Source organism: Ochotona princeps, chromosome 4, assembly GCF_030435755.1.
Source record: "Ochotona princeps isolate mOchPri1 chromosome 4, mOchPri1.hap1, whole genome shotgun sequence".
Taxonomy (NCBI): domain Eukaryota; kingdom Metazoa; phylum Chordata; class Mammalia; order Lagomorpha; family Ochotonidae; genus Ochotona; species Ochotona princeps.
The window spans coordinates 32,689,390-32,977,747 of NC_080835.1; the positions used below are offsets into that span (position 1 = coordinate 32,689,390).

The 288,358-nt window shown below is 36.7% G+C and overlaps 3 protein-coding genes, 1 long non-coding RNA gene and 1 other non-coding gene across 6 annotated transcripts; 2 read left to right on the forward strand and 3 right to left on the reverse strand.

Moving 5' to 3' along the window:
* Positions 1-15,876: 15,876 nt before the first annotated feature.
* On the forward strand, positions 15,877-57,465 carry SLC5A12 (solute carrier family 5 member 12). Of its 2 annotated transcripts, none has more exons than XM_058663248.1 (15): positions 15,877-16,458; positions 21,971-22,036; positions 25,539-25,590; positions 26,456-26,523; positions 33,333-33,487; positions 33,600-33,740; positions 36,287-36,416; positions 37,028-37,116; positions 41,627-41,739; positions 43,636-43,703; positions 46,981-47,067; positions 48,874-49,040; positions 50,191-50,294; positions 54,889-55,016; positions 55,263-55,372. In XM_058663248.1, exons 1-15 carry the CDS (start codon positions 16,120-16,122, stop codon positions 55,263-55,265), a joined length of 1,710 nt encoding a protein of 569 aa, XP_058519231.1. In that variant the 5' UTR covers positions 15,877-16,119; the 3' UTR covers positions 55,266-55,372. The 2 variants fall into 2 exon arrangements, with proteins under 2 accessions (XP_058519231.1, XP_058519230.1); XM_058663247.1 differs by lacking the exon at positions 55,263-55,372 and adding an exon at positions 56,484-57,465 and having other exon boundaries at positions 15,879-16,458.
* LOC131480182 (uncharacterized) lies at positions 54,921-66,057 on the reverse strand. The gene is made up of 2 exons (XR_009245306.1): positions 65,833-66,057; positions 54,921-55,100 (listed from the first exon to the last, which is right to left on the reverse strand). It is a non-coding gene; the product is annotated as an uncharacterized LOC131480182 (long non-coding RNA).
* A 1,016-nt stretch (positions 66,058-67,073) lies between these two features.
* ANO3 (anoctamin 3) lies at positions 67,074-233,194 on the reverse strand. Its single transcript, XM_004585446.4, has 25 exons — positions 233,123-233,194; positions 225,247-225,365; positions 196,961-197,119; positions 186,192-186,292; positions 178,752-178,796; positions 167,965-168,096; positions 166,144-166,250; positions 163,908-163,963; positions 158,924-159,045; positions 152,424-152,558; positions 146,500-146,596; positions 142,008-142,068; positions 117,446-117,528; positions 116,578-116,718; positions 115,258-115,422; positions 101,046-101,082; positions 95,961-96,072; positions 95,226-95,283; positions 87,740-87,837; positions 83,238-83,371; positions 82,089-82,241; positions 75,764-75,911; positions 71,315-71,395; positions 71,045-71,150; positions 67,074-67,365 (listed from the first exon to the last, which is right to left on the reverse strand). Exons 3-25 carry the CDS (start codon positions 197,111-197,113, stop codon positions 67,183-67,185), a joined length of 2,508 nt encoding a protein of 835 aa, XP_004585503.2. The 5' UTR covers positions 197,114-197,119; positions 225,247-225,365; positions 233,123-233,194; the 3' UTR covers positions 67,074-67,182.
* Positions 129,560-140,832, forward strand: MUC15 (mucin 15, cell surface associated). The gene is made up of 4 exons (XM_012927056.3): positions 129,560-129,793; positions 135,803-136,526; positions 138,914-139,063; positions 140,554-140,832. The coding sequence occupies exons 2-4, from the start codon at positions 135,839-135,841 to the stop codon at positions 140,718-140,720; spliced, it is 1,005 nt and encodes a 334-aa protein (XP_012782510.2). The 5' UTR covers positions 129,560-129,793; positions 135,803-135,838; the 3' UTR covers positions 140,721-140,832.
* Positions 233,195-276,335: 43,141 nt separating the features above from the next.
* Positions 276,336-276,408, reverse strand: TRNAK-CUU (transfer RNA lysine (anticodon CUU)). Its single transcript has one exon. It is a non-coding gene; the product is annotated as a tRNA-Lys (tRNA).
* Between the last annotated feature and the right edge of the window lie 11,950 nt (positions 276,409-288,358).

Sequence of the window (288,358 nt, forward strand, 5' to 3'; positions counted from 1 at the left end):
TATTAGTGAAGTTGACATCTTGAAATGTGATCGTTGCTTACAGTCTTTGTGTGCATTCCTGGGGAGCACTGGTCTTTGCACTTTCTAGTTGGTGAATTCCTTATTTATGGGGGTATTCACGTTTTGATTATAAAGTAAGTTGAAATTAAGTAAATGAAAAGTAAAATAAAAATAAGAATGGAAGGAGAATGGAGTATTGCTTGGAAGGGAGAAGATGGCAGGTACCATTGTGCTTTTCTACTGTATGTACAAAATCCATGAAATCTGTTCTCTTTATATAAATTAAGAAATTTATTTTTTTGAAGAGGGAATTATAGTACAACTTTGTGTTTCAAGAAAGAGGGCTGAATTCTGTTGTTTGAAGGTGCTATCTGAGGTTCTATAGGCAGGAAAGGAAAACTCACACTTAGTTTACACACCCATTCTTTAGAGAAGAAATCATTGGAATTCATAAATTAGAAGAGGCCCATAGTAATCAAGTTCTCTACTGATCTACTTGGGCACCACTGATATACTGATATTCCCCTAGGTGGGGCTGTCTTGTTGTTAGTCTATATTCACATTTTCATCTTCTATGTTCATGCTGAGTTTATCCATCATTAAGTCAACCTGTGGGTCCTGCTTATGGTTTTACTAATGCCTAATAATAATTACCATGTTATAAATAATTTCTGCCAGAACTATTATCTGGCTGTATGATATGATAGATCAAACAAAACAATTGCAAGTTACATTCAGGTAGTCACTTGAACTCTGCTGCCAATATTTCTATCATTAAAAGACTACAAAACCCAGAAAACTGCCCATTATACCCCACTGGGATCCCACATTAACTCCTTAATTATATGTTTCTAACTATATATTCTCCCAGATCATGTGATCCAAGTAGTAAATCTGCTTGCACTGTAGAACTCCTTATTCTCTGGGACCTAATCAAAACTGACTTCTTTTTATGACAGCTGATAGAGGGACCAGGCAGAATTTTTAGATATGGATTGGATGGCCTTTAGGAGAAGAGAGAGAGGTTTCCAAAAATTAATTTTTTTTTGTGGATGGGGACAGGGGAAGCACAGTTTATTTTTCATTTCAAGGGGGCATCTTGGCACATCTCTGACTTCTGTTCCCTTAAAATATTCTCAAATTTGCGTGTCATCCTTTTAACATATGTGCTGCCAAAGCGAGCACTAAAGTATTCTCATTGGAATTAAAATGTCTTTAGGTTTCTGTATAGATGGGAATAGTAACACTTATGAATATAGAGACATAGGGACTTGTCACTGTTTCAAGGAACTTGTCACTGTTTCAACAGCTTTCACATGGTAACTACCTCTATCTCTGTTAAATCACTACCATGAGTAATGGGTCAATAGTATATTCTGCAGGATGTTGAGATTGTGCTGATCTCTTCACTATACTATGACTTGCAGAAGAAAAGTCAATATAGTCAATATAACCCTGAATATAATGGGAGGTGTTGTATATGTTTCATGAATGTCAACTATCTGATCTTTTTTCCTAATAGGGCAGGTGGAAATGTACTCACCGAATTTGTCATCACATACAATGTACTCAAAATCATAACTGCTGTAGCAAGTTTATCCTGTTGGACATGATGGCTGAAACTGTGGTTGTGCCTCAGTCAAGTTTATGGTAGATTATATCATGCTCCACACATTTTGGATTGTATAGGAGCCCGTATCTGTAAATGGCTAGGTGAAAAGGACTCTTTTTTTAGTCACTTAATGTTTCAGTCTCTCTGTGCAGTTCTGTAGGGTGTGGTACTGATTTGCTTATCTAATTTATTTATTTATTTATCATCCAGACTGGTCAAGCATAGGAGATAGTTTCAGAAGTTTCTATTTAATTTTTTCCTCACTAAATCAGCATCATGGCACAAAGATCCAGTGTGGGTGTTATTCCAACTACTAAAAACTTTAATCACAAGTACACACTCATGGACTGAGGAAGTGACTGAAAGTGAATTGATGCACCCAATAGATTCATTAGTATTTGGGAACAGTGCTGATGACTCTGGTCTTCAGGTATCAATGCCTTCATTAGGGTTGCTTTCTGTCTGTAATGCCCACAATCACAGAGTTCAAACCATTGTGATTGCTCCTTTGACATTGTCTATTCATTACAAAACTGATGACATTCTGATTTCTGGCACAGAAACACTGCTTCACTTGTTTTATGGACCCAACCATTCTCATTGCTATCAATTAAACTTCTCCAACCTAATCTCAGAGACATTGATAAATCCTGGAAATGCCTGGTGGTTTTGAAAATGTAATGCACATTAGGACTTCCAGTGAAATCTTATCCTCTTTGAGTTCATCTGAGTTTACATTGTAAAATCCTTCCTTATTTCTCACTTATCTACACTTCCTTTTTTTAAAAAAGCAAATAAACAAAAATATCTTTTCTTTTTAGAAGGTATAATTTTACAAACAATACAAGGATTACACAGTGCTTCCACAACTCAGTTTCCTTTATGTTATCATTTAACAGTATTTTCTTTTCACAAGACAATATTCCTACACTTTTATTAATTACAGTCCACACTTTGCTTGGACTTCTTTAGCTCTTGCCTTGTGTTGTTTGGCACATTCAGGTAATCACATTAGATTTAGTCATCATACCTACTCAGGTTGCTCTAGATAACAACAGCTGTATAGACTAATTTTGCTTCTGATAATTTGACACTTACTGTTGATGCTTTTTAAATTTTATTCTTTCTATTTTTTTAAAAATCACTAAACGGGAGTTCCTAAACCATTTAGTTCATTTCTCTACCACTGGCACCTGTATGGCAATTCAGGCACCTCAGCTTCATACAGCTAGGAATTTGCATCATTCAAGGGGGCCTTTACCAAAGTTTTAAATATCATATCCTAAGAGAGGCTCCTTAGGTCATTGAAATTTTTGTAGTTTACACTTGAATTTCATTTTAAAATAATGACGATCTGTGGGTGTGTCTAGCTATCTACAGGTAAGTCAAGTAGTGGGGCTCTGAGCACATCATGCTGTATCGTGATTTAAAGTGGTTCCAGCTAATGTTGAGTTTGTCATGTTGTGTTTGGCCTTTTAACTTGCTTATGGTGAGCAGGAGGTTAACAAAAGGGGGAGTTCTCTAATCTGTTCTCTAGATTTTTTCTCATGAGTTGGATTTAGAAGATAGGTTGCATAGTATGATCGTACAACTGGTATTTACTTCCTTGGGAAGATATGACACAAATAAAATTATAGAAGTGTTTCATCTAACATGATTCAGATCTTTAAACTTGAGAAAGTGTCTCTCTCATTCTCTTTGTTTCTCTCAGTGACAAGTAATAATATATTTACTTTTACCCTTGAGAAGTTATTTTTTCATTCATATGTGCATATACATTTAGCTAAATTTATACACAGCATTTATGACCTGAGACCTTTGATCTAGGTAGCCAATAACACATAGATAAAACAATCATTATAAAAAAACCGAAGTCCAAAACCCAATCTCCAAATCTTTAACTAGTGAAAACAGATTGTATACAGATTGCTGAATTAATAATTTAGAAACATAAGGAACAAACTTTTTCTATTAGTGGTACATTTATAAATGGCATAGAGTCAGTGGGACCATTTATGTAGTCATCACTTCTAGAATCCTATCTATGCTTGCTACTTTATTAACTTTTTAAAAAGATTCATTTTTATTGGAAGAGCTGATTTACAGACAGAAGAAGAGACAAAGACCTTCCTTCTGCTGTTTCACCACCACGAATGTTTGCAATGGCTGGAGCTGAGCCAATCTGGAACTAGGAGCCTAGACCTTCTTCCACGTTTCTCACGTGGGTGCAAGGTCCCAAGTTCTTGGACTATCCTCTGCAGCTGTTCTAGGTTGTAAGCAGATAGCTGGAAGGGAGGTGGAGAAACTGGGGCAAAAATGTGTGCTGGTATGGGAAGCCAGCACTTGCAGGTGGGGGATTAGCCTATTGAACCTCTGCATTGCCCCCACTACTGTATTAATTCATCAGAACTACTTTACAAGCATTTCATTTAGCAATGACTACTATCCTTCAGAGTGTTATTCACATTTAACAGCTAAGGACAATAGATGCCAAAGTTGTCATATCTTTCCCCCAAATTAGTAATATAATAGTAATGTAAAATAGCTTAGATTTGACCAAAACCACCACCTGTCTACCATTGTACACTGTCTTATATAGCAGTTCTGCCTTACAGTACCAATAGAGCTTTAATTCTCTCTTTCATTTTTTAAAAACTTCAGTACAAAATTTGAAAGTACAGTTGGTTATTTAAAACCAGAACTCTTTTTTTGTTTTTGAATTTTATCTGGTCCTTACAGAAGTTTATTTTAAAAACTACATTAGTACAGAACAGCATCTATTTTCTGAAAGCAAACATTTTACATGAATTATATCAGTGATTTTTTTTAAAAGATTTATTTTTATTGGAAAAAGGAGAGACACAGAAAAGATCTTCCATTCATTGGTTCACTCCCCAAGTGGGTACAATGGCCAGAGCTGAGCACAACCGAACCTAGGACCTTCTTCTGGGTCTCCCACAAGGGCACAGGATCCCGAAGCTTTCCCAGTCCAGAAGCAGGGAGCAGGATGGGAAGCAGAGAAGCCAGGATACTAACTGACACCCATTTGGGATCCTGGCGCATGTAAGATGAGGATTTAGCCACTAGGATATTGTGCTGGGTCTTGATTATTTTTATTAATCAATATTTTAAATTAGAAATTTGATATTTGTTAATATTCACCTTAGTTCTAAGACTAAATCTTGTCACCAAACTACCACAACTACCTTTAGCAATTCTCCATCTTATTTCATTGAAAATATCTGAATTTCCATATCTATATTGATATCTGTATGTATTTATCCATCTATCTATCTACCTGATTATCTGATTCATTCATCATCTGAATTTTGAGCTTCATAACATCAGGGGTATTATTTATTCTTATTGATCACCATAATACCACCTCAGAAAAAAAATAGACACACTATGTGTTGGTGAATAAAAGAAACAATCAAAAGTGGCCAGGGGGGTAGGTCAGCTAAGGCCTAAGGCCCATACCAGAGATCCTGGATGTGTGTCCTGGCCGCACCTGTCCTGCCTCTCTCGTGCTGGGTTCCTGCCATCCATCTGAGAGACTCAGATCGAGTTTCACGTAACAGGCTTCCACCTGACCCAGGTCGTTTGATGAAAGCATTTTGGGAATGAACTAAAAACAGAACTCTTTAACCAAGATTGTAATTCCTCTTTTGAGAATGAAATTACTTTACAGCAGAAAAAGACACATTTTTTTTTTTAAATTACCGTGTTCTTGAGAAGGAACAAGGAACATTGTTGGTCAATTCTTAGGTGTAACTTCAGTGGAAGCTCTAAATTTAAAGAGCATAACTGTACTATGAGGGATTAGGAAATCTATTTCTTTTTTTCTTCTTTCCATCATGGGATTTATTTTAATCCCATGGGCATCTCAGAAATTTTTACTCTTAGGAGACTAAAAATAAGTATGCAGGTGTCAGGGAACGGAATGTTGTCAGCAATAGTGTGTGGGCTTTCCTCTACCTGGATGGGAATGCGGTGTGCATGCTGCAAGGTGCTTATATAGGATGTTAGAAAACAGTCCTCTTCTTGATCTCAAGCATCCAAGCAAAGCCAGTGTGTGGGAGCTAGAATACCAGAACATTCCTGAAACTTGCGTGATGGTATGCAAACTACCCATCACACTCCTAAAAGTTCACCTGAGGTAATTATAGAGAGCCAACTGAATTTATTACTCCTTTGTAGTGACTGATGTGTCCTTCACAAAAATGTCTTGGTCTGTCCAGGACAACTTTGGGTTATATCTGTCCAGTATTAGTACAAAATTGGTACTGTCAAAATAGCTTTATTAAAGTTAATGAGTAATAAATTTCATTATGCCTCTAAGAATGACTGTACTATCTTTCCAGCTTTATCTTCCTACTTGATTATTAATACTCACAGAATATGAACAAGATTTCATTTACTTTTACATATGTATTGTAGATAATTTACAAAACACATACTCTTTAAAAACTTGCTTTATCAAATTGATTTCAGTACAAATATTTCCATCATATAAAAGAAAGCAACTAATATTCATGAACATACTGTACTAGATGTCATTTTTATTATCTCTTTTGGTACTCATAAGTATACCGTAAGAAAGTCCTATTATTTAGAAGAGCAAATTCAGAGATATAAAGCAAACAGCCTAAATCATAGAGTTAGCAAATAACAGAATAAAAAGGTAGTACAATTTAACATCTAAGCCAAGGATCCTTTTATTCTGATTGCTTGCTCCAACCATACATGTGTATCATTATGTGATATCTTTACAATTTATAACATATAATGCCACTGCTATTAATGAGATTAGAACATCCCATTGAGATAAGTAGTATCATCTTTATTTAAGGTAAAGACTCACCAACCAGATGCTGTCCAACATCTGGTTCACACAAATGTTGATGATTGCTGCAACACTGCCTTGCCTGGCCTGCCATCAGTCCCAGCTCTTGTGGTCCCTAGCAGCAGCTGCAGCCGAGTAGAAAAGTTTCCCAAGTTTCCCTACCAGTCCTGCCCCCAAACCTAGAACCTTACATGCGAAGACAAATTGGTGGCAGGTGATGATAGTTAACCCAGTGCAGGTCTCCCACGTGGGTGGGTGCCTTGACTGCACCCAGACATGCCCTCCAGTTTTTTCCCTCTAAACCACTGTGTCTCAGCTCCCTTGCCTACTTGCAAGTGCAGTGACCCCATGATAGACTCCCCCTCCTTGCAAATCATTCTTGCCTTCTCAAACATGCCCTCTCACTCCCTACCACTACAATACTTTCCCAGATCTTCTCCCTTGGGGAGTCTGCAGCCTGGAAGTGAAGGTGACATATCCAGGCCTGGCATTCCCTGGCTCCCCCACATATCTTAAATAAATAAATAAATAAATAAATAAATAAATAAATAAATACACGAACGATCATGCTGGCATACTGATATAGTTAACACAATTTTGGCATTAGCTAGGCCTAGAATGTCCAGCAGCCAATGGCTGCTTTTCTGCTAGTGGTATAATATTTTTTTCTGGATACAAGGCAGCCTAGGCTGTTGCCTATTACTGGGTTGAATAAAAAAATCTCATAATATAACTTTTCCACTGATGAATTTTACTACTGAACCATGTTTTACCATTAGAAAAACTACAGCTATTCTAGACATGCAACAGGCTTAATTAAAGATTTTGAAAATATTTTTAGTAGGGAGATAAGAAGTGTGATTTGGAAATTAAAATGCAAGAAATAAAAATATATTATAGTATCAGTCATTTAAGCATTGCTTCTCAAAAACATTTTTTAAAAAAATAAGTAGAAATTAGTTTCTTCAACCTGTATTTGTTCCATGGAGGCACTGAAACAATAAATGTTTTTCCATCAACATTTTTAATCCTTTGGAATTTTAAAACATACCACACAGCAAGATCACTGTAGATGTGATCTTTTCTGCATTCTCCCCTAAGTTCTAGTTTATGATGTTCCAAAACACTTTCTCTATGGGCAGACTGAAAAAATATTGACATGGAAAAGCTTAAAGTATTTCAAAGTGGGCTAACAATCTTGCTTTTCTTGAGTGCAAAAAATGCACAAAGTTACAGAAGAGATATTGGCTGCAAATACCTACAGCACAGAACAAGGTCAGCTGCTAAGATACCTGGCTGATTTCAGTTGGGCCAACACTTTCAGCACATTTATCAAAGCATGTTTACCCCAAAGTTCCAAAGAACCAGTCTAAAATAATAGATATAAAATTATGTAATATTCAGAAAAACAAGATATACCAGGAGACTACAAAGGGAGAATTTTCAAAATTTAAATACTGTAAAGATTGTCTGCATATGAAGACCAAGGAAACTTCAAAATTAGAAATCCAACTTTCTTCCCCTTGATTGGGAAGTAAGTTTTCACAGGTGATACTATAGCTCCTACTTTATTTTACCAGACTATTTTAGGTTTAGCATAGTACTGGAAATTCCTGTTACAAACTATAAAAAGTGACATGTTCCAACAATAAGGGCAAGTGTGAAATAGTTCACCACGTAAATTCCTCATAGCAATCCAACAAAAAGTCTTCCACTTTCAGTATAAAGATGAACAAGTTACATACCAAAAAAAATTAACTGTTCAGAGTGATAAAATTGGAAAACTGATGATGAAAACTTTGAGCCTGTGTTTGACTGTTTGACTTAAATTCCTCCAGTCTTCAGAGTAAGAACTTTCACTTACTGAGCACTTAAATCATTTGATCTTTATTATTTTACTTAAAGTCAATAAAATCAACTGAAAAATATAAAGATTTATAAAAAATGTGTGGCCATGATAACCATAGCATGTTGATTTAAGCAGTAATTCTTTTGAACCCATGATTTGGGTTATAATATTTACTCAATAAATGAGACATATTTATTTATACATACTATATAAGGCTTATATACCCTAGTAAATATGCAGATGTCATTTATTTTTAATAATGCCCACATATGGACAGAGATGGCATGAGAACAGTGAATCAAAAGTAAATAAAGAACTGAATAATTTTCATGATAAAGTTACCATGATAAAGTAAGTTTGCCAATGATACAGTAGGTGGAGTATGTAAGGGAGGAATCTCTATACCTACAAAACTGTGTCAAGGAATATAATACTACCAATAAAGCTAAAAAAAAACCCCGTAAGTATGGTATACTTTCAAAGGATTTGGTCAGTAAAAACTACTCAATATTAAAAGCTGCCTAAATTCAATTGAAACTGTATGTGTCTATTCAGTTGTTGAGAATGTGACAATGGCACCAGGCAAGACAAGGATGCCTAGATCATCACCATCTGACTTCCCTGTAGGTGTGCTGATGAACTACTTTCAGGTTGACAAGGTAGAGAAAGCAGGTGTCTTTCTAATAATTCTGAAAAATCTCCCCATTGCTGTTGGAAAAGTAATTAAATTGGTGTTGCTTTTCAATACATATTTCTGGAGTCACCTGAAATCAAATTTAGTCTTACAACCACCACTTAGTGACTAAATGGCCTTGACCTGAAACAAAGCACTTAGTTTTTATGGTTTTATATCTATATCTATATCTATATCTATATCTATATCTATATCTATATATCTACTACATATATACATATACTTTTTATTAGTATAAGGAGAAAAGACATCATGTACTTTCTTATTCTCTCCTTCAAAACCCTTTCCTTTTTTCCTTCCTGTAATTTTTGCAAAAATACATTTTATTTTAAGAGCATAATGATGCTTTGCACAATATCATCTCTCCTCTTTCCCTTATTCATACACTCCCTCATCCTTCTTTTCTTACTTTTCTTTTAAGTTTTACAATGACATACCTTCATTCTTTTATAATCACAAGATTATCCATTCACTAAATATACAACTCAAAAAGTAGTTAATAGGAAAGACATTAGAGTATAGACAAGGGTTGTGAACATTCATCAGAGCTCAAAATGTCAGTTTTACTCAGGTGTACTTTTTGTTTGTTAAAGAAGATGGACATCCACTTTAATCATTTTTATATTTGTATATAAGTACCAAAATGATTTGATAAAAATGTGGAAAAATAGTAGATTACTGCTGTTTTTGAGGCCTATGTAAATTTTGTATTTTATAGCCTGTAAGCCTGATTCAGAGAAGATGTTGTTTCCTTGTAAGCTTATTTTAAAAATCAAATTTTGTGGGCACAGCGTGGTGGCCTAGCAGCTAAATTCCTTGCCTTGAATGCCCAGGATCCCATATGGATGCTGGTTCTAACCCAGGCAGCTCCAATTCCCATCCAGCTCCCTGCTTGTAGCCTGGGAAAGCAGTGGAGGATGGCCCAAGGCCTTGGACCTGCACCGCATGGGAGACCTGAAAGAGGCTCCTGGATCCTGGCTTCAGATCAGTGCAACTCCAGCCATTGCTGTCACCTAGGGAATGAATCATCGGATGGAAGATCTTTCTCTCTGTCTCTCCTCCTCTATGCACATTTTCGCAATAAAAATAAATGAATCTTTTTAAAAAAATCAAATTTTGCTTGGTATGTAAAAGACAACTAGTGGAGGACCTTGAGTCTCATGCTCAGTTGCCTTCTCCACTGAATACCCTGCTTAAATGTTCTGCTTGTTTACTGTAAAACTGTGTTGTCCTTAGCTTGTTTCATTATTAAGTACTGTTCTCTACTAGACTTAATAAGTGAACTCTGAAATTTACCTCATAAAGGCTTGAGTCAACATCTTTTCACATTAAGTGTACTTTGAATGAACAAATGTTTAAAGTAGAATACTTATTTCAAGAATTTGACAGGACAGAATGCGCATTTCAGTTTTATTGCATGACACTAGGTGTTTGTGGTTAGATAAACATTTTAGCCTTTAAAACAATTTGGAGACACATCAGTATTTTTTTTCTTGGTAAAACAGGAATTAGACTTAGATTGCAAAGTTGGAAGAGGCCCCTGAGTTAATGTGATTTAATTCGTTGCTATGAAACAGGAACTGCTGTGTATTAATGGAAGATCTGAGAATGAAATAGACAAAGCTGTTTCAATATGCACACTTTATTAGAAAAATATTAATTTTAAAAATGTTATACATATGACTTGTGCTGTAGTGTAGTTAGCTAAGCCTCCGCCTGTGGCACTGGGATCCTAGTTGCTCCACATCCCATCCAGCCCTCTGCTAATGGCCTGGGAAAGCAGCAGACTGCTTGCATTTTTGCATGCACATGGAAGAACTGGAAGAAGCTCCTGGTTCCTGGCTTCAGGTTGGCTCAACACTAGCCTTTGCAGCCCTGAGGAGAATGAATCAGCAGAAGCAAGACCTTCTTTTTTTCTGGCTTTCAAATCTAGCAAGAAATTAATCCTATGATTCCAAATTTTATTGTTACAAATAGAAGAATAAATAAATCTGACAATTTCATTTTACTGTGTTAACATGCACTCTTACTGGCTTTTAGGACAAAAGAGAGAAGAGGGTATTTGAGTGAAGTGCATTCTGAAAAAGTTGAGGCCTATTGTCATGTATTTTCTTTCCATTAACTGCACAACGTAAGCAAGGTATGCACAGTTTACTCTTAACAACATTGTAATAATGATGTTTTTATTAACTTGCATCACCTGTACAGATCTTTGTTTTTTTTTCTCTTTGATAGCATTGAATATTTTCAAAGTCTCTGATTTCCCAGTGCAACTTACTCCATGCAATTGTCAGAACCATTTTATACTACAAAAACTCTGAAGAATTCTCAGCGTCTTCTTCTCAGAGGCTTCCCAATGTCACCATTCACATATGCTTTTAATGTAGGCTTGAAACTCTTTTGAACTATAGAACTATGGAAGGAATGGATAGATACGTAGAACCTAACTGAAAATTAAATTAATAGGTTGATGCTGTGAATTAGAACCAATGGACCGTGGAAAGCAAAGATAATTTTCTTATTGGGTGCCAATCCCTCAGACTGATGTCTCTACTCCCCATTGGTTCTGAAATCTAAGACTAAGGAGAGTCATGGAGGTAACATTATTTCTGTACAAAAATTTAATTAAATCCAGCAGTAGTCCTTGGCTCTCCAGTTAAAACCCTCTCTTCTTTAACCTTGAAAAATCACTGATGTAATGATAAATGACTTAAACTAGTATTAACCTGACTCTTACAAGTTGTTTACATGCCTAAGGCTTGAATATTAACACTTATTTACTGTTAATAATAAAGTATTAAGCAGTCAAGCATCTGAAACCCAGAGTTTTGATTTTCTGCTGAGCCCTTTACAACAAAAACTTGCATTATAATTAGAATGCAACTATTGCTCATGGATATTGCAGATTCCTTTCCAAATCTGCAAACCATATAAATTTGTTTCTCCAGTGTACATAAAAGTTATATGTAAAGGACTTGTGTTAGTGTTGCATGGTAATCCTACACCTGTAGTGCCAGCATCCTACTGGGCACTGTCTCGTCTCTGCCTATTGCCCAGTGAAGTAGCCAAGGATAACTCCAGTTTTTGGACTCTTGGACCCATGTGGGAGACCTGGAAGAAGCTCCATGTTCCTGGTTTTAAATCAGCTCAGCTCAGCTCTGGTTGTTGCAGACATCTTGAGAGTAAACCAAAGATTGGAAGCTCTCTCCCTAACTCTCTGTAAATCTGCCACTCAAAATAAATCTTTTGCAAAGTTACATTTATGATATTATACATTGCATTATGTCCCAAAACACATACATAAATTTTAAAAAGACTCTATTGTTAAAAACTGCTATCTTCTGAACCTTCAGAGGCTTGTCAGTTTTTGATGTTGGAAGATATTATCTCTTTTACTGTAGCTGCTTACTGAAGTGACTGAGGCAATTTCTTAAATTAAAACATTGATGAAGTTCATCACGTCAGAAAACAGATGATAAAACTTACAGAGAAACAAAACTATTTAAAAACAAAACAATGTAAAAAAAAACCAATGTGTTTGTGCATCAGCACTGCTGCAAATATAGTTTTGCTGAATTTGGTTTTATGTATTTGTGAAAGCAATAGTTGAAAATGACATACTAATACATTTTAGTACTGTGTGTTGTTAAGCTGTTGGCTATACTGTAAACCAAAATAGATTATCTAGAAAAAGAAAAAAAGAGAGAGAAAAAAAGAAACAGAAAATGTGGGAGAAAAGGGTGATGAAAATTAAGATTCCAGTCTTAGAATTCTATTTAAGAACTCCATTGAATCTGTTCTCTTTAGAACAGAGTGTTTTTGACAATTTATGAGACTCACATATTTGCTTTGCAGTTGCTGCTGCTTCGTTTTGCATTCTTACCTTATAAGAACTATTCTTTCCCTTAAATCTCTGGAGCCAAACTCTGGCTGCTTCAAAATTTCCTCACCTCTTTATTTGCCATTATGAATATGAGGACAAGAGTTAGGACTTTGTCCTGGACCAGGACTAGAATTTGATCTTCTAGAATGTAGTTTCTATCTTTCTACCTAGATCTCTGAAACATTTTCCCTTGTCAGGAAAGACTTTCGCTTTCCTGTGTTCATTGGAGTAGCACTTGTAATATGTTTGGAAACCTTCTCTTTTGCAATCACAATCCAGCTAATTATTTGATTCAGAAGAATTAGCTGTTGGCCTGTCCCCGCATGTGACATGGCATCCTCAGTAAACTCAGCCATTTCTAACTTTTGATTTAATGTTTCTTTTGCAACTCCTCCTTCCATTTGAACATATAGAGGTCACTGCAAAGTTATTAATTAGCTTGCATGTAATATTGTTCTAGCTCAGACTACAGGGAGGTTCTAGGAAAGGGAGATACATGGGAGACTGGCTGCTCAACAGAGCAGTAAGAATATACACACTACCGATTGAGCTTTGCTGTCCTATAGAGGTACACCAAATGCTGCTTCACAAAAACAAATAGCAGCATCTAAAGTCACTCATCACAGGTCATCACGACAGACTTAAAAATAAGGCAGAAGTTTGTGGTACTGTGGGTATCGCCAAAATGTTGCAAAGATAAAAAAATGAGCACATGCTATCGACCAATTGTGCAAATAGATTTGTTTGATGTAGAATTGCCAGCATACAATTGTAAAGCATACAATATCTTTGATGTGCAATCAGATAAATTACAATAAAATAAGAAATCCCTGCATCTAATAAAGCTATAATTAAAAACTTTGATTAAGGTGAAGTTATTAAAGGAATGTATTTTCATTAAAATTTAAGCTATCAATTCTCTAAATATGGAAGAGTAATTGAAACAGGTAAGGCACAGACAGCTCTTGGCAGAATATTCACATCTTCATTTGTTAATTGGAAGTGGATTTTGACAATTTGAGTTTTCTAGGGCCTAATGCAAAGGCACAGAGAAAATAGGGCATGCCATCTAAACTAAACAAATGATCAAAATGTCTTCAGTTACCCAAATGTCCAAAACAAAACTGGAATTTACTTTGACCACTAGAACTGTTTCTGATATTTGCAATGGTTGGTAATTATATTTTTGTTTTGAAAACTTATTCCTAGTATTCTATGATGGCTTCCTCTAATATTTCCTGAACATATTAAAGAAGTCTTTTGTCTCTGTCTTCAAGGAATTGGTCATCTGAACCTAACATACTCCTACAATGATCCTTTTACATTCCTTATTATAGGAGAGAATGATTGTAGAGCAAAAAGTGGGTGCCAAGGATATAATAATGCAGTACTAATGTACTAATACAAGGATGTACCATTGTCTACAGAAGTTAGAGTAAATGGATCGGAAGAAAGCAAAAAAAAAAAAAAAAAACCCTTAAACTAGACCTCATGAATAGATAAACAATACCAGGTTGGGCATAGGAAAATCCATCTGGGAGGCAAAAGAAACATGAATAAAATGAGAAATTGTCAATGAAAGTCTTGCTGGATGTACTTCAGAAAACCAATAGGTTCAGTAATGAGAATACAGACATCTATAAAGCCGGATTTTCTGTTTTTATAATCTGCATGCATTTAGTTTATTATTACTCATGTAGAAAATTGTGCATTCACATGAATACTTCAGGTTAATTCCCATATTTAAAGCAGATTTGCCATGCTTGTCTATCACTTATGCAGATATTGTTAATCAATACTTTAAAACAAGGAAAAATGAGTGTGAGGAAATCCAGATTTCTGTCGCTGTAGCTTATTGGACTTTTTTCCCTTTTTTTGTGATCACCTTGCTCTTTCATTTGCCCTGGTCCTAACTCTTAACTTAGCCTCTAAGTACAAGCATAGCAACCTGATGAAAACAAAACAAAGAAAGTTGAGAGTTCCGCATGAACTATGAACTGTAAATACATCCTTTCCTTGAGTCCTAGGATTAAATAATATTATGTACACAGTGTTCCAAAATGAGTAGAAAGAACAAAAAGAATACAAAGAATAATAAAGAATAAAATGAGAATAAAAAAGTATAAAATGAGGCAGCATTGTCTTTTGTTTTAAACATCAGGACCAAGAGGGCAGGACATTTTGAGACTTAAAGACTCATAAAACCAGTCAGGCTTTAAAACCCTAGTGTTCCAGGTGCAGATCAAGAAAGTTAAATGGGGGCCCATCGTGGTAGCCTAGCGGCTAAAGTCCTTGCCTTGAACGCGCCAGGATCCCATATGGACACCAGTTCTAATCCCAGTAGCTTCACTTCCCATCCAGCTCCCTGCTTGTGGCCTGGGAAAGCAATTGAGGATGGCCAAAGCCTTGGAACCCTGCACCCACATGGGAGACCTGGAGGAAGTTCCTGGCTCCTAGCTTCTAATTGGCGCAGCACCAGCCATTGCAGTCACTTGGGGAGTGAATCATCGGACGGAAGATCTTCCTCTTTGTCTCTTCTCCTCTGTGTATATTGACTTTGCAATAAAAATAAGAAAATAAATCTTCGTGAAAAAAACAGAAGGTTAAATTATTTGCAAAATGTATCTCCATGCACTTGCTAACTCCAGATGGAATGTGGATTTGAGCAAAGGTCTCATGAATCCCTTTGCTCTTTCCCTCCATACTCATTGCATCAAGCAATTGCAGTTACACATCCACTCTCTCTTACTCAGGAGTAAGACAGTTCTAAGGACTGTGTTTGCATTTTACAGATTCCTATTCACTATCTGAAAGTGCTGAGGTAGTCAATTTTTATCACTGCCATGTTTCCCAGCAATGTTAATCTTAAGTTAAAAAAAAAAAACTAGGCAGTAAAAGAGAGTGTTATCTGTTTAGTCCATTCCACCCCCAGTAGTTATTAATTGCAGAACACGTCAGAATTCCTTCCTTGTTGTGTATGCTTCAGGAGAGAAACAGATTGCTCTTCACCAGGTCAAGTTTCAACTCCTCATCGGTTGGTACTGATACCAGATTCTTCTTTGCAGTCAAATCTGAGAACTTCCCTAAATGCAACTTGGGGTCTGAAGCGACACAGAAGTGCCCCTGATCTTTCGTAGTCTTGCTCCTCTAATGAAATATCTCCTGTTCTGAGCTTTGCTTGTGGAAATATTTTCTGGTTGAACCTCAGCTCTCTTCTCGTGTCATACTTGCCAGCATGGAGGTGAAGAGCTTTGTAGTTTGGGATTATGTTGTATTTGCAGCCCTTTTCATCATTTCCTCTGGAATTGGGGTGTTTTTTGCTATTAAAGAGAGAAAAAAGTCAAGTTCTCGGGAGTTCCTGGTAGGTGGAAGACAAATGAGCTTTGGCCCTGTAGCCTTGTCTCTGACCGCCAGCTTCATGTCTGCTGTTACTGTCCTTGGAACGCCTTCTGATGTCTACCGGTATGGGGCCTCCTTCATCCTGTTCTTCATTGCATATGCGTTGGTTATCATCTTCACATCAGAGCTCTTCCTGCCTGTGTTCTACAGGTCTGGCATCACCAGCACTTATGAGGTGAGAGGACTGGTCCCTGCTTTATTCCAGTAGGGTTGACTATTGTTTGTTCACCTGCAAAATTATTTGTCCACTTTCCTGAGTAATTATATATTGTGAAAAAGAGAATAAAATGGTATTGGAAAACCATGTTTGATCTTTGGTTGTAGATAGATCTAGTTTCCATGAGTGGAATGAAAATAATGGTGTCAATCCTTGAGGGATCCTTGGGTGATTGATGGGAATTGGCGTGCAAACAGCAAATGCACTGCAGGTTCTCTCAGTAAATGAGAGATGAGTTCATTTTTCGTGTTATTTTTAACAGCATTATTCTGAAAAGCAAAACAACAGAAGTGCTTTAGTTTTCTGAGAAAACCGAAGTAGATAGTTTTGTTTGAACAGTAGATATAGTATACTGAGAATCTGGCTTGTTTTATTCCCTTTCTGAGGCCTTTCCATCAAAGGGTAGAGCTGAGTATTTTCACATAAAATATTATTAAGCTCTGGTTTTGAAAAATAATAAAATACTTTACTGGGAAGTACTTGCTAAGTAATACATAAATGGGAATCAGTTTAGTAATAAAGTGGTGCTTTGCCATTGCAAGCATTCTCAATAAAATATCATGTTCAAAATTAAGTTTACATATCAAATCTGATATTTAAGTGTGATCATAAATAAATTTTAGGCAAAAGACATTTGTTTTTCTTATACAATATTACACCCACAAAGTCACAACAGGAGATTCATAGCAGATCTCTTTATTTTAATTTGCTAAGCAAAATGAGGATAAAATATTATTTTGGAGCCAGCATTTGGTACAAGTGAGCTTATCCAGCGCTTTCTACACTGGCAGCCCATTTTGGAGCTCCCATTAGAGCCCCAGCTGCCTGCTAATGTGCCTGGGAAGGCAAAGAAAGATGAGTTGAGTGCTTAGCTGGATACCAACTCTGCCACTTCCATTGTGAAAGACTTGGCTTTCTACATGTGTAAAATATTGATACTGAGACCTTCCATCTCAAAGAAAGCTCTTTTAGTAGTAATTAAGGTGTTACATACAAACACATGTAACAAATGCTGGCAAATGGTAAGTGCTATGTTTGAGTTTTACATTATTATTATTTTATTTTATGATACAGTTCCAAATGGCTCCAGGATTTCCCTTCGCCCATCCTCAAATCCCTTCCTCATCACTGCTTTTTCTTATATTATTACAATAATATAATTCTTAATAAATAGTCCTAAGTTCATCATTCTGCTATTTAAGTATGTCCTGACACTATAGCTATGAACAATAGCATCGAGTCTGGCATTCTATTGTCAAGGTATATTCAACAGTTTCATAATGAGTCAATCTTTGATTTGGAAGCAGAGATTCATGCTGCATTGTATCTTCGCATCTGGATATGATAATTTCTATTACACAGTTACTATACATTTGCTTATATGAAAAGCCATAAAAAATGAACAGGAAGAAAAAATAGAAAATTTACAACATGAAATCAAATGGCATCTTATTGTGTCTTCTGTCCTCAAATGAATATCCATCAGTTGCTCTGTAGCATACTGAATTTATGTTTCTTCATTAACACTGATTTCTTTATTTCCTATTATGGCACCTTTTTAAGTACAAAAATCAAGTAGATACATTCTATTTTCCTAATCCTTTTAACTGAGCTAGCCTGTGATTTGCCTTTACCACCAGAATGTGGCAAAAATTAGTTACGTGAGTTTCAAATTCAATCTTTGTGAGGCTTGGGGCTTTCAATTTCTCCTCTTGGAATGCTGACCTGATATTGCAGTTTCAAGAAACTGAGGCTGTTGTTGCAGCTTTTGGAGCATGAGTGGACACAGGCAAAAGAGAGAAGGCACCCTAGCTAGTAGTAAATGCCTTATGCCACACCAGGTGCATGAGACCATATTAAATGGTCTTACTTGGTCAATGTTACAGCTGATGCATCCACATGAGAATTCCGTCGAAATAAGTGCAGCAACCTTCCTCCACACCTATACTCACAGTTGTGAAAAACAATAAATTCTTGTTTTTTGAGCCAATGATTTTGGGGTATGTATAAGAAAACAATTACCAACTGATTTAAATGCCTTAAAATGCAGTGAGATTTTAAGCCTAGGATGCTCCATTATGTTACCTCATCACTACCCTGTCCAGTGTCAAAACATAATGAATTATTCTAGGTTAGAACTTAGGCTTAGCTCATTTACAATGTCACACATTTTCATGATCTCCATTTGGACAGTTCATAATTAACCTCCTTTTGTTATCTTTACTCAAGGTTATTTTGTTCTTTTCCTTGAAATAAATTCAGTGTGTTTTAGTTTATCCTTACCACTAGTTTATAAGCTTGTTTGTATCAGCTCTTTCATTTTCTAGAATTACTTAGACTTCTGAACTAATTACTTCTTTTAGATTTTTCATAATAAAGCATAGACTACTACTTCATTAATTATAAATTGCTTCCTTTTACTTTCAAATTATACTAGTGGTATTACAGCAATTATGTTTAAATATTCAAAACTAGATTTTAAATGTAAAATATTGTTATCAAATATTATTTTAGCTCACTAAATTATGTTGGAATTTTTTTTTTTTTTGCAAAATAGATAGTTAGGCTATACTAGGATGTGAACCAATGTTATGAGATCTTTGAGGACATTGAATGGGTTGACCTTTATGGTAGATGAGTTGATTCATTAAACTGTTTGGGCAGAGGAAGCACATTATGCAATATATATTTTGAAAGTACTATTCTTAATGAATATGTAGAAGAGTTGATGCAAAGTATAATTGAGAATTTATTATGTTAATTGGCCAAGATTCTGGTATTATTGGCAACAGAGGAGGGAACATTATTTTAAAAGTCTAGCTTTGGGCCCGGCGGCGTGGCCAAGAGGCTAAAGTCCTCACCTTCAACGCCCCGGGATCCCATATGGGTGCCGGTTCTAATCCCGGCAGCTCCACTTCCCATCCAGCTCCCTGCTTGTGGCCTGGGAAAGCAGTCGAGGACGGCCCAAAGCTTTGGGACCCTGCACCCGCGTGGGGGACCTGGAAGAGGTTCCTGGTTCCCGGCTTCAGATCGGCACAGCACCGGCCCGTTGCGGCTCACTTGGGGAGTGAAACATCGGATGGAAGATCTTCCTCTCTGTCTCTCCTCCTCTCTGTATATCCAGCTTTCCAATAATAATAATAAAAAAAATTTTAAAAAAAGTCTAGCTTTACAAAAAAGCTCTAGATTTACAATTGTGTTTTAGAAGTAGGAATTAGGCAACAGAATACTGAAGCATTCTGGAGTAAGACGGAGTAAGACACTGTCATAAAGCTAGGCACACTCCTATTTGGGTTTAAATTAACATGAAAAGTAAACTTGCTATTTTCTGAGACGGAAAAGAGGGTGGTGATTTTGGAATTCTAAAAATAATAATCAACTGCACTAATAGTAACTGAACCCCTGGCTTTTTTTAAAAATCAGCCGTAAAATATAGAAGCTTCCTATTGAGTTTCTTGTTTTAGTTTTGTGGTGGTATACACCAAAGATGACTGCTGAATGAATGAGTGACTTTATTGAGAAAAAAAAAGAGTAAATATATTCTTTTAAATGTAAGACTAGTCAGCTGTAACACTCTCTTTATTTTCATGGATGAGAAACCAGAGACTCAGATCACAGACTGAGATATCAGCAAATTTGTAACTAGAGACCAAGGAAACTTAACTTCTTCTCACCCACTATTTTCTCACGTGCCTTTTTCCCCATACACTTTTTTCATTATATCTGAACTGAATGAAACTGAACTGAGCTTTAAAACCATTAAAATTTCTTTCATTCCTGTCTCCTTTTATACTATTATCAATTGTTGTATATCATATGACCCCAAAATCCATTTCTCAAACAACAATTTCATATGATCACAATTCTGCAGATCATCAAGTTAGCCTGGTTGAACTGGACCCCATAAAACAGATTCTCTTACTGGTATCACTGGGACCATTTTTTGAGACTGCTTCCTCTAAAGATGACCATGACAGGAAGGTCAGACACATAATCGATATGCTAACCTGACCTTTCTAATATGCAATAACATGCAGGATCAAAACTGTTGCTACAGAATCCACCCCAGGAATCTTTTTATTAAAGATCCATTCTGTTACACAGGGATAGAGAGAAGAGCTGTCAGGGCCAGAGATGGGTCTGACTAAAACAAACAAACAAACAAACAATAACAGCCTTTTCCAGGTCTCCCACATGGGTATACGGGCCTAAAGACCTGGACCATTCTCAATGACTCTTCCAGAACATAGGCAAAGGGCTGAATAGGAATGGAGCAGCCGGAACGTGAAGCAGAACCCACTGGAACACTGGCACTACCATCATGTTAGCCTGATGATGTATCATCATGCTGGCAATGGGAACTTTGTTGTTGCTGTTGTTACTTTATTATTATTGGAAAAGCAGGTGTACACAGAGAAGAGACAGAAATAGAATGATCTTCTGTCTACTGACTCACTCCCCAAATGCCCACGACAGCTGAGTCAACCCAAACGCAAAGCCAAGAGCTTCTTCCAGGTATCCCACATGGGTGTAAGGTCCCAAGGCTTTGTCCATCCTCTACTACTTTCCCAAGCTGCTAACACCGAGATCGATGGGAAGTGGAACAACCAAGACATGAATGGGTGCCCATTTGGAATACTATACTTGGAGGTGCAGGATTAGCTAGTTAAGCTATTGTGCTGGCCCCTATGTCTCTCCCTTGCATCATATTTGCTAGAAGTATTGCTGTTCAAAGTCATATTCCTGCAAAAGCCTATCCTGATATAAGCAAATCATTCTAGGCAGGAAATGATTTCAGGGAACATACACACCAAAATTCCTAAGTAAAGGAAAAGTCAGAAAATAGATAACATGTTTGCTGAACATTAAGCAGTTGTTTTATGTGAGAATGTATTGCTTGTGGCATGATTTAAGATAGGTTGAGTATGGATTAAACCATGAAATGTTTGTATTATCAAGCTTGGGATATAAACTTTATTTTGTCAACAATACAGAATTATTGAAGACTTCAAGAAGAATGACATGGTTTTACTGCTTTAAGAGAATCAATGTGACAAGTATAGATGATGGAAAGGGTGGGCAACAATTGCTGTTATGGAGATCAAATGGTTGCTGCAGCAGCAACTGAGTGAAAAAATGAAGAACTGAGCCAAATTTGGGACAGTGGGTATACTAAAAATGGTTTTATTGGCTCTAGTATAAGAAGCCACAGAATGTATGAACTGAACATGAATTGAGATTATTATTTTAATTTTAAATTTAAATTTTATTATACAATTTCTTAAGAGTTTGAGTTTTAATAACAATCCACACATACTTTTTCTCTTGTGTTCCAGTATTTATAACACAAAAATCACATTATAAGCCCAAAGAAATTGGCTCAAAGGAATACCAAAAGTCATGGGTGGGGGGACATCTTAGTAGTTCTTTTCTAAAACTTGCTGATTGTGTGTGTTTCTATTTCCTTTAGTACTTACAACTACGATTCAACAAAGTGGTTCGCTATGCAGCGACAGTCATCTACATCGTCCAGACGGTAAGGGCCAACTGCTGATACCAATTCAGAAAATATAGACTTGCAAGATAGAATTTGCTTGTTATAGGGACATTTAAAGGTAAAGCTTAGTACCAAGAAGTCCTTACTTTCCTCAAAGAATAGTACTTTCAAGATATGTGACTGTGTTGAGGGTTGTACACATTTCGCAGACTGCAAATTTAGACCAATAAGAAGAAAATGTATAGTGTAAACTACCAAAAAAATAAATTCTTAAAATTATTTCTTTTATTTAATCTATGAAAACTTTTATATATGGAAGGTATAAATGATTTCTTTGTTTTCTTTTACATGCCCACTTTGTGGAAAGTAATTTAAAATTATTTATTTATTTATTTAGTTTGAAGTTTGCATTACAGAGAGATAGAAGAAGGGAAGAAAAGGGAGAAATATACATACACAGAGGGATCTTCCATCTGTTGTTTTACTTCCCAGATGGCCACAATGACCGTTGCTGGCCACAATGACCGTTGCTGGCCACAATGACCGTTGCTGGGCAGGTTGAAGCCAGTAGCCAGGAGCTTCAGTTGGGGCCCAGACTTGGGGAAGGAAGCAATGCGTCTTAAAATTACAATCCCAACTAGTGCTGCTAATGTCCTCTGACAAAGATTTTCTATTTAAAGGTTATAAGGGGTCTTTATACTTACCAAGCCTGCCCGTGGTGCGTTTCATACTGCTTAAAAAGTACTCGAGTTTTTTAGGAAGATAACTTTCTTTGGATTTCTTAATCATAAACCCAGCTTGCCAACAACTATTTTCCATTGAAAAAGCCTCATACATATCTCTAAATGGTTGAATTCCATTTAAATTAAAACAAAGTGTTCATCAACTAATAACTGAATAAAGAAAATGTGGGGCCTGGCACGATAGCATAGTGGTTAAGGTCCTCACCTTGCATGCTCCAGGATCCCACATGGGCGCAGGTTCTAATCCTGGCTGCCCCATTTCCCATCCAACTCACTTTTTGTGGCCTGGGAAAGCAGTCGAGGATGGCCCAAAGCCTTGGGACCCTACACCTGCGTGTGGGAGACCTGGATTAAGTTCCCGGCTCCTGACTGGCCCAGCTCCAGCCATTGTGGCTGCTTGGGGAGTGAACCATTGGACGGAAGATCTTCCTCTCTGTCTCTCCTCCTCTCTGTATATCTGCCTTTCCAATAAAAATAAATAAAAACCTTTTTAAAAAATGTTATGTATGTGCATACATATGTGCATATCAGAAATCTGAAAATAGATCTATCACATGATGTAGTCATTCTACTCTTGGTATTTACCTAAAGGAAATGAAACCAAAAACTTAAAAAATCTATTGTTCACATCAGGCCAATTTGCAGTAGCTAAGATATGGAATCAATTCTCCTATTATTTCACTGACTAGATCTGCTAATCCATTTTCTTTCTCTACATCTTCAAGAACTCCTTATATATATGTTTGTTTGTTTGATAGTAGCCTATAAATCAAAAACTACTTTTGGTTTTCCATGTTTTTTCTTCTTCCTCTTTTGGTATGGTTGAAATATTTTCAAATACTTGTCTTATAGAGATGATGCGTATAACATGTTTTGTACCACAATCAAGTCTGTTGTTAAGGTTTTTCATTGAATTCTTTTGATATATTCAACTCTTCCTTTCTTGAATTTCCATTAGCTTTCTCTTTGAAATCGTGTCTTCTGACAGAATTTCTGATCCCTGCCATGAATCGTTTCTTCAACTCATGTATTTGGTTCTCCATATTTTTGAGCCATCTCATGAGTACTCTTCTGATTTCTTTTTCTAAATCTGATCAATTTCTTTTTCTTTACATTCTAATAGTGAAACTTTGTGTTCCTTGTGGGGAGTCATGGTCTCCATTTTCTCATGCCTTTTCTGCTTCTACTTTTATTTTAGGCATTGGTAGAGACACTTGATTTTCTTACCTGAGGGTCTTTATCATGGGAATCAGCTTCTATAAGCTTTGTGGAATGGCTCTTCATCAGATATCAGGAGATGTGTTTGGGTGGAGCCAGAGAGCTCTGGCTGTGCTTGAGAATAGGGCAAGAGTCCGGAGTGACACCCAAGTTGGGTGTGATAAATCTGTTTTATTGTCAGCAGGAGTGAAGACAGAGTATATATGCTGAGATAATCACATCTTCATCCCCTCTCTGCCAAGGTGAATCAGCTGCTCAGGATAATTCTAAAATGAGTATGCAACCCTTGTACACAGGCATATGAACTGCACAAAGGATCAATGAACTCCTTTGTAATGGTGGGACCTGATGATTATCCACCCTAGTAATTCCATAAACTCTCAGCCTCTGAGGCCAGACACAGTGATTGCCTAATGAAACATCCAGACCACATACTCTATCACACAGTCACAGAATTCGCACAGTTACAGGGAGTGTGGGATCCACTCTCAGCCTTGTAAAGCTTCCCCTGTCAACAGAAACAACCACAGGTTTCCAATGCAAGTGGCCTACTCAGTAGAACTTGGCTGATGTTTTGCCTTGGTAAGTTAAGTCCAGGCACTTGAACAGAGTGAGAGTAGGAGAATGCATCATAGGCTATAGTGTGACTCCCGTTTACCACAAGCCCTTGAGACAGTGGGGATCATTGTATTCAGCCAATAAAATCAGACATCCTGTAGTAACATTATTAAGATGACAATCCCTTGTGCTTCTCACCAGGTACCTCTGTTGGCAGAAGGGAGGAGGGCAATATGCTGTTCCTTTATGAAGCTGTTGGGCATTGTGCCTCAGTAGCAGTCCAGGCCAGATTCAAAGGCAATTGGGATCATGAGGCTCTTCCTCAGGCAATGTCACCAATGTTATAGGTTACCACAGGTTCTTCTCACCTTACTCTATCAATATGGCACAGGCTGCAGGGGTTGCCAATGATGTTCTGTTTGCTACTCTGTAATTGGACCACCCCTTCTACTTCACAGCATCGCTGTTCCTTTTGTAGAATTTCCAGTGCTAACTTCTTTCCCATTGACTCTGGGAATTCAGTTCTTTCCTTTTTCTTCTGTCATTGTCCCACAATCAAAAACAGTCTTTCTCTAATTCTTGGATCATCCCAGACACTTTAAAATTAATAAAATTTTGTATTTAAACTTTGTATTAGAGCAAACTGCTAAAATGTGAATCCCTTCTACGATAAACCTCGTCAAGTCAGCAGATAGCTCAGTGTGACATGTGCATGAGGAGTGGGTAGAGGGAGGGACACTTACAATTACTTTTGTGTTACTGAGCAATATGCCAACTGCAAGTGCAAAGATCTCAAAATTAAAGCAGTTTTGGAAGTTCAACCATCCTCCTCAATCTAATACTTGAAACATCATCTCTACAAATCCATTCCGGTGGTGAATGATCAAAATTAGAAAGGACAGAAGTGAAATGTTTTGTAAAAAGCTGCAGGACATTGCCAAATTGTCATCATGATTTTTCCAGGCAAGTTTCTTTCCATTTCATGTTTCTCACGACCTGCCTGATTTGAATTTCTCCACTAGATTCTCTACACTGGAGTGGTGGTATATGCTCCTGCCCTGGCACTCAATCAAGGTGAGTGATCAACACTCCTCTAAACATATTCCCTGTTTTCACTCTAGAATTCTCATTTGGGAGAAATATTCATAATTTTTTTTCATTGGAAAGATGTTATTTATTGCTATTAGGTTGCTCTTCACTTTCGTAGCAATTATTACAGAAAGGTTATAAATTGAGCACTGAAAAGGAAGCAAACAATTCCTAGCTTAATTTTATATCTCATACTTCTAAACTTAGCATAGCTATAAAGTGTTTTGCTTATGTGGATGGGATTTTTTTTGCTGTTTTTAAAATCATGATAATGACATTATTAAAGATATATAATCACTAATTATTTTAATATATTGCTCTTTCTCAATTCCATGAAATGGAAAATCTAAAAGAGTAAAGGTTTTTATAATAATTACATTAAGGCTTGTGGTTGATGCTTTCATGAGAATAGAATCCTAAGAAAAAAGTGAGAATAAATTTCATAACATCCACCTTATTGAAAGTTTGCAGTATTCAATTCAATTAGTCTGTGGTTATATTGAGAAGTTTTAACAGTTTACATTTGGGTGGTTTCAAAATCCTAACTCTGCTAAGAAATAAAATTGAGACCAAAGACCAGAATCGATAGAATCTGAAGAGAAAATATGTTGTTTAATATTTCATGAGCTATTTATAAACTGCCCTAGGATCTAATAAAAATAATATTAATAAAAATAATAAAAATAGTATTTCTCAAAGGTAATAAAATTTAATTAGGAGAAACTCTAATTTGAGATTCTTTTGTCCAGACTGAACACTTTCAAAGATATTGGGATTCTTTTCTCCTGAAAAGCATACTCTTTCACTTTCTTCTGAGAAATGTCTCTTAATGTATTTTTTTGTTTCATAGTGACTGGATTTGATCTCTGGGGCTCTGTATTTGCAACAGGAATTGTTTGTACATTCTACTGTACCTTGGTATGTATATAGCTATGAAAAAATTCTTCACCAGTAGCTTCTAACATAGGATAGGATAAATGTTCAACAGTACTGGTTCTAATTATGGAAGAAACTGTTCATCAAAAACTGAGGAAGCAATATTGACTTACCTGTTACAGTTTCCTGTGGAATGTGTGTTGTTTATTTCAAACTCCTTTCAGCATGAAGAAACAGCAGGATTTGAGCTCTGAGTTCATTCAAAAAAGTCAAGTATAGCGATAGAAGACTGTTCAAGGAAATATCTCTTTCATGAGAGGGGAGGCGGACCTGGGCAAATTCTGAGAAAAAAAATCTCATTAACAGTGGTTCTAAACCATGGGTAGCATTGTACTTTACTGCCCACTAATGCAAAACAAAACAAAACAAAACAAAACAAAAACTACACACACAAAAATGTAGGAGTTCGTAACAATATGATACTTTAACATTTAAGGAATCTACAGCTTGTAGTCTATTGCTTATGAAAAGCTTGGATTATATTTAAAATTTGGTTTTGTGGATGCCAGTCAACAAATAAATGTTGGTAGTGATGGCAGTATGTTTTATGATAATTAACTTTCTAAAATACGTTACGCAGTTGTTTGCCTATGCTCTCTAAATGGAATTTCTATTATTATATTTTTAGTCACTGGGCTAGGTCCTGGCTGTTATTAACCAGTTATAAATACGCTAGCTCCTCTACAAAGAAAAATAATTGATATAATGTAGCATACTATTCATGTATTTTAGAGTTATATTCTTGTGACATGTTCTTTGTACCAGATAACATGATCATATAAAATTTATTTACTTATTTAAATATTTATTTATTTTTATTAGAAAGGCAGATATACCGAGAGGAGGAGAGACAGAGAGGAAGATCTTCTGTCCAATGGTTCACTCCCCAAGTGGCCGCAATGGCTGGAGCTGAGCTAATCCAAAGCCAGAAGCCAGGAGCTTTTCCTGGTCTCTCACACGGTGCAGGGTCCCAAGGCTTTGGGCCTCTCTCGACTGCTTTCCCAGGCCACAAACAGGGAGCTGGATGGAAAGAGGGGCCACTGGGATTGGAACCCGCGACCATATGGGATCCTGGCGCGTGCAAGATGAGGACCTTAACCACTACGCTATCGGGCCGGGCCCGTTCATATAAAATTTAATAAAGCCTTTATCTCCCTTTTATATATTTGAACATTCTAGTTTCTTTGCATTCAGAATTTCGTCTTCATTTTTTTCTTTTCCATTCTAACATCGTAATTCTGTGTCAAACACATTATTTTATCAAAGGTTTGAACAGTTTTTCTTTTCCTTCTTCTTTTATCATTTCATGTATGACAGGCTAGTTGTTCCAAGTACATGTCCAGGAAGGGACTAGATGCTAGCTGGACAACTTTAGATATATTACTGGACTTGGAAGAGATGCATCTACCCAAAGAAATCCATTACTCATGCAATAAAATAATAAAATAATGTGACATACAAAAAATGATTTAGAAGCTGTGAGTTAACAGATCTATTTGGAAAGAGTAGAGGTTCTGATAGTACAACTATTACTGAAATACAGTACCTAGAGTTAAATGCAATGCACAGTAGTAGGGTTTGGTGCTATTACAATTATCATTTTAAGTTTTGCCTGGCAAGACTTAACATTTTGTCAAGAATCTTTCTATCTTTATTTATGTGTTAAGCTACTTTATAATTTTGCTTTGTATGTTGCTTCTATCATTTTTGGTATTTGAGGTATAATAATAAAATATGTTAAATTAAAAAAAATTATACATATTTGTAATGTATAGCATGTTTTGATACGTGTGTGTTGAAGAAGGATTAAATCATCAATATATCGTTGACTGTACCCATTTATTGTTTGTAGTGAAAATATTTAAGATCTATTTTATTATCCATTTTCAAATACACTGTATATTATTATTAACTATAGTCCATTTAGTAAATTTAAGAGATTTTGTTACTGTTATCCAGCTATAGCTTTCCACTCTATTCAACACCTTTTCATTTCTACCTCTGCACTCCAAACCCTGGAATCACCATTCACTTTGTTTGTATGAATTCATTGTGTTTAGATTCCACATATAGGTGAGATCATATAGTAAAAAAAACAATAAGCTGGGGGTTTTGAAGGTAGTTGAGGCAGTTCTAGAATGGTGATGCACTTAGGCTCTTTCAAGAAAAAATGTTCAAATCCTTTTTAAAAAAATGGAATCTAAGATTGCATCCAGGATAACTGCAGATAAAACCCAATAATAATCTCATTTTAAAATGTAATTAGAATCAAAAAGTATACGAGTGAGGATCAGCAGAGCAACAAATAATAAACTCTCAAGGAGAGCACCTATTGGGATCCCACCATACAGAACAAAGAATATATGTATAGTAAATACTTAAATAAATAAGGGAAAGTCACAGATGAGTGAGGATCAAGAATGACCGCACACTGTAACTGCTGTGGTAAAGAACAGGCACATTTGAAGAGACAGTCAGTTATATTGGAAGTTACATTTGAAGAAATAACCTGTAGAATAATAGATACAGTAAAATATGAGGAAGTGAAAAAGAAGTACAGATAGAAAGATATGCAAATATGGATGATAAAGACAAGAATCTACATGATTAGAAGTTGTAAATTTAAGGATTAAAAAAACAAGTTCCCATTTAGACACATTAGTGAAATTACAGAATAGCAGATAAAAAAAGATCTAAAACAAGCAAACAAACAAAACAGAGAAGGGAAAGGAGACACTTTCAAAGGTTCCCTTTAGGCATACTTCTCCTACAACATAAGTGAAAAATAGTGAGATAATTAAAGCACTGAGGCCAAAAAAAAAAAAGTGCCAGTCTATAACTGTGTTTTTAAAAAACTGTTTTTCAGGGATTGAATATCAAGAACTAAGGGAACTAAGGGAAAAATTGTGGGAAATAGAAAATACATTATAAAGTTACAGTTTTAAGGTGGAAGAAGGAAGAATACGAAATATGTGCAAGTGTTTACTGATCTATGCAGGTTTTGTTATTAGTATTATTATTTAATTTTATCATCTAATCACATGTTAATTCTCATTTATAATATTAAATGTACATATAGCAATTAGAAATGTGTGTGTATACGTATTATCTTGGAATTGAGAAATTTACTCATAAATTGCACAATATATAATTTGGAAAACAGTAATCAGATTGAAAGCCATATAATTCTTGAAATTTATGCTATCAAAATGTTTACATTTTCAGCCAAAACTATGGCACAATTCTAGGGATTCATTTAGGTAAAACATTCAAAGCAGAAAAAGTAATTTAAAATTCACAATTCATGTAAGTGAAAATAGAAGCAGACAAGCACTGAAAAAGTAGAATGTACAGAAATTTCAGACACACACCTGGGATAGCTTAACTGACACAGTAAGCTCACATAAAACTAAATTCCTTGCCGCATAACAGGTTTCATTTTTCCACATTCCGCCTGCCTTTGTGAGATTAATCTTTTAGATACATATTTTTTCATGCTTCACTAGCCTAACTGCCTTTTTACTCCCTTTCAGCAGGATTAAAACTCTTTAATACAGTGTTGGAACTCGTCTATGAAGTGAATCCAATCCATTCATCCAGTGTCTTTTCAACATGCCTGTTTATCTTTCCTCTCCTTAAGCAGGTGAAGAGTCATCTCAACCAAACCAAAGGGATACCCTATTTATCTCACATATTTACTCACATTTTAATCTCTAATCCGGTCATCTTGTGGATACATAAAACAAAATAACCAGTAAAATACATTTGTGTAAACAAGTGATTCCCGCCTTTCTTAAGTTGGTGATTTGAGGACATGAAACTTAGAACCAAAACACAGATTGATTAAACATGTAATATGGAAGACACAATCAGAGTTGTTAACATAGGTGGTGTGTATATGTGTATTGTCTGTATTTGTGAGAGAGTCTTGAGACAAGAAGATAACTTTATGGTGGATATAATCTCCCCTTTTATCATATTTGATAAAGTGACTTGTTATTTTTATCTTATGTCAAGTTAACATTTAGGATTATGATTATTTTTGCAGAATCAATCCCCTTAGTCTTTGAAACCTGAAGCCTGGATATGTGGTCTTCAAACCCCTGAAACCTGAGGTTGACATTTGGTTTGAAGACTTCATGTCTTTCAGGGAAACCAAGACAGTCCTATTTGAGAAGGGGAGAAGATATATATATATATTTTTTTTACTCTAGGAGCTGAGGTTGTGTTATGACAGGTTAAGCCACTGCCTGCAAAGCCGGCATCACATGTGGGCCCCGTTGCCAGTTCTGGATTCACCACTTCTGATTCAACTTCTTGCTATTGTAACTGAGAAGGTCTTGGAGAGTGGCACAAATGCTTGGGTCCCTGCACCATGTGGAAGAATTGGATGAGGCTCCTGGGTCCTGGGTTTGGCCCAGACCAGCCCCAGTCATTTAGTCATTCGGGGAATGAATTAATGGATGTAAGATCTCTCACTTTTCCTCTCTCTCTCTTCTCTGTAACTCTGTTTTTCAAGTAAAATGAAATAAATTTTAAAAAGAAATTAATTATTGATTATACAAAATACCTTCAATATCTTTGCCATAAAAATGCCTATTTTTGAAGTTGAATTTTAATTACAAAAGAAAAATGGGGCAACCCCAATGCTTTCTTTTTTATTTTCAAGCTAAACATGAAGCCTGTCATCTTTTCACAGAAGTTCTTGACATTCTGAAGGAGTAACTGGGGATGATAATTTCTATTTTTCAGTGTTAAAAATACCATGTTCCTTATTTTCCTAATGACTATTCAGTTGCAAACATCTTTTAAAAAAGATTTATTTATTTTTATTGCAAAGTCAGATATACAGAGAGGAACAAAGACAGAAAGATTTTTCATCCGATGATTCACTCCCCAAGTGACCACAATGGCCGGAACTGAGCCAATCTAAAGTCAGGAGCCAGGAGCTTCTTCCTGGTCTTCCCCATGCGTGCAGAGTCCCAAGACTTTGGACCATCCTCGACTGCTTTCCCAGGCCACCAGCAGGGAGCTGGATGGGAAGTGTGGCTCCTGGGATTAGAATGGTGACCATATAGGATCCCAGCACATTCAAGGTGAGGACTTTAGCTGCCAGGTCACCATACTGGGCCCTCAAACACCTTTTAATGTATCACTTTATTTAATCTTTTGTGCTAAGCTCATCCCACCTTCACCAAGTTCTTAAGGAATTATATACCTAGGACATAGATACAGAATATTCTATTACCACAGCAGCTTCTCTTTTTCCTCCCTTCTTCTTGTGCACATATTTTCAGCAGTGACTCAGAATTACCTGAGGAGTTTTCACAGGTATTTGGGACTAGGCACCAGCCCAGATGTCACTTAATTCATAATGCTGGTGGTGGGATTTGGACATTTTCTTTCCTACATTTTTTTCCTTTTAAATTTTTCAAGCGAGTCTTAAGAGGAGCCCAATTGGATAACTATTGCCATAACTGACTTCATAATCATTCTGAATTCTGGTGGTGGATTCATTCACCTTTAATCTGGTGCATAATCTTAATTATTTGACATTTTTGTATCTATAAAGAGCCTTTCTCCTTAAATATCTAGATCGGTCATTCCTATTTTTTTCTAAGTGTTCAGTGTTTAACCATCTCAGTGTCCTAACAGTACTTATTGTCACTGGCTCTACAACAAAAAAAGTTTTAGTTTTTACAAGCTAGGAGCAGGTGATATCTTTAGTTTCTTTACTTCCTTATCGTCTGTGTTGATGAAGCTCAAGATATATTGATTTTTCCTCACAAATATCTTTTCAATCCATGAGCATATTTTGACTTTTTTTTCTCAAGTTCATTGTTAACATAACTACTTGTGCAGCTATTGTGAAGGAAAAACCTCAGATGAGGTCACTCCAATGCTCCTCATTGTTCCTGAGAAATAATTCAGGTGATCTGTTAGGATTTATCTTCTCTGTGTTTAACAGAAACCTTCTCTAGGGATGTCCCACACCATTTGATCTATATTTCATCTTTCATCCCCTCATGGAGTTATGTTACCCTCCCTTCATAGTTGTTGGCCACCTCTTCTCTTTGTCATCTATAGCTGTTAAATTTCTGTTCATTCTTCAGAGCTTAGCTTGACCGTCACTTCCTTAAGATCATGTCAGGGCTGCTTGCTAAATTCTCGCTTAACAAGTTCTCCTTCCTAATTTCGCTTTGTACCTTTAAAATAGGTAGGTGTTTTATTGTCTAATATGTGTTCCTCTCATTAAATGATCAACCTTGTGATGTTAAGGAAAGAATTTGCATCTTTCACTTACCGTTTTATTCCCGTTCAACATGGAGCTTGGCAAATAAAGAAGTTCAGTTGGAGTAGGAATTTAGCACAGCAGTTAAAACACTGCTGAGGACACCCATGTCCAAATGCAGTGACAGGGTTTGAATCTCATGCCTCTGATCCCATTCCAATTTCACGGTAACACGAACTGTAGGAAACAAGTGAAACCTTAAGCAATTGGGTCATGGCCACCATATTAGATACTTAAATTTAGTTCTGGGTTCCTGATACTGGCTTGCTCAGGCCTTTACTGTTGGAGGCATTTGCAGAGCGAACGAGAGGGTGAAATAGGTCTCCTTTCTCTTTCTCTGTTTCTCTAAATAAATAAATAAATAAATAAATAAATAAATAAATAAATAAGTAAATACATAAAATGGTTGAATGAATGAATATATCAGTAGGGAGGAACACTGCAGTTGAAGGAGTGACGGACTTCATTTGTAAGAACTCATGTTCATTCTCCATTTCAGGGAGGATTAAAAGCAGTGGTGTGGACAGATGCATTTCAGATGGTTGTCATGATTGTGGGCTTCTTGACAGTTCTAATCCAAGGATCGTCTAGCGCTGGTGGATTCCACAATGTGTTAGAACAAGCAAAAAATGGATCCCGATTAAATATAGTTGAGTAAGTACAATGTTAATGGTTTTAGAAATTTAGTGGCATGACCTCAAAAATTCAAACAATATCTGGGTAGCAAAGCAATATCTAAATTTTCTTATTTCTCTCTTCTTTATAGTTTTGATGTAGATCCTCTCAGGCGGCATACTTTTTGGACAATTGTAGTGGGAGGAACATTTACTTGGCTTGGAATCTATGGAGTTAATCAATCAACCATCCAACGATGTATCTCTTGTAAAACAGAAAAACATGCTAAGTTGTAAGTTAACAATGAAGAAATTTTTTCCTTGGTTTAAACTTTTATCCATAGTAATTATGCTGATGTGTATGTGTGTGACAAACAGAGATGGGGATGTTCAATTAACTATTTCAGTCACTTTTTGAGGAAGGCATTGTAACTCTCAGCAAGGAAATGGCAGAGCTTGGAGGTAAACTGGTCTCTTTGCCTTTGCTGTTAGTTATTTGAGTTCTCTAATTATGGACAACTGACTAGTTCAAATCAGGTGCTGTAAACAGAGATGGAGAGGTAAACAGCATGCATCCAGTATTCAGAGTTTTCTAAAGATGTCCCTGATTACACATTTGAATCAGTATGTGATCTCTTCCACTGTTAGTTTTGTTTTGATGTGTTATGAGATAACCTGAAACACTATTTTTTGTATAAACATATATTTTTACTGCATTTCATTTTATAACAGAACCTGAAACACTATTAAAATTTTAAAGAATTTCTTTGAGCAAACAATTATTGCTAAATTTTGCAGTTCCAATACAGAAGTGGTTCCAGGGCTCTACCAAAGAAGTGCAAGGATTAGACTTTGATGGAAAGAAAGCAGAAATAAAGCACAGAAAATATATGATTGGCGATACCCATACATTTCCTCATTGGAGCTTCTATCCTGGAAAGTTCCTGGTTATATAAGTTAGTTGGTGGCTTGTGATCAGATAATGTAGTTTCATTTTTCTTTTGATAAAAGGAATAGTCCAGGTTATACTACACTTATGTTTCAAGTCCAGCAAGGTTCACCTCATTTATGAAGCAAAATTTTTCATTCTCCATGATTCTTCAGATCTGGGCTCAACTTAAATTTATTTTAACAGTTGCATGCACCCTTCAGGTTTCCAAGATAGGTAGAAATGAAACATCCCAAAGTAATATGGCAGCTATAATGGCAACGAAGCCACTGAAGCTCATGTCAAGAACATGAGGGCTTGAGCAGTGACACAGCTTGTGAATCCTTTTCCAGCTCTTGCATACTCTCACATTTTCCTGAAGCTCTGCTACTTTGGGAGCATATATGCTGTCTCTGCTCTCTGTGTAACTTTGCCTTGTTACATAGGTAAATAAATAAATAAACCTTATCTTTTTTCTTTTTCCTGCAAAAATTGCAGATATATTTAATTCCCTTCAAACACTAACTTAGGCAAAAAAAAAAAAAAAAAAAAAAAAAAAAAGCCAAAAAACACTCACTGTGGTTCCCTTGTCCCCAGCAACTGGCTTCACAAGATTCTTCATTCTGTTCAGCCAATATAAGGCCAGATTACCTTGAAGTCTTCCTTCCATAAGATCAAAAAGAGAGAAGATAGAGAGGGTTGTAAACCAGTTGCCTGTGGTGTCAGCATTCTATATAGGAATCAGTTTGCTTTCTCAACATCTAGGCCAGCTCCCTGCTAATGGTTTGGGGAAATCAGGGGAAGATAGTTCAAATGTTGGGTCTCTGTCAGTCACGTGGGAGACTCAGATGAAACTCTTGGCTATGAACATCTGCATGGCCCCGAGCTGGCCCTTGCTACCATCTTGGAAATAAAACAACTGGTTGAAGATCTCCCTATATGTCTCCCTCTGTTTCTGTGACTCTGATTTTTTAAATAAATAAATTAGCTTTTAAAAGAAAAACTTGGATTTTGGCTCTTGAAGGGTAATAATGTAAATGAAACAAAACAGAGCATTGCAACAACACTCAAATTGGAATTGTGTGTATCTGTGTTATAGCGTAAAATGAGTTGTTCCAAGCAATAATGACTACATAATCCTAAATTTTCATGCTTTTTATTGTCTCAGAAAAATTCAGTTTGAGGGTGAAATTTCTGCGTGCAAATTGGAATACCTGATATTTAGTCCTACTTTGCCTTTGAAACAAGCTTCGTGCAAATTCACACTTTGGGAAGCAGGTGATGATGTCACTTGCTTGGATTTCTGCCACCTGTAAGAGAATCTTACATGGAATTTCCCAGTTCCAAGCTATTGTGAGCAGTTTTGAAGAAAGATATTCCTCTATGGAGTGTCAATCTGTTTCAAATTAATTAAAATAAATTTATATGGCATTTAGGAAATTTAAAAGTTAGCTTTGATTTTCAAAGAATTAATATCCAAAACCAGTATTTCCAGAATGTGTTTATTTCTACATTGGTTCGTTATGTCTCTGGAAAAAAAAAGATGTTAAAATGTAGGTTGACTTTTTGACAGTTTCATGATTTGAGTAGGGGGAAAATCATTTAACATTATATGAGTGACTGGTATGTGAAACTTAATCAAAGAAAACAGATCTCATACCACACATAATGAAGCTTTGGAAAATAAAAGAGCTTTTCCATTTAAAGGGAAGTCCACTTAAATCTTACCTTATTTGGATTTGATATTCAGTCTAAAAATACAATGCTGTCAAACAAAAAGTTGAAGACAAAATACACAATGATTCTCAAAAATCAACAAAAATTGTATTACCTTGAGCTTTTAATAATGGTGTCATCACATTCTAGAATGACATTAATACTACCAATAGACCCGTGTGTTTTCTTTTTTAGGGCCTTATATTTAAATTTGTTGGGTCTCTGGATCATTTTGGTGTGTGCTGTTTTCTCTGGCTTAACCATGTATGCTTACTTCAAAGACTGTGACCCTTGGACTTTTGGCATTATCTCAGCACCAGATCAGGTATGGGTGACCTTGTTTCAAGGTCTGAGTTTCCTTTCTCTCCTCTTGTTTTTTAATATGGGCGAGTGAGCTGTCAAAGAGAAGGCACCTCACCATGCTATCGAAGCCAATGTCTGGAGACAGGGCAATAGAAGACAGGCTTGAACCCTCATACATCAAATCTGTCATTGGACTTTTGGGCTCTTTCTACATACCTCTATTCTCAAATGAACAAAGTTGTATTCATTTCCACACAGCATCTACTCAGATCTCAGCATAGATTACACACCACCTCAATATGCCATTTAAAGCCTGTTTTCTAAAAGTTCAGGAAGAGAAGATATGTTCATGAAAAACAGTCATCTCCATCCACTCTGTTCATATCTTCAACAGTGCCTCTTTGCTCCCTAGCAGATCCTCTTCCATACACAAGACTATAATGAGATTTCCTGAAAATTAGTGATTTATTTTAAGAATTCAGTTGATAGCATTCAAGATAAACACTAAGGAACATGGCATAAATAGAAAACAAGAAAAATAATTTTATTATTTCTAAAACGTGATGCATTCCAGCATTCGAACAAATCTGTGAATGCCCCTAATCCCATCTTTCTCTTTCATCTCGTTTTCAGCTGATGCCATACTTTGTCATGGAGATATTTTCAACCATGCCAGGGGTTCCAGGACTTTTTGTTGCTTGTGCCTTCAGTGGAACACTAAGGTTAGTATATAAAAATGCTCCATGATAATGATGACCTTGATGAAATGACAAGCATGGCACAAGCATTAGCCAACAGAGTTTTCTAGAGTTGTGTGTAAATGCATTGCTGAGTATTTGCTCATAAATTTTCACACAACATTTGACATGGAAACTTTATTCATATAATTGCCATTGTGCAGTTAAGGATACACGTTTAACAATGCATTACACAGTGTAATGGATACATGCTTTACCTAGTGTGAATTAGGAAACTGTGGAGGCAGAATGCAAGCCCAGATTTGTTACTTCTTAGGTATGTCCATCCCCATAACCCTTTCTGCTTGTTATCTCAACTCAAACAGTGCTGCCTCTCCCCACAATTTCTTATTATCTTTCTATATGTCCACTCAATTTACTGGCATCTTACATTTCGCTGTGATTTTTTTCTACATATCAATACTTTGTGTTCTGTACACGCACATTTCAATAACTCATTCAGGTAGCTCATGTAAAAAGAACTAATGATAGGGCTGGTCAAAGATCAATTCTTAAATTGTAAGATGATCTATATCAAAACCCAAACAGTGCTGGATGATTGTAAGTAGCAGCTTAGTAGCTTTCAGATCTTTTATCTCACCCTATAGAATTGAACACTGTTAATTATTTCTTGTTAATAAGCCAGAAAATTCCAGTTAGTAAAGAGATGCTGCTGTGTATAACTTTATTTATTTAGTAACATGCTTTAGAAATATTTTCATGTGATAGTATGTACCTATTACACGTGATAGCATGTATGTATTCTCATTACTAATCTTTGATGCTTTATTTAACCAGTCATTTAATAAAGGTTATTCCCAACAATGTCACAGTATGTCTCTAAGTAAAGTCTTACAGTGAAATATTTGGACTGCTTTCCAAGATGGATTTTTGGGTCAAAGGATATATTCACTATGTATTTTGATAGATATTGTCAAATTGATCTCCAAACATGTGCAGCATTTTATGCAAATCATTATGCTGTCTCCTCACAATCTTTAATATTGGGTAATATAAGATTTATAAACTCACCAACCTGATAGGTACAAAAAGGTAAGTAATTTTAATATTAAATACATTAATCAAAATTGAGATTGGCTAATTTTCATTATTTTTATTTTCATCTGTATTTACTTTTCTGTAAAATTCTAGTTAATATTCCTTTTGATTTTTCTTTTGAGATTATCTCTGTGTGGATAATTGCTTATTGATATGGGTCTAAAACTTTTTTGTCATTTTCTGTGTATTTGTTATATTTATGGTATTTTTGAGACCATAGAGACTTCAATTCATATACACACATCTTCAAAATGATGGCATATGGGTTAACAACAGTCTCAGAAAAGTTTCCCTACTTTATCATTATGAATAACCATCTAGATACATTTCAGTAGATTTAGGGGTTCATTAAATGCTAAAATTGTTAATGCATCTAAACTGTATGTAGGTTGTAAGAAATTAAATAGAGCTCTTCATTTTCTTTCAAAATTAGCAGAACATGACATCTTTACTTCCGAGTAGATAAGCCATAGTTTCATCACCAACTAGAAATATTACCTTAATCACTTTCCATTGAAACTATTTCTGTATTTTATATTGTTTTGACCTGTAAGTCTATAGTTATGACAATGCTGATAATTTTAATGATTGTGCTTTAAAAGAGGCATGTTAGACATGTACCTAATTTATTACCTTTCTTTTAATTATTTTTGTTTATTATTTAATGTTGTTTTCAAATCATGGCACCCATAAATACTTTAGCGATTTCTTATTTTTTTAATAGCTACATCTTCTTTTAATTCTCCTGCATAACTATGCTTTCAGGGCAATAATAAATAATACAAATGATAGTAAAAACCACTGTCGTACTATGACCTTAAAGTGACTCATTCTTAGTTTTATGAGTAAATATCATGTCAACTTTTGGGTTGATTTACATTATTGATACTTAAGAATATTTATATAAAATTTCCAATTTTTAGAAGACCTTTTGTTTATGAACTGGTCTAAAATTATTTTAACCTTTTAATATTTAAAAATATATACATATCTCTTGTATAAAATTTTTGTTTTTAAAAATTTTGCCTATTAATGTACTGATAGATTCCTAAAATAATCATACTTTAAAATTTGATTAATGCTGATTCGAATCAGCATTAGGCAATAGTAAAACTAAAAAGGCATATGGGGGCAATCAGGAGAGATCCTGACAGCCTCTTAGCAGCAGGTCATGCACGTGAAGCGGGGGCAGAACCCCAGAGTGGAGCAGGTGGACAGGAGGAGGCTTGTATCCCAACCCTGAAGACTCCGAGATCCTCACCAAGGACTATCAGTACGAGCACCAAGGACTACATCCCAACTGCCAAGCAGACCACGGGGCATTGGAGTGCCTTAGGAGGCCAAGAACTCTGAGGTCACCCACCCCCATTTGGATCTACCACATGGGATGGAAGAAGTCCAAATCCTGCCTTGCAGCATCCAAGGTCATTGAAACGACAACCAGGAGCCCTGAGTGGTCTGCAGAAACAGAAGAAGAGTAAACTTCCTTTGGGACTAGGGAGGGGAGCTTTCTCTAGTCCTTGCCTGGTTCCAACTTTGGGTCCCCACCCTATCTCGCAATGACCATCAGGATTGCTCTAGAAACCCCCCAAAACTAACAAACAAACAAAAAACCTAGAATAGATAGTTAGAGAACAACAAGGAAAGCTTAGAATCAGACAGGAAACTTTCAGCGGGGATGCACTTATACCTCACTAGGTGGGACACAAAGGTTAGTTACTCCTCATTAAGGTATTGAAGATTTCTCTGCACACCCCGCCTAAAACTGTTCACCTAAACTATTGACATATGTCTTGTTAGAGTTATAGAATTAGACTACCCGAAAAATAGTCAAGTTCAGCAAAATAGTGCTCCAATGCTATAAACTGCTAAATACTGAAATTAAAATAGGCATGAGACAGTTGAATAGTAATCTATATCTATCTATCTATATATATATATATAGCCATTTTAAGGTGTATAGAAGCTGGTTGTATATAAACTAAAATCGAAATGTCAATGAAGTAGTCACAGGATGTGGTTCAGAATTTACATTCTTTTTTTTAACATATTGATTGCTCAATACCATGTCAATTAATTCCATACCGTTATAAATTGTTACCGATGTTATGTCGGGGCTTTTAATTGATCGGCATGATACTCTGCCAGCTCTGTCTTCAGACCAAAGATGGTCTCCCCAAGAAACCGTTGAACTTATCTGGACAATAAGATGCTGGACTTTATGCTTGGTAAATGCTTGCAATGAAAGAATCTCAACTGAACTTGAACTGTGGTAATGCAACAAGGTGGAGGAATCCACCATGGGGGGAGGGTTTGGGGAGGGGCGGGGGGAATCTCAGCGTCTATAAATCTGTGCCACATAATGCAATGCAATCAATAAAAAGAAAAAAATTAATTTGGTTAATAGTTTTATTTATCTTAGAGTGTAAATCTAATTTAGCATACTAGTGATTATATGTAGCAGTATTATATAGCTAGACTTTGGCATAAAAATTCAAAAAGTTCAAAACAATATTGTCCTGTGGTATTGGTGTTAAGACCCCACGGGAGGTCAGGACAAAAAAGTGAACAGCTGTGAATCAAACACAACTGGGGATGACGCTCAGTGTTTTTTTTTTTTTATTTCTTGTTTACCTCATAACATTGATCTTTCATATAATGCATTATCACAAAAAGTTTGGATTAGCATGGAAGCTTCATAGCCATTTGAATTTTCCCTTTCCCTGAGTTCAATGGGGCAATGGATAACCCACCAGGAAACACACCTTTATTCTTAAGGAAATGAGAATGGAACCCCACAGTACTCAGTTTCAATTCCTAAAAAGTAGTGTTGAGAAGTTTTAATTTGCTACCTATTTCATTCAGCCATACATTGTCTTGAATGTACTGGTAGGATATACTCTTACAATAATTTTAGAATTAAAATCTACTGAATAAATGGTTACTTAATGCTTGTGTTCCCTGTTGGAATGCAATTCACCTTTCCAATTCATCACTGTATGTCTTGTTCCCAGAACGAATGAAAAGCTGCTATTTAGAGAAATTAATAAAATTAACAAATGATACTGATCTCTGCATTAAGAGAATCACTACTCCCTGACTGCACAGCAACCTCAACACACACACACACCCCACACTTCTGCTACTCAGTGGTAGGTCATTAGCATCTTGTTAAGGGAAGTCAATGCTAATTACAGAATGAAATTCTTAATTCTTCTGTTGAGATAATAGAAAGGTGGAAAGCATTAGTACAGCTGAAACTAGGCAAACTGAATGAACAGGCTTTGTGTATACCGGGCTACCAAAATAAAGATTTATCTTTTTTTTTTTTTTTTTTTTTTTTTAAGAACTGTGCCTTGCCTGTTCATCCTGAGCAGACAAGACTGCTGATCACATAGCATTATTTAGCTTGTACTGTGTTTTTTTTTTCCTGTAGCACGGTGGCTGCAAGCATCAACGCCTTAGCAACAGTGACATTTGAGGATTTTGTGAAGAGCTGCTTTCCGCATATTTCTGACAAGAAGAGCACCTGGATCAGTAAAGGCTTATGTAGGTATAGCTGGTGGCTACATGTCATGAAATACATTTGTAGTATGTGCCCAAACCCTGCATATTCCATTCTGAATACACTAAAACATAAACATGCAAATGAGCTATGTGAAGAATTTCACATGCAGATTCTTACACTTCCAAAGTTTACCTTACTCTGATCTTATACTGATCCTATTTTTAGGTGCTCATTTGTACTAACCCTATACTTTAGATCCATAACATCATCTTCATCTCTTCATTATGTTAATAAACATATTACTGTTGTTTGATCGAAATTATTTCTGAAAACACATTGAAGTAAATTTTAAAATTTCAAGTAAAAACTGATATTATTCTACCACATATGTAAACATATATTTTAAAAATTATGATTTTTTTAAAATCACTTAAATTAAGGAGAATAATGTTTTATGATTTAATTTTATTTTTATTTATATTGCATTAGAATGTTTCCAGGTGGCAAATAACTGTTTCTGATCATTTGAGTTGATACAGTGCTGGGAAAATCCAGTGTTTGCTGCTGCTGTGGAGTTTTGTCTCTCTCTCTCTCCCACCTTAATTGTTTTGTTTGGCAGGCATCATTTATACCCCAACTGTTCATGAAACACCCACAGACTTTGGACTATTCACCGTCTTCCATATTGGTTTTGATTGCACTGGTGAGGGTATAAAGATTTAGGAGCAATACAATTGAATTGACTCCGTAGTTAGGAAACAAAAAGCAGACTCTTTGAATTGAGGCCTGTCTGCCTAGCCTCTCATTTGAACTGATGAATGTTGGTCCACCTGAGTTCTTTAGCGACAACAGTCAAATTCTAACTTTATTTCACTTGTGTATACTGAAGTGCCCAATATGATGCATATTCAAGTCAACTGAATTAGTAGTCATATTTAATTTGATAGAGCATATTCAGACAGGATGAAGAGAATCATTTTATCTCCAGTTCTATTACAATGTCTCTGTATGTATCTGCAACTCCTTTTCTTCTTGTTTTATTTAGCTTAAAGGGTAATTATCAGAATTCAAAGTATTTGTAATATGATTTTTAAACAAAGCAACAGATTTTAAAGATGTATTTATTTATTTATTTTATTTTATTTTGGAAAGGCAGATATACAGTGAGACAAAGACACAGAGAGAAAGATCTTTTAGCTGCTGGTTGACTTTCTAACTAGCCGCAATGGCTGGAGCTGAGTTGATCCGAAGCCAGCAGTCAGGAGCTTTTTCTAGGTCTCCCATGTGAGTGCAGGGTCCTGATGCTTTGGACCATCCTCTACTGCCTTCCCATGCTACAAGCAGGGACCCGGATGGGAAGTTGAGAAGCCAGGACATAAACTGGTGCCCATATGGGATCCTGGCAGATGCAAGGCAAGGATTTAGCCAGTAGGTTCTTCTCTGGGCCAAAATTTTTAAAAGATTATTTAAGAACAGACATATTACACGGTTGATTAGATTTTGTGGATGCTCACATCCAGTACTGGAGTATCTGCTGCAGGTCCTGGATGTGTTCTCAATTTCAGCATGTACCCTGAAAGGCCACATATGATGGTTTATGTACTTGGGTCTTATGCATGACTGGGATTGAGTATCTGGTTCCTGGCTTTGCCTGACCCAGCTTTGAATGCATTTTTCCTCTGAAATTCAGGGGCAAAAACCCTTGAGGATATATTCCAGTCCAGTCTGTATATTCTAGGAAAGCATGAACTCAGTAGCCAAGTTGCCTAAATGGCCCATCACACCCCTACATGTGGTCTGTGACGACTAAACAGTGGATGCCTTCAGGTAGAGGCTGCATCAGAAACATCTCTAGGTGTGAGCTCAGTGAATGCCTTGGGATCCAGGATCTTCCAAAGAAATGGTTGGGCATTGTTTTTTTTTTCTTCTTTCTTCAGGTATTTTGTTTGGTGTGATATGTACCTCCATGGCTGTGACTGCATCCCTGATGGGGAGTGTTGTGCAGGTAAGGAAAAAGGGAAAAGGATATCATTGATGTTATAGCAACTTTCTTCCTACTCTGTTTTCTGATGATGATTAGTGCTTGACATGCCGATCTCCACAAGTACCATAAGTAATATAAATAATGTAAAACAATGTAAAATTTCCACCAAATTATTTTCACAGGCGAGAGCTATTAAAATGAATAACACACAGCGATAACATACACTGTAATAATTTGGAAACATTTTAAAATCTGGATCATAGCATGTATGAATCTGAAATAGGAGTAATAATAACAATCATAATAGTAAAAGCAATAAGAGCACTTATTTTATTCTAGATGCAAATGTATGTGTATTACCATATTGAGGTTTCAGAAGTTCTCTAAAAGACATTATAATGAAGGTATTTTAATTCTATAGGTAATCATAGAAGAATGAAAATGCATTCTAGTCCACAGAGCATGTCAATTGCAGAGCCATATTTATTAACTAAATCTTTTGAACTACATATGCCAATGTCCCAAATTGTCCAACTCGCAAAACAGTATCGTATATGCAAATCATCAGATTCTGGTTCAACTATCTTGATCACTTATGGATCTAATACAAAATTAAGCAATAGTGATTGAATTGTAGCTACTGAGTTTTGAATGCTTTCTAATTCACTAAGGGGTTTACCTTTGTTGATTTTTTCAACAACTAATTTCATTAGTTTCATACTTTCCATGTTGATATTCTAGTATCACATGAAAATTTACTTGTCTAAATAGGATAATTTGTGGGGGCTAGATTCCAAGTATTTTATCTAATAAGCCAGGCACAAATTGCTTTATTCCAGCTACATAATAATCTCTAAGATTTGAAGCTCTTATATTTCTGGACATCCTATTTACACAGCAAGGATTCGGTTAGTGTAGCTTCTCTTTAGTGACCTTCAGCACGTTTAGGAGGTTTATTATGTTTTTTTTCCCATTTATGGAACTTACACTTCCAAGTTGTCTCTGGTTATCCTCAGTGCCACTGTTTCGTCTTCTGTGTTAAAATCAGCATTTACTCTTGAGTATTTTCTCTTATCCAATCCAGTGTCATATTCAATTTAGTGATAATTGAAATTATTGCATTATCTCTTTTCAGATATCTGTACATGTCAGGCCCCTTTGGAATTGATGTGTGCAGGGCCTGGGACAGACTAAGGCTCCAGCACAGGCTGGTGGGACCCACAGGCTGGTACTTGGAGAGAGGAGGGCATTGTGAGGGAGGTGCTCATCTGCTTGTACTAGATGAGGAAACCGGGCCCACTTTCTTTGGTATTTAAAACATGTACCACACAGTTAATACAGTTTAGGAGATGCTAATAAGCAGGATATAAAAACACTGATACTCTGTTTCCTAGGAGAAACGTTTGTCTCTAAGGAGGTACACTCACTTTTGTGAATATATCTGTTTTTGACAGGCACAGACAACCAACTGTAGCTCCCCATTTAATTTTCAAATGGATTAGCAATATATTTTCTTTTTTTAATTGATTACATTGCATTAGTGATATTAAGTTTAATGAAATTACATTCACATTCAGGTTGGACATGTGGGAGAAAGAGGAAAAAAAAAACCAAGTCCCATTATATTTGAGAGATAGATCCAGGAATCATTTTATGTTACCAAACTCATCCCATGTTCACAGAATGTTTTCATGGATGGCACAGGAGATGAGGGACAATCCTAAACTCTGAAGAGGCCTTCTCAGAGTTTTAAGTTAGGATTTGACAAAGTGAAATCCAGAGAATCTCTTAAATCTCCAAGAAAGAAAATTTTGTGTGTCAAAGATGCCTTTAATCACTTACCTTTATCTTGTCAAAGGTGTGTTGGACCTATTGACTTCCCTGAAGATTAACCAGGAAAAAAAATTGTAACAGTACAATTTAACATCAATCAGGACAAAGGAATTTTAATACAGCTAGAAAGAACCTCAGGGACCCTTGGTGCTATGTCTTTATTTTTTATATAGTAGAAGTAAAAATCTCTGAATAGAGGTATTAATAACAGTACATTATCTGAATACTACTACTGAGTGGCAGGGTCATAATTACACATTCAGATTCTGGATACTAACTAGTAAATGACTCTTTTAAACTTCTTTCATCATATGGAAAAGAAGAAAGCCATCAGATTTCCACGATGTAGACTTTGTTTTCTAAAGATTGATTTTAGGAGACAAAGTGCAAGTTTTGGAGACAAGAAAACATGGATTTATATCACAATTTCTCACTTTCTAAATAGAAATAAGTGTCTAATATAATTTGTCAGCCTTACAGTCTCATCTATGGGTCTCATTTAATTTTAGCTAGCACATCGTAATTGTGAGAATTAAATGAAATCTTTTGTCTGTAGTTCCTGAATAGCTCTGCCCCACTGATAGTGTCTGACCAATATGAAACATGTCAGACCTTTATAGTATTCCAACATTAGTTCCTTGGTGTGAAAGGCCTAGAACAGCATTGATGAGAGTACACAGGACTCCATGAGAGTAGGTTTGTGTTTGTAGTACACTCACACACACACATGCTTACTAGCGTGCATGTCAGTGCGTTTGTTCTTTCAATACACTTGCAAGTCCAGGAGCCAGGCCTGATGTTTACAGCAAATTAGTTTGATGAATGTCCCTAATTCACTGCACTCAAAAAATTTATAAACTGAGAAATATGGAAATGCATTGATAAGACGTAATATGGGACATAATATGGGAGAAAGAAAAACAAGATATGAAGTGTCTAGTGACTTCTCTAAAATGCCTTAACTTAGTGCTTCAATATTCTGTTAGTAGGGGTTGGTGGAATGAGTAAGGAGACAGTGAAAAACACAATTATTATGAAAATGACAGAATTGTTCAAACCATAGTAGAACAATTCATTAGCCATTTGCATATAAATAATAAGTTATACTTGAGTTACATTATACAAAAGTTTGTGACAGAAAAAGAAAATAAGTCAGTGAGTTTCAGATTGAGAAAAAGATGTTTCAACAAATTGAAGTCAAATTACCTTTGTTTCAGTGCACATATTCACACACCACACACACATACACACACATGACATGGACTGCAAGAGTTCACAGAAAATAAAATTTAAAAAATTTTATGTCACAGACCTTTAAATTCATAAATAATTTTTTTCAAAATGTGCATGAACTTTATGAAGGCTACTACCTAAGTTCATTCCAAGTCAAAGAGAGTGGCGATACCAAGCAGGTCATGGGTACAGTGGAGAAAAAAGATTTTATTTGTTGTGTTTTGTCTTACAGGCTGCCCTCAGCATCCTTGGTATGTGTGGCGGACCAATGCTGGGTTTGTTCTCTCTGGGCCTCATGTTCCCTTTTGTGAACTGGAAGGTAAGCTTCTCACACACGTCTCCATTCTCAGCTAACACTAGGCTGCAGCTGTCATTTTCCTTCTCCGGATCCTGTTGTGGAAAGGCTACATGTCTTTGCCAGGAAATGAATGCTATTTCATTTGTCAGGAAAAGAATCCAAAACAGAATTAAACAGGACCTTAGCCCTCTAATCTATGACTTCAGTGTGTAATTTTTGCAACATACAACAAGCAATTGAAATAGTGGTCATGAACACCCCTATGCCATGGAACCAGGTTGGCTCTGTATAGCTTAAATTTAGCTATCACTGGCCCACAAAATAATTACACAAAAAGATACTGAATTCAGAAATAGTTTAGATAAAGCACAATTTTAAAAGCATAAATAGAAACACGTAAATTTAATTTTTCTATATTATTTTGACACACAAAATTATAATTAAGTATATTAAGGAGTTGATTTATACATAGGAGTTTTTGAAAGTATTACAATCTTTGTTTTTACTCAGGAAAATCGATTTGTTTTCAGATAAAGGCTAGTAAAGAATATAAATTTGAGTCACTGCTTCCCTTGTCATTTACCAGGCTTTGAATACTATGCATACAATCTCTGATCCTTGCTAAACACAATTTCCTGTGCAACTACCATCACTCATCCAGGGTTGACCCTCTAACTGAAATCTGTATGCCCTTTGGCTGGTAGGCTAGGGGTCAACAAACTGTAGATCTCAAATCAGAACTAGCTGGCTTCTGGTTTTGGGCACAGGCTACAAATCCAAAAATGCATTGGTCATTTTTAAATAGTTGGAAAAAAATAAAAAACATAATCTTTCATGACACATGAATACCATTTCAAATTCAAATTCAAATTCCAGTGCTCACTAATACAGTTTTACTGAAACAACTCCAGACTCTTGTTTGGGTATTGTCCGGAGTTATTTTTAAGCAACAGTAACAGGGTGATGGTGACAGAGTTTACAAAGCCAAAACTATTTACTATCTGACTGTTCACAACAAAAGTTTGCAGACCTTTAGTCTCGACCAAGGCCCAGGCATTTGAGTCACACACATTACTTTACATTCCTGAACAATAATGGAGAAAATGTTCTGGACATTCTATCAAAGACTCTTTTTTCTATGTACACAGAGAAGACAATAAGTTGCTTTTCTTATCAAAATGACTTAGCCATTTAGCAGAGACCAAAAGCATGAAATGCTCTTTTCCAGTAATTCAGGCTGCTCTGTCTGCTTTACAGGAGGAATGATGTACTACTTTCTTACTGTTTGTAAAGAAGCATTACGATGGAATGAGAAAAAAAATACAGTTTCTGATATATAAATTCAAATGGAAAACTCCAAAACTTAGGAGTCAGGGATTCTGCCAGAATCATTTGAGAAGAGACTTGGGAGTAAAAATTCCTTTGCAATAGCTGCATATGAAAAATGATCAAAAAAAAAAAAGAAAAATGATCACATTGTCTCTATTATATAGTTTCTTTTACTTCTGAAATTCTTCTGTTGGGAACTGAGATTTCAAAAGCTTTCTAAGTAATGAGTAGAAGAGAGAAAGGGGAGAAAAGAAATTCTTGAAAAATAAATAAAATGATCACTGAAAATTTTCAAAGTCTTCATTTCAGAAACAAGTTACTCCTAAATAAAGGAACACTGTGCAAGTTGAAATGATGGCAACTGAGCTCAGTCCAATTCATGCAGACAATATTGTGGTGGAAATTCAGAATCTCATAAGCATAAGGGCACCATCTCATTATTCTCTCAAAAGTCAGCTTTATCAAATCTCTCACTAATGTTTGCCTTCTTTGATCAAGGGTGCCCTAGGCGGTCTTCTTACTGGAATCACCTTGTCATTTTGGGTGACCATAGGGGCCTTTGTTTACCCTGCACCAGCCTCTAAGACCTGGCCCTTGCATTTATCAACAGAACAGTGTGATCATTCAAATACGACAACAACAACACCTCCAGTAACAGTAACCAGGTATGCTAATTTAAAAGTTGGTGCTAAGCTTCAGAGAGTTGAACTATTAGAGGCAGGTGATATCTTTAGGAGTGTGCCTGAAGAAACAGACCTTGCTTTCCTGTGAGAATCACTCTGGGTAACTCCCACCCTGGAGTGCCACCCAGGGCTCCAGATTTCTGCAAGTATTCATGCCTTTGTGTTTGGATGTTTAAAATGAATTCAGTAGAAGAGTTGTTTGGAGGCATGTGCAAAGCAGAAAAAAAAAACTGTACAGAGCTGTAAATGTGTGGGAGGCACAAGGGAATAATTCCTTTAGAAGAATGGAGAATCTGAGCTAAACAGGTTTGTGAACAATGAACAGAATAATTATAGATACTGTGAATCAACAGCTCTGCTGTGAACTGGCTTTGAAATCAAGTACAGAAATATAGATTTTAACAAAGGAGTCCATTTCTTTTCTGTTTCTGACAAGTATAACATTGTAAAATTTCTAGTGTGGGAAGAAAATTATAGAATTTCAAATGTGGCTTTGGAGTGTTCTTTTTTTACTACTTGTGTCGAGTGGCACTTTGTGCACATATAGTTAAATGTATATATTTAGATATTATGCATATTTATATTTGCATGCATATATAATTGTACTACATTTACAAATGTCTTCTTCACGTTCTCATTGAGTTTGGGGAAAAGTCTAGCAGATGCATGGTTTGTTGGCTTTGTATTCAGAGAAGCATCTTAGTTTGGGACAGACCCAATCTGATACTCATTAACACTTCCCTGCACTGGCACATTTCCTTTGGGTTCTTCCTTCTAAAATTTGCTAGTATTTATCTATTTATAGTGTTCAGTCTGTTATACTGTCTCTTTCATTCCATCTGTACTTATTATCTTCAGTTTTTGGAATGCTAAACCTGACTGCCATATCTTTACTACCAATCTCTCCTTAAAATAGTGGTATTTGTCATTTTGGGATAAATTGGCTTGAGGAGAGTATAAAGCACAATTGGTTTATTATTGATTATTTTGAGGAGGAAAAAGAACTGAATGAAGAAAATTGAGCTTTGGGGTTTTGAGAGGTGCTAGGCCCTCGAGCAGGACTTGAGCAGTAACTGTGGGTCATAACCTAGGATGATGTGCAAACAGTGATGTGCGTTGTTGTTCCTTACAGACCTATGCTAGCTGACACCTGGTACTCACTCTCGTACCTTTACTTCAGTGCAGTTGGCTGGCTGGCATGCATTCTTGCTGGAATAATAATCAGCTTCATCACAGGTTGGCTTTACACATTTCTGTCTTGGGAAGCTAAGAAATTATGAGCTAGTAAATGCATCTTGGTTTGATTTTAAATGTACTGCAAAGAACGTTCTTCCTAGAAATATCTATCTCACTAAGCTGACATGCGAAAACATTCATCTGATTATTATATATCTGGTTATATATATATATGTGAACTGTATATACATGCACATATAGTATCAGTTAAAATAAAAAATAAATGTTTTAACATATGATCCTCATATGAAAAATTCTTTGTTGCAGAATAGTGCATAAGAAATGTCAAATATTAGCTGTGGTCTTTCCTCCCTTCATCTCAGTAAAAGGGTGATATTTTTCTCATTACTTCGCATCTTAAAGGACCCTTCTTTGCTAATGTGTTAAAAACCACCTATGATTGGTGATGATACTGTGGAAAACCAGAGAGAATGAGAAAGAATAAGCCCACAATGCTCTTATTCTTCTGCCTATTTGGAGCACCTGTGTGAATTGAATAGACTACTAAGCTACTCTGTTTTTCTACTTTAGTTACATACCCCTAGCATGTATGGTCAACATGCTTACCATCACAGAATATGAATGACATTTCTGGTTAATTGAAAACACAATGCGCAACCTCCAGTGTTTTACTATTCTGGACATTCTGTAACTAGTCACTCATTTACATCTCAGAGCATCTTAGATGTGGTAATGAATAGGAGACATCTTGTCTAGCCTTAGTATGTAATGCAAAAATTCCCTAAAATTTTATGTAAATGATTTTCAGTGGAAAGTTGTTCCTTTTATTTAGATTTCCCATCAGTATTCTGATAACTGTGGACATCTCCTTGGTGCTAATGGAAAACAATTACAGATATCAGTCAAATTTTCTATCATCACTTAGTAGAGAGCCAATGTTTAGACTGCTTGATTCCAATGTATTATGTGCATACTACATACTATGACTTGCTAGCCCATGTATTTTCCAGATGTGCATCAGAATTGACATATTCTTGTGTTAATGTTTTATTTGGGTTTAAACTTCTTTGCCAACCTCTGTATGAACAATTGTGTTTGCATCACTGAGTTTTCTTTTCCTCCAAATATCACAGTCTCAGTGAATTTCTTTAAAGTGTCAAGGTCTATTACAGTGTCATTATACCACAAAGCTCCAGAAAAAATATTGAACCTAGTCACCAGATGGTTTTTTCTTTTAGTGACTGCCTAAATTAAGGTCCCAGTGCTAACCTGAGATCACAAATCTGGTGACTAAAGGACTTTCAAAAATCTTTTATCATACTTATTAGCAGTTTTTTTTTTTTAAACATTGAAATGCGTTTGCAGGATAAAGTAGGGGAAGGCAGAGAGAGGCCTTGTGTGATCCAGTGCTCCTTGTGTCATATTTTATTTTAATCTTGCTTGGTATTAACAAGTTATAAATTCAATTGTGATTCTTCCAGATAATCAAGCAGCTCAAACATTTGCTCTTTGTGTTACAACACACGTTGACAAATAAAAATGTGCTATGTAGATTAAAGTCAGTTGATAGCATTAATCATTCTCTGTGTTGCTGATAAAACATAACCTTGGCCGAGGATATCCTTTCAATTGTTCACTGGTGAAATTCAAATTTCATTGGGCCTCTGAACTTTATTCTTTTTTGTTTATCTTTTTCAGCCATGTGTAATAAAGCATCATTATCTAAATTAATAACACATATCACTGTTGATTTGTCAAGTGGCTGGAACATTTTGTTTTAACAATAATATTTACAGACTTATTAATCTTTGTTTTCCAGAGGAGAGTGATTTCTGCTCATTGAGTCTTGCCACATTTTTCGCTCTCTGATACTGGCCGTAGATCTCAAATGCAAAGATTTTAGTTTTCCTTGCATTACTTTCGTTACTCTTGATTTTCTTGAATTTTTTGGCTCAATAAACCAAAAGCAAAATCTGACCTGTCCTCCTTCCACTTGTTTTTGTGAATAAAGTTTTTTTTTTAGAAATACAGTATACCCTTTCATTTTCTGTGGCCTATGCCTGATTGTACCACACAAAGTTGGAATTGAGCAGTTGCAACCAAATTCCTAATATATAGTTATTATATAATCATTATTAAGAAAAAAATCAACTATTGAGGATACAAAAGATAACATCTTGCCAGGGAAATTTATTATTTTATTTTCTATATTTTCAAAATTGTACAGTGATATATGATGATATGATTGCTTGTCTGTATTCCAATTTTCAACTTACTGCCATTTTGATACCTAATTATGACTATCCTCACTCAGTTTCTCTCTCCAGAGCTTCTCTCTGGTAATACATTCACATGTTCTGTCTGTTTGTCTCTCTCTTTCTCTCTCACACACACATACTTTTCCCTTTGTTGAAACACCATGGATATTCTATTTTATCCCCCAATTTTTGTAGCACTCTATTTAATGCTTTCTGCTTCTTTCCTTGCTTTCTTGACTTGCAACACAGGTTGCTGTCTTATGGGCAATACTTTTGTATAGTTTCTGGGAGCTTATGCCTCACACAAAGATGCTGAGCCAAATAAGAAGCAAAGGATAGACTCCAGTTGTACTCCATTCATACTCTCATTACCATGGCAAAACTGCTTCCACTCAAAGGAAAGGAAACCTTCATTGAAAATTGTAGTAAAACTAGTGACATTTTGTTTTTAAGCCTAAGCCTTTCTTTTTAAGAAAAACTCATTCATCTGTAGAAAACAATGCCATCTTTAGATTCTTCTGTCTCCTTTATTATGCCCTTTGTCCTGTGGTTTCTTCGCAAATCTGGTTTCAGTGAGGCTTGTCAATAGGTCAAAAATGTCCAATATCCGAGGCTATGCTCATGAAAGAAACTACAAAACACTACTGAGAGAAAATACAAAGTTTCCAGTTTGAGTTTTGCTTTTAGTTTGAATCCTCCTACTTAGGAAAGCTGAAGTCTTATACCTTGACTTGTGTTCCACTATTTTTCAAAGGTCTTCATTTTCCCAATGGGAAATGAAATCTAAATCCATATTCCTGTTCACCAATCTCATCTTATGCCTTAACCCACATCTTTAGAATCACAGTCACCCTTAGATTGAAGTTTGGAGCTTTACAACTCTTCCTCCACCACCCACAGTGCTGCAATTAGAGCGGAGTTGTGCAGATTACAAGGTCACATATGCTTGTTTTCTTGCTCCATCATTCACTAGATCTTAGTAAAGATTTCCATCCTCTATGGATTGAACAATACCTACATTATTAGAAACATTTAGGAAAAGGCACCTACTAAGTAGAAGGTGCTCCGTGTTTGAAAAATACTTATAGTTAATGGTAGTAAAATGCTATTTGGTTGAATTTTTATTGATATGAAGATGGGTAATACAATATCAAGAATTAATCTGGAATTTTAGGAATCTGTACAAGCACACACACACACACACACACACATGCTCACACCTCTAGAAAGATATTTGAATAAAAGCTTTTGAACAAGCACAGTGTGTGGCACACAGGGAGAACTACACCATTATATCTAAGTACTAATTTACATTGCCTTCTACAGACTCTTACACTGAAACTGAACTGGCTACCAAACTGAAGGCTATCCCTGGGAGCATTGGGTATTAATGCAGAGCTGACATGGCTACAATATCTGTAAAGATTTTTGTAGGAGGAAGACTAACAGCTTTAAATTTGTGATGTGGATATTGATGCTACTGTTTTTCCACAGCATGATTTAAACAAATGGGACATTAACCAAATATGCTTCAAGGATAGGAAAGGGGGCCCAGAACAATGAATCATTAGCTAAATCCTCACATTGCATGTGCCGGAATTCCATATGGGCACTGGTTCATGTTCCGGCTGCTTGGCTTTCCCTCCAGCTCCTTGCTTGTGGCCCGGGGAAAGAGTAGAGGATGGGTCAAAGTCTTGGGATCCTGCACTTGCAGGGGATACCTAAAAGAAGCTCCTGGCTTCTGTCTTCAGATTATCTCAGCTCTGGTTTGGAGGCCATTTGGGGAGTGAACCTGTAGACAGAAGACTTTTCTGTCTCTCCTTCTCCATGTAAATCTGCATTTCCAGTAAAAATAAGTAAATCATAAAATATAATAATAAAATGAAAGATAAAATGAAAGGTAGGTGTGAGGAAAGTGGAAAGTAAATACGGGAATGTGATAGTGCTGCTTATCCAGGATGTTAAGGGACAAGAGAAAATAAATAATAAAATATTTTTTCAATTTTACAAAGTATTAATTTAGAAATTTTCTGACATAGCTCTGGATTTGGATAAAATAAATGAGCCTTCTTAAACAAGGTTGTTATCAATTACTGTTATCCTTTTTTATCCTTCAAAGAGTATTAGTAATTTTAATATTATTTAAATTTGTTTATCTTGTCTTTGTTTAACTCTATAGCAATGAGTTTGTCTAAAATGGCAATTAATGGATGTTTAAAAATTAACCTCTGTCCCTTTAGGAGTTAAGTATTTTCTGCTTATTAAAGTTGTTTTTCACCCAAATACTGAGAAATAATTTACTTATTGAGGTTACAACACATAAATCTTTAAATGAAGTGTGCAACTAACTAATCCAGCTTTCCCTTTCTTAATAGGTCCCCAAAAAGGCAAGGATATACAACCACAGTTAATTAGACCAGTTTGCAATTTATTTTGCTTCTGGTCTGAGAAATACAAGAGGCTATGTTGGTGTGGAGTTCAGCATGACAGTGAGACACAACATGTGAGTTAATGTTTGAGTTTCTGAAAGCTATGTGTTGGCCTGAGATTCTTGTTTTGCCTATTTAATCCACTTGCAAAGTTGGACCTGTGGAGGGAAAGCAATGGATTTTAGAACCTGAAATTGATTTTTAACTTGAGTTACTTTAGTTGATTATCTCTTAAAAACATAAATGGGTTGATAGATAAACATGTCTGCAAGCTGAGCTACTTATAGGTATTCAATTTCCAAAGTTCCTTCTAATTCCAGTGAGGGTGAATAATAGGAAGAGTACAAACCTGGACAACAGAAAAAGACTCAAATACAGGGCACAAAATCATACGGTGGTTATAAGCACGGGCTTTAGAGAGAGCTTAAGGTTAAATCACAGTTCTGTTTTCCTTCCTTTTGGTAAGTTATTTAATGTCTGTAGGCTTCAGATTTCTTATCAGAGAACCTAAGTATGGGATTAAGCATAGTATTACAGGCATAACATCTCAAGCTCCATGGAATTTGAATTAAAAATAAGCTTTACTAGGGATAGTGGTTGATAGCTGGAGAGACAAAAGGTATATGGAACATTCTCAGACCCTGATGCCCAGTGTGTCGGATAGTGCTCAGGACACCGTCCAAGTACTATTAGCTCATTAGCCAAAGTCCACCAGGGGCAGCAAGTGATTAGTCAAATGTTATCAAACTACTGATTGAACTCCTCCTCTCCTCTCCTGTCCTCTCTCCTCTCCTCTCCTCTCCTCTCCTCTCTTCTCCTTTCATCTTTGATTGAAATAATCAAATTTGTTCCAGAGGAGCCTGGGGTTGCCACTCTTCAAAGAGACTGTGACTGCCTAGGGATGGATTTTAATGGAAGGACTCAAAGGGAAGTTGTAAAGGAAAATAAAGCTACATGGGTCGGCCTTTGCAATAGGAATTATGGCATTTGACGGTGGTAGGACCTTTGGGAGGAGCCTGTCATTAAGTTTGCATCTTAACATGTTAATTTGCAGCAGAGTTTTCTTTCTTATGTTTTTAGTTTTATTTTAAGATTATTTTCACTCATGTGATAATAAACATTTTATCTTTTTAGGGCTCTAACAGAAGAACTCCTAATCTATAGCATATTAGATATTTCTGAGTTGCCAATTGCTCTCTTTCTTAGGAAAACATCATGATAGCAAGTACAAGAGGTCTTGAAAATGTCCACAGTGAATATACACTATGAGGAATTATGATTGACTTCATTTTTATTCCCAAATAAGCTTATCTTTAGTTTTAGTTTTACATGAAATTTTAAAGTTAACTTGTATGTGATGTGGAGCTGTCCTTCACATTACAATCTAGGAAATCATCACTTTTGCAGGAGTTCAGAAGGGATGGCATTAAGAGCAGCATCTTGCGTCAGGGTTGTTTGTAATGTCCGTTGGAAGGGGAAAGCTAAGGATAGTGAAGTCCAACAAAACAGTCTTACTAACACACATTTTTCATTTTATTCAGGAGAACGTTGAGAGTGGCAGTGACTGGAAACAAGGGGTTGAATCTGCTTTACAGAATGGACTCAGTGGAGACAGCGTGGCTCATGTTCCAGGATACGATCCAAAGGACAAAAGTTACAACAATATGGCATTTGAGAAAGTTACTCATTTCTAGGATGATGCATGTGAGCCTGCAAGTGCAGGCACACAACACTCCACATTCTTCTGGGCTGTTGGTAGCAGACATGTGTAACAATCAGTTGTAGAAGAGAGATTTATGAGGGTTATTTATACTTATTTATGGCTTCAAATCATGTTCGTCAGTATATTGCTCGGATGACCCCAAATTTCACATTAGATAAAATAATTAGGTCTTAAGGGCAGTGGCAATTTTCTTCTTCAGTAAGTATATATTAGAACATCATAGTGAAGAAATGTCTGTTTTCTTCTTGCCTGATTAAACTTCACATGGTGGTGGTGGCGGGGTTGGGGGGAGGAGATGTTGTTTTATAACGATAAAAATACCTTGAAGTTTATATGCAGAATGGGGAAGGGAAATCTTTTATATTAATGTTTCCCTGTCACTGCTGATGAAAGACAGCAGTCACATCCACTTCCAACTTCATGCCTCACACGTATGCGGGCACATTTCATACTGTTACCCTACAACTGCAACTGGAGCAAGTAACTGCTATGAGCACCACCACCCCACAACTATTATCTTTACATCTCCTACCGGCTATTTCTGCTTCTAAAGATGCCATGATAAAGCTTAAATATTAAACTGTTGAGCACAGGAAAGATTGGGTCTGGTTAGTATGAGCAACCATAAATAAAAAGTGATCCTATTGTTTGTCCATACAATACTTTTTCCTTTCTATCTCCTTACAGCTAAAAAGGAACTGGGTACAACAAAAAGGCTGGAGCCTCTTTTTAAGGCGAGGTAAAGTGGGAAATCAATGTCCCATAGAAAAAATGCGAGAAAAGCATTGTGTAAAAAAACAATGCAAATGGTTTAGGAGACTGGAAAAGATTTCATGGACCTCTGGTTCGAAACACGTGGTCCATGGAGCTTATATATTCTACCCATTAGGTCAAACATGTAAACTCAGCAAAATTAAGCTACAATGACAAATACAAGAATTTTTAATGGCTTAACTCGACAGCATGTTTTAAAGGTCTAGGGAACTAAATATTCAAACCGAAGGTGAGATGACAAACCGGGAGTTTTCTGGAAAAATTGAAGAAATATGTTCTGTAAAGATTAGTGCCACTAGGCCCCTATCAGGAAACAAACTAAAGCCTTACAATCAGGTGTAGCAGCATAAATATCAGATATTGATTATGGTAGGGAGCCAACTGCAGGACCTAGAAATGGCATATCATAAAAGTAGGGAAAAAATGTTCTAAGCAGGAAGGGAGAGTGCTCCTAAGGTTATCTTATTAAAAATGAACTAGAAGTAGAAAGTGTTAAAAACACAAGAGGTAGATACTAGTATTTATTATCAGAAAGAAACCAATAAAACAGCCTGAAACAAACAAACTGGGCTTTGCAAACTTAGCTGGGGGCTTTCTCTCTCTCTGTCTCTCTCTCTCACTCTCTCTCTCTTTCTTTCTCTTGCCCTCCCCCCTCCCTCCCTCCCCTGTCATGGTTGGAAGAGGGAGACAGAGAGATGAAAGATTTGGATTACTGTCTAAAAAGAGAGATGAGAAAAATAGCATTTGGGAAGGTAGACTAAAATAAAAATGCCATTTTGTGGAAAATACCTGAAAATGACGAAATAAAATTTCTGGAAATGTTTTCTGAGGTCCAAAAACGGGTACGGATTGGGCGCCCCCTCTAATGAAGCTCTTGGTCTAAGAATATGCAAACTGGGAGTTGGAAATGGTTTTCTCAATATTTTGGCAGATAGGGTGCTATATTTAGATATACATGCATTATACATAAAAATATACATTTAAAAGTATATTCATAAGAACATATATTGAAAGCTGGTCCAAATTTCATTGGTAATACTTAATAACTCATGATAGAGAAGGGAAGACCAACAACACAATGGGAATTAAAATCAGCCAGAAAGCAGTACATGCTTGCTCTATCTATCTTCTTGTATATGGAATTAAATTTGAAAACTAATAATAATTATGATTATAAGATTATTTTCTTTCTCTAGCTGTGTCACCTTAGCTACCTGAAGATGAAACATAAAGCAAAGCAAAATGATGTAATGGAAAAAACCATTATAAAATTATGTTTTAATGCTTAAATATAAGTGTATGTGCATATAGCATGTATGTATATATATATATGATTTAAATTGACTTCAGTATTATGAACCTTCCCTTCAAATTACATGAAAACAAAATATACCATACAGTCTCCAAATTTACTCACATATTATTCTAAAGTCATTTTAGAAGGCCATGATTTGTCCTAAACAGAGTTCTTTGAGGTCTGAGTTCTACTGGAATTGTTACTAAAGGCACTAAATGTCACACAATGGGAAGACACTGTTATCATTACTCTTCTGTTAGTTCAAAAATAATTCTGACTTCTTTTGCATGTTGAAATCATTGATATTAAAAGACAATATTTGAAGAGTTTTAAGAGATATAGCTAGAGTCCTCTTTCATTCTTCTTAATAGAACAAACATACAAAAATGTAAGGCCTCAGATAAAGGAAAGTACACAAAAATACATCTTTCACCACAATATTTATTGTGCAGTATGTAAAAGAAGACTGAGTAGTGCAGAGTCAATTGATTCAGCTGAAGTATTGCTCACCTATCTTCACCTTTCCCTAGAAATGTCACCTGGGAGTTGTGCCAAGCCCACTGATGTAATAAAAGTCCCATCCATGAAAATAGATTAGGTGTGTGGATGTGGTCGGCCTTGTGGTAGAGTGGATCGAGCCACTCTGGTGCTTGTTTTGAGTCCTGGCTGCTCCATTTTTGATCTAATTCTCTGTTTATATCACTTAAAAACATTGGAAGATGTCCCAAGCACTTGGGCCCCTACACTCAAGTAGGAGAAATGGAGGGAAGCTCCTGGCTGCTGGCCTCAGACTGGCACAGCGATGGTCCTTACAGCCATTTGGAGAACCAGCAAATGGAATATCTCTCTCTCCCCCTCTTTCTTTGTATACATCTGCCCTTAAGTAAGTAAACAAGTAAGTAAGTAAGTAAGTAAGTAAATCTTCCAAAAACAAAAGGTTTGAATCTATTTCCACAGGACCAGAGATGTTCTCAACAAATGGGGCTATGAATAATGAATTCCTAGGATAGCCCCAAGTGTGTTAAATTGAATGTTGGTCTACATGCCTTATAAACACAATCACAGGTACTACTTAGAATAGAACAGAGTTACTCTAACATCTGTTTTACCTATTTTGATAACATTATTTTAATGAATTCTATACTCCTTGACAACCATTTCAAGCAAAATTATAGCTTGTTGATTGAGCTTGGGATGGGGTTCAAGGGCCTAGGTTCATTCACAGGTTCTAAAAAAAAATTGTCCTAAAAAAATTGAGGCAAGACTTTTTAAATTTCACTCACCAAACAAATGATGTTCCTAAGTCACGGGGTTATTGTGGAGAGCTAAAACCATATAAGTGTTCAGAATGGTGCCCAGCAAATACGCAAAACTCATGATTGAACGATTGTATAACATATATGATAAAAATCGTATTCATCTTGCCTAACATTGTTTTACTGTTTCTTTTCAGGATTTTCAACACACTAGGTTAGAACATGTATTACTGCTTTAAACATAACGTATAAGTGAAAGGTCATATTATTTCTAAATTGTAGTATTTTAATGCCAGCATTAAATACATTATTGTGCAGAGAATATCTTATTTACAGATCCTCAATTATTGAAAAAAGAAAGAGAAAACCACTATCATAAAGATGAACAAGCTTGTTACTGAAAAATGAAATATTCATGTCTGATTTATTTGTACAAAATGTAAAGTTGTAAATTTGATAATTAAACAGTATTCTGTTTATTACTGAAAGCACACTTTCAAATAATTGTGAGTGTTTAAATAAAAACAGATGTGATGAGACTTCCTTTGATTAAACCATTTGCTAGTATGAATGTATTTATTAAGTTGATGGGACTATATTATTTCATTCTAAATATAAAAATATAAGCAGCATACCAGGGAATTTTTCAAGCTACATTTAAAAGATAATATTATTGAAATATTTTATGATATTACTACATTAGTCAGAAAATGCTACAACGTCAAAATAAAAGGAGGGATTTCCTTTTTAAAAATTGTGTATATTTCCTAACTTTCTGTTGTTAATTTTGTTTTATGGTTTTTCATTGAAGTGACTGTATAGTAACTGTATGTTAGAGACTATAACATCCAGATATGAACATACAAGACAGTATGCATCTCTACTTTCAAATCAAAGATGGATTCCCAATGAAACTTTTAAATATACCTTGACAACAGGATGCTGGACTTTCTGCCATTGTCCATAGCTACAATATCAGGACATAATAAAATAGCAGGATGACGGACTTACAACTGCTTATGAAGGACTATACTATTGTAATAACATAGAGGAAAACAGTGGGGGGGAGAGGATTTGAGAGGTGGCAAGGGAAATTCCAGAGCATATGGAATTGTATCATAAAATAAAAATTTAAAAATTTAGTTGTTTTGGCATACATAAATATATATTTAGACATCTCATGCTTAATTGCAATATTTTCAAGCAGCTAGTATTATTGGGAAAGAAACCATTTTTATTCAGGCTAATCTTATTTTATAACCCATTTTCAAACAACTAAAATGTATTTAAGATTGACAATAGTGGGTCTGGCCTGATAGCCTAGTGGCTAGAATCTTCACCTTGCATGTGCCAGGATCCCATGTGGGGGCCAGTTCTAATCCCAGCAGTCCTGCTTCCCATCCAGCTCCCTGCTTGTGGCCTGGGAAATCAGTGGAGGACAGCCCAGAAGCTTGGGACCGCGCACCTATGTGAGAGACTCAGAAGAGGCTCCTGACCCCTGTTTTCCGATCATCTCAGCTCCAATCAGTTCAGCTCCTACCTTTGTGGCCCCTTGGGAAACAGTGAATCAGCAGACAAGAGATCTTTCTCTGTGTCTCTACTCTCCGTACATCTGACTTTTCAATAAAAATAAATAAATCTTAACAACAAGAACTTTTAAGAGGGCTTATCAATAGGCACTATCTCAAAAAATGATTCAGGTTTTCTCAATAGAGCATAGATGCTTTAAATTAGCTTTACTATTTTATGACAGCATGGAAAAACACTTCATGTGAACAATGCGCACTGTACACATTAAATATTAACAGATAAATCATAGAGAGTCAAACATTAATGTTTACAATCATCTGACTAGATATATGTTTGTGACTTAATCCTTTAAGAGGGAAAGTAGTTGGACTTTGCTTCTTCTGGCCATTCATACAATGTCTTAAAAATTACAAAACCCTAGTAAGTGTTTCCTAATTAAAAATAATAATTATTATTTCTGATCATGTTCTAAGGCCATAGAACATACAATCTTAAAAAAACACAATTTTTTTTTTTTAAGATTTTATTATTATTGGAAAGCCGGATATACAGAGAGGAGGAGAAACAGAGAGGAAGATCTTCCATCCAATGATTCACTCCCCAAGTGAGCCACAACGGGCCAGTGTGTGCCAAACCGATGCGGGGACCAGGAACCTCTTCCAGGTCTCCCACGCGGGTGCAGGGTCCCAAAGCTTTGGGCCGTCCTCTCCTGCTTTCCCAGGCCACAAGCAGGGAGCTGGGTGGGAAGTGGAGCTGCCGGGATTAGAACCGGCGCCCATATGGGATCCCGGGGCTTTCAAGGCGAGGACTTTAGCCGCTAGGCCACGCCGCCGGGCCCAACACAATTGTTTAAGGGCATATTCATCTGCAACACTGAAACTATGATTGCCATCAATATCTAAGATTAGGGGCTCATGCCAATGGTGTAACAAGTTAAATATTCAATTCCATTAAGGCTGTTCCACTTTCAATCCAGCTGCCTGCTAATGGCCTGGGTGAGCAGCAGAGGCTGGCTCCGGTGTTTGGGCTCCTGCACCCATGTTGAGACTTGGAAGAAGCTCAAGGCTCCTGGATTCAGATCATCCCAGCTCTGTGTATTAAAGTTGTTCGGACAAGGAAGCAGCAGATAGAAGATCTCTCTGGCTTTCCCTGCTTCTCCCTCTTTGTAACTTTGCCTTTGAAATAAAAAAATACCTTTACTAAAAATCTTAAAATATTTATATAGATCAAGTGGAAAGAGAAAAAGAAGAAATGTAAGTTAAAATATGAAATAATCTACAGATTATTTTTCATTCAGAAAGAAGACAGAGTGTGTGTCAGCAGATAAGCATAGTAGAAATTTTTTTCTGGTTTGGAAGTTCCTTAATTTTCTTTCACCATTCCAAAACATTGTTTCATATTATCTCTGCCATCAGAAGCTTCCAAACACCCAAACTCTCTCTTCTCACTTAGGGAAATTAATCAAGTGGAGTATACTAAACAATAATTGCTAGAAATACTTGACTCATACTTGTTAGAATATATAATCAGTTTCACTGCAAGAGTTCTTCCGTTGGTACTGAGTTGTGTGGACAGTAACAAAACAAAAGGTTACTTGAGTTCTAGTGGGACTAACTGTTCACATGACAATACTTTTGTATGTGTGTTATTTAAACAGGTCTGATTAACTTTTGTCAAATAATAACTGACAACATTTTGCTTTCTGGAAAACAGAACAGAGACATTGCCTTTTCCACAGAGAATTAAATTGAGGAAGAAAACTATAATTGAGGAAGTCAATGCAGGTTTATCCTGAAAACTTGCACCTTTTACCTGCTTAGAAAAACACATCCAGCAACATTCAGACAGGTCACTAACTAGTGCAATCAACAATCTCAATCTGGATCAACTATAGGAAAAATATTGTACTGACACGATAAAAAAGAAGTGCTATGATGATGTTTGTAAGTTTCCTCTCACTGAGGATAGGCATTGATGGTATCACAGCTTGAATTTGGTGCCAATCATGATTTTCTTATCAATCTGTTCTTTATAAAGATACCACAACGTAGATGTGGTTAGGATGCAGTGGCTGTATCATTCACATGCTCTAGAAAAACATCTATCAAGTGTGGTCATGAATATGCTTTTTAAAAACATAAACCCAGACACAAAGTTAAAATAAAAATAACATCTCCACTGCAAAGACATAGTTCTGGTTAGCAGGAAACTGAGTTGAACGGTGATCAAAACGTACTTCATTCCAAACAAAAAAGCCTGCAAAAACTTTCCCACCACAAAGTGAAAGTGTTAGACCATTCTTGAAAAGTTCTTTTCTCAACTCCTAAGAATACTAGGAATGAGAAAAGATGCTATTTGACTTGCTCATGAAATAGAGAATCATCTCTGAAACCATTAAAACACTACGATGAGGAAGAGGAGTGTGAAATAGAAATAGCTGATGATCAGAGCAGGACTGAATTACACATATCTTCCGGAAACCTAGTGTTCACCAACTTCTACAACAAAGTATAGCAGTAATTTGAGTTCACAGGCACACACCCTCAGAGAGACATCTATATATACATAAACACATCCTGGACCATGTTTGCCTATCCACAATCTGCTAAGTAAGTCTTCAGGTAACCTGAGTTTTCAAAGTGAGCATCAAATTAAAAACAATGTGCAAGTTGGTAATGTCTTACTGATTGTTGGGTATAATGTCTCTGTCCCTTCCATGCCCCACCAACCCCTGCTTGGAACCCATTACATTTGTAAAGAAATTCTTGTCCCGAGGAATATTCATGGTAATTGATGGAGCCATCATAAAAGTGAAAAAAGTGTTATGTGTGACAGAAATATTACTACCCTCTCATAAACTAATCAAGTTTCTTCTTCCATTTCTTAGCAGAAAGCACGATTGAGACAGATGTGATATTCCACGTGCATAATTACATTCAAACGCCTTGACATAGCAATGCTCTTCTAAGAATAGCAGACAAAACTTTCTTAGAGTGAGACAAAAACTTGTACGAATAATTATTTCCTCATAGACCTAAAGATGAGCAATGTTCCTACCCTTACATACTCAACAAATCCAAATTTAATATTTATAAGAGAAGCATAATTAAGCTTAACATGCAAATTACAGAAAAAAACCCATAATGTCCAATATTTTAGTGAAAAAAGTTTCCTGTTTATTTCTTTGTACAATAGATTGTGCTACGACTGGTTTTGGAAGAATGTGCAGCATTTAGAAGTAGTATCTCATGCAGTCATTCAGCAAGAGTTTGTCTGAAAGTTCGTGCACAGGCTAAGACAATTTCAAACTACTTCAGCTACAGTCTAGAGCATTTTTCCACACACTTGAGCTTTGAACAACTTGCTAAGGCAGACTGCATGCACGCATATATTAGTCATTTGCTTGAAAAGACAAGCTAGTATATGAAAATATATAAGCAGCATTCATGTAGTTTTAAGTTCCTGAGAAAATAGCATGTGCTATAAATTCTTGAGAAATAATTTGCATTCATATGTAAACCATGATATAAAATAGTTCTCTAAAGCAGAGTGATCTGAAACTGACAAATTATGAAGCGCTGTCAATATTTTCCTGTCAATCAAGGCATAGCTAAGTTCTCCTGCAATGTCTCACCAAAGAAACATTTCAGGTAACATTTTGTTTCTCTGTTTTTCATATTAATTTCAAAAATATCAGAAAATACATTTTCTACATCAGTGTATAACTTTTAATAAAATATCTTCTTATTTTTCTTATGAAGCAACATGATTTTAAAACCTTATTGGACAATGTAAAAAGGATCCTCAAGGACACAGTTTCATGATCACTATTTGCTCAACTGTAAGATGCATGTTTTTTCTTCGTGTCCGTAATGAAAGCTCATTAGAACTCTGTAATGTGGTTATCAGAATTAGTTCCTGCAGTCTGAAGGAGAAAGTGCATTTTTCAAGGGCTTGGAGGCCAGTTTGGAGTCTGTTTTCTCTGCTCAGAAACAAAAGGCAAACAGGAAAGTGGCCATTCTTTACAAAAGAAACGATGAATGAACTACAATCTATTCAGCTTTAGAATTATAAAATGGTTTCCTAGGAAAGATGTTTTATAACTTTGTTATAAGGAAACATTAGCATATATTTCAAGTTGCTTTATTATTATTGTATTAATCTGATACCTTAAATTTGGAAGCAACTGTACTTTGCTTAACTGGGCATAAAGTAATAATCATATGTATGTGTATTTTTTGAGTATTTGTGACTCTTCCAGACAAACTTGGATTTCCTTGTTTTACAAAAAGAGTTGTCTTTAATTCTACCACATTTTCCTCTACTCGGCACTTGGTTCCTATCCTGCCCCCAAAGCTTATGCCTCCTCTGAACATTCTTTAGTTTAGCACCACATCATTCCTGCTTCGAAGGCTGTTAACGTTGAAATGGGGGACTTCTACAACAACAACAAAAAAGCACAATTACAATTTCTACAAATATTTCCACGTTCTTTCTAAAGGATTCGTAAAAATAAACCAAATCAATCTATCAATTAAATCATAACAGAAAACTTTGTTCAGTGATGAAAAAATAAAACACAAAATTGCATTATCTTACAAACAAGTTTCATGCATTGTTTTCATCAGCTTAAGAGTAAGAGTGCACATTTCTGTGAAAGCCTAACTGGTGCTGAGCTTTCCTGAATAGAGATATCATGATAGCAAAGGGTTTATTTGGTGTCAGAGCTACAGAAACTGTAACTTGCATTACGTACTGCCAAGGTGCAAAGGTACAAGGGAATTCAATATATTTACAGCATTTCAAGGTAACATTCTGAGACAGCTATAAGAAAATACAGCATTAAGGATTTCCTATTACAGCGTTCTTTAGTAAAGTATGAAGAGTTGTGTTCTAAGTAATACAAGAATAACCATTCATGTTGTAAAAATCTGTGACTGTATTGACATTAGTACAAAAAAATGTGCAGTGCAACTGGTTCTGCCAGTGAGTACCTGGACTTAGATGTAGCCAATGCAATAGAAAATTATGTCAGTGAATGGTATACATTTTGGAATTTTAGATTTTTTTTGGTTTCACTACTAAAGGAGATATGAAAGTTTCTGACTGCATAGTGAACATAGAGCAGCATAATTTTGCTGTGGCACAGACTCATGATCTCAGGCCAGAGGGACAGGGAGTTCTGGAAGCAAAGGCAAAAATCAACTTCAGTCATTTCCTGCAAGCATCTCAACTCAAACAGAGGTACTAAAGTCAGATTAGCATGTGAGCTAAGATCACATGATAATTTGTTGTGCCTAATTTGTGAACATTAACTTAGAAATCTGTCTCTAGAAACCCCACCATCACCCTTTTGATTCTGCTGCAGGTAACAGAAGGCAAAGGTCTCCACACACACGACTCCCTGAGGCTGCTTCTGGGAATTACATCCTAGCTTCCTGAAATGTAAATCTAACCATAGCTTGCCTTCATGAAACATCTATTTCTTTTTTAGAAACCAGGATATTCCCTAACCCAGAACCAGCTGTCACACATTTCCAAGAAGCATATTACAATATGTTTTGCCAGGTATGCCTTTCCACTAGACTGCATTTAGAATTTGAAGTCATCATCATTCCTTCACAGTCATGGTAACACCTCTACTGGGTAACAGATATCAACTAAGGCCATTCATGGTGAACAGGCTGACCACTTTTTCTCCGTTCTTGTTGTAAGTGTTCCAGTTCAGCCTCATACATCATCTCTTGGACTAAGTATTTCTCTCGTCGTATTCGTTCACGGAGGCCCTTTGGCACATCTGGAATCAGGTATGCGATGAATGATTTAATTCCAAATACAAGGTGCTGCAAATTTAAGAGTGGAAAGCGCAATTTTTAAAGATCCCAAAATACTAATTATGTAAGATTGAACAGTCATAGAAAATGACCAAGCATATGACTTATATACCATATAGAATATTAACACTCTAAAAACTATGTTGATAATTTGTATCACACAAATATTTGGAGCAAATAATTGCTCTTTGTACTGAAAAAATGTTGATATTACTTTAAAGATACTGTATGAATGATTTCTAAATGTGTATGTGTAAAATTTATAATGTAATACTATTATGACATACATATTTATACACAGATGAGAAAGATGGTATTTAAGGAAAATTCATGACCAGTAGATCATAACGCACACTCTGTAAGCCTCACAGTGTACAATCATCTAGAAGAATCTTGATAGTAATAAAGATAGTATTATTTTTGGAAAAGAGTGCATTTTACTCCTAGTACATTTTAGAGATAATTGCATATAGGGAAAGGAAGATTATAAGAACCTTTTCACTGAGTATTCTATATTTTTCTCTTAAAAAAATAACATTTTCCCCTAGTCATAGCAGAGAAAGTCACATTTTCCCACATAGAAACAGTCAGCTAAGATTAAATATTTTATATTTACAGAAATATATAAGAATGTGCCACAGGCAAATAGAAACAAAATTTAAAAATATTTATTTTGATTTAAATTGGTAAAGACAAATGTGGTTCAAGTCTTATATAATGATTATCATAAAATGTATAAACTGCTCCTTCTAGATTAATACTCAAAGATGGCTCAACATTAATAAGCTTACAAATATTATGATACATTTTTAATCTAAAGAATATATTTAATTTGAGGAAAAAGTATTTTCATTAAAATTCAGTAAAACATTGATGTTCACACGAATTCTGCGCTGGTAGCCCTTACCCTGAAACTATGTAAAATTTAAAAAAAATAGCATTTCAATAGATCAGCAAAAATCAAGCAAATTGCATTGTGAAGTATAAAACATGATTCACTGTAGCAACAAAAATCTTAACAAAGTTTATACAAATTGAAGGATATCAGCAAGCAAAATTATGCTTTAAAATACTAATTAAATGGGATATTAATGTTTTGAATAAGTTTAGTTTCCTAATGTAATCGAACAGTTTTTGCAAATAATAAGAAATGTTGTGGCATCTACAAAGGGAATTCCAATTGAACTTTTTTCATTATGAATGAAGAAAACTTAAATATTCTAAAACTGATATAAAAATTAATAAATCCAAGTAATTGAACAGTGATTTTCAAGGAAGAGAAGCATATTTTGAATGTGTTTTACTTTGTCAGATGAGGATTATTGTAAAGTCAATGCATTTTAAAAAGTGTGATATTAAACTGAGAAACACACAAATGGAATAATACATCAGAATATAGAGATCCGAGCTAAATTCTCAAATATGTAAGAAGTTATAATATTGTAGGAGTGAAGTCAAAAATCAGTGGAGGATAAAATGAATTATTTATTAAATATCATTATAAAACTAACCAACTATATGCAGAAATGAGTTTTCCACTCATAGTATAAAATACTTTCTAATACTTTAAAACTACAGCAAAGGTAAAATTATAGAACTACTTATTGAAAAGATAGTAGTCATAAAATTTCAGATGAGAAAAATTTCCTAAATAGCCTATCCCAAATCAGCACAAACTGGAAGGGAAAAACAATAGTGAGGTAAAGTACACTAAAATAAAACATTATTTGCTTATAACCAAAACTAGCAGGTAATACACAAAATTATATATGCGCTATGTTCATAACTGGCAAAGGACTAATATATAAAATATATTAGGAAACATCAGAATTTGCTAACAAACAGGGAGTGTAACAAAAATGATCTGTGGTTATATATTCACACAAAAATTTGGTTTCTAATACTGAAAGTGACGCACAATGGCATAACTGAACAAATCAAAATAAAAACGTAAAGCAAACTACTATCTTAGCTATACTCATCTGTAAAATATTAGCAAATTAGATAAAATTAATATATGTTGAAGGTGTAAGGAAATGAGGCCTCATGCAAACAATAAATAGTTGCCGTCCTTTCAGAAGGACTGGTGTTACTACATTACTATGTGAAACCCAGGAAGCAATTACTTCTTAGAAATCCTGTATATGTTAAAAATATAAATATCCTGGATTATTAATAGTAAACTCGTTTGACATTGTGAGGACTGATGCCAATGCAAATGCCCATGCATTGAGAATATGATATTTTAATACCATATGATATGATATGAAATGACAGACGATAAATAGGATCTAAACATGGGTAGAACTCATTTTTATATATTTCTCTAGAGAAAAACAAGGAGAGAGATAAAAGAAAACTGGTCACATGGATTCCTGATCAGAGGTCACTGTATACTGAGGCACTTAATTACTTCAATCCCAAAAGCAGAAATGAACTAAGGGTCAGTATGAAGACATTCATGACAGCATAGGTCCTTACCCCCAAATAATAGTAGGATTCCCATTATTATTATTACTAATTATACTTTTATGCTAGGTTCCTTTATTTCTTCTTTTTTTCCTACACTTGTCATGTTATGATATGTTTATCTTATCAGAAACTTAAGCCTGTGATGTTGAATGAACAACTACACCTTTGTAATAACTTTGGGAGAAATACTGGGAGGGGGATATTAAAAGGATAGAGGGAGAGGGGGAGGATGACGGATGATCCCCTTAGCATGTAAATCTGCACTGCGATAAAAATAAACAAGTATATTAAAAATACGCATACACACACCAAAACCTCACTGAATCACTAAATTGGAATTATCCTTTAAACTCTTGGGCTACCTGCTATAAAGAGAAAGCAATCAAGTGACATTTTTAATGACTCAAGGAGTCACTGAATAATAGAATTGGAGTCCTGGTTGAGATCGTTAGAAGTTGGCATTTTAGTTTATGAAAAAAGGAAAAAAAATTAGAAATATTTTTAGAGATCAGTTAAAGGATGAAGCTTCCTTGAAGACTTTTACAAGTAATCCAACCTAGGGTTATCTCGTTTTACAATTTGGACCATAGGAAGCAGACTGGTGTAACTTTATTGTTATCTTAAAATATACACTCAATTCTTTGAAGTGGTACATTCTTTATGGTGTCAAGATAATTTTTTGGTAAATAAGACAATACCAATGGTAGCTTTACACAAATACAATGCAATATTTTTACATTGCTGATAATCAAATCTATATATAATTTAATTTTTTCTCTTTACACACAAAAGCACATGCAATCAACTGAAATTAAGGTTGATTTTTATAAAATCATTTTTATTCTGATTTGTAAATATGCATTATTTTATTAGATGATGAAGCCCATTGTTTCCTTTAGAAACTTTGATACTGGGAGGCTCAAAGGTTTTCCGGTTATTTTTGGAGCAACTTCCTTTATCCTGATTTTCTACTGTAGATCCCACTAACCTATAGTGTTCATTACTCAGCTCTGACTGGATTTGTTATAATGGCTTAATTCTGTCAGAAGCTTAACCGTTGAACCTACCGCAGACTTTTTTTTTTTTTTAATTAGAAGGCACTGACTTTAAACAGGAACATATAAATGCATATATATATATAAATGCATATATAAATGCATATAACACTTGGCAATGCATTCACCTACAGTAATTTTCTTCATAGTTTGTAACTAACCTCAAACACAATAATGAAAGCCAATCGAGCAGCAAGGATATGCCAGTATTGCAAGGTGAACTCATAGGGTTTGGAACTCCAAGGGGGCCCTCTGTAGTCACGATACCTGGAACACACAAAAAGAAAAATATATAGGACTAACCCCAAATTTTCTTGATTTGTCATAAAATTCAAAATGACATAATAAATAGGTTCATTAACATGCAAATGGGAGGAGATGGAACAGTGGAAGAAAACAGCACAGATAACCATTAATTTGTATCTAAGTACCTGCAATAGCCAGAATGTCCCATACCAAGCTCACTCAGATCAAAGAAGGATAGGCTGTTATTGACATATCCCTTTAAGCAGCTGGAGAAAAAAAAAATAAAAGAGAAATAAAACCTTCATGTGATTTAGAGATTCATAAGTTTGCAATCCAAATCCTTCATTAGAAATGACAGATTTCACAAATGCTATGTATCCTTTTATTCTAACTCTGACCTCTTACAAACTGAACTATAGTATTCCATCTCTTAATTTTGATTACACCTCTTGCCAATTTCTTTCACTAGCTTCATTTTACCTTTCCACTTGGTTTAACTTGCTGTGTACTAGAGATTTATACCATTTATTTTCTATGCAGTAAAGCTCTCTGTAAATATCTTGAAAATATGTATGCTATAACTGATTTTTTTTTAAAGATTTATTCATTTTATTACAGTCAGATATACACAGAGGAGGAGAGACAGAGAGGAAGATCTTCCGTCCCATGATTCACTCCCCAAGTGAGCCACAACGGGCCGGTGCGCGCCGATCCGAAGCCGGGAACCTGGAACCTCTTCCGGGTCTCCCACGCGGGTGCAGGGTCCCAAAGCATTGGGCCGTCCTCAACTGCTTCCCCAGGCCACAAGCAGGGAGCTGGATGGGAAGTGGAGCTGCCGGGATTAGAACCGGCGCCCATATGGGATCCCGGGGCTTTCAAGGCGAGGACTTTAGCCGCTAGGCCACGCCGCCGGGCCCTATAACTGATTTTTTAAAACTAACCAGTCAATAGGCATTCTGTATTTGTTACTTATTTATTACCTTACTCAATGCACCTTTATTGAGAATCTCTAGCCTGCTACAGAAAGTTTTGATGCTGAGCATTCGACAGTGACCAAACAGGGAAAATCTCTATCACACGTCAGTGGGAGAGAAGACAAAACTCACAATAAATGTAACTAATGAGTAAATTGCATCAAATTTTAAAAAATAATATATGCTATCAGAATAAAGAGGGTGGCTCTCCTAGATGAGCAATACTAGATCATCACTCCAACAGTAACAAAAAAAAGAATCCTCATTTTACAGACACTTAAAATGTGCTGAAAACTAGATGAATGAAAAGTTCCGAGTAAGGAAAAGCACTTACATAAACTGAAAATCATTGATTCTCATCTTCCTCTATTGGCATCCCTGGTAATTCTGAAAGGTTTTACTTATCAATTCATTTTAAAATGGCCATCAAATATACTATAAATTGATATAAACGTTATGTTTCAAATAAAACAACTATATTTTCTGAAAGACAAAAATATCATGAGAATGACGCTACTTTCTATGTTTGCAAATTCCTATTAAGTCTGTTTTAAAGGGGAGATAGCTAAGTCCCATTGCTACTTCTATAGTAAATCTGTTGCAATATGTTGTTTTGGTTGGAAACTAAGCAGAAAATCTGGCATCATATAGATGAGTACTAGGAAAAAGAAGGGATATTTTAATAACACTTCAGATAACTCTAGATAATTTTCATTGATATCATGTCTCAATTCTATGTGTAACAGTTCTCTGAATTGTGCAGCTCTTCCAAATCCTGATTTGTTTATACAGTAGCATATGAGAAAATAGCAACTATTTGTATCACATTTTAATCAGTAAAAAAAAAAAAAAATCAGAGTAATGAAAAGCACTGAAGATCAAATTATATATAAAATTGATCTAAAATTCTGTTTCAGTTTAAACTATGAACTTCATTAATAGCAACAAATAGCATCAATCATTTTCCTCATAATGACAGGCTAATTTGTACATTCTGTCAAAGAATGGTTGCTGAAAACTCAATTATGAATTATTGCCGTGTATAGCAATCACTAACTCATGTTAGACGTTTGCTCACAGTAAGCCCTTAACAATCACACACGGGCCATGCAGCATCTTCCTTTGGTATGTAGAACTGCTTTGCACACATGTCTCATTTTGTCACGTGGAAGATTGAAAAGACATTCACAGGAGGATGAAGAGTCTATAGAGTTAATAATTAATACTTCCATATCTCTGCTACACTACAGAATTTCAACTTCTGTCTTGCCATATACTCTATTTACCATAATGTCCTGCCACCTTGCTCTGAAAAATTTTCAATCTGAATGAAGCAACTCCAAACCAGCTGCTAAACATACCTTTAAAAAATTAAACTGGGTGTTCTACAAACTCATGGTGTCAAAAAAATCACCTAAGTCCTCTATATTTTTTGAATGACAACAGTCTTCCTTCCTAATCTGAATACAGAGCACTCAGGTTCTATCTACAAGAAAGGCAAATCCTGAAATTTAATTAGGATCAACCTAAACTAATTTTACCTGCCACTAGGTGGCAGTGAAGATATTAGCAAATAAAGCTTAGAGTCAAGAGAGAGGACTAGCTTATATATTTAAGCTCTTCAAATTTACTAGGCCATTTTGACAACTAGCCTATAATCTCTCAGCTTGTACTTACTGGTGAGGCTCCCTATTTGCTTCTCCTGGATTTTACTAGGTAGGATGTAGAGTTAAATTCTTCCTCACTCACTACGTTGTTGGGGGTTTCCCTGCTCACCTGCCTAAAACTTTTCTATTCTTCAATTGTTAAAATGCAAAGTTTCGTAAAACCATGCTTAATCACTATACACTGCAAAGTTTAAATTGTGGCTTAAGATTCTCCCCAAAAAACTTTATCAATTTATGACTGTTAATGCTAAACAAGATGTAACTGCATAGAAACTTGGATAAGTTTGTACTCAGCTGTTATATATGATGGATGTTAATGTTGATCCTTCCACTGTTTCTGTGCCACTCTGATTTAGATTCAACTCAAAAACATGTTAGCTTGGGAGAAAAAAAGATGTTTACAGCAGCCAGTTGTGTATATACTAAAATTGAGATGTCAAGGAAGAGTTACAGGATGTGGTTAAGAACTTGCATTTTCTAAAGTATTAGTTACTCAATACCATGTTAATGTTAATTTTGATATTTCTTCCTGTTGTTGAAGTTGTGTAGTGACATCTCATTGGAGGGGATGATATTCTGCCAGCTCTACTTTCAGAACAAGGATGGTCTCCCAATGAAACTGTTGAATTTATCTGGACAATAAGATGCTGGACTCTGCATGATCCATGCCCGCAATGAAGGAATCGTGACTGGTCATGAACTGTACTACTGTAACAATATGGAGGAATTCAGTATGGGGGAGGGAGTCTTGGGAGGGGTTGGGGGAATCCCAGAGGCTATCAAACTGTGTCATAAAATGATATTAAGAAAATAAAAAAAAAGTACTAGGCCATTTTGAATATCGAGAAAAAAAGTTAAACCTTATGGCTGCATAGTGTTCACAGCTCGTTAATGTTATCTTTGATGCAGCTTATTAATCATAGCATTTTGTCATGAGCCAACCAGGTCATAATCAATGATGTGAATGTTAGATGAAGGCAGAGAACCATCAGTAAACGTGATATGAAACAATACCTATGACTTATTAAATTGAGGTGTCTGTGTTCAGAAACCTATTTCTGTGATCTGAGCAAACATTACTCAGCAGAGTTCAGTGTTAATTTCATCCTCTATTAGGGCTCCTTGTGATTCGACACATTTCTGCATCCAGATCAGCTGCTATCCTAAGCTTTCCCTGAGGAAGGAGGAGCGGCACATTCTCCTAGCCCTCCTCTGTGTCCTGTCTCTACTTTCACTCTTCTCTCTTGAAGATCTGAGAAGGGGGTGACACATCACCTACATCTGTTAATGTTATCCCCAGGACAATGTTTGGAGACATGTTGGATTGAAACATCTCAGAGGAGAGGAATGTTGCTAATGACATCTACTGGACAGACTAGAGGCATGCTGCTAAACACCTTGTAATGAACAAGACACACCCTTCTTTCAAACAATAGAATTAACTGATTTAAAGTAGCATAGAAGTTGAAAATCCATGTTTTAATGACTGGATTTAAATTTTAACATAATGCAAGAAAGGCAGGTTTGGGGCAAATTTTTCTGCACCTTTAAAATACCTACCTATAAACTCCCTTGAAAATCTCTGGTCTTACAGCTGACAGTTCTTTCATATTTGGCTTCTCTCCACTTACTACCTTTGTTCTCTTCAACAATTTGATTAAGCAGTGTGCTTTTAATTTTCCATATCCACACAGGATTACAATAAATGATTTCTAAGATCACTTCCAGTTTTGGAAATCAACTTCTGAAAGCCTTATCATGCTTTTAAGAATTTTTATACTAGAGATGCATTTCCACATGAAAAGATAACATCTAAAGTGATTTAGTATTAAAAACAAAAACCACTGTTCTATTTTAACCTCACTTGATTTCATCTGAGAAACATAGTGTAAATGCAGTGATCAGAAACAGTCACAGAACAAAACTTCCCAGTATGTTCCCATTTTAATTACAAAGAAAATAGAGCAGGAAAATGCTCAAATTTCAACTTTACTTTTCATTCCGTACTCCATGATTTGCACAGGGACCATATTTGTATTCATAGACAAAACGTGGGATGTAATCAGATGTAATGGCAATCACAAATGCATTGGTGATCACAGCCAGTATACCAATTCCTTCAAGGATTCCGAGCCAGATACCTGGTGGGAGAAAGGTTAAATATAGTGAATAAAACTGAAAAAGAAAAAAAAGCTCTCCAATCAGATTTTGGAAAAATTTTGCTTAAGCTGTAGTCACATCTGTGTCTACAGTTTAATATAGTCAAATATACCATCTCATGCCAGGTATTATTCCAAATACCTTCTCCACCAAGGGAAAGTCAATTTCATCTACTAAGATTTTTAGATTAAAATATCATTAATATCTGTTTTGTGTTTGTGATGATGAGATTTGGCACAAATGTCCAAGATAATGCAAAGCCTAGTGGCTAAAGTCCTCGCCTTGACCGCCCCAGGATCCCACATGGGTGCCGGTTCCAATCCCAGCAGCCCCGCTTCCCATCTAGTTCCCTGCTTGTGGCCTGGGAAAGCAGTCAAGGACAGCCCAAAGACTTGGGACCCTGCACCCACGTGGGAGACCTGGAAGAGACACCAGACTTCTGGCTTCTGCTCCATGCAGCTCCAGCTGCTGTGGTCGCTTGGGGAGTGAATCAACAGACAGAAGATCTTCCTCTCTGTCTCTCTTCCTTTCTGTGTATTTGACTTTCCAATAAAAATAAAATAAATAATTAAAAAAGATATTGCAAAGCCAGAAAAACAGGACATGGAGAGGCACTAAATACAACAAACAAAAATCATGTAGTTCTACATGGTTATGTGCTCTCTGAAATATCTATGCTCATTATGACACTTTTCTTATTCTCTCCTAGATGTCTTTTTTTTAAGATTTATTTTATTTTCATTACAAAGTGAGATATACAGAGAGGGGGAGAGACAGAGAGGAAGATCTTCCGTCCGATGATTCACTCCCCAAGTGACTGCAATGGCCGGTGCTGCGGCGATCCGAATCCAGGAGCCAGGAACCTCTTCCAGGTCTCCCACATGGGTGCAGGGTCCAAGGTTTTGAGCCATCCTCGACTGCTTTCCCAGGCCACAAGCAGGGAGTTGGATGGGAAGTGGAGCCACCGGGATTAGAACCGGTGCCCATATGGGATCCCCGTGCATTCAAGGCGAGGACTTTAGCCGCTAGGCCATGGCGCCGGGCCCCTAGATGTCTTTTTGAAGTACAAAAAGGAAGCAGGAAGCCTAAGTTTATGTTAGGCTTTTTTTTTCTACTTTCTACTTTCCAGGAGGCCAACCTGGCATATGCAGGTTGGATACTTGCAAAAGCTTTTGAAGTTATATATAGAATTAACATTCTTTGATTGTAGTCAGAATCAGTGAATCTGCTGTTTCAGATTAAAACTTAGTTTAAAACAGTAACTAAGAAAATAATCCTGGGAAAATATTCAAACGTGTTAAAGAGAATTGAACAGCAATGTAGACCCAGCAGTTGAGTTTTGAAAATCTTAATAAATTGTCTAGAGTGAGTTGCAATTAAAACATAAACAAATAAGAAAGAAGTAGATGTTTGCTTTATGAGGGGAAATCGTAACACATAAAAACGTATTTGATAAAAGATTGTTAGTGTAATAGAATAAGCTTTTGATTTTACTCGTCATATCACTGTCACAAGTGAGAAAATTAATTTTATTAACAATTTTTGGAAAACAGTGTATTAAAAAAAGTGGTGATGGCTTTCAATAATTAGTAGCAAATTCTAGAATAAGCAATGTAAATAAAACAAAAAATGCCAGCAAATTACAAACTGAAACAGAATAATAGACATTTAAACATTAATGCAAACTATTTTTTACAGAATCATAAGTTTCAAAGCGCCTTCCTAGGGATGTTGCAAATGATAACGATAAAGAAAAATATCAATTTGATTACATATAACATTTAAAACTTCATGATCACGTGAATATTTTAAATGCAAGTTTTTTTTAAGTTTGTAATGTATAACTATATTAAAGGTTAATATCCCCAGTATGGACAGATTACTAAATGAAATTTAATTACCAAAATATACTAGTAGCATCTAGTAATAAAATAAGAATATATTTAAGTTTGTAGTTACAAAAATGCCAATAATATAAAAGATACACATTTATTCTGTAAGGATCATCAAGGATGGAAAAATATCCATGTAAAGGGAAACATTTAATACAAATAATGTTCCTGAGCAAACGGGGAATTAATGTTCATGTACTTAACATAGGAGGGTACTTTGGCTCCTTTCTGGAGGACATGGGAAAAATTCTGGTTTAAAAATTTAAATATACTTGTTCTTTGAATAGATGTTGCATTCTAGGAATCTATCCTGAGGAGATAATTATATGAAAAAACGTATAAAGATGATTATCTCAGGGTTGTTTACCACAGAAAAAGTTTATCAGAGAATCACATTTCCAGGTTTCTGACAAGCTACACATATCACATATGCATGTGTAAATATAAGATTCGTTTAAGCTATGAATAAGTACTGAAACAGCAAGGCTGAATGAATTGCTCCTCAAGTAAGAGTGTTGATTTCATTACTTTACTAACTAAAACTTAGGTTTTATGATGATTGACAATCCTCACTCATGATGAGGTGTTAGGATCAGATCATACTGTCTTCATTTTTTGTCCTACCATGACAAAACATGAAGGTATATTTAAGTCCGTTTAACACTGCAGGGCCAGCAGCCGCCATATGGGATGGCTGCCCACACAGTGCAAGAGACGCAGGCCTGTGCTTCTTGCGGAGCAGCCACCGTGCCTGGGGGTGTGGTCTTGTGTGCCAGTAGGGGAGTGGGGAGGCAGAACAAGCCTGGGGATCTCCCCAAGTGCATGGTCTATGGATTGATCATTGGGGGGAGCTAAGGAGGTATGTAAAAGGAAAGGCTGCTGTGAAAGCCACCGTACTTGCAGACTGAGCCATTTGGAGTGTGGAAGCCACAGGATTTTTATTGCTCACCCAGATGCACCAGCCCATGTGGGAAATCTCAGCTGGAGTAGTTAGCATGGATCAGAGCTGACCACCACCCACCAGTACTCACTAAAGCTTGGGCTGAGGACCTGCTTGGCAGGGCTAGATCACACTGCTCCCCAGTGTAAGTCAGAACAGGGGTTGGGTAATGTTAGCATGGGTCATGACATTAACCAGCACATGAGAATCAGGTCCGGGGATAGATTCTGTGGGAGATATGTGGGTCCACCCCTGTGGAACTGAATTTTCTGTTGGCTTACTTAAGAGCTGGAGGTGGTGACAGACTGAGTTAGGCATGATCACAGAACTCTTTGACATTCTTGGGTACTGAGGTTGGGAACAGGCTGGGCAGGTCCATTCTGCAACACCCACTGGAGTACCCAAGAATAAGTTGTGGGTGGGCCAAGCCACAACCGCCACCAACTCATACAAAGGCCAGGTCAGAGGGGTCAGACTATGCTGGCTAAAGGACAAGTACCTGCTGACATGTGTGAGATCTAGGTCTGGGAGTGGGCTGGTGGAGGAACTTGTGAAACTCCCCCGGGGGTCATTTCTCCCATTGGTAAGCAGGTGATTCAGGCCTGGGTGTTGGTCAGACCAGACCAGGTAGCTCCACTTGTTGGCAAGTGTGTAGGTTGGTTCTGGAGGCAGGTTACTGGGCAGAGATAGATCAACTTTAACTCTCTGACACATGCAGAAGCCATACTGAAGTTCTGGTCATCCCAGGCTAGGCTAGCATACCTACTGGTTTGCATGAGACAGGGATGGGAGCAGACTGGACACGGATAGACTGCAGCAACTGTCAATGATTGTTGGAACGAGGGGTGGACCAAGACAGCTTCAGCTGCAACATTCAAAGGCAAAGGCCTAGTCAGGAGATGGGCTATTCTGAGTTGGGTCAGAACAGCCATTAGCATTTATAAAATACGTGGCTGGGAATAGGCATGATTGGGGAGCTAAGAGAATGCCCTGACTGGGTGGGGGTTCCCACTGGTGAGTTGTGAGCTGCAACTGGGGTAGCAATTTGGGTAAGACATGAAAACAATATCCCTCAGCCTGGATGTGGACTGGATCTGGGGTGTGCCTGAAAGGGCTAGACTTCAGCACCTACTGGTACTCATGAGAGCCAGAGTGTGTATAGAACAGGCTGGGTGAGGTCTTGGGACTCACTGAACCAAGCAAGAGTTGTATCTGGGCTTAGACCAGGGGTGGCTAGGATGTAACAACCAACAGTAAGAGCCAGAATGGTTGTGGGCCAGTTGGGCAAGGCCACTGTTCCTGACAGTACAGGAGGTAGACTAAGTCAGACTGGACCAAAGACCCATCAGTGGGTGAGATCTGCCACTGGAAGATGACCTGTAGACGAGTTTAGAGATCTCCATTTTCAGGACGTAGTCCCTGCTGGTGAGTTCAAGAACTAAGTCTGGGAGCAGCCCAGATTGGGACAGATTTCAGTACCCAACAGCATAAGTGTGAATCAGGACTAGGGGCAAGCCAAGCTGGACCAATTCATAACACCCACTGGAAGATCTGAGGACCAGGATGGGATGCAGGACAGGCCAAGTCAGGCAACAACACCAGCCAGTCCAAATTAGTACCAGTGCTGTGGACTGGCTGGGCTGGGCAGTGGTGCCCACCAGAATGAGCTTTAACTGGGGCCAGGCTTAGCTAGGTCGGGTTACAACACCTATTGGCAAATGCCAAGGTGAGAGGGTCATGCCACAGTGGGCCATAGTATCCACCAGCACACATGAGACTTGGGGTCAGGTAGGCAGACGGTGCGAGCCCATTAGGGAGCTCTTCCTGGTGAATGTGAGCCTGGTGTGTGTGGTGGGCAGGATTGGGCTGGGCCACAACATTTTACATACATCTTACAGCATGGTTTCAGTAAAATGGGGTAGGAGATAGGTCTGACACAGCAATTACAACTACCAGTGTGTGTTTAGGCAGACATGCTTAATGGACTGAACTGGACCCTGTACTGGCAAGAGTCAGATTTGGGATTGCCTCCAATGAGGTTTCTGTGGGAATCATCCCAAATGAACTGCTGGACTCAGAGCTCGAACTATGAGGAGGATTGTAGGATCTGTGGTCTGACTATGGAGTGCATGTGTCAGAACTGGGTCACCTAGGTAGTTATGATGGAGCAGTGGATGGATGATATGGATGGATGATATGGCAGTGCACTGGAGCCTGCAATGACATCTGCTACCACAGCAGAGGGAGGAGAGCACAGCAAATTGGTCAACTACCCCAGCCCAGTGTTGACAGCAAATAGCTGGGAGAATAACGACACTGGGGTGGACTGCGTCAGCAAATGGATCTTGGATTGGCAAGATCGACCACATTTCAGAACTATCGAAACCTCTCAAGTGGATCCCTCGGAGCATGTTTCATCTCAGTAACCTGGAATGGCATCAAGTGTCCATTTCCCATCCCTGTGTGCTGGGATGATGTGGAGGCTGGGTGCAGCTTCTCTCCTAACTTCCCACCTTCTCCCAGATACAGAAGGAAGAGGGGGGAAGATTTGGAAACAATGATCTCACCATGGTCAACTCTGTAGACACCATCAAAATAAAATTTTTTTAAAAGTTCATGAAACATAAAGCTAAGAGGTATGAAAATGTTTGAAGCCCATGCACACAGGAAGTCTTCAGATAGTTCATGAATTGAAAAAAAAATCTGCACCATAATAAACTTATCTTTAACTTCACTTTTTGATGTCTACAAAATAAAATTTTATTCAGAAAAATAATAGGTTTCAATTAGTCATGTTATAATTTTATAATTTAATAGATTTTAATATTATTTGTAACATTAGCAACAGGGGACCCTCCCTTTCCCTTTCCCTCCTCCTCCTTATCTCCCTCCCCATATTATCCTCTTACTATTTTCCACAAACCTTCTGAAACTCTTTTTTAAGAGTAGGTAGTTAGATAGCTTAATAAAGAACATGCTTTTTTCTCACTGTTCTAGACACTGGAAATCCCAGCTCAAGGTACCAGCAGGTTCTGTATCTGGTGAGAGCCCGATTCCGACTTACCAAGATTGCGCTTTGTTGTTACGCCCTATTGAGCAGACAATCGCCACATCCTAACTTAGCAGAGGGTGTAATAGCACAAAGGGGACAAGCCCTATGTCCTTACATGGCAGAAAAGTGGACTCCCTAACAACATAGGAAGGCTCTAACCGCATGACTTTTAGCATTCATCAAAGATGAGTAACCCAATTCTGAACTTTGGGAGAGAACTCAGATATGTCTTATAATTATCAAAGCAATACACCATTTACTTCCTGGTTCTTACCAATGTCAGTTGCTCGAGCTGGTAAAGGCCTCCGCCACTGGGTGACAAATTTGTATGCATCCAGTCGGATTTCAATGATATTGTTTAACAAAGCCAAAAGAGGTGCCAGAGGAAAAGCAGCAACAAAGATGGTGGTGAAACCAAACTGTAAAACTGTCAAACAAGAGCATCAGAAAGTTAATACAGTATCACATATTGGGTGCCAAGTGGAAAAATCAGGTGCATTATACAAAAATCATGTATTATGGTTTCAACATCCCTTTAAATGAACATATTTGTCTTATTTTACAAATGAAGACTTAGCTCTCATAACTATATGACTATGTGTGAAAGAGGGTTTCTTCAGTAACAGCCAACTAGAAAAATATTAAAATCTGCCCTCAGATTCAGTTTTGGACATATGTAAATTCTGCGTGGTCTTCACCTCTCTATAGTGAAGGATGGCAAAAGAGGAAGGACAAAAATGGAGAAGAGTGGCAAAAGGCAAGACGACGGGGTAGAAGGAGGAAATCAGAGAGAGAAGGGCAAAAGATGAGAAAGATAAAGAAGAGGAACAAAAAGAGAGAAAAGGAGGAAAAAGTAGAAAATGCATATAAGGTAACAGGTTTTGAAATGAAAATGGTTGGTTCTACAGGGAGCCCAAGGGCTCTTCAATAACCTTGTCGTGTCTTTCTATAATAAGAGAGTTGAGGATCAGAGAAAATCATACCCAGTGTTAGCAACACAGTAGGAATTGTCATATTCTTATCATAATTAAAGCTCTTGATGATACTAACACAGATTGGGGTTGCACACGAGTTTATTGTGGAAAAATAATTTTGACTATGTGGGTGTAAATGCTACGTTTCTTAACAAAGAATGTAGTTGAACTTTATGTTTTTCTTTAACATATTTTCCCAAAAGTTAGGTGCTCCACGGTGGGTAAAGCATTCACTTCTGTTAAATGTGAGGCTGTCAAGGCATCCAGTGTGTGGTTCTTGCAGCTGCACTGCTTCACACCGCTAACACAGAGATAAAATTGTACTTCTGTTTTAGAATATGTGGGGTTGGAATCCAAGGATATGGATTTCTCTTTCGAAACGAAGCCTAGGAGAAGTAGAAACGCAGTATCAAGGAGGCCAAATAGCTACACAGAGATTTTTTCCTTACCCATTTCTAAATACTCATCCATCAGGCCATGGATGTTCATGGGCTGCAGATTCCAATCATTTTCCCACTGAGGGATAGAAGTGTCTTGTATTCCCCGCTTGATTTTCAGGCGTGACCACCAGTTCTGAATTAACCTACATCATAGAACAGACTACCGGTTTTTATTTAAGCATCTGGTTACCAACGCTGAGTATTAAAACATGAGAAACACAATCAGCTTTGGGCTACACTGTGCATGACTGCTAATTGGAGATATTTGAAAATCTTAACATTTTAAAAGTGTTTTAAAAAGTCTCACTTAAAAAAAAACTTTCAGAAAATTGTAAAATATTTTTAAATTTTTAAATAATTTATTTTGGCTCTGGAGGACATTATGCTTAATGAAATTAGCTAATCTCTAAAGGACAAATATGTTCTTTCTGATACATGGCAACTTTATGTAAAATATAACATCAATAGGTATACAGGTAAACATGCATATACACTTTTTTTAAGATTTTATTTATTTTTATTAGAAAGTCAGATAGAGAGGAGGAGAGACAGAGAGGACGATCTTCCATCCAATGATTCACTCCCCAAGTAGGCACAATGATCACAGCTGAGCCGATTCGAAGCCAGGAGCTTCTGCCGGGTCTCCTATGAGGATGCAGGGTCCCAATGAATTAGGCTGTCCTTGACTGCTTTCTCAGGCCACAAGCAGGGAGCTGGATGGGAAACGGGACCGCCGGAATTAGAACTAGCAACCATATGGGATCCCGGCGCATGCAAGGTGAAGCCTCTTAGCCACTAGGCTACTGTGTCAGGCCTGCACATACATGTATTTAGAGGAGGTGTATGATGGCGGTATTATATCGTGAAGTAAAGACACATTGCAGTATGCACCTCTACTTCTGAATAAAAGATGTACTCTCAATGAAACTGCTAAATATATCAACAATAGGATGCTGGAGTTTCTATCATTGTCTATACCTACACTCATGAAACACTTAAATAGAAGAATGATAGACTTCTGACTGTTGTTGAAGGACTATCTTACTGTTATAATATAGGGGAAACTAGAGTTGAAGCAGTGTTGCAGAGGGTACAAGGGGAAATTCCTGAGTGTAAGGAACTGTATCATGAAAAATAAAAATTAAAAAAAAAAAGGTACAGCAGGATAGCCTAGTGACTAACTCACCTCCAAGTGTCGGGATTCCATAATGGTGCTGGTTCGTATATCAGTTCCTGCACTTTGCATCCAGCTCCCTACATGTGGCCTGGGAAAGCGCTCCAGGACAATCCAAAGCCTAGGGACACTGCACCCACATGGGAGACACGGAAAAAGCTCCTGGCTCCTGGCAAAAGATTGTCTCAGCTCGGGCCCGGTGCCATGGCCTAGTGGCTAAAGTCCTTGCCTTGAACGTGCTGGGATCCCATATGGGTGCCAGTTGTAATCCTGGCAGCCCCACTTTCCATCCAGCTCCCTGCTTGTGACCTGGGAAAGCAATCGAGGATGGCCCAAAGCCTTGGACCCTGCACCTGCGTGGGAGACTTGGAGGAAGTTCTGGCTCCTGGTTTCGGATCGGCGCAGCATCAGCCCTTGTGGTCACTTGGGGAGTGAATCATCGGACGGAAGATCTTCCTCTCTGTCTCTCCTCCTCTCTGTATGTCTAACTTTCCAATAAAAATAAATAAATCTTTAAAAAAAAGATTGGCTAAGCTCTTGGAGAGTGAACCAACAGATAAAAGACTTTTTTTTCCTCTGTCTCCTCCCCTCTGAATATCATCCCTTTCAATAAAAAAAAAAATCTTAGAAACAAAGCAAAACAAAGAGAACTACCAAAAAAAGAGGAAAAAGAAAGAAAAGGAGTCAAGCTTCAAGCTTTCAGAACCTTTTTTAGAATTCATAAACAGCTGAATATTTATACATAAATTCATCCCCCACTACTAAGATGTGTCTTGATACTGATCCAACACTCACTTGGTGAGTCCTTCTCCTGTATTTACTTACATAAATAGTTAGACTCCAGCATTCTGCATGATTGGATCTGACTCTTTTGTTGTTCATTACCCCAAGTCTCTGGGTCTTCTGAACATAAAGAAAATCACATTCTGTATAAATCAACTGAGTCCTATCCAGGAAGGATTTTTAGAGACCCAGTTTCTACTTCCCACCCTGAGGAGCACTGGCTGTGTGACTCTAAGAAGTCACTCACCTCTCTGAGTTTGTAAGCATGAGCAATTTCAATATTAGTGATTCTAGTCTGCTCTCATACCAAAGAATTTTTGTTAGACAATGGATTTGTGTCAATGAATCCATTTTTAGACCTGAAAATGGAATAATAGTACCTTCTTCATTTAGAAATGATCTTGAAATTATGTGATTCAGAAATATTCTAAAATACTTAGATCATGGACATTCAGATAGTGAATTATTAAAAGTTGAGGAAAATTTTCAATAGGATAACGAATTATTGATTATTATGCAACTCTCAGTTTTAATGAATCATAGACCTGGAGTTTCTACATCAGTTGAGAAAGCAATCACAACTGTTAACAAAATGCCAAGCTGGACTACTACGCACATCCCACAGATGAGAATGAAATAGGTTGGAGGTGAGCAGGACGGCTTGTTTCTCCTTCAAGTTTCACATGAGGATAGAGACTAATGAAAAGCTTGAAAACCACTGCTCTAATGACTATCCAACCAAATTCTCTCCAGCAAAACCTTTGCCCAGATTTTGGAAAAACACCAACAGAATGTCTCTCATCCTGGAGCTCTTAGAAGCTGATAAACATGGTTCATGCTGATCATTTAGATGAGGCAATGAAGGAAATTTATTGAGAGCAATCTATGGACATAAAGAACATAACATAAAGAACCATTGTTAATACTGTAATAATTACTAAGCCACCTTGACGGTTCTTGTGAGATACTCACAGCTTGCAGATCCAGTGCTTAATGCTTAATCTTTAATTTCCTCGTGTACTCTCAAATAATGTCTCCTAAACACTGTCTCAGAGAGATGAGTCAGGGATCAAAAGGACAGAGCTTCCCAATCCTCTGCTGTCTGTTCTCTCTTCATTCAGAAGAGATTTGCCTTAAGCTGTTTCAAATATTGAGGATCTGTATAAAAATCTCTTTTTCTAAAATGCTGTGTTATTTGTAGTGAAGGTTTAAAAACCATTAAGTCAGCTCACCTCATTTTCATAAATCCTCTATTTTAAAAATGAAAAAAAAAAGTCTGGGAGGTCAAATGCATTTTTAACAAACATTGGCAAGGGACAGAAAAGGAATATGAACCAGCCAGATCTGGGTGATTTTGTAGTCTGTGCCCTGAAGACTATTGGAATTTAACAAAACACTAGGGAAACTTGCAAGATTATCATCAGTTCTTCAAACCATACATCTCTGTGCAGGACTGCTCTGATAAAAGTTATAGGCCAACAATGAAAAAAATCACTTGTATTTGATTACTAAGCCTAAGCTATGCATGTCATCAATCAACTAACAACATCTTCCATAGTTAATAAATTACTCAAAGTGGTTTCATTTGTAAACTTTGATAATTAGGTCCCCAAGTTTTAATAATACATTGTTTCAAATACTCAGGATTTTGAAATAAAATATATTTTCTTACATGAAAACATAGACATCCTGTATCTCCATCATCATTTCATGGTAAATATTGTAAAAAAGGATGAAAACAGAATGTTATTATTTGATGGTATCACTATGAATCCTGTTCTAAAGATTTCTGTCTTTTCTCTCATACTCTACACAAAGTTCAAAACCTCCCATCCATGATTTTAATTTTGTCTTATTATTTTTGCATAGACAGTTGTTCCTTTTATTTCCTAGCAATAATCGTGTTCTAATGGTAGCCGAAAGAAACCATAAAATTCTTCATTTTTTTAGGACTTACATTGTCAATAACATTTTTAAAAAGGGGGTACATGTTTGGTATAATAGCTAAGACACGTGTTGAGACATCCACATTTCATCCTGCAATTCCTGCATTTGAGATCTGGCACTGCTTTGGACTCCAGTTTCCTATGGTTGTGCTCCTTGGGAGTCAGCAGTTATGGCTGAAGTCATTGAGTTCCTGCCATTCACATGGGAATCTCTGAGTTCTTGGCTCTTGGCTTCAGCCAGGTCTAGCCCCTTCCATCATGGGCATTTGAGAAGTAAATTCGTGAGTGGGCGCTCTCAAATAAAAAATAGTTTATAAATTTAATAATAACCAGTATGAATGGATTTAACAAATAATTCCACATCCTTTATTCCTTCTGATTCTTACTTTTTATTGACATGTACTTACCATTACTCCTTTCTAAAATATGTGAAACTAACACTCAAAAACTTCGTTAATGTTCACATCGTCACAAGCATACTGAGGATCAGAACCAGAAATGAATCCTTGTGTATCCCATGATCACACACAAATTCTTTGCACACTATTCATGCTACTTATTTCTTCTTTATATCTCTATATAGGGCAAGTTAAAAATAACATGCTCACGGGTATCCAAGTTCCATGAAGTTGTTCCATATTTGTTTCAAAAACATAATCACACCCATCTGCAGGCAAAGGTCTATCAAACAGCCACTAGGATGACACTAGAAAAGAACGATAAAAACATGGCAGTGATGTTACTCTTCCTAGCTGGCTCCCATATTCCACCTTTAAATTATACAGTGAATTCTAAAGGCAAGTCACACTATCACATGCATAACTAAAAGCAAGGGGTAAACAGCATTATGAAGACAGGTGATTGAAAAATGTTCAGTAATTGCTGTGGAATATTGGTCAACATTAAACCAATAACAACAGCCATCAATGAACACTCTTTCCCTAGCTCTGTGTTAGGTATGATAACACTTAAGGAATGTTACTGGGCCTGGTGGCGTGGCCTAGTGGCTAAAGTCCTCGCCTTGACCGCCCCAGGATCCCCACATATGGGTGCCGGTTCTAATCCCAGCAGCTCCATTTCCCACCCAGCTCCCTGCTTGTGGCCTGGGAAAGCAGTTGAGGACGGCCCAAAGACTTGGGACCCTGTACCCACATGGGAGACCTGGAAGAGGTTTCAGGTTACCGGCATCGGATTGACGCACCGGCCCATTGTGGCTCACTTGGGGAGTGAAACATCAGATGGAAGATCTTCCTCTCTGTCTCTCCTCCTCTCTGTATATCTGGCTTTCCAATAATAATAAATCTTTAAAAAAAAAAAAAAAAAGGAATGTTATTAAAACTACATGAAGCAGGACCCGGCAGCATGGCCTAGCGGCTAATGTCCTCGCCTTGAACTCCCCGGGATTCCATGTGGGCGCCGGTTCTGGTCCCAGCAGCTCCACTTGCCATCATCAGCTCCCTGCTTGTGGCCTGGGAAAGCAGTCAAGGATGGCCCAAAGCTTTGGGACCCTGCACCCACGTGGGAGACCTGGAAGAGGTTCCAGGTTCCCGGCTTTGAATCGGCGCAGTTGCGGTCACTTGGGGAGTGAATCATCAGACAGAAGATCTTCCTCTCTGTCTCTCCTCTCTGTATATCTGACTTTGTAATAAAAATAAAAATAAATCTTAAAAAAAAAACTACATGAAGCAGCTTCAAAAACATGTGTGGAAAATGTGAACAGCAAAAACATTATGTATGGATTTTAAAATATTTTGCACCAAAAGGGCCTAATTTTTACTTGCTATTTCAAATTTTTTAAAAACATTCGCTTACTATTTCAAAATTTTAACCATTAATGATCAAGTAAAACTATCCTGCAGGATAATGTTTATGCTATTTTAAATAATCATTTTATTTTTAATTTTAGATTTATAAAACCTGCAGAATTGTTACAGTTTACCAATATTTCTTACCCAATTATCTCCATCACTTCTTGTATATCCCGATGGTAAAGCTAGGAAATCAGCATTAGTAGGTTACAATGAACTACACTAGAATCTATTCGCATTCCATCTTTTGTTCCTTTTATGCTCCAGAACAAATCAGCATATCTACCGCACTACATTTATTTTTCATTTCTCCCCTGCCTACTCTAGTCTGTATAGTTTTTATAAATTGTAATTTTAAGAATTACTGAATTGATATCCTATGGGATACCCTAAACAGAGTTTGTATGATGGTTTTATCATGTTGAGACTGGGATTATGAATTGTTGGCTCACAACTGCAGAAGTGAAGGGCCAGTTTCATCACAATCATCAGGGCTACATTACAGCCACATGACATCACTGATGATGTTCACATTTATCAATTGCTCAAATTAGCTTCTTTCATATAGTTCCCCTTAAACTTTACTCATTTTGTACCTTCTTCTATTCTTTAGAACTGGGCCAGCAAGTTTAGCCTACTTTCAAGATGGAAGGGGAAGTGTTAAACGTTACCTCTTGGTGTGGGACCAATCTTTTAATGAGGGGGGTCTTCACAACATTTGTGCAAAACATGTATCATTTAAAAAGCTATCAACAGATTATTTTACAACATATGGATCTTTAAATTCTATTGAAATAAAACTTTCAAAGTATCCTATGTTACATCTACTTTTAAATAACTTTTTAAATGTTGTCAACTTTATTTTTATTTGAAAGGGGGAGAAAGAAAAAGGGAGGGTTATGAATACAGAGAGAGATCAGTTTTCCACTCACTGATTCACTCACAAATGCCTGTAACAGCTGGAACTGGGCAGGATCAGGGTGGGAATCTAGCATCCAATGTGGTCTCCCACTTGGGGAGCAGTGACTTAACAACTTCAGCTGTCACCTGCTGTCTCCCAGAATGCACATCAGAAAAAAATTGGAATTGGACACAGAACTGAGATTCAAACCCAAGTACTATGACATGGGTATGGATGTTCCAAGTGTATTCTTAACCACTGCACCAAATACCCATCCTCTTATCAGAGTGATACGATAAATATGAGTGACTAGTATTTACAAAAATAGTTGCTATTATTCCTACTGTTCTGTTTTTGTTGATAAACAAAATACCATTTCAATGAAAGCTGATCCAAATGTCATACCAGAGAAGATCTTTGGATGGATATGTGAGTCTGATTGTTTAGAGAAGGATTAATGTTCTGCTCACAAAGATATTTTCTGTCGCTTTGATCAGCAGTTTCTATTTATATCAAATTAGTAGTCGTGGGACTTCAAAAAGGAGCAAATTACTTGGACAAAAAGAACCTATTGTTTTTGTTCTGAATCAATAATTTAACATTCTTTAATCTGAGCCAGAAGGTAGATTCGCCTTGTGTTAAGTGGTTTAAATTCTTCCTTTTTTATAGGATGAATTTAGGGATCCCTGAATTCGGCGATACAAATCCAATAAATGGATCCAGTAGGCTTGCTAATGTAAAATAATTACTAAGCTGTGGGAGCAGACCACAGGTAACAGCTACAGACTACAGCTCTGCAAAGTTAGGGGGTGCCATAAGGATAAAATCCCTCATCCCTTGCCTCCTGACCTGCTACTTTCTTCACCATTCTAAAGATGAATTCTGTTTATCAAATGTGTTTTGTGCCTTGAAATATGGATTTAGCACCTGCATACAGCAATTACACACACAAAAAAAGACAACCAGAAGTTCACATGATTGATGACTGATGATTGGATCACTCTCCACAAGGGATAGGCAAAAGTGAGGTTAGAAAGCATACTTTTTTGGAAACTGAGCCTTGATGAATTTGTGATTTATAGGAAGGAAAAGGGAATCTGATTGAATTCTATGACAGTCAAATAATGATGATGTTGAGCTAAAACTACTAACTCAATGCTCTAAAATACTCATCTGGCATAAAATATTTATGCTTAGAGTGCGTAAAAGAACAACAGTGACTACGCAGAAGTCAGAGGCATGCATTTGCACACGCCAACCAAAAACCCTTATGTTCAGGGGCAAGTCAGTTTTAGGGGCTTTCACATATTTGTTGCCTTAGCTTGTCATAAGCAGTCTTAGCAAATCAATAATAATCATTGCCACCACCATCATCATCAACTTTTAGCAAAATAAATTTCCACTAAGTCCTCTCTCATGCCTATCAACTATCTTTACTGTTCAGAGCACATATTCTAAAACTATATTGCTTAGATTTGAATGACAACTCTTAATTTGTAAGTACATTCATGTGATATTAGAAGAGTTATATAACTTTCCTATGCTTTTATTTCAACCTTTGTAAAACAGAATTGTGAGGATTAAATTTACTGGATATATGGAAAAGTTTAGTAAATATTGCTGGAACATATCAATATGTAGTAAAATGCTAGCTATTATTAAAATATCAAGTATTGATTCAACACATTAAAATATTGAATTAACATAAAATATTTATGAAAGATATAATACAGCAATAGAATGAGACATACCAGGGCAGTACAGACAGTTTATAAACATCCTAAATAAAATTATAGCACATTTTACCTGCTTTATTACATTACCATTAATTTTACCTGGTATTTTGCACGTACAATCCAGACTATCAACAAATATTATTGAGATAAATTCTTATTACCGCTTTACAAAATCAGAGACTGAGATTTACATATACTGATTTCATGCATCTGGGCGGGGGAAATACTATAATTTAGACTGTAACAACAGAAGAAAAATATGTGTATTTCATGATTATGTCATATCATCAAAGCTGCTAACATAATCAGCAGCCAGTGTCACAGCATCACAGGTTAAAGTTTCACCAGCAGTACCAGCACCCTATACGGGACTGGTTAGAGTCCAAGCTGCTCCAATTCTGATCCATCTCCCTGTTAGTGTGCCTGGAAAGCAGTGAAAGACAGCCTAAGTTCTTTGGTCCTTACACACATGTGGGATACCAGGAAAATGTTCTTGGTTCTTGGTTCCTGACTTTGGACTCAGTTCCCACTTCCCATTGTGGAAATTTGTGGAGTGAACCAGAATCTCTCTCACTCACTGACTCTGTCTCTTTTTCTCTATAGCTCATTATTTCAAATTAATAAACTGAATGGCAATAATCGTAATCATAGTCATAATCATAAAAGGAGAAAGGGACTCCATTTATATACTTTGTGATACTAGATATACATATGGGATGATGTCAATAAATATTTATTTTTAAAGAATTGATTATTTTTATTGAAAAGATAGATTTACAGAGGGGAGAAATGGAGGGGAAGATTTTTCCATCTTCTGGTTCACTCCTAAAGCAGTGAACCAGAGCTGAGCTGATCTGAACACAGAAACCAGGAGTTTCTTCCAGGTCTCCTGTGTGGGTCCAGGGTCCCACGGCTTTGGGCCATCCTCTATTGTTTTCCCAGATCACAAGCAGGAATTGGAATGAGAAGTGAGGTAGCCAGTTTGTGTCCTGGCTGCTCCACTTCCCATCCAGTTCCCTGCTTGAGCCAGAGGAAAGCAGCTGATGATGGTCCAAGGCCTTGGAACCCTGTACCCGCATGAGAGACCTAGCAGAAGCTCCTAGTCATTTGACTTTGGATTGGTTTAGTTCTAGTTGTAGTGGCCATTTGAGCCAGCAGATGGAAGATAATTTTGTCTGTCCTGTCCATAAAATTGCCTTACCAATTAAAAAAAGAAAATAAAGTGAAGGAAAGAAAAGGGAAAGAAAAATAAAAGAAAACTTTAAAATACATTGTTTCTAACTAAGAAAGTGTTTACTCCATAAACACTTAATGATCAGCATATCAGTATTAAAAAATATTTTAGCATGATACAAATCTCAAAATCCAATGAAAAGAGTGATACTTAGATTAGGAAGTTTTTTTTTTTTAAGATTTATTTATTTTTATTGGAAAGGTGGATATACAGAGAGGAGGAGAGACAGAGAGGAAGATCGTCCTTCTGATGGTTCACTCCCCAAATGGCCGCAACGGCTAGTGCTGAACCAATCTGAAGCCAGGAACCAGGAGTTCCCCCAGGTCTCCCACGTGGGTGCAGGGTCCCAAGGCTTTGGACCATCCTCGATTGCTTTCCCAGGCCACAAGCAGGGAGCTAGATGAGAAGCAGGGCTGCCAGAATTAGAACCGGCAACCATGTGGTATTCCAGCATGTGCAAGGCGAGGACTTGAACCACTATGCTATCGCGCTGGGCTCCGGAAGTTTTCTTTTTAAGATTTGTTTATTTTTATTGGAAAGTCAGATACACAGATAGGAGATACAGAGAGGAAGATCTTCTGTTCACTGCGTTACTTCCCAAGTGACCGCAACAGCCGGAGCTGAGCAGATCTGAAGCCAGAAGCCAGGAGCTTCTTCTGGGTGTTTTCCACATGGGTGCAGGGTCCCAAGGCTTTGGACTGTCCTTGGCTGCTTTACCAGGCTGCAAACAGGGAGCTGGTTGGGAAGCATGGCCATTGGAATACAAGCCAGCATTCACTTGTGTTCACAGCACATGCAAGGCAATGACTTTAACCACTAGGCTACCACATTGGGCCTGATTAGTAAGTTCTATGCAGTCACATAAAAATAGATTAAAGCAAAATTGGACACATAGAATAACTGGGGAGATGTGTGGCCTTGGTAATAAAACTATTCATTGGAATTCTTGCAGCCCATTGTGGAGTATCCAGGCTCTAGTCTCAGCTCTGCTTCAGATTTCAGCTTCCTGCTAATGCTCACCTGGGGAGGTAGCAGATGATGTTTCACATCCCTGCGTTCCACTTACTCACAGGGGGGATCTGGACAGAAGTCCTGGCTCCTGACTTGCACTTGCTCTGCCTCAACTGCACAAACATGTGGGGAATAAATCAATGGTTTGGAAACTCTGTTTTTCTCCATCTCTTGTTCTTTCTCTCACTCAGTCTCTCTCTCTGGATCTTTCCAAGTCTTTTATGCCATTCTGCTCTCAAATATATTTTAAAAATTAATAATAGTTTTAAGTGACACAGAAGAAAATTTGAAAAATCTGCAATTTTGAAGTATTAGAGTCTAATTTCATTAGTACTAAATTAACAGGAAATCAGACTAAATAAAATGGACAAAAAAGAAGCATATGTACATAGCAATGTAAAAATGTGCAAATATCATATAAATATTCATGTAATTTTAGTCAAATCAATTAAAAAGCAATAGATTTTCATTATTATGCTAATAAAATTTAAATATTTCTATTGGCAAAATCTGAGCAGAAACTCGATGTATATTGACTAGGGAATAGATTTCTAAATGATGACTATTCAATGTCAGTAAAAAGCTACATTATACTGGGCCCAGTGCGATGGTTCAGTGGCTAAATCCTCCCCTTGTGCATTCTGGGATCCCATACAGATGCTGGCTTGTATCCTGGCTGCTCTACCTCTCAACCTGCTGTCTGCTTGTGACCTGGGAAAGCAGTAGAGAATGGTCCAAAGTCTCGGGATCCTGCACCAGCATGGGAGACCCAGAAGAGGCTCCTGGCTTCAGATTGGCTCAGCTCTGGCTGTTGTGGCCATTTGGGAATGAACTAGCAGATGGAAAAATCTTTCTCTCTCTGTCTCTACTCTCTGCAAATCTATTTCCTAATAAAATATTTAATAAAACAAAGTTACATTATGCTTACATTATAACCTGACAATATATCTCTTAGGAAAAAATTTACATGCTATACATTTGTATGTCACTCAATAATAAATAGGAGCTCCAGTAAGAGGTAAGATTCAGGCAAGACTTGGTTTGGACTAAAATTTCCCCACCTAAAAGGAAATCTAAAATGCTTAAAAATGTGAAAACCCATGCTGTGGATGGTACTAACTTTTCAGATGAGCAGAATTACTTTTGTTAAATTTCTAGCGCTTGTGACGAGAAGAAATATAGAAGATAGAATAAAAAGTGAAGAGGTTTAAACTTTCAACTTATCCTTTGGTTTGAAAATACCTAATTGCTTTTTTCCTAAAACCAAGTGATCTGTTCTCTGAAATAATGTGTCTTTTTTCTAGACTTTCCTGATTTTCCGTTTCTCTGCCCAGGCCCTTTCTTCCCATAGTCAGTGGCTCATATCCATACCAACCTCTCACAAATTCTCATAAAGTTACTTACTTCCTCCAGTCTCCACCGGTTGAAAAGTTTATTATATTTTCCTGGGTGGCCTACAAATCTGAGAAGAGACATTTTAGTTAATTAGTAGTTAAGTGGAGATGAATGAAGAGCGTGTACTAGCACATCACAAAGAGTGCATGTGTGGGTAGACATAAATGTTCATTGGTGCGATTTGTGCCCAAAGACTTCACTTTTGCTATGCTTAGCCAACATCAAAGTATTTGACTTAACAAAAAAAGACACAGCAACGCAATACCAGTGGGCTGAGAAAGTTCAAAACAACCAAATGACTTTTTCCATTTTCACATTTTACCGTCTTGCCAACCAAATTAATGAATATTACAGTAATTTGCTGAATAGTTTGGGTTCCAATGTTTCCAGCCCCTGTATCTTTCCATTCCATTGTATGAAGTGTAAAGGAACGGAGCAATGGAAACTAGGATATATTTTCCAGCAGAGGTAAAACACAAAAACTGGTAAACCCAGGCTACATGTGAAATACTTTCTTCATTAACAAAGTCATTCATGATTGTTGTATAGTTATAATTAAACTTAAATACAGTAAGTAAGGTTATCTTTGCTAGCAATAACTGAATTGCTGCCAGAAGTGATCTGAAGACATGTGAAAACTTGTCTTCCAAGGCAGAAGATAATATTTGTCAGCTCTGTTAGTGAAAGGGCAATGAGACTGTTGACCATGTATGCACAGAAATAATGTGTATAAAGTTAACTTACCTCCCCAAAAAGAAAGCAATATAGAAGATAGAGCTGTTTAAATTGACAAACTGGAAAAGGAACATCTTCAGAGCAAAGCTATTTTCCCATTCAGATTCAGTTCGAGGATATTCTAAAAACAATATTAGTTATATTTACATTGATGAGATGAATGAGCAAAGCTGTGAACACAGAATTAGAAGCTCCATATGCAAGTTTTCATTCAATAATTTCCTAGCTGTGTGATGCATTTAGTATTTCAGAGGTCTCATGGTTGTGTATGCAAACTGTGAATGCCAACATCTGCTGGGAAGATTTGATGAAATGATCTAGTAAGATTATCTTTTTTGGGCCCAGCACGGTAGTGTAGTTGTTAAAGTCCTCTCCTTGTACGCACCGGGATCCCATGTGGTCACCAGTTCAATTCCTGCTTTCCCAGACCACAAACAGGGAGCTGGATGAGAAGCAGGGCTGCTGGAATTGGAGCTGGGAACCATATGGTATTCCAGCGCGTGCAAGGCCAGGACATTAACCACTTCGCTATCACGCCAGGCCCTAAAGTCAGGGGTTTTTAAGCTCTTATCCCCAAACTGACTGAATGTTGTACTGTACAAAGTTCCCATGTATTCAATCAAGTAAATGTAGGAGACAGGAAGGAAGCTGCCTAACCTAACACAATAGGAGGCAGGAGGAAACTGGCACAGAGCCTCCAGAGCCATTTTGTTAATTAACTTGAATGGTGCAACAGTTTCCATTCTGTCACTGAACCCAACAAGCAGGTACTAATCATCAACCTGCTGCACCCAGTCACAGGATCACTGACCATCAGGGAAACAGAATTAAAAATCAGTAAGGAGATTTCTCAGACATCTGAAAATGGGTCTATGGGATGAGCCATCCATCTCACTCCTGGAAATTCACCCAATGAAAATAAAATCAGCATATAAAAGAGTTATTTGTATCTCATGTCTAAGTCACCCCCAACTCATGGCAGACACGACATGAAATGAATCCACATATTCCATTAACCATCAACTAGATAAAGCAAATGTAGCATATATACACCAAGGAATACTACTCAGCCATAAAATAATTAATGAAGTCTTGTCATTTAGGACAAAAAAGGTTGTAAATGTAGACAGTTATGCTTAATAAAACAAGCCAGTGTTCAAAAACAAACATCCCCCAGCTACAAGCTACTACCTAGGCTGCTTTCTTATTTGGCAAGTATTACATTGCAGAGGGAAAAGCAGCCAATAGCTTGCTGGCATTCTGGGCTTTCTTCCTGATAACGTTGTTTTAACTCTATCAGTGTGTAGGCATACCCTACTCTGTAACATTGCACCAACAAGGGTGTGGAGGTTGAAAGAACTGCTGCTATCCACTTGCCAGGTTCAACGGACTGAGATGGAGACATTGAGGGCTTTTCATGTGGTTAGAGCTGTAGCTTTGCACCTCTCCAAGCCAAACCACTGCACATACCCAAGTGAACAATAGCTGAGGATGGGCGTGGTCCAGGTATGGGAGAAAGACAGTGCCATGGACCACCTTAGTCCAGGTTAAAGACCCTTGGGCATGCGTGAGATCTGGGACCAGGGGTTTAAAGGGCTAGCACACCAAGCTTTCTGGGTCAGGCCACAGCACTTGTTATTTGGAGAAACCCATTAGCAGTTTTTGGCATTTGCAAACATCATGTCCTTTTACTTCCTGATGGCCTCAGAAAAGTCAGGTTCCCAAAGTTTGGGAATCAGAATATCTGAGTTGTGTTTCTGGTCTTGGTACACAGACAACATGAGTATGCCACCTACATTGCTGGCTCCAGTGCAAAGAAATCAACAGCGCCAGTGGAACTCAGGCTGGTCTATGCTGGAGACTTGGGATTTTAGCTCTTTTAGCATGTGGCTGCAGCTGGAGGAATTCTGGCTGCTCTGGGCTGGAGGTTTGGGCAGAACTCAGGCTAGCCTTGGCTGGAGGACTTGGAGTGTGGGGTTACAGAGGGTTTGGGTGATGACATAGGTGGGGGTGAGCAGCAACCTGAAGGTTCATGTCCAGGTGAGGAATGACTTCTGAGGGACTGTCTTGGACAAGGCAACTATACTTGCATGGCTAGATCATGGACTCCACCAGTGAGAGTCAGAACAGGAATGGGTAATGTGAGGCTGGGCCATGACACTAACCAGCGTGTGAATGAATCAGGTCTCAGAGTAGAATCTATGGTGAGCATGTGGGCTCACCCACGTGGAACAGCAATATCTGCTGGCCCTAGCAAGATCTGTGGTTGGCAATAGGACCAGCTGGGGAGCTAAGGGATCACCCTAGCTGGATTGGAATTCCCACTGGTGAGTGTGAGAGATGGAATGAGGCAGTAGCCTGGGTTAAACATGGCCTACCTCATGGAGAAAAGTTTTCAACCCATGCATTCTCACTCCACATTCTACACTCTTAACAATTACTGGGCACTTCCACCATAAAACATGACATTTTTATAACAAGAACTAAATGACAAAGGAAATGGATACTAAGAATGAAAAAAAATGTCATATATTCTAGGGAGTATAAAATGTGATGAGTTATAAAATATCCAGAAGAAGACAAGAGAGATAAAGATGACATTGTATTGCAGAAACCCTAAGGAAGTTCATAGCAAAGGAAATCATATTAAAGAATGTGTCAAAAAACAAGTAAATAAAAGAGTCTCAAAAACGAAATAGAACGAGAGAAGGAAATTATCAAACAATTTATTAAAAAAACAAAACAAAACAAAAAACTTCTTGAAGTTGCTGACTTTTCAGAAGGAAATTTGCCACTAGTTTTTCTTGTAGCAGAACTTGTTCAAAATCAGAATGCAGTTAGCTCATAACTACAAGCTGTTTTCATGCTTTTAACAGCACAGCCTTCAAACTATGACCTCTTGTTTACCAGACCTCAAGGAACCAGTAGCTCAGCAATGATAGGGCTACTATCATGGCTAAATATACTCAGTGCTGGATTCCTCTCAGTCTTTGAAATGTTCTTTCTAGAGTTCTCCATTGGTTTAGTGAAGAACACCAGCTCTGTGCTATTGTATGAAGTTCTCCCTGTCCTATCCTGCTCTTGCCTCATGAATTTTTTTTTTCAAAAAATATTTCCTAAGACAACTCTCATCATCACTGATTCTGTTTAATGTCTGTTTCCTGAAAAACATAACAGATATGTAAACAGTGATGCACTCAGAACCCAACATAATGAATTCTTAAATCTCTGCCCAAAGTCTATCATTTTGAAATCTCTAAATGAGAAAATCAAATTTTTCTAAAGACTGGTTAAGTGAAAACATCCAAGCAGATCACATCATATGACCATATGATTAGTTTTCCCTCCAAAAATTCAAAGTGAATTTGTTACTTCTTTAAAGTTATATTTCATGACACAATGGGGTAGCTATAGTGAATAATACTAAATTATAACATATACAAAGAATTGGAAGGAAAGATATGATATACTCTACATAGGTAGAAAAATATAAAACCAAAGCATGATGACTGGTGCTGTGGTCTACAGTGCTGGCATCCCATCTGGAGTCCTGTTTGAATCGTGGCTGCTCCACCTCCAATCTAGTTTCCTACCAATGTGCCTGGGAAAGCAACAGAAAATGGCACAAGTACTTGTGTCACTACAACTATTTGAGAGATCCAGAAGAATCTTCTGGGTCCTAATTTTGGCCTAGCTTAGCCTGGCCATCACAATTATCTGGAAAGTGAATTAATGGATAGACTACAAATGGATAGACACAATTCCTTTGTAACTCTGATTTTGATATAAATTAATATGTAAATAAATAAATCTATAATCACAAAAAATTGAGTTGCATGATTTGATCAGTTTTTACTTTATGCATTTGTTGTAAAGCTATACTCAACCCCATAAAATGTACAATATTTATGAACATTTAAAAATAATTAGACAATAAATTGCATTTTAAATCAAAGAGAAAAGAAGTGTCAGCTTAGAGTTCAGTATCAAGGAAAACTAAAATAAAATTTGAGACTAGAAACAAGATGTTTTGAAAGATGCAAAATTACAAGAAATTAATATGGAGGCAGCAAAATAAGGAATTAAGACAAAATAGAAGAAAGAGAACTAGGTAAATAGAATCCAACTGAGGAAAAAAAGTGAGAGGAATACAAGGTATTCCTAAGAGCAAGTGGAAATGTAGGTGGCCGTCATATAGAGGGCAACCCCTACAGGCTAGAATAGATAGAGAGCACAGGAGGTTAACTTCAGGAAACCAATCACAGTCCAGATACGTTACATGCTTAAATGGACTTTTTTTAAAATCTTGAAAAAAGGTTTAGGACAAATAAGAAAAGTTTTTAAAGCTCAGCATTAATGTCATTTAATCAACAGAGTGGTACTAAGGCATAATCAGGGTACATGACATAATTTAGTTATCAAACTAGCTATATGGCCATAATAATGTGAATATAATTATTAATTTAGTTGTGCTGCTGATACTTTGGAAAGAGAATATATGACAGCTGTGTATATAGTGAGGAATGAAGAAGAATGCACAACAGAGTACTTCAGGAGGTTTTAAGAGATACGTTCTCTAGCTAGTACTTTTAGAATGGAAAAGAAATAGTTTCTCAAATATAAAATTCAATGATGGAGGAAAACAATATTAGAAACAGACTGAAAAATAGCATAAGACATTTATAAAATATTTTTTAAAAAATGCTATTTCCAGTGTTTAGGAAATAGACCTGTGTAAATGGCAAAGGATTCATTTTCATTAGAAATCTCTCAATATACGTTTTAAAATTATTTATATGTCTTATTATACCTTGATTAAAGTAACATGAGAAAAAATAGAACCGAAAATTGGGGAAGTAATTAATTTCAACTATGGCATATTACATTTGCTAATTTATATTAATTGTGTTTTGAAACTCCATGAATTACAACTCTATTGTCCAGTATAGGCTAACTTCTATATGATCTTTCTCATTTTTATGGTATATATAATTAAATCACCAAAGATATTAGAATGTTAATGTATGACCAGGATATCTAGGATGATATACTCACAGTTTTCTTACTAGATACAAAAAAGAAAAATACACTTACCTAAATTTGTGAGAAGGTAAGCAATTTTTTCATATGCCTATATTAAAAGAAAATACATAATAAATGCCATGTGCTGGTACTTACACATTCAAAGAAACAGCTAAGGTGTAACTTGTAAGACGGTCACACTTGGTATCATGTAGACACATTCACTGAATGTCTGAATTTACATTACTGAATTTTCCAAATTATGAAGACAATGAACATGATTGCATTTTTTGAAAAAACAAAATCGTTTTTCTGATTAAGAGAATTGTAAGTCAAAACTGTTGACCTTGTAAATAACAATCACAAAATAATTTTCTTACAATATTTTCATTTTCTTTTACCACATACTGCTCTGAATACCACATATACGATTCAATTAAAGGACACACATCTTACAATATTCCAAGTAAATATATTTTTTTCTACAGAAAGAAGAGTGGCATATATTTCTAAATACATGTATGTGCATGTAGACATATAATAACAAGATTCAAAAACAAGTTCCAACAAATAATTTTAGCAATATGGTCTCCCAGAACTCAAAATTCAAAGATGTGTATTCACACACTTTGAAGATTGTTATCCTTCCCTGACAGTTCTTTTCACAGAAGGTTGCTGAGAGTTTTCTCAGGGTTATTGAAAATCACATCATACAAGAGTCCAACTGTATAATCAGCTAATGTCACCATGATAATGAATTATAAAATGAATTCACCCACAGCAGCTTGAATTCAAAACTACAAAGTGCAGAAGACTCTGTGTTTTAAATATAGCAAAATATATGGTATGTAAAAACAATCACTTTGGCAAGATTTACGTGTATCTGTGATGTGTGCCCTGGAAATGTATGTGGGGAGGGTAGGCGGTGGGGGGGGTTCAGAGACAACTGAGTCTTATGGTCTTTACCAATACCACACAAACACAACCCACACATACGATGCCAAGCTGAAAAATTGAAACTGTAAAAAACAACACATTAACATTTGCATAGGCTCAAATTCCTTAATTTGTACACATAAATCAGATTAAAACTTTTTCTTTTTTATTTGAGGAACTAGATGACATTCACCAAGTAACCATGTCTCTATTTTTGTGGCTCTTAAATCTTAATGTGAGGAAATAAATGCAAAACAAAAATGTGTTGGTCTCAAAGTCATAAATTCTATCAGCAGAAAAAAAAAAAAAGACTGATTTGAAGAGAGTAGTGGTTGTTAGCATCCTGCTTCATACAGTGTTGAAGCAAGCTTTTCTGGGAGGTACACCTTGTAGCAAATGGCCTTCTAGCTAGCATGAAGTAAGGAATGGGGTCCTGAAGAAAGCTGGGCTAAATAAATTCTCTCCATATAAAGACGCAGTGATGTAGATGCCCGGAGACTGACATGGATTTAATGAATTTCTCCAAGGGGATGGAGGAGAAAGGGTAGGAGTGGCAGCAAAGTAGTAGCAAAGTCGCAAATGAAGGCAGCGAATTAGTAGGAGGTGAGTCAGAGACATCTCAGAAATAAATACTTGGGTGTGTGTGTGGGTGCAGGCAGGGCAGCACTTCAAGTCACAATAAAGATTTTAGAAAGCACTGTGGACTAAGAAGTCATCTCTCAAATGCATTTATTGGGTGTTTTGTAAAAATCAATTTGTGGGAGAAGGAACAGCATACGGAAGAAGGAACAGCAAGACAGGAAAAGGCATGGGTGTGTGACACTTGTTTAGTAGTATTCTGAGTCATAGTCCCACAGGATAAACTTGATCACAAAAACGAACTCAAAACAGGCTTCTGCAGAATCAACAGGAGACTGCTCTTTCCCAGTAATTTACTTTTCTGAATTGCTAGGAGCCATGGACATGAATGAACTAAACAAATAAATATTTTTTTTTAATGTAAGTCCTCTTATTAAGTGAGTCACTTGGCATTAACATCTTTGCTTTTTAAGATCTGTGGCCTAACTATTTGATCTACCCTATTGCAAAATATCCTATTTGCATTACAATTGTTACCCAGTGGTAATCTGGTATTAAGGAAAGTAATCAGGTCCATGAAAAAGAGCATAGGTGTGTATGTTCTGGACTGTACAAATTAAATGGTTGAAAAATGGGAAAGAATCCAGAATCAGCAAAGAACTTACATTAGTCACATTAGGGATTTAGTGTACATAGATTATGTATGTGTGTGTGTGTGAGAGAAAGTGAGTGCATGTGTGTTTTTTTCCTTCTTATGTACTCTGCACAACACATGACATTTATGACAACAGAAGGAAAATTAATGGAATTCATTCATCCCCTAAATGATTCAATTGATCTAATCTTACACATTTGAATGATAAATGACAATTCTAGTTTTGTCAGAAAATTTTAAAAGCCATGTGAGGTTAGGCAGTTGTGATATGACAAAATCTAAGTAAGACTGAAAACAGAATTTTTCAAATTTCATATTTCTGCTTTATTATTTATTTTATTTATTATTCATCAGTTTTATTTATGTAGCTTATTTGTTATTTTATTTATTTATTGTATTATATTTTTGGTAGTATTTTCTGGTGTGATGCTAACTATGCTACACAGGGCATCCTTAACAGCATGTATGTTAAGGTGGCTGCAAAATTTTTAAAAAGGACAAATTCAGGAAAAAAAATTCCCAATTTCAAATTCCATCCTTCCTTATTCTTAGTTATGTCTAGGGATGGAATTTTAAAAATAATGAATTGATATTTTAATTATTATTATGGGTAACTTGGTTTTAGAAGATATATTTTCATTTCAGTTGTGCATAAATAATAATTTATATTGAGAGCAAATTGCACATCATAATACAGATTTATTTTTAAATGTTTTGGCTTAAATTTAACTTCACAAGGAAGATTCTAAGTGGCAATCCAATCTGTCAGTTTTCCAGTTGATTTAATTCAAAATCATGATAAAATACTTTTTAAATTGCTTTCATGTTTTGTAACATGGTCTTGTCATCAAATTTTTAATATATATTTGCCCACAATTTTCTTCCAGTTACTATTTACTTGGAATGCCAAGATCTGCCAATTTAGACATCTTGAAAGAGTTTGTAACTTTGGTTAAAGTAACACTGCAAGCCTAAAAGACATTTATAATTGGAATAAAGAAAAAATATTACAAGTGCATGCTCTATGAAAGATGTAGCTAGGATATTTGGATTGTAATATATATTTCAGATTTATGAAAAGGGTATATTGTAAAACACTTTGAAGGACTAAGCAGAAACTTGTAGATAGAAAATTGAGAAATTACAGCTCTGCTTGGAAGGAACTTCCACTCACAATGCCTGGGAAAAGGCAGGCATTGTAAGCACTGCAACACAAGATTTCAGAAAAGAGATTGCTTTGTTCTACTGGTAGAAACTGACAGAGAACAAAGAAACGTCCAATCATCTTATAAGCAAGAAAAAAAAGGAAGAGATTATGCAAGTCAACATAAGAGACTGAGAATTTTCAAGATGAAGAGATATTCTCCTGGTGTGACAAGGGAAAAAAGGGCATTCCAGGCTGAGGAAACTCTGTGAACTAAGGCAAGAGAGTGAAAGGCAAGTGTCAGAGGGCCAAATGAAAGTGGTTCTGTGGTTTGGTTTGTAGGGTGGTAAGAGGGGTGAGCGAGAGGCAACTTTGCACAAGAAGAGCAAAGAAAGCCAGGTCTAAATTACTAGAAGGATTCCCGGGCCAGGTTAATGGATTTAGAATTTTGTTTGAGGCAATGCAAACTAAGAAATAGTCTCATACAGAAAGTAAAGTGATTAAATTTGCAATTTAGAAATATCTTTTCAGCAGTTGTATGTAAGGGAGAGAGGAAAACGTTATAATAGAGTTAAGGAGATAACCAGTCAACAGCTTTTAATGGTCAAAACTTAAAATGATCAGAAGCTAAACTCTAAGTGAGGATGATAACCAGGAAATGTTTCAGAGGTCATAGGAGCAAATTCACACTAGTAAATAGATGATAAAATAAAGGAGATAGGGAATCAAGATGGCAGAAGAGAATAAGGACACATTTAAACAGACAGAGAAATATTAGTGTGAAGCAAAGAAGACACATTCCAGGAAATAGGAGAGGAATAACAGCAGCAGAGCAATGCCTGGAGACTGACAGACACAGGAAAGCAGCAGAAACAATGCTGTGCTATGCTATTGCAGTGACTGATACTCAAATGGAATTCAGCAAATGACGATCTGAACTCCACTGGCAGCCAGAACTCTACCATCAGCAAGGTGGGAAGGGACGTTTACCGGGAGCTGTAGAGGTGAACATAAAGAACTGCCTGCCCTGCCGGTCTGTTTGATTTGACCAGGAGCAGAGACAGAGCAGCAGGTCCCAGATGGGATGTACTGGAACAGGGTGGATTTTATAGTTGAGTCTGCCTCCCTAGAGCCAAATCAGGTGTCATTTTGTTTAAGGAAGCAAGGGTTATGGGGCAGGACTGTGCATGCATGGAGCTGGGAGTGAACTCATTTCCGACTCAGTGAACTGCAATGACAGGTTTCACCTAAGACATGTCCGGATAGCCCTCAGACCTGAAGGCCAGCAGATCAAGAACTCTAGCAGTGGCACATCAGGCACCATTTATTACAATGTGGCAAAGAACTTAAGACTGAAGTGAACAACAGTGAGTTGTATGTGTGCTGAGCTCGGCGAGCACTCACTGAGCTCAGTGCATTGCACTGGTCCACATAATACCGATTATACAGGCATTGTACAGGTCAAAATAGGTCCGTGTGGCACCCAGACCTAAAGGTCAACAGGTTCCTGCAAGATCAGTACCACCAACAACCTAGCTATATAGGACATATGGTGTCTCCCTAATCCTGGGACCTGCTCCAACCAGAAGTGGGAGAAAGGTTGTACACACAACAGTGCAGCCAGAACCTGGGGCTACAGAGACCATGATGGAAATCTAACATAAGAAGCCAGACCTGAAACTAGCTAGAGGGAGTGGCACAATTGACTTCAAAGAGCGGTGTGCCAACTGCATTAAGTAAAATTGAACTATAGACCTGTGGGTAACATAGCTTAGAAACCTGCCCCAAGGAGAAGAATCTGATAACCAGAAGTACAATAATCAAGAGCAAAAGAAGAGAAAAAGGCACAATAAATATTACTGAAGACTCCCCTGTAAAGGAGCAAAGCCCTTTTACAAACCTCAGAGTTAATTGAGGAAGACATCCAGAAAAATGGGGGATACAGAATTCAAAACACTTGGTAAAAAGCTTCTTATCAACAACGAGAAGCATGTAAAGCAGGCATTCAAGGAATTCAAGGAATATGTCACACTGGAAATGAATCAAATGAAAGTTGATATATCAGAAATTAAGAATACAGTGGAGCAAATTAAAAATATAGTGGAAAGTCTCCAAAATACAGTGATGGAGGCAGAAGAAAGAATCTCAGAATTAGAAGATATTTCCTGTCACCAGGAGGAAACAAACAAAATGCTGGAAGCAGAGCTGGATCAGGCCAAAAAAAGTATTCAAGAATTGAAAGACACTATTAAAAGGCCAAATACAAGAATCATGGGAGTCCCAGAAGATGCAGAAAGAGAAGCTGAGATAAAAGGTGTATTCAATGAAAAAGGGAAAATTTCGCTAATCTCTAGAAGAAATTGGGAAACAAGATCCAGGAAGGGCACAGAACTCCCAACAGGGTTTACCAAAAGCGATCTTCACCAGGACAAATGATAATTAAGTCCTCCTCAATCAAACATAAGGAAAAGATCCTTAAATGTGCACATGAAAAAAAATCAACTGACATATAAAGGAATTCCAATTAAACTCACAGGAGACCTCTCACAGGAAACTCTACAGGCAAGAAGAGAATGGAGCAGTATATTCCATATTATAAATGCAAAAAAAATTGTCGGCCTAGGGTAACATACCCAGCAAAACTTTCCTTTGTCTTTGAAAATTGAATAAAATTCTTCCACAGTAAAGAAAAGTTAACAGAATTTGCCTCTTCCAAACCTGCCCTACAAAGGATACTTCAAGATGTTCTCTTGACAGAGAAGAGCAATAGCACCAAACAAAACCAAATGCAACAGGAACTCGCAAGATGGCCGACATAGGAGGATGGTTGTGAGGGAGCTCACAGACAGAGAGGGATAGAACGCGGCAAAAGCGTAAGTGGAGCAGCATAGAGCTACAGGGAGAGGAGCGTGAAGTTCCCTGGACAGTGTGGAGCCAAAAAAATCCATACAACTTGGAAGAGCAACCAGGAAAAAAACAAAACAAAATAAAACAAAAGGCAGGGAAGACGGCGTTCTGCTCCAGACCTGCTGAGTCACGTTTGGGTGAAGCCGCCAGGAGCCGCAGCCGCAGCCACAGCCGCAGCCGCAGGAGACGCAGGAGCCACAGAAACTGCCAACAGCCGCAGCACCCACCACAGACGCTGCAGCCGCACCCACTGCACCCACCAGGAGCCGCACCCGCGGAGTAGGTCCTCGCCAGCGGCTGAGGCAAACTGCAGGAACCTGAGGTTTGAGTGAGCTGGGTCGGGGTGGCAGTGGGTCGAGGCTCCCGGAGTTAACCCTCCAGGGGCACGCACAGAGCCTGAACATCCTTGGTGCTCATCTCCCCACCTCTCCCCCCCGGAGATTCCAGCATCTGGGGACATAGGACAACTGCCTTGAAATTGCCAAAACTGTGTCTTGGAGGTGACGCACAGCGGTCCTGTGCGCTGAGGAGAAGGGCAGAAGGCACACCGAATGCTCCCCCGTGCCTTGCGGACCGGCACACAGCTAGGTGGTACTGATCCACAGGAACCCATGCACGCCTCTGGGGTGGGCGGTCCCGTGCTGCTGGGGTGGGCGGACCTGCGCAGGAGGCCTTCCAGAGAGCACCTGGAACACCCCACGCCCTACAGTCCCATGCTTGGAAGACATACCAGGAGGGCACTGCAGACCTGCGTGCAGGAGGTGTTCCCAAAGAGCGCCTGGAACCTCCATGCCTTGCAGTCCCTGGCACTGTTGACACACCAAGAAAGCACCTAGAATCCTCCGTGCCCTGTGATCACAGGCACAGGGGGCACACACAGAGGGTGCCTTCATTCCCCCACGCCCTGTGGTCGCATATGTGTAGGGGACAAGCTGAGAGTGCGCTTTGAATCCGCTAGGCCTTGGAAATAGCGCCCTGAAGTCTAGTGTACTAGAGACACACCAAAAGTGCCTTGAAAATTCCCGCACCCTGCTACTCCACCCCTGCAGGCTCCGATCTCTGCAGGATAGCGCTGGGAGACCCCTCAGCACGCTGGTGCCTGGGTCTCTCAAAAAGAAACACTAACACAATGGGAAGAAATACCAGAAAAGGTAATGATCCAGATGAGAGAACCAGCACCCCACCAACAAAGGATCAAAGGCCAATGTCTATTTCGGAGATGTGAGATGAAGACATGGAAGATCTACCAGACAAGGAATTCAAAAAAATAATGTTAAAATCTGTCAGAGACAATGCGAAGAATTGGGATGACTTCAAGAAATTCAAGAACCACATACTCACAGAAATACAACAAATGAAAAGTAAAATCCTTGACTTAGAGCACAAAATTGAGAGCCTAACCAACAGAATAAATACAGCAGAAGAGAGGATCTCTGAAATGGAAGACACGCAAAATGAACATACCCAGCTCATTAAACAGCTAGAGACAAGTCTGAACAAAGCCAATAAGACCATACAAGAAATGAAAGACAACCTCAGGAAATCGAATATTAGGATATTGGTCTTCCTGAAGGAGCGGAAAAAGAGTCAGGAATGCAAATGGTACTTGACGAAATTATACAGGAAAACTTCCAAAACACTTGGAACATGAACCCTGCCCAAATCCAGGATGGTCAGAGAACTCCCAGCAGATATGACCCAAAGAGATCTTCACCCAGACATATGGTGCTCAAGTTCCACTCCAACGAAGACAAAGAAAGAATTCTGAGACAAGTACGAAGCAGAGAAAAGATCACATACCGGGGAAAACCAATCAGAATCACTGTTGATTTCTCTGAAGAGACCTTACAAGCAAGAAGAGAATGGACAAAGATCTTCCAAATCCTGAATCAAAACAACTGTCAACCAAGAATAATGTACCCAGCAAAGATCTCATTCGTATTTGAGAATGAAATCAGATACTTCCATAGCAAAGAGAAATTAGAAGAATATGCCTGCACAAAGCCAGCTCTACAAAATCTCCTTAGAAATGCACTAAATCCAGAAAAAAGGAGGTGAATCATGAGCAAAGATGGCAAACAGGAAGGTCTCCCCACTAAAGTCCACACAAGGAGGGGCAATTACACAGATATCAACACCCACAAAAACACATACGTATGGCAGGGCAAAATCGCAACCTTTCAATTTTAACTCTTAACACAAATGGCCTAAACTCACCAATCAAAAGGCATAGATTAATGGAATGGATCATCAAACAGGACCCAAGTATCTGTTGCCTACAAGAGACACATCTAACCAGAAAAGACTCCAAGAAGCTGAAAGTGAAGGGGTGGAAAAAGATATATCACGCCAATGGACGAGAAAAAAAGGCAGGGGAAGCTGTCTTATTTTCAGATGATATAGGCTTCAATCTTACAAGCATCAAAAAGGACAGGGAAGGTCATTATATAGTGGTGAAGGGATTGATCCATCAGGAAGTAATTACCATCGTGAACATATATGCACCGAATCCCAACACGCCTAGCTACGGGAAGCAGTTACTTACAGACTTAAGGGGAGACATAGATATGCACAATAATTGTGGGTGATCTTAACACTCCGCTAACAACAACAGACAGATCAACAAAACAAAAATTCATACAAACAATAGAACAACTGGACTTGGTAGACATTTATAGGACTTTTTATCCTAAGGCCACAGATTATACATTTTTTTTCAGCAGTGCATGGCACCTTCTCCAGGATCGACCACATGATAGGACACAAAGCAAATCTAAATAACTTCAAAAAGATAGGAATCATACCATGTAACCTCTCAGACCACCACAGAATGAAATTGGAAATCAGCAATTAAAAATGCCCCAGGAAATACAGAAACTCTTGGAGAATGAACAATATGCTATTAAACGAACAATGGGTCAGGGAAGAAATTAAAGATGAGATCAAAAAATTTATGGGAACCAATGAAAACTCTGACACAACATTCCAAAATTTGTGGGACACGGCCAAAGCAGTGCTACGGGGTAAACTCATCGCAAATGGAGCTCATGTTAAGGCCCAAGAGAGGCGCCAAATACAGGAACTAACCGCACACCTCCAGGAATTGGAAAAGCAGCAGCAGATGAGCCCCACACACAACAGAAAACAAAAAAATCATCAAAACAAAGGAGGAAATTAATCAGATAGAAATAAAAAAAAAGGATACACAAAATCAATGAATCAAAAAGCTGGTTTTTTTGAGAAGATAAACAAAATAGACACCCCGCTGGCCCGACTGACAAAGAAAAAACAAGAGAAAGCAAGAATTAACAGCATCAAAGATGAAAAAGGCAACATAACAACAGACACCGCAAACATTAAGAACATTATTAGAAATTACTACAAAGCACTGTACTCCAACAAATCAGAAGACCACCAAGAAATGGAAAAGTTCTTCGACTCACACAACCTGCCAAAACTTAGCCCAGAGGCAACAAACGACCTGAACAAACCCATAACTGAAGCAGAGATTGAGTCAGTGATTAAAGATCTCCCAACAAAGAAAAGCCCAGGCCCAGACCGCTTCACTACAGAATTCTACAAAACATTCTGAACAGAGCTAACCCGAATCTTCTACAAACTCTTCAAAACAATAGAAAAGGAAGCAACCCTTCCAAACTCATTCTATGAAGCCAACATTACCTTAATCCCAAAACCGGACAGAGAACCAACAGAGAAGGGAAACTATAGACCTATCTCTGTGGTGAACATTGATGCTAAGATTCTCAACAAATCCTAGCCAATAGAATTCAAAAACACATCAGACAGATCATTCATCCGGATCAAGTAGGATTCATCCCTGGAATGCAGGGGTGGTTCAACATTCGGAAAACCATAAATGTGATACACCACATCCAAAAACTGAAAAACAAGAATCACATGATAGTATCAATAGATGCAGAAAAAGCTTTCGACAAAATCCAACACAACTTTCTGCTAAAAACCCTAACCAAGGTGGGCATAGATGGAAAAATCCACAACATAATCAAAGCAATATATGAAAAACCCAACGCCAGCATCATACTGAATGGAGAAAAACTGGAACTCTTCCCACTGAGATCTGGAACAAGACAGGGATGTCCACTTTCTCCACTACTATTCAACACAGTCCTAGAGGTACTCGCTGAGGCCATAAGACAAGAAAAAGAAATCAGAGGAATCCAAATGGGAAACGAAGAAGTCAAGCTTTCACTATACGCAGATGACATGATTCTTTATGTAGAAGAGCCAAGAGACTCAATACAGAGACTGCTAGAACTTATATGAGAGTTTGGTAGAGTGGCAGGGTACAAAATTAATGAACAAAAATCAACAGCCATAGTGTATGCAAACAGCCTCAAGATGGAAAAAGATTTAACCAGCAAGATACCATTCAAAATGACAGAGAAAAGTATGAAATATCTGGGAATTAACCTAACCAAAAATGTAGCAGACCTATTTGAAGAAAACTACAAACTACTTAAAGAAATTGAACAAGACCTCGAAAGATGGAGTAACATCCCATGCTCCTGGATAGGCAAAATCAATATCATTAAAATGTCTATACTGCCAAAAGGAATATATACATTCAATGCAATCCCAATCAAATTGCCCAAAACATTCTTCATGGAACTGGAAACAATGATTCAAAAGTTCATCTGGAAACACAAAAAACCACGGAATAGCTAGAACCATCCCGAAGAGCAGGAAGTTAGCAGGGAGAATCACAGTCCCAGACCTCTGGACATACTATAGGGCAGTGGTTATCAAAACAGCCTGGTACTGGCACAAAGATAGAGAGGAAGATCAACGGAGCAGAATAGAAACATCAGAAGGGAACCCACACAGATACAGCCAAATAATCTTTGACAAAAAGACAAACGACAATCCAGGCAAATGGGAAGGTCTGTTCAAGAAGGACAGCTGTTGTGACAACTGGTTGATAGCCTGCAGAAACCAAAAGATAGACCAACATCTCTCACCATACACTAAGATCAGATCTAAATGGATAACAGATCTAAACCTACATCCAGAAACCTTCAAACATTTGGAATAAAATGTTGGAAATACTCTGCAAGATCTAGGGGTAGGTCCCGACTTCCTAAAAAGGACACCAAAGGCAATAGCAATCAAGACCAGAATAAACAATTGGGACCTCATCAAACTAAGAAGCTTCTGTACAGCAAGGGAAACAATCAACAAAGTGAAAAAAGCAACCCACAGAATGGAAAAAGATCTTTGCGCACTACATAGGTGATAGAGGGCTAATCTCCAGAATATACAAAGAGCTACAAAACAACCAAAATGTCAAAACAAACAAGACACTCAAGAAATGGGCAAGGGAAATGGGCAGACACTTCACAAAGGAACAATCCCAAATGGCAAATAAACATATGAAAAAATGCTCAAGTTCCCTGGCAATAAGGGAAATCCAAATTAAAACATCAATGAGGTACCACCTAGCACCAGTAAGACTGGCCCACATGAATAAAAGCACCAACAACACTTGTTGGCGAGGTTGTGGGGATAAGGGAACCCTACTCCACTGCTGGTGGGGCTGCAGATTGGTACAGCCTCTATGGAAATCAGTATGGAGAACATTCAAACAACTCAAATGATCCAGCAATAGCACTCCTAGGAATATATCCAGAACACTTGTTTTATGAGAAACCAACATGCACTCCTATGTTCATAGAAGCACAATCAGTAATTGCAAAAACATGGAAGCAGCCAAAATGCCCATCAGCAGAGGATTGGATAAGGAAGCTATGGTTCATCTACTCCATGGAATACTACTCAGCTATTAAAAAAAACAAAATGCAGTTCTTTGTGGCCAAATGGGCCAAACTGGAAACCATCATGCTAAGGGAAATGAGCCAATCCCAAAAGGTTAAATACCACATGTTTGCCTTAATTTAAGATGATATGATGTTATGTATAACATGTTATGTTATGTATGTTATATGTTGTGTAGAAACTAAAATTGAAAAAAAAAAAACAAAGGCAAATGTGAAGAACATCCCAGTAAAATAAAAACAGAAGACTAAATCAATGAATGACCCATTGTTAAAATGACAGAACCAAATTACCACCTATGTTGTATTAAATCTGAATTTAAATGGCTTAAACTCATCAATCAAATATCAGATTAGTAGATTAAAAAGCAAAACCCCTCTGTTTATTGCTTACAGGAGACATATCTCACCAATAAAGATCAGCAGAAACTCTATCTCATGGATTTTAATTTTTTTTTTTTTTGGCTAGCTTCATCTCTACAAAACACTTTCTTCTCATTAAATTCTTCAATGACCCATAGATCATACAGTAGCATCATTTTCTTCAAGAAGGTTCTTGATTTTCTTTTTCATTGGTTCAGCGACACATTAGTTATTCAGTAGCATGTTATTTTACTTCATGCCATTGTAAATTTTTATTTTTCTTCCTGCTGTTGATTTTGTTTTATGGCTTTTCATTTAAGGGAATATATAATAACTGTGAAATGGAGACTATCATACCCAGATGTGAGGATACAACGCAGTATGCCTCTCTACTTCCAGACTAAAAATGGACTCCCAGTGAAACTATTTACTATATCTTGATAATAGGATACTGGACTTTCTGCCATTGTCCATGCCCACAATGATGGACATATGATTGTATATGAAGAACTGTGCTATAGTAATGGTATAGGGAAACTCAGTAAGGAGGGAGGGAATTGGGGAGGAGATAAGGGAAATCCCATGATCTATGGAACTGTATCACAAAATGATAATATTAAAAAGAAGTAAAACTTAAAAAAAGAATAAAGGAGATAAAAGAAATTCATAAATAGCAGCTTAAATTTTTGGCTGTATACACTATCCATTACAGTAAAAAAATTAAAGCTTCACTGTTTTAAAACGTTTGTAGTCTTCATTTCATTATTTTTGTATATGTATTAAAGTTGGAAAGCACATTATTAGAACACAGTAACTTTGAATGGAGCTATGTCTTTCTCTCAGAGGAAATGATGACATAGTAATTTAAAAATCAAATAATTTGTTGCCAAAAATTTTGTATAAGAAGTATATGTAATTTTTATTTCAAAATACCACAACAAGATGTAGCAAGGAAGCTAAAGTTGCAAACATATTGCTAAAGGAAAACATTAACAAAATGGACTGAAGTTGCTACCTTCTATTTCCCATTTGTTCTATATTTTTTGGTATGTTTGGTATAATTTTTAAAAGATCATATACGTTTACATACTTTTTTCCTGACTCTGAATCAACATCTATGTATAGAAATCACTATTTGAAGGTCCAGAAAAATATTGTATTCCATGAAAAGTGTATGCCATATATTATTCCGCTGATGGTAGATGAATATTGTAACATTTGATTGTCATGTCCTGCCATTTCAAAATTCTGGTTTGTGGGTCCATTTGCATATGCTACAGACAACAGAATCAGGTAAAAGTCCACATCCTTTCTCTGTAGCTGTATTTTAACTCCTCAAATAATGTTAACATGTAATAGTGCATAGTAGAATTTGAATTTTTGTTCTCTTACTTTTGGAATATGTAGGCAAATCTCTTTTCTAGTTTTTGCAAGTTTAAATAATAATGTACATATAATTATTCTTCATAAAGTTAAGACAATACATTCAATGAATTTTTAGTGTGAAATGCCAGGAACTAATATCAAAATGTTTTCTTTGCTAATTTAAACAGAAGTTTATTGTACAGAATCTACAAAATTATGCGCATCTGACAAAAATTAGACAATATTTCAAGAAAACAAAACTACCTATTATCCTACTTTTCAGACATAACCACTGATACTACATGAATATGTAGTTAGAATGATGTGGCTATAAATGCTAAGTATTATGAGTTTTGACACTAATTTTTTCAAGCATATTTTGAAAAAGCAGCTTTTTATTTCCTCAGGAAATGTTATAAGTTTGTCTAAATATTGCATTATTTTGTATGACAAAAGCTTTTTACCTTATAAACAAAAAATTTAATATAGTGTCTATTGAAATGTAATATTATAAAGACTTACAAGATTCAGCAGCATGATGATTATAAAGTTGATACAGACAGCAGCAGCAGATGTTGCAAACTGCCAGTGTTGCTTGATGAAATTCCACTTGAATGATGCAAACTGCTCCATGACAACAAGGCGATACACTACTACAGCAAACACTGCAGTGATCACCAAGGAAATCTGCAATATGGGAGAGCAGAAAAGACGTGGAACACAAATCACATACACTACATTAAGTGTTAGTAAAGAAATTTACTTTTTTAGTAGAGGATTAATACATTTAATTTTCTGCCTTAAGAAAATGGTAAGTTTAGGCATAACATGATGGCCTTGTGGCTAATCCTTGCCTTGCAAGTATCCCATATGGGCACCGGCTCATGTCCCAGCTGCTGCTCTTCTCATCCAGCTCCCTGCTTGTAGCCTGCGAAATCAGTCAAGGATGGCTTAAGGCCTTGGGATCCTGCACCCATGAGAGAGACCCAGAAGAGGCTCCTAGCTTCTGCCTTCGGATCAGTTCAGCTTTGGCTGTTGGGGCCACTTGGACAGTGAACCAGTGAAGGGAAAATCTTTCCTTGTGTCTCTACTGCTCTCTATATATCTGCATTTCCAATAAAAATAAAGAACAATTTTTTAAAAGTAATATTAAAGTAAAAAAAACCATAAATATTTGACTTGTTTTAGTATTATAAAATTATAGCACTGAAATAAACTCTGTTCAAATTTCAATTTTCAGATGGAAATCGGGTTTATTTCTCATTTTTAACAGTTATTCTATTCTTCAGCTTACAAAACTTTTCAGAAGATAGACATTTACAGGTAAAAGATGTTTGAACAGAGATATTTCTGTTGTGAAAATATTTTATACAGCTTTGGGCAGTAACAGGCCTGGAAAAACTCTAGTCAACTCTGAATACAATGGGTTAGGATGATTCCACTTGACCTGGGAGCTTCCATTAGACTCATTCTTTTTTCCCATTGCTGGCAATCCCCAACTAGCTTGGCTCAGCTGATTCCTGTACCACTGAGTCCTCGTATCACTGATAAATCATTTGGTGATGCACTTGGTGTTAATCTAGAAAATCTAATTCGTCAGGGAAACCCATGTAATTTCAGTTTTATACTGGGTGACCACTGTTTCTCCCAATGACCGGTTATCTAAAGAGGAGCACAACTCTGCTTTATGAGATCTTTACACTTCTCTAATTTGTTTAACTGTATGTATTTCCAAGGTATTGGAATAGGTTTTTTATACTCTCAGGGTCACATTATCTGTGAGTTGGAAATCCTTCCAAACGTGAATTTCCACAACTCTCTGAAACTGATAATATACATTACCATGAAGAATATTCCTGAAACAGAAACAAGAAGACGAGTGATTTTATCTGAGGAGGGCTGATGTGGCTCAGGTTTTCCTGTGATGGGATTAATGACCTCCATTTTGTAATACTTGGCTTCAAATTGGGGACGGAGTGTTTCCTGTGAGAGAAATGGAAGTTATCTAGATATCACAGTGCAAAGTTAGAAGATGTCTTAAAAACCAGGTATGAAACTCCTAAATTTGATCTACATTTACATTGTCTCATGAAGAAGCAACTTTTAAAACATAAGGTGAAATTATTTTCCCAATAAATACTATACTATGTTGTAGACAGTGTACCTGTTTGCTAATGTAGTCAAAACACAAGACAGCAGGGGTTTGAAAACTACTTTCATTAATCTCTATCATCCTTGTTAAATAGAGAAAGAAAGAGAGAAGGTAATTTAAAAAAAACGGATCAAAGGAAAGGGCCCATGTGGTATCTCAACACTCTCACTCTCAACTTGCCTCCCATATGGTTGTCAATTATAGTCCTGGCTGCTCCACTTCTGATGCAGCTCTCTGTGGCCTGGGAGAGCATCAGGGATGGTACTAGTCCTTCTGACTCCACACTCATTTGGGAGATCTAAACGAAGCTCCTGACTTTGGATCAGTTAAGCTCTGGCTGTGCAACCATTTGGAGAGTAATACAGCAGATTGAAGACCCTTCTCTCAGTAATCCCTAACTGTGTATATACCTTTCAATAAAAATAAAAATTTTAAAAAATCTAAAATTAAAAAATCCATGTATATATAACTGTTTCTAAGCCTGGGTGTTAAAAGTCAATTATTTTCTGCCTGCCTGATATCCTGTTTTTCTTATTTCCATGGTTTGTAACCTCTTACCTCTTCTTCTTCCCATTCCATGAGATCCCAAGTATATGTAAGTATACTTCTTCTCCTTTTCCAAAATTCTAGGAAGACTGTGGCTGAAAGATACAATAATAATAGTTCTTTATTCAAACCACCTCACAGTGTATTTCTTCTTCTGACTGATGTGATTTTGTCATGTTTTGAAACAAAGTTATCACTAAAATAATTATAGCGGGATTTTTTGTTTTTCTCTTCTCCATGTCTCTATGCACTGCCGCGAGCATGCACTCCTAGAGAATAATGATTTATTCATTAAAATTAACAGTGATATTTGTTGGCATACTCAATAAGCCATGTCATGAGAAAAAAGCAGCATTAATAACCTAGGTAGCATTGTCCCTTTTGACCTATACATGACTATTTGAAGTTATATAAAAGGATCAAATTAAACATTCTCCAGGAATGACAACTAAGATCAGATGATACTGGTCCAAATGCTACTGAGAGAAATGGTTCAGAAGAGAGAGGGGAAAAAAGCAAGTCCATGATGAGGAAAGGAAGACATGGGAGACTGAGCACACTACAGGTAGACAATACCTGTACTGAAAGGGATTCAATGGAGAAAAGTAATGCCGAAACCATCTACTTAATTTTCTGCATAAAGGACAAAGCTCAAAGGAAAATGGTCCACAGGCTTTGTTTTCTGATTTCTTTGTACCTGGAAATCAGCATAAGTATTGCTAGGAAAGAGCTTTTTGTTCATTGTTATATTATCTGAATTTTTTTCAGATGTAGAAATTTATAAAACCTTCACTGATTGTAATTGTCACTCTCATCACATTGACAAAGATGTAAGTCAGGTATTATTATCACTTAGATATTGAAGACACAGGTGATATCCAAGAGTAAATGACCAACAAATAATACTGAGGATAGAAATTTTTAAATGTATGATCCATCAAGTTTTCAGGAAGTAAGTTTCTTTCTCTCTCGCTTTCTTTCTCTTTCATTCCCCTCCCTCCCTCCCTCCCTCTCTTCCTCCATTTCTCTTCCTCTCTTTCTCTTCCCTCCCTTCCTTCTTTGAAAGAATACTCTTCAAAGCTATAAATACTATACATGACAAACCAATAGCCAATATCACACCGAATTATGGAAAATTTGCAAGCATTTCCTAGGCTACTGAGCTGGGTCCTCCCATTATCTCCAAACGAAACTGCTAAATATATCTTGACAAGCGTATGCTAGACTCATTGTCTGTACCTTTAATGCCAGGATGTACTTAAATAGCAGAATGGTGGACTTGCAACTGTTTTTGAAGTATTATACTGTTGTTATAATGTGGGGAAAATATTGGGAGGAAGGTGGAAGGGGAGGAGTATGGTGGAAGGAGAAAATCCCTGAGCATGAAGAGCTTTATCATAAAAAATAAATTTTTAATCACATTTTTAAAAGCACAAATACCTGCTATTATCCTCCTAACTCCATTTACTATGGAAGTATCAGCAAGAACAATTACAGAGAAGAAAGAAATATAGGATATCAAAACTGAAAAGGAGTATTTACCTTAAACTTCACTATTGAGCTAAGATTTTTATTTAAATCTCAATCTGAGCTTGACATGTAGCCATATATTCATGCTTTTTCAAAGCTTAATTAGCTTAAACTCTTAAGTGAAATTATGTTTCTAAGTTTACTTTCTTTTATTCTTTAGAAAGAAGGCACATGATTAATTTATCCAAAAAAAAACTCTGAAGGAAATAATTGATCATTTGTTCCTTTCTACTAACTTTGCAAGTAAAAATCAAGTTAGTATCAAAATAGTCAACCAAAAATTAAAACAACAGCTGCTTCTGGGAATTGGGATGACTAGAAATCAATGAAAATATTCTCCATTTCAATTTGTAGAATGTTTATATACAATTAAGCATAATTTTCATACGTATACACAATGCATTTAAGATCTATGGGTGTCTTTGTATATAAATTATAACAGAAAACAGATTTAAAGATGAATACTTATTAAAATGCCAGATTATTACAAATATTACTTGATTTGATCCTTATGACTGCACAGCAGGGTTTTCTTAAGATTTATTTTATTGAAAGTCAGAGTTACAGAGACATAAAAAGAGATAGAGATATCTTTCACCCACTGGTTCAATCCCCAAGCAGCTGCAGTAGCATGAGCTGGGCTGGTGCAAAGCTGAGAGCCAGGAGTGTCTTCTAGGTTTCCCATGTTGGATTAGGTCCCAAACAATTAGGTCCATCCTTTGCTGCTTTCCCAGGCCATTTGCAAGAGGCTGGATTAGAAATGGTGCAGTTGGGGCTCAAACTGGTGCACATATGGGATGCCATCACCATTGGCAAAATACTAAAGTGAGTTCCATTGCTTCAGTTCAGCTAAACAGTAGTTTTAGACAGCAAAAAACGACTCTGAGCTTCTACTGAAGCACTGAAAAAGAAGTGGTGAGGTGGGAAGAAAGTATTACAAACACCATTGGACTGGAGCTAAGGGGCTGTCAGTGCAGTGAAAAAGCCTGCATCCACTCTCTGGAGAGGCTACGTTAACTAGCCTTGGGAAGGAGATGGATGTAAGACCTAGGCAAAATCATGAATCACAAATACCCAACCTACATGACCTGAAGGTCCTCCCAGATAGATTTGCATGACCAAATATAAATGTAGGGGGAAATATGCGATCTAAATATGGCTAAAGGTCAGTAAGACATAATGACACCAAGTTTGCTGCTCTAGGTTATCAGCAAGATTTGACCCATTGGAAAACATGACGCCATCACTATTTTTTTTCTTCTAGGAGAGCCAAAGTAATTTAACCTCTTCTGCGAGAGAAAAGAGCTGAGCTGACATCAACTTTAGGATTAAGCACAAGGTGTGTGTATTTCAAAATGATACAAGGATCTGTGAAAAGCTCCATGATTAGTGACTGAGAAACATACCTTGCAAATCATAAGTGGGGCAAACAAATTAGTCATTATTTCATAGTTAGTGGTGGACACTATGCACATATCATGTATAGATCAGGCAAACTAAAAAAAGCAACAGAAGTTGAGGTAAGTGCAGGAGCATTAATCAGAGGTCAAAATTGTTTTTACAGTGCATGAGGGTTTAGGGAGTGTGGAAGAACTGGACAATTAGATCAGGGAGACTGAAACAGTTAAGCATTTCAGAGTTTTATTCTAAAAACTCCCAATGACTAGGCTACATTGAAAACTGACTAAATCAAGATTTCTGGGGACAATATTTCAGATTAGTACTTTTTACAGCTTCAACAGTCTTCCAGTGTGCACCAAATATTGCATACAATCATCTACAAGAGAAGCAGTGCATTGATGAAAGAGGTGGCATGGAAACCAAAGCTTTGCTTAATGTTAGAGTAAAAGATCAACAATAAAAATGTGATGGAAAGCTGTCAGAAATGATAGCTTTAATTTTGTTTTGCTTTCAACTATTTCTGCAACATTCTAATGATCACTTTTGATACATTACTTGTAATATCTATAACATTCATTCAACTGTTGACAAAAAATTGAATGCCAACTACTATATCAGGTATACACAAAAATGTACCATAAATGCTCCAAAGCACACATTAGAAATTTAGAATTTTGATAGGATTATTAAGTTATTGAATCAGTGTGAATGGTGGAAAAATGTAACAAACTAGATTTTAATATTTTCATTGTTTACCACACATTTTGTCCCTCTTTCTAATGAGAAGACATGGAGATGGAGATGCCAGCAGGTAGGTACAAAAATCTGGGCAAAGCTGTGAACATCGTGAAGAATGAAATATACTGGAGACAAGTGGATATGGAAGTTAGATAATAATAGAAATCAAACAGAATGAGGATTAAAAGAGACACATTTGAAGATTAGTGGCAAAAGGTCAATGACAAGAATGAATATGGCAGCAGAGACAATGAAAGGGTAGGATTTATAAGGAGTGCATTAAACTTGAGGCCTGGCTTGGTGGCATTTCATGGTAATCATTTGCCTGTGGTGTTGGCATCCTTAATGGGGCACTGGTTCATGTTCCAGCTGCTCCATTTTAAATACTGCTCCCTGCTAATGTACTTGGGAAGGTAGCAGAGGATGCCTCAACTCCTTGGGCCCCTGACTCCCCATGGGAGATGTGCTGGAAGCACCTGACTTTGGTTAAGCTCAGCTACAGTCATTGTGGCCATGTGGAGAGTGAACCAGAGTGTGGAAAATCTGTCTCTCCTACTCTCTCTCTGTACCTCTGCATTCCCACAAAAATAGGAAAATCTTTAAAAATGGTAATAATGTTGTGGCATGCTTCTTGATAATAAGAACATCAGTTAAAACACTAACATACATCAGGCTCCTTTATTAACTCCAGGTTTTGACTTGATTCCTAAATCTACCTTTCTGATAATGTACACCTTGGGAGTCATCAGGTAATGGCTTCATTAGTTGGCCGCCCATTTCCTATGAGCCACATGGAAGATTTGAAATGGATTTCTAGTTCCTTGCTTCTGATTAACACAGGCCCTACCACTGCAGGTACATAGGCAGTGAAAGAACAAATGTGACTTTGTGTCTTTCTGTCTCTCTGCATCTCAAATAATTACCCTTTCATAAACAAAATAGAAAGCATAAAAAATGCTTTAAAAGTGAAAGTGAATGTAGTAAATGTCAATGTATACATAAAGAATGAGATAGCAATGCAGACAGATCCATCCATGAAGGGAAAGTTTAAAAATAAAGATACAGATACAGATTGGCATGGTATATTCTTTTTACTTTCTGTTTTAGATTTAATTTTACTTTTATTGGAAAATCTCTGTCAGAGAGACAGAGATTCACTCTGAACAAATTCAGTGTTGATTCACTCCCCAAGCGGCCTCAATGGCCAGAGCTGAGCCAACCTGAAGTGCCAGGAGTCCGGAGCCTCTTCCAGGTCTCCTACGCAGATGCAAGGTCCTTAGGCTTTGGGAAGTCCTCCACTGCTTTCACAGGCCACAAGCAGGGAGCTGGAAGTGAAGCAGGGCAGCTGGGATTAGAACCAGTACCCATGTGGGATCCTGGCATGTGCTAGGGGAGGACTTAAGTCGACAGGCTATCATGCCGGGCCTGGTTTTACATAATTTTACCAGTCTTCATAGAATGTTTATAAAAATTTCCTATTGGTCCCATGAAAACAGGTGCAGAATAGCATTATTGCATAAGTGGCCACCAGTAGAGAAAGAAAGGTATCATTGTAGTTGATACTGTTTTCTCTCAACCTTAAATGTATTAGCATGATGCCCATGTTGCATCTATTCCTTGGTATTTCAATTTCTTCAAATTAATAGCACAGAATATTATTAGAGGGGCATGTATGTGAAGTAGGTTAGATGTTATGATCATTTCTTTGTTTTATTTAGTTTAAATGTATAGAAAGCAAGGCCAAAAGTGGTTGAAGGTAATCATTGGCCTAATCTAGAAACCCAGCAAGAAAAATAATTGTTCTTAACCATGATTTTTCCCAATTGGAAGGCAGGTTTTATTACTACTGTCTTTACCTTAGCATTTTAGCAGTTAGTGTGTGGAAATGCTCTGTAAATATCTATTTAATTTAACCAAATTCTAGAGATTAACCTTAATTTGTGGTGTTACAACCTTTCTATTACTCCAGACTTTTAAATTATGCTCAACAGAATTTTCTGGAAGCATGAGGAGAAAGGGGATTTCTCATAAGAATATTGATGGAAAAAAGGGCAGGGAAAAGAGGTCAAAACACCTTTGAAGTCAAATAGCTAGAATAAAGAATAAAAAAGAATTCCAGGTATTGTTTTCATCAGAAGAGATAAGGATGTGAAGACTTCTAAGCACAAAACACACCTGAAAGGACAGTTTATCAGAACATCAGCTCTGAGAGCCTCAATCTGGATAGCACTCAAAAACTACTGAAGACTTCTATTCATTCCTTACATTTACTTTTGCTCATATCCTCAAGCATGATGGCCTTCCCACGCACTATTGCAACACCACAATACGTGAGGTAGAAATAGAAACTTTGCTAAACAGGTTATTCATTAAACCAAAGGCCAGTGAATGGGGAGCATTTTACATTTCCATTTTAAGTTACTGTTATTTTTTGTTGCTCATGGTGTGACTGTAATATACAAGTGCCTTTAATATGGTTCTCTGCCTGATTGTAGAGTAGGCAATTTGATACGAAGAATTTATAAACATGTATCAAGAGTATATTTTAAACATGTAGGTTGAACTGTCCTTGTCACAGTCATATCCAGAACTGGTTAATTAAGACTTGTTTTTCTTGTTAAATGTCTTCTATGAATAACTACATGAAATCTCTCAATTTACTAATGTCCTTGACAACTTAATGTTTCCCTCAGAGGGGTGACTAACGTCTGTTTGGGGAGATATAAATGATGTTAGAAATATCCAAATAGAACTTGGTGTGCCTTTGAGTTCTAAACATTTGAAATACTCACGGATTTTGAAACTGACCTGACAATTTTTTCCTAGAAAAAATCATGGAGAAATAAAAGCTACACAGACATATCATCATATTATATTGCTATAAAATGAGAAATATAACTACAACCCTGACAAAAATAAATCCTTAATGCAGTTTCTCTCACTCAACTTGGAATGAACGTCTTTATGTTAAACAGACAATTCCATAAACTTTGTTCAAATTGAAATGGATTATTTAAATTGAACTGTTAACATGTAAAAATTGTCAAATTTGCTTTTTACATAATGTTATATAATTTTAAGCATGTGATTAATTGTTATCAGGCTGTTTTATTCATTTTGCCATTCAAATAACTGATATGCTTTCTTTAGTCTATTGAACATTTTCAGATTTTCAAATTTTTTTTAAAGATTTATTTATTTTTATTGGAAAGGCCGATATACAGAGAGGAGGAGAGACACAGAGGAAGATCTTCCCTCCGATGATTCACTCCCCCAGTGACTGCAACAGCCGGTTCTGTGCCAATCCGAAGCCATGAGCTTCTTTCTGGGTCTCCCACGTGGGTGCAGGGTCCCAAGGCTTTCGGCTGTCCTCAACTGCTTTCCCAGGCCACAAGCAGGGAGCTGGATGGGAAGTGGAGCTGCTGGAATTAGAACCAGCGCCCATATGGGATCCTGGCGCGTTCAAGGCAAGTACCTTAACCATTATGCTATCGTGCCGGGCCCATAATTTAAAAGCATCAAAAATAACTGGTTCAAGATCTTTGTCCATTTCTGTAATTCAGGGATCCAAGAGTCCATGTTATCATCAGTGAGATTAACCTATATTCAGAGACCTACTAACAATACCTGCTGTTGTGTAGGTAGGGGGAAAGTTACCCTCCTTCACTGTTGGTGGGAGTGTAGGCTAGCACAGCCACTATGAAGTCAGTATGGAGAGCGCTAAGAAAACTCAAAATTGTTCTACCATACGGCCCAGCTACCCCACTTATGGGGATATATCCAAAGCAAATGACATCTGTACGTGAGAAATCAACCTGCAGCCCTATATTTACAGCAGAACTAGCTAGAATAGCAAATAGAGGTACATCTACTCTATGGAACACTATTCAGCCATTAAAAAGAACGAAATTCAAATCTTTGTAATAAAATGGTCCCAACTAGAGACTGAAATAAGCCAATCCCAAAAGGGCAAATATATATTCTCTTTGTCATCCAAAATGCAAGGTTAATAGATATATAGGTAAACATGCATAAACGTCATCTAGAGGAATTGTATAATGGAGACAAACATATCAAGAAGTGGAAATACATTGTATTATGCATCACTACTCCCAAATAGAAGATGGACTCCCAGTGAAGCTGTTAAACAAATCTTAACAATAGGATGCTGGACTTTCTGCTATTGTCTGTACCTACAATTTCAGGATACACACAAATATCAGAATGATGGACTTATGACTATTGTTGAAGGACCATATTATTGAAATAATAAAGAGGCAAACAATGGGGGAGGGAGGAAAATGCTGAGTGTAGGAAAGGAAATCCCTGAGCCTATGGAATTGGATCACGGAGAATGATAAGTGTCTGGCATAAAATATCTGTTAGGTTTACATAAATTGGATTATTTCATGAAAAGCGTTTAGGAGAAAATAATAGTTACCAATAATAGCCTAATTACTGAACAAATATTACTAATATTTCTATCTAAGCTGTTTTCTTAAGCAATATATTTTGAAATTATATACTGTTGGCACTCAGAATTATGGTTATATCAATAGTTAATTTATAAAGAAAAAAAAAGAAAAATAATCTGTTCCTAGGCTCCTTAAAGAGCTAATCCCTCATGCTGTCTGACCTGTCGTCCCTGTGCCCGTGTATCTCGATGATTAATTCTTGGAAAAGTCTGTTGCTTCTAGGAAACTGCTTCAGATTCAAGCTCTTTATGTAAGAATCAGGTGTCAGAGCTCTGAACATGATAAAATTGCTACCTTTTCAACCCAGAGAAGTCTCTCTAGAACTGAAAGCAAGACTTCGATTAGACTGTACTTGGCATGAGAAGTGAATGCCAACCACCAAAAAATAAATCATTAATTCCACATTTATATCAAACACAATGAAACTCACCTCTTGAGTGAGCCACTATGACCCTCACACAACCTAGGAATAGCAGTGAGGATCCAAAAAGCATAAATTCCTGTAGGAAGGTGATGTTTTTGAAAGTTGTCTGTATTTTTCTTTAACTATGTCACCTTAAAAATTACTGAACAATAGGGCCCGGCGGCCATGGCCTAGGGGCTAAAGTCCTCCCCTTGAAAGCCCCGGGATCCCATATGGACGCCGGTTCTAATCCCGGCAGCTCCACTTCCCATCCAGCTCCCTATGGGTGGCCTGGGAAAGCAGGTGAGGATGGCCCAAGGCTTTGGGACCCTGCACCCGCATGGAAGACCTGGAAGAGGTTCCTGGTTCCCGGCATCGGATCGGCACAGAACCGGCCCGTTGCGGCTCACTTGGGGAGTGAATCATCGGATGGAAGATCTTCCTCTCTGTCTCTCCTCCTCTCTGTATATCCGGCTTTCCAATAATAATAAAAAAATTACTAAACAATAAAAAATAATTAAAAAGTGAGCAAAACATTTTCTTTACACAAACTCAGAGAATGACGATTTCTAAATATTCTGTCTATGCTTAATTTATTTGGAGGCTATTACAAATTATAAAAACTAGTTTTGGACATTTGCTAAGAAACTATGCAGACAAATTTTATATTTTCATATCAAAAAATAGAGCTGTTGCCATTTTTAAATATAGTTCTGTAGACCACCTCATGCCCATAATGTAGCTAGTACCACACACTGTCCTTTTTCTCACTGAGATTTTATTACTGAAACCATGTCTCTACTGCCAGTAATTTCCTCCTAAATACATGTTTTGAGAGTACAATGTATTTGTAATATTATATAAGGGATTTAAGGAAAAAGTGAACGAAAGTAATAAAATTGGATTATATGCCTAAACAGGAAGAAGAGAACTAGCTTTTATTGAGTACTTACAGCAGACCAACTTTTGTAAGGTTAGTTTCATCACAACTCATGTCATCTTTACAATAGCCTATGGTAAGTAAAGATCATTAGTATCTTTCAATATATAAGCAAATTCAGACTTCTAGATATTGAATTATATTAAAATTAAAATAATAGGCAATTCTCATGACATATTCCACAGATAGCTTTTGGTCAAAAAGTTATGACCTACATAATTTGCAAAATGAGATTGACAATTTAGCCTCTGTTCTATCGAGTGGCCCGTAAATCACCAGTTTAAAACTTTTAATCTGGTAGGGTTTTTTTTTCATTCTTTTTTTTTTCAATTTTTCATTTCATTTAATTATATATGTATATTCACTTTATATATAATGGCTGGCAAATATTTTAGATGTTATACATATATAAATATATATGACATATCTATCTATATATATATTACAAACACGTAAATATTTGCATTGTTTGTGCAGAGGACTATTTTAAGGTACAAACCCAACAAAATTTTGTTTTAAGATGCCTATGTCCCTATAGAATGACAAAATGTGTTTCATTTCTAGTCATTGCAAACTTATCACATGCTATTAATGGTTTTGATGAATACAAACGAATTTCTCTGTATGCTACCAGCTTCAGTCTTCCAGTGTTATTGGGTTCACACAGAAGATTTATACTGAATTTAGAATGCTGTTTTGAATTTATTTAAAGTGTGACCCAAAGCAATATTCCGTGCTATTTCATATATATCAGCGACAACAAAGTGTCTCTACGTCCTGAAAACTCCTCTTGTATGATTCCATGATTTCAGACAAAGATGAGATATTTTTCCTCTGAAAAATTAATCAGGTATAGCAATGGCCAGTACCAGAAGCACAAAAAAGCATATACACACTATGCAATGTGTTCCGTTAGCTGGTTTGACTGACAAAATTGTTATTGTTAAGATCCTCTATAAAAACAGTGTCTAAAATTGGATCAGTCTTACCTAGAATGCGTTAGATACCTGAAACTGTATCTTAATGAGACTCCTTTGGCAAGCAATCAATTCCAACTCAGATGACTTAACAAAGGTCTTTAATTAGAACTAAATGAGCTGAGAGACAACTGAGGCATCGAATTCATGCATAGTTTTCATTTTAGGGCTTTATTTCTAGATGTGCTCATGGCAGTGAGAGTAAAGGATGTTTATTTGTAAGGGAAATTCCCCTCAAGTGGTTAAGGTTCTAAGGAGGGTTATGTGAAAGGGAATCTGAGCCCAAAGCCACAGTCTTTAGGAAAGAGAAACTAGAGATTAGACTTGATCTCCCTGCATTGCAGGGAGAGCATTATAGCAACAGTACCTTTGAATACCCCTACCTAGTACAAGCCATAAGTATTTTAGCTATGTCAGAATGTCGTAATGATAACACACATATATTTGGGGAAATGCCTAGGGATACAGTTCGCTCAATCATGCTCATTCATGTTTAGTTCTCTAAGGGGAACATAAGATATTTTTTTTCAATTGACTTATTTTATTAGTAATTTTTTTGACAATAACCATTTCTATTTAACTCATTGTTTAGTAACCAGGTATCTGTCATTTTAAATTTTCTTGATATTAATGCACATATAGTTTAAATAGTCTTAGTAAAAACTTATCCAGGAGTTATTTAATTTTGAATAAAACTTAGAGGGGCCTTTGCACTTCAGAAAATTTAAAACTATAGAATTACTTTGCTCTTCCCTGGGGCCAATTAACTGGGTGGATTCTTTGCATTCATTTCTAGCTCACGAGTACTTACATTTTAGCTATAAAAGTTTCATTTTCTCTCTCAGCAATTGGAAACCTATCTCCTTGCACAAAGAAACCAGGTATGAAGCTGGGTGTACTGAACTAAGCAAACTCTGGCGCCAGTCCCCAAATATTGATGTGCAGCATATCCAAGTTTCACTCTTCTCCTTTTCCTAAGCCGTGAAAGGCAGTAAAGGAAGTATGCCAGGTTGTTATTCAACTCTAGCACTTAATCAAGTATTACCTGGGAACTCTGAAACCGTCTGGCTTCTAAATTGAGAATAAAAGTACAGAGAACACAGGGTAGAAACTACTTAAAGTAAGGCTTCCACGATTACTCAGGATCACATGACTATTCTCAGATGAGCCAGAGTTTTCCCTACTCAGCAAGAAACCATATCTCAGTCTCACAGTCACCTCCAAGATATTGTTCAATATAACTTTTCGTAAATCCCATTTTAGTGCACAGAAGGCAAGGTCCTCACTATTGATTTTGCTGTCTTTTCCTCGTGCAGGTTTTAACTAGAAAAACAGATTAGGAAAGTTTCAATAAGCTGGGAAAACAACATGGGTCTGGCACAGAACAACAGGTGCAGGCAATGACTCATTTTTGTTTCCTCACTTGCAAAGGGGAGCCCAGAATATGCCAGAAATTTCTGATACGCCAGAGAATTAGTTACCAAAGTCTTTAAGACTTTGTCTTTTTTTCTTTTTCCACTTAGAAGGAGACACGGACACCCCTCCCCCCCGTTTTGTCACCACAGATTAGCATTCCCAAAAGTCAAAACAACCAACCTATGAAAGCAGGAGGGATGGGCTTTCTTCCTTTTACTTTTTTTTTTTCCTTGTCTAAGACCTGAATGAGGTGATATCCTAGTGCCTGCAGCTGAGGAGCAGGTGAGTCAGGTTCCTGGGTGCCCAGTTACACAAGCCAGATACAGCCAGCCCCACCTAATTTTTGTTTCTTTGCACTCTCTTGCTCAGTGAAACATTGCCACACAAACTCACTTGTTTTCTTTAATACATGGAAGACTACTTCCAGCCCGAATAACTGTGGTATTTCAGTTCCTGTTCAAACACCCGCTAGACTGGAAGGTAAGTTTGTAAGTTTGTATGGAGTTATTTAGCATGCGGCTGCTTCTCTCGCTTTCTCCTTCTCTTTCCTCTCTCTCTCTCTCTCTCTCTCTCTCTCTCTCTTTGTGTTCTTTCAGGATCAAAGGGGCCTCAAATATTGACAGAACAGTCTGGCAAGTCACGACGGAAATCTCTGTGGAGGTGGGGAGTTGTTTTATTCAGCAATGACCGTCCAGATAAACATTTGCAATGTTGGATATGTTAAGATTTACTGCCAAATTTGCCAGATGATGAAACCAGCAGGAGTTAAATACACCCTCTTAAAATTGACATGACTATTAAATAATGTGTCTTTATGCCAGATCTTGGAGACTATTTTGAAATATGTAAAATTGAAACTGATGAATACATGTAAAATTAGTATTTAGATTTAAATTATGCATTTGAGAATTAAGGATTCTTGCTTTAAGTATTAGGACATGATATTTTTTGAAAGAGCATCATCTCATGCAATTAGTCAAAAGTTTCTATGCATATTTCTTCAATCTTTCCTAATTAGCAAGTTGGCAAAATGCATGATAATTATACAAGCCTAGCACTCATTGGAAATTTAAAAAACTGTCAGTTTTATAGCAGGCATCCCATGAAGTCAATATGTGAATAGGGGTTTTTTGTGACTATGTAAGACTCTTTTTAATAAGGGGATGTTAACTTTTCCATGTAAATGCTTTCCATTTAATGGTGAAACAGAAAAAAAGGGTAAAAACCCAACGTCAGGGAATTTGAATTCAGATTTCTATCAAAGAGCTATACTTTTCACCTAAGCTTTTGACCCTCACCTATTTATTACCTAAATGCTGCATTTTAGGAACAATAACTCCAAATTAGCAGATGGCAGGTATTTTATGTATTTTTCCTAGATTTATGCATACCCCAAATCTTTTAATTAGAACAGTGTCACAAACTTTTTAACATTTTTTTTTCTTGAAGGAAGTCATATATTTTTCTACCTTTGTTTTTAAAACCATATGAATGTGAATCAGTAGGCCTAAGGTCTTCAGATACAATTCAGCTTTCTGGTTTTCACTTTTCTAAACACTCTTCTTTATAAAAAGCCTTTGTAGAAACATCAATTGCTTATGTCTCACTTGTTGTGGTTCATTCACTAAGGGAGAGCAAACTATTACCTGAAGTTAGAAAGGCCACCTGGTAATATTCAAGTTCTACCAAAGATAGTAGCTACATGGCAGGGTGAGGTTCCTATGAAACCATCAGATAAACCCATTAGCTTTAATTTGGACCCTAGTATGTAGAGCATGAGCAAAACTAATTGGGAGAAAAAAAAGTGGCATTATTTGTTTCACTATAGAAACATGTTTTCATAGGATGCTCTCAGTGTACCTGAACTGAGGCTTTTATTTAACATTTCTGATTTTGGTTGAGTCTAGTGTGGTATCAGTTATTTTCCCATATGTGAATGATTAGCTGACATAAAACAGGGTACCCCTTTTGTCCAAGCATGGTATATATCACGTATGGCTTAGCTATAACCAGAAGACTGGGAAGCTTATAATTTTTTCATTTAGCAGAAAAGAAAAAATTAAACACACAGAGTGTGAATTTGCATCCCTTAATGCCCCAAATATTTATTCCACTGCACTTTCTGAAGTCCTCTACACAAAAGTACAAACTTGAAACTACCTTCAGGGTTAGCACCAAAAAATAAAGGGCGTTAAAGTAGTGGCCATTTTTCTGATTCAGTAGTGGGAGTGTTTAAAAAGATAAGTTTGAAAAGTTATTGAATACAAGGGACAAAAAGATTTCAATATATACAGTGAAGACAACAATGCATGTATAGCATCATTAAACACCTGGAATGCTTTTCTTGCTTCTCACTTAATGGTAATTCCACTGTTATAAGTTCTTCCAGGTTCTGGTGATCTTAGCTCTATTCCTATATTACATCTTCTGAGATTTTTGGGAGATTCTATCCAAATGATTTATGCTTAGATGCAAATGAAGACAAAGATAAGGAGGATAGCTCTGCTGCTGGGATATCGACTTTTTCTACCTCAACAGTTCTACTTGTCTTTCATCCCACTCTGTCTGCCTCCACAGTGCACCTGCCTGGCAGATGAACTTGGTTTACTCATGCATGCCATTCATAAGCCAGTATAACTTGAGTTTTATATAACTTGTATGCAACAATTTAGATATTTGAACTCTAGAGATGGGGGAGAAGCTGAAAGGAAAACATAAAGAGGAAAAATACTAAATTCCTACATTGCACCTCTGTACACTTGATCTTAGCCAAAAGGCTGAGAAGCAATATTGCATCCCTGTGCAACCATTATTACCTTTAAAATTTTTTCACCCCTGGTTTACTGTGCCTTGTCTCAATCACTATCAGGTGAGATTTAACTTAAATTATTTAGTCCATGGTTCAACAGGGACTAGTGCATGAATAGCATCATTTGAATTCCTGTCTGTTTCTACTTCTTAAGGACAGATAGTATGTGAATGATATAACCTGGTTGTCTTGGGCAATAGTACATTATCTGTCCCTTGCTACAGTGTCACAGCAAGAATAGCTAAATTTACTCAAAACTCTACCTGCAGCCAATTTAGTTTCTGAATAAACTGTAAACATTTCTTTTTTTTTTTTTTTTACAACAGAATGTCTGATCCTTTTCTTTGCTTTCTCTTTTTCCTGGAAGATGATTTATAAGCAGTAAGAGAATGCTTGGCTCATTTTCGCTGTGCATGCTCCAGGTTTTCAAGTTAGGATCAAAAGCTAGATGATTGAATGAGAGATCCCTTTGGTGGTTCAATGTTACAGGCAGGGTGAAACAGTAACAACAAAACTCACTTTGTTGATTCATGCTATGTGGCTTCTCCTTACGGGAAGTGATTGAAAGCACAATGGCGCATTCCTTAGGTAACACTATAAGAAAAATACATTACCTAAGGACTTTGCCCCTCCTGTGACTAGTTTATTAGACAAAACAAGTAAATTTTTAGAGCAATTTTTAAGCAATATATGCTAAAAAAGCTAAATTGCTTAATAAAGATTAACTGAGTATAATTCACAAATTGGATCACCAGAATTAGATGATAAAAATGTTAACATTTGGCATGGATTTTGTGAGGTCACAAGTGAAAACAATTCTGAAAAGTTGCAGATTTTAAAAACTAACCTGAATTATATATTGAATGTGCTAAGTGAGACATCTGTTTAATGAAATGTCAGTGAATTAAAAAAAATTCTGTGGATAATTATACAATGTTATTTTTAAATAACATGGCAAAAGCATCCAGAAACCACAGACAGGGATAAATGTTTTTTAAATTAGGGTAAATGTCTGTTTAGGATATTTGAGAATTATTTAAGATAGAGGACACCATATTCTAATTTTTATTTAAATTATACATTTCTCTGTTGAAAATAATTAAATTTGGAATGAGTGCACTACAAAAAAAAATGTGGGATGGAGCTCTAAAAAGCAGCTAAGTAACAAATTCTAACTCCTTTGCAACTTCTGCTATAAGATGAATACACTTATCCCTGCACATCCACAGCTCCAGCCACCCCGCAGATAGGAGACTGGGTCTGCACTGAACAAATACAGGCTTTTTTTTCTTCAAAAAATTGTTATTACCTAAACAATATATTATAACAGTATTTACCTGATGTGTAACAGGTTTTACCTACTGCTTACATTCATTAGGCATTATAAATAATCTGGAGGTTTTGAAATATATGAAAGATACACGTAGCTTATACAGAAATACTTTGCCATATTGTACAAAGAACTTGAGAATTTGTATATTTTGGTATGCACAGGAGTAAGGGGTGAAAGTTCTAACAACTCACTGACGTGAGTGTTTGAATTCTGTTTTTCTCATTGCTAGCTGTTTGTCTGTCCTTGAACTCAGTATTGATATATTGTTGCTATAGTTTTAATGAGCATTACATGGAAAGTGTATGCCATCCTATTAATAAATGAATAATGTACTTCAAATGATGTTATTAACTTTTAGACTAATATTCTTGATCAGCTCAGAAAAGTGAGTGGAATACAATAAGCAGAATTATTGCAAGTATCTGTGCAGTCACCATTGGTCAAGTATCATCAGTACCTAAGAGGTCTCCTTCCATATCCCTGCCCACATACAACAATTTCCTGACCTCTAGTAGTTTAGGTGTTTTTTTTTCTTTTTCTTTTTTGGCTTATTTTGAAGTCTGTGAATGGTGAATGATGCAGTAGATTTGGATGTCAGGCTCTCTGTGTTAAGTTCATGATGATCATCCCTGTTGCATGTAACTATTTTGCTAATACTCATTTTGCGGTTGGTTACTTCATAACTTATTGTGCAGTGTGTTACATTGGTCATTAAGGCTGCCAATAATACCACAGATTCTGCTTGTATGTCTGCTTACCTGTCTTCTTATGAAGTATACTTATGTGGTAAACTCAGGGCATGGGAAATGCTCTATCACTAACATCTTAGGAATTCATAGTAATGGAAAGTTTGCTAAATGCTTTTGAAGAAAATTGCTATGGATATACATCAGAGATACATTTGTCTTGTACATCTATGTGAGCAGTCATGAAGTGAAAGTAGGAGAGTTGGTACTTAAAACCCAAAGATGACCAGCAAATGTGTTTAGAGGCTCTTTAAACCCCAATGAAGAATCAATAAGATTAAATTATTCGTAAAACCTTGAAGAGTAGCTCTTGAGAAACAGTACCTAAACAACCTGATATTGTACCTAAACAAGAGGAACTGCACCTCTTTGCTCAGGCTTCCTGGTAGCTCTCCAAGAAAACTCAGATCCAGTTCAAAGCTTTAAGTTCTAAGTTTATTCTTTGAGGACAAAGAGTCTAGCTTTTTGTTTGTTTAAATAATGAATTTTTGATTGATAGTACTTTCCAATTTTAAAACTGGGTTAAGTTAGAGTAAAGAAACTTGGACTAGAATTCTATCTTTTCCAATGATTACCTACCATTTCTATCCTCTCTAAACCTAAATTTCTTCATTTTCAAAACAATTACAATTCAGGCTATGCATTTTCTCTCAAGGGATGATTGTGACACTCAAGTGACATGATCTGTCAACTTGTGACAATCTTGAGCTAAAGTTATATTTGAATACTAAAAAATGCAGGTTAATTTCTATTAAGTTTTAACTTTGGGCAGAGAACTATCTAAATAATCTCATAAGACATTCAGAACATAACTGTGAAGTTATGTTGACAATAGTGATAAAGCAACTGTTCATGCTCATTATTTTTTATAGGTTATTTATAATACAAGCCATAATTTTAAATTCTAAAACCTTTTAATTTTAATTCTAAAACTTTTTCTGCAGAATTCTGTTTATGAATTGTAGTACTTTCATACTTGAAAGGCACAATAATTGCCTAAATTTGAGGTCAAGACCATGATATTCTGTCCCAACTCTGCCATTATCTAATCAGGTGAATTTTTTTGTATATAACACCAAGCACATATTTTAGCTATCAAATAAGGAATAAAATTAAAGTATATTCCTAAATCTAAAAATCTTCCAATTCTCACCACCTTGAGAATAACTAGAAAAGCATCTTAAAAGAAAAGGTACCTACAAAAAGGAATAACTGAAAATCTAAATATTCTCAAAATCTGTTCAAGAAAATTCATGACTAGTTTAAAACCAATAATTATACATTTGGTATATAATTAATAAAGTCATTTTCACAATAAACACTTCAAATTGTATATTTGTAATTAAGAACATGTTTTCTTAAATAAAAACTTTTAATGTTCTTTGATACATACGTGTGTGTGTGTATGGGGGGGAAGTGGAAAATTGAACCCAGTACCATCAGCTAAAATACATAATAAACCCTCAACCATAATGTTTTAGAAAAAATTATAATATAACCTCAACAATATATCTGTCACTTTTTATCACTTTTGAGGTATAGATTCACTTATAAAACAGTTCTTTTTATCCAATAAACAGATCGTTCTTGTTTTCTTTCAGATTCTTCCTAATATAACTGAGCCAAAGAAAGCTACAATGTTTAGTTTAGGTGAAATTCTTTTGATTTCAACCTTGTGTATTTCACTGTCAAATGGAAGTCTTGCAAAAGAAAATCCAGAAATAAATAAAACAGAAAGCATTCCAGAAGATATGAAAACAATGAAAAATCATTCCATTTCCTGGCAAAATGATGTTATTTTAAGTTCAAATGAATATACAAACACATACAATCTCAAGGCAAGTAATTCATCTCTTCTGAATGAATCAAACATCCACGAAGTTACAGATTCCTCTAGTAAGTTGGTTACAAGCAACTTTACTGATAGTCCAAGGCCTACACCTGTGTTTTCCACAAGCTCTCCCTTGATTCATGGTTTTGTCTCTAGATTGCCTTGGAACTCTTCTTTAGCAGATAAAACTCTTTTGACTGTCTCAACACATCCCACTGCTACAAGTGTTGCATCATCAGAAAATTTCTCTTGGTCTTTGGACAACAATACTGTGAAAACTCCTGATAACAGTTCCGCTACAGTGAACATCCTCCCTCCAGCACCAACCACAAACTCTGTGACTTCCTTGACCAGGGAATCAACCGAATTGCCTAACACAGACAATGAAAGTTATGCTGGGTTTACCCCCTATCCAGAAGAAACTACTCTACAGCCCACAATAAAATTTACCAATAATTCAAAACATTTTCCAAATACTTCAGACTCACAAAAAGGTAAGTATAATTTTCCTTTTGTGTGAAAATAAGTTTCAAAATAAGTTACATACATTAAGTCTAAAGAAGGTATCCTGTTGGAAAAATAAGGAACAATGCAACATCTATGATGTTCTTACTTTTAGGGGATAGCCATGTTCTTGAAAATATACAATAATTTTATAGTTTAACTGAATAAATCCTAGTCATTGCTATATGTGAATAAAGTAGGTAATGGAACACATTGAAAAATAGTTTAGGTGAAGAAAAGGTGTAGACTGATTGAGGCAACAATACAGTTTTATATACAGAACAATAACTCTAACTCAGTACTTGATCACCTAAAATTTCACATGCTTGTTAGGAATACCATATAATTAACATAAAAAATATGTAACTTGCCAAAAAGCAAAATGAATGCATTTATAAGATATCAAAAACCATATAACAAACATAGGACAATAATAGAACATTGATATTAAAGAAAATAATTTGAATTTAGATTCAACTAAGGAAATCCTGCTTAATTTTTAGGTTGGTACATAATGAATGCAATAAAAGTTGAATTTGATTTAAGTGTTAGAAAATGATATCATGTGAACATTTTAATATTTCATTTAGGGGCTATAAACATAAAATGGAAAAGATGTATAAGAATTAATCATGAATTACATTTATTTCAACTCTAACCGTGATTTTTTCCTCTTGGAAAATTTTTTAAAGTAAATACTGTTTTCCTATCTATGAAATATACTGATTTCAGTGCAACTTACATAGAAATACTAATAATGTGAAAATTAAGTCTCATAAAAGTATGTGAAAGTTTCTGTGTGTAGTGGAAATATTTTACATTGTAAAATCTGTACTTAATTGCAACCATTATACAGACTCATAAGAGAGACAGAAAAGAGAGAAGCATAGTAGGTCAAGGTAAAATGAAGGAGAGGTAGTGATAGGTTCGGACATACTAAGTAACAATTTTAACTAAGTATACTTTTTTTTCATTTTGAATATAATTTTAGCACACTTGGTTATCAATTCTGTACTATGGTATCCCTTCTGAATGGCACAGTCTGTATCTATCTAAACTCAGATAACACTTCAAAAATCACTTCAAAACATGTCCAAAACAAATATAATGTATAATTAAAATTAATTTCATTGTGTTGCAAACATTTTTGAAATCCACACTTAGTTGATTTTTATAAAATGCATTTTAAAATACTTTTAACAAAAATACTCATTTGAAAAGTAGAGTTACAGAAAAAGAATCAGATATAGAGGCAGAGACAGAGGAAATATTCTATCTTGTGGTTTGCTTCCCAAATAGCCACAGCCAGCAAATCTGTGCCAGGCTAGAGTCAGGATTTAGGACCTCCATCCTGGTTTCCATATAGGTGGCAGGTGCCCAAGTACTTGGGACATTCTGCTTCTGCCTTCTAGGCACCTTATCAAGAAGTTAAACTAGCAAAGAAGCAACAAGGACCCAAACCAGCACTCTGACATGGTGTGCTAGCATGCAAGCATCTTCACACAATGCCACACAAAGCTTTATAAAAACTTTTGAGAACCTTTGTATGCAAATACTTCAAAAAATTTGCACCCAAAAGCTTTATTCTGTTTTTCAAAAATTGTTGAGAGTACTGAGTTCTCCACTCATTGCACTTTCATTAAGAGAAAATTCAGTTAACTCTCCATCTCTTTCCAATATAATTTTGTTGTACTGTAAATGAAATGTAACAACTTAAAATGGGCATTTTCTGAGAATATTACAGGATTCCTCACTTACATAACTGATGAAATTGTCTCTATAATTAAGAAACTTCACTAAATGTGAGTATAGAAAGCATTCCGTAGTTTTATTGATGAAACAGTGATTTTTAAATTTTTGGCTCCCTTAAAAAGCAAGATGCCTTGCAATGGCAGAAATCTTCAGGTATTTATAATTTTGTAGATAGATCCTGTATCTGAATATGCTGCTTTTTCCTTGGAATTTTATGGTTTATTTTCAGTTATTCTTTACTAATAGTTTATACTCTTAAAATAAGCTTGAAGTCCATTTGCTCCTCAGAGATTCAAAGTTTATGAAAACCTGAATTAGTGTAACATTTAACACTGAAATTATATCTTCATGGATCACAAATGACATTGAGTGCTATTGGCATTTAGTAAGTAATCATTTATTAATGCAAGACTTAGCAGTGTTATTGAAGATGAGACATAAATTCATCAAGAAGTAATTTCTCAATATATCTCAATAATCAGGACTTTGTAACATACAAACACACTCATAATTTTTTAATTATAAAAACATTAAAGCATTCTTTCATATATGATACATATTTATATTTGTTAAAATAATTGCTTTCAATGTCTCATCTGTGTTTGCACATTTTTTTTTCTTCTAGAAAATAGAAATACAGGAGTAGTATTTGGAACAATTTTAGGTGCTATCCTGGGTGTATCACTGCTCAGTCTTGTTGGCTATTTGCTATGTGGAAAAAGGAAAACAGATTTGTTTTCCCATCGACGACTTTATGATGACAGAAATGAACCAGGTAATAAGCACTTTCAGAATTTTCATCTGTTCACAATGTTTTTAAATAAGTGCAGTTGCACAGCATTGACTAGAAGGGATTCGGGGATCCACATTAAAAAAGAGATGAGGCTTTATTGTGATCAACCTTCTGTTTCTCAAATAACAAAACCAACAGTTACTGTGAATGATATTTAATTGCCATTTGGAACTATTGCTCATTGGCTCAAAAAACCAATTTCAAAATCTACAATGCAGGTACAAATTGGAATATAGCACTGTGACATTAATTTTTTAAAAAGCCAATTTGATCATTAAATGCCTACAAAGCTATTTGTTAGATCGTTTAGTAGCTATAATCTGGACCAACACTATTTCACCTATAACTCTTCCGAAGAGTTTTACACTGACAACAGCCTTCTGTTGGCTTTCACAGTATGTTGCACGTTTTCAAATATTGAATCATATGACCTTAGTTTGGGAATTCATGACTTATATGTTGCAAATGAATGAAAAATACACGTGATAAAAATAAAGCAATATAATTGATCTTTAATACCAAAGTGTGGATTAGAATAGAGAGGAAATTATCTCACATGCCTAACTTAGTTTTTATCTTCAGGAGTTAAAAAATCTGCTTTCTGATTTGGACAAAAGATTTTGTGAATATATTAAGCCTTTAGATGCTCTTGGTGGCTTTCACTGATGATATTTTACTGAGCTGTAGGCATTAAACTGATGGCACATTACTCATGTTAGAAACAAATTCATTTATTGTAAATTGAGATGTCTTCTGTTTTAGGGTTCTAGTAACTCACCTATTATAAAAAGTGCCACTCTGCTACTCCTCGAAATTAAAAAAAAAATGGAATTTGTGTCTTATGGAATAAGTAGATGAATATATAATGAAACCCACTTTCATACTTAGATTATTAATGTAATAATCAGTTGGTTATTGCTACTTTACAACACGTAGTACATGCCTAGTTTTTCTTTGAAAATAAATTCAAAATGATTAGGAAGATAAGTTATTTTTTAAAAGGAGAAAAAGTTTCCTTAATAACAAACCTCGGCCCCATTTAATCTTTAATTCCTCCACCATAAATGAAGTGACTTGTTTATTTTTAAAAATAGATCAAATTCTCAAGATTAGTCTTTAAACCATTTTAAATTTCTAAACATGTTGAAAAGCTCTGAAATCACAAGATAAGCAGTCAGTGAAACATTACCTCTTTATAAGTTATTGAAACTTCATTGTAATCTTCTCTTTATTCCCTTTTTAATATATATCTCCAACATTGAGATCTGGGGATTAAAACTGTTCTCTTAGCCTTGGAAAGATGGAATGATATCCACTTGCTCTACATTTCATAGTTAATATGTTAAAACGAACATGAAAGCTGATCCTATTTACTCATCTAGAACAATTCCTATATATTGGTAACATAAGATAAATGAGCTTGTTTCTCTCATACCATCACTAAGAAATGATCTTACTTTTTTACTTCTCAGTTTTGCGATTAGACAATGCACCTGAACCTTATGATGTGAGTTTTGGGAATTCTAGTTACTACAATCCAACTGTGAATGACTCCTCTGTGCCACAAATCCGAGAACATGCCCGGGATGGCATTCCTATGGAAGACATACCTGCACTTCGTACCTCAATACCCAATTAAAATGAAGTTTGCTACAAACAGCAAGTGGCAACTATTTCCTGACATTTTAATAAATTCATCTTCCAAAAGAATTTGTAAGAACATTGTCCTGTAGATTGTACATCAAGAATTTAAAAGCATTAAACTTGTAGCAAAAGCACAACGAAGATAAATTTGTTACAGGTTTTAGCTGTATAATTTCTATTTTACATAACTTTAATTAGCATTTTTTCATTTTTTTCTTTAAAGGATGTTTGTGGTATCACATAAATAAAATGTTCATTAAGACAGCATTTCCTGATGATTTAGCTGTGAAGTTCCTTTGTCAAAAATAGAGAACAATAATTTCATTTTAATTTTTCTCTTCAACAAAACCCAATGGAATTGACAGTTTCTGCCTCACCTGCAGTTCTGGTGCCATAAATATAGATTAGCATTCTCTTGAAGGAGAACTGGAAGGATGAATTTTTTAAATTGATTAAATTCACTTTATTTCTTTAATTATTTTTAATTCCTTGCTTTTTGTTTAAACAAGGAAAGAGTATGTGCTACTGAATCTCTGATCCTGGGAAATGAAGGCATTTAGATGAAAGGCCTATTACATTGTGCTTTTATGCATGAACACTTGCATGGTAAACCCTTGAACTGCCAATTTGATCACAACCACATTCAACATGTTATAGTTCAAAAAATGGCATCAAGCAGAAAAGTAATAGCTTCTCCAAAAGTTTTCAAGAGTTGTGGAATTACAATTTATCTGAATGTATTTTAGGCTTATCATAATTGGGTTATGAGTGATCAGACAGGAACATGATGAAAAGTGGTCAAATGTGTACAGTTGTGAATTGTGCAAATGGGAATAGGGTTGATCATGGATTGAACATTATTGTTTAATCATATGTAGAAAAATTCTGCATGTATACATGAATGAAAGCCCCCAAAATGAATGGAAATGTCAAGCAAAGAACATTTTTCTAATCATCACTATATAAAAGAATTGTATGTTTTATCTCAGTTGCTTTTTAAAAAATAACACTTACATTTGAAGGAAAAATACATTTCTAAGTGTAGGAAGATCTTGGCTTTAGGATTACAAGTTCGATCAGTAGTTAAACTTCCACAGAAGGCTGCACAAGTGCCAGCCTGAATAATTTATTGCGAAATTGATATGTGTGTGTGTGTGTATGTGAGTGTGTGTGTGAGAGAAAGAGAGAGAGAGAGAGAAAGAGAGAGAGAGAGAGAGAGAAAGAGAGAGAGAGCAACAGTCTTAGAACATGAGGACTAGAAAATAATGAAAGAACATCTTACCCCATATTGCCATAAAAATAGCAAAGAAGACTGTCCCTCCATTGTCAAACAAATACGTCACCTTAAAAAAACAAACAACAATGTTAGTCCTACTACTAATGATAATAATCCGGTAATTGCTCTCTGTGTTTAGATATTTTGATTTTCTTTTCCCAAGTGGACTCACATTATTTGGAAGTCTGTCAATATGAGATTCTTTCATTGGTGCTGCAAATGTTTAATATGATTTTCTAATGAGGTGAGAAGGTAGTTTTCCCATTTTCTCTATTCTACCACAGTTCACTTCCATCTCATTTGGGATATCCCTTTTTCAGGCATTTAAAAACATGAATATATTTAAATATTAACTCTTTAGAAATCCATCCATCTGATATAAGAAATATGTCAGGGAACTTCAAAGGTTGATGGAAAAAGAAATTAAAGCACCCATTTATTTAGATGAAGGTTTTTTTTTTTTTTTTTTTGTAAAATTCATGCATGAGGGATTTCCCAAAAGGTTAGAGAAAGAAATTATGAAAATAGAATATATATATTTTAAAATAGCTGTCACCAAAATAAAGGTATATTTTAATTCCATTTCCTCTCATATTATTCATTTAATGTTGGATTACATGGATATTATTAGAAATTAAGTTATAGTGGGAATATGATAAAACTTGTCCTATGGTATCTTATCCTTTAAAATTATTGTGTTGCTTTTCTCAAGCTATTGCATTTGGTATCTGTTACTATATAAGTGATCATGAAAACAAGACGAGCAATCATTAAATAAGCGTTGAGTGTTAAGGCTTCAGTTATGGTGCTACTGTAACATTGCTGACAGATAATGGAAGACAAAAGGAAGCATTACAAATACTCAGGATGTCTCAAGGTTAGGTCATGGGTGACCGACAGGAAAATAAAGTGGGAATTGCCCTTCTGTCCAACAGGATAAGAACACTTTCTCTATTAAACAAAACATCCCAGATAGCTTATCATAATTTTTCTAAAGCAAAAGAAAGATATCTATCATCCATCACCTATCTATATTTCTATGAATTACTTTACTTAAATAAATTACTTCCTTTAAAATAAATAATTTGCTTTATTTAAAAATACTGTTTATGTGATTCAGATGCTTATAAGCAAGTATTTTGTTTAACAATGTTGATGTGAAAACAGGAAATATATGAATGGATAAGCCAATGAACCTCAAAGTTATTTAAACATAAAATCCTCATTATTTTGACACTTAAGATTTGTTAGAGATTTAAATGTGCTTACTAGTTAACATGTATGAATACCTTCTGAGGAGATACATTTGTTATTTGATTATTAGGTTAAAGTCTATAACTTCTCCACTATAGCTGCTGGATTTTTCTCTGAAATATTTGACACCTCAAAAATAATGTTAAGCTCTAATTGTAAAAAGTATCTACATTTTATCTTAGCCGGAGGAACAAAAATAAGAAATATTAAACCTGTTAGGACTGATTACTTGTTTGTTAGAAGGCAAAATTCTCTCCTGCAAGTTTACTCTTTTACTTTCCTTATAAGAGTTACTAAGTATATTCTTGTAGTCATATTTGTTCTTATACACCTTTCTATTGAGAAATTGAAAAGAGTGGAGGTTACCCACTTTATAACACAAAATAAAAACAAACAAACAAACAAACAAAAACACCCTCTGGCCTTTATATGTCTTTGGACTTTATTTTCTTCCCAAAACTGGATGTTTGTTCTCTTTATAGTTCAGATAATGTCACTGTGCTTTATTTGATTTGACCAACACAAACTATAAGTCTATTTGGATTTTTGGTATCGTTAAGACTGTTATGTATCTTTGAAAATGAATGGGTAGAAGAATGACACGTCTTATATATCAAATAATTCAATACACTCAAGCAAAAAGTAATGGGAAAAAAACAAACAAAAAATATTAGCATTTCCAAGCATAATCGTTTTGTGGAACATTTGAAAAGATTCAAAACTAAGCATAAACGGGCCCGGCGGTGTGGTCTAACGGCTAAAGTCTTCACCTTGAACGCGCCCCAGGATCCCATATGGGCGCCGGTTCTAATCCCGGCAGCTCCACTTCCCATCCAGCTCCCTGCTTGTGGCCTGGGAAAGCAGGTGAGGACGGCCCAAAGCTTTGGGACCCTGCACCCACGTGGGAGACCCGCAAGAGGTTCCTGGTTTCTGACTTTGGATTCGCACAGCACCAGCCGTTGCGGCTCACTTGGGGAGTGAATCATCGGATGGAAGATCTTTCCCTCTGTCTCTCTTCCTCTCTGTATATCTGACTTTCCAATAAAAATGAATAAATCTTAAAAAAAAAACAAACTAAGCATAAACAAAAACGGTGTTGCATGTTCTTCATTCATAATAAACAATGTGGAATCGAACTTTATTGAATTGTGCTCATGTAGAGTAGTTTTTTTATTTTATACCTGGTGTTGGCAAAATTAAGGGGCCAGAGACCCCCACTTCTCTATCATTATTCACAATGCATTGGACAGAGGATACAAAATAATCTTGTCAATGAAGATAGAGCACAGTTGGCTCCTTGAGAATAGGGATAAGCTTTGGGAGAGAGAAAACAGTGATTCTAAATAAATGTGAGGGAACTTTGGGGCATCATAGCTATTTTGATCACATTGATTGTGGGTATAACCTCACAGGAGCATAAAAATATCAAAATGTGATTATGAGGGGGGAATCGGGTGCGATCCTGACAACCTCTTAACAGGAGGTCATGTGCGTGGAGCAGGGGAGCACTCCAGAGTGGAGCAGGTGGTAAGGAGGAAGCTTGGATCCCAACCATGAAGACTCCCAGACCTTCACCACAAACTATTAATTCGAGCAACAAGGACTATATCCCAACTGCCAAGGAGGCCACAGGGAATTGGATGCCCTCGGAGGCCGAGTACTCTGAGGTCACCCACCCCCAACCGGAGCTTCCACAGGGGATGGAAGAAGTCCAAACACTACCGCGCAGAACCCAACATCATCGGAAAGACAACCAGAAGCCCTGAGTGGTCTGCAGAAACAGAAGAACAATAAACGTCGTTCGGGACCAGGGAGGAGAGCTTTCTCTGGTCCGAGCCTGGCTCCACCTCTGGACCCCCCCTCCCTCGCAATGACCATCGGGACCGCTTCGAAAACCCCTCACAGCAAACAAACAATCATACAAACTAAAAAAAAAAAAAAAAACCTAAAATAAATAAACAACAGAAAGTAGAACTTGAAATCTGACAGGAAAGAGCTGGCATGGATTGGCTCATGCCTCGCTGGGTGGGTCACAAAGATTAGTTTTACTCCTCACCATGGTGTTGGGGATTTTCCTGCACACCCCCCCCCAAAAAAAATGTTCTGCACCTAAAACGTTGACATATATCTTGTTAGAGTTACAAGCCAGTCTGGATTATCCTAAAATCTGCCAAGATCAGCAAAATTTTACTTCAACACAACAACTGGCTAAATACTAAGATGAAATGGACACGAAACAGCTGAATGGTGCCTTATGGCCATTTTAAGGTATAGAGCAGCCGGTCCTGTATATGAACTAAATTGAAATGTCAATGAGCTAATCATAGGTTGTGGCTAGGACTTGTTTTCCTTTTTTTTTTTTTTTTTTTTAAATTTTTTTTTTATTTTTAATACACTGGTTACTCAAAACCATGTCAACTCCATAACATTGCAAGTTGCTGTTGATGTTATATTGGGACTCTTGATTGACTGTGATGATATTCTGCCAGCTCAAACTTCAGACCAGAAAAGGTCTCCCCAAGAAACTGTTCAACCAATCTGGACAATAAGTAGCTGGACTCTATGCTTGGTATGTTTGCAATGAAAGAATCTTGATTGAATTTGAACTGTAATACTGCATCAAGGTGGAGGAATCCACCGGGGGGAGGGGAGGGGGAGGGAGGGGAGGATTCCCAGAGCCTATGAAACTGTCACATAATGCAAAATAATTAACAATAAAAAAAAAAGCCTAAAAAAAATTTTTAAAAAAGGGAATAAAATAAATCAATCTTTCAAAAAAAAATGTATGCACTTTATCATATGTTAATTAGGTTGAAATGAAACTGCTTTTCCAATTAAAAATAATTGAAAAAGTCAGCATCTCTTAAACTTATATGAGCATTGAAATCAATTGGGAAACTTTAAAATAAGCCAAATCTAGGTTCCAAACCAAACATTCTGTTTCAATTGCTTTGAGGTGTAGCCTGGACCTTAGGAGTTCTTAAATGTCAGTACTTCGAGAATTTGGGATATACTGTTTCATTATGTCTGTAGTGATTATAAAGCAAAGTAAGCACAGATGTAAAATTTAAAAAATACTGCATAATTGCAAATAAGTGATATTTTATTTATTGTCAGTGGTGTTAATGTTTGTTTCAATTCTTAGGAACAGCTAGTTTGGGTACAAAGCTATGAACTGGAGGATATACTGCTGACCCTTAAAAAAGTAAGGTTGTGGCAGGAAGACACAAGGGCCTGCACTCACCTTGGCATAGATGCAGCTGTCGTTGAGTCTCTGAAGTGAGCAGTTCTTGTCACACAGAGGACACATGAAGACCTCTGAGGCTTTACAAATTTCTTGGCTTCAATAATCAAATGGAAAAAAGAAGAAAGCATGAACCTTTATGTCTAGAATATACTTAGCCCCTGCAGAAAATCCTGTTGTAAGCAACAAAGCTTACAACAAATGGAAATATTGGGCATAATGGTAAGAAAAATTGTAATAATTTTTATTTATTTAGATTATTCATTTGAAAAATATAGGGGCAGGGAGAAGGGTCTCCTCTGTACTGTTTTACTCATTATGAGCTTGTAACAGTGAAAGCTAAAGATAGGAGCTAATAACACAATTCAAACTTTCCCATGGATGGAAGGTGCTCAACAACTTGAATTGTCATCTGTTTCCTCCCGAGGTGTACATTATCCAGGAACTTATATATAGAGTGAGTTTGGAACTCATACCCAGGAACTCCCAGAGGGGAGACAGGTGGCCCAAGCAGCAACTTAATCACAGCTCCTATTATACACTTCAGAAAGAACTATATAGTACAGCTCAAATTCAAATGGCTTAGAATACTAGTGAGACACTAGGAAAGTCCATGTGCAGTTTCTGTTTACCTCTGATTTTGAAAACTCTGTTTTGACACTGAAATGGTAAAAGTCATATTTTACACTTGGGTGGCATTGTAAATCTGTTACTGAGATCCTTTAATGCAGGAGTTTATGCACTCAGGATAATCTTGTGAGACAGAACAAATTTTAACCAACCTCACTGCCTTGGGGGGCAAGTATTATGACTCTGCAAGGACAGGAACTACACTGTTTGTAACCTCATTTGCAATACCTAATGTCGATGAACAAAACTCATTACATATTGAAAGACTTGCTCTTTTTTTTTTTTTTGAGGTGACAACACAGTCACAATGATATGACATGGTTTATATTTATTTAAAGTAAGTTTCATTAGGATACAGCTTTATGGTATTTGTCATGTCAGTTTTATGCCTGCATGCTTTTGGAAACCTCAGTAGGCATTATAGATGGCTTTGGGACAGGGGAAGGATATCAATAACAGTTTGTAAAAAGCTATGGACTCTGGGTTCACAACAGCCTATTTTTAGGATGTTTGGGTCTGTATCATACATGCTCCATTCCTATGTATATAGACTCTGGAAATGTTGAAAATATATCTGGAAAAAAAACTGTGCTACAAGTTTAATGAGCAGTATTTTCTTATACTATACTTCGTTTCATTTTCACACTAAATATTTTGCTAGAGATCAAGATGCCCAGAAGAAGTATGAGGAAGCATGTAAAATACACATTTTAAAAATGAAATAGGGCCCGGCGGCACGGCCTAGTGGCTAAAAGTCCTCGCCTTGAAAGCCCCGGGATCCCATATGGACGCCGTTTCTAATCCCGGCAGCTCCACTTCCCATCCAGCTCCCTATGGGTGGCCTGGGAAGGCAGTCGAGGACGGCCCAAAGCTTTGGGACCCTGAACCCGCATGGGAGACCCGGAAGAGGTTCCTGGTTCCCGGCATCAGATTGGCGCGTACCGGCCCGCTGCGGCTCACTTGGGGAGTGAATCATCGGATGGAAAATCTTCCTCTCTGTCTCTCCTCCTCTCTGTATATCCGGCTTTCCAATAACAATAAAATCTTAAAAAAAAAAAAAAACGAAATAAAAGATATTATATTCCTTATTAGCAATACTACAAATTTGTAGAAAGAAAAAGAAAATAAATAAATAACATGGTGTAGGGCCAGGATTGTGGTATAGCAGGTAAAGCCATCACCTGCAACAGTGGTGCATCCCATATGGGCTCTGTTTCGCATCCTAGTTGCCCCACTTCAGAACCAGCTCTCTGCTAATAGCCTGAAGAAGCAATAGAAATTGGTACTTAGGCCACTGTCATCCATGTGGGAGACACAGAGGAAGCTTCTGGTTCCTGATTCCTGACTTCAGCCTGGCCTAGTCCTTGCTATTGTGGCTACCTCATGGAGTAAACCAGTAGATACAATATTGCTCTTTGTTGAACCCAGTCTATCACTCAATCTCCTTCTATGTAATTCTGATTAAATATTTTTTTAAAAAGGAAGAACAGTCCCATGAGATATTGTTATTAAAATTAATTTGCTACCTAAATTAGCAGGTTTTTTTTTTTTTTTTTTTGCAAATTACACAATTTGTCCTGCTTTCCAATACTCTATGAAAAATCTACAAAATCTTTCCTAGGATCAGAATGGTCAAACAAAATGCCAGATTACTCAAAGAACTGTGTCTAAACTTTCTTCTACTCGTCTGGGTATATTATGTACTTCCAGAATCATTAAATTAATTTTCTGTGTATGTTTCATGATATATAACTTTCAAAAACATTAAACACTTTTTGAAAACAGCTCTCAGTCTAAAGTAATTGGTTTTGCTGTCACTATTATTTTCACTTCATTTAACCACTAAAGGAAAGGAGAGTCACTGTCAGCAGTACTTATTTTTTGCAGATAATAATAATCTAAATTGACACTTATTTTTTGTTACTGTTGCCGCTTTTTTACCTTAAATTTCATACTTATGTTTCCAAGGTTGATTACAAAGAAATTAACGGTCCAATTAACTGTAGGTATATGGATTTACTCACTATAGGATGCTGGTAACTCCTGTAATGTGGTTAAAACAGCAAAACGCAGGTCAGGAAATACCAAGTTGGAAAAAAAAAAAAAAAAAACAGCTGGAGCCTGAGCTGATCCAAAGCCAAAAACCCGGAGCTTCTTCTAGGTCTCCCACACAGGTGCAAAGCACCAAGGCTTTGGGCCATCCTGGACTGCTTTCCCAGGCCACAAGCAGGAAGCTGGATGGGAAGCAGGGCTGCTGGGAATAGAACCAGTGCCCATATGGGATCCTGGTGCTTTCAAGTTGACTTTAGCTGCTAGACCACAGCACCGGGCCCTCTTTTTTTTTAAGATTTATTTTATGAATTTGAAAGTTAGAGTTTCAGAGATAGAGGGAGAGAAAAAGCCTTTTGGCCAATGGTTCACTCCCAAATGGCTGCAATGGCTGGGGTAGAACCAGACCGAACTCAGCAGCCAGGAGCTTCACCCAGGTCTCACATGTGGACACAGGGGCTCCAGTGCACAGCCACCCTCTGTTGCTTTCCCAGGTACACTAATAGGGAGCTGGATTGACAGTAAAGTAGCTGGGGTTCCTACTGGCCTCCCTTCCAGGTGCCAGAAATGCAGGGGGTAGCTTAACTCATTATGCTAAACACCATCCCCCTGTAATTCTGTTCTGATGCCCAGTTTCAGTCCCATGATTATTCCTGGTGCTGCAAGCATTTGGAGAGTGAGCCAATGGGTAAAGATGTATTCTGCCTTTCTGCATTATAAATAAGTAATTCAATGCTTAACTAGTTTTTGCTTAATAAGAGAGGAGAGAGAGAGAGAGCTACCAAATGATTCAGTAATCTCACTTCTGGATTAATATCCATTCTTCTACCTGTAGTAACATGGATAAACCTGGAATCGTTATCCAAAGAATCCAGAAAGGTAAAGAGCAAATACTACTGATTCCACTTCTATACGTTATCCAAATATAATCAAACAGAAATTCAGGGTGTCAAGTTTTGGTTTCCAGGGGCTGGGTGGGAGGAAGAGGAAACATGCTGCTATTATTCAATGAGCATAGTTTCATTCAGACAAGATGAAAGCATTCTAGAAGTCTGTTGTACAATAGCGTACCTTTGTCAAGTGTACTGTACACCTACAAATTTGGTAAAAGGGTAGTTTTCATGGTAAATGCTTGTATCACAACAAAATTTTTGAGAAGAATCAGATAATGATTTGAAATTAAGCAAATACTTTAGAAGGAATATCAAATCAATTATCTTTTCTATCATATTCTTCATCTATTTTCTTCCTCTGTATCTGTTGGTAAAACTAGATGAGGATGATTTCTACCTGATCAGATACAGGTCAGTGGTAATAAACCTGACTCCTGGTAAACAGAAGCCACCTTCGTTGCTCATGGCAATGTCAGAAGAGGGCTTGAGCAATGTACTAAGCAGCTAAGGCTTTGTAAAACCTGATCTATACCAAGGACCGCCTCAGTTCCTTTCTGAGTTCCAATGCCAAAGAGGTAAGAACTGACCACAAAGCTATGATGTCCACTTTTTGCCCAGGTTCTGAGACCCAGGGCCTACAAAATAAATCCACATGGGCTTGTCTTTATCTCTAAGTTACCATGATTTATTCTGCTACTGGCATATATCTGAATATATTTGGCAATGCATGCCATAGTAATGCATGCTTGTGGGTTTATAGACACAGAAGTACAAGCAGTGATCTAACACTTGATTGTGCTGTTCTCCTACAACTGCGGAGTTGGACATAGCTAGTAAAAATTACAAAAACAGATCCACATCAGCCTTTTTTTAACACTTTAATATCCTGCAACAAACAAAAAAGATGTGAATAAAATGATATTAATATAAAGTAACACAAAACAAAAGTCTCCTAGCGCCCCTTGCCATGACAACACCTCCCCCACACTATCAATTGACTTCTTCCCCAGAGGGTAGTTACCCTCATCTGGGGCCTGGGTGTAGTATCAAGTAATCACATTCCTTTCCAGGCTCATAAAAAGCCTGGCAACTGTTGGAGGTGCTCTCTTTGTCTTCTCCAGGACGCGGGACAGAATCAAAATGAAATCTGTTGGCACATATACGCAGGCCTGTCAAATTGGTTATGTTGCAGATCTAGAACCCGCCCAACCAGTTTCCACCAAAGACTAGTGCAACAGGCTGCAGCGGCTCTGTAGTGCAAGACTTGTGCGGGCTTTCTGCTGACTTTGGAAGGGCAGCAGAATGTGTGTGGTCCAAGTGCCTGGGACCTTTCCTATGGGAGTATCAGCTGGAGCTCCTGGCTTCTGGACTCTGACTCTTCCCTGGCTATTGTGGCCATCTGCATAGTGGACCAACAGATAAAAAGATCTCTCACATTCCCTTTTCCACCGTAACTCTTGAATTTCAAGTAAATAACTCAATTTTTTTTTTTAAGGAAAAGATGAAGTTCTGATGTTTGAAGGGATGATATTGTCAATTTGCTCATTAAAAGTTGAGCTCGATGATACACTAAACAGAACATTCTGTTAATAGGATTGTTTCATGTTAGGGTGACTCTTATCCCTGTTGAACATTAATGTGTTATTCTTTCCACATCTTGATTCATTTCAATGGAAGAATAATCATTCTAATGATATTTGAATTTGTTGATTCTCATTTCTGTACCATTTCTGGATTATTAGGTGGAATATATTGGAAAGATAAATCTGACATAAAGATAAATAATCTTGGAATTTATCTTAGAGAATTAGTGTATAATAATAACAACAAATCACTTTGTGGAACTTTCCTACTAGTAAAAAAAAGCAAAAAATGAATTATATTATTTTAATTTTTTTACAGTCAAAAATGTTATCAAGCTGTTGTACATTAAGAAGACAGGTCAAGGGAATGGCATCTTGGTATAGTTGAGCAAAGCGACTATCTGTAATGCTAACATCCAATTTGTGTGACAATTTGTTTTCCAGCTGCCCCATTTCTAATCCAGGTCTCTCCTAATGGCATGGGAAAAACAGCAGAAGATGACACAAGTATTTTGCCCCCTTGTATTCTTGTGGGAGACGTTTAGGAAGCTCCTGGCTCCTGGTGTTGGCCTGATGTAGCCCTAGCATTTGTGCCAATCCTGGAGATAGCTACTGCATGAAAAATCTCTCTCTCTCTCCCAATCACTCTCTCTGTCTCTCTGTGTGTTTGTATGTATATATGTGTGTCTATAATTCTTTCAAATAAATAAATAAATAAAACATTTTAAAAAGAAACTTGCAGACATTAGTAAGTCTTTCAGTGACTTACCTTACTTGACTTTCATTCATTGTAATTAATCCGTAGAAGAAAACACATAAGCCTACAACTGCTGCAGGGAAGAGCATTCCAGTGTACCATCCAAGCCAAGCAAAATATAGACCAATCTTTTCACCAAAGTACAGCCTGCATGAGAAAGCAAATCCCTAATTTGAGACAAGGCAGCAGGAAGATGTTATAACAGTGACTATATACACTGTGCAGAATGCTACATGGAAATTTGAGACCACCTATGCCCTGGGTCTTCAGATCTATCTGGAGTATCCAACATTCATACTTGATAATGAATCTAATTATAGTGACTACATTTTTAGATGTCATTATTATAGGAGCAATTCTGAAAAATTAGTTTGTTTCTGTGCCAAACTTCTTAATATGGTTTACAAAGTTTATTACAAGTGAATTCTTGCATTTTCTTTCCTCTTAGTAGCATCTTTTTTCATTCTGTACATCATCTGTACTAAATCATACTGCATTTTCTCATTAGAAAAGATTCCCCCACAAGCAGATGCTGAGAGCAGGTTGGAGTTCAGTCTCTATCGGATCCAGGGCCAGACACCACGTGGTAGACAAATGATCTACACCATTATGCCATAACTTCCTCATCAAACCCAAATCTGCAGTTTTTTCAACACATAATAACTTCACCTCTTAATACTGTTCCCTCACTTTGAAATGCTTTTAAAAATACACTTTTCATTATGTGAACAATACTTGCACTTTCCTTTATAATGCCTCATCTGGAAAACCCTTTCTGACTTCCACCCCAGTTGCAGTTAAACACCCCTGCTGTTTGTTTCACACTGCCTCAACCATGTTCCACTATTAGTTTTAAAGGTCAAGGCTCCATGATTTACTTGGGAACATTATATTAAGCAGTGATTCTTTTTGGAAAGAAAATTCTTGCGGTGGTTTTCAACAAGACTTTTATTTTTAAAAACCACTGTGTATCTAATTCATCCTTCGTATTATGCCAATTATACAGATGTGCAGTAGAGCTTTTGTATATGCTATTAGCATGGAGTGTCTCACAATTAGACATGCTTAGATACACAATTTTAAATGGAGATTATAAACTACACCTTCTTAAAGATTAATAGAAGCAATATTATTAGCCTAGGGTGTATTCATATGCTGCTATAGCTATATATAGCAGGGAAGACAGGTAAAAATTTCAAACAGAGAAGACAGGTAAAAATTACCTTGAAACTCTAGAGCACTGATGGTCACAACCTTCTATGATTTCTAAGTGGCCTTTGGAGTGTATCAAAACCATATAGCATAGGAAAGAAGGGAGTGGCTTTAGCTACAATTCCCCATTGTACTTCAACCAAATTACATAATGGTGTCCTGTGAGCCATTCCACTCAACAATACAATTCTGCTGCAGCAATTTCTATCACAAAATAAATAGCTGTTGATATTCATTGTCTTAAAGAGAACTATTTCATTTAGTGATGTGATTTTAACATACCAAGCCCTCTGATATATCTGATAAACTGCCTCTTAATGCCACTTAACTATTTTGGAGCAGGTTTTGCAGTTGATAATTTTAAAAGTCTGTTCCATCTAGTTTTAAGTGTTTTCCATAGAGAATATGATTTTTTAAAAGATTTATTTATTTTTATTGCAAAGCCAGACATACAGAGAAGAGGAGAGACAGAGAGGAAGATTTTCTGTCCAATGATTTACTTCCCAAGTGACCACAACAGCTGGAGCTGTGCTGATCCAAAACCAGGATCCAGGAACTTCCTCCAGATCTCCCATGCAGGCACAGGATCCCAAGGGTTCGGACCATCCTCAACTGCTTTCCCAGGTCACAAGCAGGGATCTGGATGGGAAGCAAGGCCACCAGGATACAAACTGGCACCCATATGGGATCCCAGTGTGTTCAAGGTGAGGACTTTAGCCGCTAGGTCACCGCACCAGGCCAGAAAATACGATTTTTTAAAAGATTTATTTATTTTTATTGGAAAGGCAGATATACAGAGAGGAGGAAAGACAGAGAGGAAGATCTTCTGTATAATTCACTCTCCAAGTGACCGCAATGGCCAGAGCTGTGCCAATCCAAAGCCAGGAGCATCGAGCTTCCTCCAGATCACCCACTTGGGTGCAGGGTCCCAAGGATTTGGGCTGTCCTCGACTGCTTTCCCAGGGTGCAAGCAGGGAGCTATATGGGAAGCAGGGCTGCAAGGATTAGAACCGGCACCTGTATGAGATCCTGGGGTGTTCAAGGTGAGGACTTAAGCCGCTATGCTATTGAGCTGGGCCCAAAATATGGTTTTTTAAAAAGAGATTTATATATTAATTTTAAAGTCAGATTTACAGAAAGAAGGAGATTTACAGATTTTCCTTCCACTGGTTCACTCCCCATATTGCCAATATGGCTAGAACTGATCTTAGCCAATGCAAAGCCAGAAGCCTCTTCTGGGTTTCCCACACGAGTGCAGGGACCTAAGGCCTTAGGCTCATCTACTGCTTTCCCAGGCCACAACCAAGGAGCTGGAAGGGATGTGGAGCATCTGGTACATGAACCAGCACTCACGTGTGATTCTGGCATGTCTAAGGCAAGGATTTCAACAACTAAGCCATCGTTCAACACCCAAAATATAGGCTTTCAGTGCTAAATGTTTAAATCTATTCATAAAATGGTAAACACACACACTAAACACCTTCCAGACGTGATTGTTTATGAACAGAGAAACAATTCCCTTTCATCACTACTAAGGAACCCCTTCTATGTAGCATGAGAAGACAAGCTTTCCAATGACTAAAGCATATAAAAAATCCACCCAATTTCAACTACTACAGTTAGGAAGCAACACAATACAAAATCTAAATCGTAAGCATTTGATTGGCTTTCAGAAAAAAATCGCTTGAAATAACTGTAAGGTGATAACTTTTAAAATAAGCTCTTCCTGGTTGAATGAAAAGGAACTAAATAAAAATTCTGTGCACAGAGCCCGGCGCAGTGGCCTAGCAGCTAAAGTCCTAGTAGCTAAAGTCATAGCAGCTAAAGTCCTAGCCTTCAATGCGCGCCAGGATCCCATATGGGCGCTGGTTCTAATCCTGGCAGCTCCACTTCCCATCCAGCTCCCTGTTTGTGGCCTGGGAAAGCAGTCCAGGATGGCCCCAAAATTTTGGGACCCTGCACCCACATGGGAGACCTGGAGGAAATTCCTGGCTCCTGGCTTCGGATCGGCACAGCTCTGGCTGTTGCATTCATTTGGGGAGTGAATCGTGGGACAGAAGATCTTCCTCTCTGTCTCTCCTCTCCTCTCTGTATATCTGACTTAGAGTCAAAATAAATAAATCTTAAAAAAAAAACTCTGTACACAATATTGCCTAGTTTAATATACATGTTTTCTTCATCACCAGCTCAACTCTGATAGTCAGCTCTCTGTCATGTCTATTCTTATAAATTGCAGTGTAAGTCTGTTCTTCACAATATGTATTCTTCTTTAGTTACTTAAATGCATAATTAATGATTATTACAGAAGAAACTTCCTTTTTATGTCAGCAGCCAAGAATTTGTAATGATAGCCAAACAGCTCTATTTATTGAAGTTGAAAAATGTCTTGCTGAATTACTTAAAGCACCATAGTAGCTTCTTTTAGACAGAACATTTTTCATTTAAAAAAAAGCTGACCACACAGAAATTTATGCATTTATCTTGAACAACTTGATGTTTTGAACTATATACATATACATGTATATATATATATATATATACTGCAAAATGTCTTGCTTGAGCTCATTAACATATGCATTACCTCAATACTTATTTTTGTAACAAGAAGCCTTAGCACATTATTATCAACAATTGTTATTAACAAGCATTATACAATAGATCATCTGAATGTGCTCCTCCTCTCTAACTGAAACAATGTGTCCTTAGACTCTTAGAAACTTTCCTACCTGCTTCCTCCCAATCCCAGTTCTTGATTCCCATATGGGAATCCTACTTCTGTGAGATGTTCCCTACTTCTGTGAGATCAACCTTTTTAGCTTATATGCTCAGATTGATCATAACAAATTTGTGCAAGAGGAGGAAAGAAGATACGGCATTATAAATGCCAAAAAATCATCGACAATATTCTTTTATTATATAATATTAAAAGGTATGAATTTTTGAATATTCCTACTAGATTGTCTTTCACAGCTCTGTAAATCCCAGAGGTGGGGGATTGGGCAGGGCCTGGGTCACCTGGTCTCCGTCCTTGCACTTCCTCATTGGAAAAGACAGAGTAGTGGATGGCTGGGACAGGAGATATGGCAGTCCAATGGGGCCTGCAGAGGACATCCAGGACCATCGAAGAGGAAGGAGGATAGAACAAATTGGACAACTACCCAGCCAAACAGCAAATATCTGGGTGAACAGAGACTCTAACTTCAACATGTCAACCAACCCACATTTGATGGGGTTCCTCACCCTTGAATTGGAGAGACAGACAACATTTCAAAAACTAGCAATACCAATTGGGTAGAGCCCTAGGACATTCACCATATCGGGGACCTCACGTTGATATTGGGTAGCCACTCCACATCACTGCGTACTGGGGCTGTTGGACAGCTAGGTATCTCTCCTCCCCTTATTGTCCTCCAACCCCCAGACACAGGAATAAGAAATAGGAAATTTGGAAATAATGATCACAAACTCACTTTTCCCTAACCCTCAATCCTTCCTACACTGGTCAACTATGTAAATGTCATCAAAACTAAAAATTAAAAATGTTTAAAGTTTTTTAAAATTATCTTTCAATTCCATTGTCCATAAACTTTTTGAAGTACTCTGACATACATGGTGAAGTATAATCTATTCTAAATAAAGGAGGAAATTTTTGAGACACCATGGATGAGCTTGGAGGGCATTATATTAGGAGAAACAGCTGTAAGGAACAATTATGGATATTGCCATGCTTGCTCAAAATTTTTAACTTAATTTTAGCTGCTATAAAATGTATTTGTAAACAAGTAACTCTTCCTGTATTCATATATCTTTAAAATAATGATTATTTTTTGTGCAAAATAAAATGTAGGAATCTGTCACAACTGACAGAATCAGAACCAAAATATCTTTATTTAGGTTATATCTAAGTATCTAAGGTTGGGATTTATGAGATTTTAATGCAGGATGTTTATGCTTTTAGTCTCCAAATCAGCCTTCCTATCTGCTAATCCTTGGGCATTTGTGCCTGTGGACTGTTAACACTTGGGATTGTTTCTTTTCCTGACTTCCTCATCACTTACGGGCTTATCCTGGTTTATTTGTTGGCCTTCTGAAGGTGCTACAGATCATGCAGCAAGGCACAGGAGTTACTGAGATATTTGTTATCATGGCTTTCTCTTTTTTGGCTGTTGTCTGGCTGCACCTGTTTTCTTCTTGAGGTCATAGCCTTATGATCATTGTTTGGCTTCATACAGGATTTACCAGTCGCTTCCTTCTTTCCCTTACTCTATGTCTGTGTCTTCATCAGCTTCAAGCTTTGGCTTGTCCTTTGAAGCTTCACCATCTCTTCTTGGCTTCCATGAACCCTATCTAAACATCTGCGTATTATCCTGTTATTCAATTTTCTTAAGTTTTTTTTTTTTTTCTGGAACACCAGTAAGTTGAGTAATTCTTGATATGTTTACTTAATAAGCAGTTCAAAATCTCATTACATAAAACCTAGCAATATGAGTGCTTCTTTTTGTCTCATTCTATGAATACTTGTAGTTAGCTAGGGAGTTAAATTCATGTTACTATATTTTTCATTATTTCAAAAAGGAAAACAAAAGATTATCTTCAACCAGAGAAAATTATATAAATTATACACATGACTAATGCTTCAGGAGAAATTTAAGTTGAAGGCAGTTATTAATCAGAATAGTCTTCCTAGTATACAGTGTATAGTACATTTTCTTGAAAAATAAATACATATATCTATGCTGTGCTAGTTCTTTTCCTCTTGGCCCTCAGATTCATTTTCACTTAATTTGTTTTTATTTTTCACAGAGTAGTGAGTAATCAGATTTCCTTCTAAATTATCTCTGGTTACATTGAGCCAGAAGGTACCAGAAGACTAAAAGATGGAAGGATGGGATAAGCCAGGTTTTTCTTCCTGTCTTGGAGGTATTCAGAGCTGTCTCTACATTAATATGCCACCTCCGTGGTATGCCTCCCCACTTTCATATCTGAGTAGATAGCAAGGGATAGCCACTACATCAGTGGTCCAGGTTTTGGCTCTAATCATACATTTCACCCAGTTTTCTCATCACCATTAATGGTGTTGGCAATTTTCTGCTATTGCTAATCTTTGGTTGCCTTGAAGTTTGTTCGATTTCTATAGTTTCCCATACTCCATGTAAAAATTCCAGACATTCAGTTCTTTTTACTTAAAGTCTTCTTATTTTGGTTTCAAATTATTAACAAGATGATTTGGTGTAATAAAAATAAAAGAAAAGGAAACAGAACAGGACAGTTTTCTTTCCCCAACATATTTATTGCAGTACCTGATCAGATCAAGAGGTTGGTATTTGTACCACATTCCCCAGCGGGCCCAGCGTTCATATAACAGATGTCTGTTATTTTGAGGACCATGGGTTTTGATGGGAAGATTGCTCTTGTAAGCTCCCTAAAACAGACAAAATATGATTAATACATATTTATTACTTAAGCATATTTTACTTAAAAGTAAACTAGATTTTGGGTTTCACTTTTGAAACGGAAGGTGTTTTAATAAGCATAGTGTCTTCACCATCATAGAAACTATTGCAGTCTTTAGTTGATAAATTGAGAATAATACTCTGTTTTAAAGTGTCTGAACCCCAGAAAAGAATTTTTTCCATTTATAAATGCTTAAGGCGTCATTAAGTACACACTGAGAATTTGAGAGCCCTCAACTACCCTTGTCCATTACGTTTTAAAACCTAGGCTCCATGAAGTTTTTTTCTGATATGACTTTGTAAAAAATAAGTATCCATAAAATTCTTTATACTCTCTCAGAAATCCATAACATGTGCTGTAACTTTAGAACCACAGATTATAAAATATGTCTTACAGAACTGCGTGTTCTGAGAAGCTGAACCTATCTTGCAACTGCAATCAAGAAAAGGGAAAACAGATATGATAGCTTTATTTTTGGAGCCAAATCTTGAGACATGAAAGTGTGACAAAATCTCTCTCCTCACTCTAATAATATGATTCTGTCTAGGAAATATTTGATAAAAAATAAAAATATTGACACTATCCCTCAGTTTATTCGTATAGATTCTATAGATAAAATATCAATGATTCATCATATAAAGTTTTACAATGACCATCTCCATAAAATGTCCAGCACAAATGAGTAAGTTTTTGCCTTTTTTTTTTTGCTTCATGTGTTATGGATATTCAGAAACATCAAAATTGTCACCAGACAATTGTCCCAGAAATCAAGGGCTGTGACTTTCTGTAAAAAAAGAGGACACTCCATATCATGCCTTGCAGGTGTTACAAAGTTGCAATGAAAAACACATATACATGTCTTCTCGGGCTCTTTAACAAAAACAGCCAAGAAAGGAAGACAGATAAAGTGCAGTCCCACAGCTGTCTTTCCTAAAGTGGGACAACGTATTTAAAGCCTTTTTGGATACAGAAGCAATGATCTAGATTCTAAGCATGAAGATAGCCACTTGGGAATGCTTCGTTTGTCTGTGAAAATGGAGTGAACTATTAAAGTAGATTTTCCTGAGATTACATCAGATAAAGGGAAGCTAAAATATCAGCTTTCCCCTCCAATTATTTATGATCTTTCTTTTAAATTAAGTGGCTTTGCTTCTTATCCTTAGTTATCAGAATATAGAAAATGTTTGATTTGTATTTGTTTGAGAGGCAGAGACAGAAAAAGAGACCTTAACCATTACTTCACTCCAGAAATGCCCAGAATTGACTCAAGAAGAACCAAGATGATTGCTAGGGATGCCATAGGTCTTCTATGTAGGTGGCAGGACCCTAATTGTTCTAGTCATCACTACTTCCTTCTAAGGTTTACCTTAGCAGTAAATCAGAATAAAAATTGTGGAAGGAATTGAGCCTGGGTACTCTGATGTGGGGTATATAACTCTTTCCCCTTATTTTAAGCACTAGGTTAAACACCTGCCCTGTGTGTTGTGTGTCAAATGCTAAGCTTTGCAGCAACAGGTATACCTGTTCTAAGTCTTCTCAACAACGTCAATCATTTTGCTCCATTTGAACAGTTGTAAACGGTGGGCTACAATAGGAAGTTAACCAAAGTGATTGCTCTTCTCATTCCTGCGTTTTTTGAAAAATCGCATACAATTGGTGATTCCAACCATTCCAATGGCCCACTTCTCCTATGAACACGCTTTCACTCTGTTTTCACAACAAATAACTTGCACACTAACTCTCACAATGCCCTGGGCAAGTTCGTTCATACACATATACACATGCACTTGGATATTGCAAAACGCTTGTGAAACTACAAGGTAAGTTTAGTTTGGTGTACAAAACCATAGCATTCACCCCAATTGTAAAATATATAAATATATAATCTATAAATTATATATATATATTAATTCAACTTTCTATGTATGTGGATGTCTCTATATAAATGAATATATTTTATTTAAGTTGTCTTTTTTTTCTTTTTCATGTCAGAAAATTTTTTCATTGGCAATTTATTGTCTATTTTCAGTGCCATTGACTTTATTTTCCTCTTAGGATGGCTATTTTCCTTCATATAGTGGCTGATAACATCAACGGAATACTTCTGGGCTCATTTTATTGACTTGTTATTTTTGCTTTATTTATTTATGTTGGAATACTGTTGTATCTTATAGTTTATGTTATGTTCAACATATATGTGAGATGATCATTATTTACAATCTGTTAAAAATATGTTCCAAATTTCACACAATGCAGCCAGACTGCAGCCTGATTGTGTAGAGAAAATTGCTTCCACAGAGGAGAAATCAACCCTTCCCTTGTTACAGAAGCTCCCTCCAGGGGCCTTTTAGTTTACTGCTCTGTACACTTTACCATTCCAGGTAGCATCTAAGGTGGTATTTAATTTCTCTGGCCTTTGTCCCTTCACTTCTAATCTGAGGTTACTAATATTCACCATGTAAATTTGTCAGATTAACAAGGAAATGTATGGACAAGACCTTGTGGAGGAAACACAGAAATATATGTCTTGTTATTATTATTATTATTATTATTATTATTATTATTGCTATTATTATTAGTTCTATTGTTATTAAGCACACTATTATGGGAAATGAGTTCTGAGAATTCCCTCTTTGATTAAAATCCATGCCTTGATATTTAACATTCTATACTCCAATCACTCATATATAAAAAGGGCTTCATACCATGCTATATTTCAAAGGGTTGTTGCAAGGGTTGAATGAGCTAATCCATTAAAATTTTTAGTTCACTGAAAAATAGAAATGGTCAGTATTTTCAATGTGTTATTAATTTTGCAAGACTACAAATTTGAGTTTTATTTCCCGAGTGTCCTCCGTCTTAACTTTATTACAAAAATAACTTTTCTTAAGTTTAGAAATGAAAAATTTGAAGAACCCATTCTTATTTTGAAGTGTGGACTTATCTCAAAGGAAGAAAAAAATCTTTAAGTGATCAAAGAGAAAATAATGAAAATGACTGGATTGTAGTCATGGTGGGCAAATTCCTCTATAGCATGAAGTAAATATTTGTATTTAAAATAGGCAGGGGTGTAACACTCTGGCATAGAACCAAGTATGCCATATACTGTAAGTGTTCATGGATGGCTAATTCTAGATTTTCCAGGATTCCAAAGAATTAAGCAATTCAATAGGGTGCCTTTTTCGGGTGGTGTGGCTCTCAAGATGGATTACAGAAGCCTATATCAGATCAGAAGAGAGTTATGCTAGGATTCTTGAAGTGCAGCAACTTGCAGAAAGGTTTTGAAGCAGAAAAATCTGGGTATGCTCACATGATAATGAGCCTCAGAAATAAAAGGCGGACAAAACTAAATGAACAATAATGGGAGCAAGCATCGAGCATAAGGAATTTTCAAATTAAAACTCTACTACAAATTATGAATAAAGAAAATACAGTGCATATGTACAACAGAATAGCAATCAGACACAAAAATGGAAAATCTTGTCTTTTTCAACATAAATGTAGTAGGACATCATTATGTAAAGTAAAATAATCCAAGGTAACTATTACATTATCTCACGGACAGACAAATATTGAACTCATACACACAGTTCAAAAAAGTTTATTCTATAGAAGAATATAATGGCATGGGGCCAGCTTTCTGGCATAGAGGATAAAAGCTATGGCTTGTAACATTGGCTTTCCATATGGGCACTGCTTCTAGTTCAGGCTGCTACAACTGATTCATCTCTCTGCTAATGTATGTGAGATAGCAGCAGAGAATGGGCTTAGTGCTTGGGCCCCACTGCCCACATGGAAGACCTGGAATGACATTTGTCTCTCCAAGCCCTAGACTTTACACGCATGTGAGCCAACTGATGATTCTCTCTTGCAGGGGATCTCAGCTGTACATCATCAACCCAGATACTGTGGTATGGCAATGGCATTCTCAATAAAGAAGCACCAAAGATAGTTAATGGTGAACTTTTTTGTTTATTAGTAATGAATCACAAGCTTATATAGGGTGATCCAAGGAACATAAGCCTCAGAGTAGTAACAATATTTCTATTGCAGGTAAGTAGCTAATACATTTTATAAGCCTAGCCGATCAACACAGCTCTGATGCACATTGCCAGGTGACACTGTGTTGTCCATCACTGTAACACATCTGCATCCTTGAGTTGTTTATTACAAGACTATCACAAGATAACCACCAGATGGGTATGGGCCAGGATAGGCAGGGAGATGAGGCGACCAAGTTACAGGACAATATCCAAATTTCCAGAAGAAGTTGGAGGGGTGGGAATATCTGTAGGATCCCATCCTCCTGCCTACTGCATGGGTCCGTAAGGGTTTCAAGGGGCCGTCAAGAAAGAAGGGTCTAAGGCATACCCAAAATTAAGATGGATCTAAATTCTCTAGACATACCATGTTCCCACTGCTCCTCCCGTAGGTTAGGTACGTGGAGACCAATCCTGGCTCGCTCTTGCTCTCTCCCCGCCCCCCTTTTCTCTCTGACTCTCCCACTCCTCTGTAACTATGCCTTCCAGATAAATGAAATAAAGCTTTCTAAAACACACACACAGAGAGGAGACAAAGAGAGAACAATTGGGAGGGTAGGGAAGAAAAATGGGAAAATGTTGGTTAATAGATAATGAATTATAGTTTTCACAGAAGGGTGAATATAGCTAATGATTATTATATGTTTTTCTTCGAAACACTAATTGAAAAGGTTTTGCATGTTTTAACCATAAAGAACTGCTAAATATTTGAGGCTCTAGATTGTTCATTATGCTTATATCTAAAATTTTCATGTATTAATGATGATAACACAAAATTTTAAAAAATTACCTCGTGAGGAGGAAATGCTGCTATGTATGAACCATTGGTTATAAGTTTTTGGATACCTAGAAGGAGAAGAAAATGGCAGTTAGTGAATTAACTTAGATATAGAATTCCCTCTAAAGTAACTTACATATGCCTGGGACAAAGAATTAATTGAAAATTTCCACCTGTTTTCCATAGCCATATCACTAATAAGCACAAAAGGTTGTCAAAAGCATAGCCACTGAATGTAGTTGCAATTGTGTCTTCACATAAAGAAAGATTTGCAATGTCAACATATACTTTCATATCATGGCCACAGAAATACAGGGTATATATGTAAACACACACATGTGTGTGTGCATTTTGGGGCCAGTGCAGTGATGTATCAGGCTAATCAGACTGTTAGTGATGATATTCAACATGCACGCTGGTTTATGTCCCGGCTGCTCCATTTCTGATCCAGCTCTTTGTTAATGACCTAAGAAAGCAGTGGGGAGTGGAACGAATCAGTGGGCCCCTATACCCACATGTGAGAATAGGAAGACGCGACTGACTCCTACCTTCAGAAAACCTCAGTTTTGTCTGTTCTGGCCATTTAGGCAGCCATTCATCAAGAGAACAGCATGTGGAAGATCTTTCTGTCTCTCTCTTGGTAACTGACTTTCAAATAAAAACAAATATTTAAAAGATGTGTACATATTTGGGATTACATGACTAAGGGACCGTGTTTTCCCAAAAAATAACATCTGATTGAGTAAGGAGGTAAATTCTGCACCCCCCAAATATCTCAAAAGGATACTGTTATTTGGAAGTTAATTATTTATTCCTGAACCAAGATCTAATTAGCAGTGTGAAACATCAACTAAAAATTACTGTCAGTGAAAGAGTAGTATAATGGACCCTCCCATATGGTTATGGGGCAAATAAACACTGGGAAACTTTTCTAATTAGCTATTTTTGTTGCTATCGTATTCATCATTATAAAGTATTGCACATTTTAAAATGGGACATTATTTATTTACTACAGGAAAATCACTTTAGTGTTTAGTTGGTACATAGTTGTAATTTTATGAATACATACTGCGGAATGTCCTAATTATGAATGGTGTATTATAGCATAGCATAGTGTATATATACACTATGTGTATATATATATATATATGTATATATATGTGTATATATATGTAATTACTGTCATATTATAAAATGCCAAAAATCATCATCCTGGAATGTTTGTGGTTTTCTGCCATTAAATCTTGTGGGTATTGTTTTCAAATTTGAGACACTCAGTACAGATTCGTAATAGTAGAAAATGTCTGGCATTACGGCATACTAGGAAAAACTGCTGCCTATGGTACCATCACCCCTTATGAGAGCTATTTTAAATCCCGGTTGCTCCACTTCCCATACAGATCTCTGCCAATGTACCTGGGAAAGCAGCTGACGATGGCCCAAGTCCTTGGGAATCCACACCCATGTGCGAGACCCAGAGGACATGCCTTGTCCCTGGCTTCAGATTGTACCGACTCTGGGCGTTGAAATCAACTGGGGAGCAAACCTGTGGATGGAAGACCTCTCTGTCTCTCTCTAAACCCTTTGAAATACATAAGTAAACCTTAGAAAATCAAGTAATGTTTAATTTTAACTCTCCAGTGCTTATAGTATTTTCTACAAGTTGCATATAATTATCCTTTAAAATTTTATTTTAAAAGAATACAGAAGCATATGACTATCTCTCAGACATTTTTAGTTCATATTCTGGATACTTCTGTTAGTTGATAGAAATTTCTAAGTAAATTTAATTTTTGATAAGATTTTTGTTTCTAAGGCAGCTGTTTTGATGGCAAGGTTATATATAAATTATTAAGCAGAATGGAGCTAGAGTATGAATGCACTTCTTTAAGCTTAAAACATATTTCAATGTACTTATTTGGTAATGCCTTTTGATATAAATCAATAGAGATTCAAATCAAAATTTACAAATCAATCAAGTTTCTAATGGCTGAATTTTTTTTCCTTTCCAGGATTAACAATAATAAGGTATTTTCCACATTTTATGATATTCCAAATGTTCTCAAAAACATTTTTGTTATTGACATCCTCAAGCATGAAGTTTACTGTTTATTACAAAGTTTTGTCCTCTGCACTCTCCTGAAAGGATTTAAGAAGGCAAAGCATCAGTTTAAAATAAATAGCATTTCATAGTTTAATTTTTATCAGTGCATTCTACTGTCTTTGTGTTCTTAATTAATGTTCTTACCCACTTTTGATATCCCATTTTCATATTTGGTGCGTTCCAACATATGATAGACTATCCTGCTTCGAGTAGCATTGCTGAAGAAGGTATCCTTATTGTTTATTATGAAGCTGTTAAGATAAGGAAACTAGTTTTAAAATTCAAATCACAGCACACAATCCAGTAGCAGTTACAAGTTTTTGGCTAATGAGCCGTCCGTTTGCTCCGTTAAAGCTGATACATTAGAAATATAGTAGTCTAAGGGAAACTGTCTTCTCAAAAATCAATTGATGGAGAAAAAGAAATGCACTCATAAATAATACAGAGAGTTATCAAATATTCATTTTAATATCTTCTTTCAGATTATCTAAGTGTCTTCATATTTCTTCTTGGGCATAGAGCAGGAGAGAATGCATTGTTCATTGGCTTCTATAAATTTTGTACGACCTTAAGCAATGTAGTTCCAAATAGAGTGCATTAAAAATTGATGTCATCCCCATACCACACATTCCAGTGCAGTTTATCTTATTTTCACAGCTTCAGAAATGAGCAACAGTCTTCCCTTCCCCCGACCCACTCAGTTTCCATGTGGGAAGGATAGCAAATGGCTGTGTGATAGACGATGTCATAGAGGAAAAGGGTTATTCCGAAAGGAAAGGAAAGCAAGTGCTTTAAAGTGCTTTTTTACTTAAGTGCTTTAAATATTGTAGGAAGCACACACACACACACACACACACGTATTCTATTCTCATTGAACTTCTGACAATTGTAGTTGTCTTAATTCAGTGATAAGAAATAACCATCTTGTAGGATGTTTGGTCCTAAATTCTTAGATATTATATGATCCTTAGCATCTACTGACTTTATTCTGGGTCTCATCTCCTCTAAACACAGATGACAACAGTGTCCTGCTAACTTGCTGTCCAGTATTCCACCTGACTTGCACAGCACAATTCGGATATTTTGAGCGCTCCTCTGCTTCTGGTGTGTCAGCCTCTCTCCATTAGGAGCACTGAACCTGTGTTGCTCCAAGGCTCTCTATAACTGCATTTCAACTTTATCTTATTTCTCATTGCCCAGAATTTTGTTTCATCCTTTGGTTCAATTTCCCAGAACAGACACTAATGTAGAATGGTGTACATTTCTCTATTTTTATGTCTCCTTGTTTAATTATAATTCCCATGCTTTTGTCTGACCTATCAGCCTGGAAGAACAGTGAAGGCAGAAGCTAGGCTACAATCCCCCTTATATTCTCATTATGTCATGTAGAAAGCAATTAAATACTATCTAAGTAAAATGTGTGATTAAATAAATGTATACCAGTCAGCAAATCCCTTAAAAAATATATTCTCTAATTTAATTGAATATTAAATTAAAATGAATTGCTGTTTTCATGACAATTACTTAAAGATAATTATAACTGCAATCTATTAATTAGGAAAAATGTTTTTTAAATATGCTTCTTAATATCCATTCTATTATTTTCATCATTATTGTTATTTTAACTGAATGTCTTATTACCATAGTAATAATTTCTAGTGAATTAACAACTACACTTCTAGCCCATGACTTTTGAATTAATTACTCATTACTTTCTCTCTGTAAGACAAAAGCTCTAAAATCATTTTAAAAGTTTAAAACAATTTAATAATATTCATTAGTGTTGCTCATCAACGAGGATTACATTTTAACACTAAGACACATTATCTATATTAACTCTTAAACAATGAAAATAGATGAAAATGTACTTTTATTTCATAAACAAGGCCCAGGGAATAAGAGATATAAAGGCAAGTGATAAGGAGGCTGGGAGGGAAGAAAAAAGAAAGAAAGACAGGAACTCACTGGTGAATTCGTGCTCTGCTGAAGGGACCGGTATAGCAGTCCGATTCCTCTAATTCTGGAAAAGCTGACTTGTCAAGAACCATTGGATTGTGAGACATCCAGTTTTTTACTCTTTTAAAATAATTTTGCATTCTGGAACAAAGTCAAGTTTCAGAACTGGATTAGGGTGTATGCCAGAACCATGTCAACCTTCTACTGAAGCTTGCTAATGTATGATAGGGAACACAAACATGAACTCTCCTCCACTCACACACACTACATATATGGACAAATGAATAAACAGCAAAACAACCAAATCATGCATTTGTTCAAACCACTGCAAGGCAATTATGTTGTCCTCATAGAATAGAACCTTATGGGAAAATTTTGCAGAATCATCATGCATGACAGTAGAAAAGAAAGCAAAAACAGCATGAAATTTATTATAGCTCTCTCTGTGTGTATATAGGTATGTATATGTATATAGGTAGCTAAATAGATACAGAACTCCATGAGTCTTAAAAACAGGGGGGAGGGGAAATAAGTCTCACAAATGTAGAAACTGAAAAGAAATAAACAACTCTAATACAATAGTTCAACTGGGATGAGAGTTACAGATGTGGTGGAAACAGCAAGAGTTCTGGAATTAAACAAAGCTGGTTTAATAAAGAATTCCATCATGATAAGTTTACGCACTTGTACGTCTTATTTACTTGTCCTGGTGTTCTCAGTCAAAAAAACTAAAATAATGGTGACCCATCTGCAGTTGAAATTTTGCATTTATTTTAAGCCAACTCTTTAACAATAAAGAGAAGGCAAAGAGCCACTAGATGCCAGTTCATTTTTCTTCTTCTTTTGGAAGGACAAAACATTTGGTTCAAAATAATATAAAAGTAATATTGAAAGTATTTATTTTGCTTATGTATTATTACAGAGAAGGACTCTAAGATCACAAAATATCACCATATTTTCAAAGGTCAGTGCACACATATAGAAAACTCTGGATAGATTTTGTATCATTATTCCTGCCTTTTAAATGTTAATCATTGAGAGGTCAGCATTGTGGTGTTGTAGGTTAAACAACCGCCTGAGTTGCCAATATCTCACATTGGCATCATTCAAGTACAGAGCGCTCCACTTCTGATCCAGCTCCCTGCATATGGCCTACCAAAGCAGTAGATGGTTCATGTCCTTGTGTCCCTGTACCCGCAGAAGTTCCTGGATCCTGTCTTTGGACTGGTTCAGTTCTGGCCATTGTGGACATTTAGGGAGTGAACCAGCCAATGGGAGACCTTCTCTCTATATCTCTCTGTTTCTCCTTCTCACTAACTCTGCCTTTCAAATAAAAATAAACAAATCTTTTTAAAAGTAAAATAAATGTTAATTCAAAAAAAAATAAGTGTAAAAAAAAGTGTGGAGGTTAAAAGTGACTGAACTTATGGAAAATATTTCAGATTTTTGCACTCAGACTCCTGATTTTATGAGAGAAGAAGAAATATTGCCTGTCCGCTTCACTAAGTGGTAGCATGATCGAGTCAAAGGAGAAGCTGTGATTGTGCTTTGAAAATGTTGATGGACCTGGAGCCATGGCCTAATGGTTAAATTCATGCCTTGCATGCGCCAGGATCCCATGTGGTTCCCGGTTCGTACCCCCACTGCTCCACTTCCTATCTAGCTTCCTGCTTATGGCCTAGGAAAGAAGTAGAGAACAGTCCAAAGCCTTGGGATTCTATTCCATATAAGAGACCCAGAAGAAGCTCCTTGCTCCTTGCCCCTGGCTCCTGGATTCAGATCAATGCAGCTCTGCATTTTGCAGCCATTTGGGGAGTGAACCAGTGGATGGAAGATCTTTTTCTCTGTCTCTCCTCTGTGTAAATCTGATTTCCCAATACAGTGTATAAATCTTGACAGAAGGAAGGAGGGAAGGAAGGAAGGGAGGAAGGAAGGAAGGAAGGAAGGAAGAAAGGAAATGTTGACAGACTTCAGGATCCATGGCTATATTAACTATGACAAAACTGTAAACTAAAAATGAATGTGGATTTTGAGAAATTTTTTATGGAATTAAAGTTTTTTTTAAAATGATCACTTGAGTGAATGTTAGAGAAAAATAAAATAACAGAAAAACTGTACCGTGTTCACTTTGTAAGTTCCAGTTTGAATACATATGGAATGCTCAACTTCCAAATATTTTCCGGACTGATTTCCTGGCCTGTCAGGTACACTCCATTAAGCTGTGTAATCTTATTTTCCCACTATGAATTGCAGGGTTCTCTCTGACTCTGTTTGGAGAGATGCCCATCATTCTGACAGATTCCCTGTTCCGTTAAACATTTCTATGTTGCTTACCATTCCTGTCTCATGTCTGAATTCTTTCTTGTGTGAAGGCAAGAACCTATTCCACTCATCCCCACTAACATATTTGGAGAGCCAGCTGGGAGAGAAGAGGACATGGTAAGTTTAAGCAACCTGGTCGTGAGGAACACTTCACATCTTGTCTATGTCTCCTTTCTCTGTTTTCATGTCTGTTTTGCTTGTTCACAGTCAAAAGTCACCTTACTTCAGTCATGATGGTAAAGAGTGAACAATTAAGTGCCACTAGGTGTTCACTGCAGTAAGTTGCCCATGACAGAATGAGCTGGTGTGAGTGTAGGCAAGGAGCCCTAGGTGTATCTGCTGAGTGAACAAAAAATCCACACATCAGGCACAGTGTACAACACAGCTCTCCAGTCCCTTGCCATCAGTCCTGTTAGCAATGATTCGTGAATACTGTGGCTTGCACACTCTCCTTTAAACTAACCACATTTGCTCTTCTCTGTTCTTTCTCTTTCAACCAATAATGCTTTTGCTGTGCCCAAGCAGGCCACTCAAGGGGTATCTCTCTGTCCCTCTTCTGTTCACTATTCCTCCTCTCTAACATCATGAAGGAGAGACAGTGCCTCTGCTACAACTGGTCACACAGGTTTCTCACCTGTAAGAGATGGCATAGTTCATTAACCTCTTTCATTTTTATATATGTTTTCTTCTTTCTTTGCAGCCTATTGTTAATTTTACTTCAGCTCCTGACTTTAGAGTACGTGATTCTCTATCATGTTGCTTCCTGATGTATTTCACTGGTCTAAGCAAATGGATTAACAGGATCCAAGGTTTTTCTATGCTGTTGTAACTACTCAGGTAGCAAGACTTTCTGGTGTCTTTCAGTATATTTTTGCATTTTTCTCTTTCCACTATTGAGTGTTCCTTGCTTTTAAGAATTAAGTTTCAATGGAATTAGCATAATCTGCCTATTCTTTTTAATATTTATTTATTTTAATTGGAAAGGCAGATTATGGAGAGAAGAAGAGACAGAGGGAAAGATCTTCCATCCTCTGCTTCACTCCCCACATGGCAACAATGGCTGGAACTGAGCTAATCTGAACCCAGGATTCAGGAGCTTCTTCTGGGTCTCCCACACAGGTGCAAGTTCACAGGCTTTGGGCTATCCTCCACTGTTTTCCCAGGCCATAAACAGAGAGCTGGATAGGAAGTGAAGCAGCCAGTACATGAACCAGTGCCCACATGGGATGCTGGTGGTTGGAAGTGGAGGATCAGTTAGTTGAGCTATTGCATCACTCCCCTCATATCCACTTATTTTTAATACTTGAATGATTATTGCAATTTTGATTAGGGACAGCCCATAGCTTTGGTTAAACTTCACAGATTAAGGACTGGCAGTGAGGCATATCATGTTAAGCCACTGCCTGTGGCACTGGCATCCCATATGAGCATTAGTTCAAGTCTTACATGATTCATTTTTGATCCAGCTCCCTGCTAATGTGCCTAAAAATATATCATAACATGGCCCAAATGGTTGGCCCCTTGCACTGCTGTGAAAGACTGGACGAAGCTGCTGGTTGCTACCTTTGAGCTGGCCATGCTCTGGCAACTGCAAGTATTTGGGCAGTGAACCAGTGCATGGAAGATCTCTAGGCTTCTTCCTCTTTCTCTGCAAGTCAACTTTCAAATAAACAAAGAAATAAGTAAATGCATTTTTGAAAAACAGTTCTCAGGTTAAATTCTTTCAATGGTATAGAATTTTTTGACTGCTGTTCCAGGTGATTTAGATTATGTAAGTGTATTGTAATGTTATATAATGATATCAAGTTTATATTGTGCTTATTAACAGTTTTACTTCTAGATTAGCTTTATAATAAATTTGCAAATACAGAGTAAATTCTGTATATGCAAGCTTTTATGCTGTTATGCTAAACTGAACCTACACAGATTGGTTTAGAAAAAGTATGTCAATTCGAATGCCTGTTGTTGGGTCTTTGGTTTTCTAGTCAGTTGCTGTAAGCATATTTCTGGTATGAACTCTTAAATTGTTCTGATTATGTTATGCTTTTAGTTCTTATCCTAACATTTAACTTTTCATTTCTCACTTTTGTGACCAACCAAAAAAACAAAGTGTATTCTCTTGCAGCAATCTATTGTGTTCTGTACTATCTCTTAAGTACTGATTGCAGGAAAGCATTGACGAAAACACTGAGTATTAAAAGAGTTAAATTGTTTTAAAATGTGGATATAGTTTCAAATATTTGATCACTTTTTACTTATGATTAAATCTGGTCTAAAATGGGTAAAGTTACTGTAACTAAAGAATATAATTTCATGATGTTAGGAAGTTCCATTTGACCAGATCCTTTAAGTACTCTTGCAAGGCATGTTTCACAGAATTTCTGAAAATCAAGGTTGTGAATTCTTGAGTGTTTAATGTTTGTATTCAGGCACATGGGAATTTTAAAGAATGTACCTCTTTGGCTTGGTATGATAGCCTAATGGCTAAAATCCCTGCCTTGCACGTGTCCTGCATGCACTGTGATCCCATTTGGGCACTGGTTCTTCAGGCTGCTTCCACTTCCCATCCAGCTCCCTGCTTGTGGCTTGGGAAAGCAGAAGAGGATGGTTCAAAGCCTTGGGACCCTGCATTTGTTTGGGAGACCCGTAACAAGTTTCTGGCTCCTGCCTTCAGATCAGCTCAGCTCTGGTCATTGTGGCCACTTGGCGAATGAACCAGTGGAGAGGAGATCTTTCTCTCTCTCTTTCCCTCCGTAAATCTGCCGTTCCAATAAAAAGAATACATTTTTAAAATTGCATCTCTCATCCTGTAAAGATAATAACTAATTTGGCTATTGGGTATTATTGTAGATGCTGTCAAAATACGAAGTGATGGTACATTTTTACAGCCTGGAACTCTCCCTGACTTGCAGGTCAGATTCTTAAAAGAGAGACTGACAAAAGCTTAGTTAAAGCTAACAGCAGTCAGGAGGTGCAGTGGAAAAAGAGGAGGGTCCAAAAGAGACTTAAAGAGGACTGAAAACAGTTTTTCAGTTCCCCAGTAGCTCAGTTCCAGGAACACAAGAACGTTCTAAAAAATAAGGAAGCCCAGGGAAACATCTAGATTCATTCAAAAACTCAATCTCCAGTATAATTTTTTCAAGTTATGTAGTAACATTGATTAAACCCAGAAACTCAAGCCCATAACCAGTCAACTGAGTGGTGAAAATACAGAAGCCAGAGGATGCAGAGACACGGGTCACAACCTTTCCTTTAAGTTAAGACACACAGTAAACACTGGTTAAGTCAGAAAACACAGAAAGTGTGTCTCCATGGTGAGTGCCACTTAAATTTTAAAGTCCAGGAGAAGTGGCTAAGCAATCAGGGGGACAGAATTGTTACTGCATTTCTATTCTATTCCCTTTCAGATTAGAAACTTACTATTCAACAATTCTCTCCACCAGGATATACAGTTTGGTCCCCAGACCTTATAAAAGGATGATTAAATATTTATTGTAAAATCTAAATACAATATTAAAGAATCAAAGAGAATAGTAACAAAATGGGAGCTTGATGTATATAATTTTACAGCTAGATTTATTTTGTCCATGTAACAGTGAATTTGAGGAACTCCCCCGGAAAAATAAAATACAGGGGAAGGGACAGAAAGTTTTGCTGATTAACTAAACATTAATGGACTTGTTAAAGTGATGATCACATTTGGTCTTATTGGAAATCACACTGTCCAACTCATGGGCACTGTCTTATAAGGAACTTGCCTATGACTGTAGATCTAGGCCAGATCAACCTGATTTTAAAAGAAAACTTCAAAATTGAGAAGTTGTACTAAGCACCATCTTGGCTGATATCCTGAAAACTGCTCTAATGTGGACTTTACCAGAGAGCCCAGAAGAAGAGCAGAGAGCTAAGTACCAGGGGCACTGGAAGGATAGGTGGCAAATCTATTGGTAATAATTTTTTTTTGCTGTCATCAGCAATCAAAGATACACAAGACTAATCCACTCCTTAATGGCACCTCTTTTAGAAGTGGAAGCCAGGACACTGGGCAAACAGCTTTGCAAGAAGCTGGTTTCCAGAGAGCCTGGTCAGCTCTGCCAAGTTCTGGGGCACTGGAAATAGAAATGCCTATAGGACTGCCCGGAAATGGAATTACCTAGGGCTCCCAAGCTCTCTTGTTGGGTGATGTGACCTGTCCTATGGACTATGTAAAGTAGTTTTTTCCATCACCTTTAAACACTGTAGTACAGATAGCAAGAAAATACTCATTTGCACTTCTACATTCATATGTCAGCTGGAATGCAGAAATTGAGACCTTCATTCCAGTTATCCCCATGATTATGGATAACTTCATTTGAAGGGAGAATATTAGGAAAGAAGTTAGAAGTTCGTCTCTGTGTGTGAGGGGCTCTGGAAAATTCTTGCAGGAAGGTAAAAAACATAGCATTGTTCAGCATAAACAGGCGAAAACCTTAGGAATCACCAAATACAAATCCTGCTCAAACCCATATAAATGTACAGGTAGTTACAGCCATCCGTCCCCCAAGGATAGTCTCGTACGGGAATTCTCCTGCCCAGCACCAAGAGAACTAACTTGCCTTACAACAGCGGATAATAAATCTTGGGAGGAACAAACCATTTCACACCTAAAAAACTGTTTGTTCAGAGAAGAGGGAGATTGGAGGAGAAATGACAGGGAGAAATAAACCCCAATTTTTAAATTATTCAGTCTGAATACAGTCAGTATGTTCAGCTCTCAGCTCTTTGCTGATCCTCATGTTCTATTCATTAAACTATGCAATCATAATTTCTAACTCTGAGTGACTGGGCACTCTCAGAGTCTGTGGAGTGGAGCCCATCCACTATGGTGGATTCCCTACCCCACTAAAAGTTACAACCTTGTTTCTCACTCATCTGTCCCACAGCATAATTTTTTTTTACATGAAACAAGAACCCGTTCTACTCATTTCCATTAGCACTATTAGAAAATAAATGGCATTATCAATATAGGATTTAAACACATACTTCTTGTCTAAGCGTACATACTGTCTGATAGTGAGACATGTTCAGAACTGTGCTTGAGTATTCAGAGAAAAGGATGCCATTCGATAATTTCTTTCAACCTTAATTAATTTTTTTCATGCCTTAACTAAAAAAAGCGAATGAAATAAATAATTATAATACAGCATGCAGCACATGAAAAACACGAATAAAAGTGTGTGATAATACAAATAAGGAGTATTATCTCTACTGTTTCTAAAACAACTACCACTATCATATTACCAATACAATATAATAATTTCTACTCCTTCTACCTTTTATCGTGTGAAGAAGCTTATAAGCTCAAGCTACCATGGTGTAATGGAAGATGATTTCTAGTTCCTTTGTTAAAATTAGGGGAAAGTTAAAATGATTCTATGAAAATGAAACATAAGTTGGTATTAAAATGTCAAATTCTTGGCGTATCTGTGAAACGGGTAGGAAGTATGTAGAGACGGGCAGCAAGTAATTTGTTCTGCCTGATCCACAATATTGCTACCTTCTTTTTGTCTCCTTGGCAGGATCCTTTGAACATTTTTAATAACTGAATGTGGGAAAAGGCAAATTGTAGCAATAAAAGAGATTGCCATTTTCTCTTAATCTGCCTGGAGAGATGATGATCTTGAAGAGCTGCACAATTTCCTCCTCGTGATTTGGCCTCCAAATGTTTATCCATCCAAATTAATCATGCAGATCTTTTCCACTCCACGAAAGGAAAGGCACAGCTTAAACCAATGGGAACACTTAATTTCTCACTTTTTAAAATATTTATAGTTTTAGTTTCAAATATTATATCAGAAATAACCACACACATACACACACAGCTGCATACAAGACATTTAAACTGTCTTTCTCAAAGGCAAAGCTAACTCATTGGAATCTGCCATTTCCTTAATTGAATATCTTGAACTCAGACAAGCCATGTAGCAGATTTTTCCCCCAGTATAACGTTACATAATTCCACCAACTCTTTTCTTACTTATTTCCTATCCCTTTCCACCTGCATAAGCAAACAAAGTCAAGAGATTAGGAGAACAATCTATAATAAGTAAATTTTACAATTTTTCACAGGGGTGGATTAAAGCAAGAATGAGAATGTTTTAATAATCACTTTGAATAATTGATACCTGTAGTTCCATTTAATGAATTTGAACATAAAATAATAAACATAAAAGATAACACATTACAACAAAGGACAAATGTTCATTTTTCTAGTTTTGTTTTATAATTGATTAGTGTGTTAAAAACACATTTTTCCACTATTAGAAATGTTATTTCCTTGGAATTCAGTACATACATATTCATCATGCAGTCTAAATGCTAGTTCATTCTAAAGTGATATAAATGACAACTTTATGTCCATATATAGGCTTTGTTATATTTTTAATATATAAGATTTTATTATACTGCTACTTTCTGAAAGAAAGGTATTTATTCATTAGGTAGCCTGCAAACCATGCGTCCTGAAAAGTCTCACTAATTCTGTAGTGGTATGTGAACCAAACGCAGGAGACTTTACCAATCAACCAGCAGTAAGTAAGCCAATGCAGAGCTAAGCATGAAAAATACACAGAGGTGATCTTATGTATTAAATTGCTTTGATTTTGTTATGCAGAAGTGGCATTGGGAATTTGCTACGTAGTTAGTAAATGATGAGAGGTCATTCACATCTGCTTACAGTAAATCCCACCTGGTTGAGTGGTATCTCTTAAAAAGGCCATTTTCATTACTAATGATTTTAATATTCATTTAAATTTCAAGTTATTTCATTTCAGTTTACTTTCTTATTTTTCCAATAATGAAACTCCTTTTATATTTTTTAAGACTTATTTATATTGGAAAGTCAGATATACAGAAGGAGCAGAGACAAAGAGGAAGATCCTCTGTCCAAGGACTCAATACCCAAGTGACCGCAACTGCCTGAGCTGAGCCAATCTGAAGCCAGGAGCCACTAGCCAGGAACTTCTTCCAGGTCTCCCTTGCAGGTGTAGGGTATCAAGTCTTTGGGCTGTCTGTCCTTCACTGTTTTCCCAGGCTACAGGCAGGGAGTCGATTAAGAAGCAGGGCTGACAAAATCAGAACTGGTATCCACATGGGATCACGGTGCAGTCAAGGCTAGGACTTTAACTGCTAGGCTACCATGCTAGGCCCACAACTTCTTGATTTTTATGTTAAACAATTATGATTTCCAAGTTCAAAATTATATTCAACCATTTCCTTAATAAAGGAATTAAATTTATTGAATCTTTTCCTAAAATCTTCTTTATTCACAATATATGCTTTCTAATCTAACATCTGTGTCCATCTGACTTATAATACTTTATTACATTTGACAGAGACATTTTTGTTACATTTACATGGTTTTGTCTTTGTTAACTGATTCTATTGCAATGAGCAAAAAACAAAACAAAATTAAACAAACGAACAAACAAAAACAGCCAAGGTCGCAAAGCATTTGGTCTGAGCATCCAATGTATGAAAGAGCATTTCCTTCAGTTAAAAAGTTCTTGGGCCCTGACACAGTAGCCTAGTGGCTAAAGTCCTCACCGTGCAAGTACCAGGATTTCTTATGGATGGCCCACATGCTTGGGACCCTGCACCCGAGTGGGCGACGCTGACAAAGCTCCTGGCTCCTGGGTTCGGATCACTTAGCTCCTGTCACTGTGGACACTTGAACACTTGGGCAGTGAATTAGCAGAAAGAAGATCTCTCTCTCTCTCTCTCTCTCTCTCTCTCTCTCTCTTTACCTCTGTAAATCTACCTTTTCAATAAATGTAAAATAAAAAAATGCTAAGGATTTCAGGCAGGAGAGTTTCTGACATCTCAGGGTGGTGGTTTGATTAAATCGGTTTTCATTTGACTACTTCTATTACCATACATAAAGAGCTGGTGTTTTGAGTAAATGTCCTTGAAGATAAGCTTGAAGATAAGTTTCCAGTATAAGGATGAGAGAGTCAACTCATCCTTGTATCTTAGTCCTTCCTGGTAGAGTTAGAGTGTGGCTTCAACTCAAAAATGCTATTCAGTGATAAACCACTTCATCCTCTCAAAGTTAACCTGTACCACTTCTCTCAAGTCAGAGATTGTGGTGAACAAGGTAGCAAGCCTTTGCTGAGTCTATTGTTCTATTACTCTAGTGGGTCATATTTTTACTCATCAATCCATTTCAAAACTATAATCAAAATCTTTAGATATCAATTTTGAATTAAAACCCTCCTTCCACACATTATATAAAATGGTTTCTGGAATGACAATATTAAATAGTAACAAATATCCTGATTTAAACATTATTCAATTTGATATATATCATTCTGAAAATCTCTTGAACAAATCAAAAGAATGTTTCTTCATGAAATATACAACTATTGACATAGATAACTGAATCTTTTTCCCCAAATGACTAATTAGTATAAACAAATTACACAAAAATCACATACCTTCCCTTTGACTTGCTCCTCTCATCAGTGTAATAGCATTTTTTCCTAAAGAAAGAAAAAATATATATAAATCATCTGAAGAAAGTCACAGGAAAATGCCATGAAATAAATGAGTGAAAGCATTCATTCATGTGAGCATTTCTATTTCCCAAGTTCCATGTGGCTAAGAAATAGAATATACTTGAAATAAGCCAGGATAACATAAAGAACATAGAATTTGCATGGTTTTAGTTTCAGAATATAAGTTATCAACAAAACTGATACCTTAAAAATCAATAGAACATCATAAATATACATAATTTCCATAGTTTAGAAAGTCCATCATCTCCCACGCAGTGCCTAAAAACCTGAAATGCTTTCTTGTGTTATGGGAAGTTGTTCATCCATCTTTTTAAAGATATCCATATTAGAGTATTTTGGGGGGCTCAGTGGCTAAATCCTTGCTTTGTAACTGCCGGAAATCCATATGGGCACCAGTTCATGTCCCGGCTGCTCAACTTCCCATCCAGCTATCTGCTTGTGGCCTGGGAAAGCAGAAGAGAATAGCCCAAAGCCTTGGGATCAAATCCCTGAAGGAGACTTGGAAGAGGTCTCAGGCTCCCGGCTTCGCTTCGGATCCGCTCAGCCCTGATCCTTGTGACCACTTGGGGAATAAACCAGCTGATGGGACAGCTTTCTATATGTATTTCCTTCTTTCTGTAAAACCTGCCTTTCCAAAAAAAAAAATAAATAAATCTCAAAAAAGTAAAAGTGCTTTTGACTTATCAAGGAATGGTAAACTGGTACTTGGAGGAAAGTATAAATTGGAAGAAAATAAAAGGGTCTGAGACTACAAGGAGCTTGCTTTACAGCTTAATTTGAATTGACAGGTAACTTTAGTTGTAACAAAATGAAATAACACTGAAAAATAGATACTGTTAAGAACACATCAAGGAAGGGGAACTCAGTTTTCATGGAGGAAACAGGACACAGGAAATCTCCTCGAGGATCTGCTACCTGTATTGTCTATTGAAGCATGAGGAGGAGTGATTCTTAGGGTGAAATGGATAGATGTAGCATTCTAGAGAGCTTTTTGTTGTGAATTTGCTTGCTTGCTTGCTTTGGTGGTGGGGGGTTTGTTTTAGAACCTAAAACAAGTACAATAGCTGTGCTATACAAGCTGCATTGATAGTGGAGGACAATGGCAAAAGAATATAGGAGATGATGAATAGCGCAGAGATTATAGGTATTTTGGAAGAAATGCTAAGGCTTTGTGATGAAAAGTGATGAGGAAACATTGAATGTTTTAGGCATCAGGGTTCATTTAGACAAAATAATGACAAAGGTTCATTCATTTGCTAAAAGATTGTCTTTATATCCTCATTTGGGAACTCAGGAGATGATAATCCAGGTCTCTTTAAATATGTATCTCTACTACTGAATGCATTTCAGAGGTTCAGGAAAGTCATCCAAGGGAAAGTATTGAGAAAGCAATTTAACAGTCAAATATTTACTTCTAACTTTCTTTGATACTGTATTTCACTGGTCACACTACCAGACAATAATTTTGATGTATTTTCTGACATATTCAAACACTGAATTCAAATGCAGAATTTGAGGCACATTGCATGGATCCCAAATTAGCACTGTAAAGGCCATACCAGTTCACTTTTCAGATACACAGGGAGATTTTTGTGCATACATTATGCTAATACTAGTTTATTGTAAATCCATTCTTTTCTACAGGAATGGCACATGACTATCTTCTGAAACAGGATGGCTTCTGAAAGACACTAGTGCTAATTGCTTCGACTTTGCACAACTGCTGCACACTTGATTCATTGTGCGAAAACTAGTACGAATTTTTATGCTTGATGAATTTGGAGCTGCATTTACCTCATTCAGTGTTTGACAATACTTCACCCATAATAAACATTTACTAAATAAGGTATCAATAGTAAGACTAACAGCAATAAAAAATAAATATTAAAGTCTTAATTTTCTGCATTAATGGGTATCCCGGAGTGTGATTAAGAGAAGAGACCTATAGTTGTCATTATGAATAGTAGATATAATTTATACTTAAAAAAACTTTGTGGAGAAGGGGGCCGACTGGGCAGGGCCAAACAAATTTCAACTCAAAATAAAAAGAATAGAAATCAGGATGGAGCACATGTCATTCCAACCCAGGCTCTTACAATAACTGGTATACAGAGGCAGGGATACTATGCCACAGAAGGCAAAGGCTGTGACGGGTGAGGGGAACACCTGTGGGCCTCATGTGAACTGGATAGGGGAAGGGACTGATTGGGTTGACTGATCAGAATGGTGCAAGCAAAATTAGAGTGGGCAAGTGTTGGTAGGGCTTTGCCAATTCATCAGATGGCAGAGACTGGCACCAGGGCAAATTCTGCCAAGTTAAATGCCAGAACCACCTGGAGAGTGCGCAATCCAGAAGTTGGAGTGGCCTAGTAGGGAGATAGCGGGCACCTCCCTCGTGGGTAACTACTCCCACTGGTGAGCATGAAAATCAGGACAGGGGCAGGGTTGCTAAACAGAAAGGCACCTCCCAGTATGTGTGTGGGCTGGATAGTAGGCTCGTTGGGTCGAACTAGGCTTCAATGCCCATTGATAAGTTCCAGAGCTTAATGGGAGGTAGGATAGACTGAACAAGCCTGCGGTACATATTCGCAGGTATAGGAACTAGGGAAGGGAGCAGGCCTGGTGGGGGACCAACCATATGGTGTTGGTTCTAATCTAGGCAACTCCACTTCCTATGCAGCTCTCTGCTTGTGGTTTGGGAAAGCAGTCCAGTATGGCCCAAAACCTTGAGACCCCGTACCCGCGTGGGAGACCTGGAAGAGGTTCCTGGCTTCTGGCTTCTGGCTTTGGATCGACTCAGCATCAGCTGTTGTGGTCACTTGGGGAGTGAATCATCAGACAGAATATCTTTCTCTCTGTCTCTCCTCCTCTCTGTATATCTGACTTTGCAATAAAAATAAATAAATCTTTTAAAAAAATCAAAAATAATCTAGGCTGGATGTTTGATGTTTTCAACCCTCTTACAGAATAGTTATTATTGATCCTGACTACATGTAAATGTAGAGTTGTATTTGATTGGCTATATAATAGCATGGAGTTTCTTCTTGCCTTTGCAACCTCTTTGCAAGCTTCGCTACATTTATTCTGCTTTAATTCTTACATAGTAATTTCTTCTTCTTCCAACATTGTGGAAGGACTGCAGAAGTGGATAGGGGTTGTTTTTAGTTATATTTCTCTAAAAATATACACTGTACCTATTATCCATGAAATCATCAACAGCCTCCAGTTTTCTTTAATTGTCCTGCAAAAGTGATGCTGAAGGACCAAATGCTTTACTACCCGAATTCTTCAGCCTATAATCGTTCACTGTCATCATTCCCCAGATTTAGATAAAATGCTCAAGTTGTGGTCATGCAATAAGCAATCAGAAAACTTTTACAAGAAAGGTTGTAACTAATAAATCTACATAGAGCTCTATTTTGTAACTAAATTATAATAAACTCAAAAGCTAGATAATTGCTTGCAATAGCTCAAGGTAAAATTTGTAAACATAATTTAAATGTGTGTTCTAGGAAGGCATATATATTTATGTTTTCCTATTTGATTTCTTTATTAGTCTTGGATATAATTGTGCCTTCTGTTTTGGGGGAAATACCTCTAGGATCTACTCGAATATAAGAAATCGAGTGCTCAATTCTCTATTGTAGACTGAAGAGGTATTTAAATCCAACATATATGTACATTCTTATGAGTACTTTGAATTACCTCTAAGTTATCTATAATACTAATATAATGTAAATATTATGTGAACCATTTCAACGCTGGATTTCCTAGGGAATAATGGCAAGACAAATCCTGATTATGTTCAGGGTATAGTTGCACATTTGTTTTAAATATTTCTGATATGTGGTTGATTGAATCCTGAGATGTGAAACCCATTCAGGGCTGTATTATAAATTCTATAAAGTTCATATGTCATTGAATGTGGTAAATAAATGATTACTGCAAACTGGAGTGACTATCACAAAACACTTTTGCTGCTTAGACTATGTTAAGATGATATTCTGTTACTACACACTAATTGTAATTTCAAATTTCTATAGTACCTTATAAATAGAAAAGTTCATTATAAAGGTGATAGCTAATGCCATTTTAATTTATTTAGAAAAATGTTTCAAAAAACTCTAGCATTTTTCAAACAATTTTTTCAGAACATCAGCATCAATGGAAAAAAAGGACAGGTTATGTTACATAACTACTGTCTCCCTTATAATTTACAAAAAAGGTATGAGATTTAAAATGGCTGAAACCTCTGTATTAGAATCATTTGGGATGCTTGTTAAAATGTACATATTCAAATCTATTCCATGTTTGTGATACCAGCACTTCCATACTTTTGTCTTGATGAAAAATTTGTTTTGTACTTCTTCCCTAGAAATTTTAATGCATTCTAAAGATAGGAAATCATTTTGATTAAAGTTCCTTATGTCAATATATTTATTAATTCAGCAATAATGGAAGGCATTTGGTTACACACTTTGAAAAATGCTGCTTATTTTTGAATATATATATATATATATTATATATTGTGGATATCAATGATATTTTCTAAATATTTTAATAGCATAGCAATTATGAAGTATATGATAAAGCAAAAACGGATTCAGGAACGACAATAAGTGCATACATTCTACACTTTGATACATCACTCCTAGCCCCTGAATGTGTCAGAGCTCTTTCTTTAGATGCAGTCTTATCAGGACATTAAAAATGAACACAAGTTATGAAGAAATCAGACTGAAGTGAGCATCCTCTTTAAAATCTCTCCTGAGACAGATGGGTATGATGCATTCAGTTTTAATTCAGCTCATTCACAATCTGGCAAGGGCTTTGTTACTGATTCACATTCAATAAGAAGATATAAAGAAATTAAATTGATGAAAGCTTTATTTGTTTTGAAAATTCCAATCAGAAGAATAGCGATTATTTTTCCACCAAGAATTTATTGAAATTTATATTGAATTCATAAGATTGAAGGGATTCAAAGAGAAAGGGGGATGACTCTAAGAGGCTATCAGTTTTTTACAAAAATTTATAAAGTGTAGCTGAGATAAAGGAAACAGCTATAGGAAAAGTATGAAACTACAGACTGGAGACCACACGAGGCAGTTCAACTCACTGTGCTACAACATTTGACATAGAAGAAACTGACTTTACATTATGAAAGATAAATAGGCTACGGAAGGAGAAATATAATTTTGAGTTAAAAAGGAAAAACCGTCATTGAAATTATAAAATTTAAATAATTCTGGTAAAGAAAACATTTAACTGATTACAACGGATTCAATGTTTATTGAAGCCTGAATATCTAATGCTATTAGGAAGCAGGCTTCAAGGAAGTAATCAATCCTTGAGATTGGAGTCCTCATGAATGGTTTAGTGCTCTTATTAGAGAAAAAGCAAGCATTTGCTATGTTTTGTACCTTGTGAGAAAAAAAAAAAACACAAAATAAAACAACCCTTCAGTGTTTTAATCTTCCAATTTCCAAAACCGAAACACAAAGTTTGGCTGCTTAAGTCACATGATCCATGATAATTTGCTATTATATAATTGCCTTAGCAAAACATTACAATTCACAATTTTCTCTTCAACTGAATGAAATATGGATACAGTTTGATAGCAGGTACTTATGCAATAGTTTAATCAAGTGATGCCAATCCCCACCCACACAGCAAAATAAATCAATCTTTTGCACTTTGGCAAAATTCGGTTAAACATGAAGCTCACAGAGTGCAGCAAGCATATGGGGCATCTTTAAAGAGAGACAAAAGTTGTGAGCCCACACAGTTGAAACTTCTACCTTATATTGGCAATTATATTTAGGGAAAGAAAATAGTTTATAAAGATAATAAGCTTTTTTTTTTTTAAGTCCGTCTGTTCATAGAAAGGCTGCATTGCCCTGATTGTTTTCACTGCCCTTTAACAAAAGAATAAAAAACAATTGAATTAGTAGTAGGTGCAGGTGATAGTAATTAATGCATGATTGACTATAAGATTTAGTAAAGAATCTATGATATATTGCTTTATAAATTTCTTTCATTCATACACTTTGCTTTTATCTTGTATTCTTGACATTTTAAGTAATATTAGTTTAGGTTTAGTGAAATTTGATTATGGATAAATAAACCACCTGTCACTATGTAACCACATGTGCTACCAAACATGAAGTTCCTGGCTTCAGCCGGATGATTGCAGGTTTGAATGAGTAATAGGTTGCTGAAAATATTTTTTCTGAAGTAAAATAATAATACTATTTCGTGGGATTGTTTTTGTAATCATTCTTTAATAATGAAGTAAAACTAAAACAATTGGATATTGTGCAAAAGCTTGTGATGATTTCTGTATAAATAAAGAAGGCAACTTTTCTGAGTTGTCAATTATAAGCATCATGTTATAGTGGTCCACGTCTCTTCTTGGCTTCTCCCTAATCCACGCATCTTTTGCAAACTCTGAAGTCAGCTGGAGCTGGTCCCCAGCAACATACACATTCCTTTAATTAACTGAGGTTATTTCATTGCTTGTATTCTCCAGGATTTTGTGAAACATGTATATGTGCTATTCAGGACAAAAAGGAAGTGGTTTCCTGATATCAACAGATTATGACATATTATTGTGAATAGTTAATGGCCATGATGAGTTTCAATATATGTATAGAAGATTATACGATGTCAAACAAAAAAAAATTCAGATGCCAAAAATGTTAGCACAATTTCCCTAATGGCATTCCTAAGATGAGTTAAATATAATTCCTGGACTGAAATGATCCTCTTTGGACCTCAGACTATTTAATCACAATGCAGACAGCATCTCACAATTCCTTACTGGCTTCTCAGAGACCAAACTTCATCAAAATGTTCACATCTTTAAGAGCTGTCTGGAATCTTACACTATATTTGTATAAGGCACGTCTAATGTGGAAAAATGTTTAATTTTTATTACTTGTATGTTTATTTACCTAGATCTTCGGGGTATCAGTTGCTTTCTCCTAAACATTATCTCAATACAGACCTTTAAACCATGGTAAAGAATGATTGTAAACTAATTCAGGTTTTTAATTCTAATGTTCCCCTCATGGTTTTTCAAAATTTGCCAGTACATTATCAATTTATTTTTTATGGGGAATGTTTATGGTTACATCATTCAAAGTTTGAGGAATAAGAAGATGAGGATCCCCATACGATACCCTCATGATCATAGAGGTTCGTCATAAAACCTGAGAATGTCAAAACTGCCACAGTTGTGAAAACCAGGAATACATTTTTCAAATGCAATAACATGAAAGAAACAATGGGGAATATTAAAAAGACAGACTCATCATCACATACATTAACATAGAATGAAACATAATTTGAAATTACCTGAAGGGCATCCTGATGTTGAGCCTCTCTGCATACTTGCACAGCGTATCCCATGGAATGTGAATTTTAATGAACATGATATCAGGGCTTGCAATAGCTGGCTGCAAAGGAAAGCAAGACAGGCACCATTACTAGAAGCAACACTGGTGATGTCCTAACAGCTTTGATTGGGGAGGAAAGAACTTTGTTTCTTTGGTTACTCATGAAATCATTACCAATAATCTAAAGGAATGTGATATGAATAAAGAAATTTTAATAAATAAAAAGCAATAACACTGAAAATGTCATTTTATAAATGAAAATCACCTATGTGAATTAGTGCATTTTTCACATTAACAGCTAGCAAACTTCAGAGTTCTATATCATGATCTAAGGATCTGAACTTATTTTTGATAGTTTGGGGTTTTGATCTTGACCCTTTGATTCCTGTGTAAATGGAAAACAAAAATATCACCAGTCTCACTAGCCATTTGCTTCTTTTTCTTTTTTTTTTTAAGATTTATTTTATTTTTATTGGAAAGGAGGATATACAGAGAGGAGGAGAGACAGAGACGAAGATCTTCTATCCGATGGTTCATTCCCCAAGCAGCCGCAACAATTGGAATTGCACTTATCCGAAGCCAGGAGCCAGGAGCCTCTTCCAGGTCTCCCACATGGGTGCAGGACCCCAAGGTTTTAGGCTATCCTCGACTGCTTTCCCAGGCCACAAGCAGGGAGCTGGATGGGAAGCAGGGCCACTGGGATTAGAACCGGCGACAATATGGGATCCTGGCATGTGTAAGGCGAGGACTTTAACCACTACGCTATTGCGCCGGGCCCCATTTGTTTATTTTTCATAGAACATTTTATGAGTAACTATAAACTTCTCAATCTACTTGCTATTATATTTTAGGAAAAGATGGAGGATAAATCATAGAAGTCCAATAATCTTCAGCACTATCATGCTGGACTTAACCATTTGGTAATACATACATGCATCAAGATGTAAAACCTCCCATTGGAATTATCAATACAAGAAGTTTTTAAGCTGAGTTAAGCATGCTCTAGAATGACCAAAGGAATTTTTTTTCCAATCTAATTATTAGGGATTTGACAATTGAAGTTTGTTATTTGAGTCTTCTCACAATGTCATTTTTTTCAGAGAATTAGATATAGTTTTGGTTCATCTTCATTAAGATTCTAAGATTTGATTTAGCATGCTAAAATAAGTAGCTAATAACTGGCTTTCTTGGCAATGATGTTACTCATGTTCACATTTTATTAATAGTATACATAACTGCTTACAGAGGTATGTAAAGAAAAGTTTGTTTCCATTTATTCATACCTGCTAGGTTAGACACAATTGAACTTCATTTGCTTAATAGTTTTTTATATTTGAGTTAGATTGAACTTTTCAAGAGCTGCACTAATCTTAAAATCCAAAAAATAAGAAACAAATCTATCAAATTAATTTAAACGCAAATATGTTTAAAATGAAATTGCCAAAGCGTCATATTTCGATAATTACATATTGTAAATATGATTGGTTTGAGGATTTGCTAGAATAATGTTTCAAATTTATACGGACAGCATTTCAAAGTTTTTTCCTACAGAGCCACACAAGCGGAACAAGAGCCATAACCAGAAATGTCTGGCCAGCCTCTCCGGTGGGCACCCACTCAGCAAAGTTTGATTTAAAGAGTATTAGTAAAAGAGAAGGGGAGGGACATTCCATGATCAAACAAATTCAGTGTTTGTCACTAGAAGAAACCTTCATACACAGGTTCTTGTTGAAAGCATCTGTATAAGTAAGAAAGTACATGGAATATTCACATTTTTTGACTATGCATTGTTTTTCCTTCTGAACATATTGAGGTGCTAATACTTTGCCAAATCACCTTGGAAAAAACAACAAAATGTGCTTTCTTGTCAGTACAATTTTTGAAAGCCTATTCTTACTTGGAATATGGCCATTTCAAATCAGAAGAACACAAATATGGAAATCAAAACTGACTATTCCACTAGACAAACTATACCCTAAATAGATTTTTGGATCCTAAATAGACACAGGGCTTTTTATTCAGACTAGCACTGAAAATGCTGCATATGTTTCAGAAAGATAAATATATGATTTTTAAATGACAGATTTCTTATTCAAACAATTATTCATTTACAATAGCTTTTATTATTCTCCTGGAACTTTTCTAATCAAGGGAAAGGATATCATCATAATGTCAGTATATTTAGGCTCTTTTTGGTGTATGTGGTGGAACGGTTTCCATATAGGAACAAAAGGGGCAATAACTTTTTATGACATGACAATATAATACTTTCATCCTTTTAAATTACTTCTTCATCCAAGCTAAGCAAGATACACACTTTATGTTTTAAATTCCTCTGCTTTATCCATATAGAAAGTCTTATGCGCCAACTGTTTATGTTGCATAAGCTTCTCATTCTCTTACCAAGCTTAATTTAGATCGTTTCAATGCTTGCTGCCTACTTCCAAGTAATGATAGAGTATGCTAGATTGTTCATGCTAGTTGGAATCATACAGACCCAAGTACAAATTTCATGTTTACCATTTGTTATCTCTAAGACCTTGGGAGAGTTACATTATTGCCTCACATACACTTTCACCACCTGAGTAATAAAGACAATGACCTTTATCTCATAGAGTTACAACCTTTATCAATTACAGGGCATTTGAAGTGGCTCCATTTAGCAGACTTTCCATAAAATGTTTGCTCTCAATTGACTGCACATCTCTCAACTACATTCTGTCTAAAATAAACAGCATTGTTAGAGCATTGCAAGAGTTTGTTCTCTCTTTTGCTCCTCGAAGTAACTGTCTCATTTATCATTGTGGAGCCTGTTCCTTGATTTTGGAAGCTGCCTAACACTAATGTTCAAATTACATAAGCATAGAGCTTTGACAGATATTGAAGTATAAGAACCTGAATCAACATTTAATTTGAGAAATGAAGTATTTTCACCCAATAATAAATCTAAACATAAGCTGTTTTTTAAAATCATATTTCTGCAAATTCTGTAGCATCTTTAAAACTTTGTTCTGCATTTAAACTGTTTTTGACTCGATATTGTTCTTTGGAGACAGGATTTATTTAATTCAAGTCATGTTATCGCTTAGAATTCCATTTCATTGTGAGTGACACCCTGTTTTGCTAACTTTTGTAACTGCAGTGTCTCAACAACCTCTTCTGCAAGTACTTTCTCTCTCATTTACTACATTTACATCATTTGGAGAATTGCTGCTTTTTGTCTCATTTGCCCGCATATTTAACTGCTTCTTCTATTTTCTTGGAGTATTTTTAACTTCTATTATGTAGCACAAGAAACTTATTTTATTTTATTCATTTGTGTGTCTCAAGCCAGAGACACAGATCTCATTCCAAGTTTTCTACCAGACACATAGTAAGAACTAAGCATTTGTTGAACTTATTAACTCGTTTTCAGAGTTGAGGAACACAGGATACCAATAAACAAAGCTATTCTGGAAGAAAGAACTTTATCAAGACTTAAATTAACAGTATGAATAGCTTTCTTAATTCACTGCTTTCAAATTATAGCATTCCAAATAACTTAATACAGTTAAATAACTTAAATGAAAGGGGGCTTTTAGAGAGATGACTGCATTACAATGCCTGTCATCAATGAGCAAATGTTTAGCCACATGAACACACAGCTGGAACATATCACCATGTTTGTCCTATAGATCTTTCAAGTTTCCTCAAATTAACTTCTATTTTGTTATAATTTTACTTAAAATAATAGTTTCAACTTTTACCATTACTGGGTGGGGCTGGCAAAGAGAAGGTGGTGTTAGGAGATTGAACTTTCAAATTAAAATTCAAATATGCCAATCTGGTACTATCCTGTTCAACTCTGATTAAAGCAGGCTTCTCAGAGGGAACAAGCCACCCACAATCTTCACACTTCACATTACTATTTAATTATTCCACCCAACATTCTGAGGAGGTAGGCGATTTACTCTGGAGAGAAGGGGAAATTAAAAAGTGGGTTTTTATGAAGTCAGCTCACAAGCTTTGGTGCAGAGCAGAAATAAAATATATTTGGAAGCACACAGTTTGATGTCTATGAGAAAGACAAAATGCAGATAGACAAAGATGGACTTACAATGAAACTGTTCACTATATCTGGACAATAGGATGCTAGACTCTCTGCCATTGTCCATGCCCGCAATGATGGACATACGACTGTGTATGAAGAACTATATTTTAGTAATGATATACAGGAACTAGGTGGGGGGGAGGGAATTGGGGAGGGGATAAGGGAAATGCCAGGAGCCTATGGAATTGTCATAAGATGATAATAATAATAATAAAATGAGTTAGGTTAATGTACCTATCCTGGCAGTTTCAAATAAAATGTATATTGATTCACATGACTTCAGAGACACGTCTTTTTCTCCTAATGATGTTAGCATTTAAAAACATCAATATGTATGTGCAATTTAAAAACTCTTGAATTTTATTCTTGCGAGACTCAGTGCTTAGCTCCAGTGAGCGCTGTGTTTTAGAAATTAGGACATACTCCTTAGCCTTCACTTTTCAGCAAACAAACCTTATTTTCTTCTGTTAACAATCAGTATCTATCTTCAGTTTAATATTGATAAAAATTATAGTGCAACCAAACGCCACAGCCTTCAGTAGTAGAGAGAGAATAGAAAGCAACTGATGTTTGGAATAGCACAAAATTTGATATTTCAGATAGATATAGGTAATTGTATATCATATAGAAATTAATTAGTATCAGAAACAATCATAAGCATGCGTAGGTCACATTTTATCATTTAAAAGTTTCTTTTAAAATCTACTCACTTAGGCAGGGAATACACAGTTATCTGGTTCTGATTTTTATTTGACAGGGCAGTATGCAGAATTATAAAAATTCTCAAGATGTCTATCTTTGGTTGTATTGGTCCAGTGTAATCTTTAAAGTATGTGAATGTTTAATTACCTCTTGATTCAGTTGTTTTCTGATAGATTTCAAGTTAAGAAAAGAGATTCTAATAAATGACTGATGAATCTTTACAAGGGATTAGACTCTTCCTGGCCAAAGAGATTCAAGACAGCAGAGAGATAAGAAGTTGTTTTCTGCTTGCATTGAACACAGAAGAAACCACATGCTGAGGAATGAGGATTGTTTCTCTGAGTTGAAATGCAGCAAAGAAACAGATGTCTCAACTTACAATAGCAAATGCTTGAATTTTGAACTACCACATAAGCTTCAATGAGTTCCACGCACAAATATTCTTGGGATGGCATCTTCATTTAACAATTAAGAAAAACTTAGCAAAAGCACACAGCTATGTCATCTTCCAACTTACAACCTATAGAACTTTGAGCAAATAAATATTTCTTTTTTAAAAGTTGCTAAATTTATGATCATTTGTTAGGTGGCAATAGGAACATAACATAACTAATTGTGAGAAATATGCATTTGTAGCTTCAAGACCATTTTAATGGTGGAATATTAGAAGACTTGTTTCAGAAAAATATTTTTTAAACTACCTTTGTCCCAACAGGTTGATTTTGTATACTAACCTTTGTGTAACACATTCAGTCCTAGTAAACTAAACTACTGTAAGAACTTAGAATTGAAAACATTCAAAATCGTATGTAAGGAAAAGCAGAAAAAAAGACACTTCTCCAAGCCTTTTTTCTGTATGTTCCAAATTGTTCTCTCTTTTGCAGATAAGCAAGTTGATGACATCTGTTGTCACATCTATTTCTCCGTTATCCAGTCCTTCTTTATGTCCTGCTGGTCTAGCAAGCAAGTCCATCTAATCAGAAGTTTTCACCAGAAATCTTTACAGCTTCCAGCTGAAAGAGCTGCTGTTGTGTCTACGCTGGATTTTCAGCAGTACTCTGTGTTGATGACTTTGCTTTCTTGTTGCTCCTCATCTTCTGCCTCTTCTAACTGTAGCTCATCCCTGCCTGCCCACTCTCCTACCCTTACAGGTTCACTACTCAGCTGATATTTTTCTCATTCTGTCTAGTGAGTTCATTCTAATGCATGGTTAGCGTTACTACAATGTATACTGAAGGCTAAAGCTCCTACCGTTTGATCAGATTCTTCATTTTGATTGTAGACAAGTTACCAACATCTCTATTTGTATTTTTCAAATAAACCTCGATTGTTCAACTTGTGATTTAATTTCTGTGACTCATATTCCCTTTCATGTTTATATAAGCTCTCCTGTAAGATTGTTGTTGCGGTAGAGCAAGTTAAACCACTGGTTCTGACACTGTCATCCCATATAGGTTCCCTTTCCAGTCGCAGCTGTTCCACATCTGATCCATCTTCCTCCTAAAAGCAGTAGAAGATGGTTCAAATACTTAAAGGCCATATACACTGACATGGAATACCCAGATGAAGCTTCTGGCTTCTGACTTCAGCCTGATCAGCACTGGCTCCTGTAGCCATTTGGAAAGTGAACCAAGGAATGGAAGATTCTCTCAGCTTGCCTGTCCGGTCACAACAAAAACTAGTGTACAATACGGAATGCCAAGGTGAGGTTGCCTGTACTGGATGTGACCGCAGAGCCACACCAGCACATGTGAGAACCAGGAAGGGAGGGGCAGAGTCGGCAGGGGGAACATGGGGGGTTCCCTTGCTGGATAGCTAATCCCACTGGAGACGTGAGCTGGAATGGGGGCAGACCAGACTAGGCAGGCCTACAACACCTGTGCGCCTCATGTGGACTAGATCAGGGAAAAGCCAGTCTGGGCTGATTATTCCTACTAGTGCAAACAAAATTAGAGTGGGTGAGGGTTGTTGGGGCTTAGCCACAGCATCAGCTGGCAGAAGCTGGCACTGGGGTCTAATTCTGTCAAGTCAAACTACAGAACTACCTGGAGAGTGCATAATCCGGAAGTGGGAGAGGCCTGGGAGGGAAATAGTGGGCTCCTCCCTCTTGGGTTATCACTTTCACGGGAGGGCACGAAAACTAGGTTGGGGGTTGGGGTGGCTAGACAGACACCCAACAGCATCCGTGTGGGCTGCATAGTTGAGCTGGTTAGATGGAACTAAGCTTTAATATCCATTGACATGTACGAGAGCCAAATGGGATGGGGGACAGACTGGTCTACTGCTACACATACTGGCAAACCAGGGTAGGGAGCAGGCCTGGTGGGGGTTATTGTGGGTCGCTCCAACTAGGCTGCAACTCCCACTTGTTTATGTGAGGGCTGAGTATGTGCTGGGCAGAACCAGACTGTACTGCAACACCCATTGTTTCCAGTGGAAGTCGGGGCTGAAAACAGAACCAACCCAGCAATTGCAACCACAGGCTGATCAGGGCGATGGACTGTACTGGGCCCTGTACTTGCTAGTACAAGAATCTGGTCCAAGAGCACCTCAGACAAAGTTTCTTTGGAGATCCCCCCAATCAAAATGCCTAACCAAGAAAAGACAGAAGACAGAACAGGTCAATCAACCATCTCAGCTATATGTTGGCAGCAAAATACGGGCAAACGGAGACTCTATGATGGACTATGTCAATCAGTGGATTCTTCAAACACCTCATAGTGCTTGGAGTGGCAAGATTGGCAGCGATTCATAACTGGTGAACTGTCAAAACCACTTGAGCAAGAATCTCGGAGCATGCCCTACATCAGGGACCTGGGGAGGGTGGGAAATTGGGTGGGCCTTCTCCCTTAATACCCCTCTTTAAACATGAAGGAAACAATATGGAAATAATAGTCTTATCCACTTTCCTATAGCCCTTCAACCTTTTTACCCTAAATAACTGTGTAAAGATTGGCAAAAATATAATAATAATAAAAAAAGATTCTCTCAGCTTGTATCTCTCTCTAACTTTGCATTCAAATAAATAATATTTTTAAAGTTTCCCTTAATCAAGTGGTTTATACTGACTGTTCTTTACTCAGTAGACTACCCATTTATCTATCTGTGATGAGGTCCTTTTCATTCAGGTCACATTTATGTTATCACTCATGATAATGTAGTCACCTCGTCATATTCCTTATGCCTCTGATGATCTCTTGCATCCAGCTTCGCTCTCCAAATTCATACTCATGAGTATTCACTTTCATGCTTTGGAAAACAAATAAAGGTATAATGCCACTTTGCCTGCAGCTATTCAATAACTTCTTATTTCCCTTGATGTAGTGATCAAAAGTCTTAATCTTTAAAACAGAATGTTATAGCTCTAGAAATTCTTTCAAAGGTCAAACAGTGCTTTTTTTCTGATATTAAGAAAAATCATTGTTATCTCTCTCCCTGCTAACATACATCCACCATAATGCTAATATTTACTTTTCCATGTTTTGATGGAATATAGTATTGGTAGTTTAAAAGATAATCATGGCATTCTAAAGTGCAACTAGCATTGAAATTCACATCCTTTTTTCATCTGGTTTAGTTACATTCCATACATCCTTTATTTATTGGCTTTAGTTACAAATCATTTCTTAAAACTCAGTTCCAAGTTTATCATTTTTAATTTTAGATTTTCCTTTTTCTTTTACTCTTCCTCCTTCAGACTAGATTATTGTCTCTGTTATTAACTATTCAAGGGGAAGTGTTTGGTCCAGAAGTCATCATGCCAGTTGGGTTGGAGTCCCCGCTTTACTTTTAATCTAGCTTCCTGCTACTGCACACCCCAGTAAGGTACAAATTTGGCTAAAATATTTGAGTTCATGTCAATCACTTTTGAGAAACAGATTGAGTTTTAGGCTACTGGCTTCTGCTTGGTCCAATCCTAGTTGTTGTAGCCATGTAGAGAATGAGCCAGTGGATGGAAACACACATTTAAACTTCATGGGACTTCTAGGACCTTTTGGGGCGGGGGGAGACGATAGGAAAATTCTTAAAATCAGCTTCAAAATTAGTAAGACCTGCCTGAAAAATGTCAGTATGCTTAACACTCTTAACTGTCAGGTAAAGTCATTAATCTTGACAGGAAAAGAGACACGTGGCAGAAAAGAAGAAGCACCAAGACTGGTAACTTACATTCTTCACACACACTAGAGTTTGCGGGGATGGCTGGCACACACACCCTGTGCTCTGCGGAACTGTGCGGCAACACATTTAAGAATGTGAATGTGAACTAAAGCAATCATACTTTGGGACCCAGAATGAACAACTTTTCTGGGAATAACAATAGACAACTGGGCATTGCCCAGCTGAGAGGCCATCTAAACAAAAACCCTGTTGAAAGTGTCTGAAGTTCAACAGCTCAAAAATTTTTGGATTTGTTCTTGGGAAATGTTTAGCAGAACAAGAGAAAGCAAGACTCAAGTAAGTATCTGGACTTTCTATCAAGGAAACTACGTAGAAGCTCTGAACCATATTCATGACGAATAAATTAGCTTCATGCCTGACTCCAAAGCTGTAAATTCCGTACGGCAGTCTCAGAATCCACTTTGCTATTGAATTGCAATAGCAGAATGCTCATAATTTGCTGAAGTTATCTTTTGAATGAATAGATGCTTGGAAATAACTCAATAAAATAATTACCAGTATTAAATTAAAATGTCTGTATCAGAGCAGATGAAGAAATGATTAATTTTATTGTATGGAGGAGAAATCATAAGAAAATCCAATACATAAAAGTGTCAAAAGATTCAGTTCATGAGATGTTTACTTCTCAATAAACACATATCGATTCAATTATCTACCAGTGATAGGGGTGTCTTGGACTAAACTCTCCAGAGAATCCTTATATAAGAGACAACTAAGGAAGTCAACAGAAACCCAAAGCCAGAATTTTACTTGTGCAGATTAAGAACACCAGACAGGATCTCAAAACATGTTTTCCTCGTAAAGAGACAAAGCATTGCATATTTTTATTTTTTTATTATTGAAAAAATGTTTTTTTCCATAGGGAAATGACTAACTAAATTCCTAGTATTAATACTGTACATGTAGTAAATCATGGAGCTGTTTCTAAATATAACTACCTAAGCTCTTGGTAACATTGCCATATGCCAGAACCAACTTGCAGAATAGTACCAGTATTTCATGAAAATAATGAAAAAGTCTGTGTTAAAATATGTCCTGGAGAAGATACAGAAACGTCATTGAGCAGCAACTAGCAGAATAAAAGTCAGAGTGGTCATAGAAACGAAAGAAGAGAAGGATGTGATTGAAAATGGTAAATACAGACTCTTGACTTTTAATTTAATACATTTCTATACTTTCAGTATTTTGTATCAGGCCCTTTCTGATCTGTCGTTTGCCAATATGCGCCATACGAGACCTTAAAACATTTTGCTAAAATAACAAGAGTGGTTATTTTTGGATAATAGAATTCTGATGGATATGTTTTTTTTCCCATTTCTAATTTTATATTCTTTCTAGTGTTCTAGTGTCTTTGATTTTAATACTTTCAGTATTTTGCTAGACAAAAATTTCATAAAAGCATTTTCCTTAAAAAGATTATGTGTTGAGAAGAAAATCTTAATACAAAAATTGCTTAGCAAATGACTTACTTTAACATTTTCTTTTTTAGAAATTTCGATTTTACAAAGGTACATAATTATACTTCCTTCAATTTTTAAAATTGAAAAACGTGTCATATCCTTTGAAAACTACTTAAAATATACAGAGTAAAACTGGGTGCATATTTAAATGGAAATGTATTTATTTAAATTTGGAAAAACAATAGATGTTTTATAATGCCATGTGTGATAAACTTCTTACTCCAAAAATGCAAGTGATTTTATTTATTCCAGCAAGTAACATCATCATAACTATGAGCATGAACTTGGGGCACTTACCTCCTTCTCCAGCATCAAACCCTCTGCTCTGAGGTTCTTTTCAAATGTGTTTCTTTTGTCATATTGTATATTTGTCTTTCTGTACACCAGGATGTAGTCAATTCGCTTTTTGCCATCTTTAAATAGAAGCCCACTGGATGCTATGTAATTCATGTCATTCTGTAAATAAAGCAATGAATTTTTAACAGTGAAGATTAGGAATATACGCATGCTTTGGTTATGGTAACTTTCATTTGCATTTCAAGCACAATGTTTAAAAATGTGGAAGCATAATTAGTGAAATTTTTTGCCCTGTTGTGGGAAATAAAGGAGCAAGTGATATTCTGGGATCTGAAATAGGTTGCTCAATTTGTGAACAGGGACTTGTTGATACTGGCATCAAATGCATTCAATTGTCTTCTATAAATGCCTGTAAAAATAATATCAGCTAACATTGTTGGATGTTTACTAAATGTCACACCCAAACAACAGCACTTTCCTTACTTAGCTGCTACTCACAGCTACTGTTTAAAAATGAACCCTAACGCTGGAAGATAAACACTTGGAATTCAAACCAAAACAGTTTTGGTCTCTAAGTAGGTGTTTCCAGGTAAGAGAGATGAGTAACAGTGCTCTTAAGGATATAAAAGCTGATAAATCATTCAAGTGAAGCAACAGTGCAAGTGTGACACCCCACAGCACTTGTCAAACTGCTATAGGATCCTCCAGTGAGCTCCAGCTTCTCAGACACAATAGGTTCAAACATGAACTCAAAATGCTAGTAACTCCCAGCTGCAAAAGAATAAGGTATTGAACCGTTAGTTTCTTAATGATTGAGAAAATATTGAGATGAGTATCACAGAAAGAATCACCCATTTCAGAGACACTGGGGACTTGCAGATACATAAGACTGATAAGAAAAATGATGCAGTTACAGCAATAGCCATCTCATGTTACTCATTTATTATGCACCAGGCCTCTCCACAGTGTTTCAGAATGTTAATTTTGTCATCATAGTCCTGTGAAGTAGACATCTATGAATACATAGATACCGTAGACACCTCACTTATATGACACTTTACCTGTTTTTCATTTTAGAAAAGACAAAAGCAGATGTGCAAGTAGACAGTTGTAACACTGGTGCACAGTGTAGAGGGAACAGGTGGGACAGGGTGTAACTTTGGATTACACTACTGACTGTTCTTTTTAACATATTGTCATTCAATTTACATACACAGCATTTTATATATATATATGTTGGATGAAAGGATAGATAAATGCCAAGAGAAATTAAAAGTAAATACAATACAACAATGATGATATATTATTAATTAGGGATATATAGGAAAGAAACTAACTTACAAAATTAATGCCTTCTCTATAGCCAGAAAAGCACTGAAAAAAAAATCCTTTGATACTATAGCTTCTCAAAGCAAAGACATTCCTAATGTCACTGTAATTTTACTTGGACTCATTCTGACTGGGGCTGTTTATCATGTAATCTTTCATTAGTTGCTTATTTTTTATAACTATTAATTTATTTAAAAGAGAGAGGGAGGGAGGGAGAGAAAGAGAGAGAATGAGAATGTTCAAAAACCAAGCACCCATTCAGATCCAGCAACACTGGCAGTAGATTACCCCAGGTGCCACAATGCCTGCCCTTAGTCATATGCTTCAATGACTGCTTATGAGTTACACAAAAATAATTTGTTAAAACCTTCAAAGATGGTTTAGTCAATCAGGAAGAACATATCAATTATATTTGACTGGCCTAGTGACAAGTACCAGCTCATGTTTTATCATGAAGATGTCATTTTGGTTTGGATTTCTAACAACACGCAATATCTCACCAATGAGGCTCACACGCTAAATATCAGAATACAACATTTCATACTAACCATATGGATACCCATTGTTGCCTTAAAAAAAAAGAATTCCCAAGAACACATCCACTTCTTTTCTCTTACACGTCTGTGAAGTGTTCAGACCAAGCTGAGCTAGGTCTTTTACATGGAACCCTGAAACTCTATTATCAGAGTTCAGGCAGAGCACACTTCAGGTTAAAGAGGTCCCACTTTCAAGCAATTTCAAGCTCTTTGTAGAGTTATTTTTCTTGTGGTCAGGGAATGAGTTGCAAACTCCTTGGTGGATTTTGGCTAGAGGGGAGGTTTGGTTCATAGAAAGGTTTCCAAGGTTTCTTTTCTTTCAGATGTATTATTCATCATTTTAAAATCTACTTTATTATATTTTAGTGTTCCTTTCAGTATTTTTATTTGAACTAGAGACAATAATTGTGTCTTATTTGCTATTACTGTTTATTTAATGTCAGGGATACACAGAGAAAAGGGAAGAAAGAGAAAGAGACAAAGAGAAACAGAGAGAGAGGGTGAAAGGTATTCCATCAGCTGGTTTCCAAATGGCCCCAGTGGCTGGGGTTTTGCCAGGACGAAGACAGGAGCCATACCTTCTTCCAGATTTCCTACATGGACAAGAAGGCCCAATTGCTTGGGCAACCTTCTGTTGTCTCTCAGGCACATTAGCAGGAAATTTCAGAAGTGGAGCATCTGGGCCTGGAACAGGTTCCAATACGGGATGCCAGTATCATACGAATAGGTTTAACCCAGTAACCCTAACCCACAAAACCTGGCATCCCAGTGTTTCTTTTTTCTTTTCTTCTTAAAGATGAATGTATTTTTATTGGAAAAGCAGATATACAGAGAGGAGGAGAGACAGAGAGGAAGATATTCCGTCCGATGGTTCACTCTCCAAGTGACTGCAACAGCTGGAACTGAGCCAATCCAAAGCCAGGAGCCAGGATCTCTTTCAGGTCTCCGATGCAGGTGCAATGTCCCAAGGCTTTGGGCCATCCTCAACTGCTTTCCCAGGCCACAGGCAGGGAGATGGATGGGAAGTGGGGCTGATGGGATTAGAACCAGCGACCATATGGGATCCCAGTGCGTGCAAGGCGAGGACCTTAACCACTACGCTATCACACCGGGCCCAATCCCAGTGTTTCTTAACACCTAAATTTTTCTAAGATGGCTGCTTCTTTCCTCAAACCAGTAAAAACAGCTTCAAGAATGATCCATAGCAAGATAGTATTCTACAATGTAACACAATCAAAGTGGTGCCGTCTCATCGCAATGTCTTCTGCTGCTGTGTAGAAGCAAGTCTCACGGGTGAGCACCAATAGGCAGCAGACACAATAAACTAGATAGATAGTGGTCCTAGAATCTGTCACACAGTGATTGTGAGATGGACAAAAATGAAACAGCTGATTTCAGAGATTAAAAATGCAAAATATTGCATGATGGAATTAATAGACATTGAGTATCCTTCTAAACGCCCTACAAACATTAACTCAAAACACACCGTAGTCCGGAAACCACAAAATTTTTAGACTAAAGTGCGTAGTAATTTTTCTTTTTACTTTTGGCAATCATTTCTGAGATAAAAGACCAATAGCATAATTATAATTACAGAAATCGCACAATTACAATTACAGAGGTCATACATAAAATTATACAGAAATTGAATATCCTGTGCTGCAAAAGCACTGTCAAAAAGTGAAAATACAAAGGAGAGGAAAAGGACATGTTTTTGGAAAACCTTATATATGGACTTGTTATGATGTTTAAAGAACTCTTATAAATAACCTTATATAAGGACTTGTTACGATGTATAAAGAACTCTTATAAGTAAACCAATAACCATGAATAAACTCAATAATATCATGCTATATATACAATAATATGCAACACTATAAATCAAAAAGTTAAAGATAAATAAAAAATAAAATTTGAAAATAGTACACGAAATGTAGGATTTTTTTCATAATTTTGATAGTTCACTATAAAATATGATAGAGCTAATGTGTCTGTCTAGATTTCTATTAAAATGATTATTGAAAGTTTAAAAATACATATAAAGAAAGGATTTATTTCTTCAAACTTTAAATACACAAAAAATGGCTAATATTGCACAAATCAAAATAGGGATTAGTTCTTTAAAAGCAAATTGAGGAAAATAAACATGAAGAGTTAGATAGCACTTCAATTTATCCATAATAATTTGCTCCAAAATAAGCTTGACACACTCAATAGTCAAAATACAGAATCAACCAGATGTTCATGAACTGATGATTGGGTAAAGAGAATGTGCTAAATATACACTGGGCAGGGACCTGGGGGAAAACTGGCAAGGTGGCATAGTTACAGAGAGTGAAGGGAGATACAGAGAGAGATCTTCCATCTCTGCTTTACCCCCTAAATGGCTACAAAGGCTGGATCCGGGATGGTCTGATACCAGGAGTCAAGAGCTTCTTCTGAGGGTTTCCCATGTGAAAACAGGGACCCAAGGCCTTGGGCCTCTCCCATTGCTTTCACAAGCTATAAGAAAAGGAGTATCCAGGACTGCAGTCATCACCCACATCGGATGCTGGTAATGCATGAAGAAAATTATTATACTATGCCACCATGGCAGCTTTATACAGCAGAAAATGTTTACGAGATCATATGTTAGTAAGAAATTCTTTGATCACTTTCAAGATAAACTAGGGATCAGAAATCAAGAGTTAAGGGGGGGCAGTATAAAGGCCAAGTGAGTAAAGCAGCAAACTGTGACGCTGGCATCACTTACACATGCTGGATTTTGTCCCAGCAACTCCATTTCCAATCTAGCTCCTGACTAACGGCCTGAAAAAAGCTGCAAGCATTTGAAACCCTTCTACACAAGTTAGAGATCAAGTTGAAGCCTCTGGTTCCTGGCTTTGGCCAGGCTCAGCCCTGACCACTGCAACCATTTGTGGACTGAATCAGCAGACAGAAGATTCTAATTCACATACTCTCTCTGACTTTCTAATAAATTTTAAAATGATAATAATAAAACAAATAAAGAGATAAGTTGAGTCCCTGAACACTTTAATCGCTTTACCCCTAAGAACATTCGCAGAGCCAGATGTTCAGAGCTTTTGTATTATTAGTTCTCTCTCTGTGGGGCTCCACGGATACCATGATGAGTGAGTCAGACAGCCCAGTCTGCCACAAACTATTTTTAGGGTACCTTTAATTGTAAGTGTACTTGAAATATTAAGAAACTCCCTTCTTTTGACTACAGATTCATAACAGAGAAAAGGCAAGCCTAAAAAGAAGTAATTCTAAAAAGAAAGGTTAAGTTATACAAGGACAGGGTGAACTTACTTGAATATTTGCATGTCCAAAATCAAAATGTCAAGTCCAAATATAGAACACAGAATGACACCTCTGAGACAAGGAAATGGCCCTAGAACATTACCTTAGTTCAAGGCTACTGTTTCATTTGAATATATAACTTGGAATAGCAGACATACAGATCAAAGTGTCAAAATTTCTTCACTGGAACATTGCCTAATATCACCCTCAGGGTCCTTGGCCATGCACATCGTAATTAGCAAAACTCACATGTGTTTCAAATCAAACATTCCAAATTATCAGTCATTTACTATTAATTGTTTACTCTGTGGACTATGTGAATAAAACCTTCCATCTTCTTTACTTCAAGTTAGCCTGATGAAAAATGTATTGGTTTCTGCAAGTAAGATGAGTTCTGGTCTGATTCTTTATATTTGCAGAAAATTACTTTTCATAACCCAGCATATCAATATTCCCCATTCTCTCCCCCTCAATGTTTTGTCAATAAAATGTGAACTTATCATCTTTAATATAAATGATCCTTTCATGGTAAAAGTAAATCAAGTTATATTAGAAACTAACTACCTAAACCCTAACCCTAACTCTAACCAACAATAATTAATTTTTCTCGTGGTGTTTACTCTTTCCAGTACCAGAGTTAACTCCTGGTATTCAAAGATAGATGTTTATGGGGCCAACATGATGGCTCAACTGGTTAATTCTCCACCTGTAAACACAGCATGCCTTATGGGCAATAGTTGTGTCCTGGCTGCTCCATTTCCCATTCAACTCCATGCTTTTGACCAGAGAAAGCATAGGAGGATGGCCCCAAACCTTGGGACTCACAGCTGAATGGGAGACCCAGATGGGGTTCCTGGCTCCTCACTTCCAATCAGTTCACTTCTGACTGTTGAGCCATTGGGGAGTGAACTAGTGGATGGAAGATCTCTCTGTGTATCCTGCCTGTAAATCTGCCTTTCCAGTAAAAATAAATAAATCTTATAAAAAGATAGATGCATTTAAAGAGAGAGAAAAACAATATCATTGAAGATACTAATATAACTCAAAACTCAGCTCTGGTTATTTTACTTATGCAACTTTTTTTTTCGCTGTTGGCAAACTGTCATAGATCTGAAAGCCAAGATAAAACTTTGGTTCTGAACCCTTGTTTGGCAGTGGGCAGTATCTTGGAAAAATCTACATGCACTTACATATTTAAATAACTTGTTTTGATTTTAGGATGGTATAGATCTCCTGGAGCTCTTATGTGAGCCCTTCTGAGATCCCTGGAAACCTAATTGCTTAGTGCCAATGATTCTAAGAAAAATAACACTAGTGAAGATACTAGCATTGTTGTTTTTTATTTATTTTTATTTATTTTTAATTTTTTTTTGAGGGAAGTGGAGGCACTCACAATTCTTTAATTTTGTAAGGCCATCAAGACTCAGAGTGGAAACATCTAAGGTCAAGTCCCATCTTTTTAATTTCTTTTTCTCACATGGATAGCTTAATGAAGATTTCAAAATCTTTTGTTACCTATTTTACATAATACATAAGTCTACTATTTGAGAAAGAGATAGATGGACTGATTTATTTTCCAACCTCTAGTTTACTCCCAGAATGCCGCCAATGGCTACAGTTGGGCCAGTTGAATCCAGGAGGTAGAAATGCAATTGAGGGCTCCACGTGAGGATCAGGAAACCCAGCACTTACGCATAAATCACTTGCCTTTCATGGAGTACTTTATCTGAAAATTGGAATCAGTAACGAAATCAGAACTCAATCCCAGACACTCTAATACGGGATATTAGTGATCCAACCAATGGTATAACCATTAGACAAGATGCCTGCCATACAACCTTTTTTGGAAAAAAAAAAAATATATTGAGGGTGTGGCGCTGTGGCCTAGAAGTTAAAGTCCTCACCTTGAACATGCCAAGATCCCAAATGGGCACCAGTTCTAATCCCCGTAGCTCTACTTCTGATCCAGCTCCCTGCTTGTGGCTTGGGAAAGCAGTCGAGAATGGTCAAAAGCCTTGGGACCCTGCACCCATGTGGGAGACCTGGAGAAAAGCTCCTGCCTCCTGGCTCCTGGCTTTGTATCACTGCAGTACTGGTCACTGCAGTCACTTGGGGAGTGAATATTGGAAGGAAGATCTTCCTATCTGTCTCTTCTCCTCTCTGTATATCTGCCTTTCCAATAAAAATAAATAAGTCTTTAAAAAAATATTGAGACATAATGAATGGATTATATCACCCACTTAAAGCACACAATCCAATGATTACCAGTATACTAAACAGGTTTTGTTTGTTTGTTTTCAAAGATTTCTTTATTTTTATTGGAAAGTCAGATATACAGAGAGGATAAGAGACAGAGAGGAAGATCTTTCATCCCATGATTCACTCTCCAAGTGACTGCAAGAGCCAGTGCTGAGCCAATCCATAGTCAGGAACCAGGAGCTTCCTCCAGGTCTCCCACATGGGTGCAGGGTCCCAAGGCTTTGGGCCGTCCTCGACTGCATTCCCAGACCACAAGCAGGGAGTTGGATGAGAAGTGGAGCTGCCAAGATCAAAAGCGGAACCCATATCGGATCCCAGTATGTTCAAGGTGAGGACTTTAGCTGCTAGGCCACTGCACCAGGCCCACTAAACAGGTTTTAAACCATTAGTACAATCAATATTAAACTATTTCCATTAAACAAAAAGAAACTTCATAACACTCTTATTATCATTCTCCATTTCTCTCCTGTTTACCTATTGCCCTTTCTCCACCCCTAGACACAGGCAATCACTTACTACCTTCTATCTCTATGTATTTAGCTATTCTGGACACATTATTTGCATTCACCCTATCTAAGTGCATCTACATACCTTTAGACCAACATCTCTCTACCCCTAATCATTAGTCCTGGCCTGTAGTAATTACCTTTCTATTCTTTATGGCTATGAGAGGAGCTTTTTCAGATCACACATATGAGTAAAATTATGCACTATTTGTGTTACTGTGTCTGTCTTATTTAACATAGTATTCTTCGGGTTTGTCACATTATACCACATGACAGGATTCAGTTCTTTGTAGTTGAAACTGTTTTCTCCTACCATATATGCTTCTGTTTTTAATTGCTTATTGTTTCCTCTGCTCAACAGAGATATTCAGATTTATGTAATCCTTTCTATTTTTACTTTGCTATCTTCTGCTTTTGAGATTATGAGTTGAAAACCACTGCCCAGTCCAATGCCAACAAGCATTTCCCCAGTGTTTTTTTTCAGTATTTTCATACTTTCATGTCATATATTTAAGGTGTTAATATATTTTAGTTTATTCTTGTATATGATGAGAAATAGAGGTTTAATTCCATTCTTCCATGTATGTGTGTTTACATTTCCCAACACTTCTACTGAAAAGACTGTTCTTTCACTCTTTTGTTGTTGAAAATTTTGTAAAACATCAGTTTGCTGCAAATGTATGGATTTATTTCTGGACATTGTTTTGTTCGGTTTTTTTGTGTCTGTTTTAATATTATGACAGACTGCTTGGTTATTATTATTTTATAGTATATTTTGAAGTCAGATGTCACGGCATCTTCAGTTTTGTAATTTTTGTTCAAAATCACTTTAGCTATTTGAGATCCTAGATCATTGTGTATGAATATAGAATTGTTTTCCTATTAAAGAATGCATTTGCTACTTTAATAGAGATTTTTATAAAGTCTGTAGCTCACATGTGCAGTAGAGATATATTAACATTGATAATTCTAATCCATGACCAAAGGGTTAATTTTAATAAATAGTCCTACATCCTACTTTGAAAAGTTGTGAGGATAGTAGCTTATGTATGTAAAACAGTGAGCGATAGTGTCAGATTTCCTAGGTGCCAGATAAACTATAACTGTCATCTGGGAAGTGAGTAGACTAAATACAACATGGTGTTGTTTCTAAAACTATAAATAAATGTTCACTCTTTGCCAAAGCTAGAGAATACTAGATTCACATTTTTTCCTTTACATAACATTGTTTTTGAAGAAAAGAGATTGCTGATTTGTTAATTTAGCAATAATAAGCTCAAGATGTTGGCTAATTTTTTTTTTGGCTAATCCACACTAAAAATAAACTACATATATTAAGAAACTAAGTCATTACTATATATGCTAAAATTTTTGAAAATTACAATCTGCCAAGTATATAGCTAAAGGAAATTATTTATGCCTTAGAATTAAACTAATCTGGACTTTTACAACATTTTCTTTGGTAAGGAATAAGATTTGTGAGAGGGTAGTTGGACTTTTGATAAGAGAAGGAAATACCCAGAGAAGGCAAGGTGATAGTGCCATGGAATTCGAGATAACCAGTGATTTTTCAGTGCCTAAGGATTACAAGCAAAAATGAGTAAAGGAGGAACAGGGTGAATTCTGAAGACAATCTTAGATTCAGAGCTCTACTCGCTTACATCATTCCTGCCTTTTAAAGCTGCATATTGATTTAATGATTGTTGTATGTTGTGGAAGGGAAACTTCATAGACAATGCATAACTGAAAAGTAGAAATAAAAGCTTAAGACAGAAATACTCAGGACACAAAATTGGAAAAGAAGAAAATGGTCACTTTGCTATTCACTGACAGTGTTAATATATTATTAAGCATCCATGTTCAGAAGTCAAGCACAAGGTTAAGAATATTGTGAGGAGTTTGGAAGTCATTACAACAATGCTTATCTTAGCTATTCTGGCCTTAGAACTGTGCACTACAGTTCTTGCCAGTGCAATCATGTGTGCGTACAAATACAATTTGTTAATAAATCAAGATGAAACAAATTTTATCTCAAACAAAACAGATTATAAAAAATCAGAAGTGTAACTTTAAATAACCTAAAGTGTGCTCTCTGTCTCTTTATTTGACACACATAAATGCTGCACACACTTAGAGAATCAAAGTGGTATTCATCATATTCATATCATTGAACCTATCTCCTATTTTTTAATGCATACCCTATCCTGGAAACTTGTTCTGGCTATCAGGTGGCTGACCAGCCATCAGAAGAATAAAATGAGCAGTAATGTGCAACCCTTAACTACCCAGCCTGAATGAGAAAAGATTTAATGAGCATCAGTTCTGTCTTGAGACTTCTGCTTTTCTTCTCTTCTGCTTTGTGAGGGACTGTCCTACCTGGTATTGACAATGGTAAACATATTTGAATTCGGGTTCTGATTTGCTTCTTAACTGAATATATGGACTCAGATTTTACAAACTTTTATATTGATTTGTTTCTTCATTCACACAGAAAGACACATATTGCATGCATATTCATTACATGCATAAATGTAAGTAGTTAATAAATACACTGATTTGGTGTTCTTCCATCCTAGTTACTATTTTAAACTGCATGAAAAACAGTAGTCAAGACAGAAATATAGGGTTTGATAACACATTCATGAATATACATGAGTGGTTTATCCAAAATATAATTATTATGCTGTTAATGTATTGCATTTATTGCTTTAGTTGTTGCGTGATGATATAATGAATGAAGGACATGTTGAGAACTATGTATGTACAGAGGAGTATTTTACTAAAATGAATGGAAAATACTGAATGGCATATAAAATGCATAATATGTATTTAAAATGATCATTTAAGGACACAACTGATCACCCCAAAGTAAAATATAGGGAGTTACCATGGTAGTTGGAGACTGACCAAAGATAGCTTAACTGAGTACACAGGTTCTATGAACTAACTAGTCAGGTCTGAGAAGAACGACCCATGAAGTCACTTACATTTTACAAAACCTGTGAGAGCATTGGTTTTGTGGCATGGTGGGTAAAACCACACAGTATGTGAGACTGGTGTCTCATGTGGGGACTGGTCCTAGTCACAGCAGCTTCATTTCCAATCCAGCTCCCTACTGATGTTTTCAAAATAGCCCAAGTCCTGGGCCACTGCACCTATATGGGTGACATGAAGGAAGTTCCTGACTCCTGGCTTCAGCCTGGCCCAGCCACAGAAATTGTAACCATTTGGGGGATGGTGTACTAACAGACGGAAGAGCTTCCTTTCTCTCTCAAAAATAATCTCAAGCACTTCAAATCACCTCAAAATCTAATACATTTCTAATGCTTAGATTCATTTATCTTAGTACTTTAAGCAGAAATTAATTTTATCAAACACTGTTTAATTCCAGATAATTAAGCTCTTCCTACTTCATGGCCAATGTCTTATAACAAATATTATTAATGATAAACTCCAGAAAACAGACAAGCCTGTCTCCTTGTTTTGATATGCTTAATGATAACTTTCTAGCTTTCCAAGATGGTTGAACAAGGAAACAACTATCTGATTTTGACCAGGCAAAGGTAACAGAAGAAAAAATCATTCCCGGGGAGAGGGCTGGAGAGAAGTTTACAGTGGAAATTCTAAAGAAAGAAGACAGACATATGCTCTGGAGCAGTGTGGACAACACAAACATACAGTAATGAGTAGGCTAACACACATGACTCCAACAGGCAGGGTCTGGAGGAGACACTGACTTGCAAGAGCCAGTTAATAGCAATCTGGCAGCTGGAGCCACTTATGATATTATCTGACAACATTGTGTCTGTACTGGAGCCCTAGTAGAGGTCAGGGTATCCACCTACCACTGTGAAGGAAAACAAGTATCTTTTTCCCTATCCCTGGGTAACCGCCATGCCTGCTGTGGTGACAGGCTGAGCTAGGCAGACGATGGAACTCACTTATACTTTGAAGAACCAGGGTTGGGTGCAGGCCAGTCTGGTCCAGGCTACAGTATCCCCAGGAGCACCCAAAAATTGGGTGTGGGTGGGCTTGGCTACAACTTCCACCAGCACAAACTGGTATATGGATTATGCTGGGTAGGGGGTCTAACACCTGCTGTCATGTGTGAGATCCAGATCTGGAAGTGAATCAGGTGGGGGATTTGGGGAACTTTCCTAGTGGGCTATAGCTCCTACTAGTGAGTATATGAACCAGAACTCGGTGTGGGGCAGCCCAAGCAAGCCTGCTCCATTTGGTGGCAGGGGTTGGCTTGGGTGGTAGACCTGGTGGGACCGGGCAAAACTGTAACAAACTGGCATGTGCAGGAGTCAGGGTCCAGGCCATTCCAGACTAGGCAACTATACCTACTGGTTCACATGAAAGTCAGGGATGGTGGCAGGCTGGGCAGAGCTAGGCTGCAGCACCTACCAGCAGGAGACACCCGTGCCAAGTTGTCGTTTCCTCTGGTGAAAATGAGAACCAGAAATACAGGTGGATCAGGCTAATATAGCTGCAACTTCCCTCAGCATATATGTGGGCTGGGTCTGTGGTATGTCAGATTAGGCGAGGCTCCAGCACCAGCTGGTGCTTGCAAGAGCCAGAGTAGGTGTGGGAGGAGGTGGGGCTAGGTTGAGGCACCTGCTGATCCACATGAGAGACAGGTTTAAGGGTGGGCTAGGCAGAGCTGGGCTGTAGTACCACCAGAGAGAGCCAGAATGGATGTGGGTTGGTCTGGAAAAACTGTAGTACCTACTGATGAGACTAGAGGTGGGCCAGACACCCACTAGTGTGTGCAAGATCCAAACCTGGAAGTTGTTACAATAGGGGAGTTAGGGAAACTCCCCTGTTAAGACGTAGTCCCATCTAGTAAGCATGAGAACTGAGGCTGGAGAAAGTCCAGGCCAGACTGGGCTCTAGTATGTGTCATATGCATGCATGTGGGTCATGCCTTGGGGGGCAGTCAAGCTGGACCATACTGCAACACCCATTGGCAGGTGTGAGAATCAGGATGGGAACCAGGCTCAGGGTGGGTTCTGATGCAACATCTGATGGTTCACATTAGTGCTGGGATGGGGGATTGGCTGTGCGAGGCTAGGATACAGCACCCCTCAGCATGAGCTGGGACTGGGGGCAGGCCAGTTGGAACTAGGCTGCAGCACCAACTGTGGAATGCAGAGATGAGAAGGGCCATGCCAGACTGGTCTGTAGCACTCATTAATATATAAAAGACCTCAGACTGGGAGCAAACCTAGTGGGGGACTGCAAGGGTTCCCCTGCCAGGCCTCTGCTCCTACTGGTAACTGCCAGGTTTGGTAGCAGACTAGGCTGGGCAGGGCTGAAAAAACATTGGCTTGCATGTGAGCTGGGTTTGGGGTAGCGCTGGGCTAAGCCAGGCCACTGCATCTACTGGCACATGCAAGAGGCAGGGTAAATGCTGACCAGCTGGGCCCTGGTACACATCCATAGGCAAGTGCCTGGACAGGGGGCAGGTTGTGTTAGACTGGATTGTGGTACCCCCTAAAAAGTACTTGGGCTGGACTCTGCCTGCTAGGGAAAATGTTGGGACATGTCTGCTGGGCTGCAGCTCCCACTGGAATGCTTGACAACCAGTGCTGGGACAGACGAGGCTGGAGAAGGTAGCAGCAATGTCTGCCTATGTGTGAACTGGGTTGTACGTGGGCTGAGGTAAGCTGCAGCACCCGTAGGTGTATATGAGAGCCCGACTGGGATGCAACAATGATTAGACTAGTCTTCTGTACATAATGGTTCATGCAGGAGCTGGGGCTGTGTTGGGCCTGGAGCGGCTTATTGGGTCTGTCCAAACAAGGCTGCAGATCTTGCTAGTGTACATAAGGGCCAGGTCTATGGCAGGCTAGGTTGGGCTGGGCCACAGTACTGTCAGTTTGTACAGGACATGGGATTGGGGACAAAACTGTTCGGGCAACTACAATCGCAGGTGTGTGTTTGTAGGCTGATGTGGATGATGTACTCAATCAGACTGTGCTGGTGGCACATGCAAGAGTCAGGTTTGAACTTACCCAAGGTGAAGTTTCTTGGAAGACCCTCCCCACCCCTCAACTGGACCATTGGACTTATGACTCTGGCCACAGAGAAGATCATAGGATTGTGGTCCAGTCTTGGAATACATATGTCATGACTGGGCCTCCTTGATTGCTGATGTCTGTGCAGGGACAGCATACTCAGGTGCATATGGGCGACACGATGGCCAGTTCATTTAGGCCTGCAGAGGATGATGGTGAGTGACATGTCAGAAGATAGAGAACAAACAGGTTGGACAACTTCTTGACTGAGTTTTGGCAGCAAGGGTCTGGGTAAGCAGATGACGGGGGTGGGGGGGATGGGGGGTGGGGAATCTTTCAGCCGATGGACCTTGGAAGAATTTTTTCAGTCTTAAAACAATGAGCGTCTCAGAATTATCAAGCTAACTCAAGCAATACCCTCAGAATATTCTCTACACTGAGATTTCTAAGATGACATCAAGTAAATATCCCCCATTCCTGGGTACTGATGCAGTTTGGCAGCTAGGAGAGGCCCCAACTCTCCCTCCATACAGGAGAAAATGAGGGGAAAAAAAGAGAAAAATGAAAACTTTTGTCCCACTCACCTTCCCTCATGCCTTGACCCCCCCCCCCCCCACTTTAATCAGTGGTCCTCAGGGGTATGCGTCCTTGTCAACCATGGAATCAATATCAAAAATAAAATTATATAAGAAAATATTCACAAACATTTGGTTATTGCTGTTTTTCCACTAAAAGCCTCTCCTCTTGCCACCTGTTTTAACCTGGAGTTTCTGTAAGACTTTGTCAAAGATCAATGGTTCAAGCATCCAGGCTCCACTGCAGTGGTAGATTCTCTACTCATTGTCCCTCTCCCAGGGTCTCTTGCTTTTTACACATGTTTTTCTCCATTTATTACCGGCAATGTTCTTTGGTGTACAAAATGCATTTCTTTTTTGTCAGTCTTTAAAATCTCATGTCAAGCTGAGAAATACCTTGATAGAACTCAGTTGTATATTTTCTTGTTACCACAGAGAGCATTGCTTACCTGAGAAAAACTAAGAAGGAAACTTACGTCAAAGCACGTAAGTTTTGAACATTCTAACAAGCAGCTGCACTTTTTCCTCACAGTGTCCTACAATGCACTGACATCACAAAGAAAAATAGGCCAGTTCCATACATATTTCTTTCAAAAAGCATTTGCATTCAACTTATGTCTAAGTGGAGAAAAAAAGGAAAGGTTCGAATTATCAGTGTTCTACAAAATCAACGCCGAATCCAAGCATAATCTGCTTCATGTTACATGGTACACAATAGCCAAGCATCTAACAGAGAAAACTGCACATGTTATATTGGTCACAGAGAGGCTGGTTTGTTTTGTATATTGTTTAGGCTGTGCTTCCATTACGGGATTTCTCAGAGCAACTACTGATCCTATTTGTTTGTTTCTTTCTAGACATTGTTGTCCATCTGCTTTTCTAGTTTCATAAATTCCTACATTCATCAGTTTCCTGATTTCATTCTTTATCCTCCACCTCTATCCAACAACTGAAGATAAGCATTATCAGCAGAATCTATACTTGCCATGACCAAGCTCCTTTGGAACAAACTTAACTAATTATTGGATCTTGTAGAAAGGAACTAGATGTCTAGTATTTCATTTTCGTTTGAGGTTAGAGTGCACCTCACCGCATCATCATTATTTCCTGCCCCCCAAATCATCTGAAAATTAGAACATAAAGTAAAATTTATCATGTGTACGAAAGAGGAAAAGGAGAAGTTGTAAATCATATGGTGCGTTGACCAAATAACTTCATCTGAGCTATTCTTCTCTTTTCTTTCCTCCCAGCTTTTTCCCTCTTCTCTCCTTCCCCTAACAGCAATGTCAACCCTTTTCATACAGAACGAGATCCTGTGTGAAGGGCACCTTGATACACACCTTAAAGTCAGGTAATTAACCTCTAAAATATTTGATTTTTTTGTTGTCTGTAAAAGTACAAATATACGTTTTTGTATGGAGCAAATATTGTGTACAGTCACTGTTTTGAGTTTTAAATGTATATACATTCATTTTTTTCCTCACAAATACTAAGTGAGGCAGTTTTCATCACGTGCCACCCCTAAATCCCATGGTTTTATGTACAAGGGATCAGAAGGATTAAGGACTTAATTTCCCAATGCCACATCAGGTGCCATAATTCAATCTATGTGCCCTAAGTCCAAGGACCAAGCTCTTAAAAATATCAATTATGAGAAAGGGTTTCTTTTACAGGAGTGTGATAAAAAACTACCTGTGTCACATGCATATTTAGTAAAATGCTATGTCCTTTGCAGCAGTGATGTTTGTTCAATTAGTATTAGAATTAATTTATTTTTGATCTTTGCTTTTAGCAATATTATCAAATATATGTACAACATTCTGAAACATTATGCTCATAAGCAGAAGGTGCCCCACTACTATATTTGCCCTTAGGAATGAGACTGGGGAGAAATGTCCATTTTGTCATTTATGCAAGGAATCATATATGGAAGCAGAATTAATTGGGAACAATTTAATTTGTGTTAATGACACAATAGAGCCTCAAGCACCTGCTTAGTAGGCTAATTTTTTTTATCCACATCCACATCAGTGTGAAAAGTAGTTTGTGGGTTTGAAGAATGTCAACGTGTTGTGTTTATGAAACTAAAGGAGTAAAGGCTCCTAAGATGAGCTAAGAAAATCCCTACCAGCCTCGTAACTGCTCTCTGTTCACAGCCATTTTTCTACTCACATTTTGTGTCTCATGCTATGATACTTATATTTACCTGATCTATTCCAAGCTCTGTGTATTTACTTATACTATTATTCCAACTGAATTATACAAGCCCTTTTCTCTCCTTTGAGTAATAGTAATATTAAACTCAGTTTATATTTTTTCACAGATCAGCTTCTTATTTCCCAATAAAGCAAGACTAATACAAAATATGAGAAAGTGAAAATACTATTAGAGATAAAGTTTGAGGGAATTGCTATTAAAGGTCAAAATTCTCCTCTCATTCTTCTCTCAACCCCCCAGAATTCAAATTTAACTACTTCTGTGTATGTATAAATTTATGTGACATGCAATGTGTAAATGCCTATATTCACAAAATTTTACATCTAGTCGTATTTTACTTATTCTGTATTATAAAGCTAAGTATCTGTATTAAACTGAAGCCTTTGTTTTCCAAGTTCCAGAAATTTAATTTAAACCAGATAATGTATATTATTCCCAATAAAAACCAAAGAATCTTCATAATCATTAAATGAAACTTTATGGCTCTAAACTTAAAATATGTAGAACTAGTAATCTTTTAAAGACAAAATTTGGAAGATGGAATATTAGTTTGGAAGATAAAATCAATGTTTAATTACATCTCTATCTTCATCTCTCAATTCAAATTTTTGTTCTCTTCTTTAATCAATGCTTTCCCCATCGTTAAGCAATAATTCAGAAAAACAATTTGGCCGAGTTTATTTGAAGAAGGATCATTTCATTAACTGGGCAGCTCTTACTTTCACAGCAAAGTAAGCAAGTTTTCTGTCCACAGTTAGGCATTTACAATGTTTCTACCTGATGTGAAAAGAAAACACTAATTAAATAACCAATTTGGTGATAAAACCAGGTTTTTGTTTGTTGTCGTTAAGTTTGTTTTTTAATTAATTATAAGGAATGTCTAGAGGTTAAGTTTTATTTTCCTTCTACAAGTGCTTCAGGTACAAAAACAATCCCAGACTAATGCCTTGCTTACTTTGCTTTAACACAAAGCCAACTCTTTGAAAACACTACACCAATTATTTTTCTGAGTGGAGGAAGAAACAGCTCTCTCTATACAAGTTCTGGGAGAAGGTCCAAAGTGGAATTCACGTTTGGAATCTTGTTCATGACAGTGGTTATATTTTGACCAGCAGGTTAGAGAATTTTGTCTGGCCAACTTAGTACAGAGAAAAAAGTGAGCAAGGAAAATGGTACTTGGCTGAAATGAAGCAGAAAGTTCACTGCGTGCTTTTGCATCAGTGCACAGTTTATTACTGTACCATTTGGCACAGTGGTATTAGTGGTCACTTCATGAGAATTGTGGTGCAGGTTAATCATATGCCATTACACCTTCAAATACCTAAACACTGCTTAGTGTATGATTATATCAGCATTTATTTACTTCGATTTAAAGAATATTTAGTCTTATTTGGCTCAGTTACTATATTTCATTATTTGTAACTATGCAGTTAATATTCTTGTTCTTCTATCTCAATCTATTTTATCAATACACATTCTAGAAGTAAGTCACTCCAAAAACTTTGACTCATGTTTTAAGACTGCCTCAATTACTTTCTTAAAAACCTCTACTTTTGAAGGCCACACTAAAAGCTGCAGTCAGATTGTAATTTTTTCCTGACATTTTCTTTAAACATGTCATTCTAGAAGTTTATTTTGAGTACTCCTATAAAGCAACTAATAAACGGATGTTAAGGTAGTCATGAAGAAAAACAACCAATGGTGCCCCTCCTTTAAGAAAGTAATTGAGGAAAAGAGATGTGTAGAACATATAATTATAGTTTGCTATCATTTTCATGTGACTTGTAATGGAGGATCAGTTCCATGCGAACAATGGTGAAGTTATTATCTTGAGAAAACATGCACTCAGAAGTGGCATGTTACTTGAGCCCCTAAGTAATAAGCAGAGTGTGGGCAGTTCTAGGTAAAAGAAACAGTGCAAAGACACTTGGACATGAACAGGACTGACTGTACTGAAGAAGGCTGATAGGTGTGATGGTGTCTGAGAGGACTGTTATAATGGCACAGAGAAGAACGTGTGTGTGCTTCAGCATTGAAGACCATTCTTCTCAAGCTACCAGTATGACTGTCTATAACACTGTCTATAATGTTTGGGGATATGAAACATATTTCACTTATTTCGTATTCATTGTGCCTCTATGGTACCTTGTGTGCGCTCATGGGCATGAGCATATGCACTCAAAAATATAAATAAATCAGCTGAACTCGTAACAGTCTCCCCAAACCCAGATTTCTTCCAATGGTATATTTAAATATAGTAATATGCATTTTCGTGCAGAACACACGATAAAGGAAATTGACAAAATAATCTATGTCCCTGTGTCTCTCACTGGCATCACTGACTCATGTACACACTGACACTTGCAATTATATTTTTGTTTTGTAACTACCTCACTTTGCCGCCTTCTTCTTCAGGTTTTTCCATATTTGTCAGGGATTGTGAACTGCTGCCACCTCTGTGCTTAGACAGCATGGTGGTTTTCAGTCTATCATGGCAGGGGAGGAGGGCTTCCTTATCCCGTCATCACAACTCCTACCAGCTCTTCACCAAACTACTTCTATTTCCATTTGGCGAACTAAAATGTCATTCTCACCTCCACCGCTGGTCCTCCTGCCTCAAGGCAGAATGTTCTTCTGAGAACAGAAATCTGCTTGAAACTTTCCATTTGAAATAAACTCCTATCTCCTCAGCATAAACCCTTGTGGTACTGTGCCTGCTTACCTGCCTCTCTCATCTCACATCATCCTGGTTCTCTATTTCCGTGTTCTTGGCACACAGGCCATGTATCAATTTTTCCAACCTATGAGAAGCTACTTCCTGAGGTCTTATTCTTTCCTCATTTGACATCTCATCATTTAATCCCTGCCCCTAATATATTCTGAGTGGTTGTTTTCCTGACCAAACAAGTAGCAAGTTTCTCTTCCACTACTTTGACCTACTTACAAAAACTTGTAAACAGATATTTTCCCCTTGGCTTACTTATTGTTTGACTTCCCTTCCATTAGCTTTGCAAGGAGAGAGATTTTATTCATTATTGCACTTCCAATCTTAACACAGATGGTAGGTTTTAAAAATGCTAGCTATCCTGGATATACTAATGGAATGTTTAAGGCAGTGGTTCTTCTATGTGGTAATTGTATCTAAAGCATCAATATTACCTGGAAGCTGAACACTGTTAGTCACAACAGGAATAATTAGAATCAGAATTTCTTGAGGGAAGTGCATTTAGACATTCATTTTTTAAACAAGTCCTGTTGGTAATTTCAGCATTCACTAGATGAACAATCACTGCTGCTCATATTTGGAATGTGCTATGAAGCAGAGCTGGTTTACTTAGCATAACATTATCACAGTATTACAAAGAAGACAGAAAGTCACTATGATAAGACTTCAGTCTGAATTCAAAACATTTGAGTTACCTAACTTGCATAACTGGTTAGAATGTGGCTCTAAATATTGTGGAATACATGTATGTAAGGATAGAATAAAATTGTAAACACTCTATAAAAAAGAAAACAGCATTAAAATAAATCAACATTTTCATTAAGGTAACAAGCATTTATAAAGAGATATTTTTAATATACAATTGCAAATATAATCAGATAATTAATTTTTCAATCCAGGAATTAAACAATAATTTAAAAACTATAAGGAATTACTTAGTGCTTATTATTCTTTAACAAAACTTGCTAGTTCCATATCAGCAAGCATGCATTTTTAAGTATTCTAGCCTTGAAAAGATAGAGAAATTGAGCTTCAGCTTCTCATGAAAAGCATCTGAAATGTTTGAACAATTACCAAAGCAATGTATCTTTTTAAACACAGAAATAAAAATAAAAATGGAAGCAAAATTAAGTGCCTCACCACTTTAAAATCATGAATAAGTTAAAAAAAAAAGCATGTTGAAGACATTTTGTTTGTTAGCTTACTTATCAGTTAATTTCCTATCTGTGCTATTTGTTTCTTCTAATATTTAGTCCTGTGGCATAGACTTCAAAATCAGACGATCAGACTCCCTAGTTTGACAAACACTGTTAATTAAACCTTGCATGATAACATTTAAAAGTAACTATTTTCAGTTATATTTGATGCTTTTGAATCAGTACCTCTTTCATAGTAGAATGTCACTATTTCCATACAATGAATGATCAAATAAATGTAGAAACAGTCAAAAGTTCAAAGAGGAAGCGTTAGTTTTGTACAAGACAAACAATAATGCTTAACAAATACAACACGCAGAGCACATCATCTCTTAATAAAGCCTATCTAGTCTTATTAAACAACAGATAACATTCATTCTCAATTGTGAAATTAATATTCTTGTGTAAATTATTCTTAGCTGGCTCCTTTTATTTACTTATTAAAGCAGAGGGTGCTAGAATTCCTAGCCTGATGCACTTTAAACATACCAGAGTCAGAATTCTGGGTTCAGCTTCTTTTGGAATCCTTCATTGCTGACAGTAGAGTCTCAAACGGCAATCTTCCTAAAAGCGCTCTTCAGCATGGCAACTGAAAGTTCTTCCTTTCACTGCCTGCCTTTTCTATTAGCTGCCTTGTTACATATTGAATGCTGCACAAAGCATTTTACTGGAGGGTTTTTAGTCAATTCTTTAAATGTCTGCATTTGAATAATGATTTAGGAGAAAAAAGACAATTCATTATTTGCTTTTCAGCAGTTTATTTTAAGGGGTGGTTATGGGATGATACATGGGATTGCCTTCATGTAATATTGGGTAATAGAATCTATGTATGATTCATCTGTATGACAATTACTCATGTAATGCCAGTGACAGTTTGATGATTTTACTGTCAGTTTTTCATAATCTATTGCCTTATTATTCCAATGAGCTGCACAAAAGGTGGGAAGCATGGTTCAATTTGGTTAACGTTAGCCTGGCAAGCAGAACTAACTTTATTTAAATTGAAGAGCCAAGTTTTGCTTTTTTGATAGCTGAGTGAAGCACACTAGTATTCTCTCTTTCAAGTTGTGTGGCTTCGGATAAATTCTGCCTTTGTTAGCTCAAAGTTGCAGTATGCTAGCTCTAGGCAGTATACAATGATGTGACTGTAATCTGAGAGCAACAAAAGAAACATTTCCTAAAAACAAATGAGCAAACACATTTGAAAATGTCTGACCCCCATAGGATTATGTTTATTTCTGCAAAGAAAGCTCCACAGTGAATCCACAGCTAATGTAAGAAACAACCGCTTAATGAGTACGATCTTGAATTAACCAGCATGCTTAAAGATTGACTTTTCAGAGAGCTCAAGAAATGGGAAATTTGGGGTCCTCATTGTGATTTAGCCCAGTAAGCCACCAACTGCAGTGCTGATGTCCCATTTCTGCTCCACTTCCAATCCAGCTTCCTGCTAATGTACCTGAGAAAGCAGCAGAAGATGGCCTAACTGGTTGAGCCCCTGCACTCATCTGGGAGGCCCAGAAGGAGCCTCTGGCTCCTGACTTCTGACTTCATCCTGTCAGAGCTCCAACTGTTGCGCCCATTTGGGGAGTGAACCACTGTAGGGAGGAGCCCTCTCAAGACCATTAAATACCAAAAGGTAGATTACTGTAATCCCTTTATTCTGAATGCTTTTTAATTTGTTTCAAAATTTTAATTGCATTTGTAGGTGGCTGAAGGGATTGAAAAACAGGACTCACCTAATTGCCTACAAGAAACATCATAAAACATACACAGACTAAAAGCGAAAAGCTGGAAAATATATTCCATGCCAACAGACATAAAAACAATGAGTAGCCATCCTGGTATCAGAATAATTAAGACTTTAAAACAAAAACTGTTATTATGTAATAATCAAAGGTTCAATTCAATTGGAAGATGTGATTAGTTGTATTGCTAATTAATTTATATTTAACATAACTGGATTATTAAATTTTTCATTCTTGTATTTCTAAAGCATATTATTCTAAGTTACATTATCCTTACATCCTTCAGGATATAAAAGGGCACCCATAAATTCCATGGAAAATGGGATTAAATTAATTTTGGTATAAAATTATTTAAAATCCTTGAATATGAGGGGATTTCCAAAATTCTAGTATAGTACAAGTCTCCATTATTTACTAGGAAAGGATTCTGAGCGCTGTAAGGGAAATACATTACAGAAAGGTTCCAGCAAGGGTGTTGCCTTCCTCACTGTCAGAGAAAGACTCGCAAGACTGCTACTGCAAAAGAAATCATCTCAATATTGATCAAGAAGATAAGTTTATTGCCAGCCAATAAGACAAATAAAAGCCAAGAAAATTTTCTGTGTTTCCCAGGTTTTATATGAATTTAAATATTTAGAATATTTTCTTTAAACACTGATATTATTAAGTAGAAACTAATGGTCACTTCACTCCTTGCTGTTTGGGATCTATTAGTAGTTTTACAACAAATGTAAATATAACTTGTCCTATGAATACAATCCTCCCTTGTTATCTGGAAGGAGTCGTTCCCAGAAGCCACCCACCAAACCAAAATTCACAATCACTTAGATCCTTTATAATAAATGGCAAGCTGTTTCCAAATAACTTACTGAAATCCAACCACATACTTTATAGCATCTCTAGATTATTTAGAATATTTAACAAATGCTGATTCTAAGAATAATGTTATACCATAGTTTTTAAGAAATTACAATAAGAAAATGTCCAAATACTTGTAGTACAGATGTAATTTATGAAAATATTTTTGATTCACATTAGGTTGAATCCGTAGTTGTGGAACTAAGAGGACCAATTGTAGTTTATTTCATGTGTCATCCTTTCAATTAAAGTCATCACATTGGACCAAGTTTTGTTATTTCTGAAAGCTTAAGTCATCACTATCCATGTTTTCTGAAAAAATTGTCATAGCAAATCTAGAAGACTAAATCATGTGCCTCATTTGCAGGACTCATTGAAGGCACAGGCAATGGCTATCAATGTCTACAAAAAGATATGTTGTCAAACACTGCAGAGGTCAACTCCTTATTTTATCATAGGACCAGTGTCTATTTTTGTGTTAAGAGTAACACCATCTGCCAATTCCAGTTGTCACAGTTAAAACAAATGACCTTGTGATCTAATTTTAATGAGCTGCTAAAATATTCATGTCAAGATTTTCTTGTTTCATAGCCTCTTTTCTGATGTTACCCAACATCAAAAAAGAAGTCATTAATTTGCAAAATAGATTCAAATTCTGACTTACTATAGTCAACAGCTGTAGCTGATTTTGTCAAACTAATGAGCAGACACAGTTGCCCATGTCACAAGCCATGGATTCTACATCACAGGATGGTAGATGTAGATTTTAATGTAAATTACTTGTATGTGCTCTCGGTAATTGTGCATATCCAGAAGCCTCTAGGGTTAAGGGGGAATGAGAAATAGATTCCAGTTCTGAGGATCATAGTGTTGAATACTGTACGACATTTAAATAATATCCATGGCATTTTCTACATTTATAATAAAAAAGATAAATCCATCCAAACCATTTAAAAACAACAGTTATCATCTGTTCTCAAACTCAGTATTAGTGTAGATGCTCCACTCTATGAAATTATAATATTTATTTTCTTACAAAACAAAATTGCCTCTTAAAATCTCTTGGTTTGTTAAGTGTAATAAAGATCTTTCAATATAAGAGAGAAAATGCACTTGCCCTAAAAACTGCACTTAATCAGTTTTAGTTGGTGTTTGTGAATGCTAACATAAACTTTACTTCATTTTTTAATAATTTTGGGATTTTTTCCTAGTATACTTTTGAAAAGAAATCAATTTTGCTGTAATAGTTTTTAAAAGATAAGCAATGTAAATTTGAAATAGGTTTCTTGATACTATGTGATTTGGGATATCCTGTTTAAAATATACTTGAACTAAGCAAAGCTAAATGAATTATAAATATATACTATGGCAAACTCTTAAGTTAATTTTGAAAATCTTTCCCAAAACTGCCTGAGGAAAAATTCACCTTTGTTCTTTAACTTTCATACTCTATCCCTTCTTGTTTAGAAACAATCCACCCTCAAATTATTCACCTCATGTCTTGTGCATTGTCTGGGTCCAGCTGAGCATTTCTTCATATCTCAGTAGAATTTTCCATTGATCTGTGTTGCCTGGCCTTTCTTACTGGATTCTCTCTTAACTTGGCTTCAACTGGGGCCACTGTCCTTATTCAGTTCAGGTCTATTATGGCGTCCTGTTCACTTCAAGGCTAGCACCAACTTATCTACAGGGTAGAGGCATGCTCCCCATGGGAAGAATAGAGGTATAAAATAATTTCATTTCATGGTCCGTGCCCGGCATCCTATCACTTCTATAGCAGTTTTCTGGCCAAACCAAGGGCCTCTGGGCTGTCTAGTGAAAGAAGAGCTGGACATATATCAAACACAGAATAGATACAGGAAGGAAGATTAAACTGTGTGGATTCATGGCACTTATGCTAAATGTACTGGTTGCAACCTACCCTCTGCATATCATTCAGTGCAACGGACATTATTTATGTGAGAAATTTTCTTCTACAATGCCTTTGAGATACTTGAACTGCTCTTTATTTTAAAGCTTAAGGCTAATAGAATGCTGATCTAGCATCTGCTTTCCTTCTCCTTCTTATGAATATCCCACTACTGTCTGCTGTTTATGATCATTCTTGCCCTCTAAGCTTTGCACACACAGCTTACCAGTACATAAAAAAATAATTTTATTACAGGTGGAGGTCCTGGTCAATGCCGCCTGTTCGTGCTGTCCATGTTTCCCATAGTGTCTCTTCTTCAGAATCTGAACTGCAAACTTCTTTCCAGTCTTGCCCTTGGAATGTTCTTCATCTTCTTTTCCCTTATTATCTTTCCATGGTCAAATTCAGCATATCATTTCCCCATTCAGCCATCTGGGAATTCCCTTTCTAAATGACTATAACTAGTGAATACGTGCTCAGAGTCAAAATCCAGACTACTCAGCAGACCTTTGCATAAGGATTGACACACCAAACTTTTCATAGAGTCCAACTGTACAATGCTCAGAAAACTAGATATTTCAAGATTTCTTTCTTTTATATTTGATAAGTAAAACACAGCTTCCTAATTCAATGTAATACACTACCACCAATAATTTATACCTAGCTTCTCTGTCCTTCATTTATATCCAATGGCAAATTTTGTAAGAAAACAGTTCTGTGCAATCCAATGCTCACCAGTGATCACACAGTTTACATGAGGTGTTGTGTTCAAATTCAAGGTTCTGCTCCTTTTCTGCTGATTATAAACTTTTTCACATTTAAAACATTAATTTTTCAATTCACTGATTTTTATGAGGAAATAAAATATCAGTTGCACTGCACGGTATGCAGAGTGTAGGTTGCAAGTTGTACATTTATCATAAGTGCCATGAATCCACACATTTTCATGAAAGCTGCAGATTTGAAAGTTAGAAATCAATGATGACCAATTTTGTAACTTATAACTTAAAAATATATACCTAGAACTTACAAACACATATACATCACTTAATAAGGGGGTATAATAACAGAACACCAAAATTTTATAAAGTACAGGTTACTAAGATACTAGTCTAAGCAAAAGAAATTTAGGTTTGGCTGTTGGGAAATTGTGACAAATGTGCACAAAGAATATTTTCTAAGCAGATTGTTTTGCTATTCATTTGTATATAATCTTTGTAAAGCCTAGATAAAGTGCTTTTAAACATTTGTTTTTTGGGTTTGCAACAGAAAATTTGTTGACATATCGTTTGTACTGACTTTAACCTAAGAAATAGATAAAAATACATATTTTATTAGATGTAGAAGAGCAAAACTTCTTGGTGAATTATAATAATCTACAGCTTGAATAAAAGTATAATATTGGAAAGATGTTGGGAGGCAGATTTGGTATAACATTAAGGCAAGATGTCTTTGAACTACTGTGTTCTGTTCTCATAATTATACAGCATTTCCTTATTTTAATTTCACACCTACAGAATGCATACAGGTTTGATTTCAGTGTACTAAAGTTCAAGCCTAGTTAGGGTAAGACCTTGGAAACAGCTCTCATTGAGAAGAAATTAAATGGTCATCTTTGGTGACAATTTGATTTTCTAATTAATTGGAGCAATTGTGTTTGTCTATTAATTGTTAGCATAAGCACATCACTTTCTCATTTAACTCTTCAGGCTTGTAGTTCTTCTAGTACAATGTTTTACACATAGTAGAGTCTCTGAACAACTATTGTCCTGCTCACACAGACTTGGGGCACAGGAGAAGAAAAAAAAAGACAGAACCCTGATATGCAGAGATAAGCTAAAAAATACCCGCACAGAATAGTAACCCAAACTAGTAAGAATAAAGAGATTTTGCATAAACTTACCTTTCCATTCCTTGCTTAATGCTTGATATTACTATAACACATTATTAATACTTAGACTCTGTTACATTTCTTACTTAATTCACTTATTGTTAATTAAGGAAATTCAGAAAATTAATCCAAGACACATGAAGACTTACAGAAAAAGTTATATTCCAGGATATACATTTTCTTATTACACATGTAATGATTTATGATACCTGTTTGTGTGTGTGTGTGTGTGTGTGTGTGCTAAACTGCACTTCTTATCACCATCCAACTCTCTTCTCACATAGTCTATGCTTTTTAAATTAATATGCAGAAAAAGAGTTAAAAATGTTTTTTACTTGCATAAGAATTTATCAGGGAAATTATCAAAAGAGGAACATGCATTTCTCTGTTGCGGTAAAAAGATTTACCTGGTGTTAGATGGCCACACTCAGGTGCTTTAAAGAATACAGGAAAAAAAAACTTTGAAAAACTTTGTCAAGCATGTAACACGAGATATATTTCATGGATGATGAATTAAACATGTTCGGTAAATACAAATAATTCAGTCATATTACTACAATACTAAGCAGTTCAACCAGAATTCATATCATTGTTGATGTGAAACTAAAATAAATGTTCTCATTAAACCATGCTAACTTTCAAGACAAAAGAAAAAGCAATGAAAAAGAAATGTTAGTGAATAATTATACATTTCAGATTAAATACTTAAAAAATATCTCTCTACCATGTATTGTGCTACAGTTAGAGGAATAACCTCTGCTGTTTTATTGCACAGTACGGTGGTTTCAGCTAAAAGTAAAGTAACATATGCTAACATTGCTAGAGGAGAGCATTTTGAATATACTTCTAATAAAAAAATGACAAATTTTCAGGGTGATGAATGAGAAAATTATTCTTATTCAGTTACAGGAAATGCATTTATGAATGAAAATACCATGTTGTATTTCATAAAAATTTATGGAATCAATAAAAAAATTTAACATACAAATGGATATTCTGACTCGGTTAACAAAATAAGTCTAAAATAGTATCTGGTACTATAAAGGAATATAGTGCATACACAAAGCTATAAAATTGAGTTCTTCATGACACATCTTAGCCTATGTTTTCTTTTATATTATGCAACTCCAAAGCAACCACGTAGGCTTACACTGAAGGGTTTTAAATGTATGGTCTAGAAAATGGCATGTTGATAGTTCAGTTTGCATTACCTTAGATAATTTTGTCTTGGATTCAGGTTTCTCTTTGGTTGCAATATCATTAATGAGACGAGATCGATCATAATTAGCATGTTCTGATTCATCTGAATAATCTTTATCTTTTCCTAGAGCTAGAAACAAACAAAGTGAAAGTTGGATTCATCTTTATTCTGTATAAAGTACTAATCTTCCCTTACTTTTCTCAAGTTGTAGGTCAAGAATAATTTGTGCTTCTTCTATCCATCTCAAAAATACGCACAAAATGATCATATGAAAAGATTTCTTTTTATATACCAATGCTGACACTGACAGTGACATTTGTGAGATTTCGCTAAGTTTGGCTAATTATTAAGAGTCTTGACAATAAAACTAGAGAAGTAAGAATTTTGACTAATCTAGTTAGATTTGCAAGATATACAACTTTAAGAATTGAATATAATCATATTAATTTATTTGCTTATATAAAAAGTCAATTGAAAGGCAGTTAAAAGACAATAGTGTGAATATGATAGTGCCAAAATAACTGGGCTTGATTTCCAACTCCAATTATTTTAAAGATTTATTTTTATTATTATTTTTTTATTGGAAAGGCAGATACACAGAGAGGAGGACAGAGAGGAAGATCTTCTGTCCACTATTTCACTCCCCAAATGGCCACAATGGCCAGAGCTGTGATCATCTGAAGCAAGCAGCCCAGAGCCTCTTCTGGGTCTCCCATGTGGATGCACGGTCCCCAGGTTTTGGACAATCCTCCACTGAGTTGAATGAGAGGTGGGGCATCTAGGATTATAGCTGGCACCAATATGGGATCCTGGTGAGTGCAACGTTAGGACTTAAACCGCTAGGCTGAAGTCCTCCAACTCCAACTCCAACTTTTAATGTAAACTTCCTGCTAATGCAGGCTCAGATCTGAGAATTAGAGTTGAGGGTTCAAGCAATTGAATGCTCAGCTTCTAGCTTCAGATCCAGCCAAGTTGAGACTCACTGTGGATATCTGGGGAATTTACCAACAGGTAAGAGAATTCTTTCTGTCTCCTTTCTCCCCCACTCCCTCTCTCTCTGTATCTCTCTCCTTTTTTTCTCTTTCTCCCTCCTTCTCTCTCTCTCTCACTCTCTCTCTCTTTCTCTTTCTCACACACACAGAGAAAAAATAATTCAAAGATGTACTGGATTTGACAAAGTGTTTTCTTAAGTGTTAGAAAATTTTACAATTTTACGTTTGGTTGAAGAAAAGATACCATTACAAAGAGTGTAACAAACACTACAAGAAATATTAATAAAAGTAAAATGTTAGAAAAATAAAGCAATTGTCAAAAGAGGAGAAAAGACATTGAAAAAACATACTTAATGTTAGATAAAGGAAAAAAGGATTATAATACCAACTGCAAACAGATGTGCGTGAACAATGTATAAGCTTTAAGAGAACTTTTAAAGACTATAAAATAGAGGATATTTCTATGATGGTTGTACCTATGTATGAAACTGTTGATTCTGTCCATAAAATTCTTATTTCATACTTTTATCTCTTCAAATTAAAAAAATGTAGATTGCTACACATTTAGCCTTTTCAAAGGAATCAAAATCTCTTGAAGAGAGTTATTTCGTTACATCTGTTGATAGCTATTAAATAGAAATTCTGACTTTGAAGAGCTAGGAAATTGAATGAAAGAAAAACAATTTCTCTTATAATATGTGCATTATTTTTTGTCAGTAATGCTTATAGTTTGTGACAGTATGGAATGTATTGCTATAAAGTATATGGTATGAGCTAAGAATATGAAAGTTATACTGTGTCTTTGGACGCAATAACAATCTGGTTACTAAAATGTTATACGTACTTAAAATGTTCTACATACTTAATATTAGTAAGTCAACAGGACTTATAATTACATTTGCTATAGATGGGGGGTTGGCATTTCCTGAGAATATACTCCAAGACATATATTTGTGTGTATCATTTCCTTTCATCTTGATCATAACTATATGACACAGGAAACGAAATAACGTGGAATTATATAGTATGCCAAAGTCACTAAACCAGAAGATAGTGCATGCTTTTATTATTTTTTGAAAGATTTATTTATTTTTACTGGAAAGGCAGATTTACAGAGGAGAGACAGAGATAAAGAGAGAGAAAGATCTAGATCTTCCATCTGCTGGTTCACTTTCCAAGTGGCTGCCACAGCCAGACCTGAGCCGATCCAAAGCCAGGAGCCAGGAGCTCCCTTTGCGTCTCCCACGTGGATATAGGGTCCTAAGGCTTTGGGCTGTCCTCTACTGCTTCCCAGGCCACAAGCAAGGAGCTGGATGGGAAGTGGAGCAGCTGTATTATGAACCAGGGCCCACAAGCGACCCCTGCGTGTGCAAGCAAAGGACTTAAGCCACTAGGCTGACTAGCCAGTCTCAAGACAGTGCATCCTAAACTTAAATGTACCTGGATTTGATTGCACAGCTGATGAATACAGCATAATTCCCCCCGCCAGATTAGCATACATTACACTTCTAATTCAACAATAATTTTCCAAACACTTACGACATGTGATACTCTTTCAAAAATTGAAGATAACGGTAACAACCCAAATGTTGTCTTCTCCAAACATAAATTCATTTGCCAGTACATTCCTTAATCCATTTTTCAGTTATGTTAATAAGCCTAAAAATATTCTTGAGCATCTTGTGTACTAATCTTTACTCCATGTATCTGAGTGTTAACAAGCTTGCCAACATTTCCTTTGAAACTGAAAGTGGGGTGGATCCTAAATAAATCATGCAGCGTCAGTCAATAATAAAGATTATAGAGAAAAATGACATAAAAAGAAACATGTGAATCTGGTTTATTTCATTGTAAGGATATGGTGTAGGAACAAGCTTAGTATGAATGAGCTACACATGAAAGTTGAGGAGGCTTGGGCCCGGTGGCATGGCCTAGTGGCTTAAGTCCTCCTCACCTTGAACGCCCCGGGATCCCATATGGGCGCCGGTTCTAATCCCGGCAGCTCCACTTCCCATCCAGCTCCCTGCTTGTGGCCTGGGAAAGCAGTCGAGGACGGCCCAATGTATTGGGACCCTGCACCCGCGTGGGAGACCCGGAAGAGGTTCCAGGTTCCCAGCATCGGATGGCGCGCATCACCCGTTGCGGCTCACTTGGGGAGTGAATCATCGGACGGAAGATCTTCCTCTCTGTCTCTTCTCCTCTCTGTATATCTGACTTTGTAATAAAATGAATAAACCTTTAAAAAAAAAAAAAGAAAGTTGAGGAGGCTCCAGAAGGGATTATTAGGAGGGGCCTTAGAGCATCCAGGCCCAGATTCCTCAAGGCATTGGAAGGCCGCGGTAACTATGGGTTTTAAATCGAACTGGAAGGCCTGCAGGGACTGAAGAATAAAATTGATTAGATTTAATTTCTCTTTTATGGAAGCGTCCTGTAACTGCTGTGTAAAAAATAGCCCATTAAGAGGCAAAGTTTCAGCAGAGAGACTTGTGAGGAGATTGTTGCAACAGGCTACCAAGAGAAGGCTGCAGCCTGGATAAATACGCAGCAGTGAATTCAGTGAGCAACAGTCAGAGTCTGAGTGTATTTGAATAATCAGAGGACTTACTGGATGTGTTCAACAAAGAATAAGATTTGCAGAGACTTAAAGCTGTCATAACTAGGAAATATGTTGCCCCATTTCTAAATTCTTTACGTATGCAATCATCAAGTAGGTAGGAAATTTTAGAATGTTACTTTTATACCATCTAAACATAAAATGCTACCATGAAAAAATGATGTGAGTGGATTTTTTTTAATATCATTGAATGAATATAAGATTCTGCATGCTCATTTAACTATCACTATCTTAATAAATAAGACTAATACATATTCCACCAGGCTAGAGATAAGGCTGTGGAAAGCAAACAAATACTTGCACAATCTAATATGAACCTCTTTCTAAGAGAACTCATTCACTAGATTAGATAAGAGTAAGTGTATTTTTGGATGAATTTGGGTTGATCTTAATGAAATCTATTTATTCCATTTTTAAACTACTTTATTTTACATCCTTATGATAACAGACAGAATCAAGCATTAATAGCTTGCCTATGATGATATCTGTGTCCTTATCATTCCCTAGCAAAGTGAAGAAAAAAATATGGGTAATAATACCAAGGCTCCTAGGATTAACAGATCAGATTAATGCACCCTGAATTCCAAATTCATGGCTGCATGATTTTGTGTGATCTTTTGTGTACATGCGTATGTGGAGTTCAAGAGAAGTGCGACGGTACCGTGGCTTTGTGATGTGCTCCACTGAAAGCAGACCAGAGATAATGAGATGTTCATTTGAAAAATGAAGGTAAGAAGCCAACCAAAACCAGAAGCCTCTCAGCTTGATCAGCTTTATTTAACTTATCATGTCTCATAAACATCTTATCATTGTCCTATCATTTGCTCCCAGATTGTGACTTATTTACATATGACAGACCTAGCATTTTAATGGAAGCCATGTTTGTACTAATGGTGAGGAATTAAGAAAAAGAGATTAAATGCCATGGTTGGTGTGCAGATCGTCATGGATTAGCTGTCATATTTAGCAAGTTATTTTATCTCTTGGTGAATTGATTCCCTCCTCTTTAAAGGAGACTTATGGTAGTACCTATCTCAAAGGACTGCAGTGAGAATTAAGTGAGATAAAGCCAAAAAGTGGAGTTTCATGAGTACCCCATAAATTATTGTTTTTCACTATACCATAGCAATATTTTGATGGTAAAGAATTACGACGTTTTAGTGAAGGTATTTCCAGCTCCAGAAAAAAAAATTTGGTGTGTAAGATTAGCTTACTGACTGATTGAAAAAAACAAATGAATAAATATATGTTAATGGCTATGGTATGGCAGAAGCTGTGATAGAGCTATTTTTGCTCATCTAACAAAAACTTTTTTCAATACAGTGTGATACTAGACTTTCTACCTCTACCTACCATGTCATGATATATTAAAATACAAAGTTAATCTTGTAAAATTGTTACCAAGGGACAATTGGACAGGAGAGAATGGAGAGGTGAGATGAGTAGGGGTTCTTTTTAAAAGTCAAAACATGGATCATTGCTCCTGATTTACGATTCAGATCTCTGAGGCTGGAGAAGGTTAAGTAGTAAAATGCAGTACATAGCCAGTAAATGCAGGAATGCGGGGGTGGATGAAGCCCACATTTTTTCATCATATGTACCCATCTACTTAAGAAACCTTACTACAAACTCCCTACTCTGAATCACTAGAACTATCAATATTCCTTCCTTCACAACATTCATTTGACAGTGAGACATATCAATCCATATGGAAATACTGACCAAAAACAGTGAATTCTGTCAGGATTAAATATTGTCACAGAGCAGATCGATGTGATTTATGGTGGAAAAAGGAAAGTCATTAATCAGATTCATTTCCATTTAAAAGATTACATGTATGGCCAACGTGTCTATTCTCTCCTTATTTAATTATACTCCCGACATATTTGGCAACATCTTACTTGTTATCTTCTCAAAGGTGGTAAAGCATTTGGGTTACAGCTTTGCTGCCTTTTTAAAAGAGTATTTCTCTGGCAGGCATTAGATACGGAAGGATTTCTGGATGCTAGAGACATTACAGTTAACTAATGAATTACTTTCATCTTTGCCATGAAGGTGAGCGCTGCAACATTTGAACATGTTTTGTTAAAACATTCGGAAGCTGTGATGCTTATCTAACCTGAATGTGGATAGACTGAAGCTAGGATATGCTGAAATACTGAGTGCACTATCATTATATATGTATATAACATTATATATCATTATATAACATTGGGATTGGTCAAGTAACTGAGGCATGACAATGCAATAAACAAATGTAGGGTTAGGACATTTAATCGTTGTATGCATTTCAAAAACTCACTTTTAATATCTAGAGTGACAAGCTATCAAAAATATGATGCGGAGGATGGAACAGATTTTCAGGAATAAACTGCAAATTAAACACTTTGAGAGATTATGGTGACAGTATTAAAATTCCTCAGAAATCTGAAAAACAGTTCTATCATATGACCTATCCTTCCCACTGCTGATAATCTACCCTCAGGAAATGAAATCAGCATATGATAGAGTTATTTGTACATCCATGTATATATCAATTCAATTCACAATACAGAATCAACCCTGATGCTGACTGTATAAAGAAAATATACTATGTATACACAATGGGATACTACTCAGTCCCCCAAAAATAAAATTATATCTTTGTAACAACATGGATGCAACTGAAAAACATTCTCAAAATGATAAACATCATAGGTTTTCCTTGATCTGTGATAGTACCCCAGAGTACCAAAAACATAATCTATATGAAAGAGATTGACAGTTTTGAGAGTTGATTATTGTTTACACCCCTTCTCTATACTTCTAAAGAATATTTTTTTCTATTTGCTTTGTGTTACGACAAACAAAAAAAAAAAAACAGATAAGGGAGGAGGAGGAGTGTAGCGGATATAGAAGGAGGGAGGGTAGGGCAGGAAGGTCCACTGTGCTCCTAAGTCTAGACTGTGAGATATATGAAGATGTTTGCCTTTATATAAATAAAATAATCTAAAATATTAAAAAAATTGGGGGGAGAATGAGTGATAGGTGCTAGGAAAACTTTATACCTGGTATGGATGATATTCAAGAGGAGGAAAAGCTTTCATGTGGTGTTTATTTTTGTGATCTTACGAAGAATGTAGTGATAATAGCAAGCTTTTTCAGAACTATTTAGGAAAGATCTTTGAAAACACATACAAGTTTATTCTGATGAAATGCTCTTTTTTTTTAATGCTCTTTTTTTTTGACTCTGTAAATGGAATGAACCTTCTGCAGGCTCTCTTGCTTTAACAGTTAGCACTGTTTCTACCACACACATTTTTAAAAGTGTTATGAGTCATGACTAATTTGCTGCCACTCAAAATGCTTTTGTGGAAAATACAGTTCATGGTTTTAAGAATTGTGAAAAAGTTTCTCTGATAATGTCCTCAGAGAGAAACTAAGGAAAAAGGCTAGATATTCATAAGCCAGGCAATGTTTAATATTTATCTGGGGAACAGTAAAGGGTAGATAAACATTTCACATCTCAGAACAATTAAATCTGATTTTCTGGAGGTAGGCCATGGACATTTTAAGAGTTTTCGGCTGATTCAAATGTGTAACCAGAGCTGAAAACTAACAGACAACAAAGTCAGGCCACCAACACGTTCACAAATGAAAATCAGGATTTACTTTGAGGTGGTTACATATAAATTCACTTTCAAGTACCAAAAAAAGGATTTGTGTATGTTGGTTTCACTTGTAAAAATTCATTTTGGTTAAATTTTATTTCTATTTATTTATAGAAAGCTAAAATTTCAGTTCAAAGAGATTTTCATGGGTGAGCTTGTTCAGCAGAAGTAGATCTTAACTGCAGAAGACATTAAATGCAATAGGGGAGATTGAGCACATCTGTAACTGTTATAGAATAAAACAACAACATACATTATCTACTAATGAAGAGCAGGGTAAAATGTTCCAATATCATTATTATATCATATTCTCAGTATAAAAAAACTTGACAAATCTAGAAATAATAGCATAAATGTTTTACAAAATTGAAAGAAAATTTTAGAAGATTAGAAGCAAAAATAATTACATTTCATTTTGGTATCGAATGGCTGTTCATTACAAATCCTCTTTAGTATTTAAATTTTAAACTGTACAATAAATACTTTTTGAGCTCAGAATATAATATTCATCCAGCAAATATTAATGAATGAATAAATACATTTTATGTTTTTTGTTTAAAAAGACTTTTAGATTTAAGGAATGCAGTTTGATTTGGAGAAAGGATAAGAATAGTATGGAAATTAACTCACCCAAGCAGAAATCACTGAGATCAGCAAAGGAACACCTTAGCACAGACTCTTTCTTATTCTCTTCAGTGTTAACTGAAAAATAATAAGGCAATTCACAGCTTGGAAAGCAAAACAGAAAAAATGACCAGGGCGAATGATGTCCGAACAATGGCTGAACATGCAGCTGTCAGAATAACAGGGGAAGCAACATCTAATACTAGTACCTTCCTCCTCTTGAACAATTGGCCTCTTTCTTTTTGGGTAAAGCTATGAGCTGACTATTAATGATACCTAGTGACATTTCAATATCATTGAATTAATATGATTGGTATTTTCAATTTAATCCAGAAACAGAAGTAGCCCAATTTTGTAAGAAAAAGAGCTGAAAGGGTGAGAAGGTACAAAGTTATCTGATTCATTGCAAGGCAAGGAGCATGGTTGTATTTGAGTCTTGATGTTTGTGAAAAGGGGCTGAATAAAGTTATAATCGTGTGTTGCATGTAAACAGATATATGTAGAAGATGTCTAAATTCACCTAGACTGTTTCTTTTACGTGAAATCTAGTAGGTTTGTCGCTGAATTTCAGTCCTTACAGGTCAACATTGACTTACCTACGATCATCCAACCCAATGCTGTTGCTACAACCAAATTGTCACTGCTTTACAGGCAGTATTAAAATCTTCCATTTGCTGTTTTTAATAGACTTTCATTGGTGACATTGTATCCTCAAATACTGACTATAAATTTTCACCAATAATAGTATTTATTCTCCTGTAAAACGTATGCAATGATGAAAGGAGCCCATGATTCATCTGGCTGAGTCTACCTTCCACTGCAAACCAGCAATGAGAGATCCAGATTGAAGGAAAGAAGGTATCTGACCAACAGATGCTAGTTGTGTGACAGACACAGTTTTTTGATCTCTGACAGTTTAATTCCTGAAGAGCTCTATAAATTCTAGTTATAATGGTAAAAGAAAGACAAGGTTTTTTGAGACTATTAACTCTTTAGAGGCAGAAAAAGAACACGGAGATTGGTGCTTACCTTGCTGGGCTTTTTCAGCAGAAATTAAAGTGACAGATGTGGGAGGCTGAGATTCACTTTCCATAGACTGGAACAGGGAGGTGGACTGGCTCAAGCTCTTTGAGTAAGCGTAGCTCTGGGCAAGACAAGGCAGGGATCGCCGAGATGGTTTTAATGATGTTTCTTTTGTTATCTCACTCTTGCTTACATTCATACCTGCAAATCCAAAATGACAAACTTTTGCAATGACATAATAAGCAGAGTTTAAAAAAATGATTTCAAATCGCGTAATCACCAAATTCAGGTACACTTTAAAAATCCAGTTAGTAACTAGAGTAATTGAGTTAGTTTTGTTTCAAGCTAATCAGGCAAAGTGAGATTGCTGTCAAATAGTACTGAGAAAAAATAGGTTCCTTCCTACTTAGAGTTCATCTTTTTTGTTTTTCTTTCTTTTTTACATTTGTTTTAGGGGAAGATAAATGGATGCTTAAGTCCATGAGGGAATTGAAGTAAACAAATGATTTTGGGCATAAACCATGCCAACTGGGTTTTTAAAACATGTCTTTTTTCTATTTATTTGGAAATTAGAGTTACATAGAGAGGGAAAGCAACTTGCTATAACATGGGACGGGCATTGTCCTTGCTTTTAATTGCCTCTTTCAGGTCAATCTTCTTCACCCCTCCTCTCTAAAAACAAAACAAAAAAATTACATTATTGCAACTAGAGAACTACCCAACTCTCCCTTTGCTGTCATTTCAATTTACCACTTCAGGTTGGCTCCTACCCATCTGTGAGAAAGGCTGTTGCCTCTCAGCCTATTCCCTCTTACTCATTTCTATTTACTCCTCATTCTCATCTGCACTGTATGTTCTTGTACTGATTTAATTTGTGTTGGAATACATTGTTCGAACTTCTATTTGTCAGAACACCCCTTTCCCAGGATGCCAAATTTTATGCATAACAAGTTACATATAGAATTTTTTAGAGATGCCAAAACTCCCCAGGTGATCGAACCCCTCGTTAAAGGAGATACCTGGAGTGTTCTGTGCTCTCTATCAGAGACAAAGTCAAGGTGCCGAAAGTGCTCTCTCTCTACTTCCCTTCTAACGCCCCTTTAGTTGGGCCCACTCCAGGCCCATGCCCATGTGTTTGCATGTTTGTTTTCTCTCCCTCTAAGTAAACTTTATCAGTTTGTGTATCATCTCTTCACATGTACTTAGAATGTTTTTCTGGTAGAAAGCATGGTGGAAATAAGAGTTCAGATCCAATTGTTGCCACGTCACATTGATTTCAGAATGTGGTTTCAAAGAAGAGCAATTTCTACATTTCCCTTTCCCAAAATATTTTCATTTAAGAGATTGTTTTATTATCATTAGGTGAAAGCTATCACATTGGTATATTCTATAAACTGACTTGAGATGAGTCAAGCTTAATTATGATGTCAACCCTGTTTGAGTCATTTGTTACATTCTCGTTTCTACCTATTCATTCTACATACATTAATCAAACATTGCCTCTAGCAAGTTTTAAAAGTATTTTGTAGCCATGTATCCAACTAATTTTCTAATGAGGTTAACACAACATATTCTTCCTCAGTTATTTATCTCTTCTTATTATTTTAAAATAAAGGGCACACAACTGGGCAGTTAGACAGCACAGCAATTGTTACTCCAGGACATCATAACTTCTGAAATTATGGATTTGAATCTTGACATCCTATTACACTTAAAATGTTTAATTAGTATTTCTTCTAAAATATTTTAGACAATGCCAAAACAAATAAAAGAAAATTCATTTCACAATTAATTCCTAACAAGTTTTCTGGAAGTTATTGAAATCAACATTTTGCAAATGTGTAAGTTGATTTCAAAAAGCATTATACACCCATCAAAATAGTTTTGTCTTTTAATTACATTTTCCATGAATGTTGTGGAGTATATTTGTAGTTCATCTACACTACTCTTAATCTTCCACACTTGGTCTTTGGAAATAGACGTCCTTCTACTTTAGTCTAAAGATACTGGAAAGCTATCATAGCATAGTTGGGTCATTTTTTTTTCATGCAAAAGATAGCTAGCAATTCAATGATTTAAAACAATATTATTTCAGAACTTCTGGAGGTCAAAAGATGTCAAGGTCTGAATTAGAATGAATAAGATTATGAAATACTAATAAGATTATGAAATACTAATAAGATTATGAATTACTAAGATTACCTATAGAAATATTTGAAGAACAGTGTCCCTCGTGTTCAAAAGACTAGATGCTTGAATAAGGATTTACTAGAACAATGTCTAAGCAGTGAAAAAGTCAAGAAGTAGTATTTTTTCTTCCTTGCGTAAACTCAAATATGAAGACAGTAATAAACTATCATAACAACACTATGTTGGAACATGATGGAAACTTACAAACTGACGATTTTTTTTTAATTGAAATCATAAGAAAGAAGACTTTTTTCTATGTCATTATATTCTTTTGCATTTTGGTTTCTTTGTAGACACCAACAGCAGACAGCTGGGTTGCCGCCAACATCATAAATAACGTGGGAAAAGTGCCAAAACTTTATAAATGATCGTTAAATGTAAACAACATCTATGAAACCTCAAGTTGTATTTTCTAGCCTATGTATCACAGGCATCTTTTATACCAACGGCCAGAGTAGATTTATTTGGAGAAAGACAGGTAGCCCTTCTTGTAGAATCACAGATAGTGGCCACCCATCAGTTCTTCCTCTCACAACGTATATCTAGAATCCATAGCTTTATATCTACTTCTGTTTTGAAATCCAAAACAGCTCCCCCAATGGAAAGAATTTGTTACTTTCAGGATTATGATTCTCAATATGACTTTTGTATAAATTTTGCTGAAAGCAAAAATTCAAGAAAAGTTTATTTATCAACAAGTTCACATTTCCCTTGACAAGGTCCACGGGTGTCAAGTTTAAGAAAAAATAGTTGTTTTTGCTAGTACCAACATGACAGAATTCAAAAACTAGTCAAATGACTTGCATCTCTTTGTCAGTACTATAAATCAAGTCCTGGAAATGAAATTTCTGAATATCTTGCAGCTATTTTTTCTGAAAACTATATTGGTGCCACTCACCAAACTCAATAAATTGTGTGTGTGTGTACGTGTGTGTGCATGTGTGTGAAAACTCTTTATCATCCTTTCCTGTCTCATGGGAGGGGATTCCCAGTAAGAGCAAATCTCGGGTTTAGCGTAGGATATGACATTGAACATTTTACAGTGCTTCTAGAAAGCTGAGAAGTTAAAATATTTACACCACTGTCAAGAGGAGTATGGAAGAATAATGATAACTATTCCACTCTGAGGCAGATAAAATTGACCTATGGAGTTTAGCTGTGCCGTAATTTGCAATGCAGGGATAAATGTGCTTTACATGCTGTCCCAGACTGCCAGGTTCTGAAAACTCACACAGCATCTCACAGCTTCATAGTGGCATTCTGAAATCCTAAAATTCTGGTTCAATCCCTTCCAGTGACACAGTGTTATCTGTAAAACCTAGGAAGTTAATTAATAAAGACTTTGATGATGCATAGAGTATTAAACCAAATACATTGTAACGAACTAAGTAAACCAAATTGGAGAACAATGTGTTCAACAATTTTAGCCTATCATGATTATTTGTAACCATGGAACTTCCCACTTCTTGCCACCTGCTGCTGTGTGCTTACTCAAGAGTTTCTCCATGCAGTGCCAAAATGTGAAAATTTGTACATCTGCTTTTAGACACTTTTAAGTTTTTTAACTGAAAGCTAGTTTAAAACCTTAAGAATGAGAATTTTTTTTTTACTAATTCTAGAAGAATAAATAAAATAGCTATTTTTTCAAAGACATTTTGTTGCTCTTTTTAAATTTTAAAAAGACAGTTCACTTAAATGACAAATAGTAAAGATAGAATATTCTGTTATTAATATTTAACTATTTCCATTACTAGTAGCTAATTTCCACCCATTATTGGCCACCTAAACTTTTCAGATATATTTATTTTTTTAGGAAGGAATGGCTCGAGTTTTAGTTAATATAATTTGAGCTTTCAGGTTTTAAAATATTGGAATTATCACAGCTTTATCATGAAGCAAATTATGCTATTTTTTCAAAGTTCTAACTTTAATAAAATCAAAACTATTTAGGAAAAGTGTATATTATTCAACAAATGATTAATGCAATTGATTTCTTTTCATTTACTATTTTACATAGAAGAAAACTCACCTTTTAAAACAAATAAATTCAGCGCATACATGTTTCTACAATCACACCATACATAGGAAAACTTACGCTATCCTGAAGAATTTAATTTCCCTATCCATTTGGGTCCAGGTTCTCCCTTCAACCTAAACTTACGATAATTAATTACTTATTCTTTACATCTACATTCTCATTTTTTCTGGAGTTTATAAAATTATTTGACTTGTTAACCTAACAAAAGGCATTCAAGAAGTATGCTTTAAACAGTGTAAGAATTTGTTTCTCCTTGTAACTCAGTAGTATTTCCATTGTGAGAATGTCCATTCTTTCATTGCATGATAACTGTGTTGTGCTGAGGTACTTTTAAAAAAACTTATTACAATAGTTATACCCCAGGCAGCCATATCTAGAAGTTGTTGTCAAGAGTAACGTCAAGGGATCTTTGGTAAAATTTTTGGTTTGATTTTTATTTGGAGGGAGGGAGAAAGAATCATCTCCACACTGGTTCATTCACCAAATGCTCATGGCTGAGATTAGGCAAGGCCAAACCCAGGAGCCTGACTTTCAGTCTGGAGTTTCCATGTGGACATCAGGCCCGTAAGTACTTTAGCCATTAACTGCTGTTTCGGAAGATGAGCATTAGTAGATAGCTGAGTTTGAAAATGAGTCAGAACTTGAACTAGACACTCTGATACAGGATGCTGGCACCCTGAGCAGTCTTACTCTCACACCAGACATTCCACCAGAGGAGTTTTACCCTCTATTTTCTTTTAAGAACTTTTAAAGATTTTCATTTTACTTTTGCATACAGAAATCACTGCCTGCCACAATGTTTTAAACATTTTACTGTATTTCTGAGGTTTTACCATTTGTATTATGTGTATTATCTATTTTGGAGTTTCTACATACACTATGTGTCAAAAATAATTTTCAAACATAGTTTTCTGTTAGCACAAGATGTTCAAACATTGTCCCTTTCTCCATTCAGTTGATGTATAACCTTTACCTAAAAATGAGTTGTCTATATTTCTGTGGGTCTCTTTCAGATTTTTCTATTTTGTTGCATTGGCAATGCTGATCAGGTCACATTTGCCTATTCTAGATTTACAGAACATATTAAAGTTACACAATGTGACTTCAGTTTTGATCTTTTTGCTGTTGTGGTTATTTTAAATTTTTACCTACTCTTTTTCTACAAAGAGCAATATTTATTTCTTCCTTTTCCATTAAGTTCCTTGTATTTCCTTTTATATTTCCATTGCATTTTTAGGACTTCTCTCGCAACACAGAAAAAAAATCTTCTGTTACATTTGTGATATTCTCTTCAGTGAATCAATCACATTTTTTTATCTGGGTTGTTTTCTAAGGTATGGCTATTTATTAGCACTCTTTTCCCTTAGAATGTCAGCTACTTACAGTCTAGCACCACAACTTGCTTATCTTTAGTTTCTGAAATAGGGATTCCATGCTTTGCAAAGATCACAAAGCTACACATGAAAGAAGGAAATATTTGAATCCTTGCCTTTCCTATGACATTTTACACATCTCTATTTTTCTCACAAAGTTAGAGGAACTATCTCCACTACTTCAGCAAATTACTAAAGCTTACAACAATATTATTTACCCTATAATCCTACATCTACGCCCTGCCAAATATCCAGTAATCTTATAACCCAGAACAACAACAACAAAAATAAACCACTGCAATTGTTAGTGAAACTCTGGGTGCATAGACTACTCATCTGTCAACACTGTGAATTTCAGCTCTGTAATTTTGCTTAGATTATTCCATTTCCCTTCTATAATACTGTCAACAGCTCTCCCAGGATAGCCTACTTCATATTAACTTAGCTCCAGCTGTGAAGAACTTGCTTTTATAGGGCAAAATTTTACCTGCATATGATTCCAATCATTGGGCCTTGTTCTTTCCTGCAGAAAATTGCAAAATGATTATGCTCTTTCTTCAAATATTTGCAGACAGCTTTCATTTCAGTATCAAGATCACACATTCTTCTTCTCACTTAAGTTTTTATTTCCATGAACTGTTTTGTGGAATATTTACAAACTGTATCAAATCTCTTGGATTTAGAATTCAGAATAACCTATTTTTAGTTTACCTGATTTACGAACTGCTCATTACATGAGCTCTTCATATTACAAAAGAAGCAGATTACTTATGGCTATTTAAGACAAGCTTTTTCTTAATTTTTAAAATTTACATAAATGGAAAAAATTCATGCTTTAAATATGCGTAGTTTCGGTCTCTAGTTGGGGTCATGTGATTGAAAATGGTAGAATTTAATTCTTTTTAATGGGTGAATAGTATTCCATGGAGTAGATATACCACAGTTTCTGTATCTACTCCTCTTTTGATGGTCATCTGTGTTGTTTCCATACCTTTACTACTGTAGATTATACTGCTGTAAATATAGAATTTTAGATTCCTTTTTCATATAAGGACAAATAGCAAATGTTCTCTCTGATATAAAGCAACCTTCATGCAAAATATAAGACCAATAGCTCTTTCAATATTGTTTTTGCTACATCCCATGGGTTTGGAGAGAGAAAGATCTTCCATCCATCTGATGATTCACTCCCCAAGCGGCTGCAACAGTTAGAGTTCAGGCAATCTGAAGCCAGAAGCCACGAGCTTCTTCTGGGTCTCCCACACGGGTGCAGGGTCCCAAAGCTTTGGGCTGTCCTTGACTGCTTTCCCAGGCCACAAGCAGGAAGCTGGATGGGAAGCAGGGCTGCCGGGAACCGGCACTTATATGGGATCCCAGGTATGCAAGGCAAGGACTTTAACCACTACGCTGTCGTGCCGGGCCCATTTTCATTTCTTTAAAAAAAGTTTTTTTTTCTTATTAACTTCTTCACTGATTCATAGATCTTACAGTAGCACTGGTTTCTTCAAGAGGGTTATTTTTATTGCTTCAGTGACACATTGGTCATTGAGTAGCATGTTATTTAACTTCATGTTGTTACAAATTTCCTATTTTTTCCCTGTTGTTGATTGTTTTATGGCTTTTCATTTAATGGGATGTATAGCAACTGTGTAATAAAGACTACCACATCCAGATGTGAAGACTCAATGCAGTATGTATCTCTACTTCCAGACAAAGATGGACTTCCAATGAAACTGTTAAATACATCTTAACAATAAGATGCTGGACTCTCTGCCACTGCTTGTACTTACAATGTTTGGATACACTTAAATAGCAGAATGACAGACTTATGACTGGTTGTGAAGGACTATACTACTGTAATAATACTGGGGAACTCAGTGGGTGGGAGAGGGGATTTGGAGAGAGGGGAAGGGAAATTCCAGACTCTATGGAACTAAATCATAAAATAATGAAAAAATTAATAAAAATTTAAAAAATACCAAAGTTGTTATTGGGACTTCTGGGAGCGGGGAGAAAGGGAAATTCCAGACAGAACTAAATCATAAAATAATTTTTAAAAAATTTGAAAAATACCAAAGTTGTTACTGGGACTTCTGGGAAGATTTAACTATGAAAATAAATAAATGCATCAATGAATGAATGATTGAATAAACAAACAAATAAATAAACATAGTTTTAAAAACAGATTTTCTTTGATTCCTGGTACTCTCATCTCTATTACATCCGTTGTGAAATTAAACGTATATGTTTACCTTTTGCATTTTTGTGTTTTGTTTTGCATTTTGGATGGAGAGTCTCTTACATTACAGCAAACAGGAGTCAAGATTGCAGCTGATGACCTATTTTACTACTGAATACAGGGGACAACGTGGAGGGAGAGAGAAGGGACTGGAGGGAATGAGAGGGAGGAAACCCCATGGCTGCAAAACTGTGAAACGGAAGAAGGAAGGAAGGAAGGAAGGAAGGAAGGAAGGAAGGAAGGAAAGAAAGAAAGAAAGAAAGAAAGAAAGAAAGAAAGAAAGAAAGAAAGAAAGAAAGAAAGAGAAAGAAAGGAAGAAAAAGAAAGATGGATTTACAAAAAAAAAACAGTGAAAAAATTGGGCGGAGGGTGCAATATGGTTTAATGGCTAAATCCTCATCTTGCAAACTGCTACGATCTCATATGAATGCCTGTTCATGTCCTGGTTGCTCCACTTCCCATCCTGCTGCCTGTGTGTAGCCTAGGAAAGCAGCAGAGGATGACCTAAAGTCTTGTGACCGTGCACCCACATGGGAGACCTGAAAGAAGCTCCTGGCTCATGGATTTGGATCAGCTCAGCTTCAGCAGTTGCAGCCACACAGGGAGTGAACCAGTGAGTAGGAGACCTTTCCATCTGTCTCTTCTTTTCTCTGTAAATCTGATGTGCCTTTCCAATAAATAAATAAATAAATATACATACATATATAGTATATATTTTGTGTGTATATATATAAAATGTATATATTTATGTGTATATATAGTGTATATATTTTGTGTGTGTATCTATAGTGTATATATTTTGCATGTGTGTGTGTGTGTATATATATATATATATATATATATATATATTTCTGTTTTTTCAGCCCCCAGCCCTCTCAGTTGCTGTATCAACAGTGTCTCTCACAGGCTGTGTGTTTCTGGATAGGTGTGTTTTTATTGGGAAAAAAAGTCACAGATGGAATTTAGAGTTCTGGATGCCCTCTCTGGCCCTAGGCCTCCCCTCAGCCCCCAGCATCACCCACAGCAAGAACAGTCACAATTTTTATCTCGGAAACCAGGCTTCTGATGTCCATGGTGGGCAGTGTCCTTGGATTGTGCACGGTGGCTACCCAGTACATAAGAGCACTGTCTGGCCAGGGACGGTCCAGAGAAGGTGCCCAGTGGAAACGGGACAGGATGGAACCTTTCCTAAGATTGCCCTTTGGATGTGTGGATCTGACATTTCCTCCCCCATGAGAGGAAGAGCAAGAACAAGTTCTCATCTTCTAGTTTCCTCCCTAAAGGCTTGTAATAGCTGCAAATGGACTGGGGCTGAACCTGGGAGTCAAGAATGCAATGCTGGACCTGTGTTGTGGCACAGTGAGTAAACCTGCTTCTTGTAGTACTGGCATCCTAAATGGACACCAGTTCATGTCCTGACTGTTCCAATTCCCATCTAGCTCCCTGCTAATGCACGTGGGAAAGCAGCAGAGGATGGCTTAAGTAACTTGGGATCTTGCACCCATGTGGGAGACCCAGAGGAAGCTTCCGGCTCCTGATCAGCCCAGTTCTGGTTGAATCACTGTCGTTATTTAGACTGTCAGTCAGTGTCTTTCAAATAAATAAATACAAATAATAAAAAAAACAAGAAGGCAATCCCTATTTCCTGTATTTGTGGAAGGGACTCATTACTTCAGCCTTTTCCTATCAGCATTTGAGAATTTCCACCAGCACGAGGGGTCATGGCCAGGACTATTGCTGCCTGCTCAGGCCAAGCGAATAAAGTCAGTGGGATCCTTGTCCCCTCTGGTCTCGCCACCTGCTTCTACTGCAACCTATCCTGCCAGCTGCTCAGACCAATGATGCCTCCTCCCTCTCTTGCCTTTCTCACATTCACCATGTTGAGATATGTTTTGGCTCTGCCTTCAGGATGTACCTAGCTCTGTTCTGCCCACCTGCGATGCGAGCACCCTGGTCCAAACCCCCAGCTCCCAGCTGGGCTGCCATCACCATCTCTCCTATGGTTCACTGCAGCTGCGTTTCACTGTGGTCACACCTGCTCTATTTACCCCCTCCTGAACTTCATTCTCCCCAGCACTGCAGAAGACTCCACCATGCTTCCCATCTCACTCAGAACAAATGCACTGCTCCTTGCTATCAGACTACATCAGTGCCAGGGGATGGAGAACATCCCACAGCGGTTACATGAGTGATGCTAATAGCTTTGAGAAGTTGTAGACTTCCTTCCACCAGAGGTGAGAAATTCTATCTAAGGCCATTTAGCTGCCCAGGTCTACTTTATTGAGTTTGCAGACTTAAGTGTTTCTTGTAAAACCTGGGCTGGAATGTTATTCAACCAACTTTTCTTTCCACCCTTTGACGAGGTACTCATCGCCTTCTGTTAGTCTGAATGAGCTAGCTGTATTATCTTTTGTGTGCATCTGGGTATGTTCCTTTGCAAGGGTGTTAGCTGGTAGCTCAGTCCTGCAACATGTGTTCCAGGATCGAACCATATGTTTATGTGATTTTTATGAGGCCACAAATGAAGCACAGAAGTTACAAAGAATTTCAACCTGCAAGGTCCTTAGGTCTGGCTCTCTCATGGTGTTGTCATGTACAGCTTCCTGTCCCAGCCCACATGTATACTGGCCTGACCCACCCACCAATGGAGGTATCACATAAACTGATAGAATTTCAATCTAATTGATAAGACCCCTAAGAACCCAAGACACTCAGTGAGTGCCAACCCAGCACTCACACTCATTGATAACTGCACTAATCTGGTTGGAGAGACCCTCTAGAACCCCCATCCACCAACCGTCCCAGCCCCCCTGATTGCCAAAAAATGCAGTGGCCTAGTCTGTGGAAGCCCTGCAAAGTCATTTTATACAACTCAAACAAGCTTTCTGTGACCCCCATTCTAGCTGGACCACAGTCAGCCACAGTTCTTCGAAGACCCCATGTCATGCGTTCATTGCTGTGGTGAGGCTGGCAGTAACTTTTTCATTTTTTAATGAAGGATTCTCTATGATTTTGTTGTTCTGATTCATCATATAGATTTTCATCAAACTTTGATGTTTATGTTATTAAGGTTATTAACATCCATGTAGATGATAAAGACACTGTTAAGATGTCTATGTCATACATTAGAGTACCTGGATTAAGGATCCAGTTCTGCATGCAATTCTGGCTTCCTGCTAATGCAGACTATGACAGGCAGTGGTGATGGCTCAAGCAAATGGATTCTGGCCACCTAGCTCAAATTCTTTGCTATGAGTTCTTATCTGGGCCCTCTCTAAGCCACGGGGAGCATTTAAAAATTGAGGCAATAGTGACAGCACTGTCTCTGTCTCTTTCTCTCATTTGCTCCTATCACTTTCTCTCAAACCAAATTAATTATGGATTTCCATCAATGACTTACCCATCAGCCCCTTGCTGATGTGAAAGAACACAAAACCAAAATCATTATTTCTGTAATAATGGCAACTATTATTGTAGTACTATCACTCCTATGACTGTCACCGGCACCTGACATATAACATTTTAGTAACTTTTTATGTAATAATCTTTACCTATGTATCATTCATGCTTATTAAGTCTTTTTTCTACTTGAAATATAATCAAATAATCAAATAAAATGAAAAATCTAGCTACTAGAGGAAGCAGAGTTATTGTACTTCTCCCTGGAAACAAGTTTTCCAGAGAAATTAGGCACTAGAGTATTAGACCTTGTAAAATGTATAAATCCATAATTATTAGGTTTATATGAGGTCTAGAAAGAAAGGAGCTCAAACTAATCACTTTATGCACATGCATAAAATCTGGTAAAATCCAGAAATTACTCAATATAGTGTTTTACTCTGATTTGTTCTTTCATTTATAATACTGAGCACTTACTACATAATAGACACTGACCTAGTCTTTTATCAGGAGGATGAACAACACAGATATAATCATTTCTTCCTTCTTATAATTCACATAAAAGTTAGAAAGACTTAATAAAAATACGTAATTTTGAGTATTTCTTAAACAGTCAGAGGAAAATACATAGTGTGGGAACATACAGTTATAAAGTTGGTGTTACTAAAGGCTGAATTTAGCAAATAATTGAGGTTCTGCAGAAACAGCCCACAGACACTAGAAAATAGAAGTTAACCAATGTCATGGAGAAGGAAAAACCTGAAAAATGATCTAATCCAGCTGTGTTTTGAAGCTAGAATTAGCATCACTTACTGATGGGCACGGCATAGTAGCGCAGAGGTTAAATCCTCACCTTGCATACTCCAGGATACCATACAGGCACCAGTCCATGTCCTGACTGTTCCACTTCCCATCCAGTTCACTGCATGTAGCCTAGGAAACCAGTAGGGTATGAACCAAAGGCCTGGGACATTGTACCCACATGGGAGACGTGGAGGAGGCTCCTGGCTCCTGGCTTCAGATCAGCTCAGCTCAGGCCATTTCAATGGCTTTTAGAGTGAACCAGCAGGTAGAAGATCTTTCTCTCTGTATTTCTTTCTTTCTGTATATCTACCTTTGCAATTAAAAAAATAAACTAAATCTTATAACAAAAAAAAGGTAAAATATATCTTGCCAGAACTGATTTTCAGGTAAAAGAAAACCCATAGGACAAAGTGACATGTTAAATAACCTCAAGAGAATTCAAGCAGTAAAATCTGGAAACTGACTGAACATACAAGACAAGCATTTAAGTTGTCTATCAGCTGAACTACAAGAAAAAAAAATAAAGTTTAGAGAAACTTACGCATTGAAACTGTCTATGAGACATATCAAATAATTGCAGTGTATGAGTGAATAGACAGGTGCATTAAAGCATCTGGAGAGATCCCTAATATACAGTTGTTGATTACAGAAGCAAATAAATGTTTTTCATTGTATAAACTTATTGAATCAGGTTTCTCTTGCTGATAATTCAAAAGTTATTTACGAAAAGCCTGGATTGAAAATCACACACTTTAAAGAATGCTGTTTGACCTGATTAAGGAGTCCGTACCTGCAGATCAATGTATCTTTGCTATCTACAATGGCAAATAGTTTTATTTCAAGTAAGCAACATTTATTTGTTAACATATCATTTCAGTTATTTCACAACACAATGCCAGCATGAGTAGCTAACCAAAATCATCTGGCCAACATAACTCAAAGTATAAACTGTATTTACCACCTATTTCTACAGAAAAGGTGTGTCAAACTCAAAAGTAGAGCAGAGAGCTGAAATGACCCAATTACTTCAGTTTGGGAAATAATAACACTCCTTATGAGCCCAAGACTACTTACTGATTTTCACTGTCTCCTAATGCATTTAATACTTGAGTGAATAACTTTTGAAAATCAGAAGATCTTCCACAATGTATTAAAAGACAAATTTTAAATAAAGTTAGCTACTCAAAGAAAGCAGAGAGGAATTAATGTGCCAGTTCTAAGATAATTCTTCATGTCAGATAATAAATACTGACTGAAGATTTGAAGTTTTGTACAATTTGCAACCTTAACTTTCTACTTTGCATTAAAGTTATGTTTGATGAATAACTTAAGTAGGGAAATTGAAGCTATTGTGGCATAGCTGGTGAAAACTTTCCATGCAAAACTGGCATGCCATATAGGTGCTGGTTCATTCCCTGTCAGCTCCACATGGATTTCAGTTTCATGTTAATTTCCTACTCAGCGTTTTGATCCCTGCCACCTGTGTGGGAGCTCCTGGCTTCAGCTTGGCACAGCATTACCCCTTGTGGCCTTATGGGTGGCGACTTTTTGACTTCCAAAATTAATAAATCTTAACAGACAGGAAATCTAACAACAACAACAACAACAACAAAAAACACCTGGCAAAATATACAGGCGGGCACTTGTAAGGATGTGTTTCATAAAAGATCATCGAGTAACTGGTTAATTCTATCAATGTACAGGATTGGCAGAAGGTAAATGACATATTAAATTAAATGAAACTCTTAAAAAAAAGGAGCCTAAAATCCATTTCACAAAACCCTGATTGTTTAGTTATTAGGGTTATCTTCAGATCCCTGGATTTAGACTACCAGAAAGGCCAAATCGGGTAGAATTATGATGTGCTTTTCTCTAGAAAAGGCATTCCCACAATTGCCATCTCAGATAAGGAGAATAAATACATAGAATCCCTCAGAAAGTAGAATTGAGTGGTGGAAATAATGATAAGTGAAATCATTATTAATGAAAAAGGGGATCAAAGAACTGAACCAGAGGTTTCCCCGAAGCGCCTTGGTCCTGCCTCCCATTCCTTACATGACTTAGATTCGCCATTATTCCTGCTTACTGCAGCACACAATATGCAGAGTTTCAGAGAATATTTTGGCTTTGATTGCTGAGTCTTTTTTGAGAATTGGTGTTTTTTGCTAGTGTCTCGTTCCTTCTGTGCCATCATATATCTGTGAAAATAATTTATCTCTTTCCATAGAAAAATAACAGAAAGTTCCTTTAAAATCCCAGTAATGTTATTTAGACATGCTCAACTTTTGCATAAAAGCAATTCATGGGTGTAATTTGCCATTTTCTCTCTTTGTGTTACAAAATGTATTATTAGATATAGGTATATGAAAAAGTATACATGAATGTAGCAAATGGAGAGGCTTTTTTCTTCTTAAACTATTCCCTACATCTTCTTTATCAATAGCAGTCCCATTTTATTTTATTGTTCAATATGTCTATATGAATGCATATATATATGTAGATATATGTATGTGTTCATGCTTTGTTCATTATGCTTCTGCACCTAGCACACTGCAAACACATTAATGACATAAAAGGAAATTACTACACATAACTTGTGGGATGAAGTATCATGATGAATAATAAATACAATAGGTTAAGGTGTTGGAAGCTTTGTCAACTCTAGAAATATACTCTTGCACAGAAGACTATAAAAGGAAGTAGACTGAAATTTGTTATGATATTTCAAGATAGACTTTAGTATTACATATTTTCAGTTAATAATACAATAAAATTTGAGAGTTTTTCAGGATGATCTAATCATTTTAATGCTACAATTTTTTAAATGTCCTGTATTTTTAGAAACTTCTTATGTCTATAAGCTCATATGACTAGTTGTGTGCTTGAAGAGTTAACTTTTTCGAATAAAATGATGCAGAAATCCTAGCAGCTCATTACCAGTAATAATCAGAAAGCATTTCTTTTGATAAACTCATACTGAAAAATTTTAAGTGATTTTGATTTGGTCCAGAGCAGGTCACAAAGGCAAAATAGCCAGTATATTGAAAAATCATTACACTTGAACTACATATGTGAATATAAATCTTAGTATAGTGGTCAAGTCATTATCTAAGGAAGTTACTAAATCTACTTGTGGTTGTCAGAAATATATGTTTTTCTTAAAGTTTTCTTTTTGTGTTATATTATAACAGTTAATCTTCATAGGCTACAGAATGTGAATGATTTCATTCTAGAAACCAATATAGTATGTGACTGAAACACTGCCACTGTGAAGAAAAGAAGCAGCTGTAATGGGAAGAGCAACTGTTACTGTTTTATAGTAACAGTAGGACAAAATATATTAAGCCATTAAAACCAGAGTGGAGGATGAGTGACTTAGAAAAAAGGAATTAGCTATGTCTATATATTAATATCATCAGACACTCTTCCAAGCACAGATCTACTTTATTTAAATATCACAATCATCATGTCTTATTATAAAGGAATAATCGATACTCCTGGAGGAAAGAAAGTTGCTCAAATTAAAGCACACCCCAAATGCATGTGAACCTGGACTTATAATATAGAAGACTGCCCATGTGTTGATTGACTGCTGCACATGGAGAAAAGTGGGGAATGTTGAAATAGTCCTCGAGAAGATTGTTTGGATCATGAAGGCTAGTGATGAGTTGATAACATATAGAAGTTCTGTTTCTGATGAGAAGCATTGAAGCCACTTCAATAAAAGGGAGTTTTTTTAAGATGCTTGCTCATGCAACAACACTCTACCGGTAAAAGCCGCGTCATCCATGCCCTATTTTACCATCAAATGCAGCTGGGAGAAGTGATACTTACAGTTTTCAAAATTTTCTGCAAAGGGTACATTGGAAAACTCACAGAAAAATGCTGATGAATTGAGTAAAGTAAAATTGGGTTACTAATTAGAGCCCAAATTTGTACCGGTTTGAGTTTTGCCAGAGAACACAGTGGCTGGTGAACAGGAATGAGATGGAGCTGAAGAGATGTAGAAATACTTATTTTTCTGTGAAATTTATGTACTTTAGCTTTTTGTATTTATATTATTAGTTTGTATGATGTGATTGTGTGGTCATAAAGATTCCCTTCTCTACCTCTTTTTCCTCCTTGTTTCTGAATTCACTTTGTAGTTCCACTTGCGTGGATGACATATTTCCTTTCACTACCCCATCGGTACACCAAATTCTACTCATCTTGCTGCAATACCATCAAAAGCTGCCACATTCATTAAACTGATCATGACCGTTTAGTTCAGGTGTACTTCACAATGTCACAGGGCTAGTTTTGTTTGTCTTCACCCTTGCCTGTGCTACTGCATGGAATGACACTGAGAACCACAAGTGTTGTACTAATGGATATGAACAGCATCCCTGGATTTCAGCTGCCTGACTCCCTGAAGAAGCATTGCCTCCTGAGATGCTGAAAGCGTGTTTCTGTTTCATTCGTTGTGAAAGCTTCCAAAATGCCTTACATGGTCACTTTCACTTGTTCCTAGTAACACTCATCTGTGTTGCCTTATATTATGAGTTCTTATTGAAGATCAATGTAAAGTTATAAAATATCTCTGGTGAGAATAATTCAGTGAACATCTCTGCAATAAATATTTGCCAAAAAGTAGCATATTATTCAGCTGCTTTGAGTCACACTTTTGAAGTCATAAGTGATTGCTACTACACATGAAGTTCACTTCTCACTCTTTTCCATCCTTCCTGCTTACATTCTTTCAAAAGATAAGATGATACCTGTAGGAGTATTTTGAAAATAAAACACATTTCCTTTGATTCTATGAAGGCAATGCACTCCTAAAACAAACAAACAAACAAACAAAAAACTGGCTTGATGTTGTTTTAAGCATCTATTGTGCTATTTATTATCCTCAAATTCAGAGGGTGACCAGAACATTTAAGGAGGAACACTAGTTCTGTCAGTGGACTCCAAATTGGAGCTGCCATTTGGCATTGCACCTATACATTTTTCGAGTACTCTTCTTTTAAATGTTTATTGAGTTTTGCATATTTCATGAAATACAATAGTGTTGTACATTAGTTTCAATTGCAAGGCATTTTTCATCCTCCCTTGTGCCAATTGAACAACAACAACAACAAATTGAGTGGGAATATTTTCCACTTTAAAACTGAAATCAAGAATGGAAGAGAGACTGAAGGTGTCACAATACATAGCAAACACAGCAAAAAAAAAAGACATCTAAAAACTATAGTCCCATCTCCTCTAAAATATAATAAAATACAATGATTTTTTTCAAAAATATTTCCTTTTTGCATCAGAGAAATTCGGCTCCATTTTTGAGAATCATACTGTTCTTAGAAAATTTTGTGTCTCATCTGCCATTTTACAGATCTCTCTTTTTAAAAAATTAGATAATCTTTGTTCATGTAAGAGGTAAACATGCTTTAAAAATTCGTATTATTGCAACAAACTGAATTACATTCCCTACAACTCATAGGGGAGAAAGCATAATGTCAGTTTTACCACTGAGGAAAACTCAGCTTCAGAAAAAATTACCAATGCTTTTATGGTTAATATACGTGGGACTGAGACCCAGGTGTGCCTATCCATCATCACGGCACCTTGATTTTAATATTCAATATTTTTATTTGGATCATTTACTTGATTAGATTTCAAATTTTAAATTGTCTGCTGATTGACTTGAAGAATGAATACTTTCTCATTCCTACAAATGAGCTTCAGGTAACATAACATAATGCATGTTCCTTCACCTGTAAATGCTAACTAGTTGTGTCTCAATGTTCTGTCAGCTTAGAAGAATGAAAAACGCTAAGCTCTGTACCAGAATTCATAAGCACAATTCCAAATAATTACAACAGAGGTAGTGAATACAGTGGCACATCAAGAATGAAGCTGTGAGAAGCTGGAGAAATAACCCTCAAAGGATTTGACATCAATATAAAAATGAAGTCTGAGAGTACACCTGATGGGTCACTGTGAGACTGTCATGATTTTTTTTTTTAATTACGTTGCATTATGTGACACAGATTCATAGGCTCTGGGATTCCCCCATCCCCTCCCTGTGCCCTTCCCCCATGGTGGATTCCTCCACCTTGTTGTATTATTACAATTCAAATTAAGTTAAGATAATAATTCATAAACCATCAAGTTTAAAACCATCATTGAAGTTGTGACAGAGTACTTCAATACATTTGTACTGAAGTTACATGAAATTTGTTAGCAATAACTTTGTTTTCTTCAAATTAGTACTTACCATTTTAACCGAGCACTCTGAGACTACCTGATTACTATTCATCACAGCAATGCTTATAATCTCTTATTCTTACAACCCAAATTAAACCAAAGATGCCTCTACTAGTTAACACAAATCAGAGAAAACATAGATATTTCTCTTCTTGGGACTAGCTTATTTCACTAAGTATAATGGTCACTAAATGTATCCTTTTGTTTCAAAAGACAGAATTTCATTTTTTATGGCTGAGCAGTATTCTATAATTTATTTACACCATACATATTTTTAATCTAGACATCGTGTTAGACATGCTGGTTGATTCCATATTTTAGCTACCATGCTTTCAGCTGCTATTAACATGGGGTTACAATTCATCATTTAATGCATTAATTTTATTCATTTTTAGATTTCTGTTAAATATCCATAACTGCACTAGTTTAAATCTAGATTTTAAGTTATATAACCCTGATGATTTGATGCCAAAGTTCCATTGGCATTAGGACCCCAAATCCTATTAGACATTTCTCTTCGATTATCATGCTGTTTTTTCAGGCCTGCAGGCCTGCGAAGGAATATTTGTTGAATGCTTATTCTCTACCAACTTTAAGACTGACAATAGTATAGAAAATTGTTAAAATGTACAGAAATCAACTGGAAATTATTTTACTATACCTCTGATTATGAAATCATCAAACAGTAGCATTTTTTTCAGGAGATATTTAGGCTTATGGTCAGCTTTATTATTTGGTCCAAGTTATCACCTAGAACATTTTAATCTCATCATGGTGTGAATTATATGACAGTTTTCTATTTGTAAATAGAGAAAATAATTTAAACTATGTGTCAGAAAGAGACATACCTCATTTCCCAGAAAGAGTAATGAGGAGGTTGAATAACATTTCATATGTAATTAAATGTCTAAGAAGTGGGCCCTGTGAATATTACAAGATGACTAAAAACTAATTGTGACTCGTTATTTGATTTCTGACATTTTGTGATTCAAGCATGTCATATGTCTTTCCCAAGTCTTGATTTCTCCATAACTATAATAAATCAGAATGAGGTAATCTCAAAAGTTCCCTCATTCAATAAAATTTTTCAAGATATTTTTTGGAGTAGATCTAGAAATCACTGTAACAAATATTTTATCACAAATTAGAAAATAAGATGAAAGTTTTATTTATGTATCAAAAGTGAAAGACTATGCAAGTAATTTGGGAAAATAAACAAAAACAAGTGACTTAAGAAAATTCCTTCAAAATGGAATTGTGGGATTTTGGCAGAGAAATTAATTTTTGAAATCCTAAAAGTTAAATGTGCTTTCTTTGCCAATGACCAATGAGTCAAAGTGGCATTATTTCAAAAGGATATTTGAACAAAGTGTTAGAATGCACTTACAAATCAATTGGCTATCATTAGCAGATTAATTTGAAAGCAGTTCACTTTAATATCTCCAGGCCAGAAGGTTTTTCTCTAAATGTTAAAAATCCTTTATATTTCTGTGAAAGCATTAAAATAAAATTTTGTCGGGTGTACATTAACTATTTATTTACGTGAGTTTTACAAATACAATTTTTTTCACCAATGAAAACTTTAATTATATTGCTTGGTCATATCAAAATTAAAAATCTGAGATACATTTTCCTATGGTGTGGTGAAATTCAGTGCTGATTTTTTTTGTTAATTATTATGTTGCATTATGTGACACAGATTCATAGGCTTCCCCCATTCCCTCCCCGTGCCCTCCCCCCATGGTGGATTCCTCCACCTAGTTGCAGTATTACACTTCGAATTAAGTCTAGATTCTTTCATTGCAAACATATACCAAGCATAGAGTCCAGCATCTAGAAAAATTCAACAGTTTCTTAGGGAGACCTTCTCTGGTCTGAAGGTAGAGCTGCTAGAATATCATCCCGATCAATTAGAAGCCCCAGCACAACATCAACAACAATTTACAAATTATGGAATTAATTGACATGGTATTGAGTAATCAATACGTTAAAACAATGCAAGTTCTTATCCACATCCTGTGACTACTTCATTGACACTTCAATTATTTTTGTACACAGAACCGGCTGCTATACACCTTAAAGTGGCTATAGGGTCTCAGCTGCCTTGTGTGTGTTTTCATTTTAGTATTTAGCAGCTTATTGTGTTGACACGTGATTTTGTTGAACTTGTTAGATTTTAGGATAGTCTAAACTGGCTTATAAGTCTAACCACGCCTTTGTCTACAGTTGAGGTGCAGAACAGTTTTAGGAGGGGTGTGCAGAGAAATCTTCGATGCCCTAGTGAGGAGTAACTAATCTTTGTGTCCTACCTAGTAAGGTATATGTGGATCCATTCTGATTGTTTCCTGTTTGGTTCTAAGCTTTCCTTTTATTTCTCTGACTATCTATCCCATTTTTATTTATTTATTTGTTTGTTTGTTTATTATTTTGGGGGGTGGTTCTGGGGCGATCCTGATGGTCATTGCAAGAGAGGGTGGGGATCCAAAGCTGGAACTAAGTAAGGACCAGAAGAAGCTCCTCTCCCTAGTCCGGAAGGAAGTTTGCTGTTCTTCTGTTTCTGCAGATCTCTCAGGGCTCCTGGCTGTTGTTTCGATGAACTTAGGTCCTGTGAGGAAGGATTTGGGCCTCTTCCATCCCATGTGGTAGATCCAAACAGGGCTGGGTGACCTCGGAGTTCTTGGCCTCCAAAAGCACTCCAATTCCCCGTGTTATCCTTGTTTGTTGGGATGTAGTCCTTGGTGCCCATACTGATAGTTCTTGGTGACGATCCGAGTCTTCAGGGTTGGGATACAAGCCTCCTCCTGTCCACCTTCTCCACTCTGGGTTTCCGCCCCTCTGCTCTGTGCATATGACCTCCTGTTAAGAGGTTGTCAGGATCGCTCTTGATTCCCCTTATATGTCTTTGTCATTTAACTATTGTTTAATGCTGATTCGAGTCTGTTGTCTATGAATTACCTGTTATGTTTCTGGTAGGTTATACTTTATGTCTTCTTCACACATTCTAAGGAGATGGAAGATTTCCCTGTTCTTCCACCCCATTTCCGAGTAGCGTAGGGTCTTAAAAGTAATCTCAGCTGAACTTGAACTGTGGCAATGCAGCAAGGTGGAGGAATCTACCGGGGGGGGGGGGGGAAGGTTTGGGGAGGGGTGAAGGGAATCCAAGTACCTATAAAACTGTGTCACATAATGCATTAGATACAGGCTGTTTGAGGTTAAAATAATATTACAATATATGGGCACTATTTCATTTCCCTTAGCCTAATGGCTTCCAGTTGATTGTTTTTTAAATATTGAACACCTTTTGCTCATTAAGCCAAAGTTGAAAGCTAAATAGGATAAAGAATATTTTCAATGCATCAAGGAATTCAAGAAAATTACACATTCAGAATTTAGAATAAAAATGCAGAAGAATTGTGGAGGCAAGAGAGGATGAGACTGGTTATATAAGACACTCTTAGAGAGTAAAGCAAGAAAGATGAAATTGACAGGTTAGCTGCATGCTAATGGTGTAGACATAATGGTAGAGAGAGAATTAAAGAGTTGGATATTCCGAAAATTAACTTCAATATGTAAAATCAGTGTTGATACATTTGTTAAAGAAACTGTAAAAACCATTAAATGTAGGAGGGATGGAATGCAGTGATTAAGAATTCAAGTATAGGGCCCGGCGGCGTGGCCTAGCGGCTAAAGTTCACCTTGAAAGCCCCGGGATCCCATATGGGCGCCGGTTCTAATCCCGGCAGCTCCACTTCCCATCCAGCTCCCTGCTTGTGGCCTGGGAAAGCAGTCGAGGACGGCCCAATGCATTGGGACCCTGCACCCGCGTGGGAGACCCGGAACAGGTTCCAGGTTCCTGGCTTCGGATCGGCGCGCATTGGCCCGTTGCAGCTCACTTGGGGAGTGAATCATCGGACGGAAGATCTTCCTCTCTGTCTCTTCTCCTCTGTGTATATCTGGCTGTAATAAAATGAATAAATCTTAAAAAAACAAAAGAATTCAAGTATAAAGCTAGATGGGAGCTGAGGGTATTCTGAGAAAGTAAAAGGTCAGTTGCCCTTGGGGAAGGAATTACAGAGCAAACTGGGATAATTGGACATATATCAGAAGCAAAATTGAAAGGAATTGGCCACATGCCTTTTCAAAAGTGAGTAACAGAAGTTACTAGTTACAAAGATAACACAAAAACAGTGAAGAAAAACTGAGAAATAAGCCTTCAACACCTAGATTCATTCAGGGATTCTTTTTTTTTTTTTCTATTTTTTTAAAGATTTATTTGTTTTCATTGGAAAGGAGGATATATAGAGAGGAGGAGAGAGAGGAAAATCTTCCATCCGATGGTTCACTCCCCAAGTGGCCGCAATGACTGGTGCTGCACCTATCTGAAGCCAGGAACCTGGAACCTCTTCCAGCTCTCCCACTTGGGTGCAGGGTCCCAGTGCATTGGGCCGACCTCGACTGCTTTCCCAGGCCACAAGCAGGGAGCTGGATGGGAAGCGGGGCCGCCAGGATTAGAACCGGCGCCCATATGGGATCCTGGCACGCGTTCAAGGCAAGGACTTTAACCACTGCATTATCGCACTGGGCCCAGAGATTCTTCAATTTAAATTTTAAAAACATGTTATTTAATCCCTACCTCAAATATCCTATTAATGGTTCCTAGTATTCGCAATTTTTCTGCCATTCTAGAAGCCAACATAGAGGACTGACGTTGGCTTTTCTATGAATATCCAGATTTTCGTCGGTGCCGTGTCTAAAGCTAACTTGCCAATCTACCTTTCTCAGATATAGACCTGTAAGGGACAACCGATATCACATATACATCCATGTAAAATTGTCTGGCAAAAAAATCCTACCACAGTGTGATTTCTATTATTATGTTTCTGTCTTATTTGATTACTTGCAATTGGTTATTTTAAGGTCCTATCAGTTTTGACTAGAGTCGAAATAAGCAAGCACTAGATCATTTCCAGATTTAATCAGTAATTTAAGTGACTTAAAAATTTCACTTAGTTCAGGAACAACCCTAGCAATTGTCTGAACTTGTTTTGTTTTTCAATGAGTTGTTTAAAGACAATCTGATTTTATTATGAATTATTTTAGTTGACATGTTAGACTAAAATTTAACAAACTCATGTAGAACAGGATGGCCCATTACATAAATTATTGTCATCTTCTAAAACAACATGTTACAAAAATTTAAAGTTTATTACCAAGAGCATTCTATCATATGATTGTGATGATATTAAAGGGCAAGTCGGAAATGAATCCTCATGCTGAGCGAAGGCATATGACCTACTGATTAAATAAATCACTCGTTCTAATGATCACAACCCGTATCAGAACATCTGGATTGGGTACTTACCTCCCTTAGCTGACTTTAGCTTCCCATTTATACAAAACCTTTTAGCTAGCACTAATAGCTCAAATAGTTGAGAATCCATCACACACATGAGACCTAGATTGAACTTCTGGCTTTTAGCTTAGGTCTCATCCCAGCTGAAGACTTCACATACATTTGGGAAATGAATTGCAGAATTAGTGCTTTTCCTATTGTCTCTCTCTGCTTCATCTCTTTGTCTCTTCCATAAAATTTAGAGACGCGTTTTGTGACACAATGTGTTAAGCCACTGTGTAAGGACACTAGCATTCTATATTGAAGTGCCAATTGGAAGTGTACTACACTTCCGACAGTGTCTAAAGTGTCCCCTCTGGGCAGTTTTATGATATTAGCAAAAAATGAAGAAACCAAGGCTAATAATTTTTGAAATGTATTTGGCCAAAGTCTACATGATTACTTTCAATGTTTAGTGTGCTGATTTGTATTATCAATATCTATCCCAGAAATGATTAGCTAGATAGTGTGTAAGTAAAAATGTCTACTTCATTTGATCATTAGCATCCTTTCTTTCTGTAAATTTAAAATGATTTTAAAGCTCTTCTTTGAAAATATGGACATAGGCTTATTCATCTAATAGTGAGATAGCACAACTGTGACTAGTTACCTCTCTTCTGTTCCCCACTGATGAGACTGTGAGAGTGATGCTAAACATATTTCATAGCTTCCTCCAGTCAGACACATTGCAGATTAGACTAAATACAATTTATCTATATGTATTACTCCAGAAAGAAAAGCTATATTTAAAGACTGAGATTCTTTGACCTCTCTCCAGTTAATGCCAGTGTTTTCACAATGAAAGAGACATTCTCCCAGCTTTGGTTACACACAGTTTTAATTATGTAAGTAGGGCATTTATTTGCATAACCTTGGTGCATCTTCAGTGAGTCAGAAACTAGCATTTACTGGCTACTTTCAGAACTGGTATTATCTTGCTAGCAGTTAGAGGATTTTGAGAGTATGTAATTTCACAGAAATGGCGACAAACTTCACAGTCAAAGAGCATTTGGGGACAACATTCTGCTTTTGTAAGTTTTTCTTCTTAACTACTCAGCTTTTAAAAATAAGATTCATTTTTACCAAATTTTCTTAAGTTATAAGTTTTACACTTTTATCATCTGAGATTTTTTTTTTGCAGTGGGTGGAAAAGGGAGAAGAAATAAGAGCCAAGGAACCAAATGTATCGCGTCACAGGATACGCTTCCAAATTGCATTCTCCCCTCCAGAGGTTCCAGCAAACTGAAGTGTAACATTGCGGGCTGGCCACCAATCACGAAGCTACCACCTCTTTGCAAAGTCTGTATCTTAGATACTATTTTTAGTAATATGTCAGGAGAATCGATATCACTGCCTTGGAACTTCAACTTGTGAAGCAACTGACGTTGCTTAAGTCATGCATTTTACTTTTGATGAAACTAGTTAAACCCAGGATACTCAAACAACTTGAACCTACACTGGAATGTGCTTGTGTTTGTGTGTGTGTGTGTGCATATACATGTGTACATATGTAAGCGTCAAAAAGTTAATGAAAATTAGGAAAAGGGCATAATTTCTAAGTATTTTGTGAAGTATTAAATTACTGCTTCCAATTTTGGTAGAAATTAGGGCAATTATGAAAATAGAGAGACTACATTTATCAATGAATTATATCTTTATATTGCAGTCTGAAACACAAAGCATGTAATTGTGATTTTTCTTCCTTTCAAGCATAGTACTCCTGGAAATTAAAAAAAAATGTTTAGACAAACTCATTGCATATATTTTTTAAAATAAAATTCCAAGTCTCGACTCTACTGGAGAATCATCTTTGAAGTTGCAAGTCACAGCTGACCATCATCGGTTCTACCCATAGTCCCTTGATGAGAAAAGCTCTGGGAAGGTTGCTCTCTGAGATGACTGGCAATTTTCTTTATGAAACTCACACGGATGAATGGATGAGGTAGAGATATGATAAAAATGAGGCCCTAATGGCAATATTTGGCCACCAACACAACCATTCATTCATTCAACAAGTACATATCATGTCCTTACTGTGTGTCAGTTTCTGTGCTATGCACTAATGAGCAAAACAGACATGGTCCCTAGGTTTAAACTCTATTAAGACAGCAAGTGAATGTAAGCTCAGTAACTCCCAGAATAATTCCAGCTGGTATAAAGTCAAAATTGGATGAAAGAATGGGATTTAGAGTGCAGTAATGTGAATGCTACTTTGAAAAGGTGAGTCACACTAGAAAAACCTCTTAAAAGTTGTGAATGAGGCCTAATTGATGAAAAGGAAGTATCAAGTGTCATTTGACATCCGTTTTCTTCCAGATTGAACCATCTTCATTATTCTTACCTGTCCTTTCTGGGTATATAAATCTGCATAGCTGAGAATGTAACTGCTACCCTGGAAAAGATTTAATCATTCCCCCCCTTACCTCAATTAAGTGAAACAATTTAAACAAGCTGGCATTTATTCCTATGTGAAGATGTTGGACACTTTTTGACCACCCTAGTGTCACACTGATACCTTTGTTTCATGTTCATTAACTTCACAGGGATGAAGGTTCACCGTGTTTTTCTGCTCGTGGTGGACTATACTTAAGGGGATGCATAATGGAAGTGTAGCAGAAACTAATATGTTTATAGGTGGAACCAGAGGGAAGTATGTCCCCATGCATGCAGTACAAGGATGGATTCACAGCAAAATGGCAGATTATCTCCTACATTGCTGGGAAACATCTCAGTGGCAGGATGATAGACTTGTGAAAATTCTCAAAAGACACCTGTTGTAAGACTGGAAGGGAGAAAACAGGAGGGGAAAGGGAGTTTGGGGAGGGGGAAAGTAGACCCTAGCACTTATTAAATTGCATCATAAAAATAATAATAATAGAAAAGAATAAAGCAGAAAGCAAATTTTGAATAGCAAACTCTATATTCATATTTATTTATGTAGTTGGTGCTGTTGTTTTTTCAGGAGACCTAATGAATCGTAGTGCTTTCCCTGATGGAGTGACTTTGGAGTCCCACTGTTACTTTTTTGTTGTAATTTTTTCTTATCATTTCATGTACATCCATCCTGTCTCCTCGTTTGCATGCAAAAACTAAACCATAAACTGCTTAAGCACAAGTGCATGTCTTATTTTTCAACTTCTAAATATCTGTTATAGTTTAATTCAATTTACTTGAGTTCACAGCAGAGTGGGAGAATGTAGTGCTCAATTTTTCAAAACTTGGAATTTTAAATAAAGCCAGCCATAATTCACTCTTATTTGTGCATGGAAACAGTCCTTTCCTGCACCACTCACCAAACATGTATTTGCAAGTTCTTTGAAGTCAGATGCATTCCTAAGTACATATATGATTTTGTTATAGATGAGAAGAAAGAGCGCCTTGTATTCATAGAATATAAGGGATCGAAATCATAATGATATATATAGTTTAAAAACTATCCTGAAAAAATATGTAATTAAATGCAAAAGATTGTTACTCAGTTTCTTCTTCCAAAACAGTTTTAGTTTTAAGTCATTTTTTCCTTTTGTATTGCATGAAGAAATTCCCTGTCCTAAAAGAAAAGATTAATTCTGGAAACAAAGATGAGCTTAAAAAAGAATTTGTGTATTTAGGTGTTCCACCCAGTGTAAGGCTACATTAATTCACTCAGGTTTCTAAAATCCAAAAAACTGATGGCACAGCTTTAAACTGGGAAAAAAATACCTGTAGGATCAAGTGAAACTGACAGCATTTAAATTTGTTGTGGAGAGTGTAACAGTACTAAGACCTAATCCCAGAACTACTGACAGCAACTTAACCTGAACTATCACAGTGCAGGCCCCATGTAATATATTTTTAAATCATTATTACACTGTGAACAAGGTGGCATTATATTCCATCTTACATACTTCATTAAACTGAAACATATCTGTAACTTGTCTAAAAATCACAAAATTAAGTAATTCTAGAATTTGAATTTAAACCCTAACACTTTAGCCCTAGAATCTAAATAGCTGATATGTTGGATAATCGCCAATACTGAAATGATTATCTAATAATCTTTACATCTTTGTGTAGCACATATGCATATAAATATGTTTGTATACATAGGTGCGCATATTCAAATCTTTAGGATTGGAAAATAACGAGATCCAGGAAATGAAACAATGTGAAATGACTGCAGTTTCTAGGTAGTGAAAAGTAATTTATGATTGATTTTATTTTATTCTTTTTATTGTTTATATTATGCAAATACTATATGATAAGCATAAATACTTTAATTTCCATGAACCAATATATTTTGAAAACATTTTATAATATGGATATAAATTTTTTTAACAGTGAACTAGCTAGTCTAACAAAAATTTTAAATATTCATTGTTATTTCATAATCATTTTCCTTATGATTTGTTATTTTTGGTAGTAGACACTGCTTGTTTCATGTGCTATACATTTATCTTTATTGTAGTCTCTACCTACAAACAGAATATTAAACATTGAGAAGAGAAATTTTTTGCCCACATTCCTTATAGGTGTAATTATAAACAACATGGTATGCCTTATGAAATCAGTAAGCATCTGATTAGAAAATATAGTTGAAACAGTGCAAAAAATAGCTTACTTAAAGATCCAAGTTTGAATTTAAAGGAAACTGCATTCATGAAAGATGCTGTACAAACGTGCAGTGACACCTATAAAAAGTAGATAGATAGATAGATAGATAGATAGATAGAGATATAGATAAAAGATAGACAGCCAAATTTAATTTCATTTATGCAAGTTCAGCTTTACATCATAAAGAGTGAAGAAAGGCAAGTAATCCATTCTCTTTTATTTCTAGTACATATGCTGTTCTAAATAGGGCAATTTAATTTTCATCCAAGAATGGGTCTCAGTTTCACATAAAAGATGTGACTATATAAATAGAGAGAGAAAAGAATATTTACCTGCCTACTTTATTTTCTCTGGGAAATCAGCAGGATGCAAAAAAATGAGACTGTGGATACTCACAAAGCTAAAATGTTTGAGTATCTAAAGATAACTCCCACATTTTATGACTCATTGATACAACAACCAGAGAAGTATTCCAACACACACACACACACACACACACAACCAGTAAATAAAAGAGTAATTAATTTGTTTTTCCTATGAAAATGGAATATCATTATTTATGCAGGGTTTCATTAGAGAAAATAGGGATTAGTTTGGAGACAGATATTTGCTGGGCTGAGCACTTAATTTGTTGGAATAACTAAGAAAAAAAATCAGAGTTGGCTAGAAATAAAAGATCACACTAAAGGAATACTCTAAATGTGACCAAGGGTGTTGGATATAGGTAAAGAAGAAAATGGCCAGTACTTACAACTGACTATATGACTTACTCTATTTTTTAAATATTGAAAAACAAATCTTTATATTATTCCCATTAGGCTGAAAAATCTTCAACTGAAATAAACAAATTCAAAAATAGGTGAAGAGTTCATGAGATAGGAAGAAGAAGAATGTTAAGGGGAAGGGGAGAAAAAGGAAACAATGGGAAGAATAAAAGGCAATAATGGCAAGAAAGTAGAAGATTAGAAAGTACCAGAAGCAGATACTTTGTCTAGTGGTTGGGTCATTTCCTTTAGGCAATACTTGGATTTCATTCCAAACTCCAGCTCCTGACTCCAATTTAATTTCAATGCAGACCATGTGAGGAAGTAGTGATGGCTCAAGTAGTTATGATCCAAACAACACAAGGAAAGCCTGGATTTAGTAACCATCTCCTATGTAATCTAAACTCATTTCATACAAAGATCGTTGAGATACACTATGCTAGAAAAATCATTCAAAGATTTATGTCAGAGCAAAATTAGCTATTGTAAGAAAGGCATGGTTCTTAGATTCTTCAAGGCTACTCTGTAAGACTCATAAAGCATTAAAAAAATTAGACTCACAGATCTAGCTCTCAATAATTGCAAAATCATTTTGCTTATAATGAAACAAAGGGAATTCTCTCCCTTTGTTTTAGGCAAAAGTTGTTTGTTAGTGGAATTTGAGACACATTCACATGGAACCTACTATTAATGATAATTAAGACTGCAATGGGAGAGAGAATCAGCACAGAAACTACATTGCCTTTAGAGACATGGCACAGCCTTGCAAGCAGGTCTAACGAAGAGGCAGAGATGCTGGTCTTTTTGAAGCAATGGTAGTTATGCTTTAGAATTACTATAAACATTCTAGAATATTGATGGAGGTACATTGCTGAACCAATGGGATTCTTTTTTTATATATACATATTTTTTATTAATTATTTTGCATTAAGTGACAGTTTCATAGGCTCTGGGAATCCCCCCATCCCTCTCCCTCCCCTCCCCTCTGGTGGATTCCTCCACCTTGATGCAGTATTACAGTTCAAATTCAATCAAGATTCTTTCCTTGCAAATGTATACCAAGCATAGAGTCCAGCTACTTATTGTCCAGATGGGTTGAACAGTTTCTTGGGGAGACCATTTCTGGTCTGAAGTTAGAGCTGGTAGAATATCATCACAGTCAATTAAGAGTCCCAATAAAACATCAACAGCAATTTGCAATATTATGGAATTGACATGGTTTTGAATAACCAGTATGTTAAAAAAAAAAAAGTCCTAACCACAACCTATGATTAGCTCATTGACATCTCAATTTTAGTTTATATACAGGACCGGTTGCTATATACCTTGAAAAGGCTATAGGGTACCATTCAGCTGTTTCGTGTCTATTTCATTTTAGTATTTAGCCATTTGTTGTGTTGAAGTAAAATTTGGCTGATCTTGGCAGATTTTAGGATAATCTAGACTGGCTTGTAACTCTAACAAGATATTTGTCGACATTTAAGGTGCAGAACATTTTTTTTTGGGGGGGTGCAGGAAAATCCTCAACACCATGGTGAGGAGTAACTAATCTTTGTGTCCCACCCAGCAAGGCATGAGCCAATCCACGCCAGCTCTTTCCTGTCAGATTTCAAGCTCTACTTTCTGTTGTTTGTCTATTTATTTTAAGTTTTTTTTAGTTTGTATGATTGTTTGCTGTGAGTGGTTTTCGAAGCGATCCCTATGGTCATTGCGAGGGAGGGTGGGGGTCCAGAGGTAGAGCCAGGCTCGGACCAGAGAAAGCTCTCCTCCCTGGTCCCGAAGGACATTTATTGTTCAGGGGTGAGCTACATACTTCTAGAGGAACTTTAGGGAAAATAGGAACCAGACTTGCAGAGATGGGACTAAATTTGCCACTGAACTTCTCTGAAGAAAAAAAATGATGCTAAAACCCCAAAAGCCAGCAGTGTCCACCATGATGCTGAAACTCCAAAATTAGGTGGTTAGAAGACTTGTATGCATTTGTTATAGTTGAGATTTATTCCGGTCTACCTTTTCTTCTCCCTAATATTACAAAGTAACAATTGAAATATCAACTCTACAGCAAAAATGGTTTATCAGTATTCATCAATGTTTTGGTAAAATAGACCAAAACTAGGCACTCAAACTGAAAAATATTACAAAGACAATCTGTTGTTTTCTCTAAGGCCTGTAGTTTCTTTCTGTTCTGGTTACTCAGTGTCGTGTTTTTTCATGGGGCTGTAATTTTGTTGTTGTTGTTCTAATTTATACCAGTTGTCGATCTTATTTCATGGCTTCTCATTTATATGGATGAGTGATGGAGTAATAGAGACTACCATAGCCAGATGTGGGGATACAATGCAATATGCATCCCAAATCAAAAATGGACTCCCAATGAAACTGTTGGATACGAGTAGACAATGGGATGCTGGACGTCTGACATTGTCTGTACCAGCAATGTCGGGGCACATTTAAATAAGAGACTGACGGAATTACGACTCCTCATGAAGGACTGCAGTATTGCAGCAACATGGGGAAAATCTGTCAGGGGTGGGAGTTTGGGGGGAAATCCTACTCTATTCGAAATTATACCATAAAATTCAAAATTTCAAAATAAAATTGAACAACAACAAAATAAATGCATAGAAGAGAATATGATTAAGCATTTATCAGTAAGAGTTGAATATATACACTCAAAAATTAAATGCAATAAAGAGTATGTTGCATCATAAATATGAAAACAACTCATGTGCTTATTTTCATAAAACATATACTTAGAATTTGTTACAGAATGAATTACACTTTCCCACAACTCATTTCACATGTTGAAGCCTAACTCTCAATACGACTTCCGAATATGATCTTCAAAGAGGTGAATAAGATTAATGAGATCACACATATAGGATCATAATTCACTATTACCATTATCCTTTAAGAGGAAGAAGCACCAAAGGATATATGTGTACAGAGAAGCAGCCATGTGAAGCATTTAATGTAAGTTGTTGTTTACAAGACAATGAGAGAAATATTAAGATACACTCAGCTTTCTAATGTCTTCCTTGAATTTACAGAACTGTGTGAAGTAAATTTCTGTTCATTTACCCTCCCAGTCTGTGACTTGCAATATGATAGCTGCTTTCAGAATCCCGGCAAATACCAACCCTAAAAATTGAAATCCAGTTAATCAAGATTTGCTCATGGATTATCTGGTAAATTTGCATTTTGCCATTAACCACCAGTCAGTGTGGGGAAGTTATTTAATTTCTGTAGGTTGAAGCTTTTTTTATCTGTTATATGGTATATTTGAGAAAATATTTCTAGGATATTTGCAAATTTAAGTGTCATAGTCATAAAGGCATCTCTACTTATGCAAACCACAAAATAGTCCAGTTTTCTCAATAAATACATTTAGCAGATTACAACACCCTTTGTGGGACAACCATCCAGTTATACAGCTTGTTTGTGAATAACACATGTACATTTTTGTCCCACCAATGGAACTGTAAATGTCTTAGGAATAGATTCCAAAATCAGGCATTTAGCCAGTTGTTGAATAAAAATATATTAAACATTTCATGTCACAAAACATTTATAACAATTTTGCTACTAAATAAAATAATAAATAGAAGAAACTAAGAAATATAATACAGATTGATTAAGAAACAGAACAACCTATGAAATCATAATTTACTCATTTGTGCTTGGTAAATGTTTGAAAAAAAAAAGAGCAACTGTAATGCTATGCTGAAACACACGGGAATATCTTCTTACTGCCATATCAAAATAATTTCAGAGATGGGCTAGCCATCTGAAGCACACACCAGGAGCACAACTTTTTCATGCATTTAAAATCAGGGTTGAAATTTTTCTAGCTGGGGTTGCCCCAGCCAGAATGATTTCATCCTCACCACAAAGCCAGCTGCTTAAAAATGTGCAGTTCCTGCTGTCTTTGGTCTCTCTTTTAAGCTAAATGACTCAGTAGAAAGAGAAGGATTTCAAGGTTAGGAATAGGTGTTTTAGAGTTCAGGGAGAATAATCTGAGCAAGACAGATTACTTGAATTTCCATAGCTTCAGTTTCCATGACTGAAAGATGAAAAATACAGCCTGCTTTGAACTCTTTTAGGGAGAAGTAAGATAATACAAACAAAAATTCAAGCAGGTTGTATAAATACACAATAGACATATGCAGTGTTTAGGATTATTTTGTTTCAAGACAAAGTAGCAAAAAAAATTAATGACTGATTCCTTTTTCTTGGCACAAGAACAATTGTGAATTTGTAAACTGACTCACCCAAAGCCAGTGCCAGGGTCAATAAGGAATTACTTCCCTGGTATCAACGAAAGAAGAAGCTGGAATCTGAGTCCCATTTTGCTGCTATCCTCATATTAAAACTCATGTCAGGGAAAGAAGTGGTAAATGCAATCAATTATGCACAACCGCTTTAATTCCTCTGAATACGTAAGTCATGCACTCAAAGAGCTTGCGACTGTGCTGCTAAATTCTGTCACACACATGTGAAAGAAGAAAATAAAAGTGTGTATGAAGAACCTGAAACAGGGTTCATCGTTTGTGTATAGAGCCAGAATGCAGTTACCTGTAGAGAGGAAAAAGCAATCTTAAAGCACTAGGGAATTGTTGTACCAAAGAAATCGAAATGTTAACGGACAAAGGATAAATTTACTTGTAATTTTACAGACTCTCGTTCTCCCACATGATATATGTTCAAAGTACTTAGAGCGATATTTCAAAAGTATTAGCTTCTAAATCTTCTAGGCAGCTGACACAAGAAGCCTCACACCATCATTTGACTTCTCCTCCAGGAGAGGCAGATTTATGACAAACGTTCTCTACTCCTCACCCGGCACCCACAAGGGGGAGGCAAAAACAACATTTCAATGAAATTATTGCAATTATAGCTTCAATTATATTACAAAAGGCAGTCAAGTCAAATTTCTGTGCTGAATGCAATTATATTTTATTACAAATACTACAATAAAGAATAGGTCTGCTCAAAATGCAATTTTCTTTTGTTCTGTTACATATTAGTGCAAAGCCCAAAAGAAGAAAAATGTCACCCAATATTTGAAATGAAAAAAAAATAACATTCCCCATATTTATAGAAATACAGAACTCTTACAAATCATCCATGGAACTTTTTTTTACGAAGACTTTTCAAATCTTAACAAATATTCTTTAAGAACATGGTTCTGGGCTCGGCAGTGTGGCCTAGTGGCTAAGGTCCTCGCCTTGATCCCATATGGCCGCTGGTTCTAATCCCGGCAGCTCCACTTCCTCTCTATCTCTCCTCCTCTCAGTATATCTGACTTTGTAATAAAAATAAAATAAATCTTTAAAAAAAAAAAAGAACATGGTTCCTTCACTTCTAACAACTTCTTATACAATTTCTAAGTCCTGATTTCCTAGTGATAAAATCAGCTAAATGGGATTTTTCTAGACTTTTTTGATTTATTCACTTGAAAGTTGAGTTGTATAGAGAAAGATATATAGAGAAATACATAGATTTAGAGAGAGAGAACTTCCATCTACTGGTACCCTCCACAGATGGGCAAAAAGACCTCTGCTGGGCTAGGCCAAGGTCACCAGCTTTAAAATCTAGGTCTCTCACCTAGGTAGCAGTGGCCCATTATTGGGTCATTTCATAGTACTTTCCCCAGGCTGTTAACAGGGAGCTGTATTGGAAACTGGGCAGCTGGGTCATAGCCCATATGGATGCTGGCCTTGTAGTCAGGGCATTTCCTGGTGTACCACAAATGCCACAGCAACCTTTACTTACATTTATCACCAACACGTAAACACCAGTCTACCTAGGGTGTGCTTTAGGAGGAGAATTCTATCAGGGGAGACAAAATCAGGATTCTGACATTTGATACCTCACAACTTGAATATGGGGTACAGCCATGTCAGCGTCTCTGCCGAATGCTATGACAAATATGCCAAATGTCCACCTCCAAAATTTTAGTAACAGTAGCTTGACAAAGAAGAAAACAGATGATTTGAAAATAGAGAATTGCTGTAGAATTAATATATAGTAAGTTCCATAGGAATTGAGGGCTATTTGTCAATTAAAAGAAGCTTAATAGTTAATTATAATAATTATAAGAAATAATTAGCATAAATAATTAGAAAAATTCTTATGATGTTTCAGAGCACTAAATTAAAAGAAGCTCTTCATGGCTGATAAGAATTTGTGGGCCCGGCACAGCAGCTTAACTGCTAAAATCCTCGCCTTGAACACACCGAGATCCAGTAACTTTTGTTTTGCTTTTACAGTTTTCTCTACAAAGTTTTCACTTTTTCCCTCCTCTGTCTTCTGTGTTCTCTTCCCCTTCCTTTCATTTTGGAAGTGAACATTGCCAAGGAAGCATCTCAACTCCTCTGTGAAAAGAGGCCATCACTCTAGTTTCTGCAACTATCAAGACTCTTCCTAGTATCCATGTGGGATAGGCAGGTAGCTAAGTTATGGTTAGAGCTCAAAACCACACCTCCCTGACCCTGTGTAATCCTACTCAACCACCTGTGAGTCAAATGATCCCATCCTTGAAGAGAGGTACCTCTCCCTACTAGGGAGAGGAGTAGAATCACCTAACCACTCTCTTTAGCAAACATTTAAGAATCCTGACAATGTTAAAGGAATCCTTCTGTCTTCACATGGACACAGAGAAAGCAAGGCAGACACTCAGAAGCTCTCTCTCACCTTCCCCCTTTTGGCCCACTCTATCCCTGAACATGGTCCGTGTGCACTCACCTTTGAAAATAAATTTTGTCACTTTGTACATGTTTTTGCACTCATACTTTTTTTAAAGTAAGAGGCAAAAGTCTGGAATAGAGATTTTAGATCCAACCGAGACTACAACACCACAATGGGAAGTTGTTCATGAGTTCAACTAGCTTCTCTAAAGCCTTTCTCAGTTTCCAGATGATTCAAAGCAGCAAGAAGCACTTATTGACAAATACTATTTTTTTTACCAGAGCTTTTTGAGAAATGTTAGTTAATAGTGATAATTCCATCAATAAGGTGTGAACCATCCATACTGTTGAGATATAATGTATTATAAACATACTATGAAAACATAGGTCACTACATTAACCAGTAAGTAGGTTACAAAAAAGAACATCGAAACTCAAATTTTATATTTGAGTGTTATTTTTAAAGTTCAACTTCAAAGGTCAAGCTTTAACCTATGCTAAGTTAAGAGCTACCGAAATGATGACATATAGATTAAGGATTAAAATCAATGCCATGAATCAAGATGAATGATCTAGACTCAATTTGGAGTTATCAAAAGTCCATCTAAAGCAGTAAACTAAATAATACTGTTCATTTACATTGAATTGAGCATGGTACATGAGTACCATTGAGTACTGGGTACTGAGTACTTGGGGTGTCTTCTGATGCATTCTGAGGTGCATTAGCATGGCACAGGATCATAAGTGGAACTGCCTGGTCTTGAACTGGTGTCTATATGGGATGCTGATTTCACAGGAGGTAAATTTACTTGCTGCATCATAATGCCTGCCCCAGATTATTATATTTCTTTATTTCTTCCTTTTTCTAATGAGAGAAAGACAAAAATAAAGATAGATAAATACTATGGAGAGAGAGAGAGAGAGAGCAGCTACTGCACCCCAACAAAGAAGTTTCCCAAAGTCCTCTTCTTAGTGGCAGATCTCATGAACACCAGTGGGTCCTTCGCCAACTCTCATTGGTGAGTGCTTTGATCTAGCCCTGCCAAGGGGGCCCCCAGTCCTAGCTTTAGTGTACACCAGTGAGTGGTATTTGGGATTGGTCAATACTAACTACACCAGTTCTACTATCCTGCTAGGGCTCTGTATCAGCCTGAATCTTAAAAGTCTGTGTGTTTTCCCCTCAAAGATCCCACCACCAAGTGGCGTGGGTGCCAAAGGCCTTGGGTGAAGCCCTTGGATCAACTAGCCTAAACCCTGGGAGGTTCAGAGCTGCCTGGGTGTTCAGAACCAGGGCTAGCTGCCCTATTTGGCTCACAGCAGCTGGTAGGCCAATCAGCTCAGGCCTCCCTGCAAACCCAAGCCCTGACCCTGGGATTAACTAACCCACCTGGCTCTGAGCACATGGTGGGCCAACCAGCACAAATCTCCCTCCAGACCTGAGCCACATCCAAGAACCATTAGACCCATCTGGCTCTAAGCAGTGGCTGGCCAAAAGGCCCTGGCCACCTAGCCTGAACCTTGCCATCTAGCAGTTCAGAGCCAGGGTTAGCTGGTTCCCTCTGGCTCCAGGCAGCCAGCAGGCCAGTCGGCTCAGGCATCTAATTCTGTCAAGAGTTTAGACACAAGGCTGGTGATAGCTACAGTTAGCAAGCTATTTGTTTGCTTTCAAAATTTTATGTGATCTTTTGACCATAAATGCACCTTTATGACTAAAGCATCTAGCTATACATTTAATATAAATGATTAGCAAGAAATAGCTTTATGTTAAAGTACAATGAATGTCAGTGGAAAGGAGCATAGATTTATGAAGAGTTTTCTCAGCACATTTCAAATTTTGTTAATGGTTCTATTTTCATAGTGCAGTGTTAAATATGGCACTTGGTCAAAGTTCAGTATTTACCTAAAGCATCGGGCTTTAAGTAAAATGCTTCATGATGTTTGATCCCTTGTGATTTCTCGTCCCAACACAAATGAGCTTAGGAGTCACTAAGCATGTCCATAACAAGTATCCACATTTGAAGGATAGGTTACAGATAATTAAAGGGATTTGGGTGCCTGTTAGAAGGGGCAGTGGGAAATCATGTGATAACAAGAAAAATTGTTGGATCCGATACTATAGCCTAGTGGTTAAATCCTCGCCTTGCATGTGCAGGTTAACCATATAGGCACCAGTTCCTGTCCCACTTTCCATTCATCTCCCTGCTTGTGGCCTGGGAAAGCAATAGAGGATGATGGCCCAAAGCTTTAGGACCCTGCTCCCACACAGGAGACCTGTAAGAAGGTCCTGGCTCCTGGGTGCAGGTCAGTTCAGTTCTGGCCATTGCTGCCACTTGTAGAGTGACCCAGTGGATGGAAGAGCTCTCTCTCTCTGTCTCTCCTTCTCTGTAAATCTGACTTGCCAATAAAATAAATATATCTCTAAAAACTGAAAAAAAAAAAGCTTGTAAGGGTGCCGGCATTGTGGTGTAATGGGTTGAGTTTTATATGAAGCGCTGGCAAGGCTGAACTTCTTCAGCCATGTCCCCATTAAATGCAGGTGAATTCTCAGGTATTGGGCTTGAACCTGGTTCATCAAGTCTGGGTTAACATTTGTGTAGTGGACTAGAGGATGAAAGAGATTTCTGTTGCTCTCTGTCTTTCCCTATCTCTCTTAAGTTAAATATTTTTTTTCAAGAAGATAGTCTTTCTAAGATGGTAAGAAAGTTTTCATGAATTATTAAAAGAAAATAAGAAAAAGTGAGCTAAAAGATAAAGCACAAATTCTCAACAATTCTTTGCTTATAAATTGTTGCACTTTATAAATTACTAAAGTTTATAGGAGTTCATAATGTTCCAGAACATTTCCTGAAAAGATACAATCCTGAAGTGTGTACCGTAACACTCATCATTAAGCTGTTTTCCCAAATTCACCATTTTCAGGATGATTTGCATCAGGAATGAAGTACTTTTCTTAGACAAGTTTCATAGCTCACTTATATTTCCATGGAATTTTGTTCAGGAGTTCCCAATTACAAGCAATGTGTTCATATGTATCATGCTATTACATGATCTGTTTTATCTCCAGATAGATGTCTGCCTTATGATGTACATATAAGAAATCTATCACATAACATGTATGTTACAGCCAGCACACTGACAGATGTGCAGAAGGCCCTAAACCAGTGTTGTTTTCACCCACTTTACTAGCTCTTAGTTACAGTTTCACTACACACTTTATCTTATATTTATGACAAATTACTTGAGGTCTTGATTTGGTTTCCTCATGTATATGACAGAACTGACAGAACCTATACTGATGGGAGTTTAGAGACATTTAAAACAACTAATGCATATAAAACACACAGCAATGTGTGACACACAATGTACTCAATAACACATCCCTCCATGGCTTTAAGCAAATATTTATAAAAGTATTCATTAGCTATTTGGTAAGATCTATGTTTATTGACAGAGGAGTTGAAGAATATACATACATTTGATGAAACATTCTTGGTATGAGTAAAATTTATATCCATTACACTTTATGCTTGTTGGGTATAACTCAAATGAAAGATTCTTTTATCTGGTTGAATAAATAAACATTCAACAGTTTCAAAGACAACCTTCATAACCATCCCAATTTCAATGTTAGTTGTTCATGGAAGCTTTTTCTCCCACGAGTAAGTCTGAAGCATAGTGAAATCTTCCTATTTCTCCTTTCCTTTTGATTGTTAAACATGCTATTCTTAAAGAAAATATGACACTCATTTCCAAATCAGGTTTTACATGGCATGATGAAAATTAGAAGAATTATCTCTTAATCATCTAAGGTTTATCAGAATACCCTTATGTGGATATACATAATGAATATATGCATTCATTGTTCACTTTAGTGATTACATGCTGTTTTTAGATTATGTAAAATGTTAGTAACACATGAATTGATATGGACTATATATATGAAAGAAACTATAACCTATGATTTCAACTCTGAGAATATTATCTAAACGTACATAAATGCATCTGAGTGGGAGATTGCTTCACATCTGATACAAATTATGACTAATTGCAAGCTGCTCAGTGTGGTGCTTACCACCTACTCACATATCTTGGAGCAATGTATGAGAAAGAGAGAAGCATCATTCAAACTATGAGTAGCCCAAAGGAGGCATTATACCTAAAATAGTGTTTAAAATGACAGTGTTTCTCTCAGTAAGAACGTTTGGATTTACTCGTCTACCTCAATTTTTTTTGGAATACCATCCATGAAAATATCATAAATCCTTCTTTGGTATTACAAGAGGCACAAAAAATGGTGATGAGAAAGATGTAATTTGAAACATTTCACTAAAACTTCTCTTAGTTGCTATCTACTTTCACTCCATGAGTAGTCCCCCTGCCAATGTATAAGCACGATAAAAGGTCACAAGTAAAACTGTCTATTGCCATATCAGAAAAAATGAAAAGCTAAGATCATTTGTTTTTTGTTTGCACTTAAACCCCAATTATTCTTAAATGTAAAGTCTTAATATGATTCAGAAAACAATCTAAGAGTTGCACTGTAACAAATGCACGTAAACCTCTAAATTACTTGACCATTTTGTTGCAATGTTTTGGATTTGACAGAAAAAAAAAAAACCCTCAAATGCAGCAGCTATTAGGAGTGTGGCTAAGAGTCCCAACCCAACTTGCTAATGTGCATTCTGGCAGGCAGGAATTCAGGGCTCAAGTAACTGGGTCCCTGAATTCCTGGTTCCTGGTTCCTGGTTTCAGCCTGCCCCAGCCCCAGCCCCAGCCCCAGCCTCAGTCCCAGGTGCTATAGGCATTTTGGGAGAAAGGAGAAAATCAGTGGTTGGGAGATCTCTGTCTTTCAGCCTTTCAAATAGAGAAAATGAGTCAATTAATTAGTTCTTTTTAAAAGTACAAGAACAAAAAAGATGGTGTTGTTTTTCTGTCTGCTTATTTTGTTTTCCAAAGGCAGGAGCTTCTACCAGGTCTCTCATGTGGGTGCAGGATCCCAAGGCCTTGAGCAATTCTCCACCACCTTCCCAGACAGAGCTGCCAAGATACAAATTGTCACCTATGTGGAATGCTGGTGCCATAGGGTGGAGGATTAGCTTGTTGAATCAGGGTGCCAGTCCCATGTTTTATTTTAGGTACCATAACAAGCCAGCCTCAATATACATAGCTCCAACATAGAGAAGCAAAAGTTTCAGCAAATATTGTATATATTCCTTTTTTAACCAGGGAGATTTACTTATTATTGAATTGAAAGGCTGAGTTACACAGAGAGGAAGAGGCAGACAGTGTATCTTCCATCTACTGGTGACTCATCAAATGGTCACAAGTCAGGATATAGTCATGAAGAAGGTAGGAGTCAGGAGTTTCACCCTTGTCTCCCATGTAAGGGCAGGGCCCAAGCACTTGAACTATCATTCCCTGTTTTTCAGGCTCATTAGCAGAGTGCTAGATTGGAAATAGCTCCACAGATGGCAGCTTAATCTGCTTTACCACAGTGCCATCCCTGACATTACACATTCCTATGGACTAATTTAGTATGATAGAAACATTTAAATCTAAGTACTTGGGACCAACACTCAATGTATTGATCACTTGTTTCCTAGTGGGTGTTTGAGGCCACCTGTACTCCTATTTTCAGCTGGTGCTCAGTACTAATTTTAGGCTAGTAGGCTGTAATCATGCCATAGCAAATATATCATTGAGTCTGTGAGAACAACCATTTCACAAATAAAAAACACTGTATTTCTAATGGGTCTAAAATAAGTTGTTGTTGGTAAATTGAACTCAATTGGAGCAAAGCACAACAGTGTTAAAAATCTGTCAGCAGTGAGCGCAAGCTTTGTCCTCTTTAAAATCCTTGTAAAAATTAATTTTTATTGTTGTTTATTTACTTGAAAGGCAGAGTTACAGACACAATGAGAGACATACAAAGAGAAAGATATGGGCCTGCAGCAATAGCCTAACTGCTAAAGTTCTAGCCTTGAAAGTGCCAGGATCCCATATGGAGGCTGGTTCTAATCCTGGCAGCCCTACTTCCCATCCAGCTCCCTGCCTGTGGCCTGGGAAAGCAGTCAAGGACAGCCCAAAGCCTTGGGACCCTGCATCCATGTGGGAGACCAGGATGAGACTTCTGGCTCCTGGCTTTGGATCGGCTCTGCTCCGGCTGTTGTGGCCATCATTGGATGGAAGATCTTCCTCTCTGTTTCTCCTCTCTGTTTCTCCTCTCTGTATGTTTGACTGTTTGACTTTCCAACAACACACACACACACACACACACACACACACCACAGAGAGATGTACAAACACAGAGAGATCCTCTGTGCCAGAGGCCAGCTCCAGCCGAGTTTGGAGCTCAGGAAGGGTGTGTGGTTTCAGCGATAAGGAAAGTCACGGACACTGTCACCTGGTGCCCTCTTCACACTCCCTTCCTGAGCTCTAAACTTAGCTGGAGGTGGCCTCTGGCAAGTGGCACCCAACATGGGGCTCAAACCCATGACCCTGAGATTAAGAGTCTCATGCTCTACCGACTGAGCTAGCCAGGAAACTCCTCTGGGTTTTGCCAAACAGGAGAGCTGTTCATTCACACCCACTGCACGGACCCCAGCACTTCCAACCACATCTTCACTCCCTAAATGGCTCTAAAAGCCAGGTGTTTCACAAGAGTACAGGTACAGAAGGACTCGAGCCATCTTTCACTGCTTTTCTATTCACATTATAGGGGGTTGGTTCTGAAGTGGAGCAGCCAGAGTGAGAACCAGAACTTAGATGGAATCTGCCATTAGACGCAGAAGATTAACTTGCTACACCACAATGCAGGCCGTGTGGGAAAAATTATTTTTAAAAGGTGGTAGAGATCCAGTCAAATTATAATCTCCAGGATTATGTCTCAGGAAAAGAGTTTTGCAGGTTGTTTAAATACTCAACCAAAGAGAAATATTACACTTTATTAACCAAAGTTCTCCTGGGATAGGAGAAATGACATCACCAAGATGGCAGAATGGGAGTTTCCAGGGTTCATTCTCTCCCATAAGTATTAAACTGATAAACCAGCCATGCACAAAAATGTTCCCACAAGAGCAAAGGAATCCAGGTTGGAGTCAGCAGTGCCCAAGTGCAGCAAAGAAATAAGAAAAGACCCATGGAAAACGGTAATAACAATCCCAATGGATAAAAGAAATCAGAAAGGTTATCTTTAAAAAAAAGCAGAAAACTAAATCCAGTATAGAGGGAAGCATAAATAAATAAAGCATAGAGATCACATCATTTCATTCAAAGATGGAACCTGAAAGTTTATAGTACAGTAGTAAAGAAGGGAATGAGTGACGGGGAAAGGTTAAATAGTGAATAGTGATTTGCTTGATTATGATAATCATTTTACAACAACTGTGGTAAGAGAAATATATTAAACATTTTAAATAGATACAATTTTTATTTAGCAATTATACCTCAATAAAACGGGGCAGGAAGGGAAAATGGATTAAGAAACAATGCAAGCAAGAAGACAGTGCAATTTGTAAAGATAAACAACAAAAACATTGCTCTGAGTAATGGAATTTCTTCCATTTCATTTATTAGGAGAGTAGAATACAATTCCTGGGATTTCATAAAAGTCTTAGTCACCAAGTCTTCTTAGCGCATTTAAGCTGTTTTAACAAAATGCCACAGCCGAGGCCATTTGTAACAGAAATAGTTTCTTTACATTATGAAGTTGGTTCATTAATCGAGGGCCAGTCTCTGCTTCCAAACTGACCCCTGCTTTGGAGAATAGAAACATTCTGTCTCATATGATGGAAGCGAAGGAAGAGCCAAAAATGGTGGCCATTAGTTTCCTTCAGATTTTTTTTTTTTTTGTAAATTTATTTGTTTACAAGTTGGCGTTACAGATACAGAAGAATCAGGAAAAAGTCTTTCATCAGCTGGTTCATTTCCTAGCTGACAGCGACCTAGAACCCCATCCCGGTTTCCCTCACGGATGGCAGGTGCCCAAGTACTTGAGCTGTGCTTCAGCCATTTTCTGCTGCTTTCCTATGCTCATTATCAGCGAGCTGGATTGGAAGTGGAGCAGTCTGATTGGAACTAGGACTCACTTGGCATGATGGTGCTACAAGGCTGGCCCCTACTTAGGACTTTCATGACATTAATCTGATGTATGAATGACCCATGAACACAACGTCTTTAGGATAGACCATCTAAAGTCCTCACCTCTTCATATTGTTCTGTAGGGGATTAGGTTTCGACATTAATTTTGGAGGAGGAAAGAATATTCAAACAGTAACACAGATATTTAGCTTCCTACATAGCAATCAGTATAGGAGGCACTATCCAAACAGAATTGTTAGTCCTCACCTTGTAATATGCCAAATAAGGATTTTGTCCATACCACTTAGTAGTCTGAGTCTGAGCTCTTCTCTATCCTTGTCTTCACATCTCTGAATATGAGGTAATATAAATTTTTGTTTATGGATATGAAATATGCTGTTATAAATAAAACATTTTAAATGACATTTGGCATACAATTCAATAACAATACTTAAGCAATAACATTGCAGTCCACTGAAATTAGCTTGTCCATGACCAATTATTATGTAACAGCTCAAAAAGTCAAACACATCCTTGCTTCTTATTTCACATTATCTTTTTCACATTGGCTTTATTGATGGGTATATAAGAAATCACAAATCTAATACCTGTTTTCCTCATACACAAATATCAAACAATGGTACTTTTTAGTGTATTTTTTACTTTATAATATTTTTTACTTTCATTATAAAAGGCTATACAGTAATGTCACTTGTTTCGTAAGATGTTATACAGTTATTAAAAATAAAATCGCTAAAACATTGAGAATACATGATAAATGATTGGCAGCATTTGGAAAGTTTAACAGGGTTGTGAACAATTTTTAAAAGTCTGAGACATTTTCCTTTCCTGTCTGATAACTCATCTCTTGAAGGATCCCTTTTGACATGAGTCAGCTGTAAAGTTAAATAATATGGAATAATTGAGAAACTACTACTCTCAATGAGGAACCTAATTAAAACCTTCCTTTAAAAGAAAAATTGCATATCTTTTTAAAGAGTTATTTATTTTTATTGGAAAGTCAGATATACAGAGAGGAGGAGAGACAGAGAGGAAGATCTTCCATCCTATCATTTATTCCCCAAGTGACTGCAACTGCTGCTGAGCCGATTCACAGCCAGGAGCCAGGATCCAGGAGTTTCCTCCAGGTTTCCCACGTGGATGCAGGGTCCCAAGACTTTGGGCCATCCTCAACTGCTTTCCCAGGCCACAGGCAGGGAGCTGGATGGGAAGCAGGGCCACCAGGATTAGAAGCGGCACCCATATGGGATCCTGGTGCATTCAAGGCAAGGACTTTTATCTGCTAGACCATTGCGCCGGGCCCAGAATTGCACAATTTTAATTAAAATTAGAAATACAATAAAGTTACATTTTTATTGTACTAAATGCATTCCTATTGCTAATCATAAGAAAAATCCGTGTTGTTTGTGTAAATCACAAATAGTATCTACTGATAACATATTATAATCCATTCACTTAATTGGTTACATAATTCAATGCTTACATATATTTACAATTTTTTTCTTGAACAGATTTAATTATAAAAATCCCATTGAGAGTGTTTGCTAAAAATGTTGACTCCTAGAGTCTTCTCCTAGATTTTAAATTCAGCAGCTCTAGTGGGCCTGAATAATTTGCATTTTAGTAAGAATGCCAAATAACTCTTCAGCTCTTGAAAACTAAAACCTGAATCCCATAGGTTTAGGAAAATGAACAAAAGGAGATGAAGCAAATTGCTCAAATTAGTAGGAGAGCGTTGAAGTGCGTGTTTAAATACATATCTGGACAACCAAGAAGTCTGGTATTGTGGTTAAGAAGCTACTTGACATGTTTGCTTTCCATATTAGAGTGCCATTTCAAGATCAGGCTCCACTCTCAACTCTAGCTTCTAGCTAATGGGTATATTGAGAGGTAACAGGAGATGGCTTAAGTAGTTGGGTGCCTGCCACTCACCTGACAGACTCTTGAGCTAACTTGACCCAATCTAGCTGTTATAAGCATTTAGCGAGTGACTCGGCAGACAACACGCTCTCTCTTTTTCACTATTGCATAATAGAAAAAAAAATCAATCAATAAGTAAGCCAGATCTTATACAAAGAAAGCCGCTACTCTGCCATGTAAATTAGTTTGTATTGCTCCAAAGACAAAGATAATATATATACAATTTTAGAAATTATTCTAAAAGACACCTTGCCTCAGCCTAGTAATTTTCTGGAAGTATAATGATAAAACATGTGTACAAGTAATTCTGTATATTTCCCAAATATTTTCAGCAATGTACCTTGATGGTCCATCATGTAGCCCTTTCCTCAATTGCAACTCGATTATAATGAAGATGTGAACATAGGAAACTCAAATTTTGGTAAATCTATCTTGTCTCTGGTTGGGCTGAAAGTAGTCAGTATGTGAAGTAACTGCTACTTGCAGTGCAATTTTAAAAGAAGGGCATTAAATGAAGGGACAATCAGGACAGCTGTACTTAAGCAATGCCAGGTTTAGAATATAATTTCACACTTCTGTAATTTCTTATGAACTGTAGAGTCATAAGAGGATACAGAAATTAATATGTTGTTAGCTGTCATCTTAGATAAAAGATAACTTTGACAATCATGAGGGACTTAGCTAATGATCAAGAAGGAAAATGATAGAACTCAAAGATAGTTGTAATAGGAATCATACGAAAATGAGAAGTTTTCCAATTGGATAAGTTTTATATCTTTCCAAGACAATTCAGCAACCAGGTTTCTTTACAAGATAAGCGGTGGTTAGAAATGTGGATTTTGGAGTCAGGGACAACTGAGTAAAAAATAGCTCTACCATCCATTATCAGTTATTTTGACATTGCATATGTATTGTCTAAACTTCAAATTCAAAGCCTTGAATACATAAAAATAATAACAACACTGAAGCTTTAACATGCATTTAATAATTTAGGATAACTTTAAACATTTGGGACAATGATTGGTCAAATTCATGCAATATTGGATACTGCTGCCTTTACTGATACATTGTTCCCTACAATCCTCAGTGGTACTATTGCTCCTCAGTTTTCTTAAGGATCTTAAGGATCTTGAGGATTTTAAGAATCCCATGGATTTGAAAAGGTAAACACTGTAAATTGCAGAGGTAATGATAAGATTCATTTACAAGGCACATCTAGTCAGCACTCTTTATAAAGACACAACTAATTCTACTAAGCCATAGTTTACACAGTAATATTTTATATACATATGTACACTCATAGTTACAATTCTGTTTTGTATTCATTTTTATTTTGTGATTTTCTTTGTTACTGGTGTTCGTGCACTGTCTATGTTAAACCTTGTATTAAATGAAAACATCAATTCTTTGGAAGCCACGAGGAATGTTTTGTTTCAGATAATTGAACCCATAGATAGTTTTAATTCACTTGAATTTGCTAGTCGTACGATTACCTTGGATAGGATTTATTTTAAACTCCATCATTTCTCTGCATTACTGATAATAGGATATGCATTTCTCACACAACGCACACTATTCTTGCTAACTCAAGCCCTTCATTTTAAACATCAATTCTCTTAACTTGAATTTATACTGCATTCTCTCAGAGCCATTTGAAGTACACAGGATTTTATTTCATTTCATTTTAATTTAATGTTTCAAGATTAATTCACTTACTTGAAATGCAAAATGAGATTGAGAGAGAGAGAGAGTAAGAGAGAGAAAGAGATAGAATCTCCCATCTGCTGGTTTACTCCCAACTGGTTTCAATGGCTGAGACTGGGAAAGGATATATCTAGGAAAACAGAACTCCACCCAGGTGTCCCACATGGATGTCAGAGCTCCTCATATTTGAGTAATCTTCTGCTGTTTTCTCAAGTGAGCTAGCAGAAAACCAAAGTGAAAGGAGAATATCCAGCACTCCCAAAGGGTTGCCCTTACCACAAGCAGCATCTTCGCTCACTGCACTACAGCATCAGCTCACAGAGGTGCAGAATAATCCCAGGCATACATATTTTTAAAGGATTGAAATTCTTACATATCCTCTTTGTAGCTTGGCTTATTTTTACTAGCAGAATCTCAATGGAAAACTACAGTTGTTCATATGCAAAAAAAAATGCTTTGCAGAAGGAAGGAAAGAGATGGATAAGAATTAAAGAACTGAGCAGATAACCTGAGGGGTTCTAGATTAGATAACAGACTCAATCACTTCTGATGATCTGGGTTGATGCTTCCGCCAGCTTTTTTTTTTTCCTATATAACTTTAACCAGAGACAATGTTTCTGTTCTCAGTCATAAATTAAATAGATAAGTAACATAAAGATCCAAGAGACTTAATGTATGAACCACTACGGATGTATAAATGGCTTCTGATTTTTTTCCGTGTTTATTTCAAACAGTAAAGAAAGATTTCTAAAGTCTAAAAACACCACTGGAGATAAAGGGAGGCTTAAGTTGAATCAAAGATTCAGAATGCGGTATTTTCCCAGGAATGTCTCTTCCTGTATCATGAAATAGAAACTAGACACAAAGGAATAGTAGTTAAGAGGCTTTCCAGGTGTGGATTTGCAGTGAAAGTGTTCTGTAGCCTGAATGCTCCAGGGAATCATGAAAGATAAATATTAGTAAACAATGTATTGTAATAAGAAATATTGGTTCTTCAGAATTCTCAAAATATTTTTTATGATTGATCAAATGTTCTTTGAGTTAATATGCCACTTAATAGTTCCTGCTAATTCCAGTTCACTCAAAATTTTGGGAAACAGGCTGTGCTTGATGTGATCTATGGCTTCTCTCAAAGTCTTGGTAGCTAAATTCATAAATAACAGCTACCAGAAGCCAGAACTATCATTGTCCTTTTCACGCCCACTCCTGCATGACACATGAGTCCATCGTAAAACAAGGGAAACAGACCAAGCTAGGCTAGGAAGTAGAGTTGGACTTTCCCCAGAAATTGCTGATGATTTGCCAACTAATGTGTTTCTCCAATATGCTCTAAGGCAAAAGCAAATATGCACTCCTAGTCATCTCTAACCATAATATTCTTCAATTTGCCACTGGGAAAGCAAAACTAAGCATACTGCCTCCATGCCCCTTACACCACATCCCTTATGGCACAAAAGTCTCACTTTTTAGTTCCTGATTTCTAACACTCTTAATAAAATAGTGAATTTTAAGATAGAATTCAAAGTGCAGTTAAAAATAAGTTAAAGAAAAAGAATATATGAAAGTCTGTTTCAGAAACACAACTGGCATTGCCAAGGAACAAAACATCAGCCCTGGCAAAACTCATTTCAAAATACAGAACCTTATATAATTCTAGTAAAGTTGTTCAGAAAACCTTTCAGAATTCCTATGGTTCTTTGCAAAAGGAGTAACCTGTTACTGTTACCTGTTTTCAGTTAACAGGTTTAAGAAAAAAAGTGTGCTTGATGATGTCATTATGAAGTACAATTCCTTGCATATACGACAGAGTGGTAAATATTGGTTCAGTAGAGTAATTAAGTCACTCTTTTTGGTAAGGCAATTTAAAAACTGAAATTATTTGGATATCTAAATTTTCTCTGTACATTTTTATAGAAATGTTCTTAATGATTGCTCTATGATTGGGGTAGAATGTATGTTTGTCACTCAAGAATCTTGTCAACAATCACAAGAGATAGAGCCCACTGTCTCCCTTAAGATTAACTCAAATAAAATCACGTTAGGCATAGGAAAAGAAAGGGAAACTCATGAAAGGACTGAAGGGCTGTGAAGTTTTTTTGTTTTTTTTAATTTCTATTGAATCAACAAAATAATCATCATTCACTGAATTTTTGAACATCAGTTGTGTGCTAGACAAACTGCTCAATACATTGTAACTTCAATATACATATTAAATCTATTTACAGAATAGCTGAAAGTTCTAGATATTAAAAGATCATATTTATTAGTAGAAAATGCAGTTTTTAATACATAGAGCTCACAACAAAGACCACAACATTCAAGCAAGAGATGTGAGCTTATCAAAAGTATTTCATTTTACAGATAACAATTTTCTTTGAACACTGATATGCTGAATAAGGCTAAGTAACATCAGTGAGCAAAATCAAATAAAGGATTGTCTACCAGAAATTTTGACACCTATTGGAGAATCCCCATCTCTTGTGCAGAGGTTAACATCCAACCCATTTCGTAAATGAAACAGAAGGCTAAAATTCTGGGTTACCAGTGTTTTCTTAATTTCTCCAAGTATTTCTAGGTATTGTAAATTTGAAATCACAATTTTTAAAAATACATTGACTATACTAGATTACAAGCAAACTACACAAATGGGACTATGTAACTAAATTAATTCTAAAAGTGACTGAAGAGCAGGGCTTTCTTTTTATCTGACCCAGTAAGACATCATCTCTGCTTCCACATTGCAATTGCACCTCATTTATAACAGGAAAAGATGGTATAAAAGTCCCTAGGTATCAGAAATTTAATGGCTTCATGTGCAACATGAAGTTCAAAGAAGTTGAACTCTTCTGTTTTTCAGCTATTAGCCAATGCAAGCCAAGGATTTAAGAATTTAGAATGTCAGTGTGTGATTTCCTCCACTTTAAGGTACAGTTTTCATATTAATATGTTTAGAAGAACTGCTAAAAGTTAGTGGTGCTTCATTCCCCCCCTAATATTCATGCATCATTGAGAAGGAATTAACCAGAAACACTTAGGTAAGAGATGATTTTTCTGTCCTTTTTACCCAACATTCTCTCCATACCTATCCTTTTGCCAAAGTTGCCTTTTGAATAAAGATGCCTAGTTCTAGAATCAGCAAGTGTTTTTAAACAACTCAACATGTACGCATACTTGCTAACTTGCTGTGGGAGCTGTTTCAAGGTTCCAGATCCCAGAAATGACTCACACATGGCCATACGTCACAGAAGGTATACATTTCATGAGGCTGTTGCGAGTTTCTGTAAGCTTCATTTTCATTCTGCAACTTTATGTGTGCTCAAAATAATAATGAAAGGAGGCAAACTTAAAGAAAATTCTCTTTCGAACACTTTGAGTTGGAGAATCACAACCTAAAATTTGTGTCTACTCTTGCAGACTCTCAGATCTATCCCAATTTCAACATACATTTCACAGATCTTAGAGAACTTGAGAGTTGAACAGGATATAGAATTAAGGAATTGAAGCTGATAAACATTTTTTCATATTCAAGAGTGTCTCCTGAATTATGTTTCTGCTCCCATCCAGCAGGTTCTGTTTTTTAATAAAGTGCAACACAAAACAAATATGAGCTATATCAAGGAGAAAAATTAATGGTGTTTTAGTAATTGTTTACACTGAGCAAAAATTATGATTTTATAATTCACATAAGATTCATGTAATGAACTAAGGCATACTTTTATTATTAGCCCAGTGAAATGGCTATTAAGCTGTTTAATGAATGCTTCCGGATAATGAAACTCTAGAAAACTCTGAATGCAGTTAAAACTGCTCTCTTACAAAAACCTTTCAAATAAAATAGTGAACAAGAATCAAAAACGTCAGGATAACTTGAAAGAATTCTTGATTTAAGTATGAATATAAAATGCAGAACATTTTTGTCATTGCATTCAGCAAAAACAACAACAACAAAATGGAACAAGAAGCTATAAAAGGTAACCAACAACAAAAACATTAAACCCAGAATTAGGCATCTAGGGACATAGAAAAAAATATGTTTTTCAAGGAAATAACACAGTCCTTTCAATTGGCACAAGCCAACTTCTGGAATTCTCCAAGAATTCATTCATCTTATATGATCGTTCGTGCGTGTCTCCATGAAGCTTACTAGACATATCAATCACAGATGGGACAAACATAGACCAGTTATGTCTTGAAACCTCATAGTACTACCGAGTTACTTGATCAACCCTGCCAAACATGTTTGCTGCAATGTACTGACACAGATATAGCAGAGATGGACACTAAATCAAGTCCCGAAATGACGAATTCCACTTCCCTTAAGCACCTGAAGTGTCTCAGAAAATCACTCATTGAAGCAGAAGAGTCAAGAATCATTTACTTCAAATTTCCCACCTCTGTGTCGCATAAACCTGCAAAGGGTGCTCCTACACAACTGCAGGGGCATGCAGTGGGGGACGTGGTGCTCACAGAAACCGGGGGAGCAGGATCCCAACTGACCTTTTTGCTGTTTAAAAGACTGAATCGAGCCTGAGTGGTGGACCATTTTCACTCTGCGAGTCCCCGCCCAGTAGAAGCTGTCCTAGAGGGAGGCAACGGAACAGCGGCCAGACTCTTCCAAAGCTCTAAGGAATCCCGGAGTCTTCCAGCGCCCTGCAACCGATGCCTGCTTTAGCCGGCACTTAGCTCCAAAGGCTGCACACCCGCCGATGGGGTTGTTATGGTAACGAGCGAGGGCGGTCCATCTTCTGACTCCCCTTAGTGGCTACTGTGGGAATAATCGAATCCTGGCGCGTCCAGTGCCGCAGTGAGAGTGGGTGGTGTGCGGGGTTTGGTGGACGAAGAACAGCAGGTTTATCTTAAGAACTTTAAATAAATTCGAGCATAACTCAGATACTAAAGATCTCTATTTCAGGTTTTTAGGATGGGTGATACAGGCAAGACACCAACACTGATTTCCTAAAAGTTCTGCAAATGCCAGCACGTTTAAGAAATAGCAAAAAGTTACTCTGATTTGAAAGGACTTAGATGGCACAAGCAGAGACATTATCTTTCATTCTCAAACTTAAATATGAGGCGGAGGGTAAGGGTGGCACTTCAACTTATCCATTAGTTAGATTTTATTAAATAAATTCAATCTCTTGAACTCGGCTATTTGAATTGTCTTCTGCTTCATCTATTCAAACCTGTATCATGTATGGCAGTGAGTGACATTTTATTATCTTCCAGGGAACATGGTCTATGATGTTCAATTACATCCTCCTAAAAGCCTTGTAAAGTAGTATCAATGTTATTATTGTTGTAGCATCAAACAAGCATAAACAAAGAATTCTCAAGATTGCTCAAGCCAGCATCTAACCTGGGAGCTACGGCACCTGAGAGCAGAGACATCCAAAAGCATCCCTACAGCTGTCCTACATTCTCCTTACTTTCTTTCTCTTACCATAGCTGCCTGATCTGAACCTCCGTGTTTCTTCTGAAAGATAGAATGTATGAGAACAGATGCAAAGTGACAGAGCCTCCTCCCACTTTCTGAGTTGTGAAGGCTTGTGAGATCAACTAAAAAACCAGATAAAGAATCCAAATAAAAGTGTACAAAAATGAGAAGATGAAGAAATTTCAAGGTGTTCAAAAACTTATGCAGATGGAGCTCTTTGGGATGCTTTTAGTTATCGCCGGTCGTTGGGTTGCATAAGGCCATATGAGGAATATAGCTTTGAACAAGGGGATGTTTCAAGTATGTAACAATATACAAAAAAAAGCATGGCACTAGTATCTTAAAAATGCTATTTATGATTCTCTTGATTGTTTATAGGCAAGGTAGGCTCAACAAGGCAGTTAATAACTATTGATTATTTGGTAATTGGGCCTGAAGTTAATGAAATATGGCAGGAATAGAGTTTCACCTCAGTGACCAAAATAGCAAAGACTATTCCATTCTTTAATGGACCATCCTGGTGTTTCAGTAAGAAAATACTGAGCATTCGGTGAGAGCACATTGTACAGGCACTACAGAAATAACTAGTTACAGACCATGAGCTTAGTACAAATTGACCTCCAAATGAAGATCTGGAACAGACTTAGAGACTACATCCATATGGATCAATACACAGAGGTTTTCGAGACAAGTCCTGTGTAATGTTAACTGCTTGAGGATGCTTGTCACTACATTTTGTTCACTTTCTGGCAAAATTTCCATAAAGTCCAACTTACTAATTATTCTGCCTTTTCTGGACTCTCTGAATTATATTATAACCCATTACTCACAGGTGAGGGTTAAAGAAAAGAATGTGGAAGAAGGACTAGTTCACAGCAGGGAATTCATATCCAGTAGATGCTGGATGCTGCCATAAACATATAAGCCTTTTAAAAGCCTTTTAGACGACCCCTATTCAAATAAAAAATATCTTTGAAATGTGATCATATAATTGTCAGGAGGAACAACTGAAAATTGTAATTTTCAGCTCCACTCTACCAGGCTGAAGTAAAATGTCCAACTTCCCAGAACTTCTTCATTCTGTTGATTTTACCAGGTTACCCTCTCAAACTCCAACTCAGTTTGATGCAAGGATATATCCATTAGAATTGGAGATGAGCCAAACGTTATAGATATTATTACAAATTATTAATTATGGCCAAAACACAAGAAATTTAGTGTTATGTCTAGTATCTTTGCAGTATAACATTTCCAAGGCATCTGATTAATCTATCTTAAGTTAATTCTTTTTGTAAAATTAGAAACAGTTTAGGATTGGACTGCCAGATTGACTA

Bases quoted from the DNA above. Each gene is read 5' to 3' on its own strand.
- SLC5A12 (XM_058663247.1), top strand. From the start codon at position 16,120: ATGGAGGTGAAGAGCTTTGTAGTTTGGGATTATGTTGTATTTGCAGCC. The intron at 22,037-25,538 runs GTAAGGGCCAAC...TTTCTCCACTAG, and splicing joins TCATCTACATCGTCCAGACG to ATTCTCTACACTGGAGTGGT. The intron at 33,741-36,286 runs GTAAGTTAACAA...TTTCTTTTTTAG, and splicing joins ACAGAAAAACATGCTAAGTT to GGCCTTATATTTAAATTTGT.
- MUC15 (XM_012927056.3), top strand. From the start codon at position 135,839: ATGTTTAGTTTAGGTGAAATTCTTTTGATTTCAACCTTGTGTATTTCA. The intron at 136,527-138,913 runs GTAAGTATAATT...TTTTTCTTCTAG, and splicing joins TACTTCAGACTCACAAAAAG to AAAATAGAAATACAGGAGTA. The intron at 139,064-140,553 runs GTAATAAGCACT...TTTACTTCTCAG, and splicing joins TGATGACAGAAATGAACCAG to TTTTGCGATTAGACAATGCA.
- ANO3 (XM_004585446.4), bottom strand. From the start codon at position 197,113: ATGAATTACATAGCATCCAGTGGGCTTCTATTTAAAGATGGCAAAAAG. The intron at 186,293-196,960 runs GTAAGTGCCCCA...TTTCCTTTGCAG, and splicing joins GTTTGATGCTGGAGAAGGAG to CCAGCTATTGCAAGCCCTGA. The intron at 166,251-167,964 runs GTGAGTTCCTGT...TTATCTTAACAG, and splicing joins AGCAGAGCACGAATTCACCA to CTTCATAATAAACAATAAGG.